The sequence below is a fragment of the Scyliorhinus canicula genome, chromosome 15, assembly GCF_902713615.1.
Source record: "Scyliorhinus canicula chromosome 15, sScyCan1.1, whole genome shotgun sequence".
Taxonomy (NCBI): domain Eukaryota; kingdom Metazoa; phylum Chordata; class Chondrichthyes; order Carcharhiniformes; family Scyliorhinidae; genus Scyliorhinus; species Scyliorhinus canicula.
In genome coordinates, this window is record NC_052160.1 from 25,135,285 (window position 1) to 25,370,881 (window position 235,597).

Genomic DNA, 235,597 nt, shown 5'->3' on the forward strand with positions numbered 1-235,597 from the left:
CAGATGGATGAGCCGAGCTGAACTGGTTACTTCTCCAGACCCAGCCACTCCAGATCCGAACAAAGGCCGTCTTCCTCTGCCTGAAGTTAAGTACAGGTTGTTGTAGTGGTTAGGTATAATTTAGCTTGTAGTGTTTTTATGTTGCATGTGTGAGTTAATCCTGTGTGTAAGTAAACTATTATTGAACTTGAACTAACTGACTCGTTGTTGGGTCTTTGATCAATATCCAGTCGAACCTTGTGGTGGTATCATTTGATACCTAACGACTCTTAAAAGCAATATTATTAATTGGCAACATTATTGGCATCTCTGGTGAGAATTGGCAACACTATTTCTCTAGGCATTCCCTCACAATCTGCCTGACTCTAAGGATGATTTATTTTTTGGGCCTCTTTTTACCAGTAATAGATGCAAGATTTTTAGTGCTATCACCAAGATGTCTTGCAGACTTTCTCAGGGTCAGTATCTTCTAGTCTACTGATTTAAACACCCAACCTGAGTTTTATGTCCCCCCGATACACAGAATATCCTTTCAAAAGTCAATCACACATGATTTTCCAAACGAAACTCGGCAGTTAAAGTGTGACTCACACATAGACTAGAAACTTCTAATATTCTAGCCTTTGTGCCGGTTAGAAACTTCTAATATTCTAACCGTTGTTTGGGAACCAGAAACGTCTAATATTCTAGGCTCACTTTACCTAGAAACTTAGAACATAGAACAGTACAGCACAGAACAGGCCCTTCGGCCCTCGATGTTGTGCCGAGCAATGATCACCCTACTTAAACCCACGTAACCCGTATACCCGTAACCCAACAATCCCCCCATTAACCTTACACTACGGGCAATTTTAGCATGGCCAATCCACCTAACCCGCACATCTTTTGGACTGTGGGAGGAAACCGGAGCACCCGGAGGAAACCCACGCACACACGGGGAGGACGTGCAGACTCCACACAGACAGTGACCCAGCCGGGAATCGAACCTGGGACCACTGGAGCTGTGAAGCATTGATGCTAACCACCATGCTACCGTGAGGCCCCTAATATTCTAATATTCTAGCCTCCACGCTGGGCACCATGAAGTAAAAAACTCACCCCTATTCTTAGAATTCCCCTTATACCAAAAAGGGTCAATAAGACATTTAAAAAATAAATAAATTTAGATTACCCAATTATTTTTTCCAATTAAGGTTTTTAGCATGGCCAATCCACCTACTCTGCACATTTTTGGGTTGTGGGGTCGAAACCCACGCAGACACGGGGAGAATGTGCAAACTCCACACGGACAGTGACCCAGAGCCGGGATCGAACCTGGGACCTCAGCGCCGTGAGGCGGTTGTGTTAACCACTAGGCCACCGTGCTGCCCAATAAGACACTTTAAATGGTGAACAGGGATTCTCACTCCGACTCCTATGCAGACTTAGGTGGGTGCTATTTGGGTCAATCTATATTTTCAAGTTATCCCCTGGTATAACACACATCATCATAGGGGATTTCATCTACTTTCCATTTAGTAGCATCGATCCTGGGTCCTGCGTTGCTAAGTAAAGTAGACTTTGTAATAACCACTGTTCCAGATTAAAATGTTTAAGTTATTTTATTATTACTTTTTTTTAAAAAAAGATGCAATCACTGTCTTTATAGAAAAGTAAAAAGATCTTGCTTCTGGATTCTCCTGGTTAGTTGAAAAGACCTTCAGGCCTACCTTGACAATCTCTCTTCTTTATCTTTTGGTTTTCTCCTGATGGATTTGCTATTCTGCTCGGTTTCTGTGCTCTATCCTTCCCATGACCGAGGGCAGCTATGAGAGCTGACTCTGCTGGCTGTCCCCAATTTAGGGTTTATATTCTCCTTCCAGCAGTTATCAAGTTTGTATATTATCGTAAAGTAACTTTGTTTTGCTCGATTGTTCAAGGTACCTTTAATCTTAATTACTTCTAACAAGACTATGTATTCAGGTTGAGCATGACTTTAGCTCATCGAACTCTGATTACATTTATTACATTTTTTTCCTTTGTAATGTTCAAAAGTGCTTTGATCCTAGAGGGATGTTACATCTGGTTCCTGTCATTTCTAAAGTTGCTTTATTACCAAATAGTGCCCTTACCTTGTCAGAAGTCTGGCCCCGATTTGGGGTTAACCTGTGCTCTCGTGGACACGTCGTCTCCGGCTTCCCATATTCAACTGATGTCAGCAGGATTTCACACCTAAACATTTGTCACCCAATTCAACTGAAGATCCTGGCAATTCTTTTTCAGCTGCTTACTAAAATAATTAACTCAAAGAAGGTGCAAAATATTGTTTCTCTCCATGTAACTAAAAGTTCAACTGCTTTAACTTGAAATACAGGCATCAGTTTTACAACTTGAGCAGTCACAAGCTGTTTTCTTAACGCCTGTTTGATAAAGGCGATCTGCATTTCAAAACCTTCTTTTGCAGCTGCTGTTAACCCTTTGTGGGATTTTTCCCTACATTTTCTCATGTTCCCTCAGGTCAGGGTTTGCCAGACTTCCATGTTTCAAATGACATTTTCCCATTTTTACTTTACACAGATTAGTGTGGCTATTACTTATACCAGAACATAGAAAATAGGAGATCATTGGTCACCACCAAGGGATCTGCACAGAGGAGAGAATGTTTCTATTGGTGGAGGGACATCCTTTGAAGGGGATTAGCAAAACAAGCAATGGCATCATGAGAAAAAGACTTATGCAGCCGAGTGGTACACCCTGTCCAAGAGTGGGATGGAGGTAGGTTCAATCCAAGTCTTCAACAGATAATCTGGAGAAAATATTTGCAAAACTATAGAAAGAAAGTCAGTGAAATGGAACTAGGTGAGCTGCTTTTGCTGAGAGCCGACAAGGGCTTGTTGGGCCAAATGGCCTTTTGGAATATTTGAAACCTGAGGGCATCAGGGGCTGCAAAATTAGACCAACATCCACTGAGCAAGATGAAGCAGGCCTCGCGTGTTACTTTAATTTGCTAGGACACATAATTATACCAGAATAATCATAAATCATTCTGCAATTACAAAGAATACAGCACAGGAACAGGCCCTTCGGCCCTCCAAGCCTGAGCCAAACATGGTACCTGCCTGAACTAAAACTGTATGCACTTACGGAGTTCATATCCTTCCATTCCCACCCTATTCATATATTTGTCTAGATGCCCCTTAAATGCCACTATTGTGCCCGCTCCCACCACCTCCCCACACAGCGCGTTCCATATATTTACCACCCTTTGTGTAAAAAAACTTGCCTCACACATCTGTTCTAAACTTTTCCCCCCACGTACTTTAAACCTATGTCCCCTAGTACTCGACTCTCCTGCCCCTAGGAAAGAGCAACTGACTATCCATTCTATCCATGCCACTCAAATTTGTAGACCTATCAGGTCGCCTCTCAATCTCATCATTCCAGTGAAAACAGGCAGAGTTTATTTAGCCTCTCCTCACAGCTAATGCCCTCCATACGAGGCAACACTTAGTAAACGGCTTCTGTACCCTCTCCAAAGCATCCACAGCCTTCTGGTAGCATGGCGATCATTGTACTTAATATTCCAAATGAGGCCCAACTAAGGCCCTGTACAGCTGCAACATGACATGCCAGTTTTTATATTCAATGCCCTGACCGATGAAGGCCAGCATGCCATATGTCTTCTTGGCCACCTTAACCACATGCGTTGCCACTTTGTGATTAGTGGACATGCACACCCAGATCTCTCTGCCTATCAGTATTCGCAAGAGTTCTACCATTTACTGTGTAATTCCTCATGCTTTGGACCTTCCAAAGTCCATAACCTCACACTTATGCGGATTAAACTCCATCTGCCATTTCTCCACCCAAGACTCCAACCAATTTATATCTTGCTGTATTTGGCTAGAGGCTGCAATATATTGTGATTAGCCCAATAATAAAAGTACTGAAAAGGCATCCTGGGAGAGAGAGTTACATAATGCTTGCCATCTCACTTCTCAGGCTGTCGAAGTAGCCATCTATAAAGGAAGTGGGAAAGGTACAGTGTGTACTGCTATAACACCTTGAATCAGTGGGAAAGGTGTGTAGTGTGCACTGAATCAGTTTAGTGTAGGCATGTAGGCAAGTGGACTCGCCTGGTCACCCAGCTATCATAGAACATAGAACATTACAGCGCAGTACAGGCCCTTCGGCCCTCGATGTTGCGCCGACCTGTGAAACCATCTGAAGCCTATCTGACCTACACTATTCCATTTTCATCCATATGTCTATCCAGTGACCACTTAAATGCCCTTAAAGTTGGCGAGTCTACTACTGTTGCAGGCAGGGCGTTCCACACCCCTACTACTCTCTGAGTAAAGAAACTGCCTCTGACATCTGTCCTATATCTACTACCCCTCAATTTAAAGCTATGTCCCCTCGTGTTGGTCATCACCATCCGAGGAAAGAGACTCTCACTGTCCACCCTATCTAACCCTCTGACTATCTTATATGTCTATTAAGTCACCTCTCAGCCTTCTCCTCTCTAACGAAAACAACCTCAAGTCCCTGAGCCTTTCCTCGCAAGACCTTCCCTCCATACCAGGCAACATCCTAGTAAATCTCCTCTGAACCCTTTCCAAAGCTTCCACATCCTTCCTATAATGTGGTGACCAGAACTGCACGCAGTACTCCAGGAGCGGCCGCACCAGAGTTATGTACAGCTGCAGCATGACCTTGTGGCTCCGAAACTCAATCCCCCTACTGATAAGAAGGCATATGGTGTGCTAACCTTTAACAGCCCTATTAACCTGGGTGGCAACTTTCAGGGATTTATGTACCTGGATGCCGAGATCTCTCTGTTCATCTACACTACCAAGAATCTTGCCATTAGCCCAGTACCCTGCATTCCTGTTACTCCTTCCAAAGTGAACCACCTCACACTTTTCCGCATTAAACTCCATCTGCCACCTCTCAGCCCAGCTCTGCAGCTTATCTATGTCCCTCTGTATCCTATAACATCCTTCAGCACTATCCACAACTCCACCGACCTTCACTCGTGTCATCTGCAAATTTACTAACCCATCCTTCTACACCCTCTTCCAGGTCATTTATAAAAATGACAAACAGCAGTGGCCCCAAAACAGATCCTTGCGGTACACCACTAGTAACTGAACTCCAGGATGAACATTTGCCATCAACCACCACCCTCTGTCTTCTTTCAGCTAGCCAATTACTGATCCAAACTGCTAAATCACCTTCAATCCCATAGTTCCTTATTTTCTGCAATAGCCTACCGTGTGGAACCTTATCAAACGCCTTACTGAAATCCATATACACCACATCAACTGCTTTACCCTCATCCACCTGTTTGGTCACCTTCTCAAAAAACTCAATAAGGTTTGTGAGGCATGACCTACCCTTCACAAAACCGTGTTGACTATCGCTAATCAACTTGTTCTTTTCAAGATGATTATAAACCCTATCTCTTATAACCTTTTCCAACATTTTACCCACAACCAAAGTAAGGCTCACAGGTCTATAATTACCAGGGTTGTCTCTACTCCCCTTCTTGAACAAGGGGACAACATTTGCTATCCTCCAGTCTTCCGGCACTATTCCTATCGACAAAGACGACATAAAGATCAAGGACAAAGGCTCTGCAATCTCCTCCCTGGCTTCCCAGAGAATCCTAGGATAAATCCCATCTGGCCCAGGGGACTTATCTATTTTTTACACTTTCCAAAATTGCTAACACCTCCTCCTTGTGAACCTCAATTCCATCTAGCCTGGTCGACTGAACCCGAGTATTCTCCTCGACAACATTGTCTTTCTCCAGTGTAAACACTGACGAAAAATATCCATTTAACGCTTCCCCTATCTCCTCTGATTCCACACACAACTTTCCACTACTATCCTTGATTGGCCCTAATCTTACTCTAGTCATTCTTTTGTTCCTGATATACCTATAGAAAGCCTTAGGGTTTTCCTTGATCCTATCCGCCAACGAATTTTCGTGTCCTCTCCTCGCTCTTCTTAACTCTCCCTTTAGGTCCTTCCTGGCTAACTTGTAACTCTCAAGTGCCCTAACTGAGCCTTCATGTCTCATCCTAACATAAGCCTCCTTCTTCTTCCTCTTGACAAGTGCTTCAACTTCCTTAGTAAACCACGGTTCCCTTGCTCGACAACTTCTTCCCTGCCTGACAGGTACATAATTATCAAGGACACACAGTAGCTGTTCCTTGAAAAAGCTCCACATTTCGATTGTACCCATCCCCTGCAGTTTCCTTCCCCATCGTATACATCCTAAATCTTGCCGAATAGCATCATAATTGCCTTTCCCCCAGCTATAATTCTTGCCTTACGGTACATACCTATCCCTGCCCATTGCGAAAGTAAACATAACCGAATTGTGATCACTATCACCAAAGTGCTCACCTACATCTAAATCTAACACCTGGCCGGGTTCATTACCCAGTACCAAATCCAATGTGGCCTCTCCCCTTGTTGGCCTGTCTACATACTGTGTCAGAAAACCCTCCTGCACACACTGCACAAAAACTGACCCATCTATAGTACTCGAACTATAGTATTTCCAGTCAATAAAGTCCCCCATAACAACTACTCTGTTACTCTCGCTCCTGTCGAGAATCATCTTTGCAATCCTTTCCTCTACATTTCTGGAACTATTTGGAGGTCTATAGACAACTCCCAACAGGGTGACCTCTCCTCTCCTGTTCCTAACCTCGGCCCATACTACCTCAATAGAGTCCTCAAACGTCCTTTCTACCGCCGTAATACTTTCCTTGATTAACAATGCCACATTCCCTCCCCCCCCCCCCCCCCCCCCCCTCTTTTACCATCTTCTCTGTTCTTACAGAAACATCTAAATCCTGGAACCTGCAACAACCATTCCTGTCCCTGTTCTACCCATGTCTCCGAAATCGCCACAACATCGAGATCCCAGGTACCAACCCATGCTGCAAGCTCACCCACCTTATTCCGGATGCTCCTGGCGTTGAAGTAGACACACTTCAAACCAGCGTCTTGCTTGCCGGTGCCCTCTTTCGAACTTTTAACCCTATCCCTGACCTCACTACTCTCAACATCCTGTACACTGGGACTACAATTTAGGTACCCATCCCCCTGCTGAATTAGTTTAAACCCCCCCCCCCCCCCCCCCGAAGAGCACTAGCAAATCTCCCCCCCAGGATATTGGTACCCCTCTGGTTCAGGTGAAGACCATCCTGTTTGTAGAGGACCCACCTACCCCAGAATGAGCCCCAATTATCCAGGAAACCAAAACCCTCCCTCCTGCACCATCCCTGTAGCCACATATTCAACTCCTCTCTCTCCTTATTTCTCACTTCGCTAGCACGTGGCACGGGTAACCCAGAGATAACAACCCTGTTTGTTCTAGCTCTCAGCTTCCACCCTAGCTCCCTGAATTTCTGTCTCAAATCCCCATCTCTCTTCCTACCTATGTCGTTGGTACCTATGTGGACCACGACTTGGGGCTGCTCCCCCTCCCCCTTAAGGATCCAAAAACATGATCAGAGACATCACGAACCCTGGCACCTGGGAGGCAACACACCAACCGTGAGTCTCTTTTGTTCCCACAGAACCTCCCGTCTGTTCCTCTAACTATGGAGTCCCCAATGACAAGTGCTCTGTTCCTCTTCTCCCTTCCCTTCTGAGCAACAGAGACAGACTCTGTGCTAGAGATCTGTGCCCCATTGCTTACCCCTGGTAAGTCGTCCCCCGCAACAGTATCCAAAACGGTATACTTGTTATAGAGGAGAACGACCATAGGGGGTCCCTGCACTGCCTGCCGGTTCCCTCTCCCTCCCCCGACGGTAACCCATCTACCTTCTTCTTTTACCTGAGGTGTGACTACCTCCCTATAACTCCTCTCAATAACCACCTCTGCCTCCCGAATGATCCGAAGTTCAGCCAACTCCAGCTCCAGGTCCCTAACGCGGTTCTCGAGGAGCTGGAGTTGGGTGCACTTCCCGCAGATGTAGTCAGCAGGGACACTCGAGGTGACCCTTTCCTCCCACATTCTGCAGGAGGAACATTCAACTGCCCTAGCCTCCATTCCCACTGAACTAACTTCCCAACTACTGAAAACTAAAAAAAAAAAAATTAGTTTAGCAATCCAACGGACAGAACTTTTTTTTGGTTAGAGGAGGATGGGTGGGAGACACTACGTAAGTAGTGTTTCGGGTAAAACTGTCACTCGAGAACAGCCCCATCACAAACCACCTTCAACTTATGCTGACCGTACTGCACGTATGCAAATCTCCCCAGAACAGCCAATCAGAAGCTCTGCTGCCCTCTCTCGACCTCCTCGGGTCACTTGCGCAGGTACACCTTCAACTTACGCTGACCGCACTGCACGTATGCAAATCTCCCCGGAACAGCCAATCAGAAGCTCTGCTCTGCTGCCCTCTGCTGGATGCTTGCCTTCACTCTACCTCCTCGGGTCACTTGCGCAGGTACACCTTCAACTTACGCTGACCGCACTGCACGTATGCAAATCTCCCCGGAACAGCCAATCAGAACCTCTGCTCTGCTACCCTCTGCTGGATATATCAGGGCCAGAAGAGAGCACAATGTGAAATACTAGTTTGTGGGGGACGTAATGCGCGGAATTATAGTGATGTTTGTATCCAAAGCAAGTGGGCATCCGCCCAGAACACTACCAAATAATCTTTGTTCTGAGATCAGTGGCCTCTAAAGCATTCTCAGATTGTCAAGGAAAACAAATGCAGTGGAGATTTCGGAAACAGATTACAAGCCTAAAGGAGGGGTGGAAACAAATGAGAGCATTAATACTGGAGAATAAGATGTCCTGTTTGTACCTCGATCTGAACAAATCTACAACTTACGAGCAAGAAGGTGGCACAGTGGTTAGCACTGCTGTCTCAACGCCAAATTCCCAGGTTCGATCCCGGCTCTGGGTCACTGTCCATGTTGTTAGCACATTCGCCGCGTGTATCTGTGGGTTTCGCTCCCATAACTCAAAGAAGTGCAGGGTAGGTAGATTGGCCACACTAAATTGCCCCTTAATTGGAAAAAATTAATTGGGTATTCAATGTTTTTAAAGTTAGATGAATTACAGATGCAGCCCCAATCAGTTAATAAAAATGTATGATTACTCAGCGCAGCATGGTGGTTAGCACTGCTGCCTACAGCACTGAGGCCCGTGTTCGATCCCAGCCCTGGGTCACTGTCTGTGTGGAGTTTGCACATTCCCCCTGTGACTGCGTGGGTTTCATCCCCCCAACCCAAATATGTGCAGGTTAGGTGGAGTGGCCACACTAATTTGCCCCTTAATTGGAAAAAATTAATTGGGTACTCTAAATTTATTTACAAAATGTATACTTACTTGAGAAACCATGGTAAAACTATCGCATAAACTATTTAAACCCAAGTCTGGGCCAGTCATACATTTGAACCTCCCTTCAATAGAAATGTCTCCTCTGCTGGATAATCAAGCATTACACAAGGTATAACATTGGCCCAAAAACTGGAACATCCAACTCTTTGGACCAGAGGGCTGCAAACATTTCTGGGTTGTGAAAACTATATTGAATTTTCTGTGCAATGGATACAGGATACTTTGAAAACACAAGGCTTTTGCACTGGTAACTATCCAATTGACAAGAAAAATCCACCATCAAATAATAAACACATTCTCAAGAGAAAATAGGCAGGCATTAACCAGAAACATTACATTTCAGTCAGATCTGCTGAGTATTTCCAACATGTTTTTATTTCAGATTTCCAGGAACTGCATTGTAAAACTTAAAGCTCTTTAGGTAAATATAGTGGTTAGCACTCAAGTGGTTAGCTTCACAACACTAGGGTCCCAAGTTCGATTCCCAGCTTGGTTCACTGTATGTGGAGTCTGCACGTTCTCTCCAAACTGAGTGAGTTTCCTCCAGGTGCTCTGGTTTCCTCCCACAGGTCCCAAAAGATGTGCTGTTAGGTGAATTGGACATTTTGAATTCTCCGTGTACCCGAACAGGCGCCAGAGTGTGGCAGTGTTATTAAGTGTAAGCCTACTTGTGACAATAATAAATTATTATTAAATCTATTAAAAAGATTTTTTTGTGTTACGTTGATAAACATAGAACGGGAAGCCTTTTGGCCCATCAGGTCTGCACTGAACCTCTGAAAGAGCACCCTACCCAGTCCCACTCCTCCACCCTACCCCAATCTAACTTGTACATCTTTGGGCACTAAGGGGAAATTGAGTATAGCCAATCCACCTAACTTGGGTACCGTTGCATTGTGGGAGGAAACCCACAGACATGGGGAGAACATGTGAACCTCCCCCCAGAGGCCAGAATTGAACCCGGGTCCCTGGCAATAAGGCAGCAGCGCTAACCACTGTACTGCCCTATGTTCTTTACAAAGGAAGAAAGTTGGGGGGGGGGGGGAAGAGAGAAAGCATGCCGCTTTCATCTTTTGGGGCTTTATGTTTTCTGTACAACAGATAAGGCTGTTTTAGGGTTGATTGCTTTTGGACTTCTCCAAATTAAAAATTCCTCTATTTCAGGTTTAGTTCACCAAGTAATAGAAGAAAATAGGGCAAGAAAATGATTTGGCTTTTCCAAGACCAAGAATATAGTCAAATTATACAAAGATCAAGTTTGTGGTTTCAAACTGGGATCCCCTAGATATTACAGGCCTAGGGTCGTTAGATTTCAGCATTGGTTTAATACAATATAATATGCTCAAGCTATTCTGCAATGTTAGCAATGCCTTGCTTTGGGTAGATAACAGCCTGAGGGGAGTGTACAGACAATATCAGGACCACTCACCCATCAATATTTGAAGGGATTTCCCCAATACTTGCAGCCTCCCTACATACACAAAGGCGGATTGAAAACTGCTGCTGATTCAGAGCAAATATCTTCCAGTAGCATCTTGCTCTCAAAGCTACATTAAAATTAAAAGTGTACAGCGACATGTTAGAGCACAACAGACAGAGGTATTTTCCATAAAATGTTTATTTGGGGCAGTATCACAAGATATCATGCAACAGCTTAGTGTAAAAAAAACACAAGATAAACCCCCTACTGTTTCCAAAGAGATAAGAGTGGTAGCCCAGGCCAACGATTCTAAAAGTGATTCGTTCAATAAAAAAAAAATCAAAATTAAACTCAAAGTCATATGGTCCCTTGAATATCTAACGTTACACAATCCAAATCACTTATCAGTCAGTAATATGCACATCTAGTAAGGTTTCTGTGATCTTTATTCTTCAAGTTCGATGTTCACAAGAACATATGCCAAAGGACAGAATACATGCATTCCATCTGAAGGTGGTTTAATCACTGATTGAAGAAAGGAAACCTCGTCAGCCAGACAACAAGGCATATTTAATCACATCAGCCTCAAGACAATTCTAGTGTTTTAATGGGGGGGGGGGGGGGGGAGGAATGAATTATGTTCAAAAAATTTGGCAAATTCAAATAAATAGAGCAAGTGGTTGAAAAACTACAGGACCAGCTATGCGCATTAGATACGGTGTTCTAGGTAATTAAACCGGTCAGTAATTTACAGATTTTATTTAAACAATTTGCACTTAATCCTTGTAAACAGCTAAAGGGAAACCCGTTCAGCATTTCCAATCTAAGCTTCCAAGTTCTTTTTTTAAAACCACTGCAAGTAATTCATCCTTTCAGTAAATATTCCTTTGTAGAAAATATATTTTTACACTGTAATAAAAAGGCAAGATGCATAAAACAGAAAACTGATATTTGTGGTCCACCAGACTACAGAACAGATGTTGACATTAAGATTAAATGCAATTCTTAAGTGTGTCCCCTTGCTCTCTGTCTCAGGCATCTTACACTCTTGGTGAGTTTTCTGTTGTGTGGCAATTCTTCCTTTGTATGGTTGTGACCAACAACAGATGTTCAGATGATCTTTGGCACTTAAGCTGGTAAACTCAGCTTCTTTCCTTTAAGAACTAAAAAGGAACAAATGGAGTTAAAAAAGTCAGAAGATCCAATGTAACATTCACAAGAACTTAATTGGCATATTTGTAAACAAAGACCTTGCACTTAAACAACACCCAAATATGTAAATCACTTCAACTGAATTACTTCAATGTTAATTTATTTTATTCATTTACGGGGGGGGAAGAGAGAGAGAGAGCAGTGGCACAACCACATATATTGCACAAGTGGTGAACCATTTTTGAGAATAGAACTGAGTAGCTTGCTATGCCATTGCAGAGGGCAGTTAAGAGTCAACCATATTGCTCCATGTCTGGAGTCATAGTCCTAACTAGGCAAGTACGGTAGATTTCCTTCCTTAAAAAGAAACCAGAGGGGTTTTAAAAACAATTTGGTAGTTATTACTGATATTACCCCGATTTATAATAATCACGGTTTGTACCGGGTAGGCTGGATGGTGGGTTCCGGAGATGGCAAAAGGCAGGAATTAGGAGGATGGGGATCTATTTATAGACAGGAGCTTCTCCAGCTTGAAAGACTTGGAGGATAAATTTAAATTGCTAGCAGGGAATGGGTTTAGATATCTGCAGGTGCGAGACTTCTTGAGAAGGCAGGTTCCGCCCTTCAGACTGCTGCCGCCACAGGGGATACAGGACAGATTAGTCTCCAGTACCTAGGTGAGAGAGGGGAAGGCATCAGATATTTATCAGGAACTTTTGGAATTGGAGGAAACTCCGGTTGAGGGGGCAAGTGAGAAGACGAGCTAGGAGAGAGGCGAGTCTGTGGGCAGATGCATTAAGCAGGACACATCCTCATCATGTGCCTGATAGAATTCTAAGGTAGTCCACCGAGCACACATGACAGTGGCCCTGATGAGCAAGTTTTTTGGGGGTAGAGGACAGGTGTGCGAGGTGCGCCGGAAGCCCAGCAAATCATGTCGTCATGTTTTAGGCACACCCGAAGCTTAGAGGGTTTAGCTAAGGCAATGCCCATGGTACTCAAAACACAGGTGGTGTTGAGTCCGGAGGTGACGATCTTTGGAGTGTCAGAAGAGCCAGGAGTTCAGGGGGAGAAAGAGGCCGATGTCCTGGCCTTTGCCTCCCTGGTAGACAGAGACGGATCTTATTAACGTGAAGGGGCGGGAGAGAGGGGAGGGGGGGGGGGGGGGAAGAGAGAGAGAGAGAGAGAGAGAGAGAGAGAGAGAGAGATTGGGATGGGGTGGAAATGCTTATTGCACCATGTTTATGGTCGCTGTTATTGTTATAAAAAGTTGCAAATACCCTAATATTTTTTTTTAATTAATTATTACTGATACTAGCCTGCTTTTCCAGATTTACTTAACTATTTGAATTTTAATTCCCCAGCTACCTCAGGAAAAAAAATGAACTAGTCTCTGGATCACTAGTTCAGTAATGTGTACATTGTGACCTTACCCAGTATGCTACTGTACCCCTTAAGCAAATACAACGACTATTAGTCACACAATGACACAGCTAATTATATGACATGGGGCATAAGAACTTCCCCTTTTGAACATTGATATGGGTCCTCAAACATACACCCGAACCATCCTTAAAATAGCCCTGGTTATTATCTCATCTTGAAAGTCAGCAAGCTTTATTGATATTTTTTTTTCTGGCCTACACATGACTCCATCAAGGGTGGACTCTTAAAAATGCCTCTGAAATAGACTAGCAAGAGCAATTAATGGTGTCAGCCAGGAACACCCACATTCCAAGACCAATTTGAAAAATGTTTCTGCTGAAAATGGGGCTTCCACATTTCACTTGCCCAGAACCAGCATTTTAATCCATTCAAATTTTTGAAACCCCTGCCCCAAAACTCTAGGAACACATCAAATTACACACCATGCATTTATTTGGCTGCAATTTATTGCTGCTTTCCGTCTTTTAAAATAAAATTAGAATAGAAAAAAATTTTCTCCCCCCCAATTAAGGGGCAATTTAGCGTGGCCAATTCACCTAACCTGCACAACGCTTTAGGTCTAACCTGCACAACGTTTTAGGTCTCACCTCCACACGGGGTGAATGTGCAATATTTCCGATTAATGTGGTTCTGCATAACTGTCAAATCCACATATTAATGCACTTTCATGTATCAAATTTGTAAATAATTGCCTACAATTGTTATAGTTTGATTTATACAATGCTCATCTCTTGTAATTCTTGATGACCAAAGACTGAATTTGCAGATATCGCAAATGGATTATTAAGGGATGTCTGGCAGTTTGAACAGTTAAGGACACAGTGGATATAAAAGTTACAAAAAAAAAAATCAAAAAACCTTGCTGACTTTTGGCAGCACAGGTGCCTCATTGGGGAAACATTGAGAAATGTCTTCATTATTTAATGCAAAAGTAAAATGCAAATCTTTGATTCCTCACCTTTTGTGACGTACAAATAGAAAAAATCACAGTAGAGAATAGTCTGAACCAAGCCAGCCACGATAGCAATGAGGTCAAAGAAACCCTCAAAGTAATAGCGCCAGATCCAGTTGATAAGATACAGGCCACGATACAAGCCAAGGAAGAAGAGGTAATGAGTCGTGATGGTCTCTGCTTCACCCGTCTTGCTGATCATGAAGAGCTGGGGGAGAATAGCAACTGACTCCAAGTAAATTGAGAACGTCCACAGGATCTGGAAGAGAGACAGAGAGGGAGAGATTCTTTTTGAAACCTTAATTTGGGTTACAACTCCCCACCATACTACTTTTTATCACCCAACTGCTTTGACTTATTACAACCTCACATTGCAATTCAAGGCCCCTTCCACAGCACAGCCCAAACCCATGACTTCTACCACCTAGGACAAGAACAGTAGATGCCTGGGAACACCATTACCTGCAGATTCATCTCCCATTCACATATCACTACTTTGAAATAAATTGTTTGGGGTCTAAATCCTGAAAACTCTCACCAATCCACGGACTACACCAATTCAAGAAGGTGGTTCACAGCCACCTTCTCACAGGCAATTAAGGACAGGCAATAATTTCTGGTGTTGCTACCAAAGCCTGCATTCCATTAAAGAATAAAATTCCAGAATTCAAAAATAAAAGAACACAAGTTCTGTTTCAAATGTTCAATTCTGCAATGCACAGAAACTACAGTAAATTGTGCAACAATCTTCCACCCAATCCTGGACTCACTAAAAATCTGCCATTGGAACCAGTTACCATTCAAATCACGATTGCAGTCTCAACATTCTCTCTAGTGCACCACTGGAGAGCTGTTGAACAGCAGTAAAATATTGGAATTTCAAACACTAGCCAGATGGCAATGGTAGGATACAGTGCAAAAATATTAAGTCTTCCACGAGCTACAGCTTTTACTGGGGGAAATGGCTTCAATTTGTTTCAATTTTGAAATGAGGCACAAGGTGACAGAACACACAAAATGCAGTGAAACACAATTGATAGGGTAATGGATGCTGATTCAATATTCGTCTTCTTCAGTTTCGCAATACACAGAGGATACAATACGTATGGTACTGGACCAGCAGACAAAGAATTGAAATTCCATAAGCTGTAAAATTGCTCATCTGTGAACTGGTAGATTTTAAAGACACCATTGTGCGTTCAGGCAGGTTTCACTACAAGGCTGGCATTGGTCTTGTTTTTAGCAACTAAATTGCTAGACCAATTCACATACAGGACTGAAGTCACATTCAGGACTGGGAGTACACAGTTTGATTCCTTCCCAAAAGGTTCTTTACTTTTCGTCCTTACTTTGCACCGCACACTTTGATGAAACATTAGGACAGTGCACAATAGATTTAAATCAGCAGACGCTAGTCCCTCAAGAAAGGGGGGGGGGGGGGGGGGGGGGGTGTAGGAGGAAGAACAAGAGAAGAGATGGGCAACGGGGAATTTAAAACAAAAACAATGTTTGTTCCTCTCCGCCACACTATGGACTGCTGCCACAGGGAGATGCCAAACAGAGGCTCGGGAGTTTACTAATGAGGCTGAAGCAAAAACTTTCTTCAAGCTGCTGTTGCACATCTTGAGGCCACAGCTTTAGAATGTCCCGACAGGTTCTTCCAATCCCTATCCCCAGTTGGGATAGATATGTAGAGACAGTTGAAGCAGAAAACAGGAAAGAGAAGCAAAATTCAAAACACCTTATTGTAATTGACTCTGGATGGAAAAGAAAGTATTTTCTGAAACAGCTTGAAATCACCTGGAATTCAAGTGGAAATTACTTACCTCCATTAGAGAGAAGTCGTGATTGACAAGGAAAGACAATCCGCCTACAGGGACAACCAGAAATTCCACACGGAATGTGTCATGGTTTCCATCATAGGTGGCCTTAAACTTAGAGTAGACCAAGAACACAGTGGCAATGGAACAAGAAATGTAGATAATCTGTTGAAATAACAAAAAAACAATGTTAATAGTATGTACAAAAACCCTGATCAAAAGCTAATTTAAGTGATTATGAACATTTGAGTTAGGCATACAAAAGCTCATGGACAACTGTCATTTTTCTTTCTTAGCAAGATCACACTGACAAAACCAAATTCAAGACAGCGATCTATTCAGCAAAGTGCTCAGATCATTCAAACCTATAATTCAACACACTTTTAAAAAAAAAAATCAATGAGGACACCGATTTTGTCTGAGAGCCACAAGGGTAGATACCAAGGACTATTTAGGGAGTACGGGAGACATGCAATGGTAAAATCCATGATCTTTTTTAGAACATAAGACAGTATACACAACAGAATGGAAGTATGGAAGCCAATCCATGTAAAAGACTCAATGTACAACATCGCAGAAAGGGAATTCCAAGTATTGTGCGCTTGGAAATAATTGAAACAGCTTTGAACTTACCTTCATGGAGCTGTTGTAGAGAGAGATGAAAATAGTGAACAAATCCAGGTATCGAGTGACAAAGACCGATGCAAACAGAATTTGACTCTTCCCAGAGATACCTAAAGAGGGGTGAAATAATAATCTTAGGCAAAAATGCATTCCATTTCAAATGGCAATTTCCTCTCAGCAAAACAAGTATTTGTATGCATAGATCATTAAATACTCGAGGGGGGGCAGCACGGTGGCGCAGTGGGTTAGCCCTGCAGCCTCACGGCGCTGAGGTCCCAGGTTCGATCCCGGCTCTGGGTCACTGTCTGTGTGGAGTTTGCACATTCTCCCCGTGTCTGCGTGGGTTTCACCCCCACAACCCAAAGATGTGCAAGCTAGGTGGATTGGCCATGTTAAATTGCCCCTTAATTGGAAAAATGAATTGGGTACTCTAAATTTATAAAAAATAAAAAATAAAAAATAAAAAAAAAATAAAATAAAAAATTAAATACTCGAGGGATTGCTTTCTCAGAATCACAAATTTGCATAAATCAAATTCCTACTGGATTAGCTTGACAGTTCAACTCGAGACATGCTGTCCAAAATATTCCACATTACACTAAACGCTGGGAACATAGAAACTGCTAAAGACAGACCAGCGCCCATCTCGGTCACCTTCTAACATGGTACTCACAATATACAGTGATAGGAGTGGTTGACTAAAAATGGCAATCAATCTCCAATTAGTTTATAACAGACTTGCCATGAAGTGATGAAACCCCCAGTGTTGGAGAGCTTTTGCTCAGGGTCCAATGTTACCGCATGTCACACAGTGCCATATTCTGTTTCAAATTATTGTATCCCAAAAATAGTAATTTCTGTAAGAAAGCACCCGCTTGAATTTACCCGTTTTCAAAAGAAGGCCTGATTCCACCGCGCTGGACAAAATTAAATAGCACACGATCGACAACAGGGTTTTTTTAAAAATTGCAGGTGGGTTGCAGTGTTCCCGATCACGGGAGAAGTGCCCAACAGCCATGGCTGGCTTTTAAGAATACTGGCCGCAAGTGGCCTTTAAATGTGAATGATGCTGTCTTCTCATCAGAAGCGGCGGTGGAGTCACGCGCCCTGCACATGCGAGCTTTTAGCACAAAGGAGCGATTCCTCCATTTTCTAGCTGCAAGCAAGGCAACAGGACTGTGAAGTACTGAAGAATCATTTTGTTATAAGGAAGAGAAGGCCAGAGACACACCGGCCAGGTTCTCACAAATGAATCTGCTGGAGAGAGCTGTGCAGAGATTCCGGCAAGCCAAAGCATTGCTAGTGAGAGTTGTATACAATGCTCTAGGGCTTAGTAAGGTGCTCTTTCAGAAAGTTGATGCAGACTCGATCAACCAAATGGCCTCCTTCTGCACTGTAGGGATTCTAAGATTCAATGAGTAGGTGAACAGCCTTAGAAGAAACTGAAATCTGGAACAAAGAGGAATAAAGATGATTTCTTGAGGTATCGCGTTATTGTGCCAATGCAAATCATGATGCAAAGCCCATTTATGTTATACGCAGGGACGTACTGGCATTGAATGCTCACTGTGTCTTACTTGCAAACATACTTTCAATTCGAAATGCACTGAACCTCAAATTGCAGGGGAAGGATGTGCTTTCAGCACTGAAGAAACAGATGCTTTCCAAAAGTCATTGAATGTTTGGCAAGTGCAAGTAAAGTCAAAACTCATACCCATGTTCTCCACACTGCTACGACACAGAAGAAAATAGTTTCAGATTTTGAAAGAGAAGAGGTGGGTGAAAAATCCTTTTGAGTTTGAGACCCCAGAGTGGGCCCCATGTGGCTACGAACAGAAGGAGGTCAGAGTATTTCCGATTGCACCGGGGGACAAGGCAGGGGTGTCCCCTGTACCCCCTGTTCTTTGCGCTGCCGATTGAACCCCTGGCCATGGCGCTGAGGGAGTCGAGGAACTGGAGGGGGATAGTATGGGGGGGGGGGGGGGGGGGGACAATCGGCTGTCGCTTTATGCGGATGACCTGCTGCTATATGTGGCGGACCCGGTGGGGAGAATGCCGGAGGTGATGAGGATTTCTTCAGGTACAAGCTCAATATGGGAATGAGCGAGCTGTTCGTAGTGCACCCGGGGGACCAGGAGAGGGAGATTGGTGAGCTCCCGTTAAAAAAGGCGGAGAGGTAGGGTCGGACTTCCGGGTGCGGCTATGACTAGCTAAGTCGCACACTTGGAAGCTCCTGCGACAAAGGTGTTTTCGGGCCAACTGGAGGGCCCCAAAGGTGCAGTAAAGACGAATTCCGGTGGGGGAAGGTCCCCTGAGGAGAACTAGACCGATTTTATGGTCGGTACCCGGAGTGGAGCGGCAAGAAAAACGGCAGCAGCTCCCCAAAAAAAGCGGGGGAAGAAAATAAAAATGGCGGCCGGCGGCGCACCGGAGGAATGGAAGAAATGGGCGGAGGAGCAGCAGGCCGCTCTCCTCCGTTTTTTCACGGAGCTGAAAGTGGAGCTCTTAGAGTCCATGAACGCGACGACCACCAGGTTGGTGGGAGCCCAGGCGACCCAAGAGGCGTCGATCAGAGAGCTGCAGCAGGAGATGACCACGAGGGAGGAGGAGGCCACAGTCATCGGGGCAAAGGTGGAGGTGCACGAGGCACTCCACATGAAGTGGCAGAGCCGCTTCGAGGAGCTGGACACTCGGATGAGGAGGAAAAATTTGAGGATCCTGGGCCTGGAAGAAGGCCTGGAGGGGTCGGATCTCCCGAGATATGTGGCGGAGATGTTGAGCTCCCTGATGGGGGAAGGGGCCGGTTCGGCGCCCCTGGAACTGGAAGAGGCATACCGGGTCATGGCCAGGAGGCCTAGGGCAAACGAGCCCCCGAGGGCGGTGCTGGTGCGGTTCCAGCGGCTAAGTGATCGAGAGAAAGTCCTGAGGTGGGCAAAAAGGGAGAAAAGCAGCAAGTGGCAGAACTCGACGGTAAGGGTGTACCAGGACTGGAGTGCGGAGGTGGCAAAGCGGCGGGCCCGGTTCAACCGGACAAAGGCGGTGCTACACGCGAAAAAGATCAAATTTGGAATGCTGCAGCCGGCGCGCTTGTGGGTCACCTACAAGGACCAACATCATTATTTCGAGTCCCCAGAGGAGGCCTGGACCTTTGTACAAGAGGAAAAGTTGGACACGAACTAAAACCTGGGAGCACCGGCGGTCGTAGCCGCCTGGGGACTCTTGATTGAGCAAGTGGCCCTTTTCTTTTTCAGGCCAGGTCGGAACTGGGTAACAGTTTCATGGATTGTTTGGGGTGTTTTTTCTCGAACGTTTGACTTTTCTGAATATCTTGAAGGTTTCGAGTTGTTGGGTGTTTCTGTATATTTGAACTGTTGAAATCTCTATTGTGGGTCGTTGGCTTCTTATGGGGTGTTTCTTCCCGTTTCCAATTTCCCTTAGTTATTTACCCCTTTTACCCTTTTCCTCTGGGTGCTTGTTTTTTGTTCTTTCTTTCTTTTCTGGTTATGGTTATCTGTGGTTATTTATACTGTTTGATGGAGGGTGATGGTTGAGCACACTGTTAGTTGATAGCTAGTTAATTATTTTGTTATTTAAGTATGTAGTTAAGTATTTATGTATTTATTTGCCATTGGGTATTTATATCGTTAAGTTGGGGAGACGGGACGGGGGGGGAGTGGGCTGATTATGCGGGTCTTTCTCTGGGGTTTTAAGGGGATCTTTCACGGGCGCAGATGGGGTGAACCGGGAGGAGTCGGAATGTGGCAGGAGCAGCCGGGTCAGCGGAGACCAGCTGACTCTCGGGAGTACGATGTGGGGTACATCGCGGCTAGGAGGGGTCCTAGCCGGGGGGGGGGGACACCGGGTTGCTGCTGGAAAGACCAGGGACGAGAAGGGGAGAGCCCCGGGGGGGGGGGGGGCAATCGCTATGGGAAGCGGGTCCGAAAAGGAGGGATGACCCGGGGCGAGCAAGGGACAAGACATGGCTAATCGACAGGGAGTAGGGACGGGTCGCTCAGCGATCCGATTGATCACGTGGAACGTAAGGGGGCTGAATGGGCCGGTTAAAAGATCAAGGGTCTTCTCACACCTGAAGGGACTGAAGGCTGATGTAGCAATGCTGCAGGAGACTCATTTGAGGGTAGCAGATCAGGTCCGCCTGAGAAGGGGGTGGGTGGGACAGGTGTTCCACTCAGGCTTGGATATCAAGAACCGGGGGGTGGCGATTTTGGTGGGAAAGAGGGTGTCGTTTGTGGCGGCAGAGGTGGTGGCAGATAAGGAGGGCAGGTATGTGATGGTGAGGGGTAGGTTGCAGGGAGAGAATGTGGTGCTGGTAAATGTGTATGCCCCGAACTGGGACGACGCGGGTTTTATGAGGCGCCTGCTGGGCCTCATCCCGGGACTGGAGGCAGGGGGCCTGATCATGGGAGGGGACTTTAATACGGTGTTAGACCCTGGGCTGGATAGATCGAGTTCCAGGACAAATAGGAGGCCGGCAGCGGCAGAGGTGTTAAGGGGGTTCATGGAGCAGATGGGAGGGGTAGACCCATGGAGATTTAGTAGGCCTAGGGCGAGGGAGTATTCTTTTTTCTCCCACGTCCACAGAGTGTACTCTAGGATAGATTTTTTCGTATTGAACAGGGGGCTGATACCGAGAGTGCAGGACACGGAGTACTCGGCCATTGCGATATCGGACCATGCACCACATTGGGTGGACGTGGAAATGGGGGAGGCGCGGGATCAACGCCCGTTGTGGCGCCTGGATGTAGGGCTGTTGGCGGACGAAGAGGTGTGCAGAAGGGTGAGAACGGGCATTGAGAACTATCTGGGTACGAATGACACAGGTGAGGTGCAGGTGGGGACGGTCTGGGAGGCCCTGAAAGCAGTGATTAGAGGAGAGCTGATCTCCATAAGGGCACACAGAGAGAGGAAGGAGAGGCAGGAAAGGGAGAGGCTGGTGGGGGAGCTCCTAGAAGTAGATAGGAAATATGCGGCGGCACCAGAGGAGGGGCTATTAAGGGAGCGGCGTAGCTTGCAGGCCAGGTTCGACCTACTGACCACTAGGAAGGCGGAAACGCAGTGGAGAAGGGCGCAGGGTGCGGCGTATGAGTACGGGGAAAAGGCGAGCAGGATGCTGGCACACCAGCTTCGTAAGCGAGATGCAGCCAGAAAGATTGGGGGAGTGAGAGAGAGGTGTGGGGACGTAGTGCAGAAGGGGCAAGAGGTGAATAGGGTCTTTAGGGACTTCTATAGGGAATTGTATAGGTCTGAACCGCCGAAGAGGAGAGGGGGAATGAAGAACTTTCTCGACAAATTGAGGTTCCCAAAGGTACAGGAGGAGCTGGTAGAAGGGTTGGGGGCGCCGATAGAGCTGCAGGAGCTAATTAAAGGGATAGGCCAGATGCAGGCGGGGAAGGCGCCGGGGCCGGATGGGTTCCCGGTGGAGTTTTACGGGAAATTTGTGGACTTGGTGGGTCCAGTGCTGGTGAGAGCCTTTAATGAGGCGCGCGAGGGGGGGGTTCTGCCCCCAACAATGTCGCAGGCCCTGATCTCCTTGATTTTGAAGCGGGACAAGGACCCGGTCCAGTGCGGGTCCTACAGGCCCATCTCCCTCCTAAATGTTGACGCCAAGCTGTTAGCAAAGGTCCTGGCAACCAGGATAGAGGACTGTGTGCCAGGGGTAATCCATGAAGACCAGACGGGGTTCGTGAAGGGACGCCAACTTAACACAAATGTCCGGAGATTGTTAAATGTGATCATGATGCCAGCAGTGGAGGGGGAGGCGGAGATAGTGGTAGCGCTGGACGCGGAGAAGGCATTTGACAGGGTGGAGTGGGAATACTTGTGGGAGACGTTGGAAAGGTTTGGGTTTGGGGAGGGATTTATCAAGTGGGTAAAACTGCTCTATTCAGCTCCGATGGCGAGTGTGGTAACAAACGGGAGGAGGTCAGAATATTTTGGGCTCCATCGAGGTACTAGGCAGGGATGTCCCCTATCCCCCTTACTCTTTGCATTAGCGATTGAGCCGTTGGCGATGGCACTGAGGGGTTCAGGGGGGTGGAGAGGACTGACAAGGGGAGGGGAGGAACATCGGGTCTCGCTCTATGCGGATGATTTGTTGTTGTATGTGGCAGACCCGGAGGGGGGAATGCCGGAGGTAATGGGGATACTAGCGGAGTTCGGGGACTTTTCGGGGTATAAATTAAATCTGGGGAAAAGTGAGGTCTTTGTAATACACCCGGGAGACCAGGGGGAGGGAATTGGGAGGCTCCCCTTCAAAAGAGCAGTTGAAAGTTTTAGGTACTTGGGGGTGCAGGTGGCAAAGAACTGGGGGACCCTCCACAAGTTGAACTTTTCTAGACTGGTGGAACAGATGGAGGAGGAGTTTAAGAGGTGGGACATGGTGCCGCTGTCGCTGGCAGGGAGGGTGCAGTCAGTTAAAATGACGGTCCTCCCGAGGTTCTTGTTTTTGTTCCAGTGTCTGCCCATCTTCCTCCCCAGGGCCTTTTTCAAGAAGGTAACGAGTAGTATTATGGGGTATGTGTGGGCACATGGCACCCCTAGAGTTAGAAGGGTCTTCTTGGAGCGGAGTAGGGATAGTGGAGGGCTGGCGTTACCCAACCTTTCAGGATATTACTGGGCGGCAAACACATCGATGGTACGAAAGTGGATGATGGAAGGGGAGGGGGCAGCCTGGAAGCGCATGGAGAGGGCGTCCTGCGGCAACATAAGCTTAGGGGCACTGGTAACGGCACCATGGCCGCTCCCTCCCACGAGGTATACCACGAGCCCGGTGGTGGCGGCCACCCTCAAGATCTGGGGGCAGTGGAGGCGACACAGGGGGGAAGTGGGAGGTCTGATAGGGGCACCATTAAGAGGGAACCACAGATTTGCACCGGGAAATACAGGAGGGGGATTCCAGAGCTGGCAGAGGGCGGGTATTAGACAACTGAGGGACTTGTTTATAGAGGGGAGGTTTGCGAGCTTGGGAGAGCTGGAGGAGAAATTTGGGCTCCCCCCGGGGAACACGTTCAGGTACCTCCAAGTGAAGGCATTTGCCAGACGACAGGTAGAGGGATTCCCCGCGCTTCCCGACAGGGGGGGCGAGTGATAGGGTGCTATCAGGGGTCTGGGTTGGGGAGGGGAAGATCTCGGACATCTATAAGATTATGCAGGAGGTGGAGGAGGTACCAGTAGTGGAGCTGAAAGATAAGTGGGAGTTAGAGCTGGGGGAACAGATAGACGACGGGACATGGGCAGACGCCCTGGAGAGGGTCAACTCGTCGTCGTCATGTGCGAGACTAAGTCTCATTCAATTTAAGGTACTGCATAGAGCCCACATGACGGGGACAAGGATGAGTCGGTTTTTCAGGGGTGAAGACAGGTGTATTAGATGTTCGGGAAGCCCTGCGAATCATGCACATATGTTTTGGGCATGTCCGGCACTGGAGGAGTTCTGGAAGGGGGTGGCAGGGACGGTGTCGAGAGTGGTGGGGTCCAGGGTCAAGCCAGGATGGGGACTTGCGATCTTCGGGGTTGGGGTGGAGCCGGGGGTACAGGAGGCGAGGGAGGCTGGAATATTAGCCTTTGCGTCCTTGGTGGCTCGGAGGAGGATCTTGATTCAGTGGAGGGACGAAAGGCCTCCAGGTGTTAACACCTGGTTAAACGACATGGCAAACTTCATCCAATTGGAAAGGATCAAATTCGCCCTGAGAGGGTCGGTGCAGGGGTTTCTCAGGCGATGGCAACCCTTCCTGGACCTCTTAGATCAGAGATAGAAACTGAGGTCGTGACAGCAGCAACCCGGGAGGGGAGGGGAGGGCGGGGGGGGGGGGGGACAACAACGAAGGAAGTACGGTAGCGGTGGTGGCACGGGCAAGGCCTGCCCGAGGACACTGCCAGAAATGATAAGTTGGTCTGACTGTCGGTTCGCCGGGGGGGGGGGGGGGGGGGGACGCGCGAGTAGGGGGTGGGGGGGGACTTTTTGTTAAGTAGGGGGGTTTGACTTTGTTTGGATATAATTTAAATTTAAATGTAGGGGGGGTTAAAATGTTTGTATTTTGAAAAATTTCTTCAATAAAAATTATTTTTTAAAAAAAGGCGGAGAGGAGTTTTAGGTACCTGGGGGTAGAGGTGGCTAGGAGCTGGGGGCTCGCAATATTTGGGGTGGCAGTGGAGCCGGGAGTGCAGGAGGCGAAAGAGGCCGGTATTCTGGCCTTTGCGTCCCTGGTAACCCGGCGAAGGATTCTTCTACAGTGGAAGGATGAGAGGCCCCTGGGCGTGGAATCCTGGGTCAACGATATAACTGAATTCATCAAATTGGAGGGGATCAAATTTGCCTTAAGGGGGTCGGTGCAAGGGTGCTTCAAGCGGTGGCAACCGTTTCTATACCTCCTGGGGGAGCGTTAGGTGATGGTCAGCAACAGCAGCAACCATGGGGAGGGAGTTAACAAAAACAAATAGCCCTTCACTACTGCAACATACTGTATATCTCATTCCAAGTGTAGTCACCAGAGTGGCAAAATTAGCACACTATTTCAGCTCAATTATGGCAGATGAAATTTTAATGTAATCAAGTGTGAGGGGAAAGTGGCAATGCAGGTGGAGAAGGTGATCAAGAAGTCATACGCATGCTTGCATTCCTCGGCTGGGGCAATGTTTAAAAATTGGCAGGTCATGGTGCAGCTTTATAGAACCCGAGTTAGGCCACATAGGAATATAGTGTTCAATTATGGTCGCCATACTATCAGAAGGATGTGGAGGTTTTGGAGAGGGTACAAAAAAGTTACCAGGATTGTGCCTGGTTTGGAGTGTATGAGCTACGAGGAGAGATTGGAGAAACTTGGTTTGTTCTCACTGGAATGACGGAGGTTGAGGGGTGACCTGATAGAAGTCTACAATATTATGTGGGGCATGGACAGAGTGGATAGTCAGAAGCTTTTTCCCCAGCGGGAAGAGTCAATTACTAGGGGGATAGGTTTATAGTGCGAGGGGCAAGGTTTAAAGGAGATGTTATGAGGCAAGTTTCTTTTTTATTTTACACAGAGGGTGGTGGGAGCCTGGAACATGCTGCCAGGATACAGTAGTGACCTTTAAGGGTCGTCTTGACAAATATATGAATAGGATGGTATTGAGGGACATGGTCCCCAGAAGAGTAGGGAGTTTTAGTTCAGACAGCAGCAGTCGATGCAGACTTGAGGGCAGACGGGCCTTTTCCTGTGCTGTAATTTTCTTTGTTATCCATTTTAGACCAAAAATTAATAGATCAGAGTACTTTCTAAATGGAAAGGGGTTAGGTACAGTGGTCGTCCAAAGAGACTAGGGGGTTCAGGTGCACATGTCCTTAAAATGTCAGAAACAAGTGTAAAACAAAAATCAAAAAGGCTAATGGAAGGTTTATATTTAGAGGACTGGAATATAAATACAGGGGGTTATGTTGCAGCTATACAAAACCATGGTTAAACCCCACTTTGAGAACTGGGAGCAGTTCTGGACTCCACAACGGAGGAAGACTATATTGGTCTTGGAGAGAGTGCAACATAGGTTTACAAAAAAGGATAGCTGGATTACAGGGAGTGAGTAATGAGGAGAGATTACTCAAATTGGACTTATTTTCGCTGGAATTTAAGATTAAGGGGTGATATGATCAAAGTATTCAAGACATTAACAGGGAAAGAGGGTAAAGATTTTCATTGTTAGGAGACTCTTTAGGGGCATAGTCTAAAAATTAGGGCTAATTAATTCAGGAGAGATGTTAGGAAGAGTTTTTTCACTCAGAGGGTGGTAGAGGTACTGTCCCCCACAAACAGCCGTTGAAGCTAGATCAGTTAATTTTAAATCGGAGTTCGATAGACTTTTGTTAAGCATAGGAATTAAGGGATATGGGCCAACGGCAGGTATATGGAGTTGACAGGCTCGAGGGGCTTTAATGGCCTACTCCAAATCAAATCTTTATTCGTCACAAGTAGGCTTACATTAACACTACAATGAAGAATGAAGTAACAGCGAAAATTCCCTTGTCGCCACACTCCGACACCTGTTTATTATTAATTGGACTAAGATCCCATTCATAGGTCATGCAATAGTCCCTTACTGATTTCTTTCCGTGTTAATCAATTTACATCTCTCAACATCTGTTTGATCTACCGAAACATTGCTGGCCCCTTCAGGAGAAAAATGCAAATATGGTTATATTTTATTAGATTGCTTTTAACATTTAAATGTCAAAAGACTGTCATGCAACACTGATGTTTAGTGTCATAGTTTCCTGAGCTACGCAGTGAGAAATTGAGATATTTTTGCAGCCAGATACAACAGGGATTGCTGGCAGTCTGGGAACAGCCCATTTGTGCACAAAAATCAAAATCTGCCTACCGCATGGAAAATGCATTGATTTGACTTGTTTATTAAGTCAGGAGCTGAGATTACAGACTTCGATTTGTGTGTGTGTGCGTGTGTCCAGGGTTTGCCATTTTGTAACAGAATGCAGTCCAGAGTACAAGAGATTTAGAGATACACTACAATGAACATTACAATGAAAAGGACAGTATCTATGAACATAATGCAGACCAATGAAAAAAAATTGAAGTTATTACTCTCTAACTAATCAAACTTGAGCTTTAACTTCAGAGGCATTTGCTCACTGATCATCATGTTCCCTTTTTAAAAAAATAAAAATTTAGGAGTACCCAATTCATTTTTTCCAATTAAGGGGCAATTTAGCGTGGCCAATCCACCTAGCCTGCACATCTTTTGGGTTGTGGGGGTTAAACCCACGCAAACACAGGGAGAATGTGCAAACTCCACACGGACAGGCAGCACGGTGGCCTAGTGGTTAGCACAGCTGCCTCACGGCGCTGAGGTCCTAGGTTCGATCACGGCTCTGGGTCACTGTCCATGTGGAGTTTGCACATTCTCCCTGTATTTGCGTGAGTTTTGCCCCCACAACCCAAAAAGGTGGATTGGATTGGCCACACTAAATTGCCCCTTAATTGGAAAAAATAATTGGGTAATCTAAATTTTTTCAAAAAAATAAAACAACTCCACACGGACAGTGACCCAGAGCCGGGATCGAACCTGGGACCTCGGCGCCACCGTGTTGCTCGATCATCATGTTTTCTATTAAGTATATTTTTCTATTTACACCAATAAGAACATTTGTACTTGATCCAATTTATATTGACTTCCAAAGAAGCTGAACTAGAAGAATGTTCCCAATGGCTTTATTCAAACAGAACCACCGTAAAACCATAATCATTGGTTGGCTGTGCAAATCAAGCTGCAAATACAACCTGGCACTGCTAGCATTATCGGAGTGATGTCTGCATTGCTCAACAAGCCAAGGCTTACAGTAACTGGATAATTTAGTTGGTATAAAGTATTGTAAACCAAAAGGAAATGTAGAAACATAACTGAAACATTTACCTCCTCACCTCAATTCAGAGGATCAACATGTGCACATACTCAATCTCAGACCTCAAACACATCAGGGGTAGCATGTAGAGACTCAAGTCATTTTAATTTATTCAGCACATCTGTTAATCAATAATTTAGCAAATTATTTATCGGGATTTAGCCAATGGGTCAATAAAACTGCTTTTATAACCGTCGTACACCAATGCACTTTTGACCAATAATCATGCTACTGGCGTGAACTGCATTACCCATTCACTTCAAATCCTAACTGGTCATAAAGTCAGAGCTTTACAGCAGAGAAAGAGTCAACCATATACATTAAATTTGGGTTAGTCCAATATTTCTCCTTTTTTTAAAGAACAAACAATTTTATTGAGGTCGTTTTTTGGCATTGTAAACAGTTACAGACATCAACCGAAAGAAAGCAAAAAAGGCAAAAATGTGCAAACATCCGCGTACATTCAATACTTCAATCGTAACATATTGCACAAGCCGGCTCCTCTCCCACCGGCACTACCCACCAATTTATCCCTCCTACTCTACTTTAACCCCCCCCCCCCCCGCTGACGCTCACTCGCCCGCAATGAAGTCAATGAATGGTTGCCACCTTCGGGCGAACCCCTGCACAGATCCCCTCAGGGCGAACTTAATTTTTTCCATACCCAGGAACCTCGACATGTCCGTAAGCCACAACTCAAGTCTTCGGGGGCTTTGAGTCCCTCCATGCCAATAATATTAGTCGCCGGGCTATCAGGGAAGCAAAGGCCAAAACATCGGCCTCTTTCTCACCCTGGACTCCCGGGTCTTCCGAAACCCCAAAAATTGCCATCCCTGGACCCATCGCCATCCTTGTTTTTAGCACCCGGGACATGATCCCCGCAAATCCCTCCCAGTACCCCCTAAGCATCGGGCATGCCCAAAACATGTGTACGTGGTTCGCTGGTCCTCCTGCGCACCGAGCGCATTTGTCCTCTACCCCAAAGAATTTGCTCATCCGGGCCACCGTCATGTGGGCCCGGTGAACGACCTTAAATTGAATCAGGCCGAGCCTGGCACGTTGCAGTCGAATTCACCCTACTCAGGGCTGCTGCCCACATCCCGTCCTCCATTTCCCCGCCTAGCTCCTCCTCCCATTTGAGTTTCAGTTCCTCCGTCTGGGACCCTTCCTCCTTCATGAGCACCGTATAAATATCAGAGACTCTACCCTCCCCTCCTTCCCCCCTAGAGACTATTCTGTCTTGGATCCCCAATGGCGGGAGGCATGGGATGGATGGGACCTGTCTGCGGACAAAGTTCCTCAACTGTAGGTACCCAAAATCATTTCCCCATACCAGACCAAATTTCTGGTGGAGTATCTGGCCGGCGGCAGCGGTAGAGGAGCCGTGACCAGGGCTGCCAAGCTGGAGCCCCTGCACGAAGCCGCCTCCACCTGCTCCCAGATAGACCCCGTATCCACCATCCACTTCCTTATCATAGCGATATTAGCCGCCCAGTAATAGTTAATCAGACTCAGCAAAGCCAGCCCTCCCTCGCTGCAGCTCCTCTCAAGCATCACCTTCTTCACCCGTGGGGACAAAGCTCATGATCATCTTGTTAACCTTTTTGAAGAAGGACTGTGGGATAAAGATCGGGAGGCACTGAAAAATAAACAGGAATCTGGGGAGGAGTGTCATCTTTACAGTCGACACCCTCCCTGCCAGCGACAGTGGGAGTGCATCCCATTTCCGAAACTCTCCCTTCATTTTCTCCACCAACCTGGCCAAAATTAACTTGTGCAGCCTGCCCCAGTCTCGCACCACCTGGATCCCCAAGTACCGGAAATTTTCCTCAACCAGCCTAAATGGTAGCCCTCTCAATCTGTTCTCCTGGCCTCTTGCCTGTACCACAAACATTTCACTCTTGGCCATATTTAATTTGTATCCTGAGAACTGGCCGAACTTCCTCAACATTCCCAGTATACTTCCCATCCCGGCCACTGGGTCCAACACGTACAGGAGCAGGTCGTCCGCATAAAGAGAGACCCTATGTTCACCCTAACCATCCCCTTCCATCCCTTTGCGGCTCTCAGCGCAATCGCCAGTGGCTCTATGGCCAGCGCAAACAGCAGCGGAGAGCGCGGGCAGCCCTGTCTTGTCCCCCGGTATAGTCTAAAATACTCTGACACTTCTGTTTGTCCTGACACTGGCCTTATATAATAACTTGATCCAATTCACCATTCCTTCCCCGAACCCAAACCGTCCAAGCACCTCCCATAGATAGCCCCACTCCACCCGGTCAAAGGCCTTCTCGGCATCCATCGCCACCACTACCTCCACCTCCCTGCCCGTCGGGGGCATCATTATCACGTTAAGTAATCTTCTCAAGTTGGCCAACAGCTGCCTGCCTTTCACGAACCCAGTTTGGTTATCCCCAATCACCTCCGGTATGCAGTCCTCAATTCTGACCGCCAGTACCTTTGCCAGGAGCTTGGCATCTACATCGATCAGGGAGATTGGCCTGTAGGACCCGCACGCTTCCGGATCTTTATCCTGCTTCAATATCAGTAAGTTAGTCCTATATTTCTAACTGGTACCTGAAGAGGCCAAACTATTACGAACTTACAACAAACATCCTCAACTGAAGTGTTCAACTAGCCCACCTTTTGCCTTCCCCACATCTCACCCTTCCAATGGCATTGCCTATCAGAGGGAATTAATGCTAGCCCTGCCAGTGATGCTCATTCCACAAATTATGAAAACCAGAAATGGGAACTCGGGCTAGTTTTTCCTCATCTTTTTCTACAGCTGAGGCTATGGGGAAATTTCAGTTTCTTGTCAAACTCTCACTGCATCCTTCAGTTGAACTGTACACTGTTACTGGGTGAGCAGCTAAGAAATTCAAACAGAACTCTCGGTAAATTCAATCTCTAGGTTAAAGAGTATTTAGGCCTGCCAACTAACCTCATTTGGCAAAGTCTATGGAAAATTAAATTTAAACACAAATTAGCTCTCTGCAGAGATAGCCAAGCTTCGAACCAATCAGACAAAACAAAAGATTCACCCATGCATTAATAAAATCACAAGCTGTTTTAAATAAGAATTTGAGTGATGCATACTTAAACATAATTTATTACATAAACATGCAAACATACAGCCTGAAAATTCAGTGTAACAGTATCTCTCAAGAAAATAAACTGCAGTGAGCATATTCACTCGTTCCTAGATGGATTTAATTTGAGAACTGCTTTTGTACATAAAGATTGGTTTACTTCAGGGAGCAATAGGGAGAATGCGCCCTAACTTTATTCAACTGAAATGCAATGATCAACACCTGTATTTTACAAGCAATCCGATGTAGTTGGAAACTTTTATGATTGAAAGAAACAGCAATGAAACACATGACAATGATTTGCCACTTCATAAATACAGGCACAACTATCATGGGTCATAATATATACCTTGTTGCAATGCATATTTATTCAGATATATCCAGGATTTCATTCAATCTGATGCTGTGCAGCAGCTGCTATGGACATTTTGAAATTAGTCTGATTTTAAAGTAGAGAAGCAAAGTAATTAAAACATTTAACTTGGAAATCAGACCTGGGATCTGTATTAGTCTTGTAAATCCTGGGTCATATTAGCTTTCTGGCTGTAATTTAGTATTTAATCTTCAATACACGCAAGGAGGGAAAGATGCTCATCTGGCTCGCTTCCAGAGCTGGAGCAGACATCTTAACTGCTTTAGTACAAAATGGCATTAAAATAATCAACCAGACATGGAAAGTGAAACCAGTCGTAACAAAGTGACATTTTACAATATGTAACTTTAGCACAGGATTTTCAGTTGCAAAGCATTTTCAGAGAAAAATATGTTCCCTGGTAATATATTGTGACAATATCTACTTAGGATAAGTGGAGAAAACAGAAGCTGCACTGCTTTGGTTTCACAATGCATGCATACGATTTAAATACTTAAAAACTGGGACCCAGATTAAATAACAAAGTGGCTTAACTCTTCTCTCAAGCCAATTTCAAATCCCTCTCATTGCAATGTAACAAGGACCTGTATTGCACAGATGAGATATGGCTGGCACCAAAACCACTGAAAAACTGTTCAGGGATACTGTATACTGATCTCCAGGGGAAGCCCCAGAAGCAAGCAGTGTGCTTTGTATAATCATTGTTCGAACAAGAAGTCAGCTTAGTTTTTTCCCCTTGATAATAGTAATGGCAGAAAAAGTGCAAGTGCATTAACATGATGGAGCCACTGACCAGCACTTAACTGCCCTGCTTCAGTCAGCTACTATGCCTAATCCCGAAAAAACATAGGAACTGACACCTACTAAACCCATGGAAAGAAACGACTGAGTTAAAGCATTTTTACGCATTTCACCTTCAGGACAAAGCATTTCCGCTGACATTATAATTTTTGAGAAGCATTTGTATTGATACTGGTTAAGAGTAAATATAGGCCAGGACACTGGAAAACTCTCCAGGTAGCATGGTCAGCGCAGGCTTGGAGGGCCGAAGGGCCTGTTCCTGTGCTGTTCTTTGTTCTTCTTCAAAATAATATAATGGGATCTATAGGGGCAGCATGGTAGCAGAGTGGTTAGCACTGTCACTTCACAGCACCATGGGCCCAGGTTCGATTCCCGGCTTGGGTCACTGTCTGTGCGGATTCTGCACGTTCTCCCCGTTTCTGCATGGGTTTCCTCCAGGTGCTCGGGTTTCGTCACCCAAGTTCCGAAAGACATGCTGTTAGATAATTTGTACATTCTGAAATCTCCCCCAGTGTATCCAAACAGCTGCTGGAATGTCGCGACAAGCGACTTTTCACAGTAACTTCATTGCAGTGTCAATGTATGCCTACTTGTGACAATAAAGATTATTTTACATCCACCCACGAGGACAGACGAGCTCTCAATGTTAATAACATTGAATAGTCTAGATTGTGCAAATGGGGCTTGAACCCACAACCTTCCAACACATTAAAGATGCTGTCATTGCGATAGACATTTATGATAGTTGTTAAATTATTTACAAATACTTATGGCAAGGAGGACTACAAATGCTTAAGGTGCTTCACAAGCATTTGAGGGAATTGTGAACTCTCATTAATTAATATTCTTCTGTTGCCAGAGATCAAATGACAAACAGTCCAAGGCAACAAAATACACCCATAATTTTCTCCAATCCCAATGACGTGAAAAATGCTCCCTTGAGTATGAACAAATTCCTGTTGGTCTTTGGTACAGGGCAAAGGCAAATCACATTACTGATGCTACACTTTAGCAATAGATGTACATATCCAACTTGGATAATAGTCACCATTAAAGATATTTAACAAATACTGTTAAGGCAAAGAATCAATTGGGGAACAATATTTCCTCCCTTCTCACCCCTGTTGAACTTTGCCTTTTATAATCCATACTGAGAACAAATGCTAGGTTATCAGCCTAGATATGCTGTCTTAGCCTGAAACCAGGTGTGAAATGCTGTTTTGGCCTGAAACCAGGCATTGGTGACTGCGCATTCGGATCAGTCGCACTGTAGCAACACTGAAGATGGAACTCAAACATACTCCTTCGAAATCTCAACACCGGATTAGAACCGGAGAAATATACCTTCCAAATGTGTTCAACATTAGCCGTATCATTGGCCAAAAGTAAAATCTGTCATAATCGCTCAAAATTATCTAAGAGCAGGAAATGGAATTCTTTCAATAACAACAGTAACACATGGTGCAACTGTCACTCAATTATATACAGACCCAAAACAGTCCAACTCCCTGATTAGTTTATGGTAGCAAATTCATACATCATATTTACACTTCCCAACCATAAAATAAATTCACATGGTCATGGGTGAGCGATGAACACAAACATTGGCATGTTTAAAATGTGACATGCTATATGTTAATTATCACCTTAGAGGCAGCATGGTAGCATTGTGGACAGCACAATTGCTTCACAGCTCCAGGGTCCCAGGTTCGATTCCGGCTTGGTTCAATGTCTGTGCGGAGTCTGCACATCTTCCCCGTGTGTGCGTGGGTTTCCTCCGGGTGCTCCGGTTTCCTCCCACAGTCCAAAGATGTGCAGGTTAGGTGGATTGGCCATGATAAATTGCCCTTAGTTTCAAAAATTGCCCTTAGTGTTGGGTGGGGTTACTGGGTTAAGGGGATAGGGTGGAAGTGTTGACCTTGGGTAGGATGCTCTTTCCAAGAGCCGGTGCAGACTCAATGGGCCAAATGGCCTCCTTCTGCACTGTAAATTCTATGATAATCTATGATAATTAATGACAACTGAGGAATAAACAAATTCCAGCACCTGGGACAGTCGCATCAGAAGGTGATCAATGATACCCAATAATATCATTCTATGACTCAGTAGTCTTTGGAATAGGGACATTAACCTACAAAGCAACATCCCCATTGTTTCCTGTGAGCAAAAGTATTAGCACTTTAAGCCAGCTGATGAATGTATAAATACACAATTTATTGTAAACAGACAAAAGTAAACAGTCCAAAGATGTGCGGGTTAGGTGGATTGGCCGTGATAAATTGCCCGTAGTGTCCTAATAAAAGTAAGGTTAAGGGGGGGGTTGTTGGGTTACGGGTATAGGGTGGATACGTGGGTTTGAGTAGGGTGATCATGGCTCGGCACAACATTGAGGGCCAAAGGGCCTGTTCTGTGCTGTACTGTTCTATTCTATGACTCTATAAAAATTTTAAACTGGAAGTACATGATTAGAGGCTTCCTTGAACCATACAGTTACTTTCATGCTGAAGCCTCAAGAGGTAGCCAGAATCTTGGATTTTATCTGAGACACGTTTCAAGATCCACGCAAGGATAGATGGAAGACCAAGTTAGTCTTTCCTTGGAACTCACTGCCGGAGGAGGTGGTGGTGGAAGCAGGTACAATAGTGACAACATTTAAGGGGCGTCTTAACAAATACATGAATAGGATGGGATTATAGGGATACGGACCGGAACGTTTTATGTTAGATGGGCAGCATCGCTTGGAGGGCCGAAATGCCTGTTCCTGTGCTGTATTTTCCTTGGTTCTTTGAAAATGACAGCATATTGTATAACTCATTGATGGAACCTGAAGGGATAACCCGTCACCGAGGACTTGCGGTTTTATCCACTTAACTGCAGTGCTCCAATTGGTCAGGTTGTCCTTGCTGAACAAGCAGCGAGAAAATTATGCTGGCAGTTGCAGTTTTACCTAATTGTACTCGGATTCACTTAAGCAATTCAACAACTTAGTGGTGCAGCAGAAAATTCTACCACTGAGAAAAAGAGTCTCCACGCATGTTTTAAACCTAAACATTCCGAATAGTGAATCGGATGCAGTTTATACGCATGCGTTAAGTGTCAATCACAGAAGGGGCAGCAACAAAGACTATGATTTACAAAATGCCGCGTAGCTTTCACTTCTCACCGTGAAATGCCCACATCAACCCAAAGGTTTGCCGTACTAAACACTTATCAACATGAAAGTTGAAATCTCTCATAGGATATTCACAAGTATTTTCCTTTGTATGGAGTGGGAGACTTTCAGCTCCCTCGCCACACCTACAAACGGTTGCCACGTCAGAGCAGGACAGGCAAACTAATGGTCACAAAATGGAGAGCAGAAATAAAACTTCCGAGGATTAAACAGTACAAAACTCTTTACGAGCAATCGTCGTACAGTGACAGTTAGCCCCTTTTGAACACAAGCCGGAGTTATTTCCACGCATGCCACAAAAGCAGAACTTGAAGAGAAATTAACTTCTAAACTAACTAAACCAAAACACTGCGGATTCTGGAAATGTGAAATAAAAACAGAAAATGCAGGGGGCATTCAATAGGTCTGGGCAGCAACCGTGGGGAAAAAAACAACGTTTCGAGTCCGATTCTTCAGGTCTGAAGTGTGATACCGACTTGAAACATAAACTCTTGTTGCTCTCTCACTCGTTTCTCTCTCTCGACAGATGCTGCCAGTGAGTTCTTCCAACATTTGTCTCTTCTAACTTTGTAACGAACTACGTGCAAAATAATTCCATCTTGCCAATTTTTTTTTAAGCTGCAAGAATAAACATTATATAGAAAAATCGATAGCGCCTGTTACAAAAATGGAGTGGTAGTAATGTGACAGTGTGAGAATGAGTTTATGACTCGGAGTGACTAGCGGTGGGACACTGACTATATCAGGTAACCAGGCTCATGTGCAGTTGCTCCGGGGCTCATTGCACTAACCAAGGGGGAACCCCCGGCCCATAAGAAGGGGGTGGGAGACATCGGGAATCACAATTCCTACCACCCACCCCTGGCCACATCACCCACACTTTCTACACGTCAACAAATATTTAGAACAAACCGATGGAATTAAGATATATGTTATGATTGATCCTGTTGGTATCACGGAACTGTGGCTTAAAATTAATATAAACTTATTAACAGAGTAACATGCTAGCACAGACGGAACTGTGGCTTAAAATTAATACAAACTTATTAACAGAGTAACATGCCAGCACAGAGTAATAATGCGAATTATTTTTTTTTTAATTCAATCACTCCTTCTTCCTCCACTCCTAGGGCCTTGCGACCCTCCCCCCTCTCATAGCAACAGAAGGTGCGAGTCCGGAACCTACCAGCGCACGACCGGGTCTTCCATATCTTCAGCAGCAGGATGATGATAGCCACTAAATGCGACAAATCGCCGGACAGCCGAAAGATATTCATGGTGGGGTGAGCAGAAAGAGTGAGAAACAGAGAAAGAGCCCGAACCGAAAGCCCGTCCGACAGCTGAGCAGGAAAAGCTCCTCCTTCTGACGGACGGCCCCCTCAAAATGGCGGCGGCGGCGACGTGGCCCGGGGACGTGGCCAGCAGCGCGCCGCATCATGGGATACGTGCCAACGTCATCGTCTCCGGCTCCTCGCTGCCCCTGCCTGTGAAAGGCTCGCCTCCCCACCATCCCCATCCCATCATGGTAAAGCCACGCCCCTAACCAACCTCTCCCCCACAACCCCAACCTCGAAAGGGCCATTTCTTTCTTCACGCGACGTTGTGCTTCCGCTTCATAAAAGACAATCATAAGTTTGACTCTCGCCGCATCTTGTAACACAGAAACATGCCAAACTGTCCAGCTAGAGGCTCTTCCCACCTTCAAACATGTCCCTCGGGTTGTTGGGGAATTGGGTCACGGTCTCCATCAGAATAATAGGTCAACCAGTTTGGACTGAAATGAGGAGAGATATCTTCACTCAAAGGGTTATAAATATTTGGAATTATCTACTTCAGAAAACTATGATGTGAAGATGTCGGTGTTGGACTAGGATGGGCACAGTTAAGAAGTCTTACACCACCAGGTTGAAGTCCAACAGGTTGTTTTGAATCACTAGCTTTTGGAGTGCAGCTCCTTCCTCAGGTTAAAAACTATGGCTACCCTGCCCTCGAGTATATTTGTTAGACAGAGAGTGATGGATTTTTGGACACTGAGGAAATCAATGGATATGGAGATCGTATAGGAAAGTGGAGTGGAAGTAAATGATCAGCTATGCTTTTATTGAATAGTGGAGCAGGTCAGAAGGACATAACAGCCTACTTCAGCTCCTTGTTCTTATATACTACACAAGCCTGCATATAACATACACATGCTCGGCCATGCCTCACCATGTTTATAGTTCAACATTTATCAATATTGAATGATAACTGCCAAACATAGCATATTGTCCTATCACATTTACATTTGTTTCTAATTTAAAACCTCAATTAGTTTAAATTACTTGGGAATGTAGTTCTTGCAACAGATCTAGTATCAAAAAGAGCCCTAATAAACCATCAATAGGAAGTACAAAAGGGATCAAGAACAACCGCTGGTAGATAAATGCTATGATACATAATTTGATCTTTTAGGTATCAAAGAAATACGGCTCAAGGTTAAGAGTAATTTGCAGGCATAGAGAGTAGTTAAGGTCGATATTACAGATGCATTTTAGGAGGAGCTAGACAAACACATCAAGGAGGAGGGAATTAAAGATTAGGCTGATAGTTACTTGAGGAAAGACGGGAGGAAACTCAAATGGAGCATACACATCAGCATAGACTGGTTGATTCTGTTTCTCTGCTGCATCTTCCATGTAATAAAAAATAAAATAGTGCAAGTAAAGGGTTATAAAAGGTTTTAGAGGAATAGATTAGGCAGTAAATGGTGAGGTGTTTCTGTTCTATTTGAAAAAGAAGAATTGATTCACCAAGAGTGATCAGTGGAAACAATTTTGATCAAATGGAAACCAAGGTTAAGAGCCAGGCTGATACCTAGTATCTTTTTAAACAGGCAGCACAACACACCGAAAAGGACAGGGAGCTTCATAAATTAATTAGAAAAGGAGTCGAACCATCATTATTGGGCATATCTTTCTCTTTGATGGTCACATGAAGGAAGTCAAATAGAGTAATTAAACCATTCATTACTGAAACCAAGTAAAGTAATTAAACCATTCATTACTTTGTTCTGCCTCAACTGGTTGTGAATTCCACTAAAGTGAAATCGTATTTAGTATTCAATAAAAGAAACATCAGGATAGATTGTTATCAAGGATAAGTAGATGGCTAATGAGCAAAGTAGATATTTTGCAACTGTTGCAAAGTAGATATTTTGCAACTGTTTTCACACCTAAAAAGAATTATGTTTTATAGGATCTCTGTTCAGATTAAATTAGAAGTCATGTGTAACTTGATTGCGGACCAAGGTTAATGGACTTAAGATCAATAGTCTCACAGGACAGGATTTAATTTATCCTAGATTACTTAAGGGAATGGGATAGTCATATATGAATCATTGATTAATGACTTCAATAACTAACTGCAATCAAAACCAATTCCTCAAGTGTTGGGGTATCCTATGTTTTGGTTACTTAAAATTGAGATGTGGGCCAGTGAGGTGGGGAAATCTGATTCTATAAGCAGGTGAACTTAAGTCCAGTTGTAGGAAGTTGGGAGTTTATGCCTTTATTTATGTAATTTTAAATGGTTGGAGTCAGGTACAAACTGAAAGACAATAGGCTGCAACAAAAAGTACAGACCTTTTTCTCAGATGGTCGGTTAAGATAAATCATCTTTAATAGCCAAGTACATTTGAAATGTCTGCAGACAGAAATACTTAACAGAGTGGATGCTGAATGGATGTTTCCCCTTGTGAGAGAGACCAGAACCAAGCGTCTCCCACTTACGATAGAGATGAGGACCGGTGTTCTCCGGCTGTTGGGATTCTCTGTTCCTGCCAGCAGCACACTCCCACCCATGGGTTTCCCAGCAGCATGGGATGGCTTCAATGGGAAATCCCACTGACCAGCAGCGGGAGTAGAAAATCCCACAGCCATCCAACAGCACGCCATTGAGAAACATGAGGCTGAGAGACCGGAGAGTCCACCCAAGATTTTTGATTTCTCTCCGAGGTTCATGGGTCTGTGGAACTCTCTACCCCAGAGAGTGGTAGATGCAGGGTCCTTGAATATTATAATGCAGAGGTAGATAGATTCTTGATTGGCAAGGGAATCAAAGGGTAGGCAGGATAGTGGTATTCAGACCAAAGTCAGTTCACCCATGAGCTTACTGGATAGTGGAGCAGGCTCAAAGGATCTATACTCCTGATCCTAATGTGTATCTTTGTGTGTATGTATTCTGGATGATGGAAAGTTGAAATAAAAACTTTGTTAAAAATACTGAACAGTAAAAAAAAAAAATGGGTGACACATTGGTTAGCACTGTTGCCTCACTGCAGGGACCCAGATTCCATTCTGGCTTCGGGTGACTGTCTGTGTTGTATTTACATTTTCTCTCCGTGTATGCGTAGGTTTCTTCCCACAGTCCAAAGGTGTGCAGGTTAGGTGGATTGGCCATGCTAAATTGCCCCTCAGTGGCCAAAAGGTTTGGTGGAGTTATGGGGATAGGGTGGAGGTGTGGGTTTAAGTAGGGTGCTCTTTCCTAGGGTCAGTGCAGATTCGCTGGGCCGAATGACCTCCTTCTGCACTGTAAGGATTCTATGCGTTCAAGCAGCATATGTGGATAGAAAAGAAGGCATTTCAAGTCGAGCTAACCTTTCATCAGGAGTGACTACCTATCTTGCTTCTGTCATGTTTTCTGAAAACCCATGCTAGCTATTCATCCCAAAAGCCTATGGTCTTTATCAAGGGAAGATAAAGGTCATCTGATTGTCTAAAAATAACTGTAACATTCAAAGAGGTGGTCAAAAAGGCAACTCTCTTAAAATAATTCACCAACCACTTTTGAACTGAATTTGATTCTCACATGTAAACATTGTGATGGGATTTTCGACATTGTAATAGCTGACCACACTTCAAACAAGGATCATCAGCTGTAAAGCATTTTGGGATTAGAACAAACATAAATAACAAGAGCGGGAAACGCCATGTGGCTTCTCGAGGCTGCTCCACCATTCAGTAAAACTAACTGAACCTTTACATCAACTCCACCTTTCTGCTCTATCCCTATAACCCCTAATTTCCTTATCGCCTGAAAATCTATCGATCTACATCTTGAATATATACTCACTGACTGAGAATCCCTAGCTCTCAAGGTAGAAAATTCCAATAATTCACAAATCTCTGAGTGAAGAAATTTCTCAGCTCCATCCAAAATGGGTCTGCAACCAGGGGGAAACAATAGTTGGATTTCTCCCTCTGATTTCCCATTCCTGCTGCAGTGAATGAAGTTTTGGCTTGGCATTAAATTCTCTGTTCTCGTTGGTGGTGGGGCAAACCCAGATTGGAGAATCCCAATCAATATCTCAGCATCTATCCTGTCAAGTTCTCAATAACTTTTATCAAGTTTTCAATAATTTCTTACGTCAATGAGATTACCTCTTATTCATCCTCTAGTCTAGATAGTTCTACTCAATCTCTCCTCACAGGACAGCCCTATCCTCCCAGGAATCAATCTAGCGAACCTTTGTTGCACTCCCTCTTCAACAAGTATATCCTTCCTTAGATAAAGGAGGCTAAAATTATACACGGTACCCCAGCTGTGGTTTCACCAAAGCCTCGTATTATTGCAACAAGACTTCCTCAGCCTTATACTCCAACTCTTTTGTATTAAAGTCTAATACCACTTGTCTTCCTAATTGCATGCTGACACCAATTTCTCTTGAAATACCATGGGTGGGATTCTCCGTCTCGCTAGCCAGCCAATGGGGTTTCCCATTGTGGGCAGCCTCACGCCGTCAGGAAATCCCCAGGCTGCCGGCGCAATGGAGAATCCCGATAGCGGAGAATTTAGCCCCATAACTTTGTGAGTTGTTGTGGGTTGTATGGAGCAAGCACAAGGTTTGAAATTGATGACGGCAGCCAGTACATCCAATTTCACTGTAGGACATACTTGGTGGCTGCACCAATGGCCAGCAGAAACAAATGTGATAGAAACTGGTTGAATCTTGCAATTTAGATTTAGTCCGTCCGTCCCTCTTCAATCACACCAATGCCCACCCACGTGAATCAGGTTCTGGAGTGTTTGCATGGCTACCTATAGTCTTCTTAAATTGTCAACCTTGGTTCAGTTGATTGCACTCTCCCCATATTGTAATCATGATAGTCCCATAAATGTTAGAGATAGATGATTCTATTCCAAAGTAAAGTAAAGCAAGGTCAGCACTTCAGAGGGGCTGGCACTTGGGGTGGGGGGTTTGGGCCTTCCGAACTTGTTGTATTATTACTGGACGGAGAAGATGTGAGGCTGGAGTAGGTATGCTGAGTTTAATGGGTAGAATGGAGGGGGTCAGGATTGATGGCGATTTGCCCCAGGGAAGTATTCAGGAAGTCCTGTGGTGGTTGCCACATTGAAGATTTAGAGGCAATTTCAACAGCACTTTAGGTTGGGAGGGGGGTTGAGGCTGATGCTGATTGAGGGGAATCATGGATTTAAGCTGGGGGGGGTGGGGGGGGCGTGGATGCAAGGTTTTGGGGATGGGAAGAGAGAGGGGTGAAGTCGGTGAAGGATTTATTTCTGAAGGGTGGTTTTCAAGCCTCGAGGAGTTGAGAGGTGTGCACTGTTTACTTGATATAAATATGCCGGTTAATAAGGTCACCATTCTTAATTCTAATTATGAGTATACTTTCAGAGTCGCCAGGTATCTCTCAATACCGCCACAAGATTCAACCCGAATACCGATCAAAGAGCCAATACACCAGTTAGTTAGTTCAAAGTCAATACTACTTTATTTACACACAGTAAGATCTACTCATGCACAATGATACTACAAGCTAAACTATCTCTATCACTAACACCTATACTTAACTTCGGGTGCCCACTTAGGTCAGAGGAACAATGGCCGTTGTTCGGATCTGAGGCTGTTGGGTTTGAAGAGGTAACAGGAGTACAGCTAAGGTAATCCGTCTGGTAGCGAGCGTTGAACTTGAACTTACTTGCTTCTGGTGGTGCTGGTGGAAGGGTCTCTCCGCTTGAGAGCCGAATCCAAGAGGCTGAATCTTTGTCGGGGGTTCCTTCTTATACTTGGAGGGGCTTTGCACGCTTTTAGGCCGGCCTTAAACTTGGTCCCAATTAATTGGGCAGCTTCTTGATCATTGTCATTGATCTAAACCTTGATCATGGGTGCCTTGATGGCTGGGTGTATCCTAAGTGGCCGTTGGCCTTGCTTTGTTTGTGTCTTTTGGTTCGGGTAGTGGCGCTGGTCGGTCTGGAACAGTATCGGCTACCTGAGCATTAGTCCTTTGTTCCCCGGAAATGGGCTATCAGTATGTAAATCGACTCAGAGTTTCGATTCCGTCTGCAAGCTGCCTTCCAAATATACATTCAGGCTTTGTTCCTGCTTGTTGCTTAGTTTTGTCCATATTTCCCTATAGGCTCTGCGAGTGTCGATTTTGTATACTGAAAGTGGCCATCCCAGATGGCTACAGAGGGATGTTTGGAGTTCTGTGTGAGGAAGGTTTTCGGTATATGCAGGTGCGCGACTTTGCTACAAAGGGTTTTCTGACCTTTCCGATAGTGTCTGCCTCCTCGATGTTGGAGCAGGTGCTTGTGGTAATGAGATTGGAGGGTGGGGGCCATCTCAGCGATTTATGAGAGGATTTTGGAGGTGGATAAGGCAGCTATGGAGGTGTTTTAAGCCAGGGGAGGAGTAGTTGGGGATGGTGCTGGAGGAGGAACTGTGGTGTGAGGCACTGTGGAAGGTGAATGCCTCAAACTTGTGCGCGAGGCTGGGATTGATACAGTTGAAGGTGGTGCACGGGGCGCATTTGATGCCGTCAAGCATGAGCCGGCTGTTTGACAGGGTAGAGGATACTTGTGAATGGTGTGGGAGGGGCCCGGCTGATCAAGTGCACATGTTCTGTTCCTGTCCAAAGTTGGAGAAATTTCAGAGGTTGTTTTTCAGCACCATGTTGGCAATCTTGCAAGTGAATTTGGAGGTGGGTCCCTTGGGGTCCATATTCAGGATGCCAGACCTGCCGGAGTTGCAACGGGGAGCGGGGGAAGATGTTCTAGCCTTCACCTCGTTGATCGCTCCTAGGTGTGTTCTGTTGGGGTAGAGGTCAACTTCTCCACCCTGTGCTTCGACAGGGCCGGGGGATCTAATGGAATTCTTGCATCTTGAGAAGGTGAAATATGCCCAAAGGGGACAAATGAGGGGTTACACAAGAGATGGGTTTGTTTATTTTGCATTTTGGAGAGCTAGTTACCATCAACTGTTGGGGGGGGGGGGGCGTTGGTGCAGAGTGTATTGTATTTGGGGGTGTAATGTTTTTGTTTTGTTTTGTAAAATATTAAAATGCAAAATATTTGAATAAAAATACTTTTTTTAAAAAGTAAAGTTGCAAAGCGGCGGGGTATACAACCAGTTCCAACTGGGACGATCCGAAAATGACAGTTCCCTTCTGGGCCAGCTTTTATCTGGAGAAATTAACCAGCCCCACTCGTCTTCCACGAGCCCCAAGGAGAAATCAATCGGCTTGTCACCTTGGGGTACAACATCCCTCCCCCCAAAGTACACAAGCCCCTCTGTCACACAGGGTGGAGGGGGACTCCTTCGCTCCGCCCGTGGTTGCACCTCTGGCGGTTGCAGGCTGAGTTGGGGGAATTGGGGAGCATCACTTCTGGGTCAATCGTCTGCGGGCGCCGTTGACCGCTCCCTGGTGAGACTGTCGTCTGAAATCATGGACGCTGGTATCTCCATGTCGGACCCCAAGTCTTCCACCTCGTACATCTCAGTGTCTGGGACCCTTGGGGGGGGGGGGGGGTTGTTGTTGCCCCTCGGCCCTTGAGTGACGGGCAGGAGGGTTGAAGGGCTAGCTCACCAACCAGGATTGGTCCTGATACCCTGCTTCGAAGGTGGTCTCTTTGCTTCTCACACCATCCACTCCCATGTTTTCACCATGTCCAGTCCTTTCCACCACGGTCCCAGGTATCCACCAGGTATTGTCTTCTAAGTTCTGGATATATACCATGTCCCTGGCCGAAAACCTCAGTCCTGCGCCTGCCAGTGCCATTCCGATCATTATGCGTGGGGTCGTATGGTCGCAGAATCAGAAACGTGCCAACCTCGCCTCCACAGATCCTATGGTCTGCTTCTTCATGCCCTTCTTGAACATCTGCACACCAACTCTGCTAGGCCGTTTAAAGAGTGGTGATATGCTTTAACCTGTTTTACTTCATGAAGTACGTGAACTCCATGCTTATAAAAGGGGTACCGTTATCCATGTCCAGGACCACTGCGATGCCATGGGTATTAAATGAGAGGTGCAACATCTTGATAGTAGCACTCAAAATGGTGGAGGACTTTTTTAAAATATAAATTTAGAGTACCCAATTCATTTATTCCAATTAAGGGTCAATTTAGCATCGCCAATCCACCTAGCCTGCACATCTTTGGGTTGTGGGGGCGAAACCCACGCAAACGTGGGGAGAATGTTCAAACCCCACACGGACAGTGACCCAGAGCCGGGATCGAACTTGGGACCTTGGCGCCGTGAGGCTGCAGGGCTAACCCACAGTGCCACTGTGCTGCCCTTCCGGTGGAGGACTTTTGATGGACGTCTAACTATTTGGAAAGGGCATCCACTATCAGCAGGAACATGAGCCTTGAAAAGGTCTGGCGAAGTCAGCATGCAAGTGTACTCAAGGTCAGCCTGGCCATCCCCAGAGGTGGAGGAGCGCTTCTGGTGGGAGCTTTTGATGTTCCTGACATACAGTTTATTGCTGCGCCATCCACTCGATGTCGTCATCCAGGCCTGGCCACCATACCGAGCTCCTGGCGAGCATCTTCATCTTTGATACTCCCGGGTGTCCATTGTGCAGGCCCTGTAATATAGATTTTCTGTCTTGTCTCAGAATCCAAACCGAGCTCCTCACAGGAGGATGCCGTCCTCCAAGCTTAGCTCTTGCTGCTTAGTCAGGAAAAACTGTAGCTCCAGAGACAGTTTTCCCCGCAGACCCCCCCGTGCAGGACAATATGGCGGAACTTCACCAAGGTCAGATCCATTGTGTCCATTCGTGAATTTGAGTGGTAGTGATTGGCAGGGTGTCTATAAAATTAACGGCCGATACGACTTAATCAATCACTGATGGAGATGGAGGTGGGTGGGGGGTTTGGCAACGGGAGTTGGCTCAAAGCATCCGCATGAGCGATCTGCATGCCTGGGCAATTCTCAAACACTTACCCGTATGCAACCAATAGTAGTGCCCAATGCTGTGTCTGGGCTAATGCTATTGGTGGAATTTCCCTGTCCTCTGAACAACCATAGCCATGGCTTGAGGTCCAATATGATCGTAAAACGTCATCCGTAAACATTGGTGGAATTTCTTCACTGCAAAAAAAACAGCCAGCCCTCCTCGATCTGAGCGTATTTGAGTTCTACGTTGGCCAAAGCCCGGGATGCATTAGCCTTTCCATCCCGTTGTCCATCTGGTGGGATAACAGTGCCCCAATTCCATATGGGGGGCATCACATGTGATCAAGAATAGCCTTGAAAGTGGTGACCATGAGCTGATTGGTCGCACATAATGTGGCTCCTGCTTGGAGGCTTTGGCTCTTTCTACCTGCTTAATGGGCGCTTTTGTTGTAGATTGTGCAAAATAACTGGTGGGAGTTGAATTGTCCTCCAAAGTGGAATGTCAGCGGGTTACCACACCCGGCAGAAACCGAATAAGGTGGTGGCTCCAGAGGTGGAGAATCTGCGTGGCGCAGTAACAGAGTCGGGAACATGGTGGAGTCAGGACCATCATGGTCGTCCACCCCACTGCCTGTGGAAAAGTTGATGGTGTTGAGCAAGGGGGAGCTCCGGCAGCATCGGCTGGAGATGCAAGAGAGCTGGTCCAAGGCGATTGAGGGAGCAGAGCCCCTCTTCGCAGGACTTTGGAGTGGGTGCAGAAGCGACTGGAATTGCAAGGTGCGACAATCCGTGAGGCGGAAAGGTTAATGGATCACAGTGATTGGATCGTGGAGTTGGAGGCAGAAGTGGCGATGTTAGAAGTGGCCAGTAAGGAGTTGAAGGTGAAGGTGGATGATCGGGAGAACCGGTCCAGGCCGCAGAATTTAAGAATCATGGGTCAGAGGGAGAGATGAAGGAAGCGAGTGCCATGGACCCATGTCAAAGATGTTTGTGAAGCTGGTTGACGAAGGGGTCTTCGAGAGGGCCCCGGAGCACACCGATCACTATGACAGAGGCTGAGAGCTGGGAAGCCACTGCGAGCGATGATAGTCTAAATGCATAAATTCCAGGAGAAGATTCTGAGATGGATGTAGATGCCGTGAGACTTCAGTTGGAAGGGTCAGTGGATCAGAATATATCAGGACATTGGGCTAACCTGACCAAGCGGTGGGCGGCTTTTAATCGGGCCAAAGCGTGGCTATTTCGTAACACGGTCCAGTGTAGGGTGTTGTACCCGGCCAAATTCTAGGTGACTTTTAAGGGGAAGGAACATTATTTTACAACGCCAGAGGAGATGAATGACTTTATTCGAGAGCATGGTTTGGAGGAGGGTTAATGGTGGGAATGTTTTGGTTGTTGATACGTTTGTCCAACGTTTACAAGTATTTTCTGGGGGCATGTTGGCCTTTTTGGCATTTCATTATGGTCGCTGGGGGTGGGGGGATGGTCCCGAGTCCTGGGTGTCTTTCTCCTGCTGGCAGGGGGAGGATGGGGGTTCGGCAGAGACTCTCCGTAGAGTGGAGGTGATGGATGGTAGCGGCAGTTCGGGCAATATGGATGGGGGCCTTTGTGTTGATCTCCAGGTAGGAGTTGCCACACTAACAGGGATGCTGGTGAACGGAAGCAGTGTGGGCGAGGGGGCTGTGATGGGTAGCAGAGAGAGGGGGTGAAGTGAAGTAGTTGGGAGGAAGTCAGAGTTGGAGGGGTGTGGGAGGTGGTTTGGGTTGGTGACGCAGGTAGCTCATTGGGTGGAGGAAGGAGAGAAAGGAGAGGGTGGCATTTTTGAGTGGGCCTGGACAGAGAAGGGGACTAGGGGCAGGGATAGTTTTGCATTAGATTAGGATGGCAGACCTGATGGGGGGTTCATGTAGTGATATCATGGTTGTGTTGTAATTCATCGACTGACCGCGAGGGGGTCTCACTAGTATATAAGTGAATGTTAAAGTCAGCTGCTCTCAGACAGGCTGGAGGAAGCTGAAGAGAGGTTGCTTGTGCATGATTTCAGTGTTATTCATCTATTGATTGTCTTGTATATTGTTTATCCACAGTTAATATTAATAAATTGTTCATAGCTCTAGCTACAAGTCTTCTTGTAATAAATCAGGCTATCCGACAAGAACATTACAGCTCAGAAACCCCCGATACGATAGTGACTTGGAATGTGTGGGGGTTGAATGGTCCAGTGACCATTCAATGCGTGGCTATTGGGGGTGGGGTGTGGACCCATGGATGTTTAGGCATCCAGGAGAGAGGGGGTTTTCCTACTTCACCCACGTGCACCGTGTATATTCCCATATAGATTTTTCAGTGGTGGGAGATCAGTGCTCCCGGCGATAGTGGGCGGCAGAATATGCGGCAGTCGTGTTCTCTGATCACGCGCTGCACTAAATGGGTGCAAGGCTTGGAACTCCTCAGTGGAGGATGGATTCGACATTGCTTCTACATATAAAATTCTGTGGTAAGGTGCCTTTGGTGATAAAGGAGTATGTGGAGTTCAACCAAAACGGGGAGGTCTCGTCCTCATTTTGGGAGGCATTGAAGGCAGTGGTGTGGGGGGGGGGGGGGGGGGGGGGGGGGAGGTGGGGGGGGGGGGAGGTGATATCATACAAAGTCCAAGGAGATAAGGTGGAGAGGGTGGAGAGACCTATGCTCTCTCCACCAACGGAGACCTCCGTTGGTGGGGCAGCAGTGGGCCAGCTCTGGAGATTAGGGGGGGTTCTGTATGAGCATGGGGAGAAGGATAGTCGCCGGTTAGCGCATCAGTTGAGACAACAAGCGACCACATGGGAGATACTGCAAGTGAGAGACTGGGGGGGGGGGGGGGTGCGATAGTGCCGAAGAAAATTAATGAGGCATTCAAGGCCTTCTACAGGGGGCTGTACATGTCCAAGCCCCAAAGGGGGAAGGCGGTGATGGGCCGGTGCTCCCGGAGGTGGGCTCGGACAGGAACTGAAGTCATCACTGGAACTACAAGAGGTAATGAAGTCAATTGGGTTGATGCAGTCGGGGACAGCGCAGGGGCCGGGTGGCTTCCTGGTATATTTTTACAAACAGTTTTTGGTGGAGTTGGCCCCACATCTTTTGAGGATGTTTAATGATTCATTGGGGATAAATGTGGGGAGCTGCTGGCCATGTTGTCTCAGGCATCGATTTCTTTAATCCAAAGGGGCAGCACATTGGTTAGCACTGTTGCTTCACAGCACCAGGGACCCGGGTTCGATTCCCTCTTGGGTCACTGTCTGTGTTAAGAGTCTGCATGTTCTCCCCGTGTCTGCGTGGGGTTCCTCTGGGTGCTCCGGTTTCCTCCCACAAGTTCTGAAAGACGTGCTTGTTAGGTGAATTGGACATTCTGAATTCTCCCTCTGTGTACCCGAAAAGGCGTCAAAATGTGGCGACTAGGGGATTTTTACATAAACTTCACTGCAGTGTTAATGTAAGCTGACTTGTGACACTAATAAAAATTATTATTATTAAGAAGGATAAGGAACCGGTGGAGTGTGTCACACAGGACCATCTCCCTTTTAAACACAGATGTGAAGATGTTGACTAGGCTGTTGGAGGGGTGTGTGCCGGTGGTGGTCTCTGAGGATAAGACTGGTTTTGTTAAAAGGCGACAGCTGTCAAGCAATATTAGAGGATTGTTGAATGTGGTTATGACTCTGTTGAAGGACAAGGTGCTGGACGTTATTGTGTACATGGATGCAGAGATGGCGTGATAGGGGAGAGTGGAGGTATCTGTCTGAGGTCCTGGGGAGGTTTGGGTTTGGGCCTACATTTATCTCCTGGGTATGGTTACTGTATGCTGCCCCCATGGTTAGTGTAAGGAGAAACTTGATGAGCTCAGGAGATTTCGGGCTCTATAGGGGCATAAGGCAGGGGTCCCCACTGTCCCTGCTGCTGTTTGCGCTGGCTAGCGAGCCTTTGGCCATTGCGCTTTGGGTATCAAGAGAGTGGTCGGGCAGTGAAAGAGGAGGCAGGGAGCATTGGGTCTCGCTATATGCAGATGACTTGCTACTGTAAATTTTGAATCTGTTGGAGTAGATGGATAAGATAATGGGCATATTCAGGATGTCTGGCATTTTTTGGAATACAAATTGAATGTTTCCCAGGAATGCCCAAGGAGGAATGCAAATTTGATTGCCCTGCCATTCATGCTGGCCAAAAACAGATTAGATATTTGGGTACTCAGGTGGCCCACGATGCATTAATGAAATTGGCCAGTTTGGTGGAGGGGGTTAAAGGGAATGTGAAGAGGTGGGTTGCCCTCCCACTGTCACCGGCGTGGAGAAGTCAGACAGTCAAGATGAATGTCCTTCCGAGGTTTCTGTTTTTCGGTCCTTCTCGATATTCCTGCCAAAGGCGTTCTTCTGGAAAGTGGACAAATTAATTCTGGCATCTGTAAGTGCAGGCAAAATGTTGTGGATTCGGAGGGGTTTTTTTTGCACAAGGAACAACGGGTGGGTGGGCGGGGTGAGAATCACAGATTCTCTCCTGCGGAGATAGACACGGCGTATTGGTGTTGGCAGAGGGAAGGGGTGGAGCGGGTTAGGAATCTATTTGTGGAAGGGAGGTTTGCAAGGTTGGGAGAGTTGCAGGAGAGATACGAGTTGCCGACAGGGAGTGAGTTCAAGTATATGTAGGTGCAGGACTTTGTGCGGAAGGAGCTACCCTCATTCCCTGAACTGTCGGAGCACACCTTGCTGGACAGGTTGTTAACACGTGTCCATATATTTTGGTCATGTCTGAGATTAGTGTGTTTTTGAACCTAGATTGTTGTGGTACTGTTGGAGAACGTGTGGGTGAGGGTGTTGCCTTTCCCGCTGGTAGCAATCTTCGGAGTGTTGGAGCTGATGGAGCTACTCGGTGGGGGAGGGGGGGGGGCAATGTTGTGGCCTTCGCCACGGATTGGCTGGTCTGTGTGAGTTCCCTCCGGATGCTCCGGTTTCCTCCCACAAATCCCGAAAGGCGTGCTGTTAAGTGAATTGAACATTCTGGATTCTCCCTCTGCACCCGAACAGGCACCGGAATGTGGTGACTAGGGGCTTTTCACAGTAACTTTAATGTAAACCAATTATGACAATAAAGATTTTTTTAAAAAGAGAGATTTACATGGCCCTTTTCAACTTAAGAGACGGTTCAGCTAACAATTTCCACTAGGTCGCATGGTATTGACTCCGCACACAAGGCGGTCCCTCAGCATCTCCGGTAGGGATGGCCCATAATTGAAGTGATCAGCTAGCTTGCCAAAACCTCGAACTCACTCCCCCTGGGTTCTCCAAGCCATATTGAACTGATACTTTCGCACAGTAACCAACAATTTGGGGTCATGGTGGTCTTCCACAAGTGCTACCAGTTTGTCAAAAGATTGGGAGTCTGGGGTGTAGAATAGGTCAGGCATTTGGTTAAGGTAAAAGCAGGGGCCCCACAGGCAGTCAGGCATATCACCTTTTGGAGGCCTATAATGGCGTTTGCCCTAAAAAAGTAACACATGGTCAACATCGTGGCGCAGTGGTTAGCACTGCTGCCTCACGGGCTGAGGGTCAGGGTTCAATCCTGGCCACGGGCCACTGTCTGTGTGGAGTTTGCACATTCTCTCCGTGTCTGTGTGGGTCTCACCCTCACAACCCAAAAAGATGTGCAGGGTAGGTGTATTGGCCACGCTTAATTAGAAAAAAAGTATTGAATACTCTAAATTAATTTTTCCAAAATAATGCATTTGCTCAGCGTACTGTGCCCAGTCTTCTATATTCACGTCAAAAGCATTGATCTCCTGAAGAGCAGCATTTTCAAATCTGTGCTAACCTTGCTCCTCTGAAACGAGATGTGGAGATGCCAGTGTTGGACTGGGGTGAGCACGGTAAGAGGTCTTACAACACCAGGTTAAAGTCCAACAGGTTTGTGTCAAACACTAGCTTTCGGAGCACTGCTTCTTCCTCAGGTGAATGGAGAGGTGTGATCCAGAAACATTTATATAGACAAAGTCAAAGATGCCAGACAATGCTTGGAATGCGAGCATTTGCGGGTAATCAAATCATTACAGATCCAGAGATAGGGGTAACCCCAGGTTAAAGAGGTGTAAATTGTCTCAAGCCAGGACAGTTGGTAGGATTTTGCAAGTCCAGGCCAGATGGTGGGGGATGAATGTAATGCGACATGAATCCAAGATCCCGGTTGAGGCCGCACTCATGCGTGCGGAACTTAGCTATATTGATTACCCACAAATGCTCGCATTCCAAGCATTGTCTGGCATCTTTGACTTTGTCTATATAAATGTTTCTGGAACACACCTCTCCATTCACCTGAGGAAGGAGCAGTGCTCCGAAAGCTCGTGTTTGAAACAAACCTGTTGGACTTTAACCTGGTGTTGTAAGACTTCTTACCGTGCTCTGAAACGAGATTCAGCCATGGTCTGGATGTCCAGCAGCATCACCTGTAGTTCCTTTTTGTCCTTGTCGCATGTATTGTAATCATGAGGAGTCACAAAAAGGTTAGAGACAGAGTACTTTATTCCAACGTAAAGGAAAGCGAAGCCACAAAGCGGCGGGGTTTATAACCAATCCCAACCAGGACCATTGGAAAAGATGCCAGTTCCCTTCTGGGCTGGGTTTTACCTGGGGAAATTAACAAACCCCGCCGTTGGGCTTCCGCCACTCAGTGGGGAAGCTCTGGGTTACAACACCCCATGAGGCAGAAGGTCACGGATCCAAATTCCACATTAGAGGTACGAGAACAAAATCCAGACTGGCACTTGCCGTGTATTTTACACCTGGAGGTTCAATCCCATTCTTTAGATATGATTTAACAGCAGAAAACAGTTAATACCGCAAAGAAACAAATACGAAACGTGAATGTTAAGCTATATTTACAGCATGATTTACAGGTCATCTCACATTTTCAGTTGTGATAAACTAATGATTATTTACAAGCGTGCAGATGGAAGAGTTTGAGACTGCAAAGCTAAAGTCCATTTGTGTCTTCTGCAAACCGTTGAGATGTCAAATAGGTGGGAAAAAACATCCAAAATTAGTCTTGTCCATCACATTCTTAAATTGGAACAGTAAGTAGAATGCATATCCATTTTGTCATCACTTGGTGGGGAATTGAAGGCAGTCCTGCGGGAAAGTGCATTCTTGATGTAGAAAGCCTGAATATTGTCGCACTTTCTGGGAGATGGCTATCTTTAAATGTTTGTAATGTTCTCTCAGATACTTTCTGAATAAAGTATATTTTTGTAATGTTTGTAATGTTCTCTCAGATACTTTCTGAATAAAGTATATTTTTGTAATGTTTGTAATGTTCTCTCAGATACTTTCTCAATAAAGTATATTTTTGTAAAAAAGGAAGGAAGTGCATTATCAATTGGAAGCCACAAGATCTTTGTGCCCCAGACCAACCATTCTTTGCTGAGTGAGATTACGGGCTGTTGATACTTCTATCAATACAATTATAGTTTTTAATGTTAAAATCATCCTCTCTGATCTCTGTACTCCTCCAACATTGGCCTTAAGCACCCCGAATTTGGGGCACACGGTGGCGCAGGTTCGATTCCGGCTCTGGGTCACTGTCCATGTGGAGTTTGCACATTCTCTCCGTGTTTGTGTGGGTTTTGCCCCCACAACCCAAAGATGTGCAGGTTAGGTGGATTGGCCATGCTAAATTGCCCCTTAATTGGAAAAAAATTATTGGGTACTCTAAATTTTAAAAAAAGCATCTCGGATTTAATCACTCCACCATTGGCAGCAGTACCTTCAGCTGCTTTGGCCCCAGGTTCTGTTTAAGAAGGTCATGGGTTCAAACTCCATCCCAGAGATTTGGACACATAATCTAGGCTAAGGGTGTAGTACTGAAGGAGTGCTGGACTGTTTTAATTTGCTGTCTTGAGGCGGAGACAGAAAACCAAGGCTCTAGTTGCAGAAATGAATTTAATAAATCTGGTAGTTTCTGGACCAACATCAGCAAACATCCATAAAATCTGTTTGTTTGTCAAGTTTTTAAAAACACTAACTGGATCACTAATGTACTTTAAGAAAGGAATCTGCCATCCTTAACTGGTCTAGCCTACATGTGACTCCAGATCCACCAATTAACTGCCCTCTGAAATGGCCTAGCAAGCCACTCAGTTCAGGGGCAATTAGGGATGGGTAACAAATGATGGCCTAGCCAGCAACACCCACATCCCATGAATGAATAAAAAAATCTAATATCCTTCAGGGAGAGAACCTGCCAAATGCCAAACCAACCCTGGTTTTGGCATACACATGACTCCTGTGCTGGATTATGTAGCTGACTTTGAATACCCTCAAAATAACAAAGGATAAACAACACATGGCCATCATCCAACATACAAATAAAAATCTTCCTAGTCTCTAGCTAGGCTGCAATCTGTTCCTGCTGCACTGACAAATGAAAATCATAATGAAAATCAAGAAGTGGTAGGCATTTCTGAGCATAAATATTGACATGTGTAATGATATCTAGTATATCATCTTTGCGGATGATCAGGTAGAATAGTGTGCATTAAAGCATCCAGCCACTAGATGGAGTAAGAGCACATCTCACAACCCACACGGTGGTCCACATGCTTTTGAAGTGAGTTAGGAGAGAGGGTTGGAGACAGTTGTGTTTTTCAGTAGTTCTGTGTATTGTAGTTATTTGATCTAATACTTAGCTTTCTCGGCATACTTAAGAATTCACAATTTATAGTGCAGTGTAAATAAATTGACTTTGGTTTCGTACAAAGTCTGCATATTCTTTGTAGCAATTAATTTAAACAAAGAACATCACAACATGCTCATTTAGCTCTCTGAAAACTCATTAACTGACTACTTTATAGTTTCGAAGTGATATCTTCACACTTGTGTCTACACATTAGATACAATGGACAAATGTTGCGCATAATCATCAGTAAGTTGATCGTCAGGCAATAAAATACACCATGGCAGAGGTAACCCCAAGTAAGAAATAGTGTCCCCCACAGACAGCTGAACCTGTTAAGAAATGGAATTAGCAGAAAAATGGTATTAGAAACAAAAGACACATTAACCACTGCCACACAGAAATGTATCCTTCAGAATAATAATTTCACAATTCTAGTACTTTGATTCTTTTAATACCCAAAATCAATTTATATTTCATAATCCCAGAATCTTATAAACACAGTCAAGGTGGTCATTTGACTCAGTGGGTCTGTGCTGAGTCGTTCAGCAAACACCACTCCCCCTGCCTTTTCCCTATTTAAGTATACATCCAATTCTTCTTTGAAAGCTACTGTTGAATTTACTTCCATCACCCTTGTAGGTAATGCGTTCCAGATCATATCTGTTCATTTTATAAAACCATTAGCTGTTGATGGAGGCTCCAACAACAACTTAGATTCATATGGTACATTTAAATGTAATAAAATGTTACAGGGCATAATCACGCAAACGTTGACACCAAGCCAATAACAAAAAGGAGAAACATTAGGGCTGGTGATGACCAATGGTGATCAAGAGCTTGGTCAGAGAGGTGGGCTTTAAGAAGCATTTTAAAGAAGGGGAGAGATGTGGAGAGATTTTGTGTGGGAATATCAGAATTTAGGGTAGATTAAAGGCACAGTCATCAATAGTGGAGCAATGGCTGTCGGCCATGTGCAAAAGGCTAAAATTGGAAGGACACATTTAAAAACTTTTTTAGAGTACCCAATTCTTTTTTTTTTCCAATTAAGGGGCAACTTAGCGTGGCCAATTCACCTATCCGACACAAGCTATTGGGTTGTGGGGGTGAAACCCACGCAGACACGGGGAGAATGTACAAACTCCACACGGACAGTGACCCAGGGCCGGGATCGAACCCGGGTCCTCGGCATCGTGAGGCAGCAGTGCTAACCACTGCTGTCACCGTGCTGTCCAGAAGGACACATATATCTCAAGAGGGTTGGCGGGCTGGAGGAGATTACAGAGATAAGGAGAGAGAAGGTAATGGAGCAATGGTACATAAAGGAGTAGACATTAAAGTGAAGAAACAATTAAAGTGGAGGCATTGCCATACCAGGAGCCAATGTAGGTCAGTGAGCACAGAAGAGTGATGGATGAATGGACTTGGTGCAAGTTAAGAGATAGGCTGCAGAGCTTTGGAAATTAACTTCAATTATGAGCCTGTTTTGTGCCTGTAGACACGTGAACATAGCTGACAATAAGTTCAGAAGTATCAGAAAGATGCGCACACAGCAGGATATTTACAGTTCAGCTCAGACAGAGTTACACACTCACCATCTATGGTTGGGGAAATAGAGGGCGGCATCTCAGTTAAACCAGCTCCACTCACTGCTGCCTGCAGGCTGGAAATCTGTTTTGGGCTCAGTGCAGCTTTCTGGGACTCTGTGACAACTGCTGCATTCTCAGGTCCGAGGCTTGCGAGCTGCCTCGGGGAAAATTCCTATAATAAAAGCCACACATAAATTACTGGTATGTTGATCGTGAATTAAAATTCAGCCGTGGCTCAGTGGGTCTTGTTTCTGAGTCAGACGATTGTGTGTTCCACAAATGTTGGGGAGGGTTTAAACTAATGTGGCAGGGGGATGGGAACCGATGCAGGAAGTTGGAAGGTAGTAAAACAGGGACAGAAACAAAATGCAGTAAGGGGGAAAGTGTAAGGCAGAGAAGCCATAGTCAAAAATCAAAAAGGGCGACAGTACAAGGTACAGTGACTGAGGGGAGCTCAGTGAATAGGCCCAGTAATACTAAAAGGAATAAAACAGGAAGTAAAAACATTAATGATAAGCAACGCGGCAGGTTGTTACATGAAGATATGGGTTCAACGACAAGGAAAATTAGGAGAAAAGGGAAGAGGAAATATAACTTAGGAGAGGTTACTGATCGAGATGTTAAGATTCAAAACATGTAAAAAAAAACAACATTAGTGTACTTTACCTGAATGCTCGTGGTATTCGGAATAAAGTAAATGAGTTGATGGCGCAAATCATCGTGAATGACTATGATTTAGTGGCCATTACTGAAACATGGTTAAAGGATGGTCACGACTGGGAGTTAAATATCCGAGGGTATCAAACTATTCAGAAGGACAGAGTGGATGGTAAGGGAGGTGGTGTAGCTGTTATTTAAGGATGACATCCGGGGAATAGTAAGGGATGACATCGGTGCTATGGAGGATGAGGTTGAATCCATTTGGGTGGAAATCAGGAATAGTAAGGCGAAAAAGTCACTGATAGGAGTAGTCTATAGGCCACCAAATAGTAACATTATGGTGGGGTAGGCAATAAACAAAGAAATAACTGATGCACGTAGAAATGGTACAGCAGTTATCATGGGGGAATTTTAATCTACATGTCGATTGGTTTAACCAGGTCGGTCAAGGCAGCCTTGAGGAGGAGTTTATAGAATGTATCCGCGATAGTTTCCTAGAACAGTATGTAATGGAACCTACAAGGGAACAAGCGGTCCTAGATCTTGTCCTGTGTAATGAGACAGGATTGATTCATGATCTCATAGTTAGGGATCCTCTCGGAAGGAGCGATCACAATATGGTGGAATTTAAAATATAGATGGAGGGTGAGAAGGTAAAATCAAATACTAGTGTTTTGTGCTTAAACAAAGGAGATTACAATGGGATGAGAGAAGAACTAGCTAAGGTAGACTGGGAGCAACTTTATGCTGGAACAGTTGAGGAACAGTGGAGAACCTTCCAAGCGATTTTTCACAATGCTCAGCAAAGGTTTATGCAACAAAAAGGAAGGACGGTAGAAAGAGGAAAAATCGACCGTGGATATCTAAGAAAATAAGGGAGAGTATCAAATTGAAGGAAAAAACATACAAAGTGGCAAAGATTGGTGGGAGACTAGAGGACTGGGAAATCTTTAAGGGGCAACAGAAAGCTACTAAAAAAGCTATAAAGAAGAGTAAGATAGATTATGAGAGTAAACTTGCTCAGAATATAAAAACAGATAGTAAAAGTTTCTACAAATATATAAAACCAAAAAGAGTGGCTAAGGTAAATATTGGTCCTTTAGAGGATGAGAAGGGAGTTTTAATAATGGGAGATGAGGAAATGGCTGAGGAACTGAACAGGTTTTTTGGGTCGGTCTTCACAGTGGAAGACACAAATAACATGCCAGTGACTGATAGAAATGAGGTTATGACAGGTGAGGACCTTGAGAAGATTGTTATCACTAAGGAGGTAGTGATCGGCAAGCTAATGGGGTAAGTCTCCTGGCCGTGATGGAATGCATCCCAGTGTGCTAAAAGAGATGGCTAGGGAAATTACAAATGCACTAGACTCTGGGGTGGTCCCGGTGGATTGGAAAGTAGCAAACGTGACACCACTGTTTTAAAAAGGAGGTAGGCAGAGAGCGGGTAATTATAGGCCAGTGAGCTTAACTTCAGTAGTAGGGAAGATGCTGGAATCTATCATCAAGGAAGAAATAGCGAGGCATCTGGATAGAAATTGTCCCATTGGGCAGACGCAGCATGGGTTCATAAAGGACAGGTCATGCCTAACTAATTTGGTGAAATTTTTTGAGGACATTACTAGCGCATAGATAACGGGGAGCCAATGGATGTGGTATATCTGGATTTCCAGAAAGCCTTTGACAAGGTGCCACACAAAAGGTTGCTGCATAAGATAAAGATGCATGGCATTAAGGGTAAAGTAGTAGCATGGATAGAGGATTGGTTAATTAATAGAAAGCAAAGAGTGGGGATTAATGGGTGTTTCTCTGGTTGGCAATCAGTAGCTAATGGTGTCCCTCAGGGATCAGTGTTGGGCCCACAATTGTTCACAACTTACATACATGATTTGGAGTTGGAGACCAAGGGCAATGTGTTCAAGTTTGCAGATGACACTAAGATGAGTGGTAAAGCAAAAAGTGCAGAGGATACTGGAAGTCTGCAGAGGGATTTGGATAGGTTAAGTGAATGGGCTAGGGTCTGGCAGATGGAATACATTGTTGACAAATGTGAGGTTATCCATTTTGGTAGGAATAACAGCAAACGGGATTATTATTTAAATGATAAAATATTAAAGCATGCTGCTGTGCAGAGAGACCTGGGTGTACTTGTGCATGATTCGCAAAAAGTTGCTTTAGAGGTGCAACAGGTGATTAAGAGTGCGAATGGAATTTTGTCCTTCATTGCTAGAAGGATGGAGTTTAAGACGAGGGAGGTTATGCTGCAATTGTATAAGGTGTTAGTGAGGCAACACCTGGAGTATTGTGTTCAGTTTTGGTCTCCTTACTTGAGAAAGGACCTACTGGCACTGGAGGGTGTGCAGAGAAGATTCACTAGGTTAATCCCAGAGCTGAAAGGGTTGGATTACGAGGAGAGGTTGAGTAGACTGGGACTGTACTCATTGGAATTTTGAAGGATGAGGGGGGATCTTATAGAAACATATAAAATTATGAAGGGAATAGATAGGATAGATGCTGGCAGGTTGTTTCCACTGGTGGGTGAAAGCAGAACTAGGGGGCATAGCCTCAAAATAAGGGGAAGTAGATTTAGGACTGGGTTTAGGAGGGACTTCTTCACCCAAAGGGTTGTGAATCTATGGAATTCCTTGCCCAGTGAAGCAGTAGAGGCTCCTTCATTGAATGTTTTTAAGATAAAGATAGATAGTTTTTTGAAGAATAAGGGATTAAGGGTTATGGTGTTCAGGCCGGAAAGTGGAGCTGAGTCAACAAAAGATCAGCCATGATCTCATTGAATGGTGGAGCTGGCTCGAGGGGCCAGATGGCCTACTCCTGCTCCTAGTTTATTATGTTCTTATGTCCAGGCTGACACTCGCATTGCAGAACTAAGGGACTGCTGCATTGTTCAAGATGCCACACTTCAGAGGGGTTGCTAGTAGAGAGAGACTTTGTCTGCCCTCTCGGCTGGACATAAAGATCCCATGGTACTATTTCACCAAAAGCTATCTCTGACCACTTCCTAATTTGACATACTTCTTTTTTTATTTAGATAAGGGTTAAGCTGCCCAATGGATATCCACACCCAGTGTGCGACAGTGCGGTACTGAGCGCCACAGAAATGATTGCAGATCTGCGCTGTGTTTGATTTTCCCACTATGTTCAAATTACTCAATATCTAGACCCTCCCATGTGAACTGGGCAACTTTACAAGTTATGAGGGAGTATGCTGCCAATATGAGAGTGTACCTCAGCAACAATCACTTCTTTCTTGAGTGGGCCTTCAACCTACAACCTTCTGATTCAGAGGCGGGAGTGCTACCCATCGAGGCCCAATTGACTCTTTGGAGTGACAACATTATTACTCATCTTGTTTGTGTTAAAAAATTTACCGGGGGCGATTCTCCGAGCCCTGCGCCGGGCCAGAGAATCGCCGCAACCGTGCGATTCCCCAAGGTGCGGAGAATCGGTGCCATTTGCGCCGGCACGTCTGACGAGGCGCCGGCTGCGGGCCGCTGGAATCGGCGGGGCCGTGATTCTCCGGCCTGAATGGGCCGAGCGGCCGCGCGGATACAACAGAGTCCCGCCGGCGCCGTTCATCCCTGGTCACTGCCGGCGGGAACTCTGCGCCAAGGGTTCGGGGGGCGGCCTGTAGGGGCGGGGCCTCCGATGGGATCTGGCCCGCGATCGGGGCCCACCAATCGGCGGGCCGGCCTCTCCCCCACCCCCGGGCCTACTTTCCTCCGCGGCCGGCCCCTGAACACCAACGCCATGTTGAATTGGGGCCGGCGCTGAAGAAGTCCCCCGCGCATGCGCAGGTTGGCACAGCGGGAAAGGAGGCTGGAGCAGCGTGAACCGCTCTCAGTCGTTCCCATGCCAGTTTCGCGCCATCGTGAAACGCGACGGTGATCACGACGGCGCGAACACTTGGGCTCCATTTGGGAGAATCGCCCCCGCCCCCCCCCCCCCCCCCCCCCCCCCATCTTTACAGATTCCCACCTCTCCATATTATTCTCTCTTTCTCTTGAACAATGTTTTAGAAAACCAGTGTACAGACATGAACCGCCATCCCCTGGCCCATTGGACTGTCCTTTATCTATTGCCTGTGTCTGAGTGCTATGTGTGGCAATGTCGAGCCTTACAGAGCTAAGATGGCCAATCCATTCCCACTGCTAGCCATACCTCACTAAATCACAAGGGGACAGAGGATTGTCAACATTAATCAAGTTGACATTCAGGTTTCAAATATATGCCTCTGTTAAAGGGAAGCTTCAATAATAATGGTCTTTTTCCAATCCCCAAACTCTGTTGACAGCAAGGTCAGGGTTTTGGAGCAGCTAGACGCGTCTTTCTCTACTCACTTTAAATACTTCACTGGGCAGAGCAGCTATGGCCGCTGGCTGAAAGTAGGGCATCAGGTCTTCATTCAAGATCCTTATCTCTTCTTTGCTCATCCCAGCTGTGAAGGAGAGATGCACAATATACAGTGAGCAACCTAAACTCTAAGCAAGACCTGGCCATGGCCCCTCCTTTGGTTGGATCAGTTACTTCTAGGTGTTCTAATTAACAAGCCATTTTAATTAACTCTTATGCTGGAGGACAACAGATTATTTCAAGAGTGAGTTTTACTTGTGCACCACTTACAAATTTTACCTCCTACTCGTGTGGAACATAAAAAAAACAGCCTAGACCTGTTGGATTAAATGGTCTTTTTAAAATTCATTCATAGGGTGTGAGAGTCTTTGGCTGGGCCAGCATTTATTGCCCATCCCCGACTACCCTTGAACTGAGGGCATATAAGAGTTAACCACATTGCTGTGGGTCTGGAGTCGCATGAAGGCCAGACAAAGGATTGCAGATTGCCTTCCCTAAAGAACTTTAGTTTTTACAACAATAGTTTCATCGTCTTGATTTTAATTCCAGATTTTTTTATTGAATGAAAATTTCACCATCTGCTGTTGTGGGATTGGAACCTGGGTCCACAATTCCATGGAATCCCTGATTGATTCTCTCACTCTCCCACCCAACGTGCTCACTGAAACATTCCAACAGGGCATCTGACCCAGGCTAAATCAAGCATCATACCTGGAATCACCCCAATCTGTACAACACAAGTTGGTCCAAGTTCCTGCTGAGCCATGGATAAATGCTTTCAAAAATTATAGAGCAATTTTGCAGACTTCTCCCCAGCTTTAAAGCTTCCCCTTTCTTACTCCAGGGACTGCAGTTCAGGTGGTTGTTTTCAGAGGCCAGTTGGTTGCAATGATGTCCTCCACCTGACTAAACATCAACGCTTGATGTCTCTGAGCATGGCTTTCCTCAAGAAGTGACCAGTGGACAATAGGGCTCCTGTCATACCAAGGGCAGTCACTGAAATTAAATTATGCTTCATTGCTGTCTCAACATGCACTAGTATTAGCCAGTCAGTTGTGGTGGTGCTATTAGAGGTTCATTTTAAACTATTCCACTCATTGGGAAACTGGAGTCTGGTACAATGTTGGCTTTCAACCTCAGATAGCTTGAACTCTCCACTGAACTGGATAGCGAGCAGTACTGGGCAGGATATAAAAACAATATTACCCCTTCCCTAATCAAAATACTGCGGGGTCACATGGTGGCACAGTGCTGTCTCACAGCGCCATGGATCCAGGTCCAATTCGGCCTTGGGTGACTGTGTGGAGTTTGCACGTTCTCCCCATGTCTGCATGGGTTTCCTCCGGGAGCTCCAGTTTTCTCTCACAGTCCAATGATGTGCTGGTTATGTGGATTGTGACAGTAATTGTTCATTAGTGTCCAAAGGTTAGGTGGGATTATGGGGATAGGGCTGGTGAGTGGGCCTAGGTAGGGTGCTCTTTCGGAGGGCTGGTGCACCAAACTGTCGCCTCCTGCACTGTAGGAATTCTTACACAAGGATACTGGAAATCTGGATTAAGAAATGCTGGAAATACTCAGCAGTCAGGCAGCATCTGTGAAGAGAGAAACCAAGTTAAAGTTTCACATTGATGACCTTTCATCAAAATGGGGGTTTCTATCCTTTTCCAAATACTCCCCAGTTTCAACTACTCCCTCTAAAAATTGAGAATTAGTGAAGAAATCCATTTTAATGCCAAATATTTTTTTAAAATATAATCTATATTGTCACAAGTAGGCTTACTTACACTGCAATGAAGTTACTGTGAAAAGCCCCCAGTCACCACATTCCAGCACCTGTTCGGGTACACAGAGGGAGAATTCAGAATGTCCAAATGACCTACCAGCACGTCTTTTGGGACTTGTGGGAGGAAACCGGAACACCCGGTGGAAACCCACACAGACAAGGTGCGAATGTGCACACTCCGCACATTCCCAAGCCAGGAATCGAACCTAGGACCCTGGAGCTGTGAAGCAAGTGGTAACCACTGTGCTACCATGCCGGTTCTTACATTTTATAGTTTATTTCATTCATTTCAAATTCTGTTGTTGAATTGCAAATTGAAAGATTGACAGTCTCTATGCCAAAGGTCAGGTTTTCATATGTTTACACTGGATTTGCTTTAACACCGAAATGGGAGACTTGATCTTGCCATTTTGGGGGCAGAAGTCTTTGGTGTCACATTGAGCAAAGTTTATCTGTGCCATGTGAGATGTCTGAATGGAGGTTGAGGCAGGGACTAGAGCCACAGAGGAGGTGGTGAAATGGCCTTTTAACCATACTTAAAATCAAGAGTTGGTAGGTGGGTTGGCTGGAGTGTATATCCTCTGTTACTGCCCCTATCTTGTTGATTAACGAGGAGTATGTCCGGGTTCATTTAATGTACAACGGTTTGACTGTGTGAATTGATTCTTGGCTTTCGGGAGAGGATTGTTCGCTGTATTAATACAAAACTTCACCTCCCTGATAGTATCCTTGCATGAGTTAGCCAATCATCTCCACCACTTGTTGCTGGTCCATGCCCATTACATTTCAAAGCTGTATAATTCAGGTCAGTAATTCTGGAAGTCTGTAGGCTTGAATTTCACACCAGGTAAAAAACCACTGCTGGGATCTCATGGTAACTCAATGGGTTCACTTGTGTCCTTCAAGGAAACTTGTCTATTCTATTTGTAACTTGATCTCCCATATGTGGTTGATTCAATTCTTCAAGGATACTTGGAGCGGGAAATTAACAGTCTTGCCAGTATTACCCACACCCAAATTCACATTCCAAACTCTCTCTCACACTCCGATACACAAATTCACAGACCGCACAGCACACTACACCCTCCCCAGACCAACCAATGCTCTCCTGCCCCCATCAACCACTGCACCCCACATCCACCAACCACTCTCCCCATCCCCAAAGCCAGGATAAAAGTTAACATAGGTTGGGATTGAACCCAAAAGATCCTGTTGTGTATAACTCAGTAATAATACTGGTGTTATAAAGGCAGCACAGTGACGCAGTGGTTAGCACTGGTGTCTCACAGTGCCGAGATCCCAGGTTTGATCCCGGCTCTGGGTTACTGTCCATGTGGAGTTTGCACATTCTCTCTGAGTTTGCGTGGGTTTCGCCCCCACAACCCAAAATGATGTGCAGGGTAGGTGGATTGGCCACGCTAAATTGCCCCTTAATTGGAAAAAATGAATTGGGTACTCTAAATTTTTTTTTTAATAATACCGGAGTTATTTTTTTTTTCTCCAATTAAGGGGCATTTTGCATCGCCAATCCACCTACCCTACACACCTTTGGGTTGTGTGGGTGAGACCCACCCAGACACGGGGAGAGTGTTTAAACTCCACACAGTCAGTGACCCGGGGCCAGGATTGAACTCGGGTCCTCGGCGGCGTGGTGCAGTAATGTTAACCACTGCACCACCGTGGCACCCCTACACTGGAGTTATTCACCTCTTCTGTCCCTAAGCTTCAATCTTTCCTCAGTTAATTGTTAGAGTCGACTATTTTTTTATTTTGCAAACCAATTTTATATTTTTTAATTTTCTCCATCATTATGCACCATTTCAGTTTTTGCTTTTAAATTTTGCTTAATTCCATCCCATTAAAAAAAATGCAACTGCTCTTTGCCCCCTTTGAGGGGGTGTTTTGAGTTTTATCTCCTGCTATGTGCATCAGGAGATTAAGCGGAAGGATTGAATCTGTCACTGAGAAAATGATGTATGGAGTGAAATGAGCTTTGATAGGATCAATTACTTTTTGCCATTCCTTGATCTCTTAAATCCTTAAACTCCATTGCTACTTACTTTTCTACCCTTTGGGCTATTCCTTGCTTTGCTTTCAATGCTCTCCCTCGCTCACACACATGCTCACCAATCTAACCTGCTATTGTTCCAACCTCCTGAAGATTGAAGTGGCGCCAATCTTCGACATTTCCGAAACTGTTTCTGGCTTTCTTTAGCAATTCTTGGAGGACCTCCACCTTGCAGACAATCTCGCCAATCCTCCCAGCTGCAACACTGCAGGCAACACAACAGTTGAGTGTAATTTAACAGCTAGGGTAAAATTTAAGAACAGTCAGGGTGCACCCAGAAGCCATGGATTCAACCCAATTATAGCACACTGTGAAAATGAACTCAGTAATCTGGGCATAGGCACCAGAGAATGAGAATAAAAAAGATACCATTTGGATGCAAAAATCAAACCACAGTCTCTCCTGCTTCTGGCATGTGAGCGGAGGTCACTCACCCAGACCACCTGTCCCTCTTTCAGGATTAGACTCGTGGTTGAGTTGAGTCGAAGACTGCGGGTGGCATAATTTAAAAATTAGAGGAAGATCTTTCAGGTGTGAAATAATAAAATACTTCTACACACAAACTCTCTTCCGCAAAAGGCAATTTATCCCCACAAGGAAAAAATAGTAAAACAAGGAAATAGGAAAAGTGGTCTGGATTGGTATTGTAGACTTTAAAATGGAACACCAGTAAAACAGGGAAATAAGAATACTAGTTTGAACTGAAAGAGAAAATGCTGGAAAATCTCAGCGGGTCTGAGAGAAAAGAGTTCACGTTTGTCAAAGCTCGTTTGCCTTTGTCAAAACTAGTTTGAACTGCCAGACCAATTGTTAATTTGGTTGAGATATGATATTAAGGTATTTGGGTCAGAGGTGGGCACATGGAGTTCGGTTGCAGATCAGCCATGATCGTATTGAATGGTGGAACAGGCTGAAGGGGCTGAATGGCTCCTCCTGCTTCTATAAGCGACTGCACACTCTGACCATCATTCCCAATAAGTCCTTCAGGGATGGGAACCTGCCACCCCCACCCAGTCTTACCCACATGGGACTCGTGTGGCTGAACCCAAATAGGCAGAGTAAGAGGGCCCCAGGGTCAGTTCATAAAAAATGTAAAATCAAGAAGAAGCCAAAAACAAAACAAGGAGGACTTTTCCTACAGCTATGTCCGGAGATAGATGTATATTTCACACAGATCACATTACATATACACTGTAAATCAAAAGTATCCCACATTGCCCGTTTTCAAAGATTTCAAAAATGACATTAACCAAAAAAACACTAAATCCCCATTCCATACTCTCAATAAACCATGAGGCATGCTGCTGATTGTGTAAAACCGGATCTACCTGTAGGTGGCAGCACTCAAGGAGTTGACTTCATGGTCATCCATGGCACACAGCAAGCTCCCTGATCCCACCAAGTCCCAACCTTTCATAGCATCAACTGTCAGACCAGAATCTTGCAGAAAGACTTCCAAAATAGATCTAGCCTGTCAAGAAAGAAGCCTTAATTATACAACAGTAAGAAAACAACATAAAGCGCTTCAAGGTGTATAAATCAGACAACCTGCCTAAGGAAATATTAGGACTGATGACCAAGAGCAGAGGTAGGTTTTAAGGAACATTTTAAAAGGAGGGGTAAAGAGAGGTGGGGTGGGATGGAAAGGTTTAACAAACAAATTCTAGAGCTAAGGAACTGGCAGCTGAAAGAATCACCAATGGTGGAGCAATTAAAATTGCGGATGCACATGAGGCCAGAATTAAGGGGGTGTGGAGATTTCAGAGGGTTGTGGGTTGGAGGAGATTATTACAGAGATAGGGAGGGGCGAGGCCATGGAAGTGTAAGGATGAGGATTTTTAAAAATGCAATGACATTTTTATATAAACTGACTGGAAATATCCCCACTGAGGACTGGGTTTCTATGAAACTCTTTCAGGGTATACTTTGGTTCACCCATTTTGTCCCAGATTTCATCCAATATCATTAAACCTCGCATGCTCAAACAGTGAAGGCCAACAGATCTATGGGGAAAGAGGTGGTTGCTCTGGATTACCTCACCGTCCAACCAATTGTGTCGTATGTCTGAGGATGGCCTGTAGTCAGAATTCAGCGCCCCATGGCATCCAGGTTAACTGGTTGCTTTCAACAGAAGACATGATTAACACGTCTGCTTCACACAGTTTCCCTAGGATGATTGAGTAAAACGGGGCTTAATTCCCTCATTTTCTATAAAACAATTTTTATGATTAATAATATTAACATTCCCCATTGAATAACTGATTTTATGCTGCTTCCATCCTTTTGGCAAGAGGAAAACAGTTTTCAATAAAATTGTGAAAATGGCTTTTTCTTTCTAGATTAAAAAAAATTGCACCAAATATTTGCCTAAAAGATAAACCGATCCCTTAAAAAATAAGTCTCGTGTGGGCAAATATCATACTTGGCTTTAGTTTTTTTTTAAAGCTCTGTGATTATATGAAGGGATGGTTTACTGTTCACCCTCGCTAGAACATGCAAGAGCACAATCACACCTGGCTGTGATCCTCTCATGGTTAAATAGCCATCTCGCAATAATCATATTATGAGATATTATGAGAATAGATTGCATAGATTAGTTTTGCATACGCCTGCTTATTGAAAACCAAGGCGTGATATTAATGAGGTGTTTGAGACGATTAAAGTATTTGATCGAGTAGATGGAGAGTAACTATTTCCTCTGGGGGAATCCAGAACCTAAGAGCATAATCTTAAAATTGGGATGATGGGATGATGTCAGAAAGCATTTCTTCACACAAAGCATTGTGGAAATCTGGAACTCTTTCTCCCCAAAAAAGAGATTGAAGCAGAGTTCCGAAGAAACATTAACTTTGACTCTCAGTCCAGAGATGGATAGATTTTTATTCGGCAAGTGCACCAACGGATATGGAACAAAAGCAGGTAGGTGGAGTTGAAATGTAGATCGGTCATGATTTAACTGAATCGCAGAACAAAACCAAAGGGCTGACTGGGCTCCTTCAGTTCCTATGTCCCCCTAATCCCTATAGTGTGGGCGGGTAGTATTCTTGTTTCCAATTCACAAGTTTCCAGGTTCATAGTCCCACTTCAGGACTTGAATACCAAGGTCTACACTGGTACTCCAGTGCAATGCTGAGGGATTGCTGCACAGGCATACGGTAGCACGGGGCTGGTTTAGTACACTGGGCTAAATCACTGGCTTTTAAAGCAGACCAAGGCAGGCCAGCAGCACAGTTCAATTCCCGTACCAGCCTGCCTGAATAGGCGCCGGAATGTGGCGACTAGGGGCTTTTCACAGTAACTTCATTGAAGCCTACTCGTGACAATAAGCGATTTTCATTTCATTTCAAGTGGATAGCACTGTGGCTTCACAGCTCCAGGGTCCCAGGTTCAATTCCCTGTTGGGTCACTGTCTGTGCCGAGTCGGCATGTTCTCCCCGTGTCAATAAGCAGGAGTATGCAAAACCCCGTGTCTGCGTGGGTTTTCTCCGGCTGCTCCGGTTTCCACCCACAGTCCAAAGACGTGCAGGTTAGGTGGACTGGCCATGGTAAATTGCCCTTAGTGACCAAAAAGGTTAGGAGGGGTTATTGGGTTACGGGGATAGGGTGGAAGTGAGGGCTTAAGTGGGTCGGTGCAGACTTGATGGGCCAAATGGCCTCCTTCTGCACTGTATGTTCTATGTCAAAGGAGTCATCTTTCAAATGAGACATCAATGCTGAGGCTCCATTTGCCTGCACAAGTGGATGTGAAAGATCCCATGGCACTCTTTCAAAAAGAGAAGGGTGTTAATCCTCGTGTCCTGGCCAATATTTATCCTTCATCAACATCACAAATAAACTGTGGCGTCATAGTGACGCAGTGGTTAGCACTGCTGCCTCACGGCGCTGAGGACCAGGCTCAATCCCGTCCCCGGTCACTGTCTGTGTGGAGTTTGCACATTCTCCCCGTGTCTGTGTGGGTCTCACCCCCGCAATCCAAAGATGCGCAGGGTAGGTGGATTGGCCACACTAAATTGCCCCTTAATTGGAAAAAAATAATTGGGTACTCGGAATTTATTTTTAAAAACATTATCTGGTTGTTATCATGTTGTTTGGGGGAGATGCTGTGTATATATATTGGATGCTGCGTTTTCTACATTACAATATGGCTACACTTCAAAAAGTACTTTATTTGCTGTAATGTACTTCGAAACAACTGGTGGTTGTGAAAGGAGCTCCATTATTGCAAAACTTTATTTTTGATCCCTTTGATCATTGCGGCCCAAGTTGGCCTTTGGAGTGTGAGGCACCAGAACTGGAGGGTGAAGGAGAAAGGAGAGAGGCAGAGTTTGCTGACAGGCTGAGGGAAGTCCCCCCAGATCGTCAGTGGAATGGCACCTAGATGTTTGAATCAGCGTTGGTGCTGCTGTTCCCCCTGCTCCACACCCCAAAACAGAGTTTACATTAAAACAACAATTTAAAGCAGCTTCAATTCTATGTAAGTGTAGCTGAAATGAATCAGTTGTCCCCTGCTCTACCTAGATCTCATTGACCATCATGTGAGGATGACAGCATCAGACACGGGCAGTGGTGAGTCAATGGTGATGAATATGAGCCACAATAGCGGAGCAGTCTGACATTAATAAAATCAACAAGGAACCATGAAAGTGTTATAAAGGTTAAAATTGTTCACCAAGAAGCAAAAGATGCATTTTTTAAAATATATATCTTTTTACAGAAATGATCCATTTTATTCATATTTTGCAGTGTTCTGTTGGAAGTGGATAGCTAGTCACTGTCCGTGTGCAGTTTGCACATTCTCCCTGTGTATGTGTGGGTTTCGCCCCCACAACCCAAAAGATGTACAGGATAGGTGGATTGGCCACGCTAAAGTGCCCCTTAATTGGAAAAAATGAATTGGATACTCTGAATTTAGAAGGAAAAAAAAGGAAGTGGATAGCTATTCAGCAGAGCGTGTTAAGAGTATACTTTTAAAACATAGCAAAGTTTTCCACGTCCCCAGACAAGTCTCGAGTTTGATTACCCGCTCTTCATTCAGAGTTTACTGATCTCAGCCAGTCCAGCAGCTTCACTGGGCAGATTCAATGGCAGTTAGGAAGGCAAATGCAATGTTAGCATTCATGTCGAGAGAATACAAGAGCAGGAATGTACTGTTGAAACTGTTTAACGCTCTGGTCAGAGCCCATTTGGAATATTGTGAGTAGTTTTGGACCCAGCATCTAGGAAGGATGTGCTGGCCTTGGAAAGTGTCCAGGGCAGGTACACAAGAATGATCCCTGGAATGAAGACCTTGTGATATAAGGAGCTGTTGAGGACTCTGGATTGTAGTAGAAGGATGAGGGGGATCTCATGAAGCATTTTTTCAAGGGGCAATTTAACAATGCCAATCCAGCTAACCTGCACATTTTTGGAGGAAACCGGAGCACCTGAAAGAAACCCATGGAGACACGGAGAATGTGCACACTCCACACAGACAGTGACCCAAGGCTGAAACTTACAGAATACTGAGAGGCCTAGATAGAGTGAATATGGAGAGGATGTTTCTGATGGAACCATCAATTCAGCGAACACGTGTAGTTGGATCTGAACAGAGACTTTAATACACTTACAACAGAGCCAGCCTATTCGTCGTTGAACTCCAGATGACTGCAGGCTGGCTCTAAGGCACTGATCTTTATACATCGGTCCCAGGGGGGCTCTGAAATATGCCTATCCATATGCCTATCCAATAACCGCTTGAAAGTTCCTAAAGTGTCCGACTCCACTATCGCAGCAGGCAGTCCATTCCACACCCTAACCACTCTCTGAGTAAAGAAGCTACCTCGGACATCCCTCCTATATCTCCCACCCTAAATCTTATAGTTATGCCCCCCTGTAACAGCTACATCCACCAGAGGAAATGGTCTCTGAACGTCCACTCTATCTATCCCCCTCATCATCTTATAAACCTCTATTAAGTCGCCTCTCATCCTCCTCCGCTCCAAAGAGAAAGGGGTAGACAAGGACTAGATGGGGCTTGCTCTCATGGCCTTTCCCTGGTGGAAGTGCCCTTCTTGGCTTCCAGATGAATAGTATCCTGGGGGTGTATCAACAATCGAGGAACCTTCCCTCTCCCAGCTATGAAAGCAAATTTCTTTATTGTATGCACCCCCTCCTGAAAATAAAATTACGATGGTCCCCAAGTTTCTTGGCTGACTCCTGTGTGATTGAAGTCATTCCTTTACCTGTGTTGTAGTCCACTCTGTCTGTTGGCTCAGGACAGTGATGGTGTCGATGGAAACAAGCTCCAGCTCTTTGATTTCACTCTCGCTTAGAGCCAATGCAATGCGTCCAAGTGCGACGACCTGGTATTTCTTCCAACTTCGAACTGGGCCCCAAGCCTTGTGAAAGGACAATTGGTATTTGTGAACATGAAGTTGCTACTGGCCCCTCACCAAAATGAAAACACTGCATGCACCATTCAACACATCACCATTACAGAGGAATGTCACATGCATTTTACAGGAGCTGCACTGGTCTTGTGGAAGCTGGAGCAGACTATCCCACAGTTAAAGTAAAGTTGCCCCTTCCCAGAAGGTGATAGGCTGCTTTCTCCTTTGAGGGGAAGAGCTGACTGGTGGTGATTTAACCTGAGGATCACCACCAGTGATCACCATCAGGCAAGGGGGCAAGGTCATAGAACAGTGCAGAAGGAGTCTACACTGACCCACTGAAAGAGCACCCGACTTAAGCCCACGCCTTCACCCTACCCCACCTATCCTCTTTGGACACTAAGGGGCAATTTAGCATGGCCAGTCCACATAATCTGCCTAATTTTGGACTGTGGGAGGAAACCGGAACACCCGCAGGAAACTCACGCAGACACGAGGAGAAAGTGCAAACTCCATACAGTCAGTCACCTGAGGCCGGAATTGAACCCAGGTCCCTGGAGCGGTGAGGCGCCGTTGGCCTTGCTCCGCAACACAAACCAGCTGTCCAGCCAATTGAGCTAAACCACCCCCAATCCCACAACATCAGCCAGGCTGAGTCAGGCTCACCTCCTCCACCTCTCTCTCGTCAGCCCCCAACCCTCAGCAAACTTCAATTCATCCTAAACTCTGTAGATCTGTGCCCTAACTCATACCAGCTCCATTCATCCATCACCCCTGTGCTCACTGACCTCCCCTTTGTTCTGCCATTCACACATTCTAATCTCTTTATGTGCCACTATCAGCACCCTTCTTAGCCTTAATCACCTCCATTTACATTCCTTTTGTCTTTCTGTCCACGACATCTTTGTCAATTTCTGGACCCTATCCAACCCACTGCTCCCACACCTCACCCTCCCACAACAGTATAAATCTGACCCTATTTCCAATTCTCTCCACCTTTGACAAAGAGTCATCCAGACTCGAAATGTTAGCTCCGTTCACTCTCCACAGATGCTATCAGACCTGCTGAGGTTGTCCAGTATTTTCTATTTTCATTTCAGATTCCAGCATCCGCAGTAATTTGCTTTGAACCCTCCAAGACCTCTGCACTCCTCTATTTTTGACCTATTTAGCACCCCTGATTCCCATCACTCCACCATCGTTTGGCCATGCCTTTAGCTACTGGGCTCCAAGCTCTGGAATTCCCTGCCTAAATCTCTCTATTTTCCTCCTCCGTTAAGGTGCTCATTAAAATCTACCTGTCTTAACCTCTCCTAATGTTGCTCAGTGCAAAGTGCCTTGGGATATTGTACTATCCTAAAGGTGCTGGATAAATGCTAGTTGCAATGAGTTGTGTTGATGTGCTCACGTACCCTCTTGGCTTTGTCCTTTAGAGCTGTGAGCTGCATCATATTGAAACTCTTCAGGGCACCGAGGAGTTCGACACTTTTTATAAAAGTCTGAGCGGACATGCAGTTCAGCTCTTGGACTGACCAGAAGGAGTTGGCATCAGCCAGCTTGAGTATGTGATCAAAGGAAGGTTCTCTTACACTGCTGCAATCTGCAGGAAAACATGAACGGGGGGTGACATTTCAACACTTCAGAACTCTGAACCTTTGAACATGAGTCAGAAAAATATTAAATTCAACATGCATCGTTAACAATCAATCAAGAGAAAATAATTGGAAGCAGCCAAAGTGGATTTAAAAAAGGAAGCTTAAAACCATTGACAATGCATTGAAAATGAAGTGAGAGTGGAGGATATCTAAAGTGGGCGACTGACTCACGAGCACGTGTTGGAAATGACTGCAGACAGTCATGATTCACCCCAGGGGTAGAAGACGAAATGTAAAAGATTTCGGACAAGGAGCAAGAGAAAAATGTCAATGTTTCAACAACAAAAACAGAGACTATGAATTCACTTAGTGGTTGAAACAAGGGGTGTGATTTAACGGGGAAAAACAGACTCCTTTTGACACGTTTAACGGGGTGTTTCCCAGCACCTGTATCACCGAGAATGACTCCACTATCAAACTATTCAAACTTTCTCCACCTGTGTTGCCCCTTTCAGTGACCTGTGGACCTGTACACTTAGATCTCTCTGACTTTCAATACTCTTTTTTTTTTTTTAATTTTTTTTTAGATTACCCAATCATTTTTTCCAATTAAGGGGCAATTTAGCGTGGCCAATCCACCTACTCTGCACATTTTTGGGTTGTGGGGGCGAAACCCACGCAGACACGGGGAGAATGTGCAAACTCCACACGGACAGTGAACCAGAGCCGGGATCGAACCTGGGACCTCAGCGCCGTGAGGCCACTAGGCCACCGTGCTGCCCGACTTTCAATACTCTTGAGGGTTCTACCATTCACTGTATATTCCCTACCTGCATTAGACCTTCCAAAATGCATTACCTCACATTTGTCCGGATTAAACTCCATCTGCCACCTCTCCACCCAAGTCTCCAAACGATCTAAATCCTGCTGTATCCTCTGACAGTCCTCATCACTATCCACAATTCCACCAACCTTTGTGTCGTCTGCAAACTTACTAATCAGACCAGTTAAATTTTCCTCCAAATCATTTATATACACTACGAACAGCAAAGGTCCCAGCACCGATCCCTGTGGAACACCACTAGTCACAGCCCTCCAATTAGAAAAGCACCCTTCCATTGCTACTCTCTGCCTTCTATGACCTAGCCAGTTCTGTATCCATCTTGACAGCTCACCCCTGATCCCAGGTCCTCAGCGCTGTGAGGCAGCAGTGTTAACCACTGCGCAACCGTGCTGCCCTTATCCTCCCAACTCGTCTATATGGCGCATATACTTGGACTACATACAAGCTCCACCTCAAGGCCCTGGAGAGGTACCATCAACACTGCCTGAGACAGATTCTCCGCATCACCTGGGAGGATAGATGTACTAACACCAGCTTCCTTGAAGGAGCCAAGAGCATTAGCATCGAGGCCATGATCATCTGAAACCAACTCCATTGGGCCGGCCATTTGCTTAGGATGCCCGAGTCACGACTGCCAAAGCAAATCTTCACCGAGCTCAAGGATAATTCCTGAACAAGAGGAGGACAAAAGGAAGTGCTTCAGAGACACCCCAAAACGTTACCTCAAGAAATGCAACATAGGCATCAACGTTGGGATATCCTTGCTCAGAAGAGACCTACTTGGAGGACCTTCTGATTGAAGAGACACAATTCTTCGAGAATGTCCGACGGCAAGAGGAAGTCCAGAAAAGGAGCCAGAAAAAGGTGTTCTGGTGATCTCAAGTCCAGGGAGCAATCCCACCTCCTGGAAACACCAGAGGTTGGAGATGCGACTCTAGGATCGGACTCATCAGTTATGCAAGGGACCCACAGAACCCGCGACAGTAACACAGAATTTCTTAGGTGGACAATCATGGTCGTTAGCAAGTGATCGCCGAAGAAAAAGGTTAGAACATGTGGCACGCTCGCCTCTTTGGCCAGTAAGTTGAACATTCGACTCCCATTCCAGAACTTGAGCGCAAAAATCTAGCCTGACACTCCACTCCAGGAACGAGAGTGCTGCAATGCCAGAAGTGCTATCTTATGGATGAGATGTTAAAATCTGCCCTCTCAGATGGATATAAAAGATTCAATGACACTATTTCAAACACAAAGAGTTGTCTTTGGTGTCTTCGGGCCAATATTTATCCCTCAAGCAACATCATGAAAAACAGATGAACTGGACATCAACTGCTAGCACAGTGGTTAGCACAACTGCATCACAGCTCCAGGGTCCTGGGTGACTGTGTGGAGTTTGCACTGTCCCCCAGTGTCTGCGTGGGTTTTCTCCGGGTGCTCCGTTTCCTCCCCAGTCCAAAGATGTGCAGGTTAGGTGGATTGGCCATGCTAAATTGCCCCTTTGTGTCCAAAAGGTTAGGTGGGGTTACTGGGTTACGGTGATAGGGTGATGGTGTGGGTTTAAGTAGGGTGCCCTTTCCAAGGGCCAGTGCAGACTCGATGGGCCGAATGGCCTCCTTCTGCATGTAAATTCTATGATTCATCACATTGCTGTCTGTGGGAGTTTCCTGTGTGCAAATTGGCTGTGATGTTTCCGACCTTGCAACAGTGACTATGCTTCAACAAAAAAAAGCTATGGGAGCCTGATCGTCACGGAAGGTGCTATATAAATGCAAATCTTTTTGTTTTTCTTTGCACAAACACCAACATGGACTTGTTGGACCTAATGGCCTATTTTGAATGTGCAAATTCTGTGTTTTAAAAGAATTCCTGATAAGTGAGCTGAAAATGCTGGACTCACAACGTGAACTTGGTTTCTCTTTCCACAGATGCTGCCAGACCAGCTGCGTTTGTCCAGCATTTTCAGTTGTTATTTCAGATTTCCAGCATCCACAGTATTTGGCTTTTACCTGATAATTAAACATTGGTTGAAAAGAAGCAGAAAACAAACCCAATCATTGTCACATCCCAGATTTCTAGCTCTGGTGAATGGGACAGATAGAGAGCACTCCCCAGGGTCCAGGAGGCTGCGCAGTCAGCTCACTTAAAGGTCAGCAATTTATATGTAAATGCTCCCCATGAATCATGGAGCTTTGCAGGATTCGGGTGTGTGTGTTAGGTTGCAGATTCTACCAGTGACTGAAATTGACACCAGCAACAGGCTTGAAACTAACCCACGTCAGTTCTGCTGTAATTAGCATCAAGTAGTGGCTACATTCAGCATTAAGCAACAGGCCAGGGCGCTGGTTGATGAGGTTTCCTTTGCAACCGGTAGCAAAAAAATGGAATGTGGGGGACAAAAAGAATCAGCCAATAAACTTTCTCCAGGAAATAGCCGTAGGTGCCATCTGAAAGGGACGTGGGCTGGGATAATGTCAGTCCAATGGGGGTACTTGCCCACCGCGGTCGTGGAACCAGCAGGAAAGCCCCGTCAGGAGGAGGCTGGAAGGCTGGTCTGGGGCCTCTTCCACGATTCAGTGGGTCTGGCCACCATGGTACCCATGGTGATGGGCTGCATTAAACCCAGTCCCGGGGAATCTCAATGCTCGATGGCCATGGGGCCCAGCAGAGCTGGAAATCATGTCTGAACATCGCTGGGTCAGATTCCTTCACCAATGCTCAGTTCTGGTCACTGAGCCACAAGGGATGATATTCAAACACTGGAGACAGTGTTGATGGTGGGGGGAAAGTAGCAAAGTTAATCCCCAGGACTTTCTTTTTCACAAATTTAGAGTACCAAACTTTTTTTTACAATTTAGGGGCAATTTAACATGGCCACTCTACCTAACCTGCACATCTTTGGATTGTGGGGGTGAAACCCACGCAGACACGGGGAGAATGTGCAAACTCCATACGGACAGTGACCCAGGGCCGGGACTCGAACCCGGGTCCTCAGCGCTGCAGTCCCAGTGCTATCCAATAAATTAGTTATTGTTCAAATAAAGAACAAGATGGCTGTGAGGCTGTGAATTCACTTAATAATTGAAGCGGAGATTATGACAACATTTCAGAATGTAACAGATAATTTGCTGAAGGTAAGGGGAATCCAGGGTTTTGGGAGCAGGATGACAAGGTGATGATCTCTCGTGCAGAATATTTAGAATCAGGTGGCCATAGGTGGACGGTGGTGGTGGGGTTCCAGAGCAATGAGATGGGGTTAGGGATGGTCCACAGCTAGAGGGGGGTGGGAGATGGGGGTGTAAAGGTGGAGAGGCGAGGGGGGGTACAGTCCAGAGCTGAGAGAGAGTGGTGAGGATGGGAGGAGGGCGGGGTTTTAATATCCATTTCAGAACAAACAGCATCCTGGCAGCTTGTAGCCCGGGACATGGGACTCAGATACAGGACAATCCAGTAGTGATGGTTGGTCACCCTGAAGAGCAGCTTTATGGAGATAAACGCCAATGTTCGGCAGAATGGCGTGATTTTTACATTGCAAATTTTCTTTAAATTACTCATAAGTTCAATATCTGTGGTCCTCTCGTTCGAGTGGTCTAAGAGCTCTGGGTCCCATCACATTTACACGTCTGAAGGTTATCCAATTCTGCCCACTCTTCTCACATGGCTCCACAATCCTACACACCCTTCCTCCCTCTTTTCATGTCCATTAAGGATTTGGGGCTAAAGCAGACGTGATAAAAGCTGGATCTCTGGAGAGAAGGAATGAAATAAGGATCCCAGGACCTTATCTTACAAGCCCCAGCATTACATTCTAATTCTCTCCAACTCCAGGGTTATTGTAAATACTCCTGGGCCCACTCTCACGCTGCCTCTCAATGCTCCTGGGCCCACTCTCACACTGCCTCTAAATACTCCTGGGCTCACTCTCACACTGCCTCTCAATGCTCCTGGGCCCACTCTCACACTGCCTTTAGACCCTCCTGGGCCCACTCTCACATTGCCTCACAATCCTCCTGGGCTCACTCTCACACTGCCTCTCAATGCTCCTGGGCCCACTCTCACACTGCCTCTCAATCCTCCTGGGCCCACTCTCACACTGCCTCTCGATCCTCCTGGGCCCACTCTCATGCTGCCTCTCAATCCTCCTGGGCCCACTCTCACACTGGCTGTCAATCCTCCTGGGCTCACTCTCACACTGCCTCTCAATCCTCCTGGGCCCACACTCACACTGCCTCTAAATACTCCTGGGCCCACACTCACACTGCCTCTAAATGCTCCTGGGCCCACTCTCACTGCCTTTAGACCCTCCTGGGCCCACTCTCACACTGCCTCTCAATGCTCCTGGGCCCACTCTCACGCTGCCTCTCAATGCTCCTGGGCCCACTCTCATGCTGCCTCTCAATCCTCCTGGGCTCACTCTCACACTGCCTCTCAATGCTCCTGGGCCCACTCTCACACTGCCTCTCAATCCTCCTGGGCCCACTCTCACACTGCCTCTCAATGCTCCTGGGCCCACTCTCACACTGCCTCTCAATGCTCCTGGGCCCACTCTCACACTGCCTCTCAATGCTCCTGGGCTCACTCTCACACTGCCTCTCAATGCTCCTGGGCCCACTCTCACACTGCCTCTCAATGCTCCTGGGCCCACTCTCACACTGCCTTTAGACCCTCCTGGGCCCACTCTCACACTGCCTCTAAATACTCCTGGGCCCACTCTCACACTGCCTCTCAATGCTCCTGGGCCCACTCTCACACTGCCTCTCAATCCTCCTGGGCCCACTCTCACACTGCCTCTAAATACTCCTGGGCCCACACTCACACTGCCTCTAAATGCTCCTGGGCCCACTCTCACTGCCTTTAGACCCTCCTGGGCCCACTCTCACACTGCCTCTCAATGTTCCTGGGCCCACTCTCACGCTGCCTCTCAATGCTCCTGGGCCCACTCTCATGCTGCCTCTCAATCCTCCTGGGCTCACTCTCACACTGCCTCTCAATGCTCCTGGGCCCACTCTCACACTGCCTCTCAATCCTCCTGGGCCCACTCTCACACTGCCTCTCAATGCTCCTGGGCCCACTCTCACACTGCCTCTCAATGCTCCTGGGCCCACTCTCACACTGCCTCTCAATGCTCCTGGGCTCACTCTCACACTGCCTCTCAATGCTCCTGGGCCCACTCTCACACTGCCTCTCAATGCTCCTGGGCCCACTCTCACACTGCCTTTAGACCCTCCTGGGCCCACTCTCACACTGCCTCTAAATACTCCTGGGCCCACTCTCACACTGCCTCTCAATGTTCCTGGGCCCACTCTCACACTGCCTCTCAATCCTCCTGGGCCCACTCTCATGCTGCCTCTCAATCCTCCTGGGCCCACTCTCACACTGCCTCTCAATGCTCCTGGGCCCACTCTCATGCTGCCTCTCAATGCTCCTGGGCTCACTCTCACACTGCCTCTCAATCCTCCTGGGCTCACTCTCACACTGCCTCTCAATGTTCCTGGGCCCACTCTCACGCTGCCTCTCAATCCTCCTGGGCCCACTCTCACACTGCCTCTCAATGCTCCTAGGCTCACTCTCACACTGCCTCTCAATGTTCCTGGGCACACTCTCACACTGCCTCTCGATCCTCCTGGGCCCACTCTCACACTGCCTTTAGACCCTCCTGGGCCCACTCTCACACTGCCTCTCAATGCTCCTGGGCCCACTCTCACACTGCCTCTCAATCCTCCTGGGCCCACTCTCACGCTGCCTCTCAATGCTCCTGGGCCCACTCTCACACTGCCTTTAGACCCTCCTGGGCCCACTCTCACACTGCCTCTCAATGCTCCTGGGCCCACTCTCACACTGCCTCTCAATCCTCCTGGGCCCACTCTCACACTGCCTCTCAATCCTCCTGGGCCCACTCTCACACTGCCTCTCAATGTTCCTGGGCTCACTCTCACACTGCCTCTCAATGCTCCTGGGCTCACTCTCACACTGCCTCTCAATGCTCCTGGGCCCACTCTCACACTGCCTCTCAATGCTCCTGGGCTCACTCTCACACTGGCTCTCAATGCTCCTGGGCCCACTCTCACACTACCTTTAAACCCTCCTGGGCCCACTCTCACACTGCCTCTCAACGCTCCTGGGCCCACTCTCACACTGGCTCTCAATGCTCCTGGGCCCACTCTCACACTGCCTCTCAATGTTCCTGGGCCCACTCTCACACTGCCTCTCAATGCTCCTGGGCCCACTCTCACTGCCTCTCAATGCTCCTGGGCCCACTCTCACACTGCCTTTCAATGTTCCTGGGGTCACTCTCACACTGCCTCTCAATCCTCCTGGGCCCACTCTCACACTGCCTCTCAATGCTCCTGGGCCCACTCTCACACTGCCTCTCAATGTTCCTGGGCCCACTCTCACACTGCCTCTCAATCCCCCTTGGCCCACTCTCACACTGCCTCTCAATGTTCCTGGGCCCACTCTCACACTGCCTCTCAATCCTCCTGGGCCCACTCTCACACTGCCTCTCAATCCCCCTTGGCCCACTCTCACACTGCCTCTCAATCCTCCTGGGCCCACTCTCACACTGCCTCTCAATGCTCCTGGGCCCACTCTCACACTGCCTTTCAATGTTCCTGGGCCCACTCTCACACTGCCTCTCAATGTTCATGGGCCCACTCTCTCACTGCCTCTCAATGTTCCTGGGCCCACTCTCACACTGCCTCTCAATCCTCCGGGGCCCACTCTCACACTGCCTCTCAATGCTCCTGGGCTCACTCTCACATTGCCTCTCAATCCTCCTGGGCCCACTCTCACACTGCCTCTCAATGCTCCTGGGCCCACTCTCACGCTGCCTCTCAATGCTCCTGGGCCCACTCTCACTGCCTCTCAATGCTCCTGGGCCCACTCTCACGCTGCCTCTCAATGCTCCTGGGCCCACTCTCACGCTGCCTCTCAATGCTCCTGGGCCCACTCTCACACTGCCTCTCAATGCTCCTGGGCCCACTCTCACGCTGCCTCTCAATGCTCCTGGGCCCACTCTCACACTGCCTCTCAATGCTCCTGGGCCCACTCTCACGCTGCCTCTCAATACTCCTGGGCCCACTCTCACACTGGCTCTCAATCCTCCTGGGCCCACTCTCACACTGCCTCTCAATGCTCCTGGGCCCACTCTCACACTACCTTTAAACCCTCCTGGGCCCACTCTCACACTGCCTCTCAACGCTCCTGGGCCCACTCTCACACTGGCTCTCAATGCTCCTGGGCTCACTCTCACACTGCCTCTCAATGCTCCTGGGCTCACTCTCACACTGCCTCTCAATGCTCCTGGGCCCACTCTCACACTGCCTCTCAATCCTCCTGGGCTCACTCTCACACTGCCTCTCAATGCTCCTGGGCCCATTCTCACACTGCCTTTAAACCCTCCTGGGCCCACTCTCACACTGCGTCTCAATGCTCCTGGGCCCACTCTCACACTGCCTCTCAATGCTCCTGGGCTCACTCTCACACTGCCTCTCTATCCTCCTGGGCCCACTCTCACTGCCTCTCAATGTCCCTGGGCCCACTCTCATACTGCCTCTCAATGTTCCTGGGCCCACTCTCACGCTGCCTCTCAATCCTCCTGGGCCCACTCTCATGCTGCCTCTCAATCCTCCTGGGCTCACTCTCACACTGCCTCTCAATGTTCCTGGGCCCACTCTCACACTGCCTCTCAATCCTCCTGGGCCCACTCTCACAACACCTCTAAATCCTCCTAGACCAACTATCTCTGCCTCTAGCCCCCCCCCCCCTTTTTAAAAAAGATTGAATTATTATGAACTGGAATGTGCAACCTGAATGACGGCGGAATCAGATTGAATAATCATTTTCAATAAATGGGACTTTTGGGGGATGGCTGAAATGGGGCTAACCATACAGATCTGTCAAAGTGCTAGCACCAGCATGATGGGTCAAATGGCCTCCTCCTCTGTCGTTAGACTCTATTGAGTGCACAATCTTAAATGCTATACTGTTAAGCAGGAAACAGACACCAAACGTGTTTAACTAGCTTGAGATAGCAGTGACCACTGCTTTCAAGGTTGGCGCCATCAGACAGGATTAAATTTAACATTGGTTGGGCAAAAATAGAAGCGATTTAAAAATCAACCAAACCCAAGCAGAATGCTCTTCCAGAAAGAAAGACTTTGTTATAGGTGCACATGGAGAGGTGAGCCATTTTTCAAGGTAGACTCAGTTCTCTGTAAAGGAAAAGAAATTCACCTGGTGATGGACTGGAGGGTTTATCATTCCCACTTGTTTTTCTGACAGCATCGAACACCACAGCCAGGAAATCCTGATTTATGACCATCCCCTCTACTTCCAATGCTAACTGCAATAGTATATCCGGAAACTGAGAAAGGGGGAGGAACAAGGAAAAATAGAATGTATCAAAGCATTTCAATACACTGGATGAAACTGTAGAAATAATTATTCAGACATTTGGGGCGTGTAACTGTCGAATATGATCTGTTTTCACAGAATTAGGAGCAGAATTAGGCCACTTGGCCCATCGAGCCTGCTCCTCCATTCAATCATGGCTGATATTTTCTCATCCCCATTCTCTTGCCTTCTCCCCATAACCCCTGATCCCCTTATTGATCAAAAACCTATCTATCTGTTTTAAAGACACTCAGTGATTTGGCCTCCACAGCCTTCTGTGGCAAATGATGATGGTGTACCTGCATAAGAAATGTATCTGCATGAGAAATGTGGAGGTTGATGACTTAGAAAGAGACCATTCAACCTATCATGCCAATGATTGACCTTTGCTTATAATCTAAAACTAACCCTCTCTTGTCACAACCCTCGTACCTTCCTCTGCTTCAAATGGTTATTCATTTTATAGAGATCCAGCCGCAAATCTAAAAATCAGCTCTCTGACCAGCTACAAGGTGGCAAAGCTGACAGACATGGGCAAGGACGATGGTTCGATAGCTGTGCCAAGGCACAGCACATGGTCAACCGAACAAAGGGGTACAGACTCGCGTACCTTTTCAGCAAGAATGGTCAGGTCTTCCTTTGACAAGAGTGTAACTAAAGGTCCCAGATCCTGTATCAATTCAGGTTGCCAGGCAGTGGGATTCCTAGAATAGAAAAAAGGATTGTTCTAAAACTGGGAATTTAAACACTGGGAACATTGGAATTCGCTGGACTAATTAGTTATCAAAAGAATATGCGGTTTAAAAAAAAATATTTTAATTCAAATTTTCAACACTTTAACGTTTGTACAACCAATAAACACAAGCCCTGCCATCCATTGATGGCAACCAGATCCCCAAAGTGTAAGATAAATAAACCCCATCTCTTGTGGAACCCCTCATCTGTCCGTCTCAGAGCAAATATCATCTCCAAAAACAGGAACACCATTAAATCCCCCAGTCACACTGAGGCAATGGGGGGAGAAGCTGACCTACAACCCAACAGGATCCGCCTGCAAGCGATCAATGAGGCAAAGGCTTGCACATCTGCTCTTGTACCCATCTGCAACCAGGGCAAGTCCAACACCCTGAATAGGGACTCCAGGGAACCCTGCTCCAAATCCATGTGGAGAACGTCAGACGTGGTACTGAAAAACGATCTCCAACATTTCTTCAACTTTGGGCAGGACCAAAACATATGGACATGATTGGCTGGGCCCCTCCCACACCGCTCACAGCTATCCTCCATTCCCTTAAACAACCGGCTCATCCTCACCTTTGTTAAGTGTGCCCTGTGCACCACTTTTAGTTGAATCAACCCCAGCCTCGTGCGTGAGGTTGAGGCATTGGATATGGTGTTTTATCACAGATCAGTTATGATCTGTTGAATTATGGAACATGCCAGAGGGGCTGAATGGCCTCCTTCTGTTACTATATTCTGCACCATGGAACTTTCAATTATAATTCGATTGATATTATGTTTTGTTCCCCCCCCTCGTTCATCCTCCCCCAGAGCATTCTCTTCTTTCCTCATCAGAATGCTGACTCTTGCTTGTTTAACATGCCACCGATAGCTTCCACTCTCTGGTATCTTGCCCATGAATCCAGATTACCACTGCTGATCGGTGGTGCCATCAAGAAGCAACACAGCGGAGTCAAACCATGCCTTCACCAGCTGCCCTTTCACATGGGGAAGGAAGGCAACAGATAGCGGTCAAGGTTGGGAACCTAGGCTGATGTTTTCTATTTCTTGGCCTAGTGGGATGGAGACCAGTTGTAAAAGTCCTCTTATCCCTGATCTGACATTAACTGATAACTGACCTGACATCAATTGAATCAACAAAGAGCAGGGGACAAACCTGGGTGTACAGAGGAATGATTGCCTTATATCATTAGTGCCTTAATTTACTCATTGAATCAGAGAGATACAAAACCCACATACCATCCTTCACTGCGCCATTGGGAAGTCCCATTAACGTTTCAAAGCTCCATTGCCTTACCCATAATATTCTCTCATTTTATTTCGAACTTCTCTTTTCTGGTCATTGCTGAGCTTTCTGCAGGACCTGAACTGCATGAATGCTTCTGCCAGAGCTTTGAGGGATATATTTGTCTTGATGAACTGTGGTGACAGATTGCAAATCATTCTGCCCAAGATATCCACATCATACTCATCGCGTAGTGTGTAATTCTGAAAATGCAAAGACTGTTTATGATTAAAAGGTAACATAATTCCTCAAATCAATGTGAGTCTGGCCACCTCATACCTCGATTTTAATGTAAAATCTCCAAATCAGAATGTTTGCTACAGAAAGGATACAGATGCAATAGGGATTATCAAATCAAAAAGTATATATATATAAGGAGACTTTTTCTTTTAAATTCATTCATTTTTTATATTAGTTTTTAAAATAAATTTAGAGTACCCAATTATTTTTTCCAATTAAGGGGCAATTTAGCATGACCAATCCACCTAAGTTGCACATCTTTGGGTTGTGGGGGTGAAACCCACGCAGATACGGTGAGAACGTGCAAACCCCACACGGACAGTGACCCAGGGCCGGGATTCGAACCCGGGTCCTCAGCGCCGTAGGCAGCAATGCTAATCACTGTGTCACCGTGCTGCCCTTAAATTCATTCATGAACAGGAGTGTCACTGGCTCGGCCAGCATTTAATGCCCTTGAGAAGGCAGTGATGAGCTGCCTTCTTGAACCGCTGCAACCCGTGAGTTATAAGTACCCCATAGTGCTGTCTAGGAATCAGTTCCAGGATTTTGACCCAGCGACAGTGAAGGAATGGCAATATACTTCCAAGTCAGGGTGGTGTGTGACTTGGTGGGAAACTTGCAGGTGGTGGTTCTCATGTATCTGCTGCCCTTCTCCTTCCAGGGGGAATAGGTCAAAGGTTTGGAATGTGCTGTTGAAGGAGCCTTGGTGAGCTGCTGCAGTGCATCTTGTAGAAGGTACACACTGCTGACACTGTGCATCATTGATGGATGGATTGAATGTTTTAAGGTGGTAGATGAGGGTTGGTGGTGCAGTGGTTACCACTGCTACCTCACAGCGCCGAGGACCCAGGTTAATCCTGGCCCCGGTCACTGTCTATTTGCAGTTTGCACATTCTCCCCGGGTCTGTGTGGGTTTTACCCCCACAACCCAAAGATGTGCAGGGTAGATGGATTGGCCATGCTAAATTGCCCTTTAATTGGGGGGGAAAAAAGAATAGGGCACTTTAGATTTTTTTAAAAGATGGTAGATGGGTGCCAATTAAGCAGACTGCTTTGTCCTGGATGGCGTCAAGCTTCGAGTGTTGTTGGAACTGCATTCATCCAGGCAATGCAGAGTATCCTATCACACTCCTGACTTGTGCCTTGTCAATGCTGGATAGGGTTTGGGAAAATACGGAGACAAGTTACTCGCTGCAGAATTCCCAGCCTCTGACTAGTTCTGGTCATCACAGTATTTATTTGGCCGGTCTAGTTAACTTTCTAGTTAGGTAGTTAAACCGGTGATCATTGACTTAAGCAGATTGTCCTGAATCAGGAACACTGGTGATTGCTTTTCAATGGATCTTGAATACTTCATGTAGTTTTTTTCTCTTTATTTAAGGAAGGGTGTAAATTTGTTGGAAGTGGTTCAGAGGAGGTTTATTTGATTGATGCCTGGAATGAGTGAATTGTCTTATGAGGAAAGGTTGGAGAGGCAGGGCTTGTTTCTCCTGGATCCTGAATGGTCTTGACAAGGTGGACGTGGAAAGGATGTTTCCTCTTGTGGGTGAGTCCAGAACTAGGGGGCAATGTTTTAAAATTAGGAATCGCACTTGCAGGACAAACAAGGTGAAATATTTTCTCTCAAGACTTTGAAACTGTTGCCTCAGAACGCAATGGAAGCAGGGTCACTGAATATTTCTAATGCACAGGTAAATAAAGTCTTGTTAGGTGAGGGAATCAAAGGTTCTTGGGGATAGATGGGAATGTGGAACTCAACACAGATAGATCAGAGGGCAGCACGGTGGCGCAGTGGGTTAGCCCTGCTGCCTCACGGTGCCGAGGTCCCAGATTCGATCCCAGCCCTAGGTCACTGTCCATGTGGAGTTTGCACGTTCTCCCCGTGTTTGCGTGGGTTTTGCCCCCACAACCCAAAGATGTGCAGGATAGGTGGATTGGCCACATTAAAAAATTGCCCCTTAATTGGAAAAAAATAATTGGGTACTCTAAATTTTAAAAAACACATCAGCCATGATTTTATTTTAGTTTTTTAACTTAAAGTACCCAATTCTTTTTTTCCAATTAAGGGGCAATTTTAGTGTGGACAATCCACCTACCCTGCACATCTTTGGGTTGTGGGGGTGAGACCTGTTGCCAATTTGCACTGGAGACGCCAATAATGTTGCTCTTTTTAACTGGATACTGATAGTTATTAATGATGATATTGCTTTCAGAGTCGCCAGGTATCAAATGATACCACCACAAGGTTTAACCAGATATCGATTAAAGACCCAACAACCAGTTAGTTAGTTCAAGTTCAATGATAGTTTATTTACACACAAGAATTACTTCAACATGCAACATAAAATACTACAAGCTAAATTACACCTAACATGACAACAACCTGTACTTAACTTCAGGCACCCGGCTTTATGCAGAGGAACAAGGCCTTTGTTCGGATCTTGCGTGGCTGGGTCTGGAGAAATGACTTTGTTTCTGCTGGGCTCATCCATCTGATAGCGATCGTTGGTCTTGAACTTGCTTCTGGTCGTGGTGCTGCAGTTGGTATCAGGCGTAGGCCAGGCTAAGATAGACCAAGCGCTGGGGCCAAAAGAGATCGAACACATGGCAGTGTCTCTTTTTATCCTTCGGAGGTTTTGCGCTCTTTTGGGCGGTCCTTAGCTTTGGACCCAATAATTCGGAAAGCTTCGATTACTACCTTTGATTTTAGCCAATAAAGGGGCGGGTGCCTTGATGGCTGGGCGTGTCCTGAGCAGTCATTGACCTTGGCTGTTAGGGCTTCCTGGGTGAAGGGAATGGCACCGATGAGCCTGTATCTGTATCTGATACCCGAGTACCCGTCCTTTGTTCTGGGGAATGGCCGTTAGAATGCAAAGCAGCTAGGGGGTTCGATATTGTCTGGTTATCTAGTGGCCAATATACACTTCAGCTCTGAGTTCGTCTGGATCCTGCATTGGCCATATTTCCCGTGATTCTTTGCAAGTGGCCATACTTCCCTTTGTAAGTGGCCATCCCAGATGGCTACATCCCGTCCTTTTGATCCTGAACGCGAAGCGTGGTGCATCACACTATCGATCCCTCATCCGTCTTTGGTGTGCCGGTTACCCTTGGTCAAGGACAGGTTCTATATTACTCTGTCCTGTTTTTGGAGCATTTACCTAAGTTTTTAATACATCACACATTCATAAATTCTAAGGTGCCATTATAAACATTTAATCATACATTTAACTTATTTACACAAGGGAACATCGAGCTGCCATTACCTAAGCTACACTCGTGCTGCTGGCAAATATCAAATGGAACCAATGTACAATACAAAAATTTTAAACAGCAGCAGCATCACATTTCTACTTAAGTCACTCATAGAAAAATACAATTTTTATTTTGTCAGAGAAAAAATGGTTTAAAGAAAAAAAAAAGAAAAAAGAAAAAATGGTTTAAAAGGTTTGTGGGGTTTGGTGGAATCCAAGGGAAGGGGCTCGGAGTGTATATATCAGGGAGCGGGAGGCTCTCCTTTGCCATTTACGGAGTCTGAGTATCTGAACGACACTGCAGAGTAGCAGAGTATTGCTATTACCAAAAGGGCTTCTGCTGTATATGTGAGGGAATACCACTTTGCAATGTTTTCGCACCATTTGGGGGTATCAGTGTATATCTCTGTGTGGTGTGGTGTCCGGGCTAGGGGTATCATGTTGTGTGGTCATGTTCGGGGCTGGTGTGGTGTAGAGTACAAAAGTTTGTAACGCGCGCAGTTGTAGGGATCCAACGATGATTATAATGGAGGTCATCAGTTCTGTCTTCATCTTCTTGTCTTTTTGTTCTTCGTTCTTCATATATTCCTGGGGGTGCAAGCATAATATCTGTTATTACCCCTGGTTAATATCTCGTTTTGTTTGTCTTTCTCTTCTGAACTTCAATTACCCATTAGAATCGTCACCATGTGTGACTCCCTCATTTAAAAAAAAATAATCATTTTGGAGATAAGACATCCGAGAAAAAAAATATTCTGTTAAAGTTGAAGGAATCTCGCAGCTTGTGGTCGATGCATATGGCAGAAAATTTTGTCCCAACCAAGTGTGTCGAACATGTAAATAGCAGTTGGGGTTCCGACCAAAGAGTTGCTGAAAGTAAAGAGTTGAGTGCAGAGACTGTGACAAAAAGCATTCTTTAAACCACACGCAAAAAGAGCAGATAAGGGGAAACAAAGACCTGCCAAGGACAGTAAGGAGAGTTAAGAACTTTTCCAAATTACTCGCAATGACGGGAACATGGGGTGTGTGTGAGCCGTGGCAGGGCAAGAATGGGTGGACTTCCTCGGGTAGGGCGGTGATCAGTGCCGTTGCTCCACTACCCGAGCTTGGCTGACTGAACATTGGGGGTCGGTCCTCAGGCAGGGCGGGGAATAGTGCCGTTACTCCACTACCTTACACGAGGGGAAAGAATTTGTAACATATGGACTCCGACAATGTGAAGAAAAGTAATCATGACTGCATCAAGAAATTTAGTAAATGGGCGACATTAATTAAAACATGTGAGACCGGAAGAATAAACTGTATCAAGAAATTCCATGTCAAAGTGATATTAACTAAAACCATGTAAGATCAGAAAGAAAGCGGGCAGGCTCCATCAGAAAATAGGGCACCGTAAATCTCAGTCGGTTCCTTTTTCTCATCATCTGGACACCTCAGGGTTCAGTACCAAAAAGCGTCGCGAAAGGGTTACCGTAACGGGAGTCAGACTCTGAGTCATCACCATATCCCGGTTGCCAAACTCGTCTCTGGCGCTTTCATGCCGTGGCCGCGAGGGCCGTTGTGGGATCCGAATCATCGTTCCTTATCAATCAATGCGAGTTATCGCGGTGCCAATGGGGAATTCTTTGGTCATGAGGGACGGTAGGTGCAAAGGGCAAATTTTTCTCATCGGGCAGTGGCGGTGGCTCTGGCTGTGGCAATGAAAGGGGGTATAGGGGGCCAAACATGTCATGGTCGTGGTTCCAGGGGCTGGAGCGACTTGATCCTGGGCGGTTGTGCCATTGGTCGTTGATTTCCAATAAGTCTGGAGTACTGTCGCTAGCGTCTGAATCAAGTTCAAGGTGGAAAGTCATACCTGTGGGCGGAGACACGGTCGGGTCTGTGAACGAGTTGTCCAGGCTGGGGGAGGGTTGTCAGTGGGCGGGGTGTACTTGTCTGCCATTGCCAGGGAGACGTGGTGTGAGTGGCTGCATTGGGTTCCATAAACTTTAAGCTGGTTGATATGGAACCAAACTGATTGTCCATTAGGGTACGTTATTTTGTACACCAAGGGGCTCACTTTATCCAAAATGGAGTAGGGTCCTGCAAATGTAGGGGAGAGGAACGAACTGGGATTATATAGGGAAACCATCACTTGCTGACCGACTGTATACTCTATTGGGTGGACTGTTTTATCAAAGCAGGCCTTACTCTGCTTTTTCCTCGCGCCTAGTCGGACAGCTGCAGCGAGCTGGACTGCTTTAATATTTTCCATGACCTATGTCATGATATGCAGGCATGCAGATAATAATATACAGACAGGCAGCTAATGAACACAGAGAACAGGACATGACCAATGAACAGGCAGGACAGTCAGAGGTGGTATCTCACTATAAAAGGCACGAGGCATTTACACTCCACCTCTTTCCACTGATGAACATCTACAGAGTGAGTCAGGGTGTATGTACAGTATCACACCTCCAGCATGTGGCTAAAAGCTAGTCTGGTTCAGTCAGACAGAGTAACCACACTTACGTTAGCAGAGAGTTGAACTCATAGAGAACTGTGCTACTGGTTCAATAAATCAGATTGAACTAACTTCAAGGTCTGGAGTATCTTTTGGTTAAAGTTGCATCCAGTTGCAGCCTGTGTTATTCCAGAGTACATATCACGACATGCTACAAGGAGATTGCTTAATCTAGATGGTTTACCTCAGTCAGTTCCGTGACAACCAGCGAATGTATACTGGCACCATGGAGAAGATTCAGGCTCCTCACCAGCTCATGTCCTCCGGCAATCTCAGTGCCAACTGGCGGACATTCAAGCAAAGGTTTCTGCTGTACATCGAAGCTTCAGGCCTCGTGGGTACGTCTGATGCAAGGAAGATCGCGCTTCTCCCCTCAACAGCAGGTGATCAAGCCATCAAACTCTTCAACTCTTTTCACTTCACTGAAGGCCAGGACAAGACAAAGTTTCAGACCATCCTGGCCAAGTTTGACAGTCACTGTGAAGTGGACACCAATGAAATCCTCGAGCGCTACATATTCAAACAGTGTCTACAAGGTAAAGATGAATCTTTCAACTCCTTCCTAACTAACCTCCGCCTGCTAGCGCTGTCCTGCAACTTTGGTGATATTGCTGACTCCATGATCAGAGACCAAATTATTTTTGGAGTTCACTCTGATCCTCTGAGTGAGCAGCTACTGAAAATCAAGCATCTGACCCTGCCAGTCGCGATTGAAACATGCACAGTGCATGAGCATGCCAAAAATCGCTATGCCCAGTACAAATCGGCTGAAAATGAGAAACTTGCCTCCTGTTGAAGAAATCTAGTGGCCAATATACACTTCAGCTCTGAGTTCGTCTGGATCCTGCATTGGCCATATTTCCCGTGATTCTTTGCAAGTGGCCATATTTCCCTTTGTAAGTGGCCATCCCAGATGGCTACAGACCCACGCACACACGGGGGGAATGTGAAAACTCCACATGTGAAAACTCCACACGGACAGTGACCCGGGGCCGGGATCAGACCCAGGTCCTCGGTGCCGTGAGGCAGCAGTGCTAACCATCGTGCCGCCACCCCCCCAACCCAGCCATGATCTTATTGGTTGGCAGAGCAGGTTCGAGGGGCTGAATGGCCTACCTCTGCTACTATTTCGAATGTTCGCATTAGATATCCAAGTTGGGTTAGAGTCTGGTCATATTACTAAGCCGAGTCCGTGCCTAGCAGTTCCCTTACCAGACACTGCAGTGCCCTTCTGACCACCTTGTTCCTCTTTGTGGAGTCGGGAATTATTAAAGGTAGCTCAGCTCTGCCCAGGCTGACTAACAACGGTCTGCAAACAGATTGAGCAGCATTCTCCAGGAGAGCAGTGCTGGAGAGAGCAGAAAGAAAACAAATCTCAAGATTTACTCTTGCCATTCTTACACGACAAAATGCTAGACTTAGCCCTGGGCGCCCAAACGTGTACTCACGGGAGGGTCGTGAGAAGAAGAGGTGGCGTCATCTTGGGCACTTCTTGTTGGTACTTCCATGTCAGGCAGTTCAGCTGAAATGGCAGGAAGAATATTCAAAGGTGCAGTGGCCTTGCAACAGCAAATGTGTAAGGCAATGATGTACATGACGGTGAAGTTTCTGTGTGCAATATCTCCAAGACAAGAATGATGCGCATGCAGGCACACACATGTGTGCATGCACATACACGTGTGCTTGCACACACACACACACACACACACATGTGCATGCATGCACACACATGTGCACACACATGCATGTGCATGCACACATGTACACACATGTGCACATGCATGCACATGTGCGTGCGCACACACATACATGCACATACACGCATGCACACACATACATATACACACACACACACATACATACACACACACATATATACACATACACGCACACACAATACAATTTTACACAAATATCCAGTTAGAATTATAGAATGGTTACAGCACAGGAGGCCATCTGGCCTGTCATGTCTGTACCAACCGCCTGCAAGGGCAGCTCAGAGAATCCAATTTCCCCACAGCAACATTTTTTTCTTACTAGGCACTTCTTCAATTCCATTTTGAAATCCCCAATCGAATCTGCCTCCACCACACATTCAGACAGTGAATTGCAGATTCTAACCACTCACTGCAAAAAATTGCAACTACTTCTTAATAATTTGTTTGGCATACCTTCAGCCGGTTCCTTAAATCCCGCCTTGGGGGAAAGCCGGCACAGAACAGGGTGCTGTCAGGATCTTCCCACCCGGCATGCACCGGAATCCACCTTTTCCAGGCTGGGGAACATCTGCCTGTTCATTTCCTGGTGTGCCCCTGATCATAGTGATTAACTTTTTTATATACAGTGAATTCAATAATGGTGGTTTCACCTGGCTTCTTTCCCGACCTAAGCATGTCCCAAAGTGTTCTACAGCCAACAAAGCATTTTAAAAAAAGTTTAGTCACTTGTAATGTAGGAAATACAGCAGTTAATTTATGCACAGCAAGTTCCAACAAACAGCAATGTGACAATGATCAAATAATCTCTTTTTTTTTTAGTGTACTGACTGGGATAAATATTGGCCAGGACACTGGGGATAATTCCCCTGTTCTTCAAAATAATGCCATGGGAATTGGATATATACACTTGGAAAAATAAACAAAGAAACATTTACAGATCTATGGGGAAAGAATGCTCAAGTGGGACTAATGGACCAGTTGGGCCTGTTTCTGTGCTGCATATTTTATGAATGATTAGACCCGTGCAGGCCCGTGGCATTCTTTTAAAAAAATTTAGATTACCCAATTCATTTTTTCCAATTAAGGGGCAATTTAGCATGGCCAATCTACCTACTCTGCACATCTTTGGGTTGTGGGGGCGAAACCCACGCAAACATGGGGAGAATGTGCAAACTCCACACGGACAGTGACCCAGAGCCGGGATCGAACCTGGGACCTCGGCGCCGTGAGGCTGCAGGGCTAACCCACTGCACCACCGTGCTGCCCCGGCCCGTGGCATTATTTTCCTGCACCATACATGCCTCCGAAATTCGGCATTACTCCGTCGATAAAGAGGCCCAGGCCATCGTTGAAGCTGTGCGGCATTGGAGGCATTACCTGGCCGGCAGGAGATTCACTCTCCTCCCTGACCAACGGTTGGTTGCCTTCATGTTTAATAACACACAGCGGGGCAAGATCAAAAACGATAAAATCTTGAGGTGGAGGATCAAGCTCTCCACCTACAACTTAGGCGCCCTTGGGGGGGGGGGGGGGGGGGGGTAAGCTCAATGAGCCCCCGATGCGCTATCCCGAGGTACATGTGCCAGCGCACAGGTGGACTGACTCCGGACTTTGCTCGACAACCTCTGTCACCTGTCACAAGTTGTTACCATTTCATCAAGGCCCGCAACCTGCCCTACTCCATCGAGGAAGTCCGGGCAATCACCAGAGACTGCCAGGTCTGCGCGGAGTGTAAGCCGTTCTCCGTAGACACGTTCGACTCCACAAGGCGGACCCATTGGTTGAGAGGGTACAGCTACTTCACGCCAACCCGCAGTACGCCTACGTAGCGTACCCCGATGGCCGCCAAGACACAGTCTCCCTCAGGGACCTGGCACCAGCTGGCACACCCCCGACCCGGTGCCACCCTCCCCTCCCCCACCGCAGCCCCCGCTCCAGGACAATCCGTCCTCCCCCTTGCTCCCACCCGGGGATGAAGAGGATTCCGACATGCTCCCGGAGTCACCGAAAACCAAACCGACGCCAGAGTCGCTGCCAGAACTGCGGCGCTCTCAATGACAGATCAAGGCTCCGGACCACCTGAATTTGTAATATTATCTGTACTTTTATAACACATCTTTCTGTATATCGTTCTCCACCACCCCCGCCGGACTCAATTTTTTAACAGATGGTGAATGTAGTAGTCACCACTGCTGTATATATTGTATATAGAGGATGTCGATGTAGGTGCTTTATGATAAGGCCCAGGTATGGGGGTAGTTCCCTGCCTGCTGGCTCCGCCCAGTAGGCGGAGTATAAATGTGTGTGCTCCCCATACAGCAGCCATTTCGCCAGCTGCTGTAGGAGGCCACACATCTTAGTGTAATAAAGCCTCGATTGCATCCAACTCTCGTCTTTGTGTAATTGATCGTGCATCAATTATATGTGACTACAACAGCTTTAAATCCAATCAGTGGCAGGGTAAGCAAACACAATGGGGTCGTACTAAATAAAACAAGTCATGTCAGTCTCAAGCTTTGATTTCCCCCATCTGTGTATTAAACACTCACATCAAGTACACCCCAGTGCACTTTGCAACCAGTCAAATAGGTTTGAATTACACACTATTTTTAGAAAGAATTGCTAGAGCATAGCAAGATCCCACCACTAGCAAAATGATATCTCCAATGCGATAGTCTATTTTCAGTGGTATCGATGAAGGGATGAATATTGGACAGGTCACCAGAAAGTGGAGTTAGCTCCATAAGCAAGTTCAGTTTTCACTAAAATCAAAATATTCCCAAAATAAATAGTGAATTTGCAAGAAAGACACTCGGTGTCATGGTTCATTGGTGGAACTTTTGCCTCAGATCCACCAGGTTCTGGGTTCAAGTCAGTACTGAAGTTGAACTGTATTTTCGGAGGGTCAGCGCTGTCAGTGGGCCATCAATCAGTACTGAGGGGGAAACTGTAATGTCAGAGAGTCAGCATTGAGGGGAGCGCTGGACTATCAGAGGGTCAGTACTGAGAAAGTGCTGCACCATCAGAGGTACTGTCCTCGGTAAGAATTAAGGCCCTGTCAGTCCCTTCAGGTGGCCCTAAACTATCTCATGGCCTCAATTTTAAACAAGAGCAGGGAACTTTTCCCCCACCCCTCCCCCTGCCCTTGCCAACCTTTGTCCCTCAAATCAACATCACAACAACTAGTTACTTGCTCATTTCCTCATTGATGTTTGTGGGATCTTGCTGTGTGCAGAGTATCTGCTGCATTTCCTACATTACAAAAGTGACTACATTTCAAGAAATACTTCATTAGCTGCACAGCACTTTGAGATGTCTTGAAGTTGTGAAATAATACGGCAACTTCTTTCATTCAGGTGTATTGTATTGGTTACCTGATAGGGCGACAGAAGGTCCAAGTTATTTTCTAAGAGTTCAGCAACTGCGAGAAACGTGGTGTTGTCCAGGGATTGGATATGTTCACAAGTTAAACCTTTCACTAACTCCCCAAAACTATGAAAATAGGAAACAGCAGAAATGATTGAAATAGTAGCAAGAACCAACATTTACATTACACTTCAACACTCCGCAGCCAAATTATTATGAAGTGCAGTTACTATTGTGATGTAGGCCAGTGATTCTGTCATCTCCTAGACAGTAAGATCCCGCAAACAGCAACTAAAATAAATAGCCAGTCAGTGCAGTACTGAGGAGTGCTGTACTGTCAGAGGTGCCGTCTTTACATTACATTTAAAATGAGGCTCCCTCTCATGCAGAAGATCTTGCTGCCATTATTTCAGAGATCCCAATAACCTCCCCAATATTCCTTCCTTCCCAGTGAGAAAGAATTGACTTTTATCTTCTTAAACCCTGTCATTTAACACACACATTAAAGTAAACTTGACAGGGGGTAAAAGAGACAGAGAAGCAGAAGGGAGAAATGAGAGAGGGAGAGAGAGAGAGAGAGAGAGAACAAGGAACACGTTACTGATTCATACAAACCCAATTTTGCTCCCTAGACTGTGCAGAGTTATTTTTTTCTTCAATTTAGAGTACCCTGTTATTTTTTTCCAATTAAGGGACAATTTAGCGTGGCCAATCCACCTAACCATGGATTGGGTTGTGGGGGCGAAACCCACACAGACACGGGGAGAATGTGCAAACTCCACATGGTCAGTGACCCGGGGCCGGGATTCGAATCTGGGTCCTCCGCACTGTAGTCCCCGTGCTAACCACTGTGCTGCCCCCTGTGCAGAGTTATCTGTCTCAGCCAAGGGTCCCAAGAAGCTTTGGGGAGAGATCATTAGAAACATATTTTTCTTTTTGTAATAGTTTAATTACCTGATTACTTCATTAGCAGGCTTCCCATCTGACACCACCTCGTACAGAAACAAAGCCTGTAAACAATAAGGAGGTCAGTGAACAAACTGACGCTAATTCAGTAACACAACACAGAAGACAGGCCGGTGAATCAAAAGGCAAGGATTTTTTTTCTCCGTCTCATCAGTGCGTTTAATGCAGATCGAGTTGAGGAATGTGGAAAGGGCTTACTGCTCCCAATGGGGTATTTATCAAGGTGTGGTCAACCACAGCAGTGGGTTTAACCTGATCATGGGCTTGTACAGCAACCTGTCTATCCATTAGTTTGCCAAATCCGATTGAACATATTCCTGGAGGTTTCATCACCTGACATCCAACCCACCCGAGGCATTCCTGCAATTGGTCAGCCGGCAAATCTTCAAAGTGTCCCGCCTTCCAACAGGAAAGCAAACAGACTCTTCCTGACCTGATCAGATGAAGCAACCATTTCCCGCCCACTCAATCTCCAATCTTATTATGACCAACAAAAGCCTTCAAAGAAAGTGAAAAACATTTTAAAAACGCTCCCTTGCTTTCTCTTTCATGGGAAGTGGTGTCGCTGGCAAGGCCAGCATTTATTGCCCATGTCTAATTGCCCTTGAATGGAGTGGTTTCTGAATGGACATTTCAAGTGTCAGTTAAGAGTCAGCCATGTTGCCGTAAGTCTGGAGTCACACACAGGCCAGACCAGGAAGGATGGGAGATTTCCTTTCCTGAAGGGCATTTGTGAACCAGATGGGTTTTTACAACAACCAATAATAGCTTCATAGAACATAGAACAGTACAGCACAGAACAGGCCCTTCGGCCCTCGATGTTGTGCCCAGCATTGTCCGAAACCAAGATCAAGCTATCTTGTTCCTCTTGACAAGAAATTCAACCTCTTTTGTGAACCATGGTTCCCTCACACGGCCATTTCCTCCCTGCCTGACGGGGACATGCCTATCAAGGACACGCAGTATTTGTTCCTTGACAAGCTCCACTTTTCATTTGTGCCTTTCCCTGACAGTTTCTGTTCCCATCTTATGCTCCCTAATTCTTGCCTAATCTCATCATAATTACCCCGCCCCCAATTATAAACCTTGCGCTGCCGTATGGCCCTGTCCCTCTCCATTGCGTGAAAGACACCGAATTGTGGTCACTAAGGTCATCCAGGAATAAAACTTCACCTTAAACAACTTTCAAATCGCGTCCCTCTCCCACCAACTTCACAAGTGGAGGATGGATTTAAAAACAGTGGCTCTCTTTCCTTCCACCCTCTCTTTGTCTCTCTCTCTCTCTCTCTCCAGTGTACAGATTTATGAACTTTTAATTCAAAAATCACTGAGACGAGCGTTATATTCTATTGACATTATACCACCATCTCCTCCATTATGCTCACTGCATTGTCCGGAGGGATTCATTCGTGGCTATTCAGGCCAATCCTGGAGGGTGTCACCCTATTAGAACAAGATCATAAATCTTGCCTCACAGGCTAATACAGTGACGTAATCTCACACAAGCACAAATTGTTCGTTGCCAACAGGGCGGTGAAGTCAAGCCAGCAAAGCATGCCAGAGACAGGGGCAGTGACATATTTCAGGCCTAATCCTGCTTGTGTGACATAAACCGTATTGAGGTTCAGGAAGAAACTGTGACCCATCTTGTTCTGTTTGTAAATTCATCGTTCAGTGACTGCAAGGTCATCAAGAGGCTGTTTAACCCATAGGTTAGGATGGTGAACTAACCTGACTTCGCCTCAACTGTTTGTGGTCAAGCTGGGTAATGTTGTAGTTCTTTGTTTTAAGCAGGCTGGAGAGAGGCAACTCTTTTAAGAAGGACCCATTCAACAGGTCCAGCGCAGAGGAGATATCCCTGGTTTCAACAACCTGTAAATCAGAGAGGAATCAGGAGGAGAAGAAAAACCCTATAACAAGTGAGAGTAAAGCCGGGTAATTCAGTGATCAAAGATCGCACGTTACCTTAGTGACCACAGCCAATCGTTGGGCTGCTGAAAGCTTTGCTGCATGATCAGACAACGTGCCTTTCAAAGCCTGAGCCAGCTCATCGGCGCTGCTGCTGTAGAACACATCTGCACTGACCCCCAACACCAACTCACCCAGCTGGCTGATGTTAAAGTATGACAACTGCTGCAAAGTGCAGGGAATGAAACAGAAAAGGTGTGAGTGCAATCCCATTGAAAACAGGCCCTTCCGCTGGAGTTCAACTTATCCCCTTGAGAAAGAGGCCATTCAGCCCATCGTGCCTCTTTTAGAAAAAGAGGTATCCGATTCGGCCCACTCCCTTGCTCTTTCCGTGTATCCCTGCAGATTTTTCCAGTTTCAAATATTATTTCTTTTCAAATATGTATCCAATTGAAGTTTTAAAAAAAAATTTTAAAATAAATTTAGATTACCCAATTATTTTTTTTCCAATTAAGGGGCAATTTAGTGTGGCCAATCCACCTACTCTGCACATTTTTGGGTTGTGGGGGCGAAACCCACGCAGACACGGGGAGAATGTGCAAACTCCACAGGGACAGTGACCCAGAGCCGGGATCGAACCTGGGACCTCAGCGCCGTGAGGCGGTTGTGCTAACCACTAGGCCACCGTGCTGCCCGTATCCAATTGAAGTTACGATTGAATCTGCTTCTGCAACCCTTCCAGGTTTGTGCATTCTGTGTTCCAATTTCTATGTAAAACAATTCCCCCTTGCCTCCTCTCGGGCTCTTTTGCCAGTTACCTTCAATGTAAAACGTCTGGTTACCCACGTACACATTAATGGAAACAGTTTCTATACAGTTACTCTCAGTAATTTATCAAATCCAAAAGACGAGGGTTCAATCTTCAACACAAGCATTCAGTCGGTACAATATTCCCCGGTTGGGCCCCCCATTTACCTTACTGTCTCCAATAAATTTGTCGGCGAGTATGATCATCTGGCTCTTTGTCCACCCGCTCACTGTCCTGAGGACAGAGATGGCGCTCCGCACCGCTTGTGGGGACAGTGACTCCAGCTGCATGATGGGCAGCCCTGCAATAGCATCGGAGATGGAGTCCAACGTTTCATTCAGCGTTTGGTTTTTCAGGACCAGCTCTAGGAGCTGCGATTTCAGCTGAAACAAAAGAGAAACCGGAAGAATCAGGAACCCGAAGAACAGAATCAAGATTCCACCATCGGCAATGTTAAATTTGGTCTCATTGTGACAACGAAAAAGGCCAAGGGCACGGGAGGTCACCACAGTGTCCTTCGCTGGGCAGGCATTTGGGCGTTCCCTTACCTACATAGACCCGCAATCCAGCAACCCTCCATTTAAACATTTTCAAATCCATCCATGGCTTCGCCCCTCAGTAATCTCCTCCAGACCCACAGCCCTCCACGATCTCCACCCTCCTCTAACTTTGGCCCCTTTAACATCCCCAATTTAAATCAATCCACCATTGTGACTGTGCCTTCACCGCCTTACCTCTAATCTCTGAAATTCCCTCCCTAAACCTTTCTTCATCCCTCTCTTTTAAAATGCTCTTCAGAAACCTACACAGCATTTGATCTCCTGCCCCAGTATCTCCTTATATGGTTGGATGTCAAATTCTGTTCAATAGAGCGGCACAATGGCAGAGTGGTTAGCACTGCTGCCTCACAGCGCCAGGGACCTGGGATCAATTCTGGCCGTGGGTGATTGTATGTACGTTCTCCCCATGTCTGCGTGGGTTTCCTCCGGGTGCTCCAGTTTCCTCCCACAGTCCAAAGATGTACAGGTTAGGTGCATTGACCATGCTAAATTGCCCCTTAGTGTCCAAAGGTTACCTAACTAGTATGGCAGGGGGGTGGGTACCGGAGCAATAGGTCAGAAGGTGAAAGCATTGAGGGAGAACTAGGGAATAGGGCCAGTATGGCTCTGAGGAAGTGCAGACAGGGAGATATTGCTAAAAACAGCGGGTCTGGTGGCCTGAAGTGCATATGTTTTAATGCAAGAAGTATTACGGGTAAGGCAGATGAACTTAGAGCTTGGATTAGTACTTGGAACTATGATATTGTTGCCATTACAGAGACCTGGTTGAGGAAAGGACAGGATTGGCAGCTAAACGTTCCAGGATTTAGATGTTTCAGGCGGGATGAGGGGGATGTAAAAGGGGTGGCGGAGTGTGCTACTGGTTAGGGAGAATATCACAGCTGTACTACAGGAGGACACCTCAGAGGGCAGCGAGGCTATATGGGTAGAGATCTGGAATAAGAAGGGTGCGGTCACAATGTTGGGGGTTTACTACAGGCCTCCCAATAGCCAGAGGGAGATAGAGGAGCAGATAGGTAGACAGATTTTGGAAACGAGTAAAAACAACAAGGTTGTTGTGATGGGGGACTTCAACTTGCCCAATATTGACTGGGACTCACTTAGTGCCAGGGGCTTAGACGGGGCAGAGTTTGTAAGGAGCATCCAGGTGGTCTTCTTAAAACAATATGTAGACAGTCTGACTAGGGAAGGGGCTGTACTGGACCTGGTATTGGGGAATGAGCCCGGCCAGGTGGTAGAAGTTTCAGTAGGGGAGCATTTCGGGAACAGTGACCACAATTCAGTAAGTTTTAAAGTGTTGGTGGACAGGATAAGAGTGGTCCTAAGGTGAATGTGCTAAATTGGGGGAAGGCTAATTATAACAATATTAGGCAAGAACTGAAGAACCTAGATTGGAGGCGGATGTTTGAGGGTAAATCAACATCTGACATGTGGGAGGCTTTCAAATGTCAGTTGAAAGGAATTCAGGACCGGCATGTTCCTGTGCAGAAGAAGTATAAATATAGAAAATTTCAGGAACCTTAGATAACGAGAAATAGGCCTCGTCAAAAAGGAAAAGGAGGCATTTGTCAGGGCTTGAAGGCTGGGAACAGAAGAAGCCTGTTTGGAATAGAAGGAAAGTAGGAAGGAACTTAAGCAAGGAGTCAGGAGGGCTGGAAGGGGTCACGAAAAGTAATTGGCAAATAGGGTTAAGGAAAATCCTAAGGCTTTTTACACATACATAAAAAGCAAGAGGGTAGCCAGGGAAAGGGTTGGCCTACTGAAGGATAGGCAAGGGAATCTATGTGTGGAGCCAGAGGAAATGGGTGAGGTACTAAATGCATACTTTGGATCAGTATTCACCAAAGAGAAGGAATTGGTGGATGATGAGTTTGGAGAAGGGGGTATAGGTAGCCTGGGTCACATTGAGATCCAAAAAGACGAGGTGTTGGGCGTCTTGAAAAAATATTACGGTAGATAAGTCCCCAGGGCCTGATGGGATCGATCCCAGAATATTGAAGGAGGCTAGAGAGGAAATTGCTGAGGCCTTGACAGAAATCTTTGGATCCTCATTGTCTTCAGGTGATGTCCTGGCGGACTGGAGAATAACCAATGTTGTTCCTTTGTTTAAGAAGGGTAGCAAGGATAATCCAGGGAACTACAGGCCGGTGAGCCTTACGTCAGTGGTAGGGAAATTACTGAAGAGAATTCTTTAAGACAGGATCTACTCCCATTTGGAAGCAAATGGACGTATTAGTGAGGGGCATAGACAGAGTGAGAGTATCAGTTATGGGCTGATGTCTTGAACCCATCACCTCCTGACTCAGAGGTGACTGAGCCATGGCTGGCACACAAAAGGGGAAAGAGTCGTCCATGAACCCCAACTCTGTCCGGATCTGTGAGCTGAGAATCTCCAGTTGCCCACTGGACATGCCAATGTTTAGGGAACATGCCAAGCCCCAATGAGGGTAGAGGCTGGAAGTGAACCAGTTTGCCTTAAAATGTCTTCTGCTTGTGGCAGAAAGTGTTTGACATGGGATCTGGAACTCCCACTAACATTACTGTATAACCCTTGCAAACTCCTGGATGTCATAATATCCACTCATGTATATAATGAGGTGCAGACAGGCAGTGATTGACACACAGGATGACCAGTAAGCACACAGCACAGTGCAGCCAATCACCAGACAGGACACTACCACTATAAGCCAGAGGGCACTAGGTTTCCCGCTCTCTCTGGACCCAGCCACTGAGGCAGTCAGAGTCCACGAGCTAGCCAGTGCAAACACCATGCAGTAGCTAGTAAGTCTGGCCAGGCTACTACAAGATCTCCAGTCAGTTCAGTACAGTGTTGACCCACAGCTGAATATGTATATTAGTTCTATCGTTGAATAAAACCGTATTGGATCTTCTCCAGTGTTAGAGGTCTGTTTCTAGCTTCACTGCATCAAGTGCAGTCCACATCGAACCAACCTGCCTAACACATCACTGGAGTCAGTGAAAAGCTATCCTGGGTACAGAGAGACCTGTCGACAAGAGAGGTTAAGAGATTACATCAAAGTGCAGCACAGCAACAGGCCATTCAGTCCAATTGGTTCATGATGGCACTTATGCTCCACACCAGCCTCCTCCCACTCCACTCTTGACTACTCTTCCCTTTACCTCATGTGTTTACCTAGCTTCCCCTTAAATGCATCTATACTATTCAGTTCAACCATTCCTTGTGGTAGTGAGTTCCACATTCGCACCTTATTGGATTTCTTAGTTACAACCTTATATTTATAGCCCTTGGTTTTGATCTCCGATACGAATGGAAACAAACATCCTTTCTATGTCTAGGCGGGAATACGTGCTCCCGAGGGATGTCCTACCTTCCTCACTGCAACTTGGAACCCCTTGAGACGGCTGCACTTAATCATCTGGTGGAGTAAACTGCGAGCTTCTCCAGCGTCCAGCTCCTGGACATTGTCGAAGAAACAAACCAGAAGACCCAGCCTGGGAAAAGATTTTAAAAAGAAAATGAGTGAGGTTGTGCAAACGATATGAGGTCAAGTTCCTGACGGCTGAGATGTGCTTTAATAGAGAGGAGGAGAGAGTGGGATGAGCTTGGCAATGCGCGTGTGTTTAAGAGAGATAAACCTGATGGTATCAGAATGGCTGGTGTGAGTGACGGGTTGTGGGGAGTACAGGGTGGGGAAGCTGCCATTTACCTGTACACTGTGGAGGTGTTGGCCATGTCAAATCCACTGGCATCAATCCTTTCCTGGAAAGCTTTGGCAGTAACCGGCGTGATGTCATACACAGAGTCTAGCTGCTTTGTTGCATTGTCGTAATTAATGAACAGTCGAATCTAGGTTTAAAAAAAAAAATCACACGCACATCCACCCACTAAATTAGAATGGACATTTTACAGGTACCCACCCTGCCCTTAAAGGGGCGACACGCAACCCCCCCCCCCCCCCCCCCCCCCCCCCCCCCCCCCACATTCTCTGTAGCTTCCTGCAGCCCTATAACCCTTTAGGATTACTGGGCATTCTCCAATGGTGGCCAACAGTCCAACCATCTTTATTCCTCGGTGAGAATATCTTTCCTGAACTGGGGTGTTAGTGAGAATCAATGAGGCTCCTTTCCAAGTCTTCAAGCACTGAATCAGTAAAGAACCATCTTCGAAGGAGTAGAAACCCTTGCAAACAGGATCGCTGGAGCAATGGCATGGGTGGTCGCCATCCATTTTGACTCAAGAAGTTATTTAATGGCTACGGATAAATTTAATGGGCACAAGAGGGCAAGGGACAAGAAAAGGCCTTTCAGCCCCTCAAACCTGCTGGCCTGACTGATTTTGATCAATTTGGAAGAGAGAATCGGGTCTTACAGCCTTTCACTTTGATCCCCTTTAGCTCACCTCATTGAGACTAATCTTCTGGATCTCCTCTAGAGGGAGGTGGACAATGTACCTCCCCAAAAACCACAGGTTCTCTGCTGTGATCCACGAATCGGTTCCACTCGCCCCTGTTTTGGGGAAAATGAACAAAGGTTCTTAGTTGTGATAAGTCCACTCTTCTCATAAAAGGGCCAGTCCCATCCCGTTCAGGTCAACCTACCAGGTGGTTTGTTGGATTGCTGCAGGCTCTGCCTCATCCATTCGTATATTGCCCTTTGTGTACGAGCGGGCATTTTGTCGTAGAGCTCCTTAAGAACAATTGTTCTGGAAGAACCAAAGTAATTGTTCTTTTTAAAATTAGACAGAACAGGGATACCAGATACATCACAGGAGCCAAAATTTATCACGGTGAAAATTGGAAAGGGGGTTCGTGGACATTGTATCCATTAACAGCAATGCCGACTGATATAGCCTAGTTTTGTTGGAGAGTCGAGTCCTCGTTCTAGGCCAGTAAAGAGTTCAGACATTCTGGCCACATTTGTTACTTCAGGACCTGGTTTAGTAGTAAATGAACAGAGAGATACACCCTCAGAACTGCACTATCTACCACCTGGATTACTGTTCAAGTCTCTGGAATGGGGCTGGAACCTTTCTGACTCAGGCAAGAGTTTTTTTTATTTGTTTGTGGGATGTGGGCGTTGCTGGCTGGTCCAGCATTCATTGCCCATCCCTGAGGGCATTTAAGAGTCAACCACTTTGCTGTGGGTCTGGAGTCACATGTAGGCCAGACCAGGTAAGGATGGCAGATTCCCTTCCCTGAAGGACATTAGTGAACCAGATAGGGTTTTTAAAAAAATGATAATTGACAATGGTTCCATGATCATTAGATCTTTAATCACAGATTTTTTATTGAATTTGAATTCCACCATGTGCCCTGGTGGGATTCGAACCCAGGTCCCCAGAGCATTACCCTGGGTCCCTGGATTCCTGTCCAGCGACAATACCAATACGCCACTGCCTGTAGTGTATAACAATGGAAAGAAGAAAGTCTGGCATTTTTATAGCACCCCTTCACAACATCAAAATTTCCCAAAGCGCGTAACAGCTTATTAAATGTCTTTTTGAAGTGTAGTAACTGATCAGGTGTAGGAAATATGGCAGCCAATTTGCACACAGCAAGCTCCCACCAACGGCAGTGTACCGACAACCAGGTGATCTGTTTTTATGGTATTGGTTGAGGGGTAGTATTGGCCAGGGAATGACGAATGCACTGCTCAGAGGGCTGAATGGTTAAATGACCCGTGCCAATCCGGAGAAGTCCAATGCTTTGGTCTGTGTTCAGAATAACTGCGGTCATTTGGGCGGGTTCTGGACGGAAACATTAGCCAGTGTTTTCGAACTTCCTCAACCAGATTAGTGAGTGTTGCTAGAAAGGACAGGGTGGGGAAACTGAGGCACCCTGCATCGGCGTCACTGTCAAGGCAGACAGGAAATTGGCAGCCCAGCACAAAGCAATGAGAAAATAAAAATCTATAAAACATACCCACCCTCCCTCAAGGAATACGGTAATAGGTTAGAAAACACAGTACAAAGGATCAGTTAAATCTTACATATTTTTAAAAGTCTCTTCTGGAAGATCTTTTGGCATGTCCACAATCATCTCTGGTTGCAGGTAAATGGCTGTAGACCGTCTCAGTGCCGTGATCAGCAGCTCCAAACACTGAGAGGAGCTGATCAATGGTAAACACTTCTGCCAGCTGGTCTCAAAGAGAGAACGGTTCCCTCCAGGTATCTGCATTATCTGGTTTTTAATAAACCCAAAGTCGATGGTAGTGAATGCAATCTGGGCAAATTAAACGGGGAGAGAGATATGGATACAATACAATAGAATCTTAATACAATACAATCAGCATGTCACAGAGCAGCACAAAAGCTCACATTTCTGAACAAAGTCATACCTGGATTCCAAGGGTTACTCTACAAGGTGCGATTGAACCCACTTGGGTTGTATTCCCTGGCATTTAGAAGGCCGAGAGATGACTTGATCAACATTTTCAAGATGTTAAGGAGGAGTAAATTGAGAGAAACTATTTACAAGTCTAGGGTAATTCGAAGAATGATTGGCAGACGTATCAGGAGTGAAATCAGGAAGCACTTCTACCCACGTAAGGGTGGAACTTAATGCCTCCCCATGAGGATCCTTGGAAGGCTTGTAGGCAGCCTTCCCATCTTGATGCCCATTGAAGCCCTTACGTGGGAAATTAAGGGATTTCTGCCACCAGGATCCTTGATCTCCGGGAAGGTCCACTGCCGGCCATGTAAATGCCTGATTGGCAAAGTGAGCCTTTCCCAAAGGAGGTAACCAGGGGAGGAGACTAGGGAACAACAAATGCGCTTCTCTGATGACTCAGTGGGTAAATTCACTTTGTGGCGCTTGCACTAAATTCCACCCCAAGGATGGCAGAAGTTTGGAATTTTCTTCTGCAAGTGGCAATTGATGCTGGATTAATTGTGAATTTTAAAAGTGGGATTGATAGATTTTGTTAGCCAACGGTATTAAGGGATATAGGGAAAAGTTGGGAATATGGAATTAGACTCTGGAATCGTCTTGACCGCATCGAATGGTGACTCTCTCTGAATGGTAGGATAGGCTTGGGAGACCAAGTGGCCTCCTCCTGTTTCTGGTCCCAAAATAGTGGCCCTTCAGCCTATTTGATCCTGTGTGTCCAGAAGACCAACCCTTTTTCTCCCAGAGGAGGAGGTGATTCAATCCCTCAAATCTATTCCACCATTCAGTTACATCATGGCTTCTCTGCATCTCAATCACTAATCTGCCTTTGTTCCATATATCAAACAGGAAGATGGGCAGCACGGTGGCGCAGTGGGTTAGCCCTGCTGCCTCACGGCGCTGAGGTCCCAGGTTCGATCCTGGCTCTGGGTCACTGTCCGTGTGGAGTTTGCACATTCTCCCCGTGTTTGCGTGGGTTTTGCCCCACAACCCAAAGATGTGCAGGTTAGGTGGATTGGCCACACTAAATTGCCCCTTAATTGGAAAAAATTAATTGGGTACTCTAAATTTATTTTAAAAAACAGGAACGTATCGATCGGAGTTTTGAACTGACCCCCAGCCTTTTAAGGGAGACAATACCAGATTAACACAACTCAGATTGCTTCCCGATTTCACTTGCAAATTGCCTAGTAATAATGTTAAGATTATTCCCCCTTGTTCTGGCTTCCCCATCAAACAAATCTACTTATTTGAATTTCTATCACACTTTAAATACCTTGCTCAAGGGGCAGCACGGTGGCCTAGTGGTTAGCACAACCGCCTCACGGCGCTGAGGTCCCAGGTTCGATCCCGGCTCTGGGTCACTGTCCGTGTGGAGTTTGCACATTCTCCCCGTGTCTGTGTGGGTTTCGCCCCCACAACCCAAAAACGTGCAAGCTAGGTGGATTGGCCACGCTAAATTGCCCCTTAATTGGAAAAATGATTGGGTACTCTAAATTTATAAAATAAAAAATAAAAATAAAAAAAATAGCTTGCTCAGATCACTCCCCTAAACTCATGCCAATACAAACTTAGTTTATACACCCTCATTTTAATTGAACTCTTGAACCCGCATGTTGGTGACTGACTTTTAAACAAGAGCAGTGAGGGCACACGGTGGCGCAGTGGTTAGCATTGCTGCCTCACGGCACCGAGGTCCCAGGTTCGATCCCGGCTCTGGGTCATTGTCCGTGTGGAGTTTGCACACTCTCCCCGTGTTTGCGTGGGTTTCGCCCCCACAACCCAAAGATGCGCAGGCTATGCTAAATTGCCCCTTAATTGGAAAAAATGAATTGGGTACTCTAAATTTCTAAAGAAAAACAAGAGCAGTGAGAAATATGTTTGCTGAAAGGTACTACAGATGCAAGTTAACTGAAAAATATCAGCAACACTTAAAATAAAATGACTTTATACAGTGACAGGCCAATGAAAAAACACTTGTCAGAGTGGGGTTAGGGAGTCCCTTAATGGTCACTGTCCACTGGTCAGCGGGGTAAAAGATAATCAAGCTCAGCAAGGATTAATGCTGGGCCTGTGCTGGGTTAACTGATCTCAGCCAACTCAATTACAGAGGTACTTCAAGTGGCCTTTGCATTGCTAAGTCAGGGAAATACATCAGGCACAGTTCCTGCTCCTACTGGACAGTGTATCGGTGGCTTGGATGGTGGGAGGGGGTTTGGTGGGCAAGAGTTGGAGGTTTAGGGATAAATTTCCAGAGATTAAGGCCGAGGGCAGCTGACGGTACGGCCATCAATGGTCGAGCAATTAAAGCTGGGGATGCTCAAGAGGCCCGAATTGGAGGAGCCCGAGATTGCAGAGGGCTGTGGGGATGGGGGAAATTAGAGAGATAAACACGGTATTACGTCAGGAGGAGAGGTCGCATAACTCAAAGTGCAGCATGATCTGATAAAAGTGTTTAAAGCATTAAAGGTATTTGATAAGGTAGAGGAGACCATGGAGAGATTTGCACTCGAGAACAAACAGCTGCAGATAACACAAACATACTGCTCCAACCTCTATGATCTTGCCACTGTAGAAATATTTGAGACTGATTAAGAAGGTTGAGGTGTCCATCTGTTGTAGGTCAGTGGCCAGTAGTCTTGGCTGAAGGATGATTTTTCTGACATAATTAGAGAATGAATTCTGCAAAGAAAAAAAAGTCAGAAAGGAACATCCCAGAGAGCTCATTACCAAAATCTAACAAGCCGCTACATCATGGCTCCAAACTCTTTGGCGTACAATTATAGGGACAGTGGCAGCATAGCTATAAAGTTGGCTGAGTGTCAGGAAATAGAGAGTAGTAGTGAATGATGGAAGGGAGAAATATACTCCCCAGATGTGAATGCTAGGATCAGTACTTTGCTTGGTCTATATTAATGACTGAGACGTGGGTGTATGTACAATGCACAATTTCAAAATCTGAAGATAACACAAAATGTGAAAGTATTATGAACTGAAAGAAGGAGGGCAATGAAGTTCAGGAAGAGACAGGCAGACCGGTGAAATGGGTGGGCATGTAGCAGATTAGATTTAATGAAGGGAACCAAAAAGCATCTTGGTACCTAGGAGAGGCAATTTAGAATAAAGGGTAGAATTCTAAATGGGATGCAGGAACTGAAGGGCCCGAGTGTATATCTGCATAAATGTTTTTAAAATATAAATTTAGAATGTCCAATTAATTTTTTCCAATTAAGGGGCAATTTGGCGTGGCCAATCCACCTACCCTGCACATCTTTGGGTTGTGGGGACAAAACCCACGCACACACGGGGATAATGTGCAAACTCCACACGGACAGTGACCCAGAGCCGGGATTGGACCTGGGACCTCGGCACCAAGAGACAGCAGTGCTAACCACTGCGGCACCATGCTGCCTATGTGTGCATAAATTGTTGAAGATGGCAGTGGTGGTTGAGGACGTGGTTAATAAAGCGTACTGGATCCTGGACTTTACAAATTAAGGCATAGAGTGCAGAACCCAAGATGTTATAACAAGCCTTTATAAAACATCGGTTTGGCCTCAACTGGAGTATTGCGTTCAATTCTGGGCACCACATCTTCATAGAGTCCCTACAGTGCAGAAGGAGGCCATTTAGTCCATCAATTCTGTACCGACCCTCCGAAAGAGCAACCCACCCAGGCCCATTCCCCTGCCCTATCCCTGTTACCCCACTTAACCTTTGGATACTAAGGGGCAATTTAGCATGGCCCGTCCACCTAACTTGCACAGCTTTGGACTGTGGGAGGAAACTGGAGCACCCGGAGGAAACTCACGCAGACATGTGGAGAACATGCAAACACCTACAGTCACCCAAAGTCAGAATTGAACCCGGGTCCTTGGCACTGTGAGGCAGGAGTGCGAACCACTGTACCACCATGCCACCCATTTTAGGACAGATTGAAGGCATTGAGAGAGACAGAAAGAGAGAGAGAGAGGGAGAATGCAGTAAAGATTCACAAGAATGTTCCTAGGGATGAGGGAACTCAAATGTATGGGAGACTGGAGAAGCTGGGGATGTTCTCCTTAGAGTAGAGACGGTTGAGAGGGGATTTTACAGAAATCTTCAAAATCTTGAGGCTCTGGATACTCGCTCACCATTTCCCTGCCCTCGTGGGCAGGGAAGGCCCCGCCCTCCCCCATCCACAGCCTTGGGCCCACCCACTAATCCAGACCCTGCCGTCACAGCCAGAACCCATCTCCATGACATCAACCCCAATCCCATTGTTTCTGCACAAGCTCCCACAGGCAGGTCTGGCCCTGGCTCCTTGATCAGACTCCTCCAGCTCCACCTCCACCCTCAAGGCTAGGCCCATCCTCAAGACCCACACTCCCATGCACATTTGGGAGCAAGTCCCATGGGATCACCACCACCAAAAAGAAATTCCCGGCTCATACTCTTGTGTCACCGCCACATGCCCTCCCCCAACTTTGTTCTAATCGCTAGCCTTGAAACACATGGAAATGACAGCAATCAAGAACCCCATCCCAATATTGCATTATCAGAGACCCCTCCAACCCAGGCTTTGCCTTATTCCAGATCCTTCCATCAGGCAGAAGGTACAGAAGTCTGAAGACCCGCCCATCCAGACAAAGGAACAGCTTCTTCCCCACAGCTGCTAGACACCTCAACGACTCTCCCTCAGACTGATCTGTTCCCTGTAAGAACACTATTCACAATGTCCTCTGCTGCTCTTTCTCATGTATTTGCTTTGTTTGGTCCCTTGTTCTGCTCTGTAACCAATCACTGTTTGTCGATGTACCATTTGTCAATGTACACTTGATTTTTTTTTGTCTACTATGTACGTACTATGTATGTTCCCTTGGCTGCAGAAAAATACTTTTCACTGTACTTCAGTACACGTGACAATAAATCCAGTCAAATCAAATCAAATCTGTAAGGTTCCAGGGATAAGATAGGGAAGTGGGATTGGGAAGAATTCTCTTTCTTTTTTTTTTTAAATAATTTTTATTGGAATTTTTTACAGAAAATATAAAACATAACGACAAACAATGAAATGCAACAAAATAACCCATAATAACCGTACCACCCCCAGACCGTATCGACGCACGTATCCCATCCCCCACCCCCGGAAGAATTCTCTTTCAGTGAGCCAGTACAGACTCGATGAACCAAATGGCCTCCTTCTGCACTGAAAGGGTTCTGTGATATTTAGGAATAGTAGGAACAGGAGGAGGTCATTCGGTCCCTTCAGTCTGTTCTGCTGTTCAATGAGATCATAGCTGATCCATATCTTAACTGCGTTATGGTTACATAAACCTCAATATCTTTACCCAACAAAAAACTCTCAATCTTAGTAAATTTTCAACAGCTTTTGGAGGGCGAGTGTTCCAGATTTCCACTACAGTTTGTGGCAAATAATTTTTGCTGGCATCACCGCTAAATGTCCTAGCTCTAACTGTAAGGTTACGCCCCCTCGTTCTGGATCCACACCCCCGCGTATCTGCATGTGCCCACTCCTGCTGCTCTAAACCTGAACCCAATTTTTTTTTCCCCTTTCTTTTCCTCTTTACCCCTCCCTCCTGTTTTAGATGCCTCCTTTCAATTCTCCCTTCTTGGTACTGTGTCCTTCAAATACCGTAGAGACCCACCCTTCAGCTCCACCATTGGTAGTTGTGCTGTTGCCTGGTTCCCAAGCTCTGGAATTCCCTCCTTAAACCTCTCCACCTCTACTTTAAACAATTTCTTCAAATCTACTTTGACCACGCTTTCAGTCTTCTGCCCGAAGAGCTCCTCATGTGGCTTGGTGTCAAATTTGACTTGACAGCGCTTCACATGGGCGTGGGACATTTTAAAACCATTTTTAAAACTCTTTATAAACACAAGTTGCTGTTGTTGTTCACAAAGATACAAATGCACTGATACACATAAATACATTTGAGTTGTAATCATTCAAGAAAAGTATAGGTCAAACCTGAAGCGAATGCAAACTAGACCCCTTTGAATGAAGATATCGCAGTATGTCTGCATAATATTCAGTAACAGAGTTATCCCTAGAACCCAGAAAACACATCATTAAGCTTGCGGTTTGAAAGAAACATTTCACATTATTATTTCTCTCGAGTTGAACCTCTGGGAATCCTCCCCCTCCTATCCGAGTGGAATGGAAATGTCTAGCAGAGATTTTCCAATCTGCTGTCTATTTTTTAAATGTGTCGTATAATCTAATTTTATTTATTTTTTTAAACCTTTATTAGTGTCACAAGTAGGCTTACATTAATATTCCAATGAAGTTACTGTGAAAATCCACTAGTCGATTCGACGCCTGCTGGGGTACACAGGGAGAATTCAGAATGTTCAATTTACCTAACAGCACGTCTTTTGGGACTTGTGGGAGGAAACTGGAGCACCCGGAGGAAACCCATGCAGACACTGGGAGAACATGCAGACTCCACACAGAGCGTGATTCAAGCCGGGAATCGAACTCCGGTCCCTGGTGCTGTGAAGCAACAGTGCTAACCATTGTGCCACCGTGCCGCCCATACTATCTATTATTGTGTTGCCACATAAATTATCAAGAGGGGACCCCAATTGTGGATAACCCGGTGTCAATCCTCTAATCAATCATACACTGCCAGATGCAGGCTAAACCGTTTCTGCTTTACCCCAGCAGTGCACTTTAATCTACCCTCAGGAGTTCAGTCCACCATATTGCACTCGCAATACATTAACCCATTTCCCATACTAATAGGACTTGTGGCTGACAGCCATGGTTTGGCCTGGAGCACTCTCTCCTCCACATCATAAGGCTGTGTGTTCAAGTTCCACCCCAGTTACTTCAATCTGAAATCCAGACTGACCCAGTGCAGCACTGAGGGGAAATGGATGCAAGAAAAACCCTTCTGTCACTATTTTAAAGAGGAGCAGGGAAGTTCTCCCTAGTGTCCTGGTCAATATTTATTCCTAAACCAACATCACAAAAACAGATGATGATTTGGCTATTATCTCATTCCTGTATATGGGAGCTTGCTACAGAGACTGAACTTTCAGAAAGTACCTTTATTGACTACAAAATGCTTTGGGACATTCTGAGGGTGGAAAAAGTACTATATTAAGAAAGTGAGTTCATTATTTCAGTCGTCTTAAGATCTCACCTGAAGTATTCAAGTGCTTCAATAGTTCCTGACAAAATGAAGGGGAAGAATTTAAATGTAATAAAACTAAATCTGGTAGAGTACATTTCAAGCAGTTTGATCCCCAAAAAAATGGGAGAATCTTACCTTCTATGTATTTCCCGTCCAACAACTTATCCTAAAAGTAAGAGACAAAACTGTTAAACCCATAGCATCAGCAGCCGGAAACAAAGGAAAATTGAACTTAAATAAAATCTGGTCACTAACCAGTATTTGTCTCAATCCAGCTGGTAAATCTGTAAGAGGAACAATAAGTTAAAACAGATACATTACAGGGAGAAAGAAATGTCCAAAATGTTTTAACAATCCTCTGCACGAAGTGTGAGATAGTTTTGCGAGTTAAGGTGTCAATCCTATTCAATAGGAGGTAGAGGAAAACAAGGCAATTATAGACCAGTCAACCTGACATCAGCCATGGGAATTGCTAGAGTCCATTGTAAAAGATGTAATAGCAGAGCATTTGGAAAATAGTGGCATGGATTTACAAAAGGGAAATCATGATTGACAAATCTACTGGAATTCTTCGAAGATTTAACTAGTAGAGTTGACGAGTGGATGTGATTTATTTGGATTTATTTGGATTTATTTCAGAAGGCTTTCGACAAAGTCCCACATAAGAGATTAACGTGTAAAATTAAAATGCATGGGATTGGGGTCTATTGAGATGGATAGAAAACTGGTTGGTAGACAGGAAAGAAAGATTAGGATTAATCTGGTCTTTTTCCAGATGGCAAATAGTGACTAGTGGGATATGCGGGGATCAGTGCTGGGACTCCAGCTATTCACAATATATATTAATGATTTAGATGAGGGAACAAAATGTAATATCTCCAAATTTGCAGATGACACAAAGCTGGGTGGGAGGGTGAGCTGTGAGGAAGATGCAGAGATGCTTCAGTGTGATTTGGACAAGTTGAGTGAGTGGGCAAGTGAATGGCAGATGCAGTATAAAGTGGATCAATGTGAGATTGTCCACTTTGGTTGCAAAAATGGGAAGGCAGATTATTTGAATAGTCATAAATTAGGAGAAGGGAATGTGCAACGAGACCTGGGTGTCCTTGTACACCACTCACTGAAGGTGAGCATGCAGGTGCAGCAGGCGGTAAAGAAGGTAAATGGTATAGTGGTCTTCATAGTGAGAGGATTTGAGTACAGAGCAGGGATGTCTTGCTGCAAATATACAGGGTCTTGGTGAGATCACACTTGGAATCTCGTGTGCAGTTTTGGTCACCTTATCTGAGGAAGGACGTTTATGCTATACAGGGAACAAAGAACAATGCAGCACAGGAACAGGCTCTTCGGCCCTTCAAGCCTGTACCGGTCATGATACCAACCTTTGCCAAAACCCTCAGCATTTCCATGTGCCGTATCCCTCTATACCCATCCTATCCACGTGCAGGGACTGCAGAGAAGTTTTATTAGACTGATTCCTGGGATGACGGGACTGACAAATGAGGAGAGATTGAGTTGGTTAGGTTTATATTCTAGGGAGTTTAGAAGAACGAGGAGGATCTCATAGAAACCTATAAAAGTTGAACAGGACTAGGCAGGGTAGATGCAAGAAGGATGTTGCAGATGATGGGGGTGCCCAGAACCAGGGGTCACAGGCTGACGAAATGGGGTAGACCATTTAAGACAGAGACGAGGAGAAATGTTTTCACCCAGAGACTGATTGGCCTGTGGAATTTGCTTCCATAGTAGGTAGTTCAGGCCAAAACATTGTATGTGTTCAAGAGCAGTTGGATATAGCTCTTGGGAGAGCGGCACGTGGCACAGTGGTTAGCACTGCTGCCTACGGCGCTGAGGACCTGGCCCTGGGTCACTGTCTGTGTGGAGTTTGCACATTCTCCCAGTGTCTGCGTGGGTTTCACCCCCACAACCCAAAGATGTGCAGGTTAGGTGGATTGGCCACGCTAAATTGCCCTTAATTGGAAAACAAAATAATTGGGTACTCTAAAAAAATTTTAAAAAGAAAAAGATCTAGCTCTTGGGGCGAAGGGGATCAAAGCATATGGGAGGAGGGGGTAGGCAGGATCAGGATATTCAGTTGGATGATCCGCCATGATCATAATGAATGGCGGAGCAGGCTTGAAAGGCCAAATGGCCTCCTTCTCCTATTTTCTATGTTTCTATGGGTTCAGAAATCGAGGCACTCCAATGCAGTACTGATTGTTGCAGTGTTGTTGGTCTTTTAGATGCGATGTTAAACCAAGGCCCACTTAAGTTAAAAGGTTCCATGGAATTTTTTTGAAGAAATGCAAGGAAGATATCCCTGGCATCCAGGCCAATATTTATCCTTCAATCAACATCGCACAAATAGAATATCTGGTTGTTATCACATTGCTCTTTGTGCGAGCTTGCTGTGACAAATTGTCTGCTATGTTTCCTCCATTACAACAGTGGCTGCAATTCCTAAATTAAGTCATTGGCTTTAAAGCGCTTTGAGGCGTCCTGAGGTGGAGAAAGGCGCTACAGAAATGCAAGTCTTTCTTACATTCTAAAACAGAAGAAACAAATTTGCTGCCAACTTTATTCTCTCTCTCTCACTTGGGAGTCACTGCTCACATGTTCCCATTGCTCAAGGAGATATTTCTGAGACAAGGAAGGGCGAGTAAAGAAGCAGCAATGGAGGGGGATGAACCACAAATTAATAACACAAAACAATCCAGGAACCTGTTTTGGAAATACCTGAAAGTAAGCATCAAGTTAACAGCAACAACAGGACATAAAGAATTGGAAAGCATTTCCTCTTTTACAAGTTCCTCCTCTGGGGACTCTCCACAACTTCTGTTGGCCTTTACTTCCTTCTCCCAAGATTTACCATATTTATTAATGTAGAAGTCAATTATTTTAGGCCCGATTTTAGCCAAAGGTCATGGGGTCATAGAACATAGAACATAGAACAGTACAGCACAGAACAGGCCCTTCGGCCCTCGATGTTGTGCCGAGCCATGATCACCCTACTCAAACCCACGTATCCACCCTATACCCGTAACCCAACAACCCTCCCCCTCCCTTAACCTTACTTTTTTTTAGGACACTACGGGCAATTTAGCATGGCCAATCCACCTAACCCGCACATCTTTGGACTGTGGGAGGAAACCGGAGCACCCGGAGGAAACCCACGCACACACGGGGAGGACGTGCAGACTCCGCACAGACAGTGACCCAGCCGGGAATCGAACCTGGGACCCTGGAGCTGTGAAGCATTTATGCTAACCACCATGCTACCATGCTGCCCCCATCTATTCCACAGATAATGTTTACGGTTGGCACGTTTAAAATTTGGGCCACATTGAATGGAGGTGACATCGAATGGCTAGGAATTGCTAAATTAGGTCTGTTAAAATAAAATATATTTTAAAACCCTGATCCTCCACTCAATGTTATTCCTCGTATACCATCAGTACTGCTACAAAAACGACCAAATCTGCAATAACAATTATACTGCATTTTATAAAAATATCCTTCCTTTTTTTGAAAAACAGATTTAGAGTGATGTATCAACGAGTCCACCTTCTAATCTTGCACTATTCAAAGTTCCGGACAATATTCTCGCCTTTTATTTTGAAAAGGAAAATAAATCAGCATTTATCTCAGCTACTAATCCACCGCCGTAATTAACTCTTTGTAACTTCTATAACAACCAGGATTTATCTTTTGCCATCTTTACCTACTTTTTGAGGGTAGCCATGATGTGGAGATGCCGGCGTTGGACTGGTGTGAGCAAAGTAAGAAGTCTTACAACCCCAGGTTAAAGTCCAACAGGTTTGTTTTGAATCACTATCTTTCGGAGCACTGATCCTTCCTCAGGTGAATGAAGGGGTGGGTTCCAGAAACATATATATATAGACAGAGTCAAAGATGTAATACGATACTTTGATTGCAAGTCTTTGCAGGTAATTAAGTCTGCAGGTCCAGATGGAGCAACTGGAGAGAAGGATAATCACAGGTTAAACTCGTACAACTCGGCCAACGTTGTCTACCTCATACGCTGCAGGAAAGAATGCCCCGAAACGTGGTACATTGGCGAGACCATGGAGATGCTGCAACAACGGATGAATGGACATCGCGCAACAATCACCAGGGAGGAATGTTCCCTTCCAGTCGGGGAACACTTCAGCAGTCAAGGGCATTCAGCCTCTGATCTTCGGGTAAGCGTTCTCCAAGGCGGCCTTCAGGACGCACGACAATGCAGATACGCCGAGCAGAAACTGATAGCCAAGTTCTGCACACATGCGTACGGCCTCAACCGGGACCTGGGATTCATGTCGCATTACATTCACCCCCCCACCATCTGGCCTGGGCTTGCAAAATCCTACCAACTGGCCTGGCTTGAGACAATTCACACCTCTTTAACCTCTCTCCAGTCACACTGTCTGGACCTGCAGACTTAATTATCTGCAAAGACTCGCATGCAAAGGATCGTCTTGCATCTTTGACTCTGTCTATATATACAGGGCGGAAGGGGTCGGAGAATCACCCGGGGCCGTCGTCAATCCCGCCCCCGCCTTGTCCCGAATTCTCCGCCCCCCGAGATTTGGCGGGAGCGGGACTGGTGCCGCGTCGGTCAGCGGGCCCCCCGCGGCGGTCGGTGGGGCCACCGCGGCGATTCTCCGGCCCGCAATGGGCCAAAGTCCCGCCACTGACAGGCCTTTCCCGCCGGCGTGGTTTAAACCACCTCTGGTACCGGCGGGATTGGTGGCGCGGGCGGGCTCCGGGGTCCTGGGGGTGGCGCGGGGCGATCTGACCTTAGGGGGTGCCCCCACGGTGGCCTTCCCTGCGATCGGGGCCCACCGATCGGTGGGCGGGCCTGTGCCGTGGGGGCACTCTTTTTCTTCCGCCCCCGCCATGGCCTTCACCATGGTGGGGGTGGAAGAAACCCCCTCCCCTGCGCGTGCGCCGATATGACATCAGCAGCCGCTTTTTAAGGAAAGGACCTTGTCCTGAAACATTAACTCTGTTTCACTTGCCGCAGATGTTGAGTGTTTCCAGCAATCATTTTCTGTTTCCCTTTCAGATTTCCAGCATCCGCATTATCTTGCTTTTATGTAAGAAGTATTTGTCCAGTTCCAATTGCAGCCTGAGCATTTAAAGCGATGTCTTCTCTCTTCCCAGCCCCACATACCCTTCGGTTCTGACATTCTTAGGCTTTAGTCCCTGAAAAACCAGGTCCAGTTTTATACACATTGTATGAAAAATTAAATTTTTTAGGCCAAGAAAAATCAGTAGGACTATAGGCAGATACAGAAAGGTTTAAAAAGTACAAATACACCTCGGGGTTAAATGGAGATTTAACCAGATGAAACAAATAATTGCACTTCAGTATGAATTATTTTCATGTTATTTAAGGCACCTTTAAAATGCCCCCCCCCCCCCCCCCAATCCCCACTGACCTGGGTAAATATAAAAATTATTTAAAAGGCAGATGCCTAAAAAACAAATTGAACAGGTTTATTTCTTACTTTCGCCTGGATCTTCCCCAACAACAAAGCCAGCTCGCCAAAGGTTCAGGACGACCAGCCAGATCCAGATGTTTGGTTGCATCTTTAGGCAGCGTCACCCTGTTCCTCCAGTGGTGTTGCTGTGAACAATTGTGACAGACAATATTATGGGAAATGTGGTGATGTGTATGTGCATAGTAATGCATATAGTTAGATATATGACTTCCGACCAGCAGGTGGGGACAGAGATCCCCCACGTGACTCCACAGGACTGGGAGTTGGTATGAAGTCATACTAGAGAACAGTCGCATTAGAAGTAGTTCCAGGAGAGTTCAATTATTTGTTACCGTTTGTATTATAGTTCGTTAGCGATCTTTCCACATGTTCATTTGTTAATAAACTATATTACTAATCAAAGAACTAGGGACAGATTTCTCCGCTCCCCTCGTGGCGTGGGAGAATCGTGGGAGGGCCTCCTGACATTTTTTACGTCCCCCTGGAGCCCCCAGCGATTCTCCACCCCCCCCCCCCCCCGGCTCGGGAAAATCGGCACTCGCCATTTTTCACGGCAAACGGACAATTCTCCGAGACCGATGGGCCAAGCGGCCGGCCCTTCACGCCCGTTTCACCACGGCAGCAACCACACCTGGTCGCTGCATTCGTGAAACGGGCGCCAGATGCCCGTTTGGGGCACCTAGGGGCCCGATTTGGATGGGAGCACCGCGACTGTGCTCGGGAGGGGACAGGCCCGCGATCGGTGCCCACCGATCGTCGGGCCAGCGTCCAAAACGGACGCACTCTTTCCCCTCCACCGCCCGGCAAGATCAAGCCGCCACGTCTTGCCGGGCGGCGGTGGAGAAAAACGGCACCGCGCATGTGCGGGTTCGTGCCATCTGCGCGTTGAAGTCATCCGCACATGCGCAGATTGGAACCGGCAACCCGCGCATGCGCGGATGACTTCACATTCTCGGCGTGACGAGGTCGCTGCCGAGAAAGACGGAGGCCCGCTCATAGTCCCCCAGGGTGGGGGTGAATTAGGTGCGGGGAGCAGGCTCCGAGGCTGTCGTGAACCTCGGCCGAGTTCACGACGGCCTTCACGAATTCGGCCCCCTGCGGAGAATTCCGCCCTAGATGTTCATTACCAGGGCCACAACACAGAACATAACAGGAAACATCTCTCGCAGAATCAGGTAATGGGAAGATTCACCACGAAAAGATCAGAGAGTCAGGACTCCATTCAGCTGATCCAAGCTCAGCAAGATAAACCAAACCACCAGTGGCTTTAATTCCACACTATTATTTTAGCAGATGCCCCAAACGGACTCAAATGTTACAGAAGGAGGCCATTCTGGCCATTATGCTTGTGTTGACTCTGTGAAAGAGCTCACCAATCAGTCCCATTCCCCTGCCCTTTCCCCACAGTTCGTTGCAAGTATCTGACAAATTCCCATTTTGAAAGTTGCTGTCGAATCTGCTTCCCCCGACCTTTAATAATAATATTTTATTGTCATAAGTAGGCTTACAGTAACACTGCAAGAGGTTACTGTGAAAAGCCCCTAGCCGCCACACTCCGGCACCTGTTTGGGTACACTGAGGGAGAATTCAGAATGTCCAAATTACCTAACAGCATGTCTTTTGGGACTTACATAAATTACATAGAACATACAGTGCAGTCAGAGGCCATTCGGCCCATCGAGTCTGCATCGACCCACCTGAGCCCTCACTTCCACCCTATCCCCATAACCTAATTACCCTCCTCAACGTTTTTGGATACTAAGGGCAATTTATCATGGCCAAACCTGCATGTCTTTGGACTGTTGAAGGAAACCGGAGCACCCGGAGGAAACCCATGCAGGGGAGAACGTGCAGACTCCTGACAGACAGTGACCCATGCCAGGAATCGAAGCTGGGACCCTGGCACTGTGAAGCAAAAGTGCTAACCATTGTGCTACATTTAGGTTAAGGTGTACAGATTATATATCTACTGAAGCTATGAGTTAGGGATTAACAGCTAGGTAGGCTGTGATGTTACTCATGGGAGGGGCTGAGTCTGTTTTTGTTTTGTTTTCAGCCCTGCCCTGGATCTGTTGTTTTTAGTTTCATTCTTAAGAGTTGAAAGAAACTTCACTTACTCTTGCTTTTAGTGCGAATCATTTCAGTCATACCAGTAGGAAAAAAAACCAAAATGGGCGGAAATCAGCGGAATGTGGAAACCCTGCGTACGAGTAACAGTTAACAAAATGTCTCACGGACCGCACTAAGATCCCAGACAGGTCGCATGTGGGACCCGGGCCTCAAGTTGCCCACCACTGAACTAATGGGCCTGAGCAATGAGGAAAGATTGAAAAGGCTGGGCCATTTTCCTTGGAGCAGCAGAGGGGATTTGATAGAGGTAGATAAGATTATGCGGGGCATAGATAGAATGGATTGGAAGACATTTTTTCCATTAGTAATGGGGCAATCACAAGGGAGCAGAGATTTAAGGCAAGATGGAGAAGGCTAAGTGGGGGTGGAGGAGAGCCTTTCCACTCAGTGGGGAGGGGGAGTTCGGAACTCACTGCCTGAAAGGATGGTTGAGTCAGAAACACTTGTAACATTTTGAAATATTTAGATATTCACTTGCATTGCAATAACCTCCCGGACTGGAAAGGTGGATTAGTGCAGTCAGATCTTTGTTTACCGGCATGGTCACGATGGGCCGAATGGCCTCCTTCTGTGCTGTAAATGTCTTCAGCACCTTCTCGGAGGACTTAACATCCTTAGTAAGATGTGCTACCCAGAATGGGACACAATACTCCATCCGGGCCCTAATCAGTGATATCAAAAGGCTTACGCTAACTTTCTTTTGTACTCTATCAATAAAGCCAAGGGTCAGACGGGCACGGTGGTGCATTGGTTAGCATTGCTGCCTCAGGGTGCCGAGGACCCGGGTTCAATCCCGGCCCCAAGTCACTGTCCGTGTGGAGTTTGCACATTCTCCCCGTGTCTGCGTGGGTCTCACCCCCACAACCCAAAGATGTGCCGGCTAGGTGGATTGGCCATGCTAAATTCCCCCTATTGGGTACTCTAAATTTAAAAAAATAAAATAAAACAAAACCAAGGAACCGGCATGTTAGGTAGACAGCTTAGCTGAGTAACAACCTTCTCAGCTTGTCCTGCCACTTTCAAAGAATCATGTAAGTGAACTCTGAGGTGGGTGTCTCTGTCCCTTCATCCCCTTTAATATTGTACCGTTGCTGAATTTTCATTCTCGGGATGTGGGCATCGCTAGCAAGACTGCCATTTGTTACCCGCAGGATGTGGGGCTGAGCCCATTTCTTCATGATGTAGTGGTTTGATGTGGATGAGTGATTTGCTCGGCCATTTCAGAGGGCAGTTAAGAGTTAATCACGTTGCTCAAGGTCTGGATTCACATATAGACACAGACAAGGTAAGGAAAGGCTAGGGAGGTTAGGTTTGTGTCCATTAGAGTTTAGAAGAGTAAGAGGTGATTTGATTGAAAACTTGAAGATCCTGAGGGGTCTTGACAGGGTGAACGTGGAGAGGATGTTTCCTGTTGTTGGTGTCACTCATTTAAGACGGACATGAGGATTATTTCTCTCAGAGGATCCCAAGTCTCTGGAACTCTCTTCCTCAAAAGGCAGTGGAAACAAAGTTTTTGAATATTTCTAAGGTAATGATAGATTCTTGATAAAGAAGGGAGTTATCTGGGGTAGGATGGAATGTGGTGCCAATCTGCAGGGAGAGAACCAGAGAGCATCCTGGGAAGGTAAGTGATTTTTATTACCTTTTCAAATTGTGTGTGTGTGTGGGGGGGCTGAAGTGACATCACAGTAAAGCTGTGATCTGATTGGCTGGTTGGGAATCTGTTAAATTTGAAAAAAATAATAATATTGTAAAACAAATCTAATTGATTAACTGGATAGTGGAGTAACTAAACCTGAGGGCAGAGATCGGTATTTAGTATTTAATTTTAGCGTCAGGGCCATATAGTTAATGTAACTCAATCGAACAATAATTCAAGTGTTTATTTTAAATTAATTAACTAGTGCTTAAATGTCACTCCGCAGGGTGCAGTGCTCTAACTGTGAAATGTGGCAGATCTGTGATGCTTCCAGTGTTCCGGTCGACTACATCTGCAGCAAGTGTAACCAATGGCAGCTCCTAACAGACTGCGTGGTTTGGTTGGAACAGCAATGGGATACACTTAGGAGCATGCAGGTGGTGGAAAGCATCATAGATAGCAGTTATATAAATGTGGTCACATCCAAGGTGCAGGCAGAGAGATGGGTGACCACCAGAAAGGGCAAGCAGTCAGTGCAGGAATCCCCCGTGGTTGTCCCCCTCTCGAACAGGTATACCACTTTGGATACTGTTGGGGGGAATAGTCTATCAGGGGAAAACAGCAGCAGCCAGAGCAGTGGCACCACGGCTGGCTCTGATGCTCATCGATGTGGAGATGCCGGCATTAGACTGGGGTGAGCACAGTAAGAAGTCTTACAACACCAGGTTAAAGTCCAACAGGTTTGTTTCAAACACGAGCTTTCGGAGCGCAGCTCCTTCCTCCTTCACATTCACCTGAGGAAGGAGCTGCGCTCCGAAAGCTCATGTTTGAAACAAACCTGTTGGACTTTAACCTGGTGTTGTAAGACTTCTTACTGATGCTCATCAGGGAGGATCAAAGTGCAGAAGAGCAATAGTCATAGGGGACTCGGTAGTCAGGGGTACAGATAGGCGCTGCTGTGGACGTGAAAGAGACTCCAGGATGGTATGTTGCCTCTCTGGTGCCAGGGTCCAGGATGTCTCAGAACGGGTAGCGGGCATCCTGAAGGGGGAGGGCAAACAGGCAGAGGTTGTTGTACATATTGGTACTAACGACATAGGCAGGAAGGGGGATGAGGTCCTGCAGCAGGAGTTCAAGGAGTTAGGCAGAAAGTTAAAAGACAGGACCTCCAGGGTTGTAATCTCGGGATTACTCCTTGTGCCACATGCCAGTGAGGCTAGAAATAGGAAGCTAGAGCAGCTAAACACGTGGCTAAACAGCTGGTGTAGGAGGGAGGGTTTCCGTTACTGGACCACTGGGAGCTCTTCCGGGCCAGGTGTGACCTGTATAAGAAGGACGGGTTGGAACTAACCTGGAGAGGCAGAAATATCCTGGCCGCGAGGTTTGCTAGTGTCACACGGGAGGGTTTAAATTAGTATGGCAGAGGAATGGGCACCGGAGCAATAGGTCAGAAGGTGAAAGCATTGAGGGAGAACTAGGGAATAGGGCCACTATGGCTCTGAGGAAGAGCAGACAGGGAGATGTTGCTGAAAACAGCGGGACAGGTGGCCTGAAGTGCATATGTTTTATTGCAAGAAGTATTACGGGTAAGGCAGATGAACTTGGAGCTTGGATTAGTACTTGGAACTATGATGTTGTTGCTATTACACAGACCTGGTTGAGGGAAGGACAGGATTGGCAGCTAAACGTTCCATGATTTAGATGTTTCAGGCGGGATGAGGGGGATGTAAAAGGGGTGGCGGAGTTGTGCTACTGGTTAGGGAGAATATCACAGCTGTACTACAGGAGGACACCTCAGAGGGCAGCGAGGCTATATGGGTAGAGATCTGGAATAAGAAGGGTGCGTCACAATGTTGGAGGTTTACTGCAGGCCTCCCAGTAGCCAGCGGGAGATAGAGGAGCAGATAGGTAGTCAGATTTTGGAAAGGAGTAAAAGCAACAGGGTGTTGTGATGGGAGACTTTAACTTCCCCAATATTGACTGGGACTCACTTAGTGCTAGGGGAGGTGGGTGGGGCAGAGTTTGTAAGGAGCATCCAGGAGGGCTTCTTAAAACAATATGTAGATAGTCCAACTTGGAAGGGGCTGTACTGGACCTGGTATTGGGGAATGAGCCCGGCCAGGTGGTAGAAGTTTCAGTAGGGGAGCATTTCGGGAACAGCGACCACAATTCAGTAAGTTTTAAAGTGCTGATGGACAAGGATAAGGGTGGTCCTAGGGTGAATGTGCTAAATTGGGGGAAGGCGGGAACTGAAAAAGCTAGATTGGGGACGGATGTTTGAGGGTAAATCAACGTCTGACATGTGGGAGGCTTTCAAATGTCAGCTGAAAGCAATTCAGGACCAACATGTTCCTGTGAGGTAGAAGGATAAATACGGAAAATTTTGGGAACCTTGGATAACGAGAGATATTGTAGGCCTCGTCAAAAAGAAAAAGGAAGCATTTGTCAGGGCTAGAAGGCTGGGAACACACAAAGCCTGTGTGGAATATAAGGAAAGTAGGAAAGAACTTAAGCAAGGGGTCAGGAGGGCTAAAAGGGGTCACGAAAAGTAATTGGCAAATAGGGTTAAGGAAAATCCCAAGGCTTTTTACACGTACATAAAAAGTAAGAGGGTAGCCAGGGAAAGGGTTGGCCCACTGAAGGATAGGCAAGGGAATCTATGTGTGGAGCCAGAGAAAATGGGTGAGGTACTAAAAGAATACTTTGCATCAGTATTCACCAAAGAAAAGGAATTGGTGGATGTTGAGTCTGGAGAAGGGTGTGTCAATAGCCTGGGTCACATTGAAATCCAAAAAGACGAGATGTTGGGCATCTTGAAAAATATTAAGGTGGGTAAGTCCCTAGGGCCTGATGGGATCTGTTCCAGAATACTGAAGGAGGCAAGAGAGGAAATTGCTGAGGTCTTGACAGAAATCTTTGGATCCTCACTGTCTTCAGGTGATGTCCTGGAGGACTGGAGAATAGCCAATGTTGTTCCTTTGTTTAAGAAGGGTAGCAAGGATAATCCAGGGAACTACAGGCCGGTGAGCCTTACGTCAGTGGTAGGGAAATTACTGGAGAGAATTCTTTGAGACCGGATCTACACCCATTTGGAAGCAAATGGACGTATTAACAAGAGGCACCACGGTTTTGTGAAGGGGAGGTCATCTCACTAACTGTTAGAGTTTTTCGAGGAGGTCACAAAAATGATTGACGCTGGTAGGGCAGTAGATGTTGTCTATATGGACTTTAGCAAGGCCTTTGACAAGGTCCCTCATGGCAGACTGGTACAAAAGGTGAAGTCACATGGGATCAGACGTGAGATGGCAAGATGGATACAGAACTAGGTAGGTCATAGAAGGCAGAGAGTAGCAATGGAAGGGTGCGTTTCTGATTGGAGGGCTGTGACTAGTGGTGTTCCGCTGGTACCTTTGCTGTTCGTAGTATACATAAATGATTTGGAAGAAAATGTAACTGGTCTGATTACTAAGTTTGCGGACAACACAAATGTTGGTGGAATTGCAGATAGTGATGAGAACTGTCAGAGGATACAGCAGGATTTAGATTGTTTGGAGATTTGGGCGGAGAGATGGCAGATGGAATTTAATCCGGAAAAATGTGAGGTAATGTATTTTGGAGGGTCTAATGCAGGTCGGGAATATACAGTGAATGGTAGAACCCTCCAGAGTATTGACAGTCAGAGAGATCTAGGTGTACAGGTCCACAGGTCACTGAAAGGGGCCACACAGGTGGAGAAGGTAGTCAAGAAGGCATACGGCATGCTTGCCTTCATTGGCCGGGGCATTGAGTATAAAAATTGGCAAGTCATGTTGCAGCTGTATAGAACCTTAGTTAGGCCACACTTGGAGTATAGTGTTCAATTCTGGTCTCCACACTACCAGAAGGATGTGGAGGCTTTAAAGATGTGCAGAAGAGATTTACCAGGATGGTGCCTGGTATGGAGGGCATTAGCTATGAGGAGCGGTTGAATAAACTTGGTTTGTTCTCACTGGAACAACGGAGGTTGAGGGCCGACTTGATAGAGGTCTACAAAATTATGAGGGGCATGGACAGGGTGCATAGTCAGAGACTTTTTTCCAGGGTAGAGGGGCCAATTAATAGGGGGCATAGGTTTAAGGTGCAAGGGGCAAGGTTTAGAGGAGATGTACGAGGCAAGTTTTTTACACAGAGGGTAGTGGGTGCCTGGAACTCGCTGCCGGAGGAGGTGGTGGAAGCAGGGACGATAATGATGTTTAAGGGACATCTTGACAAATACATGAATATGATGGGAATAGAGGGATACGGACCCCGGAAGTGTGGAAGATTTTAATTTAGACGGGCAGCATGGTCAGCAGAGGCTTGGAGGGCCGAGGGGCCTGTTCCTGTGCTGTACTTTTCTTTGTTCTTTGTGGGGTTGAGCTTACAATCAGATCACCCATGATCGTATTGAATGGCGGAGCAGGCTCGATGGGCCGAGTGGCCTATTCCGAATTTGTCTGAAAATCTATGAGAATCACAACTGTGTGTGAATGATAAATAAATCATTTTATCAAGACTACACTTCTGGACAAAACATTTGAATTTATTTTGATTTATTGAGAAGAATGCATCAGCCATCCTTCAGTTCAAGATAACATGACGATATTCTGCTTAAAAAGATAAACAGCGTCAAGGACAAAGCAATAACAAAAGAGGCAGATGGCAACTGTTCATTATTTTACCTTTCACCCCTCCCTCAGACATCTCTTGTTTTTCTCTTCTCCTCTTATCATTCCCTTTGGCTCTATCCTCTAACTTAATTTATCGTTCAATCTCTCCTGCCTTCCAATCTATTACATACCTTCCCTCTTGTTCTTTTTTTTCCCCATTCTTACCCCTTTCACTTGCTTGAGATCATTTCCACTTCTAACCTTTCTCCAGTTCAGATGAAAGGTCATCAACCTTTTACCCCAGATGATACCAGACATGCTTAGAAACGTAAACATACATAGAAAATAGAAACAGGAGGAGGCCATTCAGCCTTTTGAGCCTGTTCTGCTATTATGATTATGGCTGATCATCAAATTCAATACCCTGATCTGCCTTCCCACCATATCCCGGGATTCCTTTAGCCTCAAGAGCTATATCTAATTCCTTCTTGAAATTACCTAACGTTTTGGCCTCAACTACTTTCCGTTGTAGTGAATTCCACAAATTCACTACAATGGAATATACGCACGATATCCCCAGACACTGCTCCAGCTCCGAGACTCAGGCTTCCAGGAGCTGCAGCTGGAGACACTTCCTGCGCACATGCTAGTCCTGGGCACTGGAAGTGTTCCTGGTCTCCCACGTGGAGCAAGAAGAGCAGATCGCAGCTTGGAGCTCACCTGCCATGTCTTACCCCTTTAAGTTAAATTAATCCTTTTAATATTAAACAATATCACCTAGGGCCTTTTTTCTCTGCTCTTTGTTACTAAAGACCTGCCATGGATTTCCAGCACTGTCTGCTGTCATACCAAACACAAACCAGAGAATTTGTCTTCACTTCACCCCTAGCCTAAACCATGCCAATCCCTCCATTAAGTGTGCCATCTACAAAGATGCACTGCAGCAAGGCTCCTTCGACAGCACCTTCCAACCCCACGACCTCTACCACCTACATTTGAATATCAAGGTCACAGGCGCACGGGAACACCCCCACCTGCAAGTTCCCCTCCCAAGCCACAAGCCGCCATCCGGTCTTGGCAATAGATCACAGTTATTTCATTGTCACTGAAAATCCTGGAACTCTCCCTATCAGCACTGTGGGTGTACCTACACCACATGGGACTACCGTAACCCCAAGAAGGCAGCTCGCCACCACCAGGGCAATTCGGGATGGGCAAGAAATGTTGGCCAACTACATCTGCACGCCATTAATAAATTCTGCCTCCAGAATTAGATTTTTAAATCTGTATTTTCGGTAAATTGTCCAAAATACCTTCTACCCTTTGCTTGGAATCATCCAACAAGAATCCATCCTTTTCAAGTACTTATCAATTCTCTTTTGAAAGTTATTATTGAATCTGCTTGAGGAAGTGAATCCTACGCCTTGACAGAAGACCGATGATCTTAATTGAAAATTCAAAACATAAAACCAGCCCCAATATCTGAATAATCATGAAGAAAATGAATAATTCGATTTAGAAAAAGTAAATTCTCTGGCCACTGCAAAGGTTCTTGAATTGTACAAAATACTGCTTTTTATAAAACCTAAAAATAAATAAAAATATTCCACTGAACAGCGAAATATTTCAATGGTCGGTTTGTAAACGAGGGGGATAAATGGGAGCTGGAATTGCAAAGCAATCTGATTTGTTTTAAGGTTTGTAATGGAATTTAGACAAGTTAGGAGAAACGGGTCCTGAAAAGGATTCAAGACAATCGATTCACTGTTCAATCTGTTACAAGATCGGGGTTAAAATTTACCAAGTGGTCGCTAATATTCTGGGGCATGTGCGCACTGCATTTACAGTGCATTTGCAGGTTTAGTAAATTAACAGTTGCACTGAAAGAGATGCAAAATAAAATCCCTGCAGATTTAACACCTCCCTCTCACTTGAAATAAAGGCGATGCTTGAATTGTTGCATTTTGCAAATGAGCTGCAGGTGAAATTGTCAAACTTATTTGTGAAACTAACGAAACGCACACTTTCCCCCATTGTCCTTCTTCAAAAAACATCCGCTAAGATTTATTCTTAGATCTGTGTTCACCAGGGGGGGAAAAAACAGAAAAGAGCGGATACCTGTGTAAAATAAGTCGTCGATCTCTTATAAATCTTTTTTTTCCACTGGACTGTCCCAGCTCTCGATCCAGCAGCCAGACACTTTAGAAGAAACAAGGAACTTTTATTCTAATCTCCACCTAGCTGACGTTAGCCAGGTGTCAAGTTACATCTGGTCTATTTCTGCAACCTGCATTTATACTGCGCCTTTAAAGTAGTAAAATATCCCGAAGGTGATTTCGAAGCGATCATTATTAACCCCCAGTCACATGAGGCTACATCAGGACATATTATCAGGGACTTTGTCAAATAGGGCAGGTCTTCAAGAATGCGTGGGTTTCCTCCGGGTGCTCCGGTTTCCTCTCACAGTCCAAAGATGTGCAGGTTGGGTGGATTGGCCGTGCTAAATTGCCCTTAGTGTCCAAAAAAAGGTTGGGTGGAGATGTGGGGAGATTGGGTGGAGGTATGGGCTTAGGTCGGGTGCTCTTTCCAAGAGCCGGTGCAGATTTGATGGGCCAAATGGCCTCCTACACTGTAAATTATATGATTCTATAATATTAAAGTGTTTCCAGTCTACACTGGAAGTGCTTTCCAATCTAAACTGGAGGATGGTTTAAACAATATGTGACACGAGGATGGATGTGTTAGGATTGCAACTTTTAATAAGCTTTCCTTTGTTGACCCCTCATAATGGCAGAGCTCCATACACATTTCCATCCAAACTGCAATCAGCTAATCAAAGGTATCCATTGTCTCACTGGGTGTATATGCAGATTCCCAGTCAATATGAATGGGAATAAAGTAAACCAATATCCAGTCCAAACAGGTTGAGGTGCAGATCCAACCAGGACTGGCAGGAAACGACCCTCCAGTGTTCTGGTCCACAGCATCCCAAGCATTGGCATACAAACATCTGTGCATACAAATTAGGAGCTGGAGGATATTTGTCCCCTTGAACCGGCTCTTGGAGTACTGCGTGCAATTCTGGTCGCCGCATTATAGGAAGGATGTGGAAGCATTGGAAAGGGTGCTGAGGAGATTTACCAGAATGTTGCCTGGTATGGAGGGTAGATCTTATGAGGAAAGGCTGATGGACTTGAGACTGTTTTTGTTAGAGAGAAGAAGGTTAAGAGGTGACTTAATTGAGGCATACAAGATGATCAGAGGATTAGATAGGGTGGACAGTGAGAGCCTTTTTCCTTGGATGGTGATGTCTAGCACGAGGGGACATAGCTTTAAATTGAGGGAAGATAGATACAGGACAGATGTCAGAGGTAGGTTCTTTACTCAGCGAGTAGTAAGGGCGTGGAATGCCCTGCCTGCAACAGTAGTGGAATCGCCAACATTAAGGGCATTCAAATGGTCATTGGATAGACATATGGATGACAAGGGAATAGCGTAGATGGGCTTTAGAATGGTTTCACAGGTCGGCGCAATATCGAGGGCCGAAGGGCCTGTATTGCGCTGTAATGTTCTATGTTCTATGTTCTAAGATCATGACTTAGAATAGATGGCATTGAGGTGCGTAGGGAAGAAGTGTTGGCAATTCTGGACAAGGTGAAAATAGATAAGTCCCCGGGGCCTGATGGGATTTATCCTAGGATTCTCTGGGAAGCCAGGGAAGAGATTGCTGAGCCTTTGGCTTTGATTTTTATGTCATCATTGGCTACAGGAATAGTGCCAGAGGACTGGAGGATAGCAAATGTGGTCCCTTTGTTCAAGAAGGGGAGTAGAAATAACCCCGGTAACTATAGGCCGGTGAGCCTCACGTCTGTTGTGGGTAAAGTCTTGGAGAGGATTATAAGAGACGATTTATAATCATCTAGATAGGAATAATATGATTAGGGATAGTCAGCATGGTTTTGTGAAGGATAGGTCATGCCTCACAAACCTTATCGAGTTCTTTGAGAAGGTGACTGAACAGGTAGACGAGGGTAGAGCAGTTGATGTGGTGTATATGGATTTCAGTAAAGTGTTTGATAAGGTTCCCCACGGTCGTCTATTGCAGAAAATATGGAGGCTGGGGATTGAGGGTGATTTAGAGATGTGGATCAGAAATTGGCTAGTTGAAAGAAGACAGAGGGTGGTGGTTGATGGCAAATGTTCAGAATGGAGTTCAGTTACGAGTGGCGTACCACAAGGATCTGTTCTGGGGCCGTTGCTGTTTGTCATTTTTATAAATGACCTAGAGGAGGGCACAGAAGGTTGGGTGAGTAAATTTGCCGACGACACTAAAGTCGGTGGAGTTGTAGACAGTGTGGAAGGATGTTGCAGATTACAGAGGGACATAGATAAGCTGCAGAGCTGGGCTGAGAGGTGGCAAATGGAGTTTAATGTAGAGAAGTGTGAGGTGATTCACTTTGGAAAGAATAACAGGAATGCAGAATATTTGGCTAATGGTAAAATTCTTAGCAGTGTGGATGAGCAGAGGGATCTCGGTGTCCATGTACATAGATCCCTGAAAGTTGCCACCCAGGTTGATAGGGTTGTGAAGAAGGCCTATGGTGTGTTGGCCTTTATTGGTAGAGGGATTGAGTTCCGGAGCCATCAGGTCATGTTGCAGCTGTACAAAACTCTGGTACGGCCGCATTTGGAGTGTTGCGTACAGTTCTGGTCGCCTCATTAGGAAGGACGTGGAAGCTTTGGAACGGGTGCAGAGGAGATTTACCAGGATGTTGCCTGGTATGGAGGGAAAATCTTATGAGGAAAGGCTGATGGAGTTGAGGTTGTTTTCGTTAGAGAGAAGAAGGTTAAGAGGTGACTTAATAGAGGCATACAAGATGATCAGAGGGTTAGATAGGGTGGACAGTGAGAGCCTTCTCCCGCGGATGGAGGTGGCTAGCACGAGGGGACATAGCCTTAACTTGAGGGGTAATAGATATAGGACAGACGTCAGAGGTAGGTTTTTTACGCAAAGAGTGGTGAGGCCGTGGAATGCCCTACCTGCAACAGTAGTGAACTCGCCAACATTGAGGGCATTTAAAAGTTTATTGGATAAGCATATGGATGATAATGGCATAGTGTAGGTTAGATGGCCTTTAGTTTTTGACTTCCCATGTCGGTGCAACATCGTGGGCCGAAGGGCCTGTACTGTGCTGTATCGTTCTATGTTCTATGTTCTATGACTCATCTGATTGCAGCCTTTCCGGTCTACACCGCCGCCAATGGTCTTTGACTCTCTCGTCAGTTATGAATCAGTTCTATGGATTCCACAGACAACCCTCAGGACAAAAGATTTCTCCACATATCTGTTTAATCTCCTTCATCACTTATAGTCACTTTAACCATTCACCATCTTCATTTCAACATGGGAGTGAGTTGGGAGGAGAGTATTGTCTACAGAACTACAAGATTTTTTAAATCATTGGCTGTGGAAATCGCTGGCTGGGCCAGCATTTATTGTCCATCCCCAATTGCCCTTGCAATGGCCATTTCAGAGGGCATTTTAAGAGTCAACCACATTGCTGTGGATCTGGAGTCACGGAGAATTCCCTTCCCTAAAGGGCATTTGTGAACCAGATGGGTTTTTACAAACATTCATTTCATTTTTAAAAAATAAATTCATTCCTTTTTTCTAATTAAGGGGCAATTTAGCCTGGCCAATCCACCTAGCCTGCACATCTTTGGGTTGTGGGGGTAAACACGGGGAGAATGTGCAAACTGCACACGGACAGTGACCCAGAGCCGGGACCTCGGTACCATGAGGCAGCAGTGCTAACCACTGCTCCACCGTGCTGCGGCGAACCTTCATTTCATTTTTTTTTTTTTTTTTTTAAATTTTAGATTATCCAATTATTTTTTCCAATTAAGGGGGCAATTTAGTGTGGCCAATCCACCTACTCTGCACATTTTTGGGTTGTGAGGGCGAAACCCACGCAGACACGGGGAGAATGTGCAAACTCCACACGGACAGTGACCCAGAGCCGGGATCGAACCTGGGACCTCAGCGCCGTGAGGCAGCTGTGCTAACCACTAGGCCACCGTGCTGCCCGAACCTTCATTTCATGATCATGGAAACTTAGTTCCCCATTTTTATTGAGTTCAAATTTCACCACTTGCCATGGTGGGATTCAAACCTGGATCTCCAGAACCAAGATCCCTGAATTACCATTCCAGTAAAAATACCACAATGCAACTGCCTCCTCAAGTGAAATGTATAGGTCCAAATTACATCAGAAACTCTTTTTTAAAATGTGGTTATATGATGTGGGCATCGCTGTTTGGGCCATCATTAATTGCCCTTGCTAGACCAGATCAGAGGCATTTAAGAGTCAACCACACTGCCAAGGAAGTTTATGTGAAATTGAACCCTTGAGAGGGAAATGGAGAGAAGAAAGATGGAGCCAGAGAGAGAGAGAGAGAGAGACACAGAGAGGAATACATAGAGAAAAAGGTGGTTGTGTGAAAGAGGGAGAGTTGGCAGAATGAAAAAAGAGAGAGTCATTAAGAAGGAGAGAGAGAGAGGGAAAGATGGTAAGAGGGAGAGAGAGGGAGGGAGATCATGTGAGCAGATGAGAAAGGGAAAGTTGATAAAAGGGAGAGAGGAAATGTTAGTAAGAGGGAGAGGCAGAGTGCGAGAGCAGATAAGAGAGAGGGAGAGTTGGTAAGATGGAGAGAGCTGGAAAGAGGGAGAGAGTGAAAGATTGCATGAGAGGGAGAGTTGATAAGAGGGGGAAAGAGGGAGGGAGAGTTGGTAAGCGGGAGACAGAGGGAGGGAGAGTTGGCAAGCAGGGAGAGAGAGAGAGGGAGAGTTGGTAAGCGGAGGGAGAAGGAGAGAGGAAAGAGAGATGGTATGAGGGAAACATAGAAAATAGGAACAGGAGGAGGACGTTCAGCTATTCGAGCCTGCTCCACCATTCATTATGATCGTGGCTGATCATCTAACTCAATCGCCTTATTTCCCCCCCCATATCCTTTGATCCCCTTCACCCCAAGTTCTATATCTAACAGCTTCTTGAAAACATACAATGTTTTGGTTTCAACTACTTTCTGTGGTAGTAAATTCCACAGGCTCACGAATCTCTGTGTGAAGACATTTCTCCTCATTTCTGTTCTAAGTGGTCTGCCGCGTATCCTCAGACTGTGACCACTGGTTCTGGACACCCCCAACATTTGGAACATACCTCTTGCATCTATCCTGTTTAGTCAGGTTCAAAACTCACTCCTGGAATCCGTTGGACCAGGGTGCCCCTATAATTTCATGAACCTTGCTGAAAAGAGAGACACGTTGCTGAAGCTTTTCATTTTACACACATCAGGACAAATACAATGCCAAATTGCAAATGATCACACCAGGAGAAAATGGAACTGATTGGTTATTGAGTCAACTTTGATTAGCTGACGTGTTGCCATAGAGAAAGCAACATAAAATTAGGTCCCACAAGCTCTTGGGCAATTCAAAATATGTGCAAAAGTACACTCTCGCTTTTACTTTCCCCCTCTCAGTCTCTCTTACCCTTTCATGCTGTCTTCTCACCCACACAGTTCCCCCCCCCCCCCCCCCCCCAGCCTCTTCTCTCTGCCCACTCATACTTTCGCTCTCTCTCTCTCATTCTCCAGTCACTCACTTATTCAGATGCCAGTGGGCCCTACTCCTGGTCTGGTTTGCTTGAGCCCCACTCTGGCTGCCTCGCCATAAGACATAGGAGCAGAATTAGGCCACTTGGCCCATCGAGTCTGCTCCGCCATTCTATCATGGCTGATATTTTCTCATCCCCATTCTCCTGCCTTCTCCCCATAACCCCTGATCCCCCTATTAACCCCATTCCAGCTTGCCTGGTCCCCACTTCGGATGCCTGGACCCTGTTCCCTGGTACATCTGTTCTTGGTGGCCTTGGTTCCCTGGCACTGCAACTTCCCGACCCCCATTTCTTGGTTCTGTGGCCCTTGCTCCTCAACTCCCTTTCTACCCGAGATATCCTTCACCCATTAATTAATGTTTGAATTCGATTGAGTTTAGTTGGTTTGTTAAAGTAAAAAGTTTCAAAAAGTTAAATTTTTGCATCGATTTTCTTTCCATTGGCTTCAGTGCAGATTCCTTTCTTTTAAAAATGATCAGTCCCTCCTGGGATCATAATAGAACCTTATTTTTTTGTATTAAAATATGATTCCTCAGAGTTATTTGTGTTTAAACTCATTTGCTGATGGTGTCCATTCTGCAAGTTGATTAATGTCCTCTTTAATGTGTTGCAATCATCCTTAGTATCAACTATCCTGTCCATGTTAGTACTTTTTACAAATTTAGAAAGTGTGTTTTTTCACTCCAAAGTCTAAATTGTTAACTGTAAACTGTGAACAATGAACCCGTGGACCCCCATTTCCCACCTTCTGCCACTTTGAATATATGTCCCTTCCCCTTACACACTGCTTTCTGTCTTGAAGTCAGTTCACAATCTATCCTGTTGCTTGTCCTTGACAGTGCAAGCTCTGACCTCAGTCATGATATTTGTACTGTTCTATGTACATAGATGAGGGCGTCCAGAGGGAAAGAGAGGGGCGAAAATAGTAAAGATGAACGTCAGAGATAAGAGTTTAAAAAAAAAAATTTTTTAAAAAGGGGCAGCAGGGTAGCATGGTGGTTAGCATAAATGCTTCACAGCTCCAGGGTCCCAGGTTCGATTCCTGGCTGGGTCACTGTCTGTGTGGAGTCTGCACGTCCTCCCCCTATGTGCGTGGGTTTCCTCCGGGTGCTCCGGTTTCCTCCCACAGTCCAAAGATGTGCGGGTTAGGTGGATTGGCCATGATAAATTTCCCGTAGTGTCCTAATAAAAGTAAGGTTAAGGGGGGGGTTGTTGGGTTACGGTTATAGGGTGGATACGTGGGTTTGAGTAGGGTGATCATGGCTCGGCACAACATTGAGGGCTGAAGGGCCTGTTCTGTGCTGTACTGTTCTATCTATGTACATGTGGCGGCACGGTAGCACAGTTGCTTCACAGCTCCAGGGTCCCAGGTTCCATTCCCGGCTTGGGTCACTGTCTGTGCGGAGTCTGCATGTTCTCCCCGTTTCTGCGTGGGTTTCCTCCGGGTGCTCCGGTTTCCTCCCACAAGTCCTGAAAGACGTGCTGCTAGGTGAATTGGACGTTCTGAATTCTTCCTCAGTGCACCCGAACAGGCCCCGGAGTATTGCAACTAGTGGCTTTTCACAGTAACTTCATTGCAGTGTTAATGTAAGCCTACTTGTGACACTAATAAAGATTATTGAAACAGATTATTTGGCCATTGGCAAATCATTTTGTGGGAGCTTTCTTTGTACAAATTGCCATCATGTTTCCTACATTACAACAATGACTACGCAACAAGAAGTATTTAATTGATTTCAAAGCGTCTGGTAATTGTGAAAGACGCAACCAAAATGCAAGTCTTCTTTTCTCAATTTCTCCCTCCAACTTCCCCTTCTGTGTCTAACTGTTTTCTGTCCACTGCCCACAGCCTAACGAAGAGGAGAAGAGCCAAGTTTGCAAAGACTTTGCACTGGAGTTCAACAGAAGATACAGAAATAAAAACTAGCAGACAACTTGGGGCAGCACGGTACCATTGTGGATAGCACAATTGCTTCACAGCTCCAGGGTCCCAGGTTCGATTCCGGCTTGGGTCACTGTGTGTGGAATCTGCACATCCTCCCCGTGTGTGCGTGGGTTTCCTCCGGGTGCTCTGGTTTCCTCCCACAGTCCAAAGATACGCCGGTTAGGTGGATTGGCCATATAAATTGCCCTCAGTGCTGAGTAGGGTTACTGGGTTATGGGGATAGGGTGGAGGTGTTGACCTTGGGTAGGGTGCTCTTTCCAGGAGCAGACTCGATGGGCCGAATGGCCTCCTTCTGCACTGTAAATTCTATGAAACTTTAGTAAGTGCAGTATGAGCGAGAATCCAAGTGGATCCAGGCTCTACGTGTAAAGAACTCTGGACAGAGAGTTTAGAGAATGAGAGAAAGCAGGTTCCTGCTGAATTGAGTCATTGACTCACCTGGGCGAGATTGTAACTCATTCAGAACCCGTTCAGTAGAACAGAGTTAAATCAAGCGTCCCATGGAGGTTTTAATATACCTGTCTCTTCGAGGAGATTTTAGTGTGGCCTCTGACAAACACTGAAAAATGTTGCTCCGTGGTTCCCACACACACAGTTAGATAGTTAAATAGCATCAGAAACCAGAATAATGGAATACCAGGACCAGAAAACTCAAGGGGTGTGTACCCCTGCACATAATATTTTCCGATAATATCCCCTTGCACTGCCCGACAATGTCAGTATTATATCTTGCAGCTGATGGTTATGGGATCAATTACTGACCTGAGGATTAACCTGTGAACATAAAGGAACATTTTGTTTCACACTTTCACAGGATCTGGGTGTCGCTGGGTAGGCCAGCATTCAGTCAGGTGAATTGGATATTCTGATTTCTCCCTCTGTGTACCCGAACATGCGCCGGAATATGGCGACTGGGGGCTTTTCACGGTAACTTCATTGCAGTGCTAACATAAGCCTACTTGTGACAATAAAGATTATAATAAAATTAGAATTAGTCTATTATGATGCTCCATGCTAGACATTACAACTTCAAATGTAAGGAAAGTTTATTCGTCTTCAATTGCAGCAATTGTAGGTAACACAGAATATTTTTAAAAATCATATCGAGTAAATATGCACATGGCAGTCCCGTACACCTGTAGGTACTTCCTGACATCCAGCCCCACCTGTGTCTCCAAAGGAAATATCCTACAATATTAAAAAAATGTAACTTTGGAATGTAAGGTATTATTAAAGTTTCACATTTAGTTTGTGTGATGACATCGAATGACTGCTTGTTAAACCGGCATTGTGAAACATCCGAGATTGTTTAAATAATTCCATTTAAACGCAGACCATTAGAATTCATCACCTCCTGTGAAAACCTGAAGAAGGTATTTTACAGACAAAACCAGGTTCTAAGGCTTTTTTAAAGTTAAGCAGCTCAAGAGAATAACACACGATCAGGCACATTTTCAGCAAATCATTCACATCATTAGATTAAACTCTTGTCAGTGTCGCCCCAGTTATAGTGAGGTAGAGGACTGAATGTCTTTTTGAGTGATTGTTTGGACCAATTTCCCCATCGCTGGCTACATTTTTCCAACTCTGACTTTGTTGGCTAGATGTTGCAATGCTGGAACAGAGAACCACCTCTTGGAAAGGCTGAAATCACCATCAAAATTCTCTCGACCCTAAGGATTATGAAACTTAAGGTTGGATGTCATCTTGGAGGTTTCCGCCTTCTCGATATTGATAAACAAGAGGCATTCAAAGGAAATGGGAGATTTTTAAAAAGCACTTTTTTGGGGGGGGGGGGGGGGTGAATGCTTCTATGATTTAGTTCATCCTGTGTCTCCACCCCCCCCAAATTCTGTTGGAAGTATTGTCCAGGTGTTTAACCTTTAATTCCTGGAGACTCCAGGCCAACCTTGGAGAGTTGGCACCCAATCTCACCCCTCAACAAAACATGAAGCATTGAGGAAGGAGAGGATCTGGGCGCAGTAACAACAGGAAGAGACAAGGGAGGATGAAATGGGTAAAATACTCCACAAGCCAAGAACTACCTTGTGACGGAGGAGCAGAAATTATTTTGGCCAGCAAGGACAGAGTTGAATATATAAAAGACTGTACCTCTCTCTATCAAATAATTCACAAAATATTTGAATATACTTAAAGTTAAACAAGTTGCGTTTTAACATTATTCGACAAATTAGAAAGTAGTCCATTCTAGCTGATCAAAATTGTTAAGTCTTGTTCTTTGCTGTGAGACTTCTGGGCAGTGCAGCGTTAAACTGGTTTAAGAATGAACACCACATCATCCAGGACATAGTGGTCATTGTACAGGTCCCCTTCGCACAGATATGGGAGTCGGGTGAAGGATTCAATGGCAAATCCCACCTTGCTGAACACGTCATTACTAAAACTGGCCACTTGCTCTTCCCACGTCTCTCCCGTCACCTCCAAATATTCTGACGGTCTCTCCCATTTACCACCTAGAAAAAATAAAATCAATCAGATTAAGTAACTGGGTCAAAATCCTGGAACTCCCTTCATAACAGCACTGGGGTTGTTCCTACTACACATGGACTGCAGCAGTTCAAGAAGTTAACTCGCCACACCTTCCTCAAGGACAATTGGGGATGGACAATAAATGCTGGTCTAGCCAGTGACATCCGCATCCCATGAATGACTTTAAAAAATGAACCAGTATTTCCGATTATCTCCCAACTCAGTTTAAGTAGTTCTGTAAGTGCCAATGGCCCTCACTAAAGTTGCCATTTCTCACCAGTGATAACAGATAACAAGGGTTGCTGCGGGTTGTTCAACCACGGGGGACACCATATCTTGCTGGGAGAGGGGAGGGCGGCATGGTGACACAGTGGTTAGCACTGCTGCCTCATGGCGCTGAGGTTCCGAGTTCAATCCCGGCCCTGAGGTCCCAGGTTCGATCCTGGCCCTGGGTCACTGTCCGTGTGGAGTTTGCACATTCTCCCCGTGTCTACATGGGTCTTAACCCCACAACCCAAAGATGTGCAGGGTAAGTAGATTGGCCATGCTAAATTGCCCCTTACTTGGAAAAAAAAACTGGGTATTCTAAATTTATTTTAAAAATGTAAAAAAAAAAAATATTTTTAAAAAATGTTCGCTGGGAGAGGAGACTCAGGAGGCCGATCTGAGTGCCAAGGTTCTGAGTTATGAAGAAAGACTGGAGAGACCTGGGCTCTCAGCCTGCAAAGGGAGAGCCTGAGCCTGAGAGCTGGGCGGGAGAGAGAGGTGTGAGGGAGCTGGGCGGGAGAGAGAGGTGTGAGGGAGCTGGGCGGGAGAGAGAGGTGTCAGCCTGATACATAGTTAAGGGTATTGGAAAATGTTAACTTAATTTAAATTGAACTTAATTTAAATTAAATAGAGAGTAGGATATGGGCCTCAGAGTCAAACTAGTAAAAGGTAAATTTTGAACTGAGAAGACACAAAGAGTGGTCAACATGGGGAATGAAGTCTGAACGGAGGCAGGAGCTTGGGAATCATTCAAGAGACAGCTAGATATTTCCCTCATGCAGAGTAGGGTCTCTCTAGAATGGATAGTATTAAGATGGGCTGAATGTCCTTCCTAATCCGTCATTAACTTGTCATCTTGTGACAGTTGAGCTTAGTTGCAATTCTCCCCCCAGTGGAACTGCCTCCCAGCACCAGCAGTCTGTGTTTATATATGAAAAGAATAATCGGGTAGGGGAAGAGGAGCCAGATCATGCGTCCCAGGAACAGACCTGCGAACAGGATAAGAAGGGAAAACCTGGGAAAAGTGAGAGAAGTTCACTGCTCAATTCTTGTTCCAAAACCAGGTGTCCTTGGGACTGCTCTTTAACAATAAAAAAAACCGATCTGGGTAAATAACTTTAAAAATTGGTTTACTTCCATAATTCAGAATATTGAAAGGAACCAACAAATTATTTTGCTTATTTGTAACACAAGTCATGCCAAGAGGCACAAAATCTGCAGATACAGCATTTAATTCAGCCACAGAAACGCATGCACTTGATCTGTTTATGTTTTTAACACAATCTACAGAGAACCTGTACAGGCAAAAAACATTGATAATTCATTCAATCTTCAGGTATAGAATCTATATGGATACATAGCACTGATAATCCATGCACAAACTATTGTGAAAACCTATATACATATATAAACATACACCATCTACACAGAATTTACATACACTCAGTGAGCTGATCCACCCACTGGCTCACAAGACTTAAGGACCCGAGTCAAACCTCAACACCACAATATCTTCAGATTGCGCCTTTGGTGCAGTATTGAGTAGCATCTGCAGAAGGACATGAACACACACATATACAAACATACATACACACACACACACAGAATCACTGCCACTTGGAGACACAACTTCCTCTCTGTGCGATGTTACAGCTACAGCTTCAGAACGGAAATAATTTCACAATTAGAAACAGTCACACATAGTTCCCAAGTTCAGCTCGAAGCCGTTGAACTATGGCACTCCTGATGAGACTTGGAAAGATTCTCTTCTTTTACCTTCAAGCTGCCAGCCTTCACATAACAGGTGAGAAATTTGTCAACTCATTTTACTCTACTTTCCAGCCGAGCCTCCTCCAAATGAAGAGCCTGCCGTGTGGCAATTAACCGTGAGAGGTATCACTGCCAAGCTCAACCCAGTTCGTGCCCAATGTTTAATGGGACAGTGTAGAGGAAGTTTTACTCTGTTTCTAACCCCATGTTATACCCAACCTGGGGGTGTTTAATAGGTAGAGAATAGAGGAAGCTTTACTCTGTATTCAACCCCATGCTGAACCTGTCCTGGGAGTGTTTAATAGGACAGTATAGAGGAAGCTTTACTCTGTATCTAACCCCGTGATGAAATTTCCCTGGGAGTGTTTAATGGGACAGTGTAGAGAAAGCTTTACTCTGTACCTAACCCCGTGCTGTAACTGTCCTGGAGTGTTTTGATGGGGACAGTGTTGAGGAAGCTTTACTCTGTACCTAACCCCGTGCTGTAACTGTCCTGGAGTGTTTACTGGGACAGTGTAGAGGAAGGTTTACTCTGTATCTAACCCCGTGCTGTACCGGCCCTAGGAGTGTTTAATGGGACAGTGTAGAGGAAGCTTTACTCTGTATCTAACCCTATGCTGACCTGCCCTGGCAGCGCTGCCTGCACTGTTGCATGAAATATTAAACCCGGTCTCATCTGTCTGTTCAGGTGGATGTGAAGAATCCTAGGTCATATTCAAAGAAGAGTAGAGCGTTCTGGTGCCTTAATCAACATTTTGCCTGCAAGGGCTTTTCACAGTAACTTCATTGAAGTCTACTTGTGACAATAAGCGATTATTATTATACTAAAAATAAATGGAATGATTATTGCACGTTCTCCCCATGTCTGCGTGGGTTTCCTCCGGGTACTCCGGTTTCCTCCCACAAGTCCCGAAAGACGTGCTGTTAGATGAATTGGACATTCTGAATTCTCCCTCAGTGTACCAGAACAGGCACTGGGGTGTGGCAACTAGGGGATTTTCACAATAACGTCATTGAGTGTTAATGTAAGCCTACTTGTGACAATAAAAGATTATTATTAGATATCTTACTGTACACAAAATGGATGTCATTTTTCAACAGAAGAACAGCAACAACATATTGTAATACTTTTTACATGAAGCGCTTTAAATTTTTGAGTTTGTAACAGTCTGTTTAAATGTCCCTTATGTTTACTCGAAGCGCAAATCCACCTCTTTGTTTTGGTAAGCAGTGGGGCATAGAACAGCAAAATTATTTTTTGTTGTGAAGTTGTTGCTGGTGGCAGCTTGAGTTAGAATTCTGTTTTTTTTATACTGAAAAGAGCCAGCTCCTTCAGAGATGGGTGGCTGTAACTGAGAGCATCAACAGATCTCCTGTTGTTTTCTTTAAAATTGAAAATCGCTTATTGTCACGAGTAGGCTTCAATGAAGTTACTGTGAAAAGCCCCTAGTCGTCACATTCCGGCGCCTGTTCGGGGAGGCTGGTACGGGAATTGAACCGTGCTGCTGGCCTGCCTTGGTCTGCTTTAAAAGCCAGCGATTTAGCCCAGTGTGCTAAACCAGCCCCTGGTTTAAGGATTAAGGATAAAAAGGATTAAGCACTTCTTAAAATCATTTCTAACCAGGTGAATGGAATAATTTCTGGAACAAAAATATTTCACCAGGAACTGCCGATTTATGAATTACAGTGTTTAGCGAGGACCAAGATAGCTCTCAAAAACTTTTATCAAAGAAAAGGCAAAAAGGACATTTGCTTTAAAGACAGTAAGTAAAATATGAAATGATGAAAAATCTGGGACAGGTGTTTTTTTTCCAGGAGAAGCCACAGAATCCCAGAATAGCTACAGCAGAGAAATAGGCTATTTGGTCTGTCGTATTTGTGCTGTCTCTCTGAAGGAGCCTAGTCAACTGGTGTCTGGGAAAAACATCTCGAATATAATTGCCACTAAAAATGATTAGTTCTGCAGTTACATGCCCTCACTTCCTCAGTTGCCCAACATTGGACTATTTATAGAATGCAGTTCAATGCCAGGAACTCAATTCTGCTATCCGTACGATTGCATAACTTCTGCTCACATGAAATCACTGCCTTTTGGGGTGGAAAAAAAACTCTCGGCAAAAAAATCGATTTTGCCATCAAACTATGTCCCACAGGCTTCCACAAGATTCTTTCCCTCATGGGCTTAGATGGGAAGTGTCACCAGCTAGTTGGTTGTGTTCAGAGAGAGGGTGCGGGCCTCACAGCTGAGTCCAATCCCCCACCCTCGGTGGACATGCGGGCTGCTGGTAGTGGGCCACTGGAGAGCAATTAAGGGAAAGAATCCTGCTTTGTCTAATCCCTCCTCTTGCTCTGTCTCCCAGCACAGACTGGGGTCGGTGAATCTACACGGTACAGTGCTACCACAAACACTGGCTTTATCACAATGGACATGTCACAATGACAATTGTATCCTTATGTTCAGCACTCGTAGTCAACTAGAAAAGGATTCGGCAAATATTTTTCCATGGAAACCATGTCCCAAGCAAGCTAAAAGTGTAATGTGGACTGAGCAACTTTCACAGACCTGAGCTTTTGAATATGAGAACTCTCCAGCCCATCATCTTAAAAGGTGGAACTACGAACCCGTTTAAGGAACACGTGTCTGCAAAACTGATCCAATGTTAATTTGAAAAGATATCCAAAGAGAAGGTTATGGGACACTGGGTGTCGGTTATGTGGGAGGCAGACATTTGTAAAGTTGCGTCCTGCAAATAAATCTAGTTTTTGGTTAAACAATTGGCATTTGGTTTCAGACTTCACCATCTAGGCATCAGAAGTTTAACATTCTTGGCTATTGCTACATTCATTCAGGTGAGTGGAGAGGACACTGTCACACTCCTGACTTGTGGATGGGTGGAAAAGCTTTGGGGAGTCAGGGGGCGAGTAACTCAGCAAGAAAATACCTCCCAGCCTCTGACCCGCTCTTGAATCCGCAGCATTTATATGGCTGGTCCAGTTGAGTTTGTGGTGAACGGTCACCCCCACAATGCTGATGGAGGAGGATTCAACAGAGATAATGCAGTGAATGTAAAGGGGAGATGGTGAAATTCTCATTTATTTGCTAACTCTCCTGGAACTCGTGTAGCACGAATGTTGTTCGCCACTTATCAGCACAAGCCGGGATGGGCTGATTGATGGTTTTGCATGCCGTTTTTAACACTTAATATTTAGCAGCAAGAAAAGATGGAATTAAATAACAATGTGTATTCCCAACAGGCTTTGCTGCTCAAGAATGTACTGTAGCCATCAACCAAGAACCTTTCATTGAAGGACGCTTGAACCGTAACATGACAATTAGCTGCAATTTCACTTCTTTCTCTTGCAAGGGGAAAGCTAAAGTGCTGTGGTTCAGGATCAACACCAACAAGACGATAAATCTGTGTTCGGGAGCCTGTTCAAACACAGTGACTAACGGGAGGTTTACTCTGTCCGACCCGAGAGACATTGCCTCCTTGAGAATTCAACAGGTCACCCAAAATGACAGTGGCATGTATTACTGTGGTATCGCCTTCCAGGGGTCCTCCTTCGCCAAGTCCAAACAAACGGGAAATGGTACAATGGTGGTGGTCACAGGTCAGTTACACAGGTTTGTCAGTGAACTGGACAGCGTTGCAATAACACATTGTATTAAGCATTGCGCCAACCTGTCCACATTTTGAAACATTTGTACAGATTAAGAGAATGGGAATGAATGAAATGAAAATAACAGTGGCAAAAGGGTGTGTTGGGGTGGACAATGGGTGGAATCAAATTGAAGGCCTGGTTGGGAAGTTGGTAGAGTGGAAGGGGACCGAGAGTAGGAATAATGAGTAGGTATTCTAATTAGCAGGATGTGGTGAGTTGTATCCTGCAAGGGTCTACTGGGACCTCAACTATTCACTTTATCCATGAATAAGTTTTTAAAAAAAATTATTTTAGAGTACCCAATTCATTTCTTCCAATTAAGGGGCAATTTAGCGTGGCCAATCTACCTACCCTGCACATCTTTGGGTTGTGGGGGTGAAATCCACGCAGACACGGGGAGAATGTGCAAACTCCACATGGACAGTGGCCCAGAGCCGGGATTCGAATCCTGGTCCTCAGCGCCGTAGGCAGCAATGCTAACCACTGCGCCACCGTGCTGCCCTTCCATGAACAATTTATGATGGAATAGAACAGAAAAACTTTGGAGGGGGAGATGGAATGACGCACAATATTGGCCAGAATTATACCAGGACTTCAAGGGTTAAGCTATAAGTAGACCTTGCACAATTAGGGTTGTATTCCCTGGAATTTACAAAGTTGAGGGGGGTGGGGGTTAATCAAAATTTTCACGCTATTAAAGGAAACAAGTAGGCTGGATTGGGAATAACTATTTCCACTGGTTGGGGGTCTGGGACTAGGGTCTAAAAATTCAAGTTAGGTTATCCAGGTGTGAAATCGGACACGCAACGACACGGAAATGGTGGTAAAAGTTTGGAACACTCTCATGCAAACTGTAATTAATGTTGGATTAATTGTTAATCTTAAATCTGAGATTGATAGATTTTGGTCAAAGGCATTAAGGGATATGGGCAAGGACGGGCATATGGAGTTAGGTCTTTGATCAGTCAGAACCTCGATTGCTCCAGCAGCTAAATGGCCTCCTCCTGGTCTGATGTTCCTAGAGAAATCTTGTACAAGGGCAGCACGGTAGCATAGTGGTTAGCATAAATGCTTCACAGCTCCAGGGTCCCAGGTTCGATTCCCGGCTGGGTCACCGTGTGTGCGTGGGTTTCCTCCGGGTGCTCCGGTTTCCTCCCACAGTCCAAAGATGTGCGGGTTAGGTGGATTGGCCATGCTAAATTGCCTGTAGTGTCCTAAAAAAGTAAGGTTAAGGGGGGGGTTGTTGGGTTACGGGTATAGGGTGGATACGTGGGTCACAGCATAAAATGATAGTCTCCATTTGTAAGGTCTATAAACTACCACTTCATCTTAATTTGTGTATGGTGTTGTGTATGGGTGTCAGAAGTTGTTTAAAGGGCTAGATGCAGTGAAAGCTGGCTAAGTTTAGAATTTGTGAGCGCCTCATGGCTTCAGAGTACCTCTTGCGCCGTTTACCATGCCGATTATTTGGGTATTTCAACAGGTGTATGGTTTTTGCAGGCATCTTTTTATTGGTGTGGGGGTGGTCCTTTTACACAGGTTTCAGCGTAATTTTCATTCGCTTGATCAGCCGCACGTGAAATTTATCTTCTCACTCACTTGCAGTAACATAAATTAGCATCTGAACCGAGTGAGGTAAATAGTATAGGTGCATTTTAAGTGGGAGCTAGATAAAGATATGAAGGAGGAAGCAATGGAAGAATGTGCTGACACACAGAGTGTGGGAGGAAGCTTGTGTGGAGCGTAAAACACTAGTGAGAACTAGCTGGCCCAAATGGGCTGTTTCCGTGCTGTGTGTTACATGCGATTCCTACTTCCCCAGCTCCTGCTTCTCCTCTGCCCTGTCTCTGATCAGGACCATTCCAGGCTGGTCCTAACTACCACCCTCTGTTGGGAGAGGTGACAATGTATTCGGCAGGCTGCCCTCTCATTATTCTGACCCACTCCCGATCAGAGTTCCTAGGAAGTAGAGGAATTTCAGGAACTGTGACAATTCTGATTGAAGAAGTACAACAAACCAAATTGCAAAAGAAAAATAACACAAGCTCAGTAAATTCTGGCCAATGGCTAATATGTTCCAGCAAAGATTAAATAAGCGATCTGTGTATTTTTAATTGCAGGTGACATGGGATCAGATCTATGGCTCCAATCAACACTGATAATCATTCTCTCCCTATACACCATCTGCATCACCTTTCTGCTCGTAGTGAGTTGTTGACAGCGCATTTCAACCTCTTCTCTATTGTCATCTAAAGAAAGTTAATTTGGAGAGAGAAAATTAACAAGCATAAAGAAAAATTAGGATTTTGGGGCAGCTCAGGGTTTTAAAAAAAAACTTATTTCTCAGGATGTGGCAAGTCCGCAATTAATTGCTCATCCACTAAAAACAGTTTCTCCTTATTCACTCTGGCAAAATCTCTCAATTTTGAATCTGCCCTTATCTCTGTTCGAAGGAGACCAATCCCAGTTTCTCCACATACTGAAGTCGCTCATTCCAGCTTGTCATTCCAGTAAATCCCCTTTGCATCCTCTCCAAGGCCTCAATGCCTTCCTAAAGTATGGTGCCCAGAATTGGCAACAATAGTCCAGTTGGAGCTCAACCAGTGTTATATTAAACGTTTACCATAACTTCCTTGCTTTAGTACCCAATGCCTCTGTTTATATCGCTGTGGGTCCATTTTGTGTTTTTACAAAGGCCTTTACAACTTGAAAGACTTGTTTAAGTGAACCCCATGTGTCTCTTTTCCTGAACCCATTTAAAATTACACCATTGTTGCAAATATTTAAAAATGTTAATTCTCATAATGCGGACAATGGTGTCAATGCCACCATTTATTGTCTATCCCTAATTACCCTGAGAATATGAGGGTGCAATGGAATGACTTGCTAGGCCCCTTAGTCAATCGTACTGGGGTGAGACTGGAGTCACATATAATCCTGGACCAGGGAGGGTCAGCAGGTTTCCTTCCTTCCCTAAGGGACAACAGTGAACCGTTGGCTTTGCCAAAAGTCCAACCAGGTTCATGGTCACTTTGATTGATCCCAGTTATTTATATTTCCAACTTATTTTTCTTGAACTATATTCAAATCTCAAATTCCCTGACTTACTAGCTCCAGCGTCTGGCTTATTAGTTGAGCAACATAACCTGTAATGCCCAAAGCTATTGCCATGCTTAACATGCTGCAATTGACAATAGCAGTAAATGGAAATGGGTTTAAGTGCCATTTGCCCGATTTGGGAGGTTCAAATGGTGAGGACTGAACTTGCGAAAATGTGTAGCAAAGATTAATGGAACAGCCTCCATATCTCACCTGTCTTTATCTTTGTGCAGCAAACCATCAGGTCAATGAAGAAGGCTAATTCTGCTCACAACCAAGACAGCAACATTGTACGTAGATATTGTGAACTTTGTAATTGGAAATGCAGTATTCTTTTAAGAGTGATGTTGAGGCTCTGCCTTTCTGTAGTGGTGGACAGTAAAGAGTCCATGGTACAAGGACATTGGAAGTCCAAGGAATGCCACCCCCCCCCCCCCCAACTAACACCTCAAGAAAAGCAAACAGATCAACAGCTCGTTTAACTCTAACTACTGGGACCTTTCTGGGTAACAATTGGCAGATATCTTTGTTACTTCAAAATATTGCTCATCTGCTGGGTCATCCCGAGGGGGAGCTATATAAAGGCAGATCCTTTCTTTCAGTCAAATAACCCTCCACTTGCCCTCAATTAGATATTTCATAATCAAGTTGTGCCTGTCCTAACCCTTATGCCAAGACACCGGTTGATAAATGTCAGTCATGGTTCAATGGGGAGCACGCTGTCCTCCAGGTCAGAAGGTTGTGGGTTCAAGTCCCAATCCAAAGACTTGAACACAAAAAACAAGGCTGACAGTCCCAATGCTGAGAGTGTGTTGCACTGCTGAAGGCTACCATCTTTCAGTGCAGATGTTAAACCAAGGCCCTGTCTGCCCTTTGGCTGGGTATAGAAGGCACAAAGTTTGAAGAATAGCAGGGGTGTTCATCCCAATGTCTTGGGTTAGTATTTATTCCTCAAAGAAGCGGCACGGTAAGAATGTGCAAACTTAGTGGTTAGCATTGTTGCTTCATAGCGCACGGGACCAGGGTTTGATTCCCGGCTTGGGTCACTGTATGTGCTGAGTCTGCAGGTTCTCCCCGTGTCTGCGTGGCTTTCCTCCGGGTGCTCCAGTTTCCTCCCACAAGTCCCAAAAGATGCTTGTTAGGTGAATTGGACATTCTGAATTCTCCCTCAGTGCACCCGAACAGGCGCCGGAGTGTGGCGACTAGTGGCTTTTCACAGTAACTTCACTGCAGTGTTAAGGTAAGCCTACTTGTGACACTAATAAAGATTATTGAAACAGATTATTTGGCCATTGGCAAATCGTTTTGTGGGAGCTTTCTTTGTACAAATTACCATCATGTTTCCTACATTACAACAGTGACTACGCAACAAGAAGTATTTAATTGATTTCAAAGCGTCTGGTAATTGTGAAAGCCGCAACTAAAATGCAAGTCTTCTTTTCTCAATTTCTCCCTCCAACTTTCCCTTCTGTGTCTAACTGTTTTCTGTTCACTGCCCACAGCCTAACGAAGAGCAGAAGAGCCAAGTTTGCAAAGACCTTGCAATGGAGTTCAACAGAAAATACAGAAATAATAACCAGCAGACAACTTTAGTAAGTGCAGTATAAGTGAGAATCCAGGAGGATCCAGGCTCTATTTGTAAAGAACTCTGGACAGAGAGTTTAGAGAATGAGAGAAAGCAGGTTCCTGCTGAATTGAGTCATTGACTCACCTGGGCGAGATTGTAACTCATTCAGAACCCGTTCAGTAGAACAGAGTTAAATCAAGCGTCCCATGGAGGTTTTAATATACCTGTCTCTTCGAGGAGGTTTCAGTGTGGCCTCTGACAAACACTGAAAAATGTTGCTCCGTGGTTCCCACACACACAGTTAGATAGTTAAATAGCATCAGAAACCAGAATAATGGAATACCAGGACCAGAAAACTCAAGGGGTGTGTACCCCTGCACATAATATTTTCTGATAATATCCCCTTGTACTGCCCGACAATGTCAGTATTATATCTTGCAGCTGATGGTTATGGGATCAATTACTGACCTGAGGATTAACCTGTGAACATAAAGGAACATTTTGTTTCACACTTTCACAGGATCTGGGTGTTGCTGGGTTGGTCAGCATTCATTTCCCATCCCGAATAGTCCCAAGAATGTGGTGCTTAGCCATCCGCCTGAACTGCAACAGTGTGTGTGTGGTGTAGATCCTTCGCAGGATTTTGACCCAGTGACAGTGAAGGAACGGCAATATGGGATATCCTGCCATCAAGTCAGGATGGTGTGTGACTTGGGAGTGGAATTTGAAGGTGGCAACGTTCCCTGATGTCTGCTGCCCTTTGTCTTTTCAGGTTGTTGTAATAAAATAAATTTAGAGTACCCAATTCTGTCTTTCCAATTAAGGGGCAATTTAGCGAGGCCAATCCACCTACACTGCACATCTTTGGGTTGTGGGGGTGAGACTCATGCAGGCACGGGGAGAATGTGCAAACTCCACCCGGACAGTGACCCGGGGTCGAACCCGGGTCCTCGGAGTTATGAGGCAGTAGTGTTAACCACTGCACGGCCCGTCCCTTGAAGTTGTAGAAGTCACGGGATTTGGAATGTGCTGTTGAAGCAAGCTTGGCAAGTTGCTTCAATGCATCTTGTAAATGGTACACACTGCTGCTACTGTGTGCCAATGGTGGAGGAAGTGAATGTTTAAGGTGGCAGATGGGGTGTTAATCAAGCGGGCTGCTTTGTCCAGGAGGGGGCTGAGTTTCTTCAGCGTACCCATTCAGAGTGGAGAGTACTGCATCACCTGCCCCACTTCATTAGGCAGGAGTCTGCTGGTCTCAATAAACTGATCCATTGAAACTGGCTCGAATTTAGCCAGTCACAGTATGGAAAGTGGACCAAGATGTGGCATTTCAAGCTGGCAGACCACAAGATGTGGCAAGATAATGTACCACCATGACACTTCCTGGAATTCCCCAATCTCAGCTGGACTGATTGGAAAGGGGGCCAGCAGTTGGGAAGCACACTTAGTGGGTGTGTCACTGTCCTCTCATCTTGCTCCACGTCACCAACCATCAATGTGCCCTCCCATCACCCACCTTAACGCCCCTCCCCAATCAGTTCCCCTCCCTCACAGCTACTTGACTCAGTTCTCGATCAAACACAAAGCAGATACAACAAACAGTGCATTGAAACAGTGAGGAACATGTTCACTCTTAAGAACAGCTGGGGGGAACTTTGACCCAGTTCTACTTGTGCTGCCTCTAGGCTAGGGAGTGCTGGCTGCTTTAATGCCATTTCTAACATGGTCACTGTCTTACTATGTCAATTCTGTTCTTTGTATTCATAGCAAGAGGTACAATCCCATTGTGCTGAGACCGACAACACCATCTATCAAAATGCCTGAGGGTTCAATCGCCAGACACGAGGGCTGAATGTACAGTTCCAGGGCACTACAGAAAATTTGATTAAAGGTATAATATAATGACATCAGATGGGGGTTTCTCCCAATCATTTTGTTTCAACGGTGATAACGGACTTCCAGGTGACTAGAAAATAAAATAAAGGAGATCCACAGTCAACAAGCTTAATCATCAAGCAGCAATGACGGAGGAGATTTTAATCCGGGAAAGAGCAGTTTTTAAACTCTGATGTAACCAGTTTGTTGTATCTGGACAACATTGCTTTTCTACACTTCAACTACCCTTGCACTGATGGACTTCAAACCTGTATCTGAAACCTTTTATGAATTGCTAACGCGGGTCAGATTGACCTGAGGTCAACGCCAAAATCTCGTTTCCAGGGTGATCTGCTGCTCAATGTGTGACAGGGTTTTCATTGGTTTTGAACAGAATCCTGAGATACAGCTACAATTTTCAAAGCTCAAAACCATCCAAGAGAAAGCAGCCCGCTCCATCAGCACCCCATCCACCACCTTAGACACTCGTACCATCCACCACTGTACCATCTGGAAGACACCCTGTTGTAACTCACCAACTCTCCTACCGCATCTTACAAACCTGCACCGTCTACCACCCAGCAGAACAAGGGCAGTAGCCATATGGAAACACCATCAGCTACAGGTTCATCCCTAAGCTACTTATTATCCTGACTAGGAACTATAATCGCCGTTCCTTCACTGTCCCGGAATCAAACTCCGGGAACTGATCCCTAACAGCACCAAGGGTGTACCTACACCACGTGGACTGCAGCGGTTCTAGGCGGCAGCTCACCACCACCTTCACAACGACAATTAGGGATTGGCATTAAATGCCGGCCTTGCCAGTGGCACCCACAACCCAAGAACTGATTTTCAAAAAGCATTTGAGAGAACAAAACTTCTTGACTACAGTAGCTGTCACCCACCACCTCACATCATGATGGATGGGCACAGAAGAACAGAGAACCTGGCCTACGCTAGCGGAAAGTGTCACAAAGATTTCAGTGTCGAGCAACACAATCAACTGCTGTATTGTGATTGTACTGTTATTTTTTTGGCATAATTAGTTGATGCTCAGTGGAGTGTTTGTTTTTAAGAACCTTAGAATTCCTACAGTGGGGCGGCATGGTGGTGCAGTGGTTAGCACTGCTGCCTCACTGCGCCGAGGACCCGGGTTTCATCCCGGCCCCGGGTACGTCCATGTGGAGTTTGCACATGCTCCCTCTGTCTGCGTGGGTCTCACCGCCACAACCCAAAGATGTGCAAGATAGGCGGATTGGCAAGGCTAAATTGCCCCAAAAATTGGAAAAAAAGAAGAATTGGGTACACTAAATTTAGAGACAAAAAAATAATTCCTACAGTGCAGAATGAGGCCATGAGGCCCATCAAATCTGCACTGACCCTCTAAAAGAGCACCTACCTAGGCCCACTCCCTTGCCCTATCCCCGTAACTCCACCTAATCTGCACATCTTTGGACACTAAGGGGCAATTTACCATGGCTAATCCACCTAGCCTGCACATCTTTGGACTGCGGGGGGAAACCGGAGTTCTTGGAGGAAACCCATGCCGACACGGGGAGAATGTGCAAATGCCACACAGGCACTGAAGGTCGGAATTGAACCCCGGTCTCTTGCAGTGAGGCAGCAGTGCTAACCATTGTGCTACAACTACTGGGCGGCCAATATAGCTATGATTAGGAAGTGGGCGATGGGGGGGTGGGGTGGCGTGGGAGCAGCTAGAGGCGGCGTCATGTAAAGGTACTAGTCTGGGAGCTTTGATAACCGCTCCTTTGCCGTTCTTGCCGGCCTGTTACTCCACAAGACCTGTGGTGGTGGCGACACTGCGGATCTGGGGACAGTGGAGGAGGGACAAGAAGGTGGAGGGAACGTCGGTCTGGACCCCGATATGCAACATGGATTGTGGATTCCAGAGCTGACAGAGGGCAGGCATCAGAAGGATGGGAGATCTGTTCATAGACGGAAGCTTCCCAGTTTGAAGGCGCTAAAGGACAAATTTAATCTGCCGCCAGGAAACGCCTTCAAATATCTGCAAGTATGAGCCTTCCTGAAAAAACAGGCCTTTCCGAAGCTGCTGCCACTGAGGATACAGGACAGGGTGGTCTCCGGCACCTGGGTGGGGGAGGGGAGGGTGTTGGATATCTACCAGGAACTACAGGAGGCGGAGGAAACCCCGGTGGAGGAGCTCAAGGGCAAGTGGGAGTTGGAGCTAGGTGAGGAGTTGGAAGCGGGTCTGTGGGCAGAGGTCCTGGGCAGGGTTAATTCCTCCTCATCATGTGCCAGGCTCAGTCTAATTCAATTTAAGGTGGTTAACCGGGCACACATGACGGCAGCGAGAATGAGCGAGTTTTTTGGGGTAGAAGACAGTTGTATGAGGTGCAAGGGCAGCCCAGCAAACCATGTCCACATGTTTTGGGCATGCCCGGAGCTTAGAGAGTTCTGGCAAGGGTTCGCGAGGGCAATGTCCAAGGTGCTTAACACACGGGTGGTGCCGAGTCCAGAGATAGCGATCTTTGGAGTGTCAGAGGACCCGGGAGTTCAGGGGGTGAAAGAGGCCGACGTCTTGGCCTTTGCCTCCCTAGTAGCCCAGAGACGGATTTTATTAATGTGGAGCGACTCAAAGCCCCCGAGTGTAGAGACTTGGGTTAACGACATGGCTGGGTTTCTCAGCCTCGAGAAAATAAAATTTGCCTTAAGGTCTACGCTAGGGTTCTCTCTGAGGTGGCAGCCGTTCGTCGACTTTCTCGGGGAAAATTAAAATGTCAGCAGCAGCAGCAATCCGTGGGGGGAGGAGGATGTGCTTCATTGGGATGGTGTGGGAAGACTGGGTCGCGTGGGGTAATGTCTATCTAATTGTTATTGTATATTCTCATTTTGCACTATGTTCATGTTCTCTCTAGTTTGTTTTGTTATTGTGGTTACTACTGTTTTATTTTGAAAAATTCTGCAAAACCTTAATAAAAATACGTTAAAAAAAACCCACTGTGCTACTGTGTCACCCTCAAGATTTTTTTTTTCATTGCTTATGGAAATCACTGGCTGGGCCAGCATTTATTGTCCATCCCCAATTGCCCTTAACATAGAACAGTACAGCACAGAACAGGCCCTTCGGCCCTCAATGTTGTGCCGAGCCATGATCACCCTACTCAAACCCACGTATCCACCCTATACCCGTAACCCAACAACCCCCCCCCCCCCCTTAACCTTACTTTTATTAGGACACTACGGGCAATTTATCATGGCCAATCCACCTAACCCGCACATCTTTGGACTGTGGGAGGAAACCGGAGCACCCGGAGGAAACCCACGCACACAGGGGGAGGACGTGCAGACTCCACACAGACAGTGACCCAGCCGGGAATCGAACCTGGGACCCTGGAGCTGTGAAGCATTTATGCTAACCACCATGCTACCCTGCTGCCCCTATGACCATTTCAATGCCGCTGCCTCCCCGGGCATTGCAGATTTTTATATGGTGTTATTTAGTACCAGTACAATAAGCTGGTGCTATCCAATAGAAATCACTGTCCAGCTCTAGGTGTCCATTTAGTCAGATGTACCACTCACTCTGACACACACACTACAAGCATGCGTCCAATCACAGAATTGTTAGAGTGCAGAAGGAGGCCATTTGGCCCATCGTGTCTGCACCAACTCTCCAGATGAGCAATTCACAGTGCCATTCTCCCGTCTTCACCCTGTAACCCTTCACACTCCCCTCTGAATGCTTTGATTGAACCTGTCCGCACATTAAGGCAGTGCATTCCAGACCTGAACATTTTCACATAGCGAGTGTTTTTTCCCCCCCCCTCTTTTGCCAATTACTTTAAATCTGTGCGCTCCCATTCTCAGTCCTTTCACGAGCGGGAACAGTTTCTCCCCTTCTACTTTGTCCAGAGCCCTCATGGATTTTGAACTCCTCAGTCACATTCTCATCTCAACCTTATTTTCTCCGAGGGAAATAGGCCCAACTCCTCCAATCTTACTTCCAACTGAAGTGCCTCATCCCTGAAACCATTGGCATCAATCTCTTCTGCACTCTCTCCAATAACTTCACAAGTCTGGGGCCCAGAACTGCATGCAGTGCTGCAGCTGAGGTCAAACAAGTGTCTTATACAAGACATTTATAAACCCCTTGCTCTTGCACACTATACTGCTACTAATGAAGCTGAGGATACCATATGCTCTTAACCTGTCCTGCCACCTTCAATGAGTTATGTATGTGTACAACCAGGTCCCTCCTGCACCCACTTTTAGAGCTGCACCCCTTACTTTAGAATTAGAATCCCTACAGTGTAGGAGGAGGTCACATGGCCCATCGAGTCTGTGCCAATCCTTTGAAAAGCACCCTACCTAGGCCCATCCCTACCCTATCCCTGTAACCCCAGAACCCCACCTAACCTATGTATCTTTGGAAACTAAGGGGCAATTTTTTTTTTCAAACAAACAATTTTATTGAGGTATTTTTTGGCATTATAAACAGTTACAGATAACAGAAATGTGCAAACATCAACGTAAAACCAGCACTTCAACCAAACCATAATGCACATACCCGCTCCTCTCCCATAGACACCACCCGCCTATTTATCCCTCCTACTCTATCTGATCTCCCCCCTTCCCCGCTCCCCCCTTGCTGACGTTCACTCTCCCGCGAAGAAGTCGATGAATGGTTGCCAACTTCGGGTGGACCCCAATACAGATCCCCTCATGGCATACCCAGAAAACTTGACATGTCCGAAAGCCATAGTTCGGTCTTCGGGGGTTTTGAGTCCCTCCATGCCAGCAGTATTTGCCGCCGGGCTACCAGGGAAGCAAAGGCCAAAACATCGGCCTCTTTCTCCTCCTGGACTCCCGGGTCTTCCGAAACCCCGAAAATTGCCACCCCTGGATTCATCACCACCCTCGTTTTCAGCACCCGGGACATGACCCCTGCAAATCCCTCCCAGTACCCCCTAAGCTTAGGACATGCCAAAAACATGTGAACATGGTTCGCTGGTCCTCCCGCGCATCTAGCCCACTTATCCTCTACCCCAAAGAATTTGCTCATCCGAGCTACCGTCATGTGGGCCCGGTGAACGACCTTAAATTGAATCAAACCGAGCCTGGCACATGTTGCGGTTGAGTTTACCCTACTCAGGGCATCTGCCCATATCCCGTCCTCCAACTCCCCGCCTAGCTCCTCCTCCCATTTGAGTTATAGCTCCTCCGTCTGGGACTCTTCCCCTTTCATGAGCACCTTGTAAATATCCAAGACTCTACCCTCTCCTCCTTCTCCTCTATAGACTATTCTGTCCTGGATCCCTGTTGGCGGGAGGCGTGGGAAGGATGGGACCTGTCTGTGTATAAAGTCCCGCATCTGTAAGTACCTAAAGTTATTTCCTTTCTGGCCCAGCTTTCTCCTCCAACTCCCTCAAACTCGCATAGCTCCCCTCCAGGAACATATCGCCCACCCTCCTCACCCCCGCCCGCCACCATGTTCGAAACGCTCCATTCATGCTCCCGGGGGCAAATCGATGGTTATCATATATTGGAGCCCAGACAGACGCACTCACCTCCCCTACATGCCTCCTCTACTGGCTTCATATCCACAGGGCCGCCCCCACTACCCGGCTGGTGGAGTACCTGGCCGGCGACAGCGGTAGGGGAGCCGTGACCAGGGCTTCCAAACTGGTGCCCCTGCACGAAGCCGCCTCCACCCGCTCCCAGATTGACCCCGTACCCACCATCCACTTCCTTATCATGGCTATGTTAGCCGCCCAGTAGTAGTTAATCAGACTCGGCAATGCCAGCCCTCCCTCGCTGCGGCTCCTTTCAAGCATCGCCTTCTTCACCCGCGGGGATTTTCCTGCCCATACAAAGCTCATGATGATTTTGCCAGTCCTTTTGAAGAAGGACCGTGGGATAAAGATCGGGAGGCACTGGAAGATGAACAGGAATCTAGGGGGAATTGTCATCTTTACAGTCTGCACCCTCCCCGCCAGTGACAGCGGGAGTGCATCCCATCTCTGAAACTCCCTCTTCAGTTGTTCCACCACCCTGGCCAAATTTAACTTGTGCAGCCTGCCCCAGTCTCGTGCCATCTGGATTCCCAAATACCGGAAACTTTCCTCAACCAGCCTAAATGGCAGCTCCTTCAGTCTATTCTCCTGGCCCCTTGCCTGCACCACAAACATCTCACTCTTGGCCATATTTAATTTGTACGCTGAGAACCGGTCAAACTTCCTCAACATTTCCAGTATATTTTCCATCCCGGCCAGTGGGTCCGACACGTACAGGAGCAGGTCATCCGCAAAGAGAGAGACCCTGTGCTCTACCCCCCACCCCTCGTCATTCCCTTCCACCCCTTTGCAGCTCTCAGCGCAATCGTCAACAGTTCTATGGCCAGCGCGAACAGCAACGGGGAGAATAGGCATCCCGGTCTAGTCCTGCGATGTAGTCTGAAGTAGTCTGACATTATCCTGTTCGCTCTAAGGGGCCCTGGTACAATAGTCTGACCCAGTTAACCAGTCCCTCCCCGAACCCAAACCGTCCGAGAACCTCCCACAGATGGTCCCACTCCACAAGGCCGAAGGCCTTCTCAGCGTCCATTGCCACCACTACCTCCACCTCCTTGCCTGTCGGGGACATCATAATCACATTAAGCAATCTTCTCACATTGGCTGTCAGCTGCCTGCCTTTAACAAACCCTGTTTGGTCATCCCCAATCACCTCCGATACGCAGTCCTCAATTCTAAACGCCAGGACCTTGGCCTCCACATTGATCAGGGAGATTAGCCTGTATGATCCGCAGGATTCTGGGTCCTTGTCCCACTTTAACATCAGCGAGATGGTGGCTTGCGACATCGGCGGCGGCAGGGTCCCTCTGTCCCTTGCCTCATTAAAAACCCTGGTCAGGACCGGTCCCACTATCTCCGAGAACTATTTGTAAAACTCTACTGGGTATCCATCCGGCCCCGGGGCTTTCCCCGACTCCATGGCCTTTAGGCCCCCCAATACCTCCTCCACTCTAATCGGGGCCCCCAGCTCATCCACTCCCCCCCCCCCCCCCCCCCCCCCCCCCCCCCCTACTGTTGGGAATGTTAACCCGTCCAGTAACCTTTTCATCTCCTCCGGTTCCTCCGGTTCCTCCGGAGGTTCTGACGTGTACAGATTACTATAGAAGTCCCAGAATACCTTATTCAGTCCTGCCGGGTCCTCCACTCTGCTCCCCTCCCCATCGATCACTCTACTTGTTTCCCTGGCCGCCTCCCTATTCCTGATTTGCTGCGCTAGCAATCTGCTGGCCTTCTCCCCATGCTCATATACCACTCCCCTCGCCTTCCTAAGCTGTTCCACGGCCCTACTCGTGGATAGCACTCCCAGTTCTGCCTGTAATCTCCGTCTCTCCCCGAGTAGGTCCTCCCCCGGGGACCCCGCATGCTCCTTGTCTATCCGGTGGATCTCCTTAACCAATCTATCCATTTCTGCTCTGTCTGCCCTGACCCTGTGAGCCCGAATTGAGATCAGCTCCCCCCTCACTACTGCCTTTAACGACTCCCACAGGGTCGCTGCTGAAACCTCCCCCGTATCGTTCACCTGCAAGTAGTTTTGCATACACTTCTGCAGTCTCTCACATATCCCCTCCTCCGACAACAATCCTACGTCTAATCTCCATTGCTGGCATTGGTAATTCACACCCCCCCCCCCCCCCCGACCTGCAGGTCCACCCAGTGCAGGGCATGGTCCGAGATAGTGATTGCCGAATATTCCGTATTCTTTACTTCCCCTACACAGTCCCTGCTCAAGATAAAGAAATCAATCCTAGAATATACTTCATGAACATGTGAGTAAAACGAGTAGCCCCTTCCCGACGGCTGTCTGGCTCTCCATGGGTCCAGTGCCCTCATTTGCTCCATGAACCCTTTCAGCTCCCTTGCCATTGCTGGGAGCCTACCCGTTCTGGGACATGACTGGTCCAGTCCCGGGTCGAGGACCGTATTAAAGTCCCCCCCCCCCCCCCCCAAAAACAACTTGCGTGAGTCTGGGTCTGGGATCTTCCCCAGCACTCTTTTAATAAAGTCAGCGTGATCCCAATTCGGAGCATATATGTTCACCAGCACCACTCTCCTCCCCTCCAGTTTGCCCCTTACCATCAGGAATCTGCCCCCCCTGTCTGCGACTACGCCTTCCGCCTCAAATTGTACCCGCTTATTGATCATAATTGCTACCCCCCTGGACTTAGAGTCCAAGTCCGAGTGGAAGACCTGGCTGATCCAGCCCTTCCTTAGCCTAGTCTGGTCAGACACTTTCAAATGTGTCTCCTGCAACATAATTACATCCGCCTTTAGAGCTCGTAAGTGCACGAACACACGTGCCCTTTTAACTGGCCCATTTAGTCCTCTGACATTCCAGGCGATCAGCCTGGTTGGGGGGCACCCCCCCCCCCCCCCCAACCCACCCACCCCAGTCAGCCATAACCTTTCTTGGGCCCACCTCCGGCCCATGTGCCGCGCCGCTCTTGGCTCGCCTCTTGGATTGGATTTGTTTATTGTCACGTGTACCGAGGTACAGTGAAAAGTATTTTTCTCCGAGCAGCTCAACAGATCATTAAGTACATGGGAAGAAAAGGGAATAAAAGAAAATACATAATCGGGCAACATAAGGTACACAATGTAACTACATAGACACCGGCATCGGATGAAGCATACAGTGTGTAGTGTTAATGAGGTTAGTCAATAAGAGGGTCATTTAGGAGTCTGGTGACAGTGGGGAAGAAGCTGTTTTTGAGTCTGTTCATGCGTGTTCTCAGACTTCTGTATCTCCTGCCCGATGGAAGAAGTTGGAAGAGTGAGTAAACTGGGTGGGAGGGATCTTTGATTATGCTGCCCGCTTTCCTCAGGCAGCGGGAGGTGTAGATGGAGTCAATGGATGGGAGGCAGGTTCGTATGATGGACTGGGCGGTGTTCACGACTCTGAAGTTTCTTGCGGTCCTGGGCCGAGCAGTTGCCATAACAGGCTGTGATGCAGCCCGATAGGATACTTTCTATGGTGCATCTGTAAAAGTTGGTAAGGGTTAATGTGGACATGCCGAATTTCCTTAGTTTCCTGAGGAAGTATAGGCGCTGTTGTGCTTTCTTGGTGGTAGCGTCGACGTGGGTGGACCAGGACAGATTTTTGGAGATGTGCACTCCTAGGAATTTGAAACTGCCAATCCACCTAACCAGCACATCTTTGGACTGTGGGAGGAAACTGGAGGAAACCCATGCAGACACGGGGGGAAAGTGCAAATTCCACACAGACGGTCACCCAAGGCCGGAATTAAACCCGAGTCCCTGGCGCTATGAGGCAGTGCTAACCACTGTGCTTACATTAACATTGCAATGAAGTTACTGTGAAAATCCCCTAGTCGCCACACTCCGGCACCTGTTCAGGTACACTGAGGGAGAATTCAGAATGTCCAATTCACCTAACAGGCACGTCTTTTGGGACTTGTAGGAGGAAACTGGAGCACTCGGAGTAAGCACTCGGAGTAAGCCCACGCATTTTCTGTTGCCTCTCCATGTTCTTCCTACCAAAATGAATCACTTCACATTTCTCTGCATTGAAATTCACCGACTACCTGTCCGCACGTTCCAAAAACTGTTTTACACTGTCCTCCTCACAATGTTTTCAAGATTTGTATCAGCTGCATTTTTTAAAATTATACCCGGATCTATATCAGGAAAAGCAAAGATCCCAACACTGACCCCTGCGGAACAATAAACCTTCCTCGAGCCTGAAAAACATCCATTAATCGCTAATCTTGGTTTCCTGTCACGTGGCTAATTTTGTATCCATGTTGCTGTCCTTTTTATTCCATGTCCTATAACTTTGCTGACAGGTCTGTTGTGTAGGCCTGTATCAAATGCCTTTTGAAAGTCCATGTACACCAATAGCATCATCCTCATTGGCTCTTTGTTACCTTTTTAAAAAACTATAGCAAGTTATTTAAACATGATTTTCCCTGAGAATTCCATGCTGTCTTTACTTAATTAAACTGCATTTGTCCATGTGACTATTAATTTTATCCCAAATTATTGTTTCTAGAAATGTCCTCATCACCAAGGTTAAACTGGCTGTCCTATAGTTGCTGCACTTATCTTTATCCCTTTTTGAACAAGGGTGTAATGTTTGCAATTCTCCATTCCCCTGACAAACCCCCCCTCTGCCGAGTCTAAGAAGAATGAAAAATTACAACCAGTGGCTCCGAAATTTCCACACTTACTTCCTTAGGTATCCTTGAATGCATCTCATCTGACTCTGGTGCCCTGTCAACTGTTAAGTACGGACAGCAAGTACGGACAGCCTATCCAACATTTCCTCTGTATTGATTTTATACCGTTCCAGCGTCTGAATTAGCTCCTCTTTCACCATGCCATGGGCAGCATCTTCTTCCTCGTAAAGACAGATGCAAAGTATTAATACCTCTGTTTCCATGTGTAAACCCCTTTATGGGTCTTAAACCTCCTTTTACCAACTTTCTATTATTTATATGCTCATAGAAGACTTTGTGTTTTATGTTAGCTGCCAGTCTCTTTTCATGCTCCCTCTTCTACTTTTCTTTTTTTTTTTAAATAAATTTAGATTACCCAATTATTTTTTCCAATTAAGGGGCAATTTAGCGTGGCCAATCCACCTATTCTATACATCTTTTGGGTTGTGGGGGCGAAACCCACGCAAACACGGGGAGAATGTGCAAAAACCACATGAACAGTGACCCAGGGCCGGGATTCGAACCAGGATCCTCAGCGCCGTAGGCAACAATGCGAATCACTGTGCCACCGTGCTGCCCCCTCCTACTTTTCTTAGCTGTTTTTTCACCTCCCCTCTTTTTTATTTTTTTTTATTTTTAGTGTACCCAATTCATTTTTCCAATTAAGGGGCAATTTAGCGTGGCCAATCCACCTACCTGCACATCTTTGGGTTGTGGGGGCGAAACCCACGCAAACACGGGGAGAATGTGCAAACTCCACATGGACAGTGACCCAGAGCCGGGATCGAACCTGGGACCTCGGCGCCGTGAGGCAGCAGGGCTAACCCACTGCATCACCGTGCTGCCCTTCACCTCCCCTCTTAACCTTCTGTATTCAGCCTGGTTCGCAATTGTATTTTCTACCCGACATTGTCATGAGCAAACGTGTTCTTCTTCATCTTAATTTCTATCTCTTTTGTCATCCCAGGAGCTATGGATTTGTTTGCTCTACTTTTCCCTTTCAAGGAGATGGATCGTGACTGTGCTCAAACTATTTCTTTGTTGAAGGTAGCCCATTGGTCAGCTACCTTTTTTCCTGCCAATCTTTGACTCCAATTTACTGGCCCAGATCGGTTTTTACCCCACTGAAGTTGGATTTTTCCCAGTTAATTATTGGTACTCCGGATTGTTATTTGTCTTTCTTCACCGTCAGCCTAAACCTTAGGAAAGATTGATCACTGTCCACTTGGCCCATTTAATTCCCAAGAGCCAGGTCTAGAGGTTCCTCCTTTCTCGCTGGACTGAAAATATACTGCTTTCCTGAACACGCTCTTGTAACTCTTGCCCCTCACATCCCTATAAACTACCACTATCCCACTCTATATTCAGGTAATTAAAGACCCTACTGTAACTACTCTATCATTTTTGATCCTCACTGTAATTTCCTTGCAAATTGGTTCCTCTGCATCCTCCCCACTCGTTGGTGGCCAGTAGACAATACCAAGCAATGCCTCTGGTGCCCTGTCTTTCACCTCTTTTGTTCCTTGGCTTTAGCCAAATAGATTCCATCCTTGACTTCCATAAAACATTCTTTTTTTCCAATACTACAATGTTCATCTTAATAAATGCTGCCTGCCGCTACGGCACAGCGGCGCAATGGTTAGCACTGCTGCCTCACGGCACCGAGGACCCGGGTTCGATTCCGCCCTGTGTGGAGTTTGCACATTCTCCCCTTGTCTGCGTGGGTCTTACCCCCCACAACCCAAAGATGTGAAGGGTAGGCGGAGTCTGCACGTTCTCCCCATGTCTGCGTGGGCTTACTCCGAGTGCTCCAGTTTCCTCCTACAAGTCCCAAAAGACGTGCCTGTTAGGTGAATTGGACATTCTGAATTCTCCCTCAGTGTACCTGAACAGACGCCAGAGTGTGGTGGCTGGGGGATTTTCACAGTAACTTCAATGCAATGTTAATGTAAGCCTACTTGCGACACTAATAAAGATCATTATTATGATTGGCCAGACTAAATTGCCCCTTCATTGGGAAAAAAAATTAATTGGATTCTCTAAATGTATTTTTTTTTTAAATCAATGTTGCCTCTTTATCTTCCTTTCCTGAACACTTTGTTCCCAGAAATATTTAACACCCAGTCCTGCCCATTTTTGAACCAGGTCTGTTTTGCCACAACATATTTCCACAATGCAATCTATCTGCGCCTGTAACTCACTAATCTTAATTCCCATATTCTGTGCATTCACAGTAACCCTAATTTACTCTATATTACTTTCTCCCTTACTCTGAACGCACCTAATAACTGACTATTCTTTATTCGCGTGGTACCTATCTCTCCATGTGTACTTTGGTATTCCTCTCTGGCGTTATCTCCTGGTTCCCACACCCCTGCCAAGGTACTTTGAAATGAAATGAAATGAAAATCGCTTATTGTCACGAGTAGGCTTCAATGAAGTTACTGTGAAAAGCCCCTCGTCGCCACAATCCGGCGCCTGTCCGGGGAGGCTGGTACGGGAATCGAACCGTGCTGCTGGCCTGCTTGGTCTGCTTTAAAAGCCAGCGATTTAACCCAGTGAGCTAAACCAGCCCCTTTCAATCCTTCCCAATAAGAAAATTCCCTAAAGAACCTCAATCCCAGCTCTGTTCAGGTGCATTCTATCCAAATCTCTGTAAATCCAGTGCCAAAAGAATCTGAAGCCCGCATCCCCGTACTATCTTTCCAGCTACACATTCATCTTTTTTATTTTCATATTTCTAGACTCACTTTCACATCGTACTGGAAGTAATCCAGAGGTGACTACTTTTCATGTCCTACTTGCTGATTTCCTACCTAGCTCCCTAAACTCTGGCTGCACTCCCCAGGTAAACCATCGCTCTCAGCCATATTCAGAACTTAACTCTGGTTGGAGATCAGCCTCATAGATGCACAGCTGAACCGCCGAAGCGCAGAGCTCAAACTGCTGCAATGGATGACACTTCCTGTACAAGTGATGACCCAGGACATAGGCAGCATTCTGGAGTTGCAATGTAGCACAGGTTGTGCACATTGGAGCAGCCCTATCATTCCTTCACTTGGAGAGGATCTCCAGGAAGATCGCGCATATAGACACTGACATTCAGTTTATTGCCTGCAGGTGCTCGCATTCCGGGGCATCTCTGACTGTGTCTATATAAACATTTCTGGAACAAGCCTTTCCATTCACCTGAAGAAGGAGCCGTGCTCCGAAAGCTAGTGATTTGAAACAAACCTGTTGGACTTTAACCTGGTGTTGCAAGACTTCTTACTGTGCTCACCCCAGTCCAACGCCGGCATCTCCACATCATCACTTATTAATAACCTTTGTTACTACCAATAACATTTACCGTTGGTAATAAACCTTAGCAACGCTATTAAAGCTTACGACCATTAATAAACCTTACCAGTAGTGATAGACCCCACTACTCCTTAATATATCTTACTAGTGGTAATAAACCTTGCTTAAAATATAAGGTAAGATTCACCAGCTACTCACTTGTTACTTGTAATTCATAATTAATATTTTGAATGTTTGTTAAACTCCCTGTTGTTTAGACTCAGTCCCTAAGCAGCAATAATCACCGGCCAATCAATTGACAGCTTTCCTGTGATGCGACTGTTGTCAAACCCAGAGGGCTCCTGAACTCCTCTGCCTCTCTCCTTGAAGCACTGTAGGCCTCACTCCTCTGGCTTTATTTATCCACCCCCTGGTTTGTGTTTCTCCCACAGGTCCATTCCTCTCCTCCTCCTCTCTCAGAGAGCAGGTGCCAGTTAAATGTTCCTCACATATGGACATTTACTCAACAAATATCTGTCTGCCACTAAAGAACAAGAACAAAGAAAAGTACAGCACAGGAACAGGCCCTTCGGCCCTCCAAGCCTGTGCTGACCATGCTGCCTGTCTAAACTTAAATCTTCTGCATTTCAGGGGTCTGTATCCCTCTATTCCCATCCTATTCAGGTTTTTGTCAAGATGTCCCTTAAACGTCACTATCGCCCCTGCTTCCATCACCTCCTCCGGCAGCGCGTTCCAGGCACCCACTACCCTCTGTGTAAAAATACTTGCCTCGTACATCTCCTCTAAACCTTGCCCCTCGCATCTTAAACCTATGCCCCCTAGTAATTGACCCCTCTATCATGGGGGAAAAGTCTCTGACTATCCACTCTGTCCATACCCCTCATAATTTTGTAGACCTCTTATCATGTCGCCCCTCAACCTCCGTCGTTCCAGTGGGAACAAACCAAGTTTAATCAACCTCTCCTCATAGCTAATGCCCTCCATACCAGGCAACATTCTGGTAAATCTCTTCTGCACCCTCTCTAAAGCCTCCACGTCCTTCTGGTAGTGTGGCGACCAGAATTGAACACCATACTCCAAGTGTGGCCTAGCTAAAGTTCTATACAGCTGCAACATGACTTGCCAATTTCTATACTCAATGCCCCGGCCAATGAAGGCAAGCATGCCGTATGCCTTCTTGACTACCTTCTCCACCTGTGTTGCCCCTTTCAGTGACCTGTGGACGTGTACACCTAGATCTCTCTGACTGTCAATACTCTTGAGGGTTCGACCATTCACTGTTTATTCCCTACCTGCATCAGATCTTCCAAAATGCATTACCTCACATTTGTCCGGATTAAACTCCATCTGCCATCTCTCCGCCCAAGTCTCCAAACGATCTAAATTGTTTATTGACAATTTAGGCCATGACGAAGGAAATAAACCAGCCACAGTGATAAAAAACACAATTCCCTGCTGTTCATCTCATAATGCACAGGCACAAGGTTAAAGTTCACACTGAATAGAAGATTTTGGATCACACGTGGCAAGCAACAAATGGATTGGACAACCCTGCACTAAAAAGCCCAGTGAAAATTCCATGTGAATGATGGACACTCATTATAAACTGGACAGTCCCATAGCTCTAATCAGAGGAAAGTTGGGAAGGAAAAATAATCTAGATTGAATTTTGCACAAAGATTGTTCAAATAAAATTACATTTCTTTCTAATCTGCATTGACACTGGGATTAGGTTTCCTATTCTGTTTTATCACGCTGGTTTTGCACAGCAGAATATTTCTGACTGAACCAACTTAAAAGCTGCAATGTCCAGTTCCATGCCCCACTCCCACATCTCCAACTATTTTGTGGAACTTACCATTTTCCACATAGGGTTGGAAGGGCAAGACCACGGCCAGTATCAGTCGGCCTTTACTTGGTTCCAGAACATTCTTGATGTCTTTCAGTAGGGACAGGGGCTGATCACATCGATCCAGCAAGTTCAGGCAGCTAATCATATCGTAGAGAAAGCCAGTATCCTGCCACTCATCGATCCCCAGAACTCTACAAAATACAAGGGAAGTACATTTCAAATAATAATATTTCAATGCAGCGTCCTCAAACTAGAAGGCCAAGGGCAGTAGACACATGGGGACACGGACTCCTGCGAGTTCCCCTCCAAGTCACACACCATCCTGACTTGGAAATATATTGCTGTTCCTTCATTGTCGCTGGGTCAAAATCCTGGAACTCCCTCCCTAACAGCATGATGGGCGTACCTACACCCGGGCTACAGCGGTTCAAGGTGGCAGCTCACCACCTTCAAAAGAGGGTGTAGGAAAAAAAATGAGTGGGAAAAATCCCCACCTGGTGTATATTTTACCGTCGTCAAATCCTCTGTAGTGGTCTGGAACTGCACAATAAATGGTTCAACCGAGTAGGGTTAGGGTCCGGATCTGGGTGGGTTTCTATGCCATTATTGTTAGTTTCCGGTACTCAATGTAGTCAACCAGGCTAGGGAGCCATAACCAAACAATGACGTAGCGATCACAATATCAAAAATCCCACCAGAGTAAACTGTGCAATTGAATTCAATATTACAGATCACTCAGTCTGCCACCAGAGAAATGGCCACCAAATTTTCAGAGTTTCCATAAAGATCCAACAACTATCCTTCAGGAAAGGCGGTCCAGCATCCCTGCCCAATATGGCTCGAATGTGACACCAGCACCTCCAAGTCACAGAGCGCTCCAACTTGGAATTACGTTATTTTTGCTGGGTGAAATTCCTGGAATTCCCTCTCTCAGAACACACACACTGTGTAACACACTCTGCAGCTGTCCAAGAAGGCAGCTCATCACTACCTTATTGAGGGGAAATAAGAGATGGGAAACAACTGCTGACCTTGTGAGGGTTGCTCTGAAGTAGACTAGCAACTGCTCGGCCAAATACTGGCTCTGTGAGACGCAGCATCACCAGAGATGTGGCAAATGTAAATGTGGCCTTGCCAATATTGCTCACATTCTGAGAGAAACAACCCATAAGAAGGTGCCTGTTTACATGGCTTGGTTACACAATCTGCTCCCGAAGGAAATGCATGTAAACATATTTGTACTATTTACTAAAAGACTGGTCAGTGTGTGGAAGAGATTACAGATACAGGAACAAACGAGAAATATTAAAGGGTTTCAAGAAGAAAGCAGATTGCTCACCAAGGGAATCCAAGATTAAAAATGCACCTAGGGAATGATAAATAGGTGGGCTTGATGGGCCAGAGGTCTTCTCATATCTGTAACTGTTACAATGTTTAATTGTATCCAATTAAATTGCTTTTGCTCTGTGTGATATGAGTAAATTAAATGCAAATTACTCTTGAAATGATTGTAATATTTTAATCAAGAAACTTAGTTACATGCAAGGACCCCATTGCCTTGCAGACCATCACAACAAAACTTGCATTTATACAGCATCTTTTAATGTATTTAAACATCACAAGGCACTGCGCAGAGGTATAATGACTTAAATTTGACACCAGCCTGGGCAAGGGGTTATTAGGGCAGCTGAACACAAATTCAGCCAAAGAACCTGTTTTTTAAGGAATGTTTTAGAGGAGGAAAGAGAGGCGGAGAAATGAAGGAAGGGAATCGCAGAATTTAGGACCAACTCATCTGAAGACGTAGCCACCAATGGTGGAGCGATTAAAATCGTGGATCCTCTAAAGACCAGAATTAGAGGTGCGCAGGTATCTGAAGATGGTTGGGCGGCTGGAGGAGATTACAGAGATATGGAATGGAAAAGCCATGGACCAGGGCAGCACAGTGGTTAGCACTGCAGCCTACGGCGCTGAGGACCCGGGTTCAATTCCTAGCCCTGGGTCACTGTCTGGGTGGAGTTTGCACATTCTCCCCGTGCCTGCGTGGATTTCACACCCCCACAACCCAAAAGATGTGCAGGTTAGGTGGATTGGCTACGCTAAATTGCCCCTTAATTCGGGGGGGGGGGGGGGGGGGAATTATTGGGTACCCTAAAAAAAAAATTTAATTAATTTTAAAAAAGAATTTAAGGAATGTTTTAGAGGAGGAAAGAGAGGCGGAGAGGTGAAGGAAGGGAATCCCAGAATTTAGGACCCACACATCTGAAGGCATAGCCACCAATGGTGGAGCGATTAAAATCCGGAGCCAGTGAAGGCCAGTGAGCACTGGGGCGAACGAGAGTTGGTGCAAGTCAGGACCCATCAGCAGGGCCGTGGATGACCTCAAGTTTATGGAGGGTAGAAATGGGAGGCTGATCAGGCGTGCGTTAGATCAGCAAAATCTAAAAGGTAACAAAGGCATGGATTGTCACCTGTGATGTAGGGGGTATGTTACAGGAATAGTAATCCAGATGCCTGGGCTAATAATTCAGTAGGATGAGAGTTTAAATCCCACCATAGCAGTTTGAGAATTTGAAATACTTGAGAATAAAAAGCTGAGGTCAGCAAGAGTGACCTTGAAGCTGTCGAATTGTGTTTTAAAAACCTGACTGGTTCACTTCGGGCCTATAGGGAAGGAGACCTGCCATGCTTACCTGGCCTGGCCTATATGTGACTCCAGTCCCACTTTCCTTAGTTTAAAAAATTTATAGAGTACCCAATTCTTTTGTCTTTCCAATGAAGGGACAATTTAGTGTGGCCAATCCACCTGGCCTACACACCTTTTGGGCTGTGGGGGTGAGACCCACGCAAACACAGGGAGAACGTGCAAACTCCACACGGACCATTTTCCTTAGTTGATTCACTCTGGAGTGGCCCAGCAAGTCACTCAGTTGTATGAAAATCGCTCCCAGGGATAGGAATGGATAATAAATGCCAGCTTTTCCAGCAATGCCCAAGATGGAACCATCAATTCACCAGACACGTGTTTCCGATGCGAATCTAGGCTTTAATCGACTTACTTCAGAGCCAGCCTGTTACCTGTCGATGAACTCGCAGTGACCCAGGCTGACTCTGGATACGGGTACTTATACAGCTGCACTAGGGGGAGGAGTCGTGGGCGGAACCAAGGGTGGAGCCCAGTACATGTTCCTAGGTGCTCCCAGCGCTACTCCCCCTAGTGGTAGGACAGCGCTACTACGCTTACAACAACAGTGTGAATTAACATATATATTAACATATATTACATTCACCACAGTCCACATCTCAAGAATATATTGTTTTAAATATTTTCTGGTTAAACAGATGTTTCTCCTAATCATTCTGTAGAGACCCAGGTAATTACAAGGAACAGTTTGCTTTTTACCTGTACTGTTTCTTTTTAAGTTGCCATTTCATTGTGGGAGAGACTTCAGTCACATAGACCTCTTCAAAATGGCGGCTGATGATCTTAGTAACCTCTCCATCTCCAGCCCCAAGATCGAGCACCCTGGTGGCCCTCCAATCTGGTGCCACCCTCAGCAGCCGAAGGAATTGTTCCTCAGAGAAGACAAACATCGATCCTCTCCCCAGCAGCCTGTACCGATATAGAGAGGCGGAGACATCAAATGAACAGCACAGAAACAGGCCATTCGGTCCAGCTGGGCCAGGATGAGGCTTATACTCCACCTTAGCCTCCACCCCCCCCCCCCCCCCCCCCCAAAGAGGTTGTGCTCTCAATACAGTTGTGAGCAGACTAGCAGTTTCTGGAGAAACGGTCAGTTGAAGATTTGACTGTGGCGATACCAGCAGTTTTTCTCAAAGCAGTTTAGTTAAAAAGACTTTGCCTGTGAATAGAACAGCAATTTATGGAAAGGCTAGCAGTTTAAACAGTAATTTGAGAAAAGGCAAAATCTGCAAGCTGGGTCCCGAGGAATCTCTCTTTCTCAAAGTGGTTTATCCAAGATATCTCTTTACAGCAAGAATTCCTGAGTCTGCTAACTGTATTTGAAAGTGGATTGTGACCCGAGATGGGTTTTGTTTGAGTTGAGATAAAGATAGCAGTTAAGGGTTATTGTTTCATTGTATTGTTCTTTATGATGTTAAAGTTAGTAATAAAGTTTGTTTTAATATACCATATCCCTATTTGTGCATGAAATCACTCCTGGAGCAAAGTATCCTTTCCTCAGTTTTACAAATTTAATAAAATATTGAGACTTCTGTCCGCTATCATAGCAACGTTTGGGGTCTGGTTCAGGATCAGTCACTATGCTTTCATTGGCCTCAGTGCCTCAGACAAGGAAATAAACTCTGAAATCATTCAAAACAGAGTGCGGAAATATGATGTTGAGATACAGGATCAAATGCCTATGGCCATACTAGTCTGAAAATGCCCAATCTCGTCTGATCTCGGAGATAGAGGATCAGCCATGATGATACTGAAGGGCGGAGCAGGCTTGAAGGGCTGAATGGCCTACTCCTGCTGCTATTTTCAGTTTCCATGTAACAGGTGGTACATTTACCCTTCAAAATCTGCGAAAGCGGCAATGAGCATTCCTGCAATGATTTCTAGTGTGCTTTAACTTGCTAATGACAAGCATTTTCTATACACATCGAGAAGGAAGAAGGCATTTTCAATCTTTTTGAACATGCCCCCTAAACACACAAGTTTGAAAACAAAATGCCTTAAAGAAATGGCCACAGTGGACACAGCATTGCATTGATACCTAGTGGCATTCTGTGGGATTGCATTCTGATCTCGCATAAGAAAGGGTGTGCATTCTCGAACTTTTCAAGTCCCCAGGATTTTCCAAAGTGCTTTAAACCAATTACGTCAGTCCATGTGCTCTCGGGGACGTGGCTCGGTGAGGATAGGATCTCGGCAATTTATCAGGTGCTGCAGGAGGGGGAGGAGGCCTCGGTGGAGGAGCTGAAAGCGAAGTGGGAGGCGGAGTTGGGGGAGGAGATCGACGAGGGGACGTGGGCGGACGCCCTGGGGAGGGTGATTTCCTCCGCTTCTTGCCCACGGCTTAGTCTAATCCAGCTAAAGGTGCTGCAGAGGGCGCATATGACTGGAATCAGGCTGAGCCGGTTCTTTGGGGGTGAGGACAGGTGTGGCAGGTGTTCGAGGAGCCCAGCGAATCACACCCACATGTTCTGGGCGTGTCCGGCATTGCAGGGTTTCTGGAAGGGGGTGGCGGGGACCTTGTCCAGGGTAGTTGGCTCCAGGGTGGAACCGGGCTGGAGGCTCACTATTTTTGGGGTAGCATCAGAGCCGGGAGTGCAGGAGGCGAGAGAGGCCGGTATTCTGGCCTTTGCGTCCCTAGTAGCCCGGCAAAGGATCCTTTTGCAGTGGAGAGACACGAAGCCCCCGAGCCTGGAATCCTGGATCAGCGACATGGCCGGGTGCATTAAACCGGAGAGGGTGAAGTTTGCCCTGAGGGGTTCGGTGCAAGGGTTCTTCCGGCGGTGGCAGCCTTTTCTTGATTTCCTGGCGGAGTGTTAGAGGGTGGTCAACTTCAGCAGCAACCGGGTGGGGGGGGGGGGGGGGGGGGGACTATGGGTTCGTTATGGGGGTTTGGTCTTATGGTTCTATGTTTATTACTCTTTCTTATTGTTAATTTATTGTTTTTGTATTGGGGGGGGTGGGGGAGGGGGTTATTGTTTTTCTCTTTTTGTTGTTGGGATAAAATTTGTTGTTGGAAAATTTGAATAAAAAGTATTTTTTTAAAAAAACGTCAGTCCATGTGAAGTTTAGTCACTGTTGTAATAAAGGAATCGTGGCAGTCAATTTGCACACAGCTAGCCCCCCGCACAACAGAAATGTGGTAAATAACCAAATAATCTGTTTTAGGTTGGTTGAGGCATAAATGTTGTATCTGGACACCAGGAGAGAAGTCCCCTCCTTTTCTGCAAAATGTAACCAAAACAGGGCTGATCATCAGAGCGGATTAGTTTTCAAATGGGTTATTAAAAACTCATGCTCTTTTTTTTTAAATTTAGAGCACCCAATCATTTTTATTTATTTTTTTAATTTTCCAATTAAGGGGCAATTTAGCGTGGCCAATCCACCTAACCTGCACATCTTTGGGTTGTGGGGGCGAAACCCACACAGACACGGGGAGAATGTGCAAACTCCACACAGACAGTGGCCCAGGGCCGGGATTCGAACCCGGGTCCTCAGCGCCGTAGGCAGCAATGCTAACCAATGTGCCACCATGCTGCCCCTAAACTCATGCTCTTTTAAGTTGGTTCTCACATTGTTAATTAACTCTGGTTATAAAACCATGTGGTGGGTGCCTGGGGGGAGGGGGGGGGGGGAGGATCTCTTCACTCAAGATGAAGAGTTGACAGCAATATCAGACCTGGTCACCCCCATGGGGAATCAGAAACACCAGTGAGAAAAAGTTACATTTTGACCTTTTTACCCATTGATAGAAGTCTTGGACATGAAGAGACCAAACACAGAGGTGACGAGGGAGTAATAAATCTGAACAAAGAGCCAGCCGGATTTCTCTGTGCATTGCCTGAGGAACACACGTGTCCCCGCATCCAGGTCATTCTGAACAAACAGCGGCTGCAGACACGTTGGCAGCAATTCCGTGTCACAGGCGTACCACTGCAAAAGAATGACAGCAGCATCAGCACCCTCAATAGAAATGACTGTCAGTCACATGCTGCAAAACAGTTGTTATTGAAACCCTCCTTCATGCCTGTGTTGCCTCCAGATTCGATTATTCCAATGTCTAGGCTGGCCTCCCATTATACATCATCCAACTCTGCCCATGTCCTTCATTGCACCAAATCCCATTCACCTTTCCCTCCTGTACATTGGCTTGTTAATGCCTTGAGTTTTTAAATCCTCATCCTCGTTTAGAAAATCTCCCATGGCCCCATCACACTTTCCTTACCTCTGGAACCTCCGCTAGAACATCCCTTTGACATTGTCGTGCTCCGTCAGTACTGACCCTCCAGGGGAGGGGAGTGGGGCATGGTGACAGAGTGGTACAGTCACTGGATCAGTAAAGCTGCAAGATATAGCTAATCTCAATAATGGTGCCCAGAAAACTATTAATGATTGTCGTAAGGACCCATCTGTTTTATTATGTCCTTTCAGAAAGGTAATCTGCTATCCTTATATAATCTGGTCTGGCCTACAAGTGACTCCAGACACACAAAATGCGGTTGACATTTAAAACTGAAATACTGATTTCACAGAACATTAAGGTCAGGCAACAAACGCTAATTTTGCCCACATCCCATGAAAGAGTAAAGGAAAAATTACTGCGTTCTGTACTGACTGTCCCAGACAGAGCAGGCCTCCCTCTGTACTGACTGTCCCAGACAGAGCAGGCCTCCCTCTGTACTGACTGTCCCAGAGCAGGGCTCCCTCTGTACTGACTGTCCCAGAGCAGGGCTCCCTCTGTACTGACTGTCCCAGACAAAGCAGTGCTCCCTCTGTACTGACTGTCCCAGAGCAGGGCTCCCTCTGTACTGACTGTCCCAGAGCGGGGATCCCTCTGTACTGACTGTCCCAGAACAGGGCTCCCTCTGTACTGACTGTCCCAGAGCAGGGCTCCCTCTGTACTGACTGTCCCAGAGCAGGGCTCCCTCTGTACTGACTGTCCCAGGCAGAGCGGGCCTCCCTCTGTACTGACTGTCCCAGAGCGGGGCTCCCTCTGTACTGACTGTCCCAGAGCAGGGCTCCCTCTGTTCTGACTGTCCCAGAGCAGGGCTCCCTCTATACTGACTGTCCCAGAGCAGGGCTCCCTCTGTACTGACTGTCCCAGGCAGAGCGGGGCTCCCTCTGTACTGACTGTCCCAGAGCGGGGCTCCCTCTGTACTGACTGTCCCAGAGCGGGGCTCCCTCTGTACTGACTGTCCCAGAGCAGGGCTCCCTCTGTTCTGACTGTCCCAGAGCAGGGCTCCCTCTATACTGACTGTCCCAGGCAGAGCGGGCCTCCCTCTGTACTGACTGTCCCAGAGCAGGACTCCCTCTGTATTGACTGTCCCAGACAGAGCGGGGCTCCCTCTGTACTGACTGTCCCAGACAGAGCGGGCCTCCCTCTGTACTGACTGTCCCAGAGCGGGCCTCCCTCTGTACTGACTGTCCCAGGCAGAGCAGGGCGCCCTCTGTACTGACTGTCCCAGGCAGAGCGGGGCTCCCTCTGTACTGACTGTCCCAGAGCAGGGCTCCCTCTGTACTGACTGTCCCAGAGCGGGGCTCCCTCTGTACTGACTGTCCCAGAGCAGGGCTCCCTCTGTACTGACTGTCCCAGACAGAGCAGGGCTCACTCTGTACTGACTGTCCCAGGCAGAGCGGGCCCCCCTCTGTACTGACTGTCCCAGGCAGAGCAGGACTCCCTCTGTTCTGATTGTCCCACAGAGCGGGGCTCCCTCTGTACTGACTGTCCTAGAGCGGGCCTCCCTCTGTACTGACTGTCCCAGGCAGAGCAGGGCTCCCTCTGTACTGACTGTCCCAGAGCAGGGCTCCCTCTATACTGACTGTCCCTGAACGGGGCTCCCTCTGTACCGACTGTCCCAGAGCAGGGCTCCCTCTGTACTGACTGTCCCAGACAAAGCAGGGCTCCCTCTGTACTGACTGTCCCAGAGCGGGGCTCCCTCTGTACTGACTGTCCCAGACAAAGCAGGGCTCCCTCTGTACTGACTGTCCCAGACAGAGCAGGGCTCCCTCAGTACTGACTATCCCAGGCAGACCAGGCCTCCCTCTGTACTGACTGTCCCAGGCAGAGCGGGCCTCCCTCTGTACTGACTGTCCCAGAGCAGGGCTCCCTCTGTACTGACTGTCCCAGACAGAGCAGGCCTCCCTCTGTACTGACTGTCCCAGAGCAGGGCTCCCTCTGTACTGACTGTCCCAGACAGAGCAGGCCTCCCTCTGTACTGACTGTCCCAGAGCGGGGCTCCCTCTGTACTGACTGTCCCAGAGCAGGGCTCCCTCTGTACTGACTGTCCCAGAGCAGGACTCCCTCTGTACTGACTGTCCCAGGCAGAGCGGGGCTCCCTCTGTACTGACTGTCCCAGGCAGGGGAGGGCTCCCTCTGTACTGACTGTCCCAGAGCGGGGCTCCCTCTGTACTGACTGTCCCAGGCAGGGGAGGGCTCCCTCTGTACTGACTGTCCCAGAGCAGGGCTCCCTCTGTACTGACTGTCCCAGGCAGAGCGGGGCTCCCTCTGTACTGACTGTCCCAGGCAGAGCGGGGCTCCCTCTGTACTGACTGTCCCAGGCAGAGCGGGGCTCCCTCTGTACTGACTGTCCCAGGCAGAGCGGGGCTCCCTCTGTACTGACTGTCCCAGGCAGAGCGGGGCTCCCTCTGTACTGACTGTCCCAGGCAGAGCGGGGCTCCCTCTGTACTGACTGTCCCAGGCAGAGCGGGGCTCCCTCTGTACTGACTGTCCCAGGCAGAGCGGGGCTCCCTCTGTACTGACTGTCCCAGGCAGAGCGGGGCTCCCTCTGTACTGACTGTCCCAGGCAGAGCGGGGCTCCCTCAGTGCTAGATTGAGTGTCAGTCTAGATTGTGTTTCCAGAATGAACCCATCATGATGAATGAATGCATCATCGGACTCAGATCAATAGGATAGGTACCCAGAGAACCAAGGAGGATAACTGCCTCCACCTTCACCAAATCAAAATGTGACATTTCGAGAGAGAGGGAAAGAATTCAAGTGCGTCAGGAGATGGGTTTTTAAACATGGTAATTTTGATCAGCTCAGAAAAAAATCTACTGATGACTTTTTTCCCCAGGAGGGAAATGCCACAACGGCGTCAAATATATACATTTAAGCCGGGGGGAGGGGGGGGGGGGGGGGGGGGCTACGGGCTCGGTATGGGGGTTTGATGGCAAGCCAAGGCCCAAAACCAAACTATAAATAAATGCCTATAAACATGTGCCTCGGCCATATTGGGGAATGTAAAATATGTATGCTGGCTAAAGGGGGCGGCCACAATTATTGTTATGAAGATGCTTACCTGTAAATATTCATGTAAAATTTTTGTGTTTTCCCTTTTTTTTTCTCTCTCTCTAATAACTTGTAATTTGTTATATATAAAATATGAAAACTCAATAAAAAAACATTTATTTAAAAAAAATATATACGTTTAAGTATAGGAAAGATTCCCATCCCCAACCACAGAATATGAGGGATGTACCTGGAACTTGTCGTGTTCTTCGTCGCCCTGATGCTTCAGGTTGATGAGCAATGAGCGGGACAAGGGGCTCCGCAGGTATTTGCTGCTCCACATTCTCCTCAGCTGCAAGAGTGCAACAAAGTAGCAGAGCAACAGCGCCAGGCGCGTCACAGCCGTGCTGGGAATCCCGGGGACCCCCCCTCCCAGCCAGAGCCCGGGAACCCCCACCCCCAGCCAGAGGACCCCCCCCCCCAGCCAGAGCCCGGGGACCCCCCACCCCCAGCCAGAGCCCGGGGACCCCCCACCCCCTTCTGCACGAGACGCCTCCCTCCCGGGGGGTCCCGGGTTAACAGGAGTCAAGCATTTTGCAAAACAGAGCAAAATGCAGCAGCCCCGTGGCAAGCAGCGTCAGTAGATGCAGTCAGTGATCTCTGTGTCCCCCTCTCTGTGGCATGTCCCGTCCCCCACCCACACCTCCCCACCCCACCCCACCTCACCCCCAAAATGGTGCAATTCAGCCCGAGATCCCGATCTCAACTTGTGTTTATAAATCCAGCCCGGAGCCTCGCACTCCCTGTGATCAGTTCAGCGAACACGCAGACTTCCTGTGTCCCAGAGATCTCCCTTCCCCAGCCCCATGGGCCACGTTCAGTTTCAATGCAATTTCCTCTTCCTGCTGCCCAGCGATAACAGGCGTTGGTTGGCCCGTTGCTGTGATTAGAAATGTAATCTATAACCACTCCGAGTCAATAAAACTCAAACTCGATGCCACAATAATGTTGTTTTCAAATCTGTCCATTATTTATAAATCAAACACTACAGAAATGAACAACTCTCGGCAAATGGCGGGAAGGGGCAAGGGGGGGTGGCAAGGGGGGGTGGCAAGGGGTTGGTGGGCAAGGGGGGGCGGCAAGGGGGGGCGGGCAAGGGGGGGCGGGCAAGGGGGGGGAAGGGGCGAGGGGGGGAAGGGGCGAGGGGGGGAAGGGGCGAGGGGGGGAAGGGGCGAGGGGGGGGGAAGGGGCGAGGGGGGGGGGAAGGGGCGAGGGGGGGGGAAGGGGCGAGGGGAGGGAAGGAGGTGAGTGAAGGGGGCGAGGGGAAGGAAGGGGGGGCGAGGGGAAGGAAGGGGGGGCGAGGGGAAGGAAGGGGGGGCGAGGGGAAGGAAGGGGGGGCGAGGGGAAGGAAGGGGGGGCGAGGGGAAGGAAGGGGGGGCGAGGGGAAGGAAGGGGGGGCGAGGGGAAGGAAGGGGGGGCGAGGGGAAGGAAGGGGGGGCGAGGGGAAGGAAGGGGGGGCGAGGGGAAGGAAGGGGGGGCGAGGGGAAGGAAGGGGGGGCGAGGGGAAGGAAGGGGGGGGCGAGGGGAAGGAAGGGGGGGCGAGGGGAAGGAAGGGGGGGCGAGGGGAAGGAAGGGGGGGCGAGGGGAAGGAAGGGGAGGCGAGGGGGAGGAAGGGGAGGCGAGGGGGAGGAAGGGGAGGCGAGGGGAAGGAAGGGGGGGCGAGGGGGAGGAAGGGGGGGCGAGGGGAAGGAAGGGGGGGCGAGGGGAAGGAAGGGGGGGCGAGGGGAAGGAAGGGGGGCGAGGGGAAGGAAGGGGGGGCGAGGGGAAGGAAGGGGGGGCGAGGGGAAGGAAGGGGAGGCGAGGGGAAGGAAGGGGAGGCGAGGGGAAGGAAGGGGAGGCGAGGGGAAGGAAGGGGAGGCGAGGGGAAGGAAGGGGAGGCGAGGGGAAGGAAGGGGAGGCGAGGGGAAGGAAGGGGAGGCGAGGGGAAGGAAGGGGAGGCGAGGGGAAGGAAGGGGGGGCGAGGGGAGGAAGGGGGGGCGAGGGGAAGGAAGGGGGGGCGAGGGGAAGGAAGGGGGGGCGAGGGGAAGGAAGGGGGGCGAGGGGAAGGAAGGGGGGGCGAGGGGAAGGAAGGGGGGGCGAGGGGAAGGAAGGGGGGGCGAGGGGAAGGAAGGGGGGCGAGGGGAAGGAAGGGGGGGCGAGGGGAAGGAAGGGGGGGCGAGGGGAAGGAAGGGGGGGCGAGGGGAAGGAAGGGGGGGCGAGGGGAAGGAAGGGGGGGGCGAGGGGAAGGAAGGGGGGGCGAGGGGAAGGAAGGGGAGGCGAGGGGAAGGAAGGGGAGGCGAGGGGAAGGAAGGGGGGGCGAGGGGAAGGAAGGGGGGGCGAGGGGAAGGAAGGGGGGGCGAGGGGGAGGAAGGGGAGGCGAGGGGAAGGAAGGGGAGGCGAGGGGAAGGAAGGGGAGGCGAGGGGAAGGAAGGGGGGGCGAGGGGAAGGAAGGGGAGGCGAGGGGAAGGAAGGGGAGGCGAGGGGAAGGAAGGGGGGGCGAGGGGAAGGAAGGGGGGGCGAGGGGAAGGAAGGGGGGGCGAGGGGAAGGAAGGGGGGGCGAGGGGAAGGAAGGGGGGGCGAGGGGAAGGAAGGGGGGGCGAGGGGAAGGAAGGGGGGCGAGGGGAAGGAAGGGGGCGAGGGGAAGGAAGGGGGGCGAGGGGAAGGAAGGGGGCGAGGGGAAGGAAGGGGGGCGAGGGGAAGGAAGGGGGGCGAGGGGAAGGAAGGGGGGCGAGGGGAAGGAAGGGGCGAGGGGAAGGAAAGGGGGCGAGGGGAAGGAAAGGGGCGAGGGGAAGGAAAGGGGCGAGGGGAAGGAAAGGGGCGAGGGGAAGGAAAGGGGCGAGGGGAAGGAAAGGGCGAGGGGAAGGAAAGGGGCGAGGGGAAGGAAAGGGGCGAGGGGAAGGAAAGGGGCGAGGGGAAGGAAAGGGGCGAGGGGAAGGAAAGGGGCGAGGGGAAGGAAAGGGGCGAGGGGAAGGAAAGGGGCGAGGGGAAGGAAAGGGGCGAGGGGAAGGAAGGGGCGAGGGGAAGGAAAGGGGCGAGGGGAAGGAAGGGGGCGAGGGGAAGGAAGGGGGGCGAGGGGAAGGAAGGGGGGCGAGGGGAAGGAAGGGGGCGAGGGGAAGGAAGGGGGGCGAGGGGAAGGAAGGGGGGCGAGGGGAAGGAAGGGGGGCGAGGGGAAGGAAGGGGGGCGAGGGGAAGGAAGGGGGGCGAGGGGAAGGAAGGGGGGCGAGGGGAAGGAAGGGGGGGCGAGGGGAAGGAAGGGGGGGGCGAGGGGAAGGAAGGGGGGGGCGAGGGGAAGGAAGGGGGGGGCGAGGGGAAGGAAGGGGGGGGCGAGGGGAAGGAAGGGGGGGGCGAGGGGAAGGAAGGGGGGGCGAGTGGAGGGAAGGGGGCGAGTGGAGGGAAGGGGGCGAGGGGAAGGAAGGGGGGGCGAGTGGAGGGAAGGGGGCGAGTGGAGGGAAGGGGGCGAGTGGAGGGAAGGGGGCGAGTGGAGGGAAGGGGGCGAGTGGAGGGAAGGGGCGAGTGGAGGAAGGGGGCGAGTGGAGGGAAGGGGGCGAGTGGAGGGAAGGGGGCGAGTGGAGGGAAGGGGGCGAGTGGAGGAAGGGGGCGAGTGGAGGGAAGGGGGCGAGTGGAGGGAAGGGGGCGAGTGGAGGGAAGGGGGCGAGTGGAGGGAAGGGGGCGAGTGGAGGGAAGGGGGCGAGTGGAGGGAAGGGGGCGAGTGGAGGGAAGGGGGCGAGTGGAGGGGAAGGGGGCGAGTGGAGGGAAGGGGGCGAGTGGAGGGAAGGGGGCGAGTGGAGGGAAGGGGGCGAGGGGAGGGAAGGGGGCGAGGGGAGGGAAGGGGGCGAGTGGAGGGAAGGGGCGAGTGGAGGGAAGGGGGCGAGTGGAGGGAAGGGGGCGAGTGGAGGGAAGGGGGCGAGTGGAGGAAGGGGGCGAGTGGAGGGAAGGGGGCGAGTGGAGGGAAGGGGGGGCGAGTGGAGGGAAGGGGGGGCGAGTGGAGGGAAGGGGGGGCGAGTGGAGGGAAGGGGGGGCGAGTGGAGGGAAGGGGGGGCGAGTGGAGGGAAGGGGGGGCGAGTGGAGGGAAGGGGGGGCGAGTTGAGGGAAGGGGGGGCGAGTGGAGGGAAGGGGGGGCGAGTGGAGGGAAGGGGGGGCGAGTGGAGGGAAGGGGGTCGAGTGGAGGGAAGGGGGTCGAGTGGAGGGAAGGGGGTCGAGTGGAGGGAAGGGGGGCGAGTGGAGGGAAGGGGGCGAGTGGATGGAAGGGGCCGAGTGGATGGAAGGGGCCGAGTGGAGGGAGGGGGGCAAGTGGAGGGAAGGGGGGCAAGTGGAGGGAAGGGGGGCGAGTGGAGGGAAGGGGGGGGCGAGTGGAGGGAAGGGGGGGCGAGTGGAGGGAAGGGGTGGGCGAGTGGAGGGAAGGGGGGGCGAGGGGAGGGAAGGAGGGGAGGGGAGGGAATGGGGGTGAAGGGAGGGATGGGGGTGAGGGGAGGGAAGGGGGGGCGAGGGGAGGGGAGGGGAGGGAAGGGGGGGCGAGGGGAGGGAAGGGGAGGGAAGGGGTGAGGGGAGGGGAGGGGGCAAGAGGAGGGAGGGGGCAAGGGGAGGGGGCAAGGGAAGGTGAAATGGAGGGTGGAATGCGGCAAAAGGTGGGGAGTGGACATGGGTGGGAGAAGGCCAGGGGAGTGGGCCCTTCAGGAGGAGAGTGTAATACAGATGTACCTGTGCTACTCCCAATAAGACTTTGAGATGCTGTTTCAGAAATACAGGATAGAGGGCACCGTGTCAACAAAAGACTCCAGACCCACGGGCCTCAATTATGGGTGGCGCTGTAAAATCCATGACGACTGGAGAGGGCAGAACGGTGGCGCAGTGGGTTAGCCCTGCTGTCTCACGGCGCCGAGGTCCCAGGTTCGATCCTGACTCTGGGTCACTGTCCGTGTGGAGTTTGCACATTCTCTCGTGTTTGCGTGGGTTTCACCCCACGACCCAAAGGTGAGCTGGGTAGGTGGATTGAACACGCTAAATTGCCCCTTAATTGGAAAAAATTAATTGGGTACTCTAAATTTTATAAAAATCATCAGCCCATTGTGATTGATTGATTGATTGATTTATTGTCACATGTACCGAAGTAGAGTGAAAAGCATTACTCCAAGGCCAAAGGAAGGTACACAGTAGACAAAAACAAAATCGACAAAGTACATTGACAAATAGTGATTAGTTACAGTGCGGAACAAGGGCCAAATAAAGCAAATACATGAGCAAGAGCAGCATGTACTGGTTATTTGAAAGAGCATCCAATTAGCCCCACTCCCCCTGTTCTCCACAACTCTGCAACCCTTTCCTTAAGTGTGCAACCAATTCTGGATTTTAAATTGGTATTGATTCTGTTCCTCACACTCTCAGTCATCTTCCATGTTCTGTAATCTGTTCAATAGAGTTATAACAGACAGGTGGTCACTTGGTCCATGAAGCCAATGGCAACTTCCTCTAGAGAAATCCAGTCAGTCCATTCCCCGTTCTATCCCCAGAGCTCTGCACGTTTATTCCCTTGAAGTATTCATCCAATTTGCTTTTGAAATAATTCTGTTTCCGCTTCCATCACCTGCGTTGACTGCAAGGTTCAGGTCATTACCAGTCACTGCGTTAAAAAGTTATTCCTCAAATCTCCCCCCCCCCCCCCCCCCCCCCCCCCCCGCCCCCCCCCACCCCAATCTCTTGCCCAAAACCTTCAATCTGTCTGTCACAGTCTATGTATGAATGGTTAATGGAAACAATCTTTCTTTGGGCTTATACTCGCTGGAGTTTAGAGGAATGAAGGGGGATCTGATTGAGGTATATAAAATACTGAGAGGGGCAGCACAGTGGTTAGCACTGCTGCCTCACAGCTCCAGGGACCCCAGTTCAATTCCAATGTTCCCTGTCTTAAATGAATAACCCCTTGGATTTAAAAAGTTGCCGAGTACTAGATTCCCCCACAAGAAGAAACATCCCCTCCACAATGAACCTGTCAAGACCCCAATTCAATGTTTTTCCAATTCAGGAGCAATTTAGCGTGGCCAATTCACCTACCCTACACATCTTTGGGTTGTGGGGGTGAGACCCACTCAGACACTGGAGAATATGCAAACTCCACACCGACAGTGACCCAGGGCCGGGATTGAACTTGGGTCCTCGGCACCATGAGGCAGCAGTGCTAACCACTGCACACCGTGCCGCCTCCCTCTTAGTCTTCTAAACTCCAGCAGATAGAAGCTTAGCCTGACCAACTTTTCCTCATAAGATAATCTGCCCAATCTAGGTTTAGTAAACTTTCTCTAACCTGCTTCCAATACATTTTGCGTTCTTTCTTAAATAAGATGACCAATGACCTATGTGACTGAAGCCTAAACTCCCTACTTTTGTATTAAATGCCCCTTGCAATAAATAACATTCTATTAGCTTCCCTAATTACTTGTTGTGCCTGCATACTTTGCGATTCATATATGAAGACACCCAGATCTCCCTGCACCTTAAGAGCTCTGTCATTTTTCATCACTTTTTATTCCTGATAATTAATTTCCTGCCAAAATGGACAATTTCTCACTTTCCCACATTATACTCCATTTGCCAGATCTTTGCCTAATCACTTAACTTATCTATATCCCTTTGTAACCCTCTTGTATACTCTTCCCATCTTACTATCCTACATTTCTTTGTGTCATCTGAAAATTCAGCAACCATACCTTTTGTTCCTTCATCCAAATCATTAATAAAATTGCAAAAAGTTGAAGCCGGGAACCAATCCCCATGGTCCACCATGTTACACCTTACCAACTAGAAAAAGACCCATTTATGCCTGCTCTGTTTCCTTCTATCCATGCCACCCCCTACACCATAAGCTTTTATTATTCACAATAACCTTTGATGTGGCACTTATCAAATGCCTTCTGGAAATTAAATGCAGCATGTCCAACAGTTTTCCCTTTATCCACAGCATACATTACTTCTTCAAAGAGCTTCAATAAATTGGTTAAACATGATTTCCCTTTCACAAAACCATGTTGACTCTGCCTGATTACCCTGAATTCTCCCAAGTGGCCTGCTATAACCTATTTCAGAATAGGTTATATTTTTCCTCTACACATGTTAAGCTAACGACCCTGTAGTTTCCTGCTGCTTTCTGTCTCCCCACTTTTTGAATAAAGGAGTTACATTCACTATTTTGTAATTTAATACCATTGTCATTTTTTTCAAAATTTAGAGTACGCAATTCATTTTTTCCAATTAAGGGGCAATTTAGCGTGGCCAAACTTAATAGGATTTGCTTTTGGAAACCTACTGGTTTAAATGACCCCCCCCCCCCCCGTCTGTAATAATTGCTACCAATGCAAGTGGCCATAAGCTACGTGGAATCGGCAGCACACAAATAAGCTGAACTACCCACCTTACTTACGTCAGTGTTTTCTCCTCCTGCATATATGAATCAGTTTGAGAGAGTGTAATTTGTGGCTTTAATTTCACTGTTTCGTTGGAGGGGAGCATTATTTTTGTGGTAAGTTGTGCAACATCCCTAATGCACCAATACCTGTCACAAGGTTAGAATTCCTCAGTTGTACAGCTAACAGTCACAATCTTTCCTGCCAATTTCAACATAGAAATCTATAGATTGGAGTAATGCAAGGTAACCGACATAATCACTAACATGGAGCATGGTGTGGTAAACAAAGCAGTTTAATCATTACATTGGACTAAAATGGCTCAGAATAACAAATGTAGCTTATCCAAAGAGTGTATCCATTTTAACTTATTCTCAGTAGTTTCAAATTCACACTTTAGAGGCATATATTGGAGCTATCATTAATCTGGCAATTCTAATCCAGACCTGACCTGAAGGAACTGCCTCTTATTCCTCAATTGCCTTTTTTTCCTACCACCCTTGCTATCTACAATTCTGGTCTATTTTGTGCAGTTTAACAAAATGATGACAGTTTTCAAAAATATATGTCTGATTAGCATGGAGTGTAATTTTAACATAAGTTTTGGCATCAGAAAGGTTATGAAGATCCCTCAGCAAAGGCTGTATCCTGAGCAGATTAGAGATGGTATTACACATATTGAGTAGTACAGGAATATGTTTGGCACAGCACAGGACCATGTGTCAATCTGCATTCGGGAAACATCAGGAAAATTTTGTTGGAAATAAAGCAATTTTTTGAATCCTAATGTGTGTGTGCGTGTGTGTGTGTGTGTGTGTGGTGGGGGGGGGGGGTATTTTTAAAATCCTAATGTGTGTGTGCGTGTGGGGGGAGGGGGGGGGATGTCTGGACCAGAAACATATCAAAGCAGAATTTCTATACAAAATCTTACATGATACATACTAGTTCCTAGTTAGATTAAGCACCTTAATTCAGAAACCGTGACCTTTATTTGGTCAGTCCCTAATTATGTTTTAGTCAAGTGAGTTCAAGGCTCCAGGAAAAACATTGTACGTCATGATTGTATTCTTCAGGCAGTTGCAATAACACTCGAGAATCCCAACATCATCCAGCACAAAGCAGTCTGTTTGTTCTGGGTCCATCCACCAGCTCAAACATTCACGCTCCCATTGGCACACAGTGGCAGCAGTGTGTACAATCTACCAAATGCATGGAAGCAAACTGCCAAGGCTCCAAGAGTACTGTCCAAAACTAACAACCCCAACCGCTCAAGACAAGAATAGCCTATGCTTGGGAAACACCATCACCTCCAAACTCACCTCCAAGACACACACCATCCCATTGCTGTTCCTTCATTGTCACTGGGGAAAGATCCAGGAACCCCCCCCCCCCCCACCTCCCTGACAACGCTGTGGATGTACCAACTGCAACAGTTCAGGAAACGCAGCTGATCATCTTCAAGAGCAATTCCAGATGGACAATAAATGGTGGCCTTGCCAGCAACTCCCATACTCCATGAGTAAATAAGGAAAAAAAAACTAAAAATACCCTACCACGTCTGAATCACAACACCTAACATTATGATCTCCAGTATGAAAGATTAAGTTAAAGGCTTTAAGATCTTCATTTATGGCACTTGGCTCCGGAGAGTTGAGTGTTGGTCTTTAGGATTCTATATATTTTGCAACGTCAGTGTGGCTATCCCGAATGGAGTATGGGGTCCACGCCAGAATCTGCAGAACTGCAATGCATATTGGAGTCAGACAAACCAGGTAAAACATGACCCCGTGCAGGTCCTGCACAGCACTGCAAAGTAAAAGGAGAAGGTCAGAATTGAACTCTCAAACTACATCAATAATCTATGTTCATACAATGCCTTGAACATATTAAACATCCCAAGGGTAGTCAGACAAAAAAGCTGACACCAAGTCAAAAGGAAACTACTTTAGGATAGGCTGAAGGCTTTGTCGAAGAAGTGTTTTTTAAGTGAAGTAATGGTCATCAATGATGGGATGACGGAAGGGTAGGGGGATGGGCATGAGACCAGAATTGGAGGAGGTTGGAGATAGCAGGGGTTACACAGATAGAAAGGTGCAGAATATTAAGATGGAAATGTTATAGCCATTTTGTGTTCAGTACTGCTACTGAAAGAAATGGAGTTGAAAAAGTAGAATGTGAACTGTGCAGACAGTTGAGACAAAATAGTAAGTTTGATAATAATGAAATGAAATGAAAATTGCTTGTCACGAGTAGGCTTCAATGAAGTTACTGTGAAAAGCCCCTAGTCGCCTGTTCGGGGAGGCTGGTACGGGAATTGAACCGTGCTGCTGGCCTGCCTTGGTGTGCTTTAAAAGCCAGCAATTTAGCCCAGTGTGCTAAACCAGCCCATGGAGAGTTCGTAGATAATTGCCTCAGTTTGCTCCATGAAGCCAAAGGCCAGATGCAGTCTTGAAGAAACAAAGAAACTGCTATTTAAAAAGAAAAGTTGAGATCAAATATTGAAGCTTTCAACAATAACAATAGTAACTCAGTCAGTTGATAGTACACATTCTTACCTCTGCTCGGAATGTGTAAAGTTGTCCTTCAGCTTTTCATAGTCAAACTGGTTAAGAATGGTCACTACTAGCATTGGAGCCAGTGACTGCGCTGGCTTAGTAAACAAAGCATTGGTACCAAACACCATGGAGGATAGTGGAAAACTAAGATGAAAGAGATAACAAAACTGATTCTATGAAATCATCATTGGGAGATACTTGACATATACAGGTGGTTGCTGGAGACGGGGAAGAAATATAGGGGACGTGGGAAGAGGAATTAGGCCTGGGTTGGAGGGAGGGGTCTGGAGTGAGATTTTGTGTTGGGTGAACACCACTTCCTCTTGCCCCAGGCTGAGCCCGATACAATTTTTTTTTTAAAATTCCAATTAAGGGGCAATTTAGTGTGGCCAATCCACCTACCCTGCACATCTTTGGGTTGTGGGGGTGAGACCCACGCAGACACAGGGAGAATATGCAAACTCCACACAGACAGTGCCCAGTGGCCAGGATCGAACCCGGGTCCTCAGTGCAGCGAGGTAGCAGTGCTAACCACTGTTACCATGCTGCCCAGCCAATACAATATAAAGCAAAGCGTGCATGAGTGGGTCATTCCCGGTTGTAGTGGACAGGTGTCAATGGTGTCTAAGGGGGCCGGTGAACCATCCACACATGTTCTGGTCCTGCCCAAAATAGTTTTGAGTTCTTGTTCTTGTTTTTTGAGATCATGTCGGAAATCGCGGGGGTTAGGCTGAAGCTGTGTCCACCTGTGTCGAATTTTGGGATGTCGGACTTGCCAACATCCCAAAATTCTTCTGGAGGGAAGGAGGGCCGATATCCTGGCCGTCGCTGCTCTGATAGCCCGTCGACAGATCCTGCTTGACTGGAGGTCAGCGGTGCCACCTAGGGTCTAGGTCTGTTTAGGGGACTGAGCAGAATTCCCGAGATTGGAAAAGATTAGGTGTGCCATCAAAGGGTCAGAGGAAGGGTTTTACCCCAGGTGAAGCCGTTCATTGTCACCTTCATGGACCTGTTTTTGGCCAGTTTAAAACAAAAAGGTGACTAACTGTTTGTATAATATGAGTGATTTTTTATCTGCATGTAAGATTTTTGCAATGTTTGGAATAAAAATATATATATTTTTTAAAGAGAAACCAGTGAATATTGCCACCACCTTACCTTCGTTTATAAGTCAGAAGATCAGCATCAATAATATCAGCCAGGGGCAAGTTAAAGAGACTGAATGTAGCAGATACCATTACCCTAATAGAGAAAATGATAGCATAGTGGATTAAATTAAAATATTCATACCAAACATTCTACAGTCAGAACATGCTCCCCTTTCCCCCACATCCATGCTGGGCTCCTGACACCCCTGCCACCCACCCACAACCACCCCACCCCCGCCCGGGGATGGCTCCCCATCCAGGGTGCGGCCTTCTCCCCACCGCCCCCCAGGGCTGACCCCCACTGGCCCCGTGCCTGGGGGTATGGTGCCCCATCCCCTGCCGACGCTGGGCTCCCCATTCCCGCTAGGTACAGTCCCCTATTCCTAAACCCTTAGTTGGAACTCAATAATCATGCACTGGTTCTTAGCAAAGGAAGCCCACGGAGCATCTGATGCATTCTGTACAGCAATCCAGAAGGACACCATTGACCCAAGGTTACCAGACAGTATCCTAGAATGGGCCAGCCTCTAGTCAGTTTGCAGGTTTGGCTCCATTTCTATACTTTCTCACTGTTATCAGCATATTCCTTTCAATTCCAACCGCAATAGACTCAGAGCAGGAACAGTACAATGCTGTCAGATTGAAGAAGAACTGAATCCACACATCCCTATGCATGGTTTTAAAGCATGAAGACACAGGCACACGCAGACACAGTTAGGTGTGAAATTAATTACTTACATGTTTGCAACGAGGAAGATAGACAGCACGTAGTGGTGACTAGGGCCCAATCCCAGCATGACTGTTGCACTCAATAGTTCCATATAGAAGACAGACAAGATGATTTTGTAATAGCCGAACTTCCTCAACAATGATTGGCTACTGAGAATTAAAAGCTGGGAAAAGGGAAAATATATCCGGTAATTGGGATAAAGAAAATTGCAAAACAGCCGAATGTCCAGCTATTAATGGCATGCAAGTCAATATATATGGACACACAACATCCACACACACCACACACTAATCGTATTCATAACAAGGACGGCACAGTGGTTAACACTGCTAGGGCAGCACGGTGGCGCAGTGGGTTAGCCCTGCAGCCTCATGACGCCGAGGTCCTAGGTTTGATCTCGGCTCTGGGTCACTGGCCGTGTGGAGTTTGCACATTCTCCTTGTGTTAGCGTGGGTTTCGCCCCCACAACCCAAAGATGTGCAGGCTAGGTGGATTGGCCATGCTAAATTGCCCCTTAATTGGAAAAAATGAATTGGGCACTCTAAATTTTAAAAATAAAGAAAAAAAACAAAACACTGCTGCCTACGGCATTGAGGTCCCAGGTTCAATCCCAGCCCCGGGTCACTGCCCGTGTGGAGTTTGCACATTCTCCCCATATTTGCGCAGGTTTCGCCCCCATAACCCAAAGATGTGCAGGTTAGGTGGATTGGCCACACTAAATTGCCCCTTAATTGGAAAAAAATATATTGGATGCTCTAAATTTATTCTTTTTTTTTTAATGATTAGTAACAACCAAAGCCCTCAGATTTCCCATGGTTGATTGCTTTCCAACACCAACACCAATGGGTAAATTTACCCTAACTCAGAACATAGAACAGTACAGCACAGAACAGGCCCTTCGGCCCTCGATGTTGTGCCGAGCAATGTTCACCCTACTCTAACCCACGTATCCACCCTATACCCGTAACCCAACAACCCCCCCCCCCCCCTTAACCTTACTTTTTAGGACACTACGGGCAATTTAGCATGGCCAATCCACCTAACCCGCACATCTTTGGACTGTGGGAGGAAACCGGAGCACCCAGAGGAAACCCACGCACACACGGGGAGGATGTGCAGACTCCGCACAGACAGTGACCCAGCCGGGAATCGAACCTGGGACCCTGGAGCTGTGAAGCATTTATGCTAACCACCATGCTACCGTGCTGCCCCTGGGTGAACACCCATGGGATCAGAATGATGCACCGATCGATATTATTCGTTGACGTGAATGGACAGCAAAGTTTCCGGACATGGGTTTACCACCTGGTGAGTTACCCCACCCATCTCCCTGATACCTCATGAAGTGGAGCCATTTGGGTATGTCAGTTGTTTTTTTTTAATTTGGAGTACCCAATTCTTTTTTCCCCAATTAGGGTTTGGGTTGTGGGGGTGAAATTCATGCAGACACGGGGGGCATGTCAGTTCTAAGAGTGCCTCACCCACACAACTGCAAGGAAACATCAGGAGAATGGGGCAAGACGAGAAGAACATTCACACACAAAGAATGTTTTCTGTTAGACCTGCTCGGATTACCTGGGGACAAATGAATCCAGCTCCATACATTATGCTCTTTACAAACGCTGGAAGCAGATACGGTGGAATCAGATGATCTGCAAAGATCAGCATGAAGTTGTTCAGGAATGCAGGTAGAAACCTGGAAAAAGTTCATGACGATGAAAAGCAGAAAGTTCTTCTGCATTACAATCTGTTTGGTCAGGTAGAAGACAGAAGTCCAGGAGAGGTTAGAGGTATTCTCCATCTTGTCCTTTTCCAGTTTCTCCACTTGCTCATACTGACTGACGCAGTTCATGCCCGTGTAGTACATGCAGCCAAAAGCCAGCATGGCAACACAGAGGGCAAATACCTGGAAGTTGAAAATATTTTCCATGTTGTCTGAGATAAGGCCACAGAAAAGGACGCTTGAAGATCCGATCAATGAGGCCACTTGGTTGTATTTGATGAGCTGCAGTCGGTTCTCATGCTTGCTTGAGATCTCAGCAAAGAGTGCACACTGTGCCAAGAGGACAAAGGTCAACATCCCATCATAGGCGCATAGAGCAATGACCAGCTGCAACCCGCACAGCCAGTCACCTTCCTGGTAGTCACGCCATGGGAACCAGGGTAGGAGAAAGGCAATGGCATAAAATGGAGCACCGTACAATATGGAGAGATGCCGCTTGGCACAGCATGGGACCTTGGCATTATCTTGAAGGTACCCAAAAAGTGGATCGTTGAAAGCATTCCATAGCATGAAGACAATCTAAAAAGAAAAGTAAAATACTTATCCAGTGACAAGTTATGGTGATCTGTAAGGTGCTGCCTGAAAGGATAGCGGAGCAAATTAATCAATAACTTTCAGAAAGGGAAGTGGTCAAATGCTTGTACAAAAGAGAATTTGCTGAACTTTAGGGAAAGGACAGTGGGACTAATTGACTCGTTCCTTCAAAGAGCTGGCACAGACTCAAAAGGACTTTATGATCATAGCACTGATCAGTGATTCATAAAGATGTATCAGATTATAATCAACCTGCCATTACAACAGTGTTTAAAAGTCTAGCCACTGAGTGTGGGCAGACTCATCATCACTGAGGAGCCTCAGCACCAGTTTCTAAATAACTGGCCGAAGTGGTCAACCCATTCAACTACAACATAGGAATATTAAAACACAGCCATTCTGATTATAAATGTGCCCTTCATATGGCAGCACAGTGGCGCAGTGGCTAGCATTGCTGCCTACGGCACTGAGGATCTGGGTTCGATCCCTGCCTCAGGTCACTGTGCAGAGTTGGCACGTTCCCTAAGTGTCTGCATGGGTCTCACCCCTACAACCCAAAAAGATGTGCAGTGTAGGTGGATTGGTCATGCTAAATTGCCCCTTAATTGGAAAAGAAAGAACATTTATAAAATAATTAAATAAATAACTGTGCCCCTCATCAAATTTGTTTGGAAAATAGTGTTTTGCTCTGATGCAAAATTCCCAATTCGTTGCCTAGGTGAGAAATTTGCAAACCGGTCATTGCCCTTGTTAACAGCTGTCTGGAGCCAAGTGCAAGAACACGACAGCTACACAAGGTGACAGACCTGGTATTTTTCCTTCCCCTTCTGTGAGCCATTGTTCTGTAAGCCCACTCAATGACGCGATTTGGAAGAAATTTAAGTGCCTCAGAAATGGCCACCGCAGACTGACGGGTAACAATGACAGAAGGTGCATTGGAATATCAACAAACCACACACTGCACTGTCTCAGGTATGGAAAGTGGAGACATATCAGAAAATAAAAACTCACCTGTGCCTGGTGGAACATTCCTTCAGAAATTCTGTACTGATTTAAAAAGAGCTTCACGTAATAGAAGCTAAACAGGCTGTTAATTAAGCTGGATCCAAGTGTTGTCATGGAGTAGGCAAAAGCTTTCTGCTGCATCCCCAATGAGGTTAGCTTCATTCTCAGAGCCATTGGATTCACCAGCTTAGGTTGAAAATGTTTCCTGTCTGCACCTCTGCATCCACTTGTGTAAATATGAACCGGATCAATTCTTGGGGAGGGGGTAGAGAAACAAAAACATTTGAATTTATATAATACCTTTCACAACCATAGAACATCTCAAAGCATCACAACCAATGAAGTGATTTTTGAAGTGTAGTCATAGTTGTTACGTAGGAAATATGGCAGGCAATTTGTGCATGGCAAGCTCCACAAACAACAATTGCTGGTGACCAGATCACCTGTTTTAGAGATATTGGTCAGGAGATAATTATTGGCTAGGACACTGGGGATAACTTGCTGCTCTTCTTCAAAATAGTGCCATGGCATTTTTACAATCCACCAGAGGCAGATAGGTCTTGGCTTAACATTTCATCCAAAATACAGGGACAGCACGGTGGTGCGCTGAGGACTTGGGTTCAATCCTGGCCCTGAGTCATTGTCTGTGTGGAGTTTGCATATTCTCCTCATGTTCACGTGGGTTTCGCCCCCACAACCCAAAAATGTAGGTGGATTGGCCACGATAAATTGCCCCTTAATTGGAATAAAAAATGAATTGGGTATCTAAATTTAATTTTTTTTATAAAGGCACTGCTGCCTCATGCTGCCGAGGTCCCAGGTACGATCCCGGCCCTGGCTCACTGTCTATGTGGAGTTTGCACATTCTCCCTGTGTTTGCGTGGATTTCACCTCCACAACCCAAAGGTGCGCAGGGTAGGTGGATTGTCCACACACTAAATTTCCCCTTAATTGGAAAAAAATGAATTGGGTACTCTAAATGTAAAAAAAAATGAATGATGTAGGTTGATTGGTAAACATTAACGTGGAAACTGGAGAGTGCTCACCATCTTTCCGTCCAAAAATGTCCTGTGATATTTGGCATCCATCTGAGAGGACAGACTGTCCCTCATCCAAAAGGCACTACCTCTGACAGTACAGCACCCCCTCAGTACAGTACCTCTGACAGTACAGCACCCCCTCAGTACAGTACCTCTGACAGTACAGCACCCCCTCAGTACAGTACCTCTGACAGTACAGCACTCCCTCAGTACAGCACTCTGACAGTACAGCACCCCCTCAGTACAGTACCTCTGACAGTACAGCACCCCCTCAGTACAGTACCTCTGACAGTACAGCACTCCCTCAGTACAGCACTCTGACAGTACAGCACCCCCTCAGTACAGTACCTCTGACAGTACAGCACCCCCTCAGTACAGTACCTCTGACAGTACAGCACTCCCTCAGTACAGCACTCTGACAGTACAGCACCCCCTCAGTACAGTACTCTGACAGTACTGCACTCCCTCAGTACAGTACCTCTGACAGTACAGCACTCCCTCAGTACAGCACTCTGACAGTACGGCACTCCCTCAGTACAGCACTCTGACAGTACGGCACCACTGACAGTACGGCACCCCCTCAGTACGGCACTCCCTCAGTACGGCTCTCCCTCAGTACGGCACCTCTGACACTACACACTCCCTCAGTACAGCACCTCTGACACTACACACTCCCTCAGTACAGCACCTCTGACAGTACAGCATTCCCTCAGTACAGCACCTCTGACACTACACACTCCCTCAGTACAGCACCTCTGACAGTACGGCATTCCCTCAGTACAGCACCTCTGACACTACACACACCCTCAGTACAGCACCTCTGGCAGTACACTCTCCCTCAGTACACACTCCCTCAGTACTGTGGTGTGGCCTTGGATTTTGTGCTCCAGTCTCCTGATTGGGACTTGAACCCACAACCTTCTGAATCAAGAGAAAATCTTGCCACCCACGGCTAACAGGGGAGATGAGGCCGGCTCCATATTACTGTGACCTGCGGAAACATTGTTTCTGCTACACAGCCGCCACGGCTACAATGTCTTCAGCAACAACTCCTCTCACTCCCCAACTCCCGGAACGCACAGGCGGAAGCGCCCCGCCCCGTGCCCCGTGGCCCCGCCCCGTGGCCCCACCCCCGCCTTAGCCCCGCCCACCCAATGGCGCTTTGCAATTGGCTACTCCGTACGGGCAGGCATGGACCAATTACAGAGCGGAGCCGCGCCGCCTGTTCAGCTGGAGAACATCATCTGTCCGGATCTCAGAACAGGAGCCGGACACGGGGTACACACCCTCACACAGAGAGAGACACACACCCTCACACAGAGAGAGAGAGATACACACCCACCCTCACACAGAGAGAGACACACCCACCCTCACACAGAGAGAGACACACACCCTCACAGAGAGAGAGAGAGAGAGACCCACCCTCACAGAGAGAGATACACACCCACCCGCACACAGAGACACACCCTCACACAGAGAGAGAGAGAGACACACCCTCACAGAGAGAGAGAGATACACACCCACCCGCACACAGAGACACACCCTCACAGAGAGAGAGAGATACACACCCACCCTCACACAGAGAGAGTGATACACACCCACCCTCACACACAGAGAGACACCCCCCTCACACAGAGAGAGACACACACCCTCACAGAGAGAGATACACACCCACCCTCACACAGAGAGAGACACACCCTCACACAGAGAGAGACACACACCCTCACAGAGAGAGAGATACACACCCACCCTCACACAGAGAGAGACACACCCTCACACAGAGAGAGAGAGACACACCCTCACAGAGAGAGAGAGAGATACACACACACCCACCCTCACACAGAGAGACACACCCTCACACAGAGAGAGAGAGACACACCCTCACACAAAGAGAGAGAGAGACACACACACCCTCACAGAGAGAGAGACACACACCCTCACAGAGAGAGAGAGAGAGACGCACAGGGGTACACACCCTCACAGAGAGAGAGACACATAGGGATACACACCCTCACACTGAGAGACACAGGGACACACACCCTCACACAGAGAGAGACACATAGGGATACACACCCTCACACAGAGAGAGACACATAGGGATACACACCCTCACATAGAGAGAGACACACACAGGGGTACAGACCCTCACACACAGAGAGACACACGGGGTACACCGTCACACAGAGAGAGACACACACCCTCACATAGAGAGAGAGACACACAGGGGTACACACCCTCACACAGAGACACACACCCTCAGACAGAGAGAGACACACACCCTCACACAGAGAGACACAGACCCTCACACAGAGAGAGACACACCCTCACATAGAGAGAGACACACAAGGGTACACCCCCTCACAGAGAGAGAGACACACAGGGGTACACACCCTCACACAGAGAGAGACACACAGGGATACACACCCTCACACAGATAGTCACACGTACACTCAAACAGAGAGAGACACACAGGAACACACACCCTCACACAGAGAGAGACACATAGGGATACACACCCTCACACTGAGAGACACAGGGACACACACCCTTACACAGAGAGAGACACATAGGGATACACACCGTCACACAGAGAGAGACACAGGGACGCAAACCCTCACACAGAGAGAGGCACACAGGGGTACACAGCCTCACACAGAGAGAGAGACACACTCTCGCATAGAGAGACACACACAGGGGTACACACCCTCACACGGTGAGGGACACATAGGGATTCACACCCTCACACAGAGAGAGACACAGGGACACAAACCCTCACACACAGAGAGACACACAGGGGTACACAGTCTCACACAGAGAGAGAGACACACTTTCACATAGAGAGAGACACACAGGGATACACACCCTCACACAGAGAGTGACACATAGGGATACACAGCCTCACACAGAGAGTGACACATAGGGATACACACCCTCACACAGAGAGAGAGAGACACGCCCTCAGACAGAGAGAGACACACGGGTACACACCCTCACACAGAGAGAGACACACACCCTCAGACAGAGAGACACACACGGGTACACACCCTCACACAGGGAGAGACACACACCCTCACATAGAGAGAGACACACAGGGGTATACACCCTCACACAGAGACAGACACACAGGGATACACACCCTCACACAGAGAGAGATACACAGGAGAGAGACACACACCCTCACATAGAGAGAGCCACACAGGGGTACAAACCCTCACACAGAGAGAGACACACACCCTCACATAGAGAGAGACACACAGGGGTACACACCCTCACACAGAGAGAGACACATAGGGATACACACCCTCACACAGAGAGAGACACAGGGACACACACCTTCACACAGAGAGAGACACACAGGGGTACACACCCTCACACAGAGAGAGACACACTCTCACATAGAGAGAGACACACTGGGGCACACACCCTCACACAGAGACACACAGGGGTACACACCCACACACAGAGAGGGACACACACCCTCACACAGAGAGAGACACATAGGGGTACACACCCTCACACAGAGAGAGACACATAGGGGTACACACCCTCACACAGAGAGAGACACATAGGGGTACACACCCTCACACGCAGAGAGACACACAGGGATACACACCCTCACACAGAGAGGGACACACCCTCAGACAGAGAGAGACACATAGGGGTACACACCCTCACAGAGAGAGAGACACATAGGGGTACACACCCTCACACAGAGAGAGACACATAGGGGTACACACCCTCACATGCAGCGAGACACACTGTGATACACACCCTCACACAGAGAGTCACACATACCCTCACATAGAGAGAGACACAGGGGTACACACCCTCACACAGAGCTGCACACCCTCACACAGAGAGAGACACACACCCTCACACAGAGAGAGACACACAGGGGTACACCCTCTCTCAGAGAGGGACACACACCCTCACACAGAGAGACACACGGGTGTACACACCCTCACACAGATAGATACACACAGGTGTACACACCGTCACACAGAGACACACGCACCATCACACAGAGAGGGAAACACAGAGCTGCACATCCTCACACAGAGAGGGACACACAGGGACACACCCTTGCACAGAGAGGGACACACAGGGACACACCCTCGCACAGAGAGGGACACACAGGGATACACTGCAACTAACCAAACACCTCACGAACGTCTCCTTGTCTTCGCTAGGAAGTCCTCCTCAGGGACCTCACTCCCGACCTGGCTGGCAGCCCCTGGGCCCATCCTGCTCTGGAAACACGTGCGGGCGCACAAGTTAAACCCGTTGGTCGAGAGGGTCCATCTACTCCATGCTAACCACCAGTACGCGTACGTGGAGTACCCCAACGGCCGACAAGACACGGCCTCCCTACGGGACCTGGCACCCGCCGGAACGCCTCCCTCGCACTCGCCACCAGCCCCACCCTCCCACCTCACTGTCGCCCCCTGCCCTGGACAACCGTTTTTCCCGCCGGCCCTGCCTGGACTCCCCCGCCCACCGCGGCACTCTACAGACGCTCCCTTCCCTGGTCAGTCAACCTCCCCACCAGCGCCATCTAGAGGTCTGGACGCCCCCTCCCCGGGTCGGCAACCCTCACCAGCGCCATCTAGGGATGTTGAAGCAGCTACGGGGACTGGATCCACGCTCCCAGAGTCACAGACGCCTGCACCTCCACTGACGTCTCCGCCGAAGCTCCGTCGATCGCAAAGGACAACCAAGGCCCCCGTCTGATTGTGTCGCTCTGAACTGTATATAGACTTTTAATGTGACATGTACATGGCCAATTGTGAAATTGAAAAACTGTATTATGTCTTTGTAAATATAGAACATAGAACAGTACAGCACAGAACAGGCCCTTCGGCCCTCAATGTTGTGCCGAGCCATGATCACCCTACTCAAACCCACGTATCCACCCAATATCCGTAACCCAACAACCCCCCCTTAACCTTACTTTTATTAGGACACTACGGGCAATTTAGCACGGCCAATCCACCTAACCCGCACATCTTTGGACTGTGGGAGGAAACCGGAGCAGCCGGAGGAAACCCACGCACACAGGGGGAGGACGTGCAGACTCCACACAGACAGTGACCCAGCCGGGAATCGAACCTGGGACCCTGGAGCTGTGAAGCATTTATGCTAACCACCATGCTACCCTGCTGCCCCAAATAGTTATGGGCCAGTGGGCAGATGCAGTACGAGAGTAGTGCAGTACCTCAACACTAGTCATACTACCAGTTATGCTATTCAACCCGTGCAGACCACCAGTTATGGTCGGGCGACCAAGCCGCCACCCCCCCCCCCCCCCCCCCCCCCCGGCCAGATTCCAAAATTCCAAATGGAATTTAGCCCTGAAAAGTGTGAGGTGATGCAGTTTTGGAGGACTAACAATGCAAGTGAATTTACAATGAACAGTATGATGCTAGTAAGTACAGAGGGCCAGATAGACCTTGAGGTGCATGTCCAAAGATCAATGAAGGCAGCAACAGGTTATTAAGGTAGTTAAGAAGGTGTATGGAGTGGGTGGCACAGTGGTTAGAACTGCTGCCTATGGCACTGAGGACCTGGGTTCGAATCCCGGCCCTGGGTCACTGTCTGTGTGGAGTTCGCATATTCTCCCTGTATTTGCGTGGGTTTCACCCCCACAACCCAAAGATGTGCAGGTTAGGTGGATTGGCCACGCTAAAATTGCCCTTAATTGGAAAAAAAATAATTGGGTACTCTAAATTAATTCTTCAAAAAAAGGTGTATGGTATACTTGCTGTATTAACTGAGGTATAGAATACGAGGGCAGGGAGGTTATGGTGGAGCTGTATAAAACACTTGTTGGACTAGAGTACTGTGTGCAGTTGCCACACTATAGGAATTATGTGATTGCACTAGAAAGGGTGTGGAGGGGATTCACCAGGAGGTTGCCTGGGCTGGAGCGTTTCAGCTGTGCAGCGAGGCTGGGATTGTTTATCTTAGCAGAGAAGGTTGAGGGGGGCCTCATCGAGATGTACAAGATTATGAGGAATATATATAGGGTAGATAGGAAGAAACTTTTCCCCTTATCAGTAGGGTCAATGACATGGGGGCATAGATTTAAGCGGAGGGGCAAGAGATTTAGAGGGGATATGAGAAAAGCTTTTTCACCCAGAGGGTGGTGGGAATCCGGAACTCACCGCCTGAAAGGGTGGTAGAGGCGGGAACTCTCACATTTAAGAAGTATTTAGATGAGCCATATCATATAAGGCCATGGACCAAATGATGAAACATGGGATTAGAATAGATAGGTGTTTGATGGCCGGCATTGACACAGTGGGCCATAGGGGCTCTTTCTGTGCTGTAAAACGTTTTTTTTTATTTAGAGGACCCAATTAAAACATTTTCCCCAATTCAGGGGTAATTTAGCGTGGCCAATCCACCTACCCTGCACATCTTTGGGTTGTGGGTGTGAGACCCACGCAGACACGGGGAGAATGTTCAAACTCCACACGGACAGTAAACCGGAGCCGGGATCGAACCCGGGTCTTCGCCGTTGTGAGGCAGCCGTGCTAACCACTGCGCTCCGCTGCTGCCCCTGTGCTGTAAAACTGTCTGAACCCCCACACATGCTCACACCCCTGCTCTTACACTAACTAGCTCATGCACCTCATACTAACCACCATACACAAACCAACACATTACCGAATTACTGATCAACTGAACACCATTCAATGAGTAACATGCACTAGACTAAAGGAAAATCAGCAGGTTTGGAGTTAGGTGAACTGAATGTTTCTCGGTGCAGTAGTTTATTTTCCAATTCTGTGAACCAATCACTGGAGAGATATTTCTTCAATACAAAAATAAATGTCTGGAAACACAAAGCTGGTTAGTCAGGATATATAGAAAGAACTAAAAAAAATTTAATGGAATCAAGGGGGGAAAATATTAATGAGTGAGAAAGTATCATTGGAATGACCTATACCTTAGTTAAAAGAAGACATGATCTCTTCCCACTTCATCATTCTGTCACCTTACCAAACCACTCAGGCCGCTGTGCTTTTCCATTCGGCTGCTTCCATACCTCAACAGTATTCTTCCACTTCTTTTTTTTTTAAATGTTTTTATTCTCCATTTTCACATTTTCCTTCAAAATTTACACCCCACCCACAGACAGTAAACGGTAACAAATACAAAATCAATCCCCTTAACAATAACAATGATCCCATCCTCCCACCACCCCAAATAACGGCCCACCTGTCAATATATGCATTCAATAAAACAAACCCTCCCACGGTGGAAACAAAAAAATGAGAAAAAGAAAAAAGGAGTCCGGAATCGCCCATGGTCACCATTAACCTATAGAGTCCACTCGCCCCCCCCCCCTCCCGCCCCCCCCCCCCCCCCCCCCCCCCCCACACTCAACGCCGTCCAACCTCTGAAAGAGTGCCGCATATGATACCCAAGAGTTGTAAACCACCCCCCCCCCCCCACCCCCCAAACTCCTCCCGTCCACTACCTCTTGTAAAACTCCTCCCCCCAACCTCGGTTCCTTCCCCCCAACTTTCCACCCCGGCTAGACCACTCGGACGCTGTTCTGCCAGGCTCCGATGGCCACAGCCCCTCCCCCCACCTCACTCCCGTTCACTGGCCGGCTTAAACCGGCCAGCTTGGAGGCCCCCGCCCGGGTCCCTTTCCCCCTTGCCCGGCTCTAGGAAAGCCCAGACATCCCCTTTCAGCACATAAACCCCGCATATCCACCTACACCCCAAAGAGCCCTCACTTCGAGTGAAAGTCCCATCACTTCCCTTGTCCAAATATATACAACATTAGCTCCTTTAGCCCATACACCCGCACGCAGTGAAACAAAAAAAAAGAAAATACAGTCATGAGGTCACATCGGCACATGGCCATTTCTCAATTTCTCAGTTCTGCCACAGTCCTTCTGCCTTCGCAAACTCCTCCGCTGCTTCCGCCGTTCCAAAATAAAAGTCCTTGAGCTTGTAAGTCACTCTCAGCTTCGCTGGATATACAATGCCGCACTGCACTTTGCTAATGTACAGTGCCCTCTTCACCCGGTTGAAAGCAGCCCGCCTCCTCACCAGCTCCACCGTAAAGTCCTGGTATACACGTATACCAGCTCCAGCCCACTGCACCACCCACTTCTGCTTGGCCCAGCACAGGACCTTCTCCTTCACGCTGTACCTACGGAAGCACAGAGTCACTACCCTTGGCGCCTCACTCGCCTTTGGTACAGGCCTGCACGACCGATGAGCCCAATCCATTTCATATTGGGAGGGACGGCAATCTCCGACAATGCCGTTCCCAAACGGGAGCCCTCCAACGCGTGGCTGCTTCCCGCCCGCCATGACCGGAAGTCACATTTAATTAATATGATGAAGATTAGTAAATCTTAAGTAATGACCAAAGCTTGGATAACAAATCAATTTCTAAGTGAGAGACAGATATTTGAATAAATCAGGAAGCTTCAGCTGAGAATTAGAAACCAATGAGAGTAAATGAGGGATTAGACCATTGATCAGAATTTCATTAAGAATAAGGCTTCATGATTAAAACTTTGTTCTGAACTTATGCTTGAATAAATTCTGAATCATCTATTGATTTTCTAATATGTTCTTATGTTTTCGTTTAACTCTCATTATTATGCTTTGATGTATTTTTGGATCTAAGTTTTTATTAAGTTTTTCTTTAAGAGAATCAAGGTGAATGTTTAGCAAATAAAGTTGTATTTTTAGACACCTGCAATCAACTGGACATGTGACACTTATTTGAAGATAAAATAAGAGATTGTATCACAGCCTCTTCCCGATGTGAACCTGCTGGTGTTTGAGCAGGAAGGTTGACCGAGTGAATCCCTTACCACACTCGGAGCAGGTGAACGGCCTCTCCCCAGTGTGAACTCGCTGGTGTGCCTGCAGGTGAGATGACTGAGTGAATCCCTTCCCACACACAGAGCAGATGAACGGCCGCTCCCCAGTGTGAACGCGCTGGTGTGTCCGCAGGTTGGATAAGTGAGCAAATCCCTTCTCACACTGAGAGCAGGTGAACGGCCTCTCCCCAGTGTGAATTCGCTGGTGTGTCCGCAGGTTGGATAACCGAATGAATCCCATCTCACACTCAGAGCAGGTGAACGGCCTCTCCCCAGTGTGAACTCGCTGGTGTGTCCGCAGGCTGGATAACAAAGCAAATCCCTTCTCACACTGAGAGCAGGTGAATGGCCTCTCCCCAGTGTGAACGTGCTGGTGTATCCGTAGGATGGATAAGTGAGCGAATCCCTTCCCACACTGAGAACAGGTGAACGGCCTCTCCCCAGTGTGAATTCGCTGGTGTGTCCGCAGGTTGGATAACCGAATGAATCCCTTCCCACACTGAGAGCAGGTGAACGGCCTCTCCCCTGTGTGAACGCGCTGGTGTGTCCGCAGGCTTGATAAGTGAGCGAATCCCTTCTCACACTGAGAGCAGGTGAATGGCCTCTCCCCAGTGTGAACACGCTGGTGTGTCCGCATGCTGGATAAATGAGCGAATCCCTTCCCACACCGAGAGCAGGTGAAGGGCCTCTCCCCAGTGTGAACTCGCTGGTGTTTCCGCAGGCTGGATAAGTGAACGAATCCCTTCTCACACTGAGAGCAGGTGAATGACCTCTCCCCAGTATGAACGCGCTGGTGTGTCCGCAGGTTGGAGACGTGAGCGAATCCCTTCTCACACCGGGAGCAGGTGAACGGCCTCTCCCCAGTGTGACTGCGTCGATGAGCTTCCAGTCGTGATGGGACTCTGAATCCCTTCCCACAGTCCCCACATTTCCACGGTTTCTCCATGGTGCGGGTGTACTTGTGTCTCTCCAGGTTCACCGTCCAGTTGAGGCCTCGTTCACACACAGAACACGTGTACAGTCTCTCCCCGCTGTGAATGGTGTGGTGTTTTTTCAGGCTGTGTAACTGATTAAAGCTCTTTCCACAGTCAGTGCTCTGGAACACTCTCACTCGGGTGTGTGTGTCTGGGTGCTTTTCCAGTCACACTGATGTTTAAAGCATTCTGAAGCAGACAGAACAGACAAACATTTCTCTTCCTAGATTTAAAGGCCGATGATATTCCAGTCCTTAGAGACGCTGTTGGATGTTGACGTGAAGTGTGCTTTGAGGTTTCTGTCTGTAAATCCTCACCTTCTGAGGTCAGATGTTGGAGACAGGAAGACGTTTCAGTCTGCGTGAAGCTCAATCACACAAAGCCGTCGCTCTGATTGGTTGGAGGACCAGAGTCCTTCCGGTCCTCCAATCTTCCCATTGGTCAACACCTCAGCCGGAAGGTCAGGGGGCGGGCTCAGCCGCACATGCGCAGTCCCAGGGAAGGGGGAGGCTACCGAGGGGCCTGTCGCCCTGGCTGGAGCCGTCAGCCGGTTGCTTGGAAACCTTGTCTGGAGGAAGTGGGCGGGGAGGGGAGCTTCAGAGCGAGAAGCCGCCCAGTGACCTCCCCCCTCCCCAGGACTGCGTTCTTCCACTTCTATCAGACAATGGTATCCCCTCACTTTAGGAGATGGAGCACCTGCCCCTTTACCTATTGTCTTCTCACTGTCCAGAGCCCCATACACTCCTTCCAGGCGAAACAATAAATTACTTTTTTAAAAAAGTTTTACAGCACAGAAAGAGCCCCTTTGGCCCATCGTGTCAATGCCAGCCATCAAACACCTATCTATTCTAATCCCATGTTCCATTCATTCCTTCCATTACATTCTTTCAATTTAGTATATAATGTATTCACTGCTGATTGGGTGGAACATCTCCATTCATCCACAAATGTAACTCCAAGCTTCTGGTCGGTCTGTCATTTAAATTCTCCTCCCCACTCCGCTCTGACCTTGCTGTCCGTCCTCAGCCTCCTAAAGTGTTCCAGTGAAGCTTAATGTAAGCTCAAGAAACATCACCTCGTCTTTCGGTTTGCCACTTTACACTGAGCTCAACAATCTCGGGTCGCAGCCTCTGCTCACATTTTGCAGGCAGTAGCTTTAGGAAATGATGCTGCTTTCCCCATTTACACCTCTGGATTCACCTTTTTGCTTCTTCACTTGAAATGAAAAAATGAAAATCACTTATTGTCACGAGTACGCTTCAATGAAGTTACTGTGAAAAGCCCCTAGTTGCCACATTCCGGCGCCTGTTCGGGGAGGCTGGTGCGGGAATTGAACCGGGCTGCTGGCCTGCCTTGGTCTGCTGGCCCATTACCATCTCCTTTTGCCTTACACCATCATCCCTTTTGCCATCCAAACACTGCTCTCTTCCATCCTATCACAAATGTTCCCTTTGTTAAAATTAATTTTTCCAATTAAGGGGTAATTTAGCGTGGCCAATCCACCCACCCTGCGCATCTTTGGGTTGTAGGGATGAGACCCACGCAGGGAGAATGTGCAAACTCCACACGGACAGTGACCCGGAGCCAGGATCGAACCCGCACCATGAGGCAGCACTGCTAACCACTGCAAACAGATGTTCTCTTTTGTTCACTCCTCCCCCTCTTACCTTGTTTCTGCACATGCTTGCAATATGATTCATCTTTAGCTTTTTTCAGTTCCAATGAAACGTCACCAACTTGAAATATTAAGTCTGTTTCACTCTCCACTGATGCCGTCAGACCTGCTGATCACTGGCTCCCTTGTCCCTTTTTTATTCTCTCTGAGTTCTCATACCCAATAATACCTTCTACCCAAACCACAGGCTTACTGGTGACTCGTTCAGCCGCTCCAACGCAATCCTAACCTAATCTCTGGACAGCCTGAAACGTCTTCTCGGCCATATTCCGCTCTGTTGAAGACCTAAACAATAAACCTAAACAGTTGACAAGCTTGTATTAATCAAAGCCATTCAGTTGCAGTTTCCAAACAAATATATACATAATTCTGGAATTTAAGCCCCAAAATATCAATAAAGCTTCACTACTAAAAAGATTATTTGACTCATTCAATCTCTATGAATCACTGGCCAGACAATTTATTGTATGGATCTCTTAGCTCAGTTTCAGCAAAGCACGGTTGTTTGGGTGTTCTGACAAAGTCCAGCCAGAAGATGTCAGTCTCCTCTGATGTACTCAATAATTTTTAGAGAAAGGTTAAATGTTTTGTATAGCGGGCAGCACGGTGGCCTAGTGGTTAGCACAACCGCCTCACGGCGCTGAGGTCCCAGGTTCGATCCCGGCTCTGGGTCACTGTCCGTGTGGAGTTTGCACGTTCTCCCCGTGTCTGCGTGGGTTTCGCCCCCACAACCCAAAAATGTGCAGGTTAGGTTGATTGGCCACGCTAAATTGCCCCTTAATTGGAAAAAATAATTGGGTAATCTAAATTTATTTAAAAAAAAAAAAAAAATGTTTTGTATAGTTGTGTGGGGTTGACTCGTGTTTGCTTGTACTTCATTCAACAGCTAAACAGCAGTTCAGCTTATCTCTAGGAGAGAGTAGGGCAGAATTTGAATTTAAATTCCAAACAAATTGAAAAGGTTCAAGGCTTCTTGAACCTGACCCCTGAACCAGCAACACCACTTTTATAACCTGCTCTGACAGATAGAGCATTGCTGGTCCATTTTCTCAATGTCTGCATCCAGGCCCAGCCACCTGCATGGCAACATGTTCATTTGGGACACCCTGGATATCCATTATGAAGGTCCTTCAATATCAACCCCTAGCCTTTGTCAGGAATGATGCTGCAAGCAGTATACCGTCCTCCACACGATATTTAGACAGTTTGGACGAAAATGCCCGTAACTTGCCCGGTGTTTGTCGATGCTGACCTCCATATAACACAATATATCGAACCTTTGTGAGAACTAGGCCTGTCTGAGTCCATTGATGAATCTGAGACACACGTAACAGGCAAACAATCCATGAGGTTTAGAGTGTGACCACTTTGTCTGCTGGCCATCTAGGAGTATTCCTTTGAGGGCAGCACGGTGGCGCAGTGGGTTAGCCCTGCTGCCTCATGGCGTCAAGGTCCCAGGTTCGATCCTGGCTCTGGGTCAGTGTCCGTGTGGAGTTTGCACATTCTCCCCGTGTTTGCGTGGGTTTCGCCCCCACAACCCAAAGATGTCCCTGGTTATAGATGTTTCAACAAGATTAGGGAGGATGGTAAAAGAGGTGGGGGGGGGGGTGGCATTGTTAATTAGAGATAGTATAACAGCTGCAGAAAGGCAGTTTGAGGGGGATGTGCCTACTGAGGTAATATGGGTTGAAGTTAGAAATAGGAAAGGAGCAGTCACCTTGTTGGGAGTTTTCTATAGGCCCCCCAATAGCAGCAGAGATGTGGAGGAACAGATTGGGAAACAGATTTTGGAAAGGTGCATAAGTCACAGAGTAGTAGTCATGGGCGACTTCAACTTCCCAAACATTGAGTAGAAACTCTTTAGATCAAATAGTTTGGATGGGGTAGTGTTTGTGCAGTGTGTCCAGGAAGCTTTTCTAACACAGTATGTAGATTGTCCGACCAGAGGGGAGGCCATATTGGATTTAGTACTTGGTAATGAACCAGGGCAGGTGATAGATTTGTTAGTGGGGGAGCATTTTGGAGGTAGTGACCACAATTCTGTGACTTTCACTTTAGTAATGGAGAGGGATAGGTGCGAGCAACAGGGCAAGGTTTATAATTGGGGGAAGGGTAAATACAATGCTGTCAGACAAGAATTGAAGTGCAGAAGTTGGGAACATAGGCTGTCAGGGAAGGACACAAGTGAAATGTGGAACTTGTTCAAGGAACAGGTACTGCGTGTCTTTGATATGTATGTCCCTGTCAGGCAGGGAAGAGATGGTCGAGTGAGGGAACCATGGTTAACAAGAGAGGTTGAATGTCTTGTTAAGAGGAAGAAGGAGACTTATGTAGGGCTGAAGAAACAAGGTTCAGACAGGGCGCTAGAGGGATACAAGATAGCCAGGAGGGAACTGAAGAAAGGGATTAGGAGAGCTAAGAGAGGGCATGAAAAATCTTTGGCGGGTAGGATCAAGGAAAACCCCAAGGCCTTTTACACATATGTGAGAAATATGAGAATGACTAGAGCGAGGGTAGGTCCAATCAAGGACAGTAGCGGGAGATTGTGTATTGAGTCTGAAGAGATAGGAGAGGTCTTGAACAAGTATTTTTCTTCAGTATTTACAAACGAGAGGGGCCATATTGTTGGAGAGGACAGCGTGAAGCAGACTGATAAGCTTGAGGAGATACTTGTCAGGAAGGAAGATGTGTTGCGCGTTTTGAAAAACTTGAGGATAGACAAGTCCCCCGGGCCTGACGGGATATATCCAAGGATTCTATGGGAAGCAAGAAATGAAATTGCAGAGCCGTTGGCAATGATCTTTTCGTCCTCGCTGTCAACAGGGGTGGTACCAGAGGATTGGAGAGTGGCGAATGTCGTGCCCCTGTTCAAAAAAGGGAATAGGGATAACCCTGGGAATTACAGGCCAGTTAGTCTTACTTCGGTGGTAGGCAAAGTAATGGAAAGGGTACTGAGGGATAGGATTTCTGAGCATCTGGAAAGGCATTGCTTGATTAGGGATAGTCAGCACGGATTTGTGAGGGGTAGGTCTTGCCTTACAAGTCTTATTGAATTCTTTGAGGAGGTGACCAAGCATGTGGATGAAGGTAAAGCAGTGGATGTAGTGTACATGGATTTTAGTAAGGCATTTGATAAGGTTCCCCATGGTAGGCTTATGCAGAAAGTAAGGAGGCATGGGATAGTGGGAAATTTGGCCAGTTGGATAACAAACTGGCTAACCGATAGAAGACAGAGAGTTGTGGTGGATGGCAAATATTCAGCCTGGAGCCCAGTTATCAGTGGCGTACCGCAGGGATCAGTTCTGGGTCCTCTGCTGTTTGTGATTTTCATTAACGACTTGGATGAGGGAGTTGAAGGGTGGGTCAGTAAATTTGCAGATGATACGAAGATTGGTGGAGTTGTGGATAGTGAGGAGGGCTGTTGTCGGCTTCAAAGAGACATAGATAGAATGCAGAGCTGGGCTGAGAAGTGGCAGATGGAGTTTAACCCTGACAAGTGTGAGGTTGTCCATTTTGGAAGGACAAATCTGAATGCGGAATACAGGGTTAATGGTAGGGTTCTTGGCAATGTGGAGGAGCAGAGAGATCTTGGGGTCTATGTTCATAGTTCTTTGAAAGTTGCCACTCAAGTGGATAGAGCTGTGAAGAAGGCCTGTGGTGTGCTAGCGTTCATTAGCAGAGGGATTGAATTTAAGAGCTGTGAGGTGATGATGCAGCTGTACAAAACCTTGGTCAGGCCACATTTGGAGTACTGTGTGCAGTTCTGGTCACCTCATTTTAGGAAGGATGTGGAAGCTTTGGAAAAGGTGCAAAGGAGATTTACCAGGATGTTGCCTGGAATGGAGAGTAGGTCATACGAGGAAAGGTTGAGGGTGCTAGGCCTTTTCTCATTAGAACGGAGAAGGATGAGGGGCGACTTGATAGAGGTTTATAAGATGATCAGGGGAATAGATAGAGTAGACAGTCAGAGACTTTTTCCCCGGGTGGAACACACCATTACAAGGGGACATAAATTTAAGATAAATGGTGGAAGATATAGAGGGGATGTCAGAGGTAGGTTCTTTACCCAGAGAGTAGTGGGGGCATGGAATGCACTGCCTGTGGTAGTAGTTGAGTCGGAAAATTTATGGACCTTCAAGCGGCTATTGGATAGGTACTTGGATTAGGGTAGAATAAGGGAGTGTAGGTTAACTTCTTAAGGGCAGCACGGTAGCATTGTGGATAGCACAATTGCTTCACAGCTCCAGGGTCCCAAGTTCGATTTCGACTTGGGTCACTGTCTGTGTGGAGTCTGCACATCCTCCCCGTGACTGCGTGGGTTTCCTCCGGGTACTCCGGTTTCCTCCCACAGTCCAAAGATGTGCAGGTTGGGTGGATTGGCCATGAAAAATTGTCCAAAATTCTATGATTAACCTAGGACAAAAGTTCGGCGCAACATCGTGGGCCGAAGGGCCTGTTCTGTGCTGTATTTCTCTATATCTATATCTATATGTGCAGGCCAGGTGGATTGGCCAAGCTAAATTGCCCTTTAATTGGAACAAATTCGTCGTAATTTTGAGTTTCATGGACTCCCTGTCAGTCACACATCACATATCCACGTCCGGACTCAGACGGATCCCATATTCACCAAGGTGCGGCATCTGGTATTGATTGGTGGCCAGCAACGACAGCTGCCAGGAACTGCGAGTCTTCTCTTCCAGGATGTCTGAACTGAGTGTAGAAGATGGTATTCTACTATGGGGAACGTGGGCTGCCCTGTTCAGCATTGGCCACCTTGGCACTTTGCTGCAGGGGACACAGTGTGTGTTCACAATTGTGGCGATGGGGCTTGCTGGATCTCAGAGTCTGTATTCTGCCAGACTGGGCAGGTCTCCGACCAGGTTCAGGTCGGCGACCAGCTGTTAAACACCATCTGGATCAGCTTCGGTCACGGAGGCCGCCCCTTGTCCAATTCCTGATATGCACCCCATTCCGGATTGTCCTGTCCCGCTGTTGGGCCGGCCTGCTGAGCTGCCCTGTGAACGTCTCGACGTGAACACTGCCGCTTTTTTTGGATTCTGAAATGGAGACGCAACCTTCTGTGGCCTCTGATGTGGACTCTGTTGTCCTCCTTCCATGATCCCGCTGTGGCATTCTTGTAGGAAATGGTGTTCCCCGATGCGATACTCACCGTCGGATCCGGGACTTAGGGCACAGGACGTTCCGTCTGAGCCGAAGAAAGTTCGTCGCCCTTCCTCTTCTGCTTCTCCTTGTCCGTGGCCTTCATTGGGTCCTTCGGACTTTGGGGAAAGGGATGTCGTAACCTGCATCTGCACGGGACTTATGGAGTGGGGACGATTGTATTCCCAGAGTCCTATGCGAAATACGAGCTTCCCCACTAAGGGGGCAGGGGAAGTTTAATTACTATTGTATAGAAAGTCAGCCGATCAGGAACAGGCCGAGTGCTCACCTGGTTGGGTATCACCGGGAGCTGTGTGATGAGACCATCAATTCACACGAAACATGGTTAGAAGTGAACAGTGGTTTTAATCGTCTTACAACAGAGCCTGCCTGTGACACTATGAACTCCAGATGAACTGCAGGCAGGCTCTCAGCATCAACCTTTATACTTCTGGTTGGGGGGAGGAGCCATGGCTGGAGCCAAGGGTGGAGCCAGTACAAACACCCATACACTCCCAGTGCATCTCCCCCTAGTGGCAGAGCAGTGCAACTGCTCGTGTGCCGAGCTTACAGAGACATAGTAATACAGTGTGAATAACCCTACTGTGATTCACCACATTCACCCCCTGTAAAAAAATCAAGTCCGGCAGGGGTGGTGGCTTACAGATCGAGTCTGTCCGGTGGCCGAGTTGTCCTCTGTGATCGGCGGAGCACCGGGGTTGCAGCCCCTTCAGGTGGCTGGATGAGCACAATCGGTTGGGGTACGATGGCGGACTCCGGGGGCGATTCCGCCCAAGCTTCGTACCTGTCTGGTTCGACTGGGGACTGGGGGTGCTGGGAGCTAGCTGGCGGGAGCGCGCGAAAATAATGTAGCGAACTGGTAGGTGCGGGGCCGTAGGGGGCGAGTTGGGTGGGATGTAGTGTGAGGGATACCTCGGCGGTGGTAGTGGGGGGTTGGATCCTGCAGGTGCTAGGTCCCAGAGGGATACAGTATCCTGACGGCCGTCAGGGAACGCTACAAAGGCGTACTGGGGGTTCGAATGTAGTAGGAGCACTTTCTCTACGTGTGGGTCAGTTTTCTACGCCCTGACGTGCTTCCGGAGGCGTACTGGGCCCGGTGTCTTCAACCATGCCGGGAGCGAAACCCTGTGGTAGTGCCCATGGAAAAAATAAAGAGCCGCTCGTGATGGGTCTGGTTGGTAGCGGTATGTAAGAGGGACCTAATAGCATGGAGCACGTCGGGAAGGACCTCCTGCCTCTGGGAAACCTGGAGCTTTCTAGACCGGAGGGTCAGTAGGACGGTCTTCCAGACCATCGCATTCTCCCTCTCCACCTGCCCGTTCCCCCTGGGGTTATAGCTGGTTGTCCTGCTCGAGGCGATGCCCTTGTCGAGCAGGTACTGACGCAGTTCGTCGCTCATAAAGGACGAACCCTGGTCGCTGTGTACATAGCTGGGGAAACCAAACAGGGTGAAGATACTATGCAGGGCCCTAATGACTGTGTGGCAGGTCATATTGGGGCACGGGATAGCAAAGGGAAAACGGGGGGCGCGATTCACCGCCCCCCACACCGGGTGGGAGAATAGCGGGAGGGCCTCCCGACATTTTTCATGCCCTCCCGCTATTCTCCCCCCCCCCCCCCCACGCCCGACCCACGCCACGAATCGCCGCTCACCATTTTTTACGGCGAGCGCCGATTCTCCGAGGCCGATGGGCCGAGCGGCCGGGCCTTCACGCCCGTTTCAACACGGCAGCAAACACACCTGCTCGCTGCCATCGTGAAACGGGCGCCAGATGCCCGTTTGGGGCATCTGGGGGCCCGATTGGCACGGCAGTACCACAGATCACTCCCGATCAGTACCACTCGATCTGTAAGCCACCATAGGCCCGTGATCGGTGCCCACCGATCGCGGGCCGTGCGTCCATAATGGACGCACTCTTTTCCCTCCGCCGCCCTGCAAGATCAAGCCGCCACGTCTTGCGGGGCAGCTGAGGGAAAAGTCGGCAACTGCGCATGCGTGGGTTAGCGTTGTCCAACCTGCGCATGCGCAGCCGACGTCATCGGCCGCGTCAGGCGGCGTGACACTTGATGTGCGGCCTTGACAACGGTCGTCAAGGCCGTGACGCACGGGGCCGCGCTCCTAGCCCCGCCCGGGGGGGAGAATCGGCCCCGGAAGTGGCCGTGAAGGCTGCCGTGGGTCACGGCCTGTCCCACGGCAGCCTTTACGATTCTCCGCATTTGCGGAGAATCTTGCCCGGGAGAACTCGTCTGTGACGTTCAGGAAGTACACATTCCTGATAGTCAAGGGGAATGTCCCTTTGAAATCGATAGCGAGGCTTTCAAAGGGCCTAGAAACCTTGACCAGGTGGGCCCTGTCTGGTCTGTAGAAGTGCGGTTTGCAATCCGCGCAGATCGGGCAATCCCTGGTGATGGCTTTTACCTCCTCGGTGGAGAATGGCAGATTTCAGGCTTTAATGTAGTGGGCGAGCTGGGTGACCCCCGGGTGGCAGAGGTCATTGTGGATGGTTCTTAAGCGGTTGCTGTGTGTGCTGGCACATGTCCCGCGAGACAGGGCATCTGGGGGCTCGTTGAGCTTCCCCGGTCGATACATAATATCGTAATTGTAGGTGGAGAGTTCGATCCTCCACCTCAGAATTTTGTGATTTTTAATTTTGCCCCTTTGCGAGTTGTCAAACATGAAGACAACCGATCTTTGGTCGGTGATGAGGGTGAACCTCCAACCTGCGTGGTAGTGCCTCCAGTGACGAATAGCCTCCACAATGGCTTGTGCTTCCTTTTCGACCGAGGAGTGTCGAAGTTCCGAAGCTGAGAGGCTTCGGGAGAAAAATGCGACTGGTCTCCCTGCCTGATTTAATGTGGCTGCAAGAGCGACCTCTGAGGCATCTCTCTCAACCTGGAAAGGGACAGATTCATCCACCGCCCGCATGGCAGCCTTGGCGATGTCCTCCTTGATGCAGTTGAAGGCCTGGCGAGCCTCAGTTGACAGGGGAAAAATTGTGGCCTTAAAGAGTGGGCGGGCTTTGTCCGCATATTGAGGGAGCCACTGGGCATAATATGAAAAGAATCCCAAGCACCGTTTGTGGGCCTTGGGACAATGAGGGAGAGGGAGTTCTAAGAGTCCGAGTCCTCCGGGCGGATTGGGAGTTGGTGGAATGCAGACTTCAGATCCACCGTGGACAAAATCCGATACTGGCCGATCTGATTCACCATGTCTGCAATCCTGGGGAGGGGGTACGCGTCGAGGAGCATAAACCGATTAATAGTCTGACTATAGTCTATGACCATGCGGAATTTTTCCTCTGTCTTGACGACCACCACCTGAGCTCTCCAGGGACTGTTACTGGCCTCTATGATCCCCTCACGTAAAAGCCTCCGAACCTTGGATCGAATGAACACCCTGTCCTGCTGCGAGTGGCTATGGGTTTACAGTCCGGAGTGAGGTTGGCAAAGAGAGGAGGGGGGGGAGATTCGCAGCGTGGGTAGTCTGCAGATAGTGAGTGGGGGTAGGGGTCCGCCAAAGCCGAGGGTGAGACTCTTGAGATTACATTGAAAGTCGAGTCCCAATAAGAGTGGGGCGCAGAGTTCGGGCAGGACGTATAGTTGGAATTTAGAATAGCTAGCACCTTGGATTGTTAGAGTTGCGACGGTGCACCCTTGGATATGGACAGAGTGGGAACCCGAAGTGAGGGAGATAGTTTGCCGTGCAGGGAAAACGGGGAGCGACCAGCGTCTTACCAGATCTGGGTGTACGAAGCTCTCAGTGCTCCCGGAGTCGAAAAGGCACGGTGTACTGTACCCGTTGATTGTGTCATAGAGTTGTTGAGATGCTTTGGGCGTGATTGGTCCAGTGTGACTGTGTTGAGTTTCGGGTCATCGGCAGCTCGGTCGGCTGCGCTGGGATGGCCCCGCGATGAGTGCCCGCTGAGGTCGCAGTCTTCAATCGAGTTTTCTGAGTCTGGAGAGGATGGAGCCCAAGATGGCCGCCTCCGTGGATCACACGTGGCGGGTGGGGGCAGAGTCAGGGCATAGGCCGCTGCGTTTCGGGGCCTGCGGGCCTGCGAGTGCGGAGAGCGATTATTCTGTGCCACTGGAGTTTTAGGGGCTGGGGCCTTCCTTGCCAGGCACACTCTGGCGCAGTGGCCTTTTCGCCTGCAGCTGCTGCAGGTCGCGTTGCGGGCCGGGCAGTGCTGCCGCGGGTGCTGGGGCTGGCCACAAAAGTGGCAGGCTGGGACAGCATAGTGGCTGGGCAGCCGCGTGGTGCAGGCCTGGGGCAGTCGCTGGTTGGGGGCCCATGACGGGGTCGCGCAGTCAGCAGGAAACGAGGTGAGGCTGCGAAATGAGACTTCCATAGTTGTAGCGCGTTCAACAGTATCTTCTAAATTTAGGGCCCCGTTCTCCAGCAGTCGCTGGCGCACGTAATTCGATCTAAGGCCTGCAACAAAGACATCGCGGACAGCAAGTTCTCTCATGTTCTGCAGCAGTTACAGCCTGATAATTACAGTCCCGGGATAAGGCTTTTAAGTCTCTGAGGAATTCTTCTAGCGATTCTGTAGGGCGCTGGCGGCGCGTGGACCTCATTGATAGGCCTCACGTACATTCTATCGGGTAGGGCCAGGGCCTCTTTATATGAGCCGGTACAGTTTAGCTGAGTAGATATACGATGGCTCACCATCGCGTGCAGTAGACTGAGTTTCTGCTCCTCCGTCATTTCTGAGGTGCTTGCTTCAGCCAGGTAGGCCTTAAAACATCGGAGCCAATGCGAAAAGATTTATTTCGCCTCTGCATCCTGTGGGTCGAGTTCCAGTCGGTTAGGCTTGAGGGATGATTCCATGGTCGTTCCTTACTGTTTCTTAAGACGATTAAATTGATGAGACCATCAATTCACGCGACACGTGGTTAGAAGTGAACAGTGGTTTTAATTGTCTTACAACAGAGCCTGCCTGTGACACTATGAACTCCAGATGAACTGCAGGCAGGCTCTCAGCATCAACCTTTATACTTCCGGTTAGGGGGGAGGAGCCGTGGGTGGAGCCAAGGGTGGAGCCCAGTACAAACTCCCGTACACTCCCAGTGCATCTCCACCTAGTGGCAGAGCAACGCAACTGCTCGTGTGCCGAGCTTACAGAGACATAGCAATACAGTGTGAATTACGCTACTGTGTGTACTTTGAAAACAACCCCAGCCTAACCAGCCTCTCTTGATAACTGAAAAGCTCCAGCCCAGGCAACATCCTGGTGAATCTCCTCATCACTCTCTCCAGTGCAATCACTTCCTTCCTATAGTGTGACGACCAGAACTGGACACAGCACTCCAGTTGGGGCTTAACCAGCATTTTATACAGCTCCAGCTCTTATATTCACTGCCTCGGTTAATAAAGGGAAGAATCCCAAAGGCCTTCTTACTGTTTAGCACTGGGGCTGTTTAGCACAGGGCTAAATCGCTGGCTTTGAAAGCAGACCAAGGCAGGCCAGCAGCACGGTTCGATTCCCGTAGCAGCCTCCCCGAACAGGCGCCGGAATGTGGCGACTAGGGGCTTTTCACAGCAACTTCATTTGAAGCCTACTTGTGACAATAAGCAATTTCTCATTTTCATTTCACTTACCTGTCCTGCTGACGTCAGTGATCTGTGAACATGCACACCAACATCCCTTTGATCCTCTGTATTTCCTAGGGTCCGACCATTCATTGTATATTCTCTTGTCTTGTTAGTCCTCGCAAAATGCATTACTCACACTTTTCCATTTGCAACTCTTCTGCACATCTCACCAGCCCGTCTGTATCATCCTATAATCTAAGGCCTTGCTCCTCTATTTACCACACCACCAATGTTTGTGTCATCTGCAAACTTATTTATCATTACCTCCTGCATTCACTTCCAGATCAGGAATGTATACGACAAACAACAAGGGACCCAGCGTTGGTTCCTGCGAAACACCACAAGACACAGGCTTCCAGTCACAAAAACAGCCTTCAACCATCACCCTGTACCTCTTTTCACTAAGCCAGCTTTGAATCCAGTTGGCCAAATTGCCCTGAACTGTATGTATCATGTCCTACTCCAGAAAAACATTTGGTAAAGACTAGAACTGGAGCCAATCTTTACACACTTTTATTTTTAATTACACAATTAGCACTGTATTCCAATTGTGGGCTACCCCTTTTATATTAACAAATGACAGGTGCTTATCAATGAAGAGATAATAAGTCCCCCTTGTAAAAAGAGACATCATGAATAAACTAACAAAAACAAAACTTCTTTTAAATATAAAATTTAGAGTCCCCAATTATTTTTTTCCAATTAAGGGGCAATTTAGCATGGCCAATCCACCTACCCTGCACATCTTTGGGTTGTGGGGGTGAAACCCACGCAGACAGGGGGAATATGTGCAAACTCCACACGGACAATAACCCAGGGCCGGGATTCGAACCCGAGTCCTCAGTGCCGTGAGGCAGCAGTGCTAACCACTGAGCCACCGTGGCGCCCACAAAAACAAACCTTTAAAGGAAGCTGAACACAAAAAAAACTGAAGTAACATTCACAGGTGTGATGATGCACTCTGGTCACCTTTGACACACAGCGATTGCAGAAGGCCTTGGGCTGGGAGCAGTCCTATGATGAGGTCATCTGATCTACCTGAGACAGCTGATCAAGGTTAGGAGCAGAACTGAAGTGCAACCAGAAATTGAGATGCAGCCCCCTTCAAATAGTGGCAGAGGGAGCTGCAGCTCAAGAGCTGGTTTAGCTCAGTGGGCTAGGCTGTTGGTTTGTAATGCAGAACAAGGCCAGCAGCATGGGTTCAATTCCCATACCAGCTGAGAATTCTGAATTCTCCCTCTGTGTACCTGAACAGGCGCCGGAATGTGGCGACTAAGGGCTTTTCACAGTAATTTCATTGCAGTGTTAATGTAAGTCTACTTGTGACAATAAAAAAGATTATTATCAACTGTTCACCATCAACATGAGTCTGATACACAGGTTCCACAGAACCTACAGCTGGTCTGGGAGTAAGTCTGTGAATCAATGTAAAATCCTCTGGTCTTGTCCCTTCCAGCACACTTCTTGTCAATCCCCCCGATTTTGTTTGTACTGGCGAGTACATTGTAGTTATCTGTGTACACAGACCCCTAGATCTCTTTGGACCTCCTCTGTTCCTAGCTTTTCATCATTTTAATTAAATACTTTCTCGTTCCAAATGGATGACCCCACACATATCCATGTTTAAATCTAGTTTTGCCCATTCGCTTCATCTATCAATGTTTCTCTGTTATATTGTGCTTCTACACGACAAATTATATGCTACAATCTTTGTGTCATGTTTTCTGTCCTGTTTGATGACTGACAGCCAGTGTTTCCCCTCTTTGGTTCTGATCAGTTGCATTGCCTGAATGACTCTCAGTCAGTTCATTCCCTTAAACCCAATGTCTAAGCCAGCCTTTCTATCAGCAGATTTTGTTTTGTTGGAGGTCATAAACCCGAAAATGTTTTACGACTGCGACGGACAAAAATGATTCTAAAGTCTGAAGGATCAAAGTTTCTAGTCGCAATATGATTTCAAGCCATTTGTACAAAATTCAAAGTCCAAGTAACATTAATCATCTCTTTCAAAATCAGCGCTGTGAGCTAAAAAGCACTGAAGAATTTGCATTCATTTTATTTATTTATTTATTATTGATTTTTTTTTCCCAATTAAGGGGCAATTTAGCGTGGCCAATCCACCTACCCTGCAGAGATTGGGTTGTCGGGTGAGACCCACTCAGACACGGGGAGAATGTGCAAACTCCACACGGACAGTGACCCAGGGCCGGGATCGAACCCGGGTCCTCGGCACCATGAGGCAGCAGTGCTAACCACTGCGCCAATGTGCCAGCCTTGCATTTATTTATTTATTTTGTTTCAATAAAAATTTAGAGTACCCAATTCTGTTTTCCCAATCAAGGGGCAATTTAGTGTGGCCAATCTATCTACGCTGCACATCTTTGGGTTTGTGTGGGTGAGACCAACGCAGTCATGGGGAGATTGTGCGAATGCCACACAGACAATGACCCGTGGCCGGGATCGAACCCGGGTCCTCAGCACCTTGAGGCAGCAATGCTAACCACTGTGGCACCATGCTGCCCCCCTTGCACTTAAGTTTCTAAAGTGTCATATCAGGCGGGTTTGGCTGTGAGTTTCAGTTGCCGAGTCCCCCACAGCTATCTAACCACACGTAGTCACTTTTTTGGGCCCTGGGGAGTTTCTCACCGGGCTAGCCAACACTTCAACTTTTTTTTCATCAATGGGGAGCTGAAACCGCTGGCCAGACCCCGGCTCCTCAGGGATCAGGCCACCATTTTGAAAGGTGCCTGATCTCTAAGTGAGTTTGAGGGTCCCCCCACTCCCACCCAAGTACGGACACTCCACTATGGCATCGTTGCGGGCCAGCCTTTTTCAGGCCTTCCCATACCCCCTTCCGGGCATCCCCTTTCAGGACCCCCCCCCCCCCTTCGCCCTCAAACCTTCTGGAGGCCCCTTCATTCCTGCTGTTCACCCCCACCCTTCTTACCCCCTCCTTTCATGGGCATGACCCTTGGCAGTGCCACCCTGGCAATGCTCCTGCCAGCCTGGCAAGGCTACCTGGGCACTTTGGCAGTGCCAGAGTGGCATGCCACTGTACCAGCCTGGCAATACCAAGGTGCACAGATGCCAGGGAAGAGCCAGGGTGCCACCATGTCCTGTCCCTGACCGCCAGAGGCCTCCAATAGCCTGTGAGACCCTGCACGTGCAGTACTGCCTGGTCTACGTTAGTGTGGGTCAGAACTAATCAGTGCCTGGCTGGGGTCTCCTTGGGAAGGCCGATAGATGCCGGGAGCCGGTTAGATCCAGCGTCAACACGGTTAAGTGGGTTCTCAAACCTGGTTAGATCTCGTTGTGGTCGTCTGGGATCCCAGGGGAGGCATCTCCCGGCATTTACCGGCCACGTCTCGCTCCGATTCCAACGGGACCCAGCCAGCAAATCACGTCCTAACTATTTATCTGTTGTTATTTTTAGACTCTTACTTCTTTTAGAAAACAATTCTAAATCAATCAGGCGTCTGAAATTCTGTGAACACATTTCTGTATGCTGTTTGATCAATCGCAACAAGTTATGAACTTTGCTAATAGGGAGTTTTGCATGAGCACAATAAACCCAGCATTAAAATAGATCACCTGGGGTGGCCCTTTGTAGACACCAAGTCCCGCTTGGATGGTACCCATGCTGAAGTGATGTTTCTAATGATCTCTCCCTCCCGGGGAGTCAGCTTAGACTGAGTGGGTACCACTCTTGCCACCACGTGAGACGGAAGGATTACGAGTTCAAGTCCCAGTCAAGAAGCTTGAACTGAAAATCCAGGCTGACATTTCAATGCCAAACGGATGTGCATTATTTTAGATGAGATCTTAAACTGAGGCCCTGTTGTCTTCTCAGGTGGAAGTAGCATCATAGAACACAACACAAAAGGCGGCCATTCAACTTGTCACTCCGGTGCCTGCTCCCGACAAGAGCAACCCATAAACTCCCCCTCCCTCTGCTTTGCCCTTTAGCCCTGCAAATGTTTTCCTCCAGATTATGATAGAATTATCTTTTTAAAGCCTCAATCGATTCTGCCTGCACCAGACTCTCAAGCAGGCCATTCCAGATCAGAACCACTGCTGTGAAAACAATTATTTTCCTCATGTTGTTGCTGCTTCTTTTGTCAGTCGCCGTAAAAAGGATTGGAAAAAATCTCGCAGCAATACTCCAGGGAAAAATGAGGAAGTTCTCCCCGGTGTTCTGGCCAATATTTGTCCCTCAATCAAAAAAAATAAATTATCCATCCCGGGTTTGTGAAACGTGCTATATCAATGCAAATCTTTCTTTCCCTCGTTCTTTTCACTATTCTCTTCATCCGGAACTTTCTCCTGCAAAAAGCTGCTCAAGTCGGGGTTCATAGAACACAGAACATAGAACAGTACAGCACAGAACAGGCCCTTTGGTCCTCAATGTTGTGCCGAGCATTGTCCGAAACCAAGATCAAGCTATCCCACTCCCTGTCATTCTGTTGTGCTCCATGTGCCTATCCAATAACCGCTTGAAAGTTCCTAAAGTGTCCGACTCCACAATCACAGCAGGCAATCCGTTCCACACCCTAACCACTCTCTGAGTAAAAAACCCAGCTCAGACATCCCTCCTATATCTCCCACCCTGAATCTTATAGTTATGCCCCCTTGTAACAACTACATCCACCCGAGGAAATAGTCTCTGAACGTCCACTCTATCTATCCCCCTCATCATCTTATTGTGGTGAATGTGATTCACACCAGATTATAACCTGTATATACATGTGTCTATATTGTAAATGTAGTTGCACTATCTGACCTCCAGGGGGAGTAGCTCTGGGAATGCTTGAGAGTTGTACGGGGCTCCTCCCTTGGCTCCGCCCAGGATTCCTCCCCGGGAGCTGCTGTATAAAGATCAGTGCCACAGGGTCAGCCGGCCAGTTCACCGAACGTTCAACGGCTAACAGGCTGGCTCTGTTGTAAGTATATTAAAACCGCTATTCTAATCCTACAAGCACGTGTCCATAGAATTGTTGGTTCCAACACTTATAAACCTCTATTAAGTCGCCTCTCATCCTCCTCCGCTCCAAAGAGAAAAGCCCTAGCTCCCTTAACCTTTCCTCATAAGACCTATCCTGCAAACCAGGCAGCATCCTGGTAAATCTCCTTTGCACCCTTTCCAATGCTTCCACATCCTTCCTATAATGAGGTGACCAGAACTGCACACAATACTCCAAATGTTATCTCACCAGGGTCATGTATAGTTGCAGCATAACCCCGTGGCTCTTAAACTCAAGCCCCCTGTTAATAAACGCTAACACACTATAAGCCTTCTTCACGGCTCTATCCACTTGAGTGGCAACCTTCAGAGATCTGTGGACATGAACCCCAAGATCTCTCTGTTCCTCCACATTCCTCAGAACCCTGCCGTTGACCCTGTAATCCGCATTCAAATTTTTTCTACCAAAATGAATCGCCTTGCACTTATCAGGGTTAAACTCCAGCTGCCATTTTTCGGCCCAGCTCTGCATCCTATCAATGTCTCTTTGCAGCCTACAACAGCCCTCCACCTCATCCACTACTCCACCTCATCCACTACTCCACCAATCTTGGTGTCATCAGCAAATTTACTGACCCACCCTCCTCCAAGTCATTGATAAAAATCACAAATCTCTGAGGTCCAGCACTGATCCCTGTGGTACACTGCTAGTAACTGGTCTCCAGTCTGAAAATTTTCCATCCACCATCACCCTCTGTCTTCTATGTGATAGCCAGTCACTTATCCAATTGGCCTAATTTCCCTCTATCCCACACCTCCTTATTTTCTTCATGAGCCGACCATGGGGAACCTTATCAAACGCCGTACTAAAATCCATGTATACGACACCAACTGTTCTACCTTCATCTACACACTTGGTTACCTCCTCAAAGAATTTAATCAAATTTGTGAGGCAAGACTTACCCTTCACGAATCCGTGTTGACTATCCTGGATTAAGCTGCATCTTTCCAAATGGTCATAAATCCTATCCTTCAGGACCTTTTCCATTAACTTACTGACCACCGAAGTAAGACTAACCGGCCTATAATTACCAGGGTCATTCCTATTCCCTTTCTTGAAGGGTTCAATATAAACTTTAAACTGAAATTGACAAGAAAGGGTGTTACGGATTAGGAACCAAGGCAGGCAGATGGATTTAAGACACAGATCAGAGGGCAGCACGGTGGCCTAGTGGTTAGCACAACCGCCTCACGGCGCTGAGGTCCCAGGTTCGATCCCGGCTCTGGGTCACTGTCCGTGTGGAGTTTGCACATTCTCCCCGTGTCTGCGTGGGTTTCGCCCCCACAACCCAAAAATGTGCAGAGTAGGTGGATTGGCCGTGCTAAATTGGCCCTTAATTGGAAAAAATAATTGGGTAATCTAAATTTATTTTTAAAAAAGACACAGATCAGCCATGATACATCTGATGGGCAGATCAGTCTTGAGGGGCCAAATGACCTCCGCCTGTTCCTATGATCCCATGACAGGAGTGGGGAAAATTAGAAGACATAGAGCAGAAACAAATGTAATTCTGACCCCTCCTTCAATTCCAGGGCACTGCAGCTGCAATAAAGCAGAGATTACATATATCACAGACTCAACGTGTAGTTCAATGGTCACAATTGTAGATAATGGTTATTAAGTGATAACGCTAGTCATGAAGTACACAAAAAAACCTTATAGTTATAACCTATCTGTAGATTGGGGCACGATGGTGCAGTTGTTAGCACTGCTGCCTCATGGCACCGAGGACCTGAGTTCAATCCCAGCTCTGGGTCACTGTCCGTGTGGAGTTTGCGCATTCTCACCGTGTTTGCGTGGGTTTCACCCCCACAACCCAAAGATGTGCAGGGTAGGTGGATTGGCCACGCTAAATTGCCCCTTATTTGGAAACAAAATAATTGTGTACTCTAAAATTATTTAAAAAAAGATTTGGGCCTTGGCGTGTCGGTGGTGAGTCAGCCAACCCACGCCAGTTCAGCAGCCAGGATACTGCAATTGGACCCAGTACCATTTGGTCTGGGGTGGGTGGAGGGAGGGGTTCTAAAGAAAATTACCCCGGAATTCTGTAACCAATCACGATCCTGTGACGTTCCCATGAGGGTTGTCAACTGTGGTTAAATGTAGTCCTGCAGATTTCAGCACTTGACCTTTCCCCCAGGATGCAGATGGCCTTTGTGACGGCCTTCCCACGCCAATTGAAAAGCAAAAAGACTCATTACCCAATTGGATGATGCCCCCCCCCCACCATGACCACCACCACCCTTTCAGTATTTTATGTTTGGTAAAGAGAAATAATTAAAGATTATTTTGAAAAATAATGTCGCTATGATTCTTCTGCAAGATTACACATCAGTGTCCTGGAAATTGATCGTTTCTGTGATTGCCCGCAAGAGAAATAAAGCAGGAGATTCAGTTATCAAAGAACTTGCATTTATATATTTTATTTATTTTTCTTCTTTTTATAAATTTAGATGACCCAATTCATTTTTTCCAATTAAGGGGCAATTTAGCCTGGCCAATCCACCTACCCTGTGCACCTTTTGGGTTGTGGGGGCCCCACGCAAACACGGGGAGAATGTGCAAACTCCACCCGGACAGTGACTCAGAGCCGGGATCGAACCTGGGACCGCAGTGCCATGAGGCAGCAATGCTAACCACTGAGCCACCATGCTGCCCTGGAACTTTTTAAAGCACCTTTCACAGCCTCAGGACGTCCCAAAGCACTTTGCACCCAATTCTTTGCAGTGTTGCCATTGTTGTGATGTAGGAAATGTATCATCCAATCTTCTGCACAGCAAGCTTCCACAAACAGCAATGAGATACAAATGACCAAAAATGCTGCCTTATTTTTTTAAATTTAGAGTATCCAATTATTTTTTCCAATTAAGGGGCAATTTAGCGTGGCCAATCCACCTATCCTGCACATCCTTTGGGTTGTGGGGGGTGAAACCCACGCAGACACGGGGAGAATGTGTAAACTCCTCACGGACAGTGACCCAGGGCCGGGATTTGAACCCAGGTCCTCAGCGCCGTAGGCAGCAATGCTAACCACTGAGCCACCGTGCTGCCCTAAAATGCTGCCTTATTGAATGTTGTTTGAGGGATAGGTATTTACAAGGACACTGGGGAGTACTCCCTGGCTTTTATTGAAGATAGTTCCAATTATTTTTCCCACGAGCTGGAAATACTCAGCAGGTGGGGCAGCATCTATGCAGAGAGAAACCCCGTTAAGGCTTTAAGTTGAATATGACTCTTCCTTTGAACTGGAGTAGTTAAATAAGTCACATTTAAAAGGAGGCAAGATAAGCACATCAAAGTATAAAGGGTTGCTGATAGGACAAGAAGAAAGGTGGAAGGTGGCTCATTTGGACCAGTTGGGCTAAATTGTCCATTTCTATGCTGAAGACTCTACACCTCTGACAGTGCAGCACTCCGTCCCTCAAACTGCACTGGAGTGTCAGCCTAGATTTTGTACTAAAATCCCTGCAGTTGGACTTGAGGGTGGCACGGTGACACAGTGGTTAGCACAGCTGCCTCACAGTGCCAGGGACCCGGGTTCATTTCTGGTCAGTGTGGAGTTTGCACGTTCTCCCCATGACTGTGTGAGTTTCCTCCGGATGCTCCGGTTTTCTCCCACAGTCAAAACATATGCAGGTCAGGTAGATTGACCACACTAAATTGAGCCTTAGTATCCAAAAATGTGCAGGTTAGGTGGGGTTATGGGGATAGGCAGGGAAGTGGGTCTAGGGAAGGGTGCGCTTTCAGAGGGTCGGTGTAGACTCAATGGGCTGAATGGCCTTCTTCTGCACTGTACAGATTCTATGGTTCTATATCAACCTTTGACTTCAGAAGTAAGAGTGCCACCCACGAAGCCATGGTCGATATTTTAATTGACCAATGGTTAATATGCCTGTTCTAGTCTCAGTAAAACAGGAGTAACGGATCAGTTCAGTTGTGATGCCATCCAGGGTCAAATAGCCCATCGACATGTACCTTATCAGTATACAGACCGAAACAAGATGGAAGACACGGTGAGCACACACTGACCAAAAGGCAGTCTGACCACTGTCCCTGCCCGGTGTAATTCGATGTTTATTACAATCCCAGACCAGACCCCAACAGTTGCTAGAATACTGGACAGAAACCCCAATATTTTATTTTAATTTTGTAAGACCGTGAGGAAAGAATACTTCGCTCCAGGAATTATTTAACAAATAGGGATATAGTATACTAAAACAAACTTTATTATTAACACAGTATTACCTACATTAACATCATAAAGTCAAATAACTTTCAATTACCAGTTAAACGATGCTTAATAATACAATGAAACAATAACCCTTTACTGCTGTCTTTATCTCCACTCAAACAAAACCCATCTCAGGTCACAATCCACTTTCAAATACAGTTAGCAGACTCAGGAATTCTTGCTGTAAAGAGATGTCTTGGAAAAACCACTTTGAGAATCCCCGGGGGGGGCGGTGCGAGTCCTGCCCTGACGCCGGCTGCCGTATTCTCCAGCGCCATTTTTTGGGCGAGGGCGGGATTCACGCCACTCTGGTCGGGGGCCATTGGCAGCGGCCCTCCCCCAACAATTCTCCGGGCCCTGACGGGCCAAGCAGCCGTTCGCTTTTGGCCAGTCCCGCCAGCGTGGGTTACGTATGGTCCCACATGGCGGGACTTGGCAGGTAAGTCGGCGTGGGTGGTCCTCGGGGGGGGGCGTGCGGGTATCTGACCCCAGAGGGGGCCCCACGGTGGCCTGGCCCACGATCGGGGCCCACCGATCTGCAGGCGGGCCTGTTCCGTGGGGGCACTTCTTCGTTCCGCGCTGGCCCTATAGGGCTCCGCCATGGCTGGCGTGGAGAGAACGCATGCGCCAAAATATGCCGGCCAGTCTGCGCACGCGCGGAGCCACACCGGCGGTTCCGAGCATGCCTGAGATCACACGGCCCTTCAGCGCATGCGCAAACTCCCGCCATCCCTTCGGTGCCGGCCGGAGCGACACCAACCCCTCCGGCGTCCACCTAGCCCCCAAAAGTGCAGAGAATTCCATACTTTTGGAGGCTATTGATGCCGGAGTGGTTGGCGTCGGTTCTCCCGCCAGCGTGGGGACTTAGTCCCCAGAAGGGAGAATCCCGGCCAATGTCTCTAACTATTTACTTCCCAGGGAACCCTCTTAATATAAACAAAATTCCATTAGCCTAACCTCAAACAATATCCACGGCTGGAATGAATTATGATTCTACCTTTACGATGCTTTAATTGCACCTCTGTCTCCAAAACGTCTTGCTGCCTTTCAAACCATGAATTTTAAAAACATGATTACAGCAGGTCACATGCTATCCCAGGCTTTTACTCTTACTCTTACTCACCAAATACATAAAATAAAACATGTCTAAAATTCTTACATTCATTGACATGTTATGTTAGGCAACCACTTACCTGTCAAAGGGTCTGAAATTCTGGTCAGCAGTTTGGTTCTCTCCTGTTACATTTTGTGCTGTTTTGAGATGTAATCTGCAGGGCACCCTGGGATTTGGTCAACGCATTTTACAATAAACTGCCTTAAAGTAGTGAAACCGGCAGGTCCCAGCGAAAATTAAATTCCTCTAAGTTACAACATGCAAAAGCTTCTTTGCACTCTATTCCTACTGGAACTGTACAGCTATGGGATAAAGTTAACCCATCACCAGGGACAACAATGAAAGGAAGGAGGTGGCTGAATAGATTAGTAATTATTCAGTTGGTTGAATAGATGGCTAATTTTCATTTAATTTGCATACCGCAGGCTACATACATATATAATGAGGATGAACTGAAGGGCTTTGTTGCAGGCAATGGATTAGTGTGATATTTTTAACATTGATTTTCCTGCATTTTGTTAGAAATATGTTAATAGTGTAGAATGCTTTGTATATAACAGGCACCCCCAAACTGCGGCACATGGCCATTATGTCACATACTATCCCAGACGTTTAACCCTTACTCACCAAATATATAAAGTATGTCTGAAATTCTTACATTCATGACATGTTAATTACTAATCTATTCAGCCATCAATGCCCATCTGGCTTAGTCCTAATTGTGCTTATATTTCTCACTGACTGGGAAGAGTTTATGCCTGGTTGGTGGGTAAATCCTAAAGCAGAACACCAAGGACTGTTGATAATAGCAGCTAACCTGAAATCATAGCACAGGAGGAGACTATTTGGCTCAATGTGCCCAATCTGTGGCCAAGCTGTCTAATTAAACCCTGATATATGGGAGTTCATGGGAACATGGATTTAAACTGTATATACTGTATTGTGTTATATTATTCAAAAAGAACTGGGAACTACTTGTTATGCAAATATATATCCTGGGGTCCCACATTTAGTGCTGCATGTACCAAGTTACCACGTATCAGTCTATCAGTTCACTAGATGCATGTCATACAAATGTAAGAAATCAAACCCTACCCTAAAATAAGGTGAAATTCCTCATTTCCCATTGATGGAGGGACAGTCACACAAATGGCTAATAATCTGTGTGATCTTTTGGACTGGTTTTGATCACCTAAGGGGCTCGGAGAGGCATTCCCCAGAGTGAGTACCATACTGGCTTTGGAGTAAGGAAGTGTCCAGTCAACTTGCTCTAGTATCCTGATTGTGGACACGTTAAAAAGACCACTTGCTTTGTAGCTTGAGTTGCTCTGGTGCTGTGCGGGGTCTGAAATTCTGTTTTATTATCCGCATCAGACGATGGTGCCTCATACTCCACCAAAAGTACCAGTGTTAAAGTGGTGAGCGAGAAGGATGTGGAGTTGCTGCATTTCAACGGCTAACTCATTCCTTCCCCATCCATTGGGGAAAGTGAAAATTCCCTTTCTGTTGTCAGTAAAAAGCACTTCCAGGACAGCTGCAGGATGGCCTAATGCAGAGTAAAACTCCCTCCTCACTGCCACACTAACTTGTAAAACTTCACATGGACCAGATGGGCCACATGGGCCAATCAACTTATTTCTCTGATGTCTTCTGTTTAACTCAGTACACCAGGCAGGGACTGAAGATTGTGTAATTTGGGGCACGGACTGCACTTTCTCAGTGCATGGGGCTGCACTTTCTCACTACTTGGGGCTGCACTTTCTCAGTGCATGGGGCTGCACTTTCTCACTACTTGGGGCTGCACCTTCTCAATGCATGGGGCTGCACTTTCTCAGTGCATGGGGCTGCACTTTCTCAATGCATGGGGCTGCACTTTCTCAGTGCATGGGGCTACACTTTCTCACTACTTGGGGCTGCACCTTCTCAATGCATGGGGCTGCACTTTCTCAGTGCATGGGGCTGCACTTTCTCAATGCATGGGGCTGCACTTTCTCAGTGCATGGGGCTACACTTTCTCACTACTTGGGGCTACACTTTCTCAATGCATGGGGCTGCGCTTTCTCAATGGATGGGACTGCACTTTCTCAGTGCATGGGGCTACACTTTCTCACTACTTGGGGCTGCACTTTCTCAGTGCATGGGGCTGCACTTTCTCACTACTTGGGGCTGCACTTTCTCAGTGCATGGGGCTGCACTTTCTCACTACTTGGGGCTGCACTTTCTCAGTGCATGGTGCTGCACTTTCTCACTACTTGGGCCTGCACCTTCTCAATGCATGGAGCTGCACTTTCTCAGTGCATGGGGCTGCACTTTCTCACGACTTGGGGCTGCACTTTCTCAGTGCATGGGGCTGCACTTTCTCACTACTTGGGGCTGCACCTTCTCAATGCATGGGGCTGCACTTTCTCAGTGCAGGGGGCTGCACTTTCTCAATGCATGGGGCTGCACTTTCTCAGTGCATGGGGCTGCACTTTCTCAATGGATGGGACTGCACTTTCTCAGTGCATGGGGCTGCACTTTCTCAATGCATGGGGCTGCACTTTCTCACTACTTGGGGCTACACTTTCTCACTACTTGGGGCTACACTTTCTCAATGCATGGGGCTGCGCTTTCTCAATGGATGGGACTGCACTTTCTCAGTGCATGGGGCTACACTTTCTCACTACTTGGGGCTGCACTTTCTCAGTGCATGGGGCTGCACTTTCTCACTACTTGGGGCTGCACTTTCTCAGTGCATGGGGCTGCACTTTCTCACTACTTGGGCCTGCACCTTCTCAATGCATGGGGCTGCACTTTCTCAGTGCATGGGGCTGCACTTTCTCAATGCATGGGGCTGCACTTTCTCAGTGCATGGGGCTACACTTTCTCACTACTTGGGGCTGCACTTTCTCAGTGCATGGGGCTGCACTTTCTCAGTGCATGGGGCTGCACTTTCTCAGTGCATGGGGCTGCACTTTCTCACTACTTGGGGCTGCACTTTCTCAATGCATGGGGCTGCACTTTCTCAGTGCATGGGGCTGCACTTTCTCACTACTTGGGGCTGCACTTTCTCAGTGCATGGGGCTGCACTTTCTCACTACTTGGGGCTGCACTTTCTCAATGCATGGGGCTGCACTTTCTCAATGCATGGGGCTGCACTTTCTCAATGCATGGGGCTGCACTTTCTCAGTGCATGGGGCTGCACTTTCTCAATGCATGGGGCTGCACTTTCTCAATGGATGGGGCTGCACTTTCTCAGTGCATGGGGCTGCACTTTCTCAATGCATGGGGCTACACTTTCTCAGTGCATGGGGCTGCACTTTCTCAATGCATGGGGCTGCACTTTCTCAATGCATGGGGCTGCACTTTCTCAATGCATGGGGCTGCACTTTCTCAGTGTATGGGGCTGTGCTTTCTAAATAGAGGGACCTGCGCGTTCTCAATGGATGGGGCTGCACTTTCGCAATGGAGGGGGCTGCACTTTTTCCGTGCTCGAGGCTGCGCTTTCTAAATATACGGGGCTGCACTTTCTCAATGGACAGGGCTGCACTTTCTCTTTTTTAAAACAATTTTTAAAAAATTACAATTTAGCGTGGCCAATCCACCTAACCTGCACATCTTTGGGTTGTGGGGGTGAAACCCACGCAAACACGGGAGAATGTGCAAGCTCCACATGAACAGTGACCCAGGGCCAGGATTTGGACCCGGGACCTCAGCCCCATAGTTCCAGTGCTATCCACTGCGCCACATGGTGCCCCGGGCTGCACTTTCTCAGTGCAAGAGGCTGCACTTTCTCTTCTTTTAAAATATAAAATTAGCGTACCCAATTAATTTTTCCCAATTCAGGGGCAGTTTAGCGTGTTCAGTCCACCTACCTTGCACATCTTTGGGTTGTGTGGGCAGCACAGTGGCACAGTGGGTTAGCCCTGCTGCCTCACAGCGCCGCGGTCCCAGGTTCTATCCCGGCTCTGGGTCACTGTCTGTGTGGTGTTTGCACATTCTCCCCGTGTCTGCGTGGGTTTCGCCCCCACAACCCAAAGATGTGCAGGGTAGGTGGATTGGCCAAGCTAAATTTCCCCTTAATTGGAAAAATATAATTGGGTATTCTAAATTTAAAAAAAAATTTTTTTTTTAAATCTTTGGGTTGTGGGGGCGAAACCCACATAAACACGGGGAGAATGTGCAAATTCCACACGGAATGTAACCCAGAGCCAGGATCGAACCTGGGACCTTGGCACTGTGAGGCAGCCGTGCTAACCACTGCGTCACCATGCTGCACGGGGCTGCACTTTCTGAATGGATGGGCTGCACTTTTTCGGTGCACGGGCTGCACTTTTTCAGTGCACGGGGCTGCATCTTCGAATGAGGATGGAGATTCCCAATGCATGAGGTCCAATATTCCCAACACACAGGGCTGGGCATTCTCAATGCACAGGGCTGGAAATTCCCAGTGAGTTGATGTATTTCTGAACCTACAGAGCACTTGAATGAATGAATCTGCAATTAATTAATTACAGGCTGAAAACAGAGACCTGGGCCGGGATTCTCTCCTACCCGGCGGGGCGGGGGGTCCCGGCGTAGCGGAGTGGCGCCAACCATTCCGGCTTTGGGCCTCCCCAAAGGTGCGGAATTTTGGGTTTCTGCTCCACCGGCGCCAACGGCCTTTGGTGCTACGCTTTGGGCTGGCTGAAAGGCCTTCGCCGGTCCGCGCATGCGCAGGTGTATCAGCGGCCACTGACGTCACCACCGGCGCATGCGTGGTAGAGGGGGTCTCTTCCACCTCCGCCATGGTGGAGGCCGTGGCGGCGGCGGAAGAAAAAGAGTGCCCCCACGGCACTGGCCCGCCCGCCGATCGGTGGGCCCTGATCGCGGGCCAGGCCACCATGGGGGCACCCCCCGGGGTCCGATCGCACCGCGCCCCCCCAGGACCCCGGGGGCCCGCTCGCACCGCCAATCCTGCCGGCACCAGAGGTGCTCCAATTCCCTCCGGCGGGAGAGGCCTGTCAGCGGCGGGACTTCGGCCCATCGCGGGCCGGAGAATCGCCGCGGGGGCACGCCGATCGGCGGGGTGTGATTCCCGTTCCTGCCGATTCCAGGGTGGCGGAGAATTCCGGCCACGGCGGAGGCGGGATTTACGCCAGCCCCGGACGATTCCCCGACCCTGCCGGGGGTCGGAGAATTCCGCCCCTGGATCTCAAAGCTGACTTTAATGAAGGTCTGCTTAAAGCCAGACCATCTTAAACCAAGGCTCGTTTTCCTTTTTCTTATTATTTTCACCCTTCTCCTCCCCTCTGTGTTGGTCTGGCTGTGTGTGAAGAAGGTGGGGGTAAGTTAAAGTGGGGGATTATAAAAATAGATATTAGCTAACCAGTTATATTTGCTGCATATTTCATTCTAATTCTTCTTATAAATAAAATGTAATAGTGTTTAAACATAAAAACCTGATGACAGTAATTATTGGGCAGCCAAGAGCCAATGACTTAGTGTATATTTCAAAGAATGATGGGTTAATTCAATTGTGTTGCGACTCTGGGTCGGGGGGGGGGGGGGGGGGCTGGAATTGACTGTGTCCTAGCCCAGGATGCCATAACACTGTTTACAGACTGGTGTATAACTTGTGGTACTAAGCCATGGCCTCAAGGTCCATTCAGAGCCCATACTAACAATTGCAGTGTTAGAGTTGGCCCCAGAAACCCAAACAAGGCAAATAAAAGATCAGCCAAGATTGTATTTGCTATCCAGGGAATTTGAGCTGTAAGGATTATGCCTCTCATGGTCCAACAACAGACTGATAATCTTCTGGGTTCATACATTAGGAAAGGCAACTGGAGCAAAGTGCTAGTGGGCTGCCAATATATGTTGAGAGTTTCCCAAAAGAACCACTACCTCGAGAAGATGGTGAGGAGAAGAATCACACCTGATTAAATAAATCAATAGATTTGGAACATTTTGGGAACCAATGATATGGGAAGAGGGTGGAAAAGTGGATTTGAGGTCAAAGATCAACTATGATATTATTGAATTGCGAGGCAGGCTCCATAGGTCCTTCTCCAATTGGTTTTCTTATATTCTTGTTTTTCGATTATCAAATCACGTGCTTTTGAATTGCCCAGGGGTTTTCATGATCTTTCATTGTAACTCCAGGCAAAAGGAGTAAGAGTCATTTTAAGCTGTTTATGCTATTACAGCAGGGAGTTGTGCTGCTCTGTCGCTGACAATGTTATGGATAACCATTGAATTTCAGAACATCACTGAAAGAGGCTGTTGTACCTTTAAAACCTCCGACACGTTCGACCAGTTTACTTACGCAAAGGTTTTACTCAGGTGCCCTTGTTTGCCAGATGAACAAAGGACAAAACAGGTTCGCAGTTTAACGCAATTTTATTCACAATTCTATTACTCAAGAAAATATGACTCAGACTCACAGCTGAGCTTTGGGTTTTACCCACACTTAGTAAAGGAGGCTGGCAGGCTTCGATCACTCCATGTGGATGTCTTCTCTGGGTTCGAAACACAGGGTCATTTCTTCTTGCGATGGTTGTGCCTTGGGGAACTCCCAGGTTATCACTCAAGATCTGTTCGATATTCCTTTCCTTATACTGGGAAGCTTGCATTGAGTCATACGTATACGCCCACCACTGGCCATTGTCCCAGCCAGACCCCAACCGATTAATGGGAAAGACAGGATACTCTTGTTTATCCATGGTGATTCAATCAAGACCCATTGCAGACAGCAGTGTCAGAGACCCCTCCCATCCAGGCATTGCCTTCTTCCAGCCGCTTCCATCAGGCAGAAGGTACAGGTCTGAAGACGCACACATCCAGACATAGGAACACCTTCTTCCCAACAGCTACAAGACTCTTCAACGACTCCCCCTCGGACTGATTTATTCCCTGTCAGAACACTATTCACGACGCCCTATGCTGCTCTTGCTCATGTATTTGCTTTGTTTGGCCCCTTGTTCCGCATTGTAACCAATCACTGTTTGTCAATGTACCATTTGTCAATGTTCTCTGGTGATTATTCTCTTTCTCTATTATGTACGTACTATGTACGTTCCCTTGGCCGCAGAAAAATACTTTTCACTGTACTTCAGTACATGTGACAACAAATCAAATCATTGTCCTCTGAAACTCCCCTTGTCTGATCAGCTCATTATGGAGTCTGAAGGCTTCTTTTGTCTGTTCTCGTCCTGATACAAAGTTGATCAGCTGTGTCTGGAAGTTTGTTACATATTCATAGACCTGGAGTGGGTAATCACAAAGTCCATACAGCAATAAAGCAATAACAGGTTATGCCTTAACTTGGGTGCTTTTGCAGACGGCCAGTATCGATTCCAGCCACAACTTCTTAGAACATAGAACATACAGTGCAGAAGGAGGCCATTCGGCCCATCGAGTCTGCACCAACCCACTTAAGCCCTCACTTCCACCCTATCCCCATACCTAATAACCCCTCCTAACCTTTTGGGACACTAAGGGCAATTTAGCATGGCCAATCCACCTAACCTCCATGCCTTTGGACTGTGGGAGGCAACCGGAGCACCCGGAGGAAACCCACGCAGACACGGGGAGAACGTGCAGACTCTGCACAGACAGTGACCCAGCGGGGAATCGAACCTGGGACCCTGGCGCTGTGAAGCCACAGTGCTAACCACTATGCTACCATGCTGCCCTGAGACTGTTTCTATTCCTGGCCTATGTGTATATTCTCAGCCTGTTTTCAGTAACACAAGGCCATTCAGCCCATCATGTCTAAGCCATGCACTTAGCTACCATTCTTAGCCTATTTTCACACAGTCATTTTTTGTTTTACTTACGTTTTTCCAATCCACCTACCCTGAACATCTTGGATTTTGGGGGTGAGACCCACGCAGGCACGGAGAGAATGGGCAAACTCCACACAGACAATGACCCGGGGCCGGGATCGAACACATGTACTCAGTGCCGTGAGGCAGCAGTGCTAACCACTGTGCAGCCCTTGTTTTCACACATTCATGCCAGTAAATCTTCCGAAGTATTAGTCGTATCCCATCTTACACCCTATAGAAGCTTACTCATGGCCCAAATTAGACTGACTACTCTATAGTTTTTTTTAAAGATAAATTTAGCGTGCCCAATTCTTTTTTCCAAATTAGCGTGGCCAATTCACCTACCCTGCTCAGCGTTTTGGGTTGTGGGGGTGAAACCCACCCAGATATGGAGAGAATGAGCAAACTCCACACGAAGTAGCTGCACTAACCATTGTGCCACCATGCTGCCCCTATAGTTAACCTGTTTCTTTCTCCAACCTTACCTATTGCATAAGCTCTATTTTCTGATGACCCTCTGTTTGATTAATACTATATGTGGTGAATGTATAATGCGTATAATTCACACTGTGTATCACTGTGTCCCTGTGGGCTCCATCTGTGAGCCGTTGCGCGGCTCTGCCCACAGGGGGAGATGAGGAGCTTGTACAGGGCTCCACCCTCGGCTCCACCCATGGCTCCGCCCATGGCTCCTCCCACTACTGGAAATATAATGTGCTGCTGTCTTGTGAGTCTGCCCTCAGTTCTTCTGGTCGCAGGCAGGCTCAGTTGTAAGTCGATTATAGCCACAGTTTACTTCCACTCGTGTCTTGAGTGAATTGATGGTCGCATCACTATATAAGACATATGGAAAGATATAAGACCACATAGAGAGCCACAGGTTTTCTTCTGAATATCTCCCCAGGTCAGAATTGCAGTAAAACAAGCCAACCTTGTTTAATTTGAATAATTAGTCAGCAAACTAATTTTAACATTCAGTAAAATGGCTGATTCGACGACTAAAGCTAGTTTTGCTCTGACATGGAATATCATACAAAGTGTTCATGCTCTGATGGAGAATTTGTTCAGAAGAATATTGCTGAAGTTTTGCAATTTTAGAATCGTATAACTTCAAACTTCAGCAACCAACAACAAATACAAACATACCAAAGAGAGTAGGCCTTAAGCCTCCCGAGCCTGTTCTGCCATTTGATATGATCATGACTGATCAGTTTGTGTTTCGAATTCCATTGACCCCCCGATAACCTTTGATTCCCTGTCTAACAAGAATCTATTTACCTCCACCTTACCTCCGCTCGACACGGTAGCACAGTGGGTAGCACTGTTGCTTCACAGCGCCAGGATCCCGGGTTCGATTCCTGTTTGTGTCACTGTCTGTGCGGAGCCTGAACGTTCTCCCCGTGTCTGCGTGGGTTTCCTCCCGGTATTCCAGTTTCCTCCCACAAGTCCTGATGGACGTGCTTGTTAGGTGAATTGGACATTCTGAATTCTCCCTCTGTGTACGCGAACAGACACTGGAATGTGGCGACTAGGGGCTTATCACAGTAACTTAATTTCAGTGTTAATGGAAGCCTACTTGTGACAATAATAAAGATTATTATTTTCATTTCTCAACTTGGGCCGCACGGTAGCGGTGGTTAGCACTGCTGCCTCACCGAGGACCCAGGTTCGATCCCAGCCCCAGGTCACTGTCTGCATGGAGTTTGCACATTCGAACCTGGGTCCTCGGTGCCATGAGGCAGCAGTACTAACCACCGCTATCATGCCACCCCAAATTGAGAAATAATAATAATCTTTATTCTCCCCATGTTTGGGTGGGTCTCACCCCACAGCCCAAGATGTGCATAGTAGGTGGATTGTAAAAGATTAAAAACTTCACAGCTCCAGGGTCCCAGGTTCGATTCCCGGCTGGGTCGCTGTCTGTGCGGAGTCTGCACGTCCTCCCCGTGTGTGCGTGGGTTTCCTCCGGGTGCTCCGGTTTCCTCCCACAGTCCAAAGATGTGCGGGTTAGGTGGATTGGCCATGCTAAATTGCCCGTAGTGTCCTAAAAAGTAAGGTTAAGGGGGGGGTTGTTGGGGGTATAGGGTGGATATGTGGGTTTGAGTAGGGTGATCATGGCTCGGCACAACATCGAGGGCCGAAGGGCCTGTTCTGTGCTGTACTGTTCTATGTTCTATGTTCTATGGAGGTTACAAACATAAATTGCAAGGACTACTTGATAACTTTAATTCTGGATCGGATGGCTTGCAGAGCTGAGATCCTGCTTTGTTTTTCTTGTAAATCGTTTTGTGGCTGATGAGACAAATGCTATTGTCCTTCTCAAAACCTTTGCAGCCCCATCCATTG

At 47.3% G+C, this 235,597-nt stretch overlaps 5 protein-coding genes and 2 long non-coding RNA genes across 8 annotated transcripts; 2 read left to right on the plus strand and 5 right to left on the minus strand.

The window, feature by feature from the left end:
- Positions 1-10,961: 10,961 nt before the first annotated feature.
- On the minus strand, positions 10,962-37,020 carry kdelr2b (KDEL endoplasmic reticulum protein retention receptor 2b). Its single transcript, XM_038819960.1, has 5 exons — positions 36,807-37,020; positions 16,785-16,885; positions 16,158-16,316; positions 14,338-14,590; positions 10,962-11,944 (listed from the first exon to the last, which is right to left on the minus strand). Exons 1-5 carry the CDS (start codon positions 36,895-36,897, stop codon positions 11,910-11,912), a joined length of 639 nt encoding a protein of 212 aa, XP_038675888.1. The 5' UTR covers positions 36,898-37,020; the 3' UTR covers positions 10,962-11,909.
- LOC119978370 lies at positions 35,475-37,005 on the plus strand. Of its 2 annotated transcripts, none has more exons than XR_005463428.1 (2): positions 35,475-35,637; positions 36,751-37,005. It is a non-coding gene; the product is annotated as an uncharacterized LOC119978370 (long non-coding RNA). The 2 variants fall into 2 exon arrangements; XR_005463429.1 differs by lacking the exon at positions 35,475-35,637 and adding an exon at positions 36,089-36,155.
- Positions 37,021-53,477: 16,457 nt separating the features above from the next.
- LOC119978942 (otoancorin-like) lies at positions 53,478-113,216 on the minus strand. Its single transcript, XM_038820889.1, has 27 exons — positions 113,208-113,216; positions 113,149-113,173; positions 113,023-113,050; positions 111,843-111,921; positions 108,425-108,553; positions 105,474-105,706; positions 104,084-104,187; positions 103,885-103,991; positions 103,193-103,332; positions 102,854-102,977; positions 99,111-99,326; positions 98,193-98,360; positions 97,959-98,099; positions 96,216-96,271; positions 95,270-95,387; positions 91,626-91,699; positions 91,390-91,525; positions 84,193-84,383; positions 82,765-82,858; positions 81,996-82,125; positions 72,737-72,924; positions 71,178-71,333; positions 66,285-66,427; positions 65,025-65,161; positions 61,093-61,190; positions 56,085-56,250; positions 53,478-54,821 (listed from the first exon to the last, which is right to left on the minus strand). Exons 1-27 carry the CDS (start codon positions 113,214-113,216, stop codon positions 54,751-54,753), a joined length of 3,261 nt encoding a protein of 1,086 aa, XP_038676817.1. The 3' UTR covers positions 53,478-54,750.
- A 51-nt stretch (positions 113,217-113,267) lies between these two features.
- LOC119979009 lies at positions 113,268-129,262 on the minus strand. The gene is made up of 3 exons (XR_005463618.1): positions 129,036-129,262; positions 118,527-118,645; positions 113,268-113,297 (listed from the first exon to the last, which is right to left on the minus strand). It is a non-coding gene; the product is annotated as an uncharacterized LOC119979009 (long non-coding RNA).
- An 8,300-nt stretch (positions 129,263-137,562) lies between these two features.
- On the minus strand, positions 137,563-177,038 carry mettl9 (methyltransferase like 9; the record flags this gene model as incomplete). Its single annotated transcript, XM_038820158.1, has 5 exons — positions 137,563-139,012; positions 166,659-166,843; positions 170,056-170,265; positions 173,096-173,286; positions 176,835-177,038. Coding segments are annotated over 5 exons (996 nt in total), but the record flags the coding sequence as incomplete, so codon positions are not given.
- LOC119978487 (immunoglobulin superfamily member 6-like) lies at positions 140,978-152,471 on the plus strand. Its single transcript, XM_038820157.1, has 6 exons — positions 140,978-141,099; positions 144,321-144,677; positions 146,849-146,934; positions 148,061-148,117; positions 149,330-149,419; positions 151,162-152,471. Exons 1-6 carry the CDS (start codon positions 141,030-141,032, stop codon positions 151,216-151,218), a joined length of 717 nt encoding a protein of 238 aa, XP_038676085.1. The 5' UTR covers positions 140,978-141,029; the 3' UTR covers positions 151,219-152,471.
- A 7,256-nt stretch (positions 177,039-184,294) lies between the features above and the next one.
- mfsd13al (major facilitator superfamily domain containing 13a-like) lies at positions 184,295-193,008 on the minus strand. The gene is given in 8 exon segments (XM_038820350.1): positions 184,295-185,823; positions 186,573-186,716; positions 187,731-187,814; positions 188,459-188,613; positions 190,026-190,146; positions 190,148-190,752; positions 191,779-192,025; positions 192,819-193,008. Coding segments are annotated over 7 exon segments (1,419 nt in total). The 5' UTR covers positions 191,947-192,025; positions 192,819-193,008; the 3' UTR covers positions 184,295-185,681.
- Between the last annotated feature and the right edge of the window lie 42,589 nt (positions 193,009-235,597).

Bases quoted from the DNA above. Each gene is read 5' to 3' on its own strand.
- kdelr2b (XM_038819960.1), bottom strand. From the start codon at position 36,897: ATGAATATCTTTCGGCTGTCCGGCGATTTGTCGCATTTAGTGGCTATC. The intron at 14,591-16,157 runs GTAAGTAATTTC...TCTCTCTTCCAG, and splicing joins ACGACTTCTCTCTAATGGAG to ATCCTGTGGACGTTCTCAAT. The intron at 11,945-14,337 runs GTGAGGAATCAA...GTTCCTTTTTAG, and splicing joins CTATTTGTACGTCACAAAAG to TTCTTAAAGGAAAGAAGCTG.
- LOC119978942 (XM_038820889.1), bottom strand. The intron at 103,992-104,083 runs GTAGGTTGACCT...TCCCCAAAACAG, and splicing joins GCAATCCAACAAACCACCTG to GGGCGAGTGGAACCGATTCG. The intron at 91,526-91,625 runs GTGAGTACACGT...TGCTCTCTCCAG, and splicing joins CTTCTTCTCACGACCCTCCC to CACTGCTCTCCTGGAGAATG.
- LOC119978487 (XM_038820157.1), top strand. From the start codon at position 141,030: ATGGCACTCCTGATGAGACTTGGAAAGATTCTCTTCTTTTACCTTCAA. The intron at 144,678-146,848 runs GTCAGTTACACA...TTTTAATTGCAG, and splicing joins TACAATGGTGGTGGTCACAG to GTGACATGGGATCAGATCTA. The intron at 148,118-149,329 runs GTACGTAGATAT...CACTGCCCACAG, and splicing joins ACAACCAAGACAGCAACATT to CCTAACGAAGAGCAGAAGAG.